Below are 288358 nucleotides of genomic sequence, written 5' to 3'. Positions count from 1 at the left end.
CCCACCACAGGCCATTCCATACGTGATAGTCTAAAAGGGGCTATCCCCACTGAGTCCAAGAGAAAAGGAAGATCACACCCAACTCATGAACAAAGTTATCCACTGAGTTGATAATAGACTCGAGGGCCAAGTGCTCTCACATCAACAGATTAACCTTGTACGGAAAGTTGGCTGGGTGAGCCTGTCCCCAAAACCGGTTATAAGAACTCTATTGTTATCAACTTCAAGTATAGATTGGTTGCTTGTGGATATGTTGTTGAAGATCAAGTTTTCAAGATGACTTCCCACACCTATTGAAGCTCTACCTCTTGCTTTCATTTATAGGCCACAGATTGCAGCATCCTGTGCCTTTGCCCCTTCACTTTTACAGGTGCCAACACACAATATTTTCTCTGCCCTTTCACATTTGGGTTCTCAAGATTGATTCCCTGAACATATCCACCCCCCTTGCCAATCTTTGTCAAACTCTAATAGTCCTATTACAGACATTCAACTCCCAATTATAGCTAAGGAGCCTAGGTACCTAGGGAGACAATAATTACTACTTGGAATATCGCTGGCATAGCTAGCAAAATGGAGATACAGGACTGGGCAACCTACGTGGAATTTGCACATACTGGGGCATATTAACAACCCCCTACCGCCACCTTGCGCCACCCTAGCGAAATTTTTTTTACGCTAAGGCAGCGTTAAGGAGGCTATTCCACAAGTATTATTTACAAAGTGGTGCAATGCACGCATTGCACCACTTTGTAACCCCTTGCGCTATATTATGCCAGCACCAGGCATAATGTATGCAAGGGGGTGTTACCCCACAAGGAGGCCCGAAAAAATGGTGCAGTGAAATTGACAAGATTTCACCGCACCATTTTTCTCATCCTTTTTAAGGCTTGGCATGGCATTAAAGTGACTCTCCTGTACTGGCCTATGGGCCTCCCTGTGCTTTGCTGCATTAGCGCCAAACATTTTGCCGCTAGAGCAGGCAAACATTTTGATGCTGTTGTTGTAATGACCGTCATGCTGCGCCATATTGTAAATACTGAGCAGCCATGGTGTCATAAGGGGGGGCGTAGGAGGCTGCAAGAAAACTGGTGCATCGGAATCTATGCACCACTTCCTTGTAAATGTGCCCCATTGTGTGCCTACAGGAAACATGGTCATTAAATATTTGACATCAGGATGGCTTTGTAGCTTTCAATTTTCCTGCTTCCCCTTTGAATAGTGGTAGTACCAAGGGCGGCTTGTTGACTCTTGTGTCAACTAGTTTAGCCCCCCACATTAAGTAGAGCTTTTTAAAGTCTCCCTTTTACCAATTTGTCACATTGATACTGGGCAGTAACATGGCTATCATAGTTATACATTTCTATAATAACGTTTTTTTATTACTCTAAGTTGAAGGTGGTTAGTTTCCTCAAAACGCATGAAGAGATTTTTATTAACCAGTACTGCTTTATAATTTGGGCAGGGGATTTCAACATTTTGGAGTGTCCTACTACATCTACACATAACTCTGGGTACAATCACCTTGGGGGGAATACTCTAGCACATTTTTCACATAGTTCTTAGGGTTTAGCACTTCACAATCTGATGTTAAATTGGAATTTGAAGTTAACGAAATACTGTGGCACAAGTACCTTTCCCTTTTACCTATATTTACAGAGGTTGCTCTAGCCATATTGACCATATTCTTAATGCAGATACTAGCAGGGGCACTGTTTTAGATTTATGGGTAGGGCCCGATTGTATTAGTGATCACAACCCAATGATTCTAAATTTAAATCTTAATGTCACAAACAACCCTGACTCAGGGAAAATAGCCTACATTACCCCTGTAGGTCAGAATGGTGTTAAAATCAAATGGGCAGGTGTTAACCCAACAAACTGTTTAAGGAAGCTGGTGGCAATAAACCTGGACCATATCCTGATAGGGTTAGCAACAGTATCCAATTACAGGGAGACACAGGATGCCCATATATTGATATCTAATTCTATTGATCAACTGTTAACTACAAGGCTTAAATCGTATGGAAAGTAGAGGAAGGATTGGTTTGATGGAGCATGAACTATAGCCATGAATAACATGATCAAAATTTTAAATCAACGGGACACAGTGGCAGTTCAAGAAGCTAGTGCAAACTATAATAAGGCCATACATTTTAGGAAGAAAACCCTAGAAGGGAAGACCTGGGCGAACCTGATTCAGGCCGCCAAAACCAAAGATAGTGTTCTATTTTGGAGAACCATAAATGTTCCTTTGTTTACAAAGGGAATAGACCCTGACTTGAATTTGGTGATTACTTCAGCTCAGTGGGTTAAATTGGTTAAAATAAATTCCAGCCTAACCCAGAGAAGGGAGATTTTTGTTTTTGGGCAGTTGAACAACCCATCAGAAAAGCTTTCACATTAGATGAGGTAAAAACAGCCCTAAGGGGAAGGCAGCAGGGCTGGATGGGGTCCAGATGGATACTTATAGAGCTGAACCAGAGTTATGGGTCCCCTTCTTAACTAAGGTCCTCAATGCGTCAGGGTCTGGCTTTTTATCCCCCTACCTGGTCATCCTCCATTATCATACCCATTTTTAAGAAGGGCTCTAGAGATAACCTGAAATGTTATTGGCCTATCGCTCTACTCCACTCTTCCGCTAAATTAATGGGGAGAGTCTTGTTAGAGAGATTGGAACTCTGGGCTGAAGAGAACGAAATTCTCTCTAGTGTCCATTATGGATTTAGAAAAGGGTTGGGGACTGTCAAGCAATCGCTCAACCTAAATCTAATAATGGGAAAGTATACCCAAGCTATAGATGAGTCCTTGTACATTTGTTTCCATCGATCTAAGCAGTGTTTTGACTTAGTCGCTCATGGGGAGCTCTGAGCATGTCTAAACAAAAAGGGGGCCCCAAAAAGATCATTTCATTGTTAGCCCACCTGTATAAAAAGTTAAAGGCAAAAGTCCGATATGGCTCACAGGGTGAACTGACAGAACCTTTTTGTATTAGGTGAGGAGTTCGACATGTGTGCGTACTGGGGCCCTTCCTCTTCTCTTTAGATATCAATGGGGTGGAAGACATTCTCCAGGCAGTGGGGGCAGGTACACCCAGGATAGGGCAGATCCTAATACGTTTGTATGGTGATAACGCAGTTGTTTTAGCACGTACGCAAAGACGTCTACAGCCCTTGATAGATGTGTTTCCTGATTTCATGGGAAAGAGGAGTATGAAAATCAATATTGCTAAAACTTACTCAATATGTTGTGGTCATGCAGAAGGGAAACAACACACCTTCTTTACTAAAGGAAGTAAGCTACAAAACACCAACACCTCTAGCTATATAGGGATCCAGTTCTCATTGAAACAGGGCTGGAAGCACTATAGGGAGATCAACGCTTCTAACATGATTAGGAATAACAAAGGCTTGCTGAGGTTTGCCTCCAGTTAGGCAACAAACCTGTTGCCCAGATGCCAACCCTCTATAATGCCAAAGCAATTTCTACAGCAGTGTTTGGCGCTAGGATATGGGCTTTTGGGGACAAAAGTGAATTACAAACAACAGAAAATGCCTTTCTACAGAGACTCGTGTCAAAACCTACTTCTATCCCTGCATGCATAGCTCACAGGGAATTGGGTGCTGATTTCTTATCAGAGACCCTTGAAACTAAGCCACATTTATTATGGCGATCAGTCTGGGATAAAGATGAAACCATGCTCACTAAGTTAATTATTAAGGACTGCAAGGGCCTGGATATGATGAACAGAACCCAGTGGTTACAGAATAGAAAGCAGGCCCTGTTGAGTTTTGGCATTTCAGAGGGGGATTTATGGTCTCAGCCAGAGGACATTTTAAGGTATTCCAAAAAAGAAAATACCAGACTATGGGCCTGATTATGAGTTTGGCGGTCTGGTGATAAGAAAACCATTGGCGGTTCAAACCGCAGTGGTCTGAACTCACATCAGTCAGAACACTACACCACATTGGATAGTTCGAATACCCCACACCTGACACATATCCACACACCCCGACACACCTACACACTGCACTATAAAACACACCCTACACAACCCAAGATCCTTTACAACCAGAACGCCATTCACAGCCAAACACTAGCAAATAAATGTATATCTAGCTGAAACAACCAAAATACAACCCACACAATACACAACTGTGACCCACTCACATCATAGCACCCATACCTCATCACAAACATTTTTCATCCTTTTTTTCACTACCACATCGTCTTTACCAACACTAACATGTCCCCGCGAAAACATACATGCTTCACTGATGATGAGTTGAGGATCATGGTGGATGAAATTGTTAGGGTAGAGCCATATCTTTTCGGAGCACAGGTCCAGCAAACATCAATAGCCAGGAAAATTGAGTTATGGTAAAGAATAGTCAATGGTGACTGCAGTAGGTAGTTACCCGCGCACAAGGGGGGACATCAGGAAGAGGTGGAATGGCTTCAGGGGGAAGGTACGTTCCATGGCATCCATGCACCAGCTGGCGGTCCTCAAGACTGGCGGTGGGTCCCCACAACCACCCCCACAGTTCACATCATGGGAGGAGAAGGTCTTGGACATTCAGCATCCCAAGGGCCTGACAGGAATACTTGGGGGAGAGGAGTTGCGTAAGTCACAACAACATTCATGTCACCAAACAGTCTGGTCTTGGATGCTCACTCATCACCTTTACCCACCCAAATGACCAAACTACCCACCACCCGTCTGGCCAAAGCTCCAAATACCCCTCACAGCCATGCCACATGTGAAACTAACAATCAAGGTAATCCATCCTGAATGGGCCACCATTTAACAGTTCATGGCAATGACAGCTATGCAATGGCCCACTACCAGTACCCTTACAAGCAAATCACAGCTACAGATGTGTCCCATACCAAACTGGACTCTGAGTAAACCTCCCTCATAATGTCATATACTCACCTGGGGGGGTCAACTAAATGGTAAACTGGACGCACTTGTAGTTCATCCAGCCAGAGACCCAGGCCACATTGTAACACCTATATTGTGTGCCAGTCTGGCACCATTCTGCATTGTTCAGCTTCTAGGTGATTCAATGAAGCCATACACCTTACTAGGAGAGGAATGTGCATTGTTGTGTCTTCACTTAGACAAGATATGAGGGTATTAGCAGCCATCTAAACACCAACATACTCAAAGAACTTGGAGCATGCTGTACGCAATTGAAAATCTCTGTGTCACACATTGCGCTAACCCAAATTAATTAACAACTGTCATTGTCATTTGTAAAGGCAGTGTGTGCATCTCACATATCATGTTTAGTAGTCTAATTTATAAATACTTGTTGCATTGCTTACAACAACTGTTTGTACCACTTCTCCTACAGGTAACCTTGCCATCTCCAACATGGAGAGGACACCAGAGACTGTTGCTACCCCTCTGGATGAAGACCCCAATTAGGAAAACACCCCTTAGTGTCCAGACACTGAGGCCGGAGTTGGCCCATCAAGGACACCTGGTCAGTCAACATCTGTCAGCCTTATCCTGTCCACAACAACTCCTCCCAGCCCTGTTGCAGCTACATCACAGGCAACCATTTGCCCCCAAACCTGTGTCCCAAGGACATGCTCATCCAGCATGTGCTCCTCAGTACAGGCACCTGAGTCTCCTAATGTCACCTTTGACAATGATGATCCTGCCACCAATGGGAGTGGGCACACTGTGCCAGGGGCAAAGGTACGTGGGGATATGGTATGTGGAAGGGATGGTATGAGCCAGAGGATGGGGGATTCAAGGGACAGAACTGACCAGGAGACCATCTCCCAAGTCTTGGGAGCCTACCAAAATTCCGAAGCCATGATGGGCCAGGTACTGACAATGACGGGGGAGATCAGACAGCTGTGAAATAACAAACACCAGGAAGCCATGCAGCAGTGGCAAGCCCAAAATGCCATCCTTGCTTCCATTGCTGCGGTGCTGAGGGACATTAACACTACCCTGAGTAGGTTTGGCAATCAAGATCAGGCCTCTTTCACTAGCAATGAGGCATTAGGCCCCTCAACATCTATGGCTGCTGGCGGAATTGAGGCCCTGCCAGGGGAAGGGAATGCCTCAGACTACCCACCTTCTGTAGCAGAAGAACCCCCCTCACAAAAACCTGGACATCCACCCAGACATCCAGGAGGAGTAGATGCCAAGACTAAATTCACTGCCAGGAAGTGAACCACTCCTGATTGGTCCCCCTTGTGTGTCACTGACACCCCTATTGACTGTTCTGATACCTAACTCCATTTTCCTATGGTGCAAGGACACTGGACTTGTGTCCCCAAATGGTTTAGCAGCTACCCTGATGATTTCATCCACCATGACAGAGCCATTCACTGTTAACTCTTCTTCATTCCTGTTTCAAATCACTCATTTTGTTGTGCACTCCCAAATAAATACCACTTAACCACAGATTGTGTGTAAGTGTGCTGTAGCAACCATATACAACTGTCATGTAGGACAAATATTGTACCAAAATGTTCCTCTTTGTTATGGTCATCACACATGTACTGGACAACCAAGATACATATTGTATTGGGATTGTAACATAGACATGACACAAGTTACCTCTATTGTACATCTCCACATATTTATTTGGAGAATCTGCACACTGTGAAGTCATGTTGTGGACTTCAGTGTTTCAGCTTAGGTGTCATTCACTACCAACCCACAGAATATAGAAGTTAGGCATATGTCAGTCTATCCCCATCCCAGGAGGCAGACATATTGGTTCAATGTATCATCAGCTAAAGCCTTATCACATACCCATACATTATCCTTCCAAAAACTAGATCCCATGAAACAGACAGAGGTCATACTAATCTCCCCAGCAATGGAACCTTCCACTTACCATGGTCAGGTATCTGTAGGCTTGCCACTCATCTATGTCAGTCCTCAGACACCTGCACATTGGTCTGCAATGAGGAAACACACTGACAGCTATGCATAAGTTAGGTCACATACAACACAATCCATAATGATGGTAGAGGGTCTGTATACCACATTATGATATGTGAGACACAAATGGACACACAAATGGCTCCTTTTGAGCCACCTTCAATACCAAACAGTTTTTATTTTGTGGAAAATGACACTTCCAGACCACTGACCTGACAGTCTGGGTATAGAACTCACAGTCCATAAATCTAATGCAGAACAGTACCTTGTTTAATCCAGGCCACTTCTCATGTCAGTCTGCAAATCCCATCTGCCTGTGATACTGTCTGAGATAGCCAGATGAGGATGAGCCAAACAGCCAATCTGCAAATCTGTGATTGACAAAGATAAGGTATAGGCCAGAGTGGAACACATGCATCACATTGTCAATTCATAATTACAAATGTGACTTTGACTGTGCATTTGCTAAACAATGGACTATGTATATAACAGTTCTGTACACAACTCCAAGTAACATTCTGCATGCATATCTGAGTTATGGGCTTTGGAGCCACTTAAGACTGCAATGATGGTGGGAAAAAGAACATTTTATAGCATGCATAACCTCAACAATACCCCATAGAATCACTGCTGTAGCATCTCATCACATACCCTGAGTCAGTTGAAGTACTGATTGATGACATCTGCCCTGATGTTTCCAGCTTCATCCTCATCCTGCTCATCCTAATCTGGCAAATCTGCATTTCCACTCACAGGATCTGCTGGCTCCCCCTCATCTGGTATGAATGGTATCTGACGTCTCAGGGCAAGGTTGTGGAGCATGCAGCAGGAAACAATTATGTGACATACCTTGTAAGGTGAGTAGAGGAGGGCTCCTCCAGATTTGTCTATGCTGCAAAATCTTCCCTTCAGGAGCCCAAAAGTCTGTTCCACACCTTGTCCTTCCATGGGCCTCATTGAGGCCTCATTGAAGTGAACTTCCCCTGACGTGGTTGGGTCCCTCACAGGTGTCAATAACCAAAGAAGGTTTGGGTAGCCAAAGCCCCCTGTAAGATATAGTAACACAAATCCAAACTTTAATCTTGGACATCCACACATATGGTAGCTGGAAAATAGGTACAGACAAACATGACATATATGACTTACCAACCAGCCAGGCCCGCTCTGTGTATAGTCTTGTCATAAGCAGTGGGATCTTGTTGTTCTGCATGATGAAGGAATTATGGACTGATCCTGGATACCTTGCATAAACTTGTGAAATGTATAGCTCAGTCAAACAGACCACTTAGACATTTATGGAGTGGTAGTTTTTCCTGTGCCTGTATACCAGTTCATTAGCACTTGGGGGAACCAAGGCTACATGAGTTCCATCTATGGCTCCAACCACATGTGGAATGTGTCCAAAGCATAGAAATCTGCCTTCACATGGGCTACATCCTCGCAGTGAGGAAACTGATGTAGCTGCCCAGGTGTTTTAACAAAGCAGACAGAACAGGCTTCAAAATCAGACTGAACATGGGCTGTAACATCCCTGCAGTCGGTTCCCCTGTATTCTGAAAGGACCCAGTGGCCAGGAAGTGCAGCAATGACATGACTTGAACAAGGGGAGGTATGCTATTGGGATTGCAAAAGGCAGCCATCAGATCTGGCTCCAACTGACGACATAGATCCGTAATTGTATGTCTATCCAGCCAATATACTTGGATTACATGTCACGCCGCCATGGTCTGCAGGTCTGCTAGTGGACGGTACACTGGAGGTTGTCTTGCTCTCCTCAGGCCATGGCAACTATGTGGGACAACATCAGAATGTATGTGAAGGACTCAATCTATATATCATAAATATGATCACAACAACACCACACATATATTTAAATCATGTTACATGAAATAGTGACTATGTGGTATTCAGCACATAGCAAAGCAAAATATGAAAGTGTACCCGATTCAACTCCCCTAAACCCTCGCATGTTCTCTAAATAGAGATACGTCACTGACAGTGAAAGTTACAACAACCTAGTTGAAATGTAACACATATTTATTGCACCTATACCTTCTTCATATTGTCATTTGTATGGTGACAACACTGTTTCATGCACATAACCCAAAATACTTCATTTCACTTTCTCTTCTACTGACTTGCACATTGATACTTATAAACAATAAGCCAGCACTTAACACATTGTCATAGATATAAGTTTTCAGTAAATGACGCAATTTTCATACCTTCATCATACACATATGAGCCCTAAAATGGCAGCTGTCTGACCTGCTCTACAAGACAGCAGAAAGTCATCTTACTCCGCCGGCGTATGTCGTCATGGCGATAGGCGGCTTAAACCGCAGTGGACATTGACATTTGGAACACATTGCTGCCTTTGGCACACTTGGGCCAGTGACGATGTCCAACGGCGGTGATGGTCCTGTACGTGGTGGATGTGACCACCATCTTCTGCACAATCCCTCACTTGACTCCTGACACTGCTCCCAGAAAGACCTCCACGACCTCAGCTGCTGTGTACTGCCTGGGAGCAAGGATGCCACGTCCTGCAGGTGATAGGGCAAATACCTTCACCCTGGAAGAGCTGGACAAGCTTGTGGAGGAGGTCCTACTCCTGTATGAACAGCTCTATGGTGCACCAGAGAAGCAGGTGAGCCCAATCCAATACCAGTGGGTGAAAGGTAGAGTTTATCATGATGTAGATGAAATGTGCAGGAATGAAGGATTGAGCTATCATGTGTGGGTGGATGGTTATGTGCACATGTGCATGGAAAGACTGTTAACCCTGATACATAGTAGGTAGTGTGTGATCTATGTACCCTGATCCACATATGTACATTACAGCATTAACATCTGTGTTGGTGTGACAACTAGTTGTAGAGATATACCATTTTAAGGACATACTTTTGGTCTGGTCATGTGTTTCTAGCCAAAGCCTGGTACTGGGTATGCATGTTGTATGCCTGACTTCACTTCACACATGGCCTGACTGCAGTGGGTGACTTGAAAAAGATTTTGAAGTGTGAGGAAGGGTATGTTTGGCTACTTGCACTAACCTGATTGTGCACCATAGTATAGTTGTTTTGGGATGGAGAATGTGTACATGACTTTCTCCTCTTGTTTGCGTCATTCATGCATGTCAACGCCCATCAGAACAAGCATTTGGAATGCAATGGGTCTCGCGTTTGCTCACGTTAGAGCTATTAGTGTTGTAAATTCCTAACTGGACTTTTCTTGCCACATAAATTGAAAATGAAAAGTCAAACAGTTCACATAAGCGAGTTAATTTAGAGTGCCACGGCCGCCATGAACATGAGCGCAAACGAGAGACACAAAAGGAAAAAGAAGTTAGCTCGCAGTCAAATGTATCAGCAAACATGCAATTAGCCAGGTAACAGGGTCGATTGCCAAGGCGGTAACAAAACTGGCCCAAGGAGAGACAAATGTAAAGCATTTACCAATGATAACAAAGGACTTTTGAAAGGCAAGCCCATGAACGTGATAGTGATGGATGTGAGGTATGCGTGGTTGAAAGCCCACGTAGATACCAATGTGTCTGAAAAGCAGCACTTGCGCGCCTCTATGCTCAACTTAAAAAGGGGATATGGTGTGCCATCATCTAGGAAGTGCGGACCCTGGGGCTCCACAGCCAGCAGAGCACCTACTGTAGAAAGGGGTGGGAGGACCTGAGATGCTGGGCCCATAAGACCACTAATGCCCAGCTGAGGATGTCCTCCCAAGAAGGAAGGGGTGCCCATCAGACCTTGACCCCTCTAATGGCCTGATTACTGGCAGTGGCCTACCCTGAGTTGCATGGGTGTTTGAGGGCAGCACAGTAGCCACAAGGGGGTGAGTACTGTCTTCACTCATTTACATTCCTCAGCAAGGTCAGTGTATAATGTGAAAGACTCTAAGCTGTGACAATATAGTAAGTCCAAAAGGTTAAATGTCTCCTAGGAACACCTACATGTAGAGTCCCCTACAAAGGTACATAGGTGTGCACATTGTGTTGTGTATAGGGACATAATACTCGCCTATGGCATCCCTTCTGTACAGTAGCATATGATGATGCAAATGTGGCTGTGTCATATGTCCACCACTATACTGCTCTTAATACCCTGCTGGTTGTTCCTTGACATCTACAGATCCATATTCCCAATATCCTGATGGTACGTTGTCCTGGTCTTTGCCCTCTGTCCATTTAAATGCCCCTTGATGCCTCCCTATGTGCAACATAGAGTCTGACAAGTTGAGAACATGCCTACTAATCTTGAGGTTTCCAGTGACTGTCAACGTATTGTGAGGCTGTGATCTCAATCTGACATTTCACATGCCACACTTACTACACTCAGACTTGTTAGGAGGTGTCCCCATTGGTAAGCGAGGACTAAATATTGGCACTTGTGATGTTTCATCAGACTGGACATCCTGTATGTACTAAACCATGGTAGTATAAGAGACTCATAGTGCAAACCATATCATTGATGTGAGAGCTCAGAATAATATTAGCATGTACATGTTCCCTGGAGGTAAGTGGCCACACAGCAATTTCCTATTCAAATGTGCTGTGGGTATGCTAAAAAGGCCACGACATCTTGGTAATAGGTACAATCTACACTGTTTTTTGCCAGCATCATGTGTACATTGTTAGGTTCAGCCATATATCAACATTGTGATGCAACTTAAACAAACTTACTTTTGCTATTGTGAATAGCCACCCAGACATCCAGGAGGAGCAGTTGCCAAGACTAAACCCACTGCCAGGAAGTGATATGCCAGTGGTATTTGTAGTCAGTCATCTGGCTTGCCTCAAGGTGTATGTCTCTATTATGTTAAGCTCAGAAGCGTGTTGTGACATTGTGATGTTCATATACAGATGTGAGATTGCTCATGTCTGAAGTATGGATAGTGATGTTGCCACTTGTATGATGGGCTATTGTTGCCACTCATCATAGTTAGTTGTACTGAATGTGGCCATCATTCACATGACAGGAGTACATTGAAGGGCCTTCAAGCACATGACAGGTGTACATTGTATTTAAGGTACTGGTATTGGTTGCGGTTGTCTGTGGGTAAATCCTGTGTGCTAAGTTGGCCCCTATAAGTGTACATGACTTTGTTTACAGGCCAAGAATGACTGAGAAGAGTAGCTCCACTGTGTATGTATCATCCTTTCCTATGTGACTATTAGGAAATGAGTTGATGACGTGTTTAGACACTATCATACTCCAATTTGTGGAAAGGCAAATATAGTTGTTGCATATTTGCAAATGTCAATTGTGAAGGTTGTGGACTCTGTGACATAAAATGGTTTTGTCTTGTATGCAACAGGCTGTCTTGTGTTTGGCATATGATGAGGTTCCTTTCCTGGTGCATTACATCAGCTAGAAATGTAGGTATGTGTGGATTTTGTGTATGTGATATGTTGAAATTAATTTTACCACTATTTTCCATTGCTTGGTTGTTGGTGCACTATGTTGCTGTGGATAGGGACTCAGATTCATGTTGGCAAGTCAGGTTGTCATGAAATGGTTATTGTGATAGTTCTGCAGATACAATGGTATAGTAGGTGTGCAATAGGTGGCTTAGCTGGTGTGTGACATTGTTGTAATGTAGAGGTGTAGATGGTTTCTAGTTGTGACATGATGTTGGCACTAACCTAGTTCTACCTGGGGGTGTAGTACAAGTGGTTGTAATGTGATTGATGTGTACAGTGTGATGTTGGTGTCTGAAAAGAATATGATGAACCTACCTCTCTTTCTGTTTTCCAGCATCAGCAGGCAATGGAGATGGGGCACAGCCGAGTGGGGAAGCTGCTGGCTACAGGACCTCAAGTCATGATACCACCAACACCGAGGGACCCAGTGGCCCAGAGGGCAAGGGGAGAACCATGGATGGTGTGTTCCTGGAGGGCATTCACGGTGCACTGGCTGGCCTACAGAGATTTTTTTCAGTTTCAGGCCTCCACACTGATGGCAGCCAGGCACCCTTTGTCTACGGTCTCCCCTCCACCTTCCTCTTCCCACACAAAGAACACAGACAAACAGGCATTCATCCATCTTAACATCCAAGGGTAGCTCAGACAGACATAAGCACCACAAGACACACACACAGCAACAGTCACAACCTGCCCTGACACCCCCACCACCCCTTGCATTACAGACAGAACAGCTGACACACCTGCAGACACTATACCAACATTCACAGATCTACCCACCACACCTACCCTATCCACAGGTGGTGCCACATCAGACCCCCAGACATCCACCCCAGTCACCACACCCCCAGACACCACAACCACTGACACTCCTACATGCAGCACATCCACCATACCTGCAGTCACCACCCCAACAGTCACCCACCCACCACAGCATCCCCAGCACCTCTACCCCCTCATCCCAAGACACATAAACATCCTCACTCACCCACCCAAAAGATACCCAGCACACACAAGCATACCTCGCACAAACATTCACCCAAGACATCTACATCAACACCTCTTACAACCACTCCCTCTCCCTCCACACCCAAACCCTTTTGCTATCACCATCCCTGTGTGTCAAAAAAGCCTTAGTTTTGGAGTTTGCCCTTTTTCATACTCCTCTCCCCCTTGAGAACTATAAATGTTCTGTTTCCCTCCCCAGGTATGTCCCTTCCACCTCCAAGGTTCTCCCTACCCCCACTACAAGTACCAATGCCCCTTCCCCTGCCAAGAAGTCTACCCGACCCTCCCTTAGCCTAAACCCCCTCTCCCAAGCCACATTCCAAAAGTCTCCCTCCAAAACCTAAGCTCAACCCTGCGCCACTCCTCCAGATAACCCCTGTGGTATCTGCCTACCCCCTTGATGCCCCTACCTGTGGAGGTTACATGGCAGCCAAGAGTCAAGGTCGGGCATACCTATGTGCACTGTGTGCATACAGACTTTTGTATCTGGACTGGCCAATGGCCTTTGAGTTTCACAAATCTGATCTTTTTAAATATATTTAAACCCAACCTGTTGTTGGTTTAGTGTTTCTACCTTTGTCATGCATTTATTTTCCTAGTATGAAGTTGTTCCTGGCTGACATCAGCTGTGTGTCTATATTTGTGTGTGTGTGGTGCTTATCCTACCTGTATTGTTTGGGCAGTATGTGAGGTTGTGTACAGTGCTTTTGTCCACAGTGATAAGGTGTGTGTTGTGTCATGGTTATGGGTCTGTTCGAAACATTTTGCTGTCATGCTATTGAGTCGTGTTTTTGTTGACGTGTTTGTTGCTGTCATGCTATTGAGTCATGTTTTTGCTGACGTGTTTGTTGCTGTGTTGTGTGGCTTGGTGTGTTCTGACAGTTTACGTGTGCATGTTTAGTGCATGGTATGATAGATATGATGTGCTGTGTGTGATGTGTATGTCAATTGGTAAGTTGTAAGGTTGTGTGCGTTTGTTGCCTGTTGGTTGTAGGTTGTGTTGTATGTCTGATGTGTCCCTGGTTAGTGTCTATTGTGAGTGCTTGCCAACATATTGACGATGGTGTGGTTATGGTGTTGAGGCGTGTTGTGGTGCTGTATGTTATTGTGTGTGACTGGGCCTGTGCTGTATTTCTGTGTGGAAGTGTGTGTTTTTGACGGGTGTGTGTGTTGCCCGTAGTGTGTGTACTGTGTATGTGCGGTTGTGTATGTGACTGTATGTGGGTGTGCATGTCAGTGTGTAGTAGCGTGTGGTTGTCACCTGTGCACTTCTTCCTGATGGTATATTGTGTGTGTGTACATACATTGACAACATACAACAGTAACAGATAAGTGTGTGCTTATGGTTGCTGTCGTCGTCGTCAGCGAAGATTCCGTAGTCTTTGTTCGGGCAGGAGCAGAGGTGTGACATCTAGTTCTGGTTCCATGGTGGCTCCAGACGAGTATGGCTTCCTGAAGGTGAGTGTCTCCTTTTATGAAGTTCGTTTTTGCCTGGGTTTCCATGTTGGTGTAACCACTGTGGAATCCTTAGTGGTGTACTGTCTCGTAATCTGACTGGCATAAACAGGGTATCCGCCGACCTGCAGGTGCCTTCCGTTGCGGTCTGACCACGGTGGCGGTGCTAATGGTGCTTTGGCTGTATTCTGTTGGGAATAATTCCATGGTCATAATTTGGCAGTCTTCTCCGCCAGCCTATTGGCAGTATGACCGCCACCACCAACAGGCAGTCCTGAGACAGCCAAACTCGTAATGAGGCTCTATGTGTTAGAGGCCTACCATGTGAGGAGGGAAAAAGTAGATCTCCCTAAGGTAACAGCAGGGTGGTACCTAGAATGGATCCACCAGGCTGGATGTAAACTTTTTAACATTAATTAACAATATACAGCATGGGTACCTCCTAACTCGTTTTCAGTTTTTCATTTTTTAATTAAATGATTGCTTTTCTAAAAATGAAAGATGGGGTACAGTCACCCAAGATTTGCCCCGGTGACAATCGATCAGAGCAGACCACTCAGCACTTAGTACTGTTTTGTTAATGTTAGCGGATTCCAAGGAAATATTCTCTTAAACCTCTTTTCCTGCAAGAAAGAATAATTCATCATCAGGTGGCTTTTAAATTATTATATGGGCTAGGCGATTTGACAGTATGTCATAGAGTTGCCCTGTTTCTCTCTAGAGTAATCTGCATCACATCTCTATTAGATGACTGGGAATCCCAGTGCCTAATAAAGGGTTATGATAGTGTGCTCTATTTTATGCTGCCTATGCCCTTTGTGTTTCAATTGGCCACACTAAAATAATGTGAATTTAATTGTAATTGCAATGGCTCCTGTTTAGTTTTGGCGGAATTAATTATGACGTCTGCATTTTAATGTACTACACTTTTATTTTAAGTTTATTTTATTGTATTTATTCTGTGCGTATCTTTGTTTTATGAGATATACGATTTAACCATATTTTTCTCATTTTATTGTTTTTAATTGTTGCTTTTATGGTTCACACAATATATGCCGAATAAAGCTTTTGACTGACTGACGGAGTTGACTGCACTCCAATCACAGTTTTACCATGAGTAGCGAAGGTCCAAATTTCCTTCCCGGTAAGAGGCTGAAGGTTTGGTGGTGGAAACTCAAGTAGGGGTATGGACCAGAAATCCCCTAGAGAAACAAAAGTCTGAGAACCCACTTGATTAATTTTGAAAAGATAGATTTGCATAACGCAATTTGCAAGCAGTCAAGAATTAATCAAGTCCACGTATTATGATTCAAGTATATGCATTGGTTTATTCGTTGATATCCAGTATTGGAAAAAACTTGAAGGTTGCACGAAGAAAACAGCCAACACGTGCTTTGCCCCTTATGATGTGTTCACCTGGGGCTTTCTCAAGGCTGCAAGTGATGGAAAATGAGTGAGTCAGGTGTTAAAAAGGAACCTTCCAAGTATTAGTGAATTAGAAACAAGTGAAAGTCATGCAGGGCTCTCACCCATCAGTGCTGGTGTTCAGTAGACTGCACAAAGATAGTGGAATTGTGTACAAAGAAGAAAGCCTGAAAGTGAGCCCTGTGAACCTAGTCTGAAGTACCTTTAGAGGAAAAGAGGCAGGAGAGTGTTTACTTACTATAAACCCTTTCCTGTTAGTCAAGATTGAACAAATATCAAGAAAACCTGTGCAAATAGTGAGATTAGAAGACCAAAAGATCAATAGACAAGTATAAAGTTGACAATGGTGCTGGCACAACAAACTAAAATGTAATGTGAAGGTAAATAATCCAAGATGTCCAGATAGTCCTTCAAGGTTAATTAGTCATGCACTCCTTTTTAAAGATGTTCAAAGAAAACAAAGGAAAGTCATACCATTGATATATTCATTTCAAATTGTTCATGGTAACGATATGTGTGGTCTAAATACAAGAAATATGCCAAAAATAAAAAAATGCCTAGTATACATTGAGTATTGTAAAAATTAGCAAAATCTGACTGGTGCTAATCAGTTTAATCGGCAGAAAGTATTCTAAGATAGTTGTGATAATATGCCAAGGTGAATTAAGTATAATGTGCGTAACACTGAAGTACAGTACTAAAGGAATAATATTGTAAGAGAGGATGATCTGATAATATCATGTAAATGATGCACTCCAATCACAACACTTCACTCACTAAACAAAGGGACAAATTAGCCTGATTTTCAAAAAAAACAAGTTACTCAGACATACATATGCCATCAAGCATCTACCTATTCCTCTGCGTTTCCATTCAGCTGGCTATACAGGGGCAGGATCTCCAGGGTGAGCAGTTATCAGCGGAGAAGTTAGGGGCCACATCACCTGCTTTGCCTGGCATCATTGCTCCGAGAGGTCGATAACAGCAGCAAAAGTGGAGATGTTGTTGGCTGCAGTGTTAGGAGGCAAGTGAACTTTTTTCCTAACGCTGTGTATATAAACATGACATATGCAATCATCGATGGATCATCGACTGAGACAGACACAGCTGTTGGCTTTCGTGCATTGCCATCACACATGTTAGCTTATGGCTATGTTCATTGTGGAGTGTTACACCTAGTACGTGGTCAACTCCCCCCAACGGATGTCGGATTGCCAATGTCCTGATGGCAAGGTCAGGTGGACACCATTTTAGGATGTGAATCACTGTATTTTGAAATATTAACCTCTTAAATGCGGGCGTCAGCCGCGGGTCACGACCAGTGGCCGACACCAGGGAGGGGGTTAATAAATCCGCGGGTGCATCGCATCCGAGGATTTTTTTTTTTTTTTTTTATCCCTGGGAGACACGGAAGCTCTTCCGTGTCTCCCCCCACCCCCCACCCGCCCCTTTGTGACGTCAGCGCGCCATGACGTTTCCTGCTCTGATGGGGAAAACGGCCACAAACGGCCTTCCCCACGTTCGGGAAGGCCTCGTAAGAAAGGGGAGAGTCTCCCCTTTCTTACGAGGCCTTCCTGAAAGTGTTTTCTGGCCCCCGATCGCAGCTGTGTTTTAAAAAATGCACTGGTTTGCTAGGTTTCCCCAGGTGCCGGCTGAGCTAGAGACCAAAATCCACAGGTAGGCACTTTGTCCATGTTGTGTTTTGGGGCATTTCCTGTCGCGGGCGCTAGGCCTACCCACACAAGTGAGGTATCATTTTTATTGGGAGACTTGGGGGAACATAGAATAACAAAACAAGTGTTATTGCCCCTTATCTTTCTCTACATTTTTTCCTTCCAAATATAAGAGAGTGTGTAAAAAAGACATCTATTTGAGAAATGCCCTGCAATTCACATGCTAGTATGGGCACCCTGGAATTCAGAGATGTGCAAATAACCACTGCTCCTCAAAACCTTTTCTTGAGCCCATTTTGGAAATGCAAAGGTTTTCTTGATACCTATTTTTCACTGTTCATATTTCAGCAAATGAATTGCTGTATACCCAGTATAGAATGAAAACCAACTGCAGGGTGCAGCTCATTTATTGGCTCTGGGTACCTAGGGTTCTTGATGAACCTACAACCCCTATATATCCCCGCAACCAGAAGAGTCCAGCAGACATAACGGTATATTGCTTTCAAAAATCTGACATTGCAGGAAAAAGTTACAGAGTAAAACATAGAGAAAAATGGCTTTTGTTTTCAGCTCAATTTCAATATTTTTTTATTTCAGCTGTTATTTTCTGTAGGAAAACCTTGTAGGATCTACACAAATGACCCCTTGCTGAATTCAGAATTTTGTCTACTTTTCAGAAATGTTTAGCATTCTGGGATCTAGCATTGGTTTCACACCCATTCCTGTCACTAACTGGAAGGAGGCTAAAAGCACCAAAAATAGTAAAAATGGGGATGTCCCAGTCAAATGCCAAATTTATGTTGAAAAATTAGTTTTTTTTAATCAAGTCTGCCCGTTCCTGAAAGGTGGGAGGATGGTGATTTTAGCACCAGAAATCCTTTGTTGATGCCATTTTCAGGGAAAAAACCACAAGCCTTTTTCGGCAGCCCTTTTTTCCCATTTTTTTTTGAAAAAACGAATTTTTTACTGTATTTTGGCTAATTTCTTGGTCTCCTCCAGGGGAAACCACAAACTCTGGGTACCATTAGAATCCCTAGGATGTTGGAAAAAAAGGACGCAAATTTGGCGTGGATAGCTTCTGTGGACAAAAAGCTTTGAAGGCCTAAGCGCGAACTACCCCAAATACCCAAAAAAGGGCTCAGCACTGGGGGGGCGGAGGAAACGGCCCAGCAGCTAAGGAGTTAAGCAAGTCACCACCACCCAAAATGGTGGGCAGTTTGTTTACCAATTCTAAATATGTACATTACTGTTTTTTGATAAATTTGACACATTATAATTTAATGCGTTACTGTGTTTAAATTTGATAGTGACGCAGTGTATTTTATACTTCACTTGAAGGAATTCAGAAACAAAATATAAAAAATGTATAAATAATACATTTCAAATGTATTATTTAAACATTCTTTTTTTTAAATATCAGACATGTAAAAAAGTGTCATTCTGAGATTCAAAAGCACAAAAAAATGACGTGTACATATATGTCTCAAAAACATATGGAATTTTACAAAAACATAAGATGTGTGTTGCTTATCAAAGTATTGTTTGCTCATTTTATTTTTCTTAAATGTAGACAAATCAACACAGGGAGAGGTAGAAGAAGACAGCTTAAAGTGTTCAGACCATTTCCAGACCTTGCCACATGGACAAAAAGAATATTATCAAAAAATTCAGAAATTCAGACTGAATAGTTAAACTATTCTGGATTTATGTCATCAGCTAGAGCCAGATCTTCTGCCTCTCAATAGGAATCCCACAGCAATAACACCAGTAGCAAAAAGCATGGCAGTACTCCATTTTTTGACGACAGGGTCCTTCCAATACACTGTGGCAGTATCTGGAGGTACGTCACAACCAACTTTCAGTGGTGTGCCTTTCTTCAACAATGAGATACACCAACAGCTTCATCCAGTTTCCATGAAATGAAAATTTTGCAAATGTGAAGGAGGATTTTTATGCTTTGTTTGGCATACCACATGTGGTTCGAGCAATTGATGGCACATATATTGTCTTAGTGCCACCACACGCCATGTAACCAGTCTACCGCAATCTGAAGAACTTCAATTTAATCAGTGTGCAAATTGTCTGCATACCTGATTTGTTCATCTCAATCATGTGTGCCCGTTTCCCAGGGCCAACACATGATTCCTTTGTACTATGAAACAGCAGCATACCCTTGCAAATGTCACAATTTGGACCTGAGAGAGCCTAGCTTGTTGGTAAATACAATATGACAATAGGATAATTTGCTTTATTTATAGTTTAAGAATGTACAATGGGATGAGATTGTTTTGCTCAATATATTTTTACTTTCATATAGGAGACTCAGGTTATCCTAACTGACCATAGTTGTTAGCATTGCTGAGGAATCCAACAATGCCAGGGGAAGTCCGCTTCAATTAGGTCCAAGAAAGAACACGGAGGCCAGTGGGGTGGACTTTTAGGCTCCTGTATGCCCGATTTTACTGTCTGGCTAAGACTAGTGGAGCCCTCCTCTACTCACCCGATAAGGTGTGCCAAATCATCATGACCTCCTGCATGTTGCATAAAATAGCTCTGTGACGGAACATTCCATGCATTGCAGAGGATGGAAACCATGAAGAGTCAATGGGGGAGGCTGTTGAAATGCCAATTGGAGATGATAGTGGTGAAGAGGAAGGAGTTTATGTATGTCAAGATGTTTTTGACAACTTCTTCACATGTACGTTTACCTTTGTATATTGTTAAATTAAATGCCAAAACAAATTGTAATATAATGATCATATTAGTCTGTGCTGGAGACTTTTTAGGAATGGTTAGTTCAGGAAATTCCAGGGCAAAGAGTTTCTTGTTAAACCTTTTGACACATTGACTACTGTGTTCATTGACATTGATTATCTCTGACTGTTCTAAGTTAATGTGTCCTCATAACTCATCATTTAAGTCTATTTTGTCATGTAAAATAAATATATTATTCTAGTTTTTCTTTTTGAAGATCCTTCACCGTGTCATCTTCAGTTGAACATTTCAAAGTTGTGACATTTGCAGTTATATGCTGCTTTTGCAAAGTATAAAGGTAACATGGGTTGATCCAAAGGAAGACACACACTTTGGATGCACCTGTCTTGTCCAAAGACAACGTGTACAGTGATTGAATAGATAGATATTATTGAGATTGCATTAGATGAGTTTTCTGTTGAATGATGCCACCAAAGCAATATGTGCTGCTTAACTAGCACTAACCGCATGTATAGATTGAGCCTTAGCATATGCCTATTCCTTTAGATTGGCTAAATCCTCATTTTCGGTTGAGTGTATGAAGCTGTTGATGTGTCTCATCATAGTAGAAAGAACTTTGTGTAGCACACACAGAGTTGGTTGTGACATTCCACCAGATACTGCCATAGTATACTGAAATGTTCCTGTGGCCCAAAATATAGTATTACCATGATTTTCACTATTGGTGTTATTGATGTGGGTTTCCTATTGTGAAGCAGGATGTCTTGGTCAAGCAAATGGCATGAATCAATATTAGCTTGCCTACTGATTCTACTTATTAGGATTATATCTCACGCTTCCATGATGTCAGAGCTTCGAACAGTAAAAATACAACTGACAAAGACTATTTGGGTTATGCAATGGTTGTGAAGTTTTTCAGAATTTTGTGTTGTAACATACATTTTTCCCTATATCAATGCATCTGCTTATAAGAGGAATGTACAACGACACATGTATGACAACAACCTCATCTCCATATCGTGAAAAGCATACTTCGGCATGTCTGAGTATGCATATGCATTTGCTGTCCATGTATACACACATATTTACACACACAGCCACATAAATGTATATATATTTACACACACATACACATAGATACAGAAAGAGCAAGAAATACATATGTATTTTTTAATATCTAAATACATTTGAATACTTGCTTATTGTCAAATTTAGATAGTATGACATATATGTGTTTGGTTATGTAAATAAGATGCATTTATTATGTACTATGGCACATCCATAGATATGAAGTGCAAAATATATACATGTATATCTCTAGATATATATATTCGTAGACATATGTATGTATATATATGTATTTTATTGTAGTCATAATACAAAAAGGGAAAGAGAATCTCACTATAATGTTCTAATGTATGTATTTGTGTGTGTGCGTGTGTGTGTGTGTGTGTGTGTGTATATCCACACCAATCCAAGTCCAGCTGTAGCAGGGGCCACTCAGCACGGCGGTCCGTGCCGGGTGCCAGTCGCCCAATATAAACAACAAATCAATCCTTACTTCGAAAGAAAGAGCACGGACTCTTCAGATTCAGAAACTCTAAACAAATTTAATACAAATGCTTTACCAACGTGTTTCGGCCGTAGCCTTGATCATGGCTGGTGGTCTCTAGTGCAACTAGTGAGGACAAGGGAGTCTCTATTTGCTCTCACTTGGCCGGAGCAATTTGTAGCTCCAGCTAAGCAAGCGCAAACAGTAAGTCCGCTCCCAGCGGGCGGGAGCAAGAAAAATGCTCCTGCCCACTGGCAGCAGACTTTTCATCTGTTTACCTGCCCACTAAGAAGCGGGCAGGGAAAAAGATGAAAAAACTGCTCCCTCTAGCGGGGAGCAACATTTTTAGCTGCTCCCTGTGGGTTAGAGCAATGCTGGCTCCAGCTCGAGGCAGGGAGCCAGCTGTGGCAGCAACAGCATTGAGACTTCCCCGTGGCCTCCAACAGTGTTGAAATGGGTGGCTTCAGGGCACCCACCCGTTAGGGATGGGGTCTCCGGGGCTGAAATCAGCCTTGGGAAGGATCCTTCAGGCCCCTCTCTCCCTTCAATATTTACCTGGGTGCCAGGGGATGGGGATCCTCAGGGCCAAAAACAGCCCAGTGAGGGGGGCTGGGCAGCACACCCCTATTTATGATTGGCCGAGCCCTGGGAGATGGAGTCCCTGGGGCAAATTTTGGTCCACGGAGGGGGGCTGCCTGCTCCCTTTCCATTCATCATGTGGCCGGTCCCTGAGAGATGAAGTCTCCAGGGCCAAAAATGGGCCCAATTATTAAGTCAATAGGCCCTCAGGAATGGGGTCCCTGGGCACAATATTGCCCCAGGAAATGGGGCAGCATGCCCTCTCCCCTTTTAGAATAAGTCTGTCCCTGGGCAATAGGGTCCCTGGGGCCAAAATTGACCAGAGGGGGGCATTGCATCCCCCTACACCACTATCAATTAAATAGGCCATGGAGGATGGGGTCCCTGAACTATTTTTAGCTCGGGGGAGAGGGGCTGGGGTTCTCCTCTGCCCTTTTAATATGCGGTGGGTGCCCTGGGTGGGCTCCAGGGGACTCATTATTTACTGGCCAGGCCCTAGGGGATTTGCCCCATGGTGGAGTGCTCTGTGCCCCTTCCTCCTTCTAAAAATGGCCAGGCCCTGGGAGATGGGGCCCATGGGTCCAGAAATCAGCCCAAGGCCGAAGGTTGTGCACGGTGTGGGGTTGGTTGCATGCAGGGTGTGGCTGGCCTAAATATTATTTTTTTTGTGTGGAGGGCAGCCCTGCAGCCCCCTCCCCAGGCTGATCTCAGGCCTGGGGACCCCATATCTTGGGGCGCAGCCTAATTATTTATTTTTTGGGGACGGGGGAATGTGACCTGGGTGTCCCCTAGGGCACCAAGTCTCAATGTTGGGGACTGTGGGGGAAGCCTGAAGACCTTCAAGGTCCCAGCTGGCTCCCGCTTCCTGCGGGAGCCAGCATTGCTGTCACAGAGAGGTAGCTGCTAAAGCAGATTCCTCTCTTTGAGAGCAATGTTTCTTCTGTTTCCCTGCCTGCTTCTCTGCTGCCAGGGAGATAGAGGAACCCTCTGCTGGCAGCGAGGGAAAGCTATTACACAGGTCTCCCTTGTTGCGAGCAGAGTGTTTGCTGTGGTTTGGCGGTAGCTGTAAAGCCGCAGCCAAGCCACAGCAAACAGGTATGTCCGGGGGATGGGCACCATGCGACATAGCAGGAGCCGGCCCTGGGGGGGGTGGTGGTAATGGCTCCTTGAGGGGGGGTCTCATGGCCCCCCCCTAACAATCTATTTAGCCCTGGGGAAGTGATGGTCCATAAGGGTGCGGGGGTTGGAAACAGACCCCCCTTTTTTTCATTAATGTTACCCCTGGGGAGTTGGTGGTCCCCTGGGCTGAGGGGGGCACACAGCCCCACGTACATAATTACTGAAATACCCCAGGGAGGTGGTGATCCCAGGGGCTGTTGGGGGCGGCCATGAGGCCCTTTCGCATTGAATTTCCTATTAGCCCCAGCATGCGGGTGGTGGGCAGAAGACCCCCAGCATTGAATTCCTTATTAGGCCTGGTGAGGTGATGGTCTCCAGGGCTGCAGGGGTGGGCCGAGTGCCCCCCACACTCTTTTTGGTGAAATCTCTGTGGAGTTTGTGTGCCTGGGGCTGCCGGGAGTCCACCCCGCACTGAATTTCTTATTAACACCCGGAGTCGGTGGTCCCTGGGACAGCAGGGGGCCATGCGGCCCCCTGCACATAATTACTGAAATGCCCCAGAGAGGTGGTGGTCCCTGGGACTGCGGGGGGCCAGGCGGTGCTCTCACATTGAATTTGTTATTAGCCCCAGACTCTCTTTGATTAATTCCCTGGGAAGGTGGCAGTCCCCAAGACTGAGAGGGGCCAAGTTGCCCCCCCACATTGAATTTCTTGTTAGCCCCAGGAATGTGGTGGTCCCTGAGGCCTTGGGGGGCCTGGTGGCCAACCCACATTGAATTTGTCATAAGTCCTGGAGAGGTGGCAGTGCGGGGGCTGAGTGCCCCCCCCCCCTCTATTTAATGAATGCCCTGGGGAAGTGGCAGTCCCTGGGGCTCAGGGGGGGCGGTGGCCCCCGGCAATAGAATAGCAATGCCCCACGCACTTGGCTCACCAAGGGGTTAATTTAAAAAAAAAAAATCATCAGATCAACTGATCCACAGTGAATCACTGCAAAAATTGAAAAAAAATATTTTTAGCTCTGGGGGTGTCCCTACCCTGGCCCCCTTTTTTTACAGTTTTTTTTAGGGACTCGTCTGAGCCCGAGTTCCAAGATGGCTGCCAGCACTTCCTTATTGAAGTTTTGGCAGCCAGTCAGAGCGGTGCATTTGCCCTGCATGAGCTCTTTTTCTCCGCAAAATAGTCATGAAGGAACCACGTCCCTAGGTATATAAATTTGTTTGGCCTTTAATATCCAGAACTACTGAACAGATTTACACCAAATATTTGAAAGCGTAATTTGCATACCAAAAGATAGTTTTCTGCCAAATTTGGTGTAATTCTGTCCAGTGGTTCGGGCTGTAGTTGTGTCTAAAGGTTTAACATGGGAAACAACTTTATTAACCCCCCCCCCCCTTTTTTTCGGATCACCCTGAAACTTTCGTTGGGCAACAATAATTAACAACACACCTTTTGGAAACATTTGTGGAGAAACTTGGTCCTATCTATTACTACCTAGTGGCATATATATATATATATATATATATATATAACCCACACACACACACAAAACATCCTCCATAAACTCACTGTATATAGAAAATATAGATGTAGATGAGTTGCTTCATTTTAGTTTATACTGGTTTCTAGGCTAATACATACACGTCAGAGTAGAGTATGTAAATATTATTGGAGAAAAGTGACTACAGTAGAAGTATAGAACAATATATTTTCACAGAAGAAAAGAAAAAATAACAAAAACAGTCTATGTAGTCTATGTATACGTACAACACACATGGGTATGTCTGAACATGTAACTATTATTCCAAGCATGTACACATGAACTGGATACAGATACATAGAGATTTATTCCAAGTACATCATTATTAATAAGTATAATACTTATATGTGTCTATGTACACACATACACACACACACGCACACACAAACACACACCACACACATAAATATTTTCACAAAAAAAACAAAGGTTACAGGGATGTTATAGTTAGGTTCACAATTTACACATGTCGTTCCTATTTTGGTAATAAGACTGCATGTTTAGGGAGGCAGCACAACAGAGTGTGGGAGACTGAGTCAACAACACACATCACTTGGTAGCTGTCGCGAACTGGCTAGTATAAAAAGCATGTCCGGAGATAATAAGGCAGAAATATAATAGGGTAATCATGATTACAACCTGAGTAAAGGTGATGCACATCCCCACCATGTTGTGTGATTCTAGAAAGCCTAGGGATTCTAGAGATTCCTATCAAAGCCTATGTCTAGATCTAAGAACATAGTGGTTGTAACCCTTCTGCCTGGCCTGACCTAAGGGAGTAGCCCCAACCCCATACCTCAGTAGAATAGCAGGGGTCTGCCTGTTTTCTGAATGGCAATCCTCTGGGGAAGCTGAAGAGTCTGCGCCAGGATCAGCAATGTTGTTTGTAGTGTGGTATGTGTCCCAGGACGGTCATAATCAGAATGCCCTCTTCCCTCCTTGGGGCTATGTGTTGTCTATATAATAACCCAAACAGAGTTCTGATAAAAGGCCTGAAATGATAATGTCTCAAGGATAGAACTGGTTCCTGAGCTGGCAGTACAAGTTGACCTATCATGTACCGTACATGGCAGTCTTGAAGGAAAGTATAGATTACATGTTGTTCAATGTACATGCAGCGTGAATTCTGCCTTCATTGAAGAGGTAGCTGATGAAAAATGTAAAATAATTGCTAAAAGCAGGCTTTGTTAAAATGAGAAATAAAACGTGAATAAAACATGAACGTTATAAAGGGCACAAACTGGGGAGCTAAGATAGGGGAACCCAACCCAGGTAGAAAGGGTCCCTACAACACATGCAAGTCTGAGTTATCTCAAGTAACTCTAACTTGTTCCCTAAGGTAACCACAACACGCTCCCCCCTGCCATGCAGTTTTCTCATCAATAATTTTACTGCAAATGTTGCTGTTGAAGATGTCATGACTCATGTAATATGTGGGGTAATTAGCTGTGCATGGTGAGGGCATGAGTTAGAGTTATCTTAGGGCACAAGTTATAGTTACTTTAGATAACTCTAACTCTAACTGCTGAATTTGAATGGTTTTGTGTGTGTAAATTGTGAACCTAACTATAACGTCCCTGTAACCTTTGTTTTTTAAGTAAATTTCTAAGGTTTTTTAAAACCTATTTACTAATCATATTGTCCGTGTAACCTTTGTTTTTTTCAGTGAATTTCTAGGTTTTTTATAACACAGCGAGGGATTGGCCACAGGGCCTGGCAAGCGGCCGACTTCCACATGCCACCAACCCCAGCTGCAAACAACTTTCTGCTGTGCGCATCAGGTAAACGATAAGTTTGGCCTGGGGAGGGAGCCGCGCAGCCACCCTCCCCCCTAAAAAAATAATTAGGTATTGCCCCGAGGGATGGGGTCCCTGGGGCCAAGATCAACCTGGGGAGGGAGACCACATGCCCCCTTCCACACAAAAAATTAATATTATGCCGGTCCCCAGGGGATGGGTTCCCCGGGCCAAGATTGGCCTGGGGAGAAGGGCCGCACCCCACCCCAAAACAATAATTAGGCCATGTCAAAGGGGTTGGGGTCCATAGGGCCGTGATCGGCCTAGGGAAAGGGGTCATGTAGGGTTTGGTTAGTATAGGTGTTGGCCAGAGTGACTGGCCACAGGCCTGGCACTGTGGCCAACACTCGCAGCGGACAGCAAAAGCCCTTGCACAGTGCAGGCTTGGGTGGTTAGAGGGGTTGGCTGCAGGGCCTGCCCACAGGCCAGGCCCTGCAGCCAACACCAGCTGTGCATGGGGTTGGATTGTTATATGGGATTGCCACAGGGCTTCTTTCTGAAACGTTTTGGGGTGTTCAGTCAAATAGGGGCCAAGAAAAAAAGGAGGGGTCCCAAAATTTGTCCGGACTGACGTGGCGGTGAGGGTTGAGCAGTATCCACCCCCGCCACCGACCGCCAGCATGGCGCATGGCGGCCCTCACCGCCATCAATGGGGATGATGCTCTAGGCGTCAGAATATGGCGGGATGTCGGTCTTCCGTCGACTGTCAGCATGGTTGCAGCGGGCCATCCCGCCATGTTCATAATGAGGGCCTTTGTCTTATAGGGAGAGAGGATCGTTGAAAGAGTGCTGTCATTGGTCATGTGTAAGAAGAAGAGGTTAGTTGTGTGGTATGATAGATAGCTGAAGAAAGGGTTCAGAGGAGTGGCAAGGGTAATGTAGGAGTAGGCAGTTGGCAGTGGAAAGGTTTTCTTTGAAAAGGGTGGGAGTTTGTGAGGCTGAGTATGTGTTAGGTGGATTTAACCCAGATCTGTGACTGTGGTGAGTGTTTGAAAAGTTTCAGCACTCCATCCATCATCTCTTTGTGTGTTGCTATTTTCGCTCTAAGTGGCCAGGATATGCCTAGACGTGGGTCCCTTGCAAACTCTGCCAATGGATTCAAGCTAGACTGTCGACCCCAAACAATAATCCACTTTCTTACATTGGTGTTCAGTGGTGGGATCCAGAACTTGTATTATGTAGAACCACACAGTGATTTAAGTTGAAATTAAAAATCACTTTCTAAATTGCATATATTAACTTTTTGGGTTTTTAATTGACTTTTGGTTTTTATTGGGGCATTTTTGACTCGTACTAAATTCATTCTTGCACTCAGCATTTGCATCTTTAGCAAACAAGGAAGAGGATGCGGCTAACGTGGAAAGCCTTAGCATGGCACAGTTGAGAAACATATGCAAACAGCAAGAGGATCAAATAAGTGGGATCACCACATTGCCCTTTGAGCCTGGAAGAGGTTACCCCCTGTGTCAACATTGGAGGAGATGTCTATAGCCCCTTCTACTGTGGATGATATCAGCCCAAAATGTTCCCTTGGCAGCTTAGTGCGTGCAATGGATTGAGGAGGGTTGGACCCCATGCCAATAACTAGCACACAAGAGGAGACATCCCCTAGATGCACAGTCCTGATCTGGAATGTGCAGGGATTGTGACTCCCCTGGAATGCCAGAAAATCTACACTTACCTGAAGTGTAGGGGGTTTATATTGCATATTTAAAAGAAACGCACTTAATATCTACTGAGCTGCAGAAAATGTTAAGGAGGCGGCAGGGGCAACTTGTGGTCACCACCTATTGTGCATATGCTCTAGTAATGGTGGTGATAAATCAAAGGTTAATTGACAAGCAGAGTCATTATGTGTTGGTAGAGGGAGCACTCAATAGAGAGCCACTGTCAAGAGTGGCGATTTATGCCCTCAATAGCAATCACTCACAGTTTTTCCATTACATTCCCCAGGGGAAGATTTGGGAACCCAAAGCAGCCCTGGCAAATTGTGTCAGACCATCCCCTGTAGGTTACACAGCGAGCAAGCCTGGCCACTTCAATGGGGCTTGGAGGGTTGCCCCCCAAGAAAATTTGGAAAAGAATGACAAAAACCGTGCATTCTACAACACATTTTTCATTATATAAAAAATTGCATCCGTTTTTAAAGCATAGGGGGTCATTCTGACCTCGGCGGTAAAAGGCGCTTACCGCCAGTCAGAAGACCGCCATAACACCGCCGCGGCCGCGGTAAACCGCCACGTCATTCTGACCCGCAACTGGCAAACCGCCAAAAACCCGACATCCACAAAAGTCCGCCACACCAAAGGTCAGCGAAAAACTGTCGATGACCAAACCTCCACCGTCACGCCAACAGAAATACGCCCCTGCCATTCCGACCGACTAATCCACGCAGCGGTCTTTCAACCGTGGTATTCCATTGGCGGTACACACCGCCAAGGTCAAAATACACACACCCTTACAAAACACAACCACATTGGACAATTTGAAATACACACACCTGATACACATACAAACAACACACCCACACACCCAATACAATATAAAACACACACCCACATCACCCACAAACCCCTACGACCACAATAGCGACTGAAGGACAGAGAGAGACAGCACTACTTAGAGTAGACCATCACACAGAGGCAAATCACTACATCACCCACACAATTACCACGCACAAAACACCATACACCACCACACACATCACACTCTACAACACATACAACATCCCTCACCTCATCCACACCACCCCATGGCACCCCAAAGACACCCCAGGTTCTCTGACGCAGAACTCAGGGTCATGGTGGAGGAAATAGTTCGTGTAGAGCCCCAGCTCTTCGGGGCACAGGTGCAGCACACCACAATTGCTAGGAAGATGGAGCTATGGCAAAGGATAGTCAACAGGGTCAACGCTGTGGGACAGCATCCACGCAATCGGGATGACATAAGGAAGAGCTGGAACGACCTACGGGGGAAGGTGCGTTCCATGGTATCAAGGCACAACATCGCAGTGCAGAATACTGGCGGCGGACCCCCACCTACTCCCCCAGAATTTACAGCATGGGAGGAGGAAGTTTTGCACATCCTGCATCCTGAGGGCCTCGCAGGAGTAGGCGGAGGAATGGACTCTGGTAAGTCAAATCTTAACTACTTCTTCCCACCCCCACCCCACCTGCATGCCAGCACATACCCCCACCCTCACCCCCACCCCATCACACCAACTCCTTGCAAATGGCTCACCATCACAACCCACCCATCCCAACACCAAGCCCTGCATGCGACCACAAAGCATGGACACCCATCACCAAAGCATGCCCACTGCACACACACATCACCCCCACAAGCCACCCTCACAGAAGCCCCCACAAGGGAATGCCTGCACTTGGGTACACGGCCACCCACCCATTACATGAAATGCCACACACAGAAGCAATAACCATACCCTTATACCCCTGCAGGACCCGAACGCCACCACACCGCCACGGAGGGTCCAGAGATGTCCATCCCACCCCCAGAAGAGGCCCCCAGTGATGACAGCAGCTCTGTCTCCCTGGACCCAGATGACCAGCCCGGCCCATCGGGGACCTCGGGACAGTCGGTTCCCCACAGACAGCTACAGGCTACAGCAGACCTAACCCCCTCTGGGAACACCAGCACAGCTCCCACCCAGCGGGCCCATGCCTCTGTCTCCAGGACACGTCAATCAGCGGTGTGTCCGCCACTACAGGGCACCCAGGTTGACCCACCACCCCAACAACAACAGGGACCTGGGGGCAGTGGTAGTGGGCACACCGTCCAGGGGACAGAGGCCCAGGAACACAGGGGAACTGGGAGGGCTGCTGTGCGACAGGGGGGGGACAGGCCCAGGGAACCCACTCTCCAAGAGGCCCTCTCCTCCATCATGGGAGCCTACCACCACTCCCAGGAGACGATGGCTACGGTACTGGCCAGGTTCCAGGAGATCCAGGCACTGCAGGAGGAACGGTACATGGGGTTCAGAGAGGAACTGAGGAACATTGGTTCCGCAATGGGGACCATCGTCGTGGTCCTTAACCAGATAGTCACCACATTGCGGGACCATGTGGCACCCCAAAGGGCCCCTGTCAGTAACCCAGACCAGGAACAGCCTACCACCTCCGCCGGCGCTAGTGGACAGGAGGCCCCCACACAACGACAGGCCACCAGAACCCCACCTCCTGCAGAAGAAGAACCACCCCGCAAGCGGAACCTGAGATCTCACAAGAAGACAGAGTAGGATGCCAAGACCCCGCCAGCATAAGATACCCCCTGATGTCATCCCACTGTCCCACATTGTCACCCTGTCCAACCTTTAACTGCCCCTGCTCCAACCTTCCACAGGTATATGGACAATGCACCTGTGAGACTGAGAACTGGACTCTGCCATGGACATTACTCCACCCCCACCCATCAACGTTTTACAATCATGTACCTAAATGTAGCACTGTAATAAAATCACTTATTGCACTTAAAAAATCAGGAGTCTGCTTGTATTCTTAACAAATGTATTAGACATAACGGTGCAAAAATGTTCAGTTACATTGTGATGACAACATACCACTGTCAGACAGCTTTAGTCCATGGGCAAACAAAGCAGAAGTCACGCAGTGGGTCATACAGCTCTGAAAAGGGAAGGGAAAGTCACAAATCAGTTAACAGGAACTGGGGGGAAACACAGACAGTAGAGAGGCAGGAGGCCTTAAGTAAATGTAAAATGGCGTGATTGATTCTTACCTGTGTGCTACTGAAAATACTGTTGTATCACTGTATCCCTGTTGTCCGTGTCGTCCCCGTTGTCTTCCTCCTCTTCACTCTCCACAGGCTCCACAGCTGCTACAACACCACCATCTTGAACCATCCTCCTGCAGAAAAGGCACCTGGCGTCGCAAAGCAAGATTGTGAAGCATACAGCAGGCCACGATGATATGGCACACCTTCTTTTGTGAGTACATTAGGGATCCACCTGTCATATGCAGGCACCTAAACCTGGCCTTCAGGAGCCCGAAGGTCCTTTCTATGATCCTCCTAGTTCACCCATAGGCCTCATTGTACCGTTCCTCTGCCCTGGTCCGGGGATTCCTCACTGGGGTCAGTAGCCAGGACAGGTTGGGGTAACCAGAATCACCTATTAGCCACACACGGTGTCTCTGTAGCTGTTCCATCACATAAGGGATGCTGCTATTTCGCATGATGTACGCGTCATGCACAGACCCAGGGAACTTGGCATTTACATGGGAGATGTACTGGTCAGCCAAACAGACCACCTGGACATTCATTGAATGATAACTTTTTCTGTTTCTGTACACCTGCTCACTTTCTTTGGGGGGAACCAAAGCCACATGGGTCCCATCAATGGCACCAATGATGTTGGGAATATGTCCAAGGGCATAGAAATCACCCTTCACTGTAGCCAAATCGCCCACGTCAGGGAACACAATGTAGCTCCGCATGTATTTCATCAGGGCAGACAACACTCTGGACAAAACCTTAGAAAACATAGGCTGAGACATCCCTGATGACATGGCCACTGTTGTCTGAAAAGACCAACCTGCCAAAAAATGGAGTACTGACAGAACCTGCACCAGAGGGGGAATCCCTGTGGGTTGGCGGATGGGGGACATCAGGTCTGGCTCCAGCTGGGCACACAGTTCATGTATAGTGGCTCTGTCAAGCCTGTATGTAAGTATGATATGTCGTTCTTCCATTGTCGACAGGTCCACCAGCGGTCTGTACACGGGAGGATTCATCCTTCTCCTCGCAAGTCCCAGCGGACGGTGCCTAGGAAGGACAACATGGAGCACAGAGTCAAGCAACCCACAGGTACGTTCACACAGCTTGCACAGTACATGATTCGCTATGCATTGAAAGGCTTGTATGAGTGGCAATGCAAGGCCTAGGCCTGTGTGACGCAGTAGAAATTAAGCCATGTGGGCCCTTGAAAAGGCGGCTGTCTGACCTGTGAAGTGTGACAATGGGATGTGAGGTCAATGCGCTGGCGTGGCACACCGTGGCGGTAGGCGGTCGAAGACCGCGGTGCAAAGCCGCATTGGTTAACATTGAACCCTATGGGTTTCAGGAGCCAATGACGATGTGCGCCGGCGGTCGCGGTACGCACCGCCGCGGGCGTGACCGCCATTTTCTATCTGATTAATCACTCAAGACCTGATCATCCACAGGAGAGGACCTATACTGCAAGTGCTGCTGTGACCTCGGTCTGGGAGATACAATGGCTGCTGCGACTGGGGAAAGAGCCCCTGCGTTCACATCTGAGGAATTGGAGAAACTTGTTGATGGGGTCCTCCCCAGTATGCGCTACTCAACGGTCCTCCAGACCAACAGGTTAGTACACAGGGTGCACGTTGTATGGGCTATGCCTGTGTTGAGTGGGGTGGATGTAAGATGGTGGGGAGGTGAGTGAATGAGGAGTGCAACGCACGACAGATGAGAGCATGTGCCACATGGCAAGGTTGGTGAGGGGGGGCCACTCACATTGACCATGCAGAAAAGTGATGATATTTCCTTTCCCACCCTGTACATGTCACATAGGTCAGCGCCCATCAGAAGATCGAAATTTGGCGTGCCATCGCCAAGGACGTCCGGGCCCTGGGGGTCCACAACAGACGGGGCACCCACTGCCGAAAGAGGTGGGAGGACATCCGCCGCGGGACCAGAAAGACCGCTGAGGCTCTGCTGGGGATGGCCTCCCAACGTAGGAGGGGTGCCAGACGCCAATTGACCCCCATGATGTTCCGGATCCTGGCGGTGGCCTACCCCGATTTGGATGGGCGCGTGAGGACATCACAGCAGACACAAGGGGGTGAGTATCAGCACATTCTGCTATCTTTGCGCGCAGTGGAGGTGTCTGGGTGGGGGAGGAGGGCTGTGGCTATCTCTATGCCAGGGAGCATTCTGTAGGCTAGGCCCCTCCGTTAGGTATGGCCCTGTGCCCCCGCCACCCACCTCTGTAGGGTGCTATGTACAGCTATCCATGGTCCGGCCTCACCTATGTGTGCATTTGTAGTCCATAGACCTGTAGGTCACAATAACTGAGTAGTGTACCCCGATTGCGCGGTGTAGTGCTGGGGGCTTCTGTGTCTGTCCTCTCCGACAACGGTGTTGCCAATGCATGCACTCAACCTGTCTTTATTTCTCCCCCCCCCCCATTTTCTTTGTCTTCCTGTTCATGTGTGCATTAGCATCATCAGGCGGAGGAGAAGTGGCATCGGCGCACGAGGGAGCTGCATCGCACATGGCCCCGGAGGGCCATGCAACCGACTCCGAGTACACCAGTGAGACGGAGGGTGAGGGGGGCTCCACAACGGGGACCCGTGGAGACGTCAGCGACACAGACACGTCCTCGGAAGGGAGCTCCCTTGCGGTGGCGGCAACATCCGTGCCCACTGCCACAACAGGTACAGCCGCCACCCAGCGCACCAGCTCCGCCCTCCCAGCAGCCCCTCAGTGTTCGGCCCGTGCCCGCTCGGCCAGGAAGCCGGCCATCTCCTTCCCCCCAGGCACCTCAGGCCCTGCCCCAGTTACCCCTGCTGCCCTCAGTGAGGAGGTCATTGACCTCCTCCAGACGCTCATTGTTGGGCAGTCTACCCTTTTGAATGCCATCCAGGGGGTAGAAAGGGAGGTGCATCGGAGCAATGCATACCTGGAGGGCATTCATTCGGGTCTGCCTGCCCATCAGCGATCGTTCAACGCTCTGGCCTCAGCACTGACGGCAGCCATTGTCCCTGTCTCCAGCCTCCCTCTTCAAACTCCCTCCACCCAGTCCCAGTCTCCTGTTCCTCTGCCTATCCCATCCACACCATCAGACCAGCCTGCACACACCTCAACACCCAAGGGCAGCTCATCCAGACATAAGCACCACAGATCACACAAGCATTCACCCAAGCAACATCCAGATGCAGACATGCCAACAGTCACTACCTCCTCTGTGTCCCCCACCTCCTCGTCTCCCTCCTCCCTCCCTGTGACGTCTCCACTCACACCTGCATGCACACCCCCATCAGCCAGTACTTCCATCACCAGCACAACCTCCAGACCAGTCCGCACACGTGCAGTCACCACCCCCACTGCCATTTACACGTCCCCTGTGTCCTCTCCCAGTGTGTCTGTCACCCCCTCTTCCAAACCACACAAACGCAGGCAGCCACCCACCCAACAGCCATCCACCTCACGACAGCCTCCGTCACAAGCACCTGCACCCAAAGACAGCACACTTGACTCTCCTACAACCACATCCTCTTCCTCCACTCCCATACCCACTGCACCTACCCTTCCCATTGCTCCTAAAAAACTTTTCCTCTCCAAAATTAACCTCTTTGCATCACCTGACCCACCCCCTCCATCTGGTAAGAGTCCAAACAGCACCTCAGCCACCACAAGCCCTGCACCTACTAGGACCATAGTTCAGGGCTATTGGAGTCCACCAGCTCCTAGGGCAGGAACATCGGCCAGCAGCAAGGGGACAGCCAGCCCACCCCCTGGGAAGAGGACCAAAAAAACGAAGGGCCGGCGCGACAAGCCTGAGACGGCTGCCACCAAGGACAGTAGCCTTGCCCCGTCACCTGGCACATCAACAAAGGGAGGCAAGGGCCCCAGAGATTCAGCAAAGGAGGGCAAGGGCAGCAGGGCGGACAAGTCCGGCAGCAGGCGAGCTGCCCAGGAGGGCCCCACCAGCCCCATTCCGGGTGTGACGGAAGACACCCACGGGCCCAGGACTCCATCACAGGAGGGCCCCGCAACCGAAAGGTCGGATGGCGACTGAGCGGGAAGTATTGGCCAGGTCTGGTTCCCTAGAAACACAAGACAAGCACCGCTGAACAGGGGCCGCCGTGACAAGCACCGCTGAACAGGGTCCGCCGTGAGAAGCACCGCTGAACAGGGGCCGCCGTGACAAGCACCGCTGAACAGGGTCCGCCAAGACAAGCACCGCTGAACAGGGGCCGCCGTGACAAGCACCGCTGAACAGGGGGCGCCGTGACAAGCACCGCTGAACAGGGGCCGCCGTGAGAAGCACCGCTGAACAGGGGCCGCCGTGACAAGCACCGCTGAACAGGGGCCGCCAAGACAAGCACCGCTGAACAGGAGCCGCCGTGACAAGCACCGCTGAACAGGGGCCGCCAAGACAAGCACCGCTGAACAGGGGCCGCCGTGACAAGCACTGCTGAACAGGGGCTGCCGTGACAAGCACCGCTGAACAGGGTCCGCTGTGAGAAGCACCGCTGAACAGGGGCCTTCCTGTCAGGCACCGCTCCGCTGGGCCCTTCATGTCAAGCACCGCTCCGCTGGGCCCTTCATCTCAAGCACCGCTCCGCTGGGCCCTTCCTCTCAAGCACCGCTCCGCTGGGCCCTTCATCTCAAGCACCGCTCCGCTGGGCACCGCCGTCTCTGAACTGCTCTGCTGGGCCCTTCCTGTCAAGCACCGCTCCGCTGGGCCCTTCATCTCAAGCACCGCTCCGCTGGGCACCGCCGTCTCTGAACTGCTCTGCTGGGTCCTTCCTCTCAAACACCGCTCCGCTGGGTCCTTCCTCTCAAGCACCGCTCCGCTGGGCCCTTCATCTCAAGCATCGTTCCGCTGGGCCCTTCATCTCAAGCACCGCTCCGCTGGGCCCTTCCTCTCAAGCACCGCTCCGCTGGGCACCGCCGTCTATGTACTGCTCTGATGGGCCCTTCATCTCATGCACCGCTGGCCCATTGGCAGTGCTGGTTCTGTGTCGAGCAGGGCTTCACGAAGCACTCTGGCCACCATGCCTCCTCCATGACCAGTGGAGTCGGTAATCCATCTGATGGACTGTGGCTTTGCACTCCCCAGGACGTAACAGTGGGCAACCCAGCCACTGTAGAGACTTGAGAGACTGTGGCTTTGCACTCCCCAGGATGTAACAGTGGGCAACCACCCACTGTAGAGACTTGAGAGACTGTGGCTTTGCACTCCCCAGGATGTAACAGTGGGCAACCCACCCACTGTAGAGACTTGAGAGACTGTGGCTTTGCACTCCCCAGGATGGTACAGTGGCCATGGAGGCCCCTCGTGGATCTGGCGTCGTGGACTCATGTGGCTGAGGTGCCCCCCCTTAACTTCCCCCTGAGGTGTCTGTAGTTTTATCATCTGATGCCCCAGCAGTGTTCTCTCCAATGGTATCTGGTCTCGTGTGTGGGCTTTGCCCATGTGTTTGTGCACATTGGCCCACGGACAATGGAACTTTGCCAAAATGTGCAGGACTTAAAGCCTATGTATATATTTTTAACTATGTTCATTATTTAATATGTATATTTCATATTTCATATTTTCCATTACTTCATTTGAGCTATAATATACTTGTATTTTAATGATCATTTTATTTTGTCTTTGCATTATTCCGGGGGGTTTGGGGGGTGTCACTCTGACTTGTTGCTCTGCATTGGTGTGTAGGTATTTGGGGTGGGGGGGTGGGTGTATCGCGTATGTGTGTGCCCGTAACCTTTCCTCCTCCCCCCTCCCCTGTGTCGTAGGTGCAGTACTCACCGTTGTCATCTGCGCCGGCGTTCGTACTCCTGGTAGAAGAGCAGGTAGACAATAGCTGGTAGGATGTTTAATTCGGGTTCCATGCTGTCCAGATTCCTCGTGGAGTGTATAGAGGTGAGCGTTTTCCCGTTTGTAGTCTGTTTCCATCGTGTTTTTATCGGCGGGGCTCCCGCCCTGGAAAAGGTGGCGGGTTGGTGAGTTGTGATAGGGTGGGCGGTACATTGTCTGCCGCCTGTCTGTTGGCGGTGACCGCCGCGCTGTTTGTTTGTCCCGCCTTGGCGGTCGGAGTGTTAAAGTGGCGGGCTGTGTTGGCGGTTCCCGCCAGGGTCAGAATTCCATTTTTTGGACCGCCTGCCTGTTGGAGGGTTGGCCGCCGCTTTATCACCGACCGCCAGGGTTAGAATGACCCCCATAGTAAGTGATGACCTTAGAGCGCACCAGGATACAGCACTGTTTTTTGGGGCTCTTCAATGATTCCCTCACCATCACCTTCTAACAGTGCCTTTCATCTCTCCATAGCCCCTCTGGCACATGTATTTACTTAATTTCATAGCACCTCTCTTGCTAATGTAGGGTGTGGAAGCACTTTACATGACACACATACAGAGACAATGAATCAAATGTGTGTAAATCAGTACACAGAAAATGTTACATAAGACAAAGGGGACTACAAGGTGTAGAATTCACATTGCATCCATATTGGTAGGCATTTTTTAAGAGTGCTTGGTCTGGGGAAGCATAAACTCTGGATTAGTGTAACATAGTGGTTTGGATTGACTTTACTAATGACAGTTTATTTATACCCAAACAAACGTTTTTGGCAAAATTAGGGGGAAAAACATACCTTTCTACCCTGTGCCATGCAGTTTCAATGCAGCTCATTGATGGCAGTCATAGAACACTGTGCTAGCTTATGACTATAACATATAAACTGCACAGTAACAAAAAGATCTCTATGACAGACGCTGTATCCCACTGAGATATACACATAAAATACTGTCCTGTAATCTGCATAGTATACATTCTTTGCAGCAGACATATTAATACTCTGTGCTACCTTAGATGAATCACAACTACCACTAGATAAAATCATGTCAATGATTCACCAGGGTTATATTGGCACTTTTATTGCTGCCTGAAATCTGTTGGATGTACAAAGAACTCTGCAGTGCTTTTAAAACTGCTGCAGTGGTACGAAACTGCACCCCCAATGACAAAATCAGCCCCCCACCTATCCAGCCTCCTGTGGAAATGCCCAATACTTGGTACAGCCAGTTCGGCTTTGGCCTCCCCCCCAACAACTGGTGCAGAACCTTTTGGCCTCAGGTATGTGGTGTGGAGATTTCAATCGTGTATACAACATTGGGCTAGATAGAGCGATACCCCCATTGCAGGAAACTGGGAGCTGGGTGGCTTAATGCTACTTTGCTTCCTGGGTCAGGGCCAGACAACTCCATGACATGTGGTGGAGGATGTAGGATGCACCCCGAAAATGTAGACCCGGGGAAATCGGTCATCGAAGAGACTGCAAAGCACTGGAGGAGCACCTGAGCCAGGTAGATTATAAAGAACATGCTGTGGGGAGCAGGGCAGGCAGATTGTCGGCACAGCTTTTCAACACAGAGCCCGCATAGGGGCTATTCGATTGCAAACAAGTAAGGTGATCACCCCCCCAAGTCACAATAAATAAACCATTTGTGGAGTCTACGCCCCTGCAGATACAGCGGATGATGTGGCCCTGTACGCTTATGTGGATAAGCCTCTCCTCCTGAGGCTTAGCTCGTGGCAGAGGTCCACTCTGGATGAACTGCTCACGAAAGCAGAATTACATGCAGCATTAGATCAACTGGCAAGCAGCAAGACCCTAGGGGCCAATAAGCTCCCTATGGAGTTTTAGGTGAGATATCGAGCAGCACTGGCCCCAAGGCTTCTTTGCGTATATGGGGAAGCTAAGGAGAATGGAATCCTGCCTCAGACACTCAGAGAGGCATTGCCAGCTGTCCTCCCCTAAGCCATGTTGGGATTCTATTGGTGTATTCCTATTGACCGCTTTCAATGTTAAACACAGACTGCAAGATACTCGGGAAGATGCTGACTAATAGACTTACCCCCATAATCAGCACCCTGATTCACCTGACTAAAACAGGTTTATTCCAGGAAGAAAGAGACTTTGAAACCTCAGGCGGCTAGTCTCCATAATGGAGCTAATGCCAAAAGTTGGCACATCCCCAGTGGCTATGTTCCTGGATATTGAGAAAGCATTTGACACCGTGGAGTGGCCGTACCTGATGGGGGTGTTGGAAAGTATGTGGTTTGGACTGGAGATCAGACAATGAAATTCACTTTTATACTCATGGCCCACCGCCTTGGTTCGCATGGGCAGGGATATATCTCTGACCCATTCTCCATAGGCCATGGCATAAGGCAGGGGTGTCCACTCTACCCCCTTGATTTTGCGCTGGGTATCAAGCCCCTCACAGTTCTGTTCAGGAGCAAAGGCCCAGAATGGGGGATATTGAATAATAGCACATGGGATACCATTTCCTTATGTGCAGATGACACGTTCCTTTACCTGTGTGACCCGCAGGGGTCAGTCCAGCTGGTGACAAGTGTGTTGGAGTGTTTTAGGGACATTACTGGGTTGCAAGCTAATCCTTCCAAAGCATTTCTGTTCTCACTGAGGAAACTGACTGATGCTGAGCAAGCGGGGATAGTGGACATTGGCCTGGAGTGGAACTAAGCTATGTTTAAATATTTAGGAGTTCACATATTCCACACTGACAATGATCTAATTCTGAGGAATCTCACCAAGGTGGTGGCCAATAATAGGAGGTCAGTGCAATTTTGGAAAGCTATTCCCCTTTCTCCACTGGGAACAGTGGCTATTGCAAAAATGCTGGTACTACCAAGGCTGCTGTACCACTTCTCTGCCCTGCCACTGCAGTTCCCCAGGTCTTTCTTTAGGGACCTGGATAGCATGCTGACAAATCTGATATGGGGAACAAACAGGAAGCCAGTAGCACTCAATAAGCTGTACCACTCCCCCCAGATGTGGGTGGTTGGGGGCAGCAAGTTATATTATGCGGCAGCCCACCTACAGTGGCCCATGCAATGGCTCTTTCTATAGCTCCAACCATGAGAGTGTGGTCATTCTACATGGGCTACATGGTTTCCCGTTGCTGACTTGCACTGGAGACATCTCCATGAATAAACTGGCAAGGGTGACAAAACAATGGCGAAACATGTGCTCTCTGGGATGCCCTCCATGCCCTACTCCCCGACCTTACCATCGTGGGCACTGCCGGCCTTTCACGAATTAACCCTCCACCATAATAAAAAAGCACTGGACGGAATATGAGCTAACCACATTGGGAGACACGTACACACATAAGATAATGCTCTCATTTTAGGAGGTGACTAATGAGTATGGAATAGGTCTGATACACGTCTTGACATATAATGCACTGACATATATGATGAAGCAGACATGAAAGCAAGACCAGGCTGAACAGCACCTCTCAGACACCCTGGCCACAGGGGAAGGGAAGAAAAGCGGGTACGCTAATGTGTAACACACTGTTGGGATGGAAGGTCAGCTCAATGGATACGCGGCTGCAAGAGATAGGTGGAAAACAAGTGCAGGACAGAAACTGATGGACAGAAAATAAGTGGCCACGCTAGACCATGTCAAACAGTCTAAAGTACACGCACTTTAATTACATACACCAGGTATACCTCTCCCCAGCCCGAATTGGTCATATATTTCTGGGCATGGTGCCAAAATGCCCCAGATGCGATTACAAAGAAGCAGCTAACAACATATGATTCAGTCCTGTCCCAAGATCACACAGTATTGGGAGGCTGTGGGGACACTAATGGCCGAACTCATGAGTAAACCACTTGTGAAAGACCCAGCACAATGCTTACTATGATTAATACCACGCAGCCAAACTAAGGGGCAGATTTAAAAGCCCCTAGCGCCTCCTTGCACCATATGAGCATAATTTTGTTTTTACGCTAATGTGGCCAAACAAGGCCAAAAGAGCTGGGACAAATTTACAAAGTGGCACAATGCATGTATTGCGCCACTTTGTAACCCTTTACGCTACATTATGCCTGCGCCAGGCATAATGTATACAAAAGGGGCGTTCTCCTGTTAGGGGCTGAAAAATGATGCAAAGAAATCTAACAGATTTCTTTGCATCATTTTTGTTGCCACTTTTTACGCCTGCTCAGAGCAGGCATTAAAAGGAGGCACACCATTATTTACAATGGGCCTCAATGGGATTTGCAGGATTAATGTCAAAATATTTTACGCTAATCCTTCAAAGCTCCAAACTAGCATAAAAAATATCGACACTAGTTCCCCTAACTACCGCCATGGTGCAGCGTATCTTAGATACAGCACACACATGGTGGCGTTAGGAGGGCACAAAGGGGCGCAATGAAAAGTGGCACTGCACTGGGTGCAGTGCCACTTTTCTTAAATCTGGACTTAAATATGTAACAAGATTTGTATCTCAAAGAGCCAAGAGGCAAATTGCAATGGTGTGGAAGTCACTGGTAGCATCACAGCTATGCAGGTGGATGAGAGATCTCCATAAATGTGCAACTGAGGAGACTGACACCAGGGCCACACTTTATGCTCAGGGTATTAGAGGCCCATTGAGGGACACGTGGAACACCTACTGCATAGCATTGTCATCCATAACAGATGACAGGCCTTCCTGAAACATGGACACAGGGCAGCTTCAGTTTACTAGGGTGTTAGGTACACAGGTACACAGACTGCCCTGAGCATGTGGACAAGAGGGACACAAGCCACACAGGAAGGGTCACATGCACATTGGCCAAAATGCTATTCTAGGGAACATACAGGGCTTGAACACAATACCTATACTGTGTTACAGAGATAAAGTGTAATGGGTAGTAAATTCAGTGCTTGAAATGGAAAAATAGAAGTGCAGGTACTCTGTATCAGAGTACCTGCTTGTTTCTGAGAAGTGCCTGTACTCTCCTATTAAAAGCATTATGTTTATCTTGAGAAGTGCAAGTACTCTCCATCTAAAAATGAAAAAGTGTTAGAACCGAACAGTACCGGCCCATTTAAAGCACTGGCAATGATGCAGCTGAAGCTGTCCATCCAATTTACTTTACGTTTACAACTGTTAAGTTATTCTATTGGGGACAAGCGGTGGCGTTTTCCACTACCGCCCTCTTTCTTAGCTCATTGCTTAACATCTCCCAATTGATGCCATCTAGAATATGCAAATTGCGGGTGGGCTGCTACACCTCACACAAGCTGTTGACAACTATGTTGCTTGATTGTTTGACTGTTGGCACATCCCATGAGACTGCTAAATATTGAATATCTATAATTCATGCAATCTTGTGTTAATCCCCACTTTTCTGTACCATTGGCTCTCACGTTGTACATAAAAGGTAATAAAGAGATACTGGAAAAAAATGCCACAGAGGGCATCTGAGTCCAGTGATGATGGTGACAGTGATTCACAAGTTCCTAGGAGAGGTAAACAAAGGTTCTACATCTCAAAGAAGGGAGATGGCATTGATCAATTGTTTGCAGCTCATGAGGTGGGCCCTTGCACATGCAGATATTCCCAGAGGACAATGGGGGAGGGGTGAATAGCCTGTAGAAGCACATGCCCATTATTGGAAGAAATACACTATTGAGCCTAGATGCTTTAGAACATGTTATGTATACCCCTTTAAGGATGCTCTCACATGAAGTGATGGTCTATACCTCAAGAAGTATTGCCTGAAGTTCAGGGACAGCCACAGCAGTCATACCAGACTTAGGAGTATGTTGTGGACCTGTCAAGTAAGGAACTAGATAGCTCCGTCAAGGGCAGAAAGGTAAAGAACTATAATGAACTGTATAATTTGATTATGTGGGAGCCAGAGCCAGGAAGATACCTGGGGTGATCATAAGAAAGGTGGTAAAGGTCCCTACCCATCAAAGGTGGAAGAGAAAAGAATTATGAAAAAAAGTTCTCTAAAGTGGCCATTAAAAGAGTTATAAGTAGAAAGGAGTCCCAGACCACTTCTGAGCAGAGGACCAGATTAGCATTATTACAGCAAGGATGCTTTGGACCTGACAGCTTTAGAGTGGTCTTCCACCCAATTGATTGCCTTCCTCCTCCGCTTTCCTGACCATGTTTTTGCTGGTATTAGGACTCTGTGCACTTTACCACTGCTACCCAGTGCTAAAGTGTTTGTGCTCTCTCCTTTAAAGCTTGGTAATATTGGCGTATCCACAGTTGGGATATTTAATTTACTTATATGTCCCTAGTAAAGTGCACTGCATATGACTGGGGCCTGTAAATTAAATACTACTAGAGGCCTGCAGCACTGATTGTGCCACTCGGTTAAGTAGCCCTTTAAACATGCCCTTGGCCTGTCATTGCAGAGCCTGCATGTGCAGTTTCAACCTGCCATTTCGACCTGGCAAAAGAACCCTTTTGTCAGGCCCAAACTTTTCTTTTTAATACATGTGTCACCCCTACGGTAGGCCTTGAACAACCCAGAGGACAGTGTGCAATGTATTTAAAAAGCAGGACATGTACTTTTAAGTTTTACATGTCCTGGTAGTGAAAAACTCTTAAATTGCTCCAAGGCCTATCTCTGCCATAGGATAACATTGGATTTGCCTTATTACATTTTATAAGTATAATTTCCAATTGGGAAGAAATAAATCCTTCAAGTTTGGTGCCTCTGGAATCACAATTTAAAATCTTAACTTATGCTGAAGTCAGATTTTATTCTGAAAATGCCTCTGTAGAAAGTTGGCATTTTCTTGCCTATCCACTTGGTGCCTGTAGCCTGTCTCTGGGCACATGACTTGGTATAGTTGGCAGTTGGACTTTGTGAATTCCCCACAGACAGCCACACACAAATGGACCTTAGGTGTACCTTGATGGGCCATCCTAGCACGATAGGAGGGAGGAGCTGCACCGAGCTTTACACCTGAATATTTTGTGTCGTGTCCCCACACAAAGGGCTGCATACACCCTGTAGTTAGTCCAGAGCTAGGGCAAGGAGAGAAGGACATCTGTGCACCCCAAAGGCATTTCTCTGAAGTCTCCTCCACTTCAAAGGTGCCACTCAGTATATGAACTGGACCTTTGACACCACCGACTCAGTACACTTCTGGACCTATAGATACTCTGCCAGGAAGAAGAACTACTGTGCTGCTGAAGGACTGTCACTCTGCCATGCTGTGCGGACCTGCTGCCCTCTTGCCTGGGTGAGAAGGACTGGACCACGTCTCTTGAACCCAGAACCCAGAGTGACTCCAAACGCTAGTTGGATGGTCTCCTGATCTGAAGTTTCAGGGACATAAAAGACATAAAAGACTTCCAACCACCCTGTGTCTGCACCTTGACTCTGTAATCTGTGAGATTACCCTGCCAAGTGGTTCCACCCCAGTCCTGGACCCTTGGAAGTGGGTCTAAAGTGCTTACCAGTGGAACCGAGGCATTCTCACCTCTTAGCAGAACAAGGACCTAATTGGAGAACTCTCAGATCTCTTTACCACCTTGTTCACCCGACATGCCTACACCACCCTTTCGGTAGACTGCAATCACAACCTCCCAGACAACATTAGAAAAAAAGCAAGACACAACCATACTCAACATGATATAGCATGTTGCACACACAACACACTCCAAAGACCACATTCTTGAAATTGCCTTTTCAATATCAACAACAATCAAATGCAGTCCATCCATATTCCTAGACTTCACCAACCACTGTGCCATCTTTATCTCCATGCTCAACATTATTTTAACAAGCCAAAGTCAACAGAAAAGAAAAGACAAAACATTCATATCCTTCAAACACTTCGTCATAGACAACCTAATGCTTAAACTCCTTAAACTCATCTCTCACCCTATCAATTCCACATCTGATGCCAACACCCTTCTAAGCAACTTCAACAATTTATTGGAAAATTATGTGATCATCCATGCCCCAATTAAAACCTGCAAGTGGAAGCCAAGCTTTCAGCACCCTCGTACTCTAGAGACCTTGGTGATAATAACATATCCATTAGCATACAAAAAAGAAAATAGAAGAAAAACACAGAACTCCGGAGAAGCTCTTAATTCTAAAGACCTTCCACTCAACACAGACAGCTCATCAAATCAGTCAGAATGAAGCATTACCAACACCATCAATTATCCTAGTAGCTGAAGCATATGTTTGTTCAGTACAATCAAGCATTGCATCAACCTCCTGCCTCACTTACCTATTACACACTCAACAGAAAAATACAATGCCATCAATCTCTTCTTCAGTAAAAGAAAATACAGAAGATCTGACAGCTCACTGACGACACCAAGCCTGCTTCAATTCTTGTACTCACCACTTCCAGTAGAATTCTGCAATGGTCACTCTTCAAAGGCCTGTCTCTTCCAGATCTCGCTTACATACTCAACTCCCTCAAAGCCACTTTTTATTAATATGAAGCATTACCATTGTCCTTCATCAAAACTCTCTATGGGGATAATCTCCTGCCCCCTACCTAACATGGTCAATAACTCTTTCACTCAAGGCATATTCTCAGAAACTTTCAATAAAGGCCAGATCATCACAATCCTAAAGAAACATACAGTAGTCCCTGCTGACAGTGCCAACTAACAGCCCATCACTCAGCCACCATTCTTTAGTAAGATCACTGTAAAAACAGTCTATGTTAACCTCCAAGACCTCATCAATGAAAACCATCTCCTGTACGACTACCAGTCTAGTTTCAGATCACACTGTAGCCCAGAAAACGCACCCTTACAATCACAGACTATGTCCTCTTAACCACAGAAGGGGACCCCTGCCTCCGGATATTGCTGAACCTCTCTGCTTTCTTCGACCAAATTGACCATCCCACCCTCATACATACCCTGGATTCTCAAATGGGATTCACTGGTTCTCCTCCTACCTTTCCAACTGAGTTTGCTTACATGGACTCCTCCAGGACACAAAAGATTACTCAACAACACAAGAAATGTGTGTGATCTGTGGTCATATAAAGGTGTAAAAGATTAGGATGGTAATGTTTTATGTGTGCCTATCACAAAACTACTGTGTTTAAAGGACCAAAGACATCATCAAGCCTGAGGTGGCATGCTTCATCATGCTCATGTTCATCATGGACAAATAAAGGTGCGGGCTATAATCCTCAGTCAAGTGACAGGAAGCACATAGAGAGGTAGTTTCTTTGGAAGGAGATACTCTGGGGTCATAGCTGTAGGTTTGGATTGCAGAGGATAAAGAGAAATAGCAGTTAAAACTACCTCTTGGTGGACCTAAGTGTTTATTCTTATTCATATTCTTATTCTTCCCTGTGGTGACTTTATGACACTAAAAAAGATCACCATCACCTGTGGAGTCCCCCATGTCTCCATACTGTTTCCTGTTATCTTCAACTTTTACATTGAGGCACTTGGTGCTCTACTCACAGATAACTGACTCGAGATTCACCAAGATGCCAATATACTTGAAAGCCTCCTCTGCTTCAGACATCCACTGCTCCAAACACTGCTTTCACATCATACATCCCTGGATGTCCAGTGACTATGTGATGCTCAAACTAACCAAGACAGAATTTCAGTTATTTGCCAAGAACAACAAACAAGATACAGTACAAACTTGACACAATTACATGACTCTTGCTGGTTTCCAACACAAACTTTCACCGACTGCAATGTCACTTGGTTTCACTTTGGACATCAACCTCATCCTCAAGGAACACACTGCCAAAAAGACACCCTGGTGACAGATCTCTCTTCTAAAGATAATCAAATAATTTCCTCCAGAAAGCGACTTCAGATCTTCTGTTCAAACCCTCATACTTTTGCTTATGGATGGTGGTAATGCCCTACTTCATGGATGCCCAGATTCCACATTGGCACCCCATAGGCGCAACTTATACATTGCAGCATTTTTCTTCCAGAGTGTGAAGAAATATGATCACATTACCATCATCCTGATAGAACTTAATTGCCCCCCCTTGCCAGCCCACACCATTTTCAAAACCACCTGCATCATTTACAAAGCTATCATGACTAGCGCTGCTGCTTATTTTGCAAACAAGCTTAGCATCTCTGGTGGATCTTGGAACACCCACATCCAGGAAATCATCATACTACAGACTAATAAGTGTAAAAAATTGAAAACAAGACAACAGGCCTTTTCAATGTATGCACCCAGGATCTGGACAACATTTCCCTATCCATCACGACTGACCAAACACTGCTCCCATTTAGGAAAGAGTTAAAGACTACACTCTACATCACCATGTATTTACCATCCTCAACCCAGCTTCCCCTAATTGTACTCATTCACTTTATACTTGGCTTTGGCTAGATGGGTGCTATGAAAATTCCATATTCATACACACATACATCCAAAGAGCTCCTTTTTTACACTTTGGAGGGAAGGGAGTAGGAGTGCTGTGGGCACGGGTTACAGTATTGCTTCAAAATCTTCAAAATGTAAGAGGACCATAAGCAGGAGGGTTGAACAGATAGCAGTACATGTTTAGAGTCCTTGGAGGATCTTTAGTGTAGACTACAGTACCACCCTCCTTTTCCAGGAAAGCATAAATACTGTCAATACAGTCTCCATAAGCAACTCCTTCCCGACGAATGGAGACCACATACCTATTACTATCAGAAATTTGCGGTTCTTAGCTGAACAAATCAGGCATGTAACCATCAGCAGTGTGCCGGTTCTGAGCAGGAAGTGAATGATGCATGATGCGCAATCCTTCACTCTGTACCAACATAACTTGGCAATCATCTTTGGAATGGCACTGCAACATACTGAGACACAGTTATGGAGCACACATAGTTTATGAAGCATATTCAAACAAAAAAAAAAAAACATTTTATTTCAGAATACAGGTAGGAAAGAGTTTTTAGGAAATATTTATGGCATAAATATGCATGTACAGAAATATATATGGCATGTTTAGGCATCATGATGTAGCATGTTATACAACTCCTACATCTTAAGTACTAAAAGGGGGCTCTCAGTAAGGCTTCCTGATTTTCTATCTGAATGCCAGTAGCACTCGAAGCAAATTGTATATTTTCCAAAGTAGAAGGCATCTGCCACTACAGTAGAAACACAATAGTAACTATGGAAGCACACTTCTGTTGTCTTGTCTTGTTGAACCCAGTCATTTGCTCCAATAAATGCATGTTTAAACAAGCATTTTCAATGCAATGGGTCTCGTATTTGCTCGAGTTAGAGCTATTAGTGTTGTATACTCCTACCCGGACTTTTCTTGTCACACAAATTAAAAGAAAAAAAAACGCAGCGCGATTGCACGAACTAAAATGCAGCGCGATTGCGCTGCGTGGAAAATAAACAGATAAAGTAGTCCTGAAATCATGCTGAAAACATCAAACGTCCTATGTTTTTAGTAGTTTACTGGTGCTGTGTAGGTGGCCTATACACCGGAAAAGGCATGACGCATGCATGGCTTTGACAAATGAAAGCAGGTGGATTTCAATAGGCAAGCCCATGATCCAATGAAAGTGACTGGCGTGACATGGGCATGGTTGGAAGCCCAAAGAGAGATTACTACAGGGGACGAAGCGCTTTGCACTCGCCCCTAAAATAACAAACTGAAGAAGGGTAAGCCATTGAATAAGAAGCAAGCAATTGAGAGTGGCAATAAAGCCACTGGTAAGCAACAGGTGAGCTTCAAACCCACTCTGAGTTTTTGTTAAGACTATGGGGTTCATTACAACATTGGCGGTAAAAGGCGCTTACCGCCGTGCAGAAAACTGCCAATACACCGCGGCGGCGGCGGTATTCCGCCACAGCTATTATGACACACATCTTGGAATCCGCCGAAATTCAGACACCCACACAACACCGCCACACCAAAGGTCAGTGATAAACTGGCGGAAACAAATCCTCCACCTCCACGCCAACAGAAACACGCCCATGCTATTACGACCCACGAATCCATGTGGCGGTCTTTCAACTGCGGTATTCCATTGGCGGTACACACCGCCGCGCTCAAAACACACACACATCTCCAAAACACCACCACATTGGACAATTCGAAATACACACACCTGATACACATACAAACACCACTCCCACACACCCAATACAATATAAAACAAACACCCACATCACCCACAAACCCCTACGACCAAAAAATCACGAACAAAGGCCAGAGAGAGAGCACAGAATAGACAACCCCATCACACAGACGCACACAACACCATCACCCACACAACATCCACGCACAAAACACCACACACCACTACACTCACTACACTCATCACCACATACACCACCCCACACATCACCCACACCACCCCATGTCACGCCAAAGACACCCCTGCTTCTCCGAGGAGGAGCTCAGGGTTGTGGTGGAGGAAATCGTCCGGGTAGAGCCACAGCTATTTGGCTCACAGGTACAGCACACATCAATAGCCAGGAAGATGGAGTTATGGCGCAGAATAGAAGACAGGGTGAACGCCGTGGGACAGCACCCAAGAAATAAGGAGGACATCAGGAAGAGGTGGAACGACCTACGGGGAAAGGTGCGTTCAACGGTCTCCAGACACAACATCGCGGTACAGCGGACTGGCGGCGGACCCCCACCTCCTCCCCCACAACTAACAACATGGGAGGAGCAAGTCTTGACCATCTTGCATCCTGAGGGCCTTGGAGGAGTCGGTGGAGGATGGGACACTGGTAAGTCAAATCTTAACTATCATATCCCCCACCCTACCTGCATGCTATCACACACCCCCACCCTCACACCCTCCCCTATCACTCCAACTCCTCACTAATGTACTAATAACACAATCCACACATCCCAACACCAAGCCCTCAATGGCACAACTAAGCATGGACACCCCTCACTAAAGCATGCCCACTGCACATACCCAGAACACCCCCCCCCAACCATCATCACACAAACCCACACACAGGAATGCTTGCACTGGGGTACACAAACACCCACCCATTGCACACCATTACACACACACATGCAATAATCATGCTCTTATGCCCCTGCAGGAACCCGAAGGACCGTCACCACACCAGAGGGTCCAGACAACACCACTCCACCCCCAGAAGAGGCCCACAGTGACGAGAGCAGCTCTGCCCTACTGGATTCTGATGACCAGCCCAGACTATCGTGGGCCTCAGGACAGTCGGTTCCCCTTGCACAGGCACAGCCCAACACCGACCTTCCACCCTCTGGTAACACCAGCACAGCACCCACCCAGCGGGCCCAAACCTCCCTACCCAGGACAGGTCAATCAGCGGTGTGTCCACCACTACAGGGAACCCAGGCTCACCCACCACCCCAACAACAACAGGGACCTGGGGGCAGTGGTAGTGGGCACACGGTCCAGGGAACGGAGGCCCAGGAACACAGGGGAACTGGGAGGACTGCTGTGCGACAGGGGGCGGACAGGCCAAGGGAACCCACTCTCCACGAGGCCCTATCCTCCATCATGGGAGCATACCACCACTCCCAGGAGACGATGGCGACGGTCCTGGACAAGTTGCAGGAGACCCTGCACCTGCAGGACGAACTGTATTTGGGGTTCAGGGAGGAGCTCAGGACCATCAGCTCTGCCATGGGCACCATCGTAGGGGTGCTGAAGGACATACAGCAGACCTTGAGGGACACCGTGGCACTCCAAGGGGCCCCTGACACTAGCCAGGACGATGAACTGCCCACCACCTCTGCCGGCACTAGTGGACAGGACGCCCCGCCACAGGACCACCACACCAGCACCCCACCCCCTGCAGACAGACAACCACCACGCAAGCGGTCCCTGAGATCCAGGAACAGGACAGAGCAAGATGGCAAGACCCCCGCCAGGAAGTGAGACCACCCTGATTGTCCTCCCACTGTCCCACTTTGTTACCCTGTCCATACTTAAACTGCACCAGCTCCACTTCCTATGCCCAGATGGGCAGTGCACCTGTGAGACTAATAGACTGGACTCTGCCATGGACATTCCTCCGCCATCACCCATCCTCATTTTACAAACCCCTCACATTTCTGAGCACTTCAATAAACACCCTTGAAACACAAAACAATCTGGAGTCAGTCTGTGATTTAGTAAATATGTATTATCAATGACTGTGTCATAATGGGTTTACCATTGTAAGGCTAACATACCTATGTCACACATCACAAGCCCTTGAAGGATGCAAGCAGTTGACACGTAGGTAACCACACCTGTGAAACCGTAATGGAAGGGTACAACTCAGTTACCAAATAGTGATTTAAATTGAGAAGCAGGATAGAGGTTGACATGTGAAAGTTAATGTAATGTTAAACCTGAAAATGTTCTCACCTGTGTCTCACTGGAAATATTGCAGTATGACTGACTCCCTGTTGTCGTTGTCTTCTTCCTCAGCTTCATCCTCATCACTGTCCACAGGCTCCACAGACTCCACAGCTGCTACAACACCATCATCTGGATCATCCTCCTGCAGAAAAGGCACCTGGCGTCGCAAAGCCAAATTATGGAGCATAGAGCAGGCGATGATGATGTCGCACACCTTGTTCGGTGAGTCGAATAGGGATCCACCTGTCATATGGAGGCAACTGAACCTGGCCTTCAGGAGGCCGAAGGTGCGTTCGATCACCCTCCTAGTCCGCCCATGGGCCTCATTGTACTGTTCCTCTGCCCTGGTCCTGGGATTCCTCACTGGGGTCAATAGCCAGGAAAGATTGGGGTAACCAGAGTCCCAAAATAGCCATACACAGTGCCTGTGGAGTTGACCCATCATATCAGGGATGCTGCTATTCCGCAGGATGTAGGCGTCATGCACTGAGCCAGGGAACATAGCATTTACCTGGGAGATGTACTGGTCTGCCAAACAGACCATCTGGACATTCATTGAATGATAACTCTTCCTGTTCCTGTACACCTGTTCACTCCTGTGGGGGGGGGGGCAGAGCTACATGGGTCCCATCAATGGCACCTATGACGTTGGGGATATGTCCAAGGGCATAGAAGTCACCTTTCACTGTAGGCAAATCCTCCACCTGAGGGAAAATGATGTATCTCCTTACGTGTTTCAGCAGGGCAGACAACACTCTGGACAACACGCTGGAAAACATAGGCTGGGACATCCCTGATGCCCTGGCCACAGTTGTCTGAAAAGACCCACTTGCAAGGAAATGGAGCACTGACAGCACCTGCATGTCAGGGGGGATTCCAGTCGGATGGCGGATTGGTGACATCAGGTCTGGCTCCAACTGGGTACATAGTTCCTGGGTTGTGGCACGGTCAAACCGGTAGGTGACGATGACATGTCTCTCTTCCATTGGCAACAGGTCCACCAGCGGTCGGTACACCGGAGGATTCCGCCATCTTCTCATATGTCCCAGCTGACGGTGCCTACGAAGGACAACAGCGAAGAACCAGTCATTATTCCTCCAGGTATGTACCCACAGTTACACACAAGACTACACCACTCACAAAACCCTTCCTGTATGTGTGTTGAGTGTAGGCCTAGCTATGTGTGACGCAGTAGTAAATGAAGCCATGTGATTGTGGGGTAACTGCGCTGGCGTTGCACACCGTCGCGGTAGGCGGTCGTAGACCGCGGCGCAATGCTGCAATGGTTAACATTGGACCCTATGGGTCCCAGGAGCCAATGAACAGGTGCGCCGGCGGTGATGATGCGCAGCGCCGCGGACGTCACCGCCGCGGACGTGACCGCCATTTTCTATCTGTTCAATCACTAGATACCTGACCTTCGACAGGAGAGGACCTACACTGCAAGTGCTGCTGTGACCTCGGTCTGGAAGCGACGATGGCTGCTGCGTCTGGGGAAAGGGCCCCTGCCTTCACTGCACAGGAGTTGGAAAAACTGGTAGACGGGGTCCTCCCCCAGTACACGCTACTCTACGGTCATCCAGACCAACAGGTTAGTACACAGGGAGCACGTTGTATGGGCTAGGCGGCCTGGGTGGAGAGGGCTGGTTGGAAGAGGGAAGGGGGCAGAGTTCATAGAACAACAATGCATGGGAATGAATGGGCCACATGGCCAGAGTAGGGAGGGGGCCACTCACAACGACGGTGCAGTTGGTAATGACTGTTCCTCTTCCCTTGTGCATGTCATGTAGGTCAGCGCCCACCAGAAGAGGGACATTTGGCGTGCCATCGCCAAGGAGGTCCGGATCCTGGGGGCCCACCAGAGACGGGGCACCCACTGCCGTAAGAGATGGGAGGACATTCGCCGCTGCAGCAAGAAGACGGCGGAGGCTCAGCTGGGGATTGCCTCCCAACGTGGGAGGGGTGCCTGTCGCACCATGACCCCCCTGATGTTCCGGATCCTGGCGGTGGCCTACCCGGAGTTGGATGGGCGCTTGAGGGCATCACAGCAGACACTAGGGGGTGAGTACAACCTCAGTCTGCGGACGTTGCGTGCAGTGGAGGTGTCTGGGTGGGGGAGGTGGGCTGTGGGTGTCCCTAGGCCAGGGCGAGTTAGGTAGGCAAGGCCCCTCCGTAATGTAGGCCATGTGGCACTCTACCCCACCTCAGCAGAGTGCCAAGTCGAGGTACAGTTGTCCCTGTGGCATACATGTGCGCAGATGTCCACCATTGCCATGTAGGCCATATCCCAGAAATTGCATGTGCAGAGGGCAGGAGCACGGCGTAATGCAGGGGGCTGCTGCATCTGTCTTGTCTGCCAACGGTAGCGGTAATCCATGCACTAAAACTCTCTTTATTCTGTCTCCCCACCTTTTTCTGCTCTCCCTGTCCTTTTGTACATCAGCATCAACAGGCGGAGGTACAGTGGCACCGGAGCACGAGGGAGCTGCATCCCACATGGCCATGGAGGGCCACACCACGGACTCTGAATGCACCAGTGGGACGGAGGGCGAGGGGAGCTTCACGTCGGCCAGCGGATCACCAAGCAGCGACACGGACTCGTTCGCCGATGGGGGCTCCCTTGTGGTGGCGGCCCCATCTGTGCCCCCCACCTCTACAGGTACAGCCGCCACCTCCCCTACCAGCCCCGCCCTCCCAGCAGCCCCTCAGCGTTCGCCCCGTGCCCGCTCACCCAGGAGGGTGGGCATCACCTTCGCCCCAGGCACCTCAGGCCCTGCCCCAGTCACCCCTGCTGCCCTCAGGGAGGAGGCCACTGACCCCCTCAGGTCACTCACTGTTGGGCAGTCTACCATTGTGAATGCCATCTAGGGTGTAGAACGAGAGTTGCAAAATGGTAATGCATTCCTGGAGGGCATTCATTCTGGTCAGGCTGTCCTTCAGCGAACCCTGCAATCTCTGGCCTCAGCACTGATGGCAGCCATTGTCCCTGTGTCTAGCCTCCCCCCTCCAACTTCCTCCACCCAGACCCAATCTCCTGTACCCCAGCCCATCCCAAGCACAGCTACAGACCAGCATGCACACAAGTCAACACACACAAGTAGCTCAATCAAACGTAGGCACCACACACACCACAGGCACTCACGCAAGCCTCACCGACGTACAGACACAGCAACATCCACTGCCTCCACTGTGTCTCCGTCCTCCTCTTCTCCCTCCTCCCTTCCAGTCTTCTCTACACACACACCTACATGCACCACATCTACAGGCACCATGAATCGCACAAGGAGACCCAGCACCACAAGCCGCTCACCTGCACTCACCACCTCCACTGCCATTTACACGTCCCCTGTGTCCTCTCCCAGGGTGTCTGTGACGCCCCCTCCCAAAGTACACAAACACCGGCAATCACTCCCCCAACATCCATTCACCTCACGACAGCCTCCAGTACCTGCACCCAAAACAGCTAAAGTGACACCTCCGACAACCACCTCCTCTTCCTCCACTCCCAGACTGCCCCCACCCCCCCCTCCAATTCATCAGTCCCGTCGTAGGGCCTCAGCCAAAAAGCCTCCAATACCAGTGGTGCCTGTTCAAGGTTTGTGGAGTGCACTGGCCACCAGGGCAGGCAGTATGACCCGGAGCCAAGGCACTGTCAGCCCACCCCCTGTAAAGGCTCTAAAATTGGAGAGTGGACGACGGGACCGTGTTAAGACTCCTGGTGGGAAAACAACTGACATGGGTTCCAAGGGGATTGGAGAGTCAGCTGTGACTCCACCAAAGGTGGGGAAGGGCCAGAGGAAGTCTGCCCAGCCTGTTGTGAGTGTCACGGCGGAGAAGTGCGCCATCATTTCCGGTGGTCGACACACAACCGCCAGCACCGTCACTGGTCCAGAGACCACCACCGGAGTCACAGACCAGGAGGGCACAAGTATCGTCACTGGTCCAGAGACCACCGCCAGAGTCACAGCCCAGGAGGGCACAAGTATCGTCACTGGTCAGAGACCACTGCCAGAGTCACAGCCCAGGAGGGCACAAGTATCGTCACTGATCAGGAGACCACCGCTGGAGTCAGTGCCCAGGAGGGTACCAGTATCGTCACTGGTCCAGAGACCACCGCCAGAGTCACAGCCCAGGAGGGCACAAGTATCGTCACTGGTCCAGAGACCACTGCCAGAGTCACAGCCCAGGAGGGCACAAGTATCATCAATGGTCAGGAGACCACCGTCAGAGTCACAGCCCGGGAGGGCCCAAGTATCATCACTGGTCAGGAGACCACTGCCGGAGTCACAGCCCAGGAGGGCCCAAGTATCGTCACTGGTCCAGAGACCACCACCAGAGTCACAGCCCAGGAGGGCCCAAGTATTGTCACTGGTCAAGAGACCACCGCCGGAGTCACAGCCCAGGAGGGCCCAAGTATCGTCACTGGTCAGGAGACCACTGCCGGAGTCACAGCCCAGGAGGGCACAAGTATTGTCACTGGTCAGGAGACCACCGCCGGAGTCAGTGCCCTGGAGGGCCCAAGTATCGTCACTGGTCCAGAGACCACCGCCAGAGTCACAGCCCAGGAGGGCCCAAGTATCGTCACTGGTCAGGAGACCACCGCCGGAGTCACAGCCCAGGAGGGCACAAGTATCGTCACTGGTCAGGAGACCACCGCCGGAGTCATAGCCCAGGAGGGCCCAAGTATCGTCACTGGTCAGGAGACCACCGCCGGAGTCACAGCCCAGGAGGGCCCAAGTATGGTCACTGGTCAGGAGACCACCGCCGGAGTCACAGCCCAGGAGGGCACAAGTATCGTCACTGGTCAGGAGACCACCGCCGGAGTCAGTGCCCTGGAGGGCCCCGGCTGCCACAGCCCCGCTGGGCAATGATGGAACGTCATGTCACACACCAATGCCCAGTGTAGAGAACGTCATGCCACACACCAATGCCCAGTGTAGAGAACGTCATGCCACACACCAATGCCCAGTGTAGAGAACGTCATGCCACACACCAATGTCCGTATCAGAACCGCGATGTCAAAGCACCGCTGAACAGGACAAAGACCGCCATGTCAAAGCACCGCTAAACAGGGCAAAGACCGCCATGGCAAAGCACTGCTGAACAGGGCAAAGACCGCCATGGCAAAGCACCGCTAAACAGGGCAAAGACCGCCATGGAAAAGCACCGCTGTACAGGGCAAAGACCGCCATGGCAAAGCACCGCTGAACAGGGCAAAGACCGCCATGGCAAAGCACCGCTGAACAGTCCGGAAACACCATGTCAAAGCACCGCTGAACAGGGCAAAGACCGCCATGTCAAAGCACCGCTGAACAGGGCAAAGACCGCCATGACAAAGCACCGCTGAACAGGGCAAAGACCGCCATGGCAAAGCACTGCTGAACAGGGGCAAAGACCGCCATGGCAAAGTACCGCTGAACAGGGCAAAGACCGCCATGGCAAAGCACCGCTGAACAGGGCAAAGACTGCCATGGCAAAGCACCGCTGAACAGTCCGGAACCGCCATGTCAAAGCACCGCTGAACAGGGCAAAGACCGCCATGGCAAAGCACCTCTGAACAGGGCAAAGACCGCCATGGCAAAGCACCGCTGAACAGGGCAAAGACCGCCATGGCAAAGCACCGCTGAACAGGGTAAAGACCGCCATGGCGAAGCACTGCTGAACAGGGCAAAGACCGCCATGGCAAAGCACCGCTGAACAGGGCAAAGACCGCCATGTCGAAGCACCGCTGAACAGGGCAAAGACCGCCACGTCGAAGCACCGCTGAACAGGGCAAAGACCGCCATGGCAAAGCACCGCTGAACAGGGCAAAGACCGCCATGGCAAAGCACCGCTGAACAGGGCAAAGACCGCCATGGCAAAGCACCGCTGAACAGTCCGGAACCGCCATGTCAAAGCACCGCTGAACAGGGCAAAGACCGCCATGGCAAAGCACCGCTGAACAGGGCAAAGACCGCCATGGCAAAGCACAGCTGAACAGTCCGGAACCGCCATGTCAAAGCACCGCTGAACAGGGCAAAGACCGCCATGGCAAAGCACCGCTGAACAGGGCAAAGACCGCCATGGCAAAGCACCGCTGAACAGGGCAAAGGCCGCCATGGCAAAGCACCGCTGAACAGGGCAAGCACCAGGTAGGAATGAATGGACCGCCACATCAGGCATCCTTATCCCATGTGCAGCTGGGACAGTGACAGGACAGGAACTTTCACAGGGAGACTCGTCCAGTCTGGGCACCAGTCCCCCCCAGTACCAGTAGAGACCTGCATCTTCTTGAGAGACTGGCTTTGCACTCCCCAGGATGGCATAGTGGGCAAGCCACCCACTGTAGAGACTTGAGGGACTGTGGCTTTGCACTCCCCAGGATGGCACAGTGGGCAAGCCACCCACTGTAGAGACCTGAGAGACTGTGGCTTTGCATTTCCCAGGATGGCACAGTGGGCAAGCCACCCACTGTAGAGACTTGAGAGACTGTGGCTTTGCACTCCCCAGGATACATCAATGGGCATGGAGCCCCGTCGTGGATCTGGCTTTGCAGTCATCCGGCTGAGGTGCCCCCCCTTCCCTTCCCCCTGAGGTGCCTGTAGTATTTCTATCTGATGCCCCCGCAGTGTTCTCTCCGATTGTGGTCAGGTATCCTTTGTGGGCCTCGCCCATGCATTTTTGGACTGTTGGTGCACGGACATTGTTATGTACATATCTGCACTACTTCTCGTATTGTATATAATTATGACTGATTTTCAAATATATATCTGTATATTTTTGTATGACATGTATATTGCCACATTACAATGTTTGACCGAATTTCGCATTGTCTTTTCATTCTTCCGGGGGGATTGTGGGTTGTTACTGTGATTTTTGTGAATGCATCGGTGTGTATGTTTTAATATGCGAGGGTGGGGGTGTTTGGTGGGCGTCCCCCTAACTTTTGCCTCCTCCCTCCCCTGTGTTATAGGTGCAGTACTCACTGTTGTCTTCGGCGCCTACGTAGCTGTTGGTCGTAGAGGAGCCGAAACACAAGAGCAGGGAGTATTTGGAGTTCCGGCTCCATGGAGTCCTCGTTCCTCGTGGGATGTGTTGAGGTGAGCATTTTCCCATAGCAAAAGCTGTTTCCGACGTGTTTTTATCCACGGTGAATCCGCCCCGGAAAAGGTGGCGGATTGGCGGGTTGTAATACTGTGGGCGGTACATTGTCTTACGCCTGTCTGTTGGCGGTGACCGCTGCGCTGCTTGTTTGCACCGCCGTGGCGGGCGGTGTGTTAAAGTGGCTGTCTTTGTTGGCGGTTTCCGCCAGGGTCATAATTCCCTTTTTTTGTCCGCCGGCCTGTTTTCGGTATTTCCGCAGCTTTAACACTGTCCGCCAGGGTTGTAATGACTACCTATGTCTTTGCCATTATATACTCTTTTTTATGTCTATGTTAATTTGACGACTTTAATGTATGTAACACTGAACATTGGTAAAATGTCCTGACAGCTTCACAGCTTTAGCAATGAATATTGTGCACGACCCACAGATCGGTTTTCTCTCCCCGTGTATGACATAAATACAGTAACAGGGACCTGTAAGTGTAATTGTGACATTCATGGGGGGAGGAGGGGGTACTTACTGTGTAAGTCTACAGTCATAAATGAATCCCGGAAAGTAGTTTTAAAAGACTACTCGTTAGGGAAGGCGTTTTCATTTACGGAAACAATAATAAAAAATCATTTAGATACCGAAGACTCTTTAAGTAAACACAGAAAAAAAGACTGCGTCTCACTGTGTTGCCCAGGCTGGTTTACAGTGGCTATTCACAGGCGCGATCCCACCACTGATCAGCACAGGGGATTTGACCTGCTCCGTTTCCGACCTGAGCCGATTCACCCCTCCTTAGACAACCTGGTTATTCAGTGCTCCCACAGAATCACCATATCGGTACCGAACTTGGTGCGGACACCCGATCGACATAGCACACAGCAGCCCAGAACTCCTGGACGCAAGCGATCCCGCAGCCTCAGCCTCCCCTGTAGCTGGGATTACAGGCACACGCCACCGCGCCCGGCGGAGGTAAGGTGCTGAATTACAACACCAGACCCTGTACGCACTATGACTTTCCGAGTTCTCAGTTGATATTGTTCCAAAGAACCCCCCTCGCCTCCTTAATAACTACGTACACCGAGAGTCACACAGCTCTTGTGATGACGTGCCTTTAGGCCATGTTTAAGTAGGGTTGTGATGGGCAGAGTTTAAATACACCTAAGGAATACAGCAAGGCTGGCAAACCCGGCTAATAGATACAATGTTCGGAGTAAAGGGTACAGCATACTGACAGTCTCTTCGGGCACTATAGAGAACTTCCCCTGTCTAAAAAAACGCTACCACAGAAGAAACAACTCTAACTGTATTAATATTCAAATGCGACCATTTTGGAATTGCAAGCTTTCAAGCTCTGGACAACAGGTAATACATAGGTCAACGGCCAAAAGCATACAGATACCTACCTACAGGCTACTACAAGAAAGGAATTATAGACAAGCATTTTCAATGCAACGGGTCTCGCATTTGCTCGAGTTCGAGCTATTAGTGCTGTAAAGCAAAAAAAACGCAGCGCAAGAGCGCTATGTAAAATGCAGCGCGATCGGGCTGTGTGGAAAATAAACAGATAAAGTAGTCGGGACTCGAGGCTGAAAATGTCGAGCCTCGCATGTTTTTGGTACTTTGCCAGTGCTGTGTAGGTAGGCTAAACAACAAAGGCATGAGGTATGCATGCCTTTCACAAATGAAAGCAAGCGGATTTTAAAAGGCAAGCCCACGAACCAATGAAAGTGACTGACATGCCATGGGTGGTTTCAAACCCAGAGAGAGATTACAGAAGGGACTGAGCACTTTGTGCTCGCACCCAAAAAAGGATGAGGCAGGGAATGGCAGTGAAGGTATGGCAGAGTACATAGGGCGGATTAAACGCTGACATGCCATTTCGACCGATTTTAAATGGTCAGAGCCTTGTCCTCGCCTGATCGGCGTGCATCATCACCTGGTGCTCCGACCCTGCAGGAAGAGATGCTGTGTCCCCACCACTCTTCTGCTGGGCCCTGGTGACTGAGTAGTAGATACTCAAAGTCCAAATCGTTGCATGTAAGTAATTGAAGAACAGGATTAGCAGAGTGAGCTTGCATTAAAACAGTCAGGACAACGCCGTATAATGGTGAATCACGCCAGCTTCTACCATCACGTGGGAGCGGAAATATCTTTAGTGGTTTAGTCTGTCAGGTTACAGGTGGGGGACCCTACCGAGACCTATCCAGAATAACCAACTCATTCACAGACAAAAATGAAAAGTGAAACAGTATAACATAAGCGAGCCCACGCGCTGCCATGAGCATGAGTGTAAAAGAGTCACACAAAAGGAAAAAAGTTCGCTGGCAGTGGAAGTTATCGGAAAAAGTGCAATTAGCTATGTAACAGGGGCAAGCCCAAGGCATAACCAAACCGCCCCAAGGAGGGACAAACGTAAACCATTTGCCAATGATAACAAAGGATTTTTGAAGGGCGAGCCCACGAACGAGTGAACGTGATGGGCGTGAGGTGGGTGTGGTGAAAAGCCCTAATAGATAACTACACCTAGGGAAAAGCAGACGTACTGGGCTTCCAGAGAAAGGGTTGTGCTCCAGAGTCATATTAATAATTTCCCTAAAGTCAAATGAGAAGACGGATGTTCAGAGTTACAGATTCTCTTCATTCATTTTCGTGAAAGAAGTAACATTATAAATGGCGGAGCATTAACTGTGCGCTACCAGTGGCGCTTGATTTCCAGTCAGATCATTTCAAAACCAACCCATACAGAGTTGTTTGTATGAACTATTAGAATAGTATTAATACCGAAAACCGGCCAGTACAGGGCCTATGATGAAAATATATTTAAGATTAATGTATAAAGAAGCTTAGATCATTCAGCGTCTATGGCATTTTCATCAGCTTCCTGTATAAAAGATACAATAAATTATAAATGCTTTAATCCCACTTCAGGAAGGGATAGTGGTTTATTAGTTGAAAAGCAGTGTAATGTATTCATGTTGAAATCATTTGTTTGCCTGTCATGCAGGCGAGAGAGATACATCTAGATTTTCTTTCAACTAGGCAAAAAGGAAGCACTGTTATAAAGTAGATTTAACACCTCAAAAGTCATGTTTCGGGATTTTAGGTCAAACGCCGTTTGGCAGCAGGGGCAAGCAGGGCCTATCTGGCCTATCGGGTCTCAGCTGTGGGGCTTGGGATCATTCACCTTTGATGTTCCGTGGTCCATCCTGCTATGGCTCTGCAATCTAGCCCAAGGACTACCCCTTCAGTAGGAGACTCCAACCAAATACTACACATACAACATGATGCCACTTAGAGTCCTGCGAGCTTGAGGAGCTCTGCACTGTTTCCCGCTGTTCCCCCCAGCCCTCCCCGTGTGGTCCAGGTCGATCCCTCAGAGGTGTGATTAAGATCAGGTGCAGATTGCCCCCATACTCTCTCAATGAGCAGAGTCTCTCTCATAGTTCACTTTATTTCACAAAGCATGGTTTCTCAGTATGTATTCAGGTCGGCACACTCGGGCAGCGACTGGCTCCTCCTTTGCTCACCCGTTCAACAGCTTGTAAGAACACAGGCTAGACGTTTTTGTCAGGGCCTCTTCAGGTTGTCAAAAGCAGTCTTGTGTTGGTTGTGTTCCGGTTCTGACAGGGCATGGTTTGGAAGTTCAGGTTGGGCTGTCCCCCTTGGAGCAAGACCATGGCTGATTTGCATATGACTGGGTCGAAACTCAGGTTGAATGAATGGGCAATACAATTGGAATGGAATTGGGTGGAATGCTAGCCCAAGCAACTGCCAGTGGTTAGACTATTTGCATGCATTCCTCCCATCACACTTTGTGTGTTTGACATCTCTGACGGGGCAGCTGCTGTACATACTCCAGTGACTGGGGTGGCTCCTCATACACAGGGACGCTGTCCTGGGAGATTGTGGGCCACACAGAAGCTGGGTAAGCAGGTGATCCAAGAAAGGTTCAGCACCTCTTGGGCTGCCACGCATGGGCCTGTACCGGTCAGATGGCTGGTCTATAGGTGCTCAGGTCAGCCCACAACATCTTTGCTTGCAAATCGCTTCAGCTCACATGGTGTAGGGACAGGAATGTCCCCTGGATGGTGTACAGTTGTACCCCCGGCCTTGAGTGCTCAACTGCGAGTATTGGATTTAATGATTTTTGAACCCCTAAGTATTGGGGAGTTGGATTGGTGAAGTACTGCATGACTACAGCGTATCGGTGAGAGGGACTGAGGCCGAAGACTTTCATACCCTTAATCATCTCATTTTTAGAGCGAGACTCATGAAGGAATCATCAACCCCACTTAGGCAAAACAGGTCAGATATGGCAGCAATCCAGAGACACTTGGACTGTTTGCTGACAACTGCTTAGTCAACACCTTAAAAAAGGGTTGGAGAAGCATGGCTCCAAGCCAAAGAGGGAGGGAAGTTGTCGACAGACTGGTTTCAAATCTCAAGCAAAGGGTTCCAAAAGAGGACATGATCAGAAAGGGAATTGGGTTCTAAGTAAGGAACAATGTAATAAAAAGAAAAGTCAGGAAGATTTTCTGTCAGCTTAAAGTAATTATTTTCTTTAACTATCACAAGGAGGGACATTACAAGAGAGACTGCCTGGTGAAACATGCTGTACTAGCTGAACCTATAATACCTAGTGTGCCTACGGGTGAAAGGACCCCAGAGGGCCATGTTGCACTTAACCTAATTGCTATAGACATTGGTGAGAGGTGCCCAATTTCCATAAAGCACATTCAACCATGAGGCAACATGATGGGGTTTGTGCAGAAGCTAGTATCAGTGGGAGAAGGGTTCCTGCGCTGAGCTCACAGAACTAATGTTAAGAGAAAGTATCTCAAGTCCAAGAGGATTTCATGTCAAGACCCAAGTCTATCATTATGCAAAATACATAAGCCACTCTAAGCAATCTAGAATCACAACATATCAGTCTATATAAACCCCAACACAACCATCTTCCTCTTTTCACTGCTGCTCTGTGACTGATAAGTACCCTTTTTTTATTCAAGTTTAAAAATATTTAGGAAACTGCTGAGGTTAAACCCTTAATTACTATGGGGGTCATTCTGACCCTGGCAGTGTTTGACCACCAGGGCCGCGAATGACGGAAGCACCGCCAACAGGCTGGCGGTGCTTCCATTGCCATTCCGACCACGGCGGTAAAGCCGCGGTCGGAAAACCGGGGCCGGCGGTTTCCCGCCGGTTTAGCCCCGGCTGGGAGAATCCGCCATGGCAGCGCTGCAAGCGGTGCTGCCATGGGGATTCTGACCCCCTTACCGCCAGCCTGTTTCTGGCGGTTATCACTGACAGGAAGAGGCTGGCGGTAATGGGTGTCTTGGGGCCCCTGGGGGCCCCTGCACTGCCCATGCCACTGGCATGGGCAGTGCAGGGGCCCCCTAACAGTGCCCCATGAAGCTTTTCACTGTCTGCCTAGCAGACAGTGAAAAGCGCGACGGGTGCAACTGCACCCGTTGCACGCCCGCAACACCGCCGGCTCCATTCGGAGCCGGATTCTGTGTTGCAGGCCTCCTTCCCGCTGGGCCGGCGGGCGCTAACATAGTTAGCGCCCGACGGCCCAGCGGGAAGGTTGAAATGCCGGCAGCTGTCTTTTGACCGCGGAGCGGCCAAATGGTCAGAATGACCGCCTATGTATTTTGTGAGTAGTTTTTATGATTAGTAGAATTTGTATTTCTTTTTCCCAAATTTACAGGAACTAGGGGTATTTATTTTAGTTAATTTGTTGGTTTTATGTCATTTGTGTGGGGTTTTGTGGGCAATATTTCTAAATGTAGTGTTCTAGTTTGTCGTATTGGACAGAGTTCTCCTATCTTTAAATGAGAGGTACTTCAAGACTGGTTCGGGGCCACAGGTCTGTGGCATTATGACTGCATCTTTCGAATAGGTGTGCGTAGATTAGTGCACAGATGGCATCTGACTCACCAAGTTGGAGAATTTCAGGTGTGCAAGCAGGACTGTGCACAGAATTTTCAGGGTGCTCCAGTCAGATGGATGTCCTACCGCAGCGACATCATCCCACTTGATCAGGCACCATTTCGGTTAAGCACATGATATTAAATAGTAGTGAAGCTTCTTGGGCCATTTTGGTGAGGTACTTTTCACCAGTAGTGAGAAGTATAATGGAAGCTTCTTGGGCCATTTTGGTGAGGTACTTTTCACCATTAGTGAGAAGTATAATGGTTTTTACGTTTATACTAGTTTGGGAGTCAGATTATCTACAACCGAAGTCAGAAATCATTTCATGCCAAATAATTTTTGATTTTGAGGCATTTAAAAAAAGAAAGATGTGTGAGGAAGAAGAGATTGCTGGGGCAAAAACGTAGGAAAAGTGGATGAGGAATGAATTTTGGTCATTTGATAAGAAGAAGTCTAGAGAGGTACCAAAAAAGACTGGAAAATATAAAATAGGAAGGCAACAATTTTCGAATGTGAATGAGGAGAGTTTATCAACTAAGGAGTGAGGTGGTCTAAGTTCCCCAGAAGCAAAATGTGTCCTTTGCGGCACATCTGAGGGTGTAATAAGCAGCACACAGGAGATTCAGGCTAGATCTGATGATAAAGTTAATTCTATCAAGATGCAGGAATTATGGATAAAAATTATTTGGATGAATTTGTGTTTGACGCCTGTGGCGATGAATTGTAGGATTTAGATAATGATCAAAAGTTTATGGTGCAAAACGGAAAAGGTGTGGTTAAAGATTCTTAAGGTGAGGATATGTTTAGCCCTGATATGATAAGGCATCCGTGGAGTGCTGATTGGTGGGCCATGGATCATGTTTCGAAGTTCATTAGACTGTGGATTTGTAAAATCTTAAAAAAGAAATCCAGAACTGTAATGCGGAACAAGTGTTTGTGTCCAGTTATTGAGTATAAAGTGTGTGCCACTCCAGATCTGGATCTTGATTTAATATGTTTTCTATTTAAATTGGGCAGGGAACTTAGAAAAGGATTACGAAGAGTCCTTAATCAGTTCCAGGATAGGCTTTTGGATGCTATTCGTCATTTGGCAAGAATTTTGGACATGGCTGAGGAGGCAAATCAAAAGTAGGATCTGTTGACACTGAGTTGTTAAGAGACTGGAGACAGAGAGCAGTCTTTTTCTGGGGAAATGCAAATGTTGCTTTAGTAACAGAAACCAAGAAGGTGGTCCTAATGCGAATAAGTCCAAAATTAGGGGACTTTGCTAGAAAAGAGCAAGTAAGGACCTCAAGTGCCTCCTTTTTGGAGAAGAGTTAGTTAGAAATTGTTTCAATTTTTTCTAGTTTCAACAAGGCTCAGTCTTCTCTTAGGATAGTGTTTGGAGGACACGTTTTCGAATGTAGTGAACGTTTCTCCAGCCAAGGTTACTCAAGATCCCAATATCAAGCACATGGAAACTTTAGAGCTTTCCAGTCTATTTCGTTCCACAAAGAGGGAGATTTGGCAGAGGATGTCTTTTGTTAACAAACTCCAATTTCCCAGAAAAGATTTCAGTCAACCTCCTTCCTTTTCCTGGATGGAACCAAAAGTACTCTTCATGCTTACCTAGTTTATCCTGTAGTTGCTGATCTCGCAAAGATTTGCTTGAAACTTGTGGAGCATGTATTGTTTGCAGCAATTCATAGCTTTGAAAATACATGATCATAGCCTCTGGTCTTAAAAATAAATGTAGATTCTCCAAATGGTTGTGAAGAGATAATCTGTATTTCATTAAAGATACAAGGCTAGCATTATCCCACCCTTCCCACCCTAGGGTAAGAAGGGGGGGGTGCTGTTTTGATTGTATTGGTTGTGTTATATATTTTGGCATGCCTTAAATAAACTGTGTATTTTTCATTGGCAGAAAATGTATGAAGAAGATTTGCAAGTTGGATCTTTTGCAATGTTAAATTTAAGTTTCAGTTGGTTTGGATTGCAGCTACAAAGCAGATGTACAGATAAAGACAGCTGTTTTGCTGGGATGTATATAGACTAACATGTTCTGATTCTGGAATGTGTAGAGTGGCTTATGTGTTTTGCTTGAAATTGCTGCTATGGAGTAGTAATAAAGAGATTATGCTTAATGCTAGCCTCCATGTTTTTAATGAAATCCAGATTCTTCTTTCACATTTGGAGAATCTATATTCTCCCTGGTGCCAAGGGCATAGGCTTAGTCGCCAGTGGAGAAGATATGGTGTAACCGATTGCCCGAGTTGTGATACAAATCAATGGCAAGTCTGTGGGGGGATGTCTTGTAAGCCAAGATTTGATTACCCCTGGTTTAGTTACAGGACCAGAGCCTATATGGCTTGGCCACATCAGCTGTGTTGACTAAAGCACAGGCTGCATTTTAGTGTGAGACCTGGACCATTCCCAATTCACAGAGATGTGGACATGGTAGTCAGACGATCAGGGCAGATTTTGAAAAGGCACTGGCAGTGGCATCTAGTGCCCTTCTCCACACATAGCAGACCAAGAGCCATATTGGGCTCACCTTCACAGTTTCTGTTGGCCAGTGCCTCCATTACAGGCAATGCCCTGGCCCTAGGGCAGCCACGAACTAGCACTTCCCTGGTGGCAGTACAATAGTGAAAGCCAGACCAGCTGTTTGTTTCACTGTGCAGGGTGCACCCAGATCTACCTTATTACTAATTCATTTTCCCTCATGGCTGCCCTTATAATCCTCGCTGTCTCCTCAATACTCATGGCCACCATCTTATCTGAACATACGCTAATTTGTATTCTTCTGATTCAGAACCTTTACAAACAATATTTCAAAACGTCTTAGTCCCCTCCCCAAGGGCTTCCAAACTTCCTCATTCCTAAACTCTCTTTTTTGCTACCATATGGTACCCTTCTTCATATAGCTCACTACCTATGACTTCACTGCCTCAAGATACTGCTAACCAACCATTACTACTGGCTTACTCACTCTGGTGTCATCCTTTAATATTGCTCTGGACTGAATCTACACACGCTGTCCATCATATGTTGTGCCACTGGCTATCACCAATGCTTGTCTATAGAGCATGTTGAGTACAAACACTTTTGCCAGACATACCATTCCTCCTTGTGCATCCATTAAACTCTTTTATTGGACTGTAGTGTGCCACATACTGCCTGCCCTAAGTACCCTAGAGGGGAGAGCTTGCTAGCACAGCCTTGACCTAAACGGGTGCTATACCAGCATAGGTTTAGCATATTTTACAGTTATCACCTGCTCGTAGGAATGTAAAGCAAATCCCCTCTCATCTCGGGGAAACTGTACTGAGATGGACCTACACATTTAGTCATGTCTGCACGCATACATTCTGTTGTAGCCTGTCAAGAGGTCGAGTCTCTAAGTCTCTCAGTTTCAAATAAGGCTAAATGTCAGAGAGCCTTATAGGCCTCAGTGCCTGCTAAACGTCTTCCTTGGAAAGAACAGCTGTTCCCACATCCTTAGCCCACAGTGGAGCAGTTGACTGCCTTGAACCAGGTGTCTGCCAGCCTTTTTTCTCCCTCAAACTAGTGGGGCCTGCATAATCACCTGAAGCACTCTGCGCGCTCCCGGAATCACTTGATGGGGCGGTGCTGAGGCCCATCCTGAATCCGGGTTTGGCATCTGTCATGGCAGATCCATGGTGGGCCGTCGCTGAGACCATATGGTCAAAGGCCACCAAGCTAGTGTGAGGCCCACTAATGTGGACACCTGGTATATCCAATTAGCCATCCCCAGAGGTGAAGTGGCACACTTCCACAGCCGCTAATATGGAAGGGACAGTGCTGTTACACCAATGTCTGCAGAGCCAACAGCTGCTACAGGAAGCGGGGCAGAGGAACTAATCCGTCTGGCGTACAATTACGCTCGGTACAGGTTCTCAGAGAACCTACTCAAGGGGAAGGCAGGGGTGACATAACCAATATAAAAGGAAACAATAGCCTGTACGCCGCTCAGATAGTAGCAGCAATGTGGGATGCTCCAGGCGTCACAATGGGCCAAGCGGCCGCACTAACTGAAGCGACACAGCACTGTAGACATTGGTGTGACCACCCTGTCCCTTCCATGGTCTTTGACCACATAGTCTCAGTTATTTATTTTTAATCATTATGTATATATTTCTCGAGCATGAATTTCTAATGTCCTGATGATCCTAGAATTTTGTAAGGATCAAAACGTCGTTGACTCACACATTTTGACCCTGCTGTAATGTTTATAGTAATGTATATAAGGGCGGAAGTGAATTGTGGCTAACCTCTTTTTTTATTTCTGTCACATACTTGTGCCTCAGTCTCCTTGGTAATGTAACTTTTTGTCGTTTTTGTTGTCACCCGCCTATTTAATGATATTTTTTAATAAAAAAATATTTTAATCTGTCCATTGGACAACATATATGGGTTAACTGGGTTCCCACTGTATGATTATTATATGTTCTGTTGAGGGACCAATGTTTCTTTATAATACTGCTATCACTAGGCAGCGCTCCATGCCGGCACTCTGGCCTCCTCTGTTGGGAGCTCCCCTGATGTATGACTCCCATTCGTAGCCCATGGCTGTCAAGATTCCAGTGGACAGTTTACTTTGGGAATGTTGAAGAGGGATATTATTCACTGGCAAGTTGGGGGTGACTGGTGTGGGTGGGGGATGGATTACAATGAGACTGGCTTAATACACCATAATACTTGTGTTACTGAGCTATGGGGTGAAGGATGGTGGGGACTACCTTATACTGAATTACCATAACACATACAGGCGACCATTTGACCCAAACGTTATAAGATTTCCTCAGTGAATTTGTCTCCTGGAATATTCGGGAGTAGGGAGTCGCGTAAAGTGCAACAAATCCTAGATTACCTTGACCGCCACAAAGTCAATATAGTGCTCTTTCAATGCACTGGAGCTGCCACAGGTCCTTCTGTCATTCCTCCTATACACCAGAGACTGTACTGGTACGGCCTGGGTGGCAATTCATCATAAAATCTAAGGAAACTGACAGGCAAGGGAGATATAATATTTTACACCATACACAGCCAAACAATTCATTACTATAGTAATCACCTATGGGCTGAAATACTGGCTATCCCGGATTTATTAGACAAATATGGGAAAGATGTAACCCACTGTCTCCTGGGACAGTGCTTTGCAGGGAGGAACTTAGGGCCAGATGTAGGAAAAAATCAAATTGCGACTTGCAATTTGCGAGTCTGTGCGACTCGCAAATTGCAAGTCGCAATTTGACATGCAGAAAGGTGTCTCAGACACCTTCTGCAACTCGCAATGGGGTCGCAAAGACCCACCTCATAAATATTTATGAGGTGGGTCGCAGTTTGCGACCCCATTGCGAGTATAGGCACTCGCTAACATGGAGGCCTGCTGACGTCAGCAGGCCTCCATGTTAGCGACCTGCCTTTTAAATAAAGGTTTTTTTTTTTTTTGAAGTGCAGCCCGTTTTCCTCACAGGAAAACGAGCTGCATTTCAAAAACATCCGAAACCTTTTGTTTCGGTTTTTTCAGGGCAGGGAATGGTCCCTTGGACCACTCCCTGCCCTGAAAAAATAATTTGGGGTCCATTCACAAAGGGGAAGGGGTCCCATGGGGACCCCTTCCCGTTTGCGAGTGGGTTACCATCCACTTCAAGTGGATGGTAACTGCGACTCCATTTGCGACCGCGTACGTGGTCGCAAATGGAGTTGCATACCACTCCGACTCGCAAATAGGAAGGGAACACCCCTTCCTATTTGCGAGTCGCAAATGCATATTGCGAGTCGGTAACGACTCGCAATATGCATTTGTGCATTGCAAACCCACGTTTGCGAGTCGCAAACGGCGATTTTCGCCGTTTGCGACTCGCAAAAGGGTTGCTACATCTGGCCCTTTGTTCTAACCCGCATCCATAGATAGTTCCAACCCCTCACTTGCACACATCACACTGCTGCTAGGCCCTTAGGAATATAATGGCCACTCATGGTCTGCTAGACCTATGGAGGAAAAGACCCACGAGCACGTGAGATGGCATACATATCTTGACATCACACAGCACATGGGCTTGGCTCGATTACTGGTTGAGCACCCACAACATTAGGGGCTGAGTGGCACAGGTTAATCACCTTCCACATACACATTCTGACCATTCGCCTATCCTGCTTACCGTCCCAATATGTGACTCCAACTACCGCACATTTAACTGATGCCTCCTCCCCCTGGCGCTTGCTGACACAGCATTTACTGCTGAGATCGGAGAGGAGATTTTAGCCTTCTCCCTCAGTGAGGGATCGGTTACTTCTCCAGGACTGATTGGGAGGTATTTAAGGCCAATATTATAGAGATACGTGTTGCCAAGCAACACGGAATGTGTATGGCTATTGGCACTTGTTTACATGCCCTTGAGAAGGAGATGCGTACCCTTGAACACCAATCTAGTCAAAGTCATGCACCTACTATTCTAAGATATCCAGGCCAAACTTGTCGAATTTCAGGAGGCGGCCAATAGGGAGATTAAGCATCTACATCATTTTGCCACTGCCCAAGCATACGGAGAGGCTGACCGATCAGGCTGAACACTTGCTAGAACAGAGCAGCAGCACAAAGACTCCACCCCATGGTTCAATTACAGTGTGATGATGGAGTGATGAGGCCTGACTTAGAGTCTATCTTACAAGAATTTGTGGCCTATTAGTCTAATCGCTATGCAACTCACCACTCTTTCAACACAGCAGACTACACTGTCTATTGTGATAGGGTAGTGCTGCCATAGATAAAGGGACCCTGCTGTCTCTTCCTCGAAGAACCCATTACATTAGATGAAATTTCTGAGGCCACCGCTGGCCTCCACACGGGTAAAGGCCTGGGCAGTGACAGCTTTTCAGATGAGTTTTATAAAGCTTATGCTACTATTCCAGCACCCAAACTTCAACTCATATGCTAAGGCACAGGAGAGTGGCTCACTCCTCCTTCCTTTCAAGACGCCATCATGATTACATAACTTAAACCGGGCAAAGACCTGCAATATCCAGAATCCTATCGACCACTGTCCCTTGTAAACGCTGACTCAAAGATCCTAAATACTCACTGATAGACTTTTGTTGCTGCTCCCCACACATGGTCATCCCAGACCAGGCGGGATGTATGCCCAGCAGGCCGACTTCACATAAACTGCACACTTTATTTACATTGCTTCATCAAATTCACCCTTTAAAACGATACAGGAGCGATACTATTAGATGCAAGTAAAGCGTTCGATTCTGAGGAGTGTGGTTACTTCTTTGTGTTACTGAACCGTCTGAGGATTCCCGTATGTTTTATACACCTAATCCAGCTGCTTGACAGGGCCCCAAGAGCTAGGGTACGGGTGATTGGTTTGACCTAGGACCCGTCTACAATACAGTAAGGCTCAAGGCAGGGTTGCCACCTGTCTCCCCTGCTCTTTGCTCTAGTGACTGAAGCCCCGGCAAGCCAGAATCTCACACCATCATTACAGGAATTCACTGTGTTCTGCACCCTGCCTGATACTTCGATAAATTGGAATAAACCTGCAATCTTCCCTTTCATGTATGCAGCAACAGAGCTACAGCTCATTACCCTATTCCTTGGTGCACGACGTCCTTCAAATACCTCGGCATCTGGCTGAGCCGAGAACGAGAGACCATCATTACCAAGAATTATGGCATCACAGTCTCCAAAATAGAAGACCGGGTGGCCCGCTGGATCAGACTCCCTCTGTCTCTACATGGAAGTACTGCTTTTATTAAAATTATCCTACATACCGATTCTTCTGACCAGCCAATTCTTTAACATATTGAAATCCTTCATGATGAACCTCACCTACGCTGACAGACAGCCCTGCGTAAAGTGGGTATTTCTCATGCTACCACAGGATCTGGCTGCACCTGATTTCAAGCCATACTATTTATGTGCACAAGCACAATATGCATACTATTGGTTGCATCCTACACCCTACATGCTAACAAACATGATGTGGCCTTTCCGCGCCTGATTCCTACATTGATGGGTCAGCTACCAAGATGCCGACATGCAGAAGTCCACACAGTGGCGCAGATGCAATTAGAATGGGATGGTCTATGCAAACATTACAAGAAAGGCAGGTTGTACTCGCCTCATCAGGCCCTCACTCATTTTCCCCTATTGTTAATTACATTTGGTTCAAATTCACAGTCCAAGCTCACCTGTTGGAGTGTGAGGACCAGGGGTGACTTGTTTCTAAACAGCAAATTCATCCCGGCCTCGGCCATGCTAGAGCAGCCAAAGGTTTAGACTTGTTTCTTTACCTACAGATTTGGGCAAAATGTAAAGAGCACTACTCTGAGTTTCCAAGCACCCTCTGGATGTCAAGCCCTATCAGTCCTACTCATGGCAGGCTCCTGTCGACAGATGGTCATACACACAAACCACAGTCCCGATTGTAATACCGGACATGAGGGAAGCTTGGGAGAGAGATCCGGACGACAATATTACCTCCAAATAATGGCTCTATTGCTGCGTGCAAACTGGCACCCTAGTCCCTAACAGTTGTTTGTGTTTGATTCATTTTAAATTTCTTCATCATATTTTTCGCACATCAAACCAGCATTATTGGTGGAGCCTGCAATGGACCTCCGATTGTGTCCTCTGTGGGATCTCTGAGGCCGACTTCGTCCATGGCGCCAGGCTTTGCTCCCCTATAGCTGCATATTGGCCGCAAATATTTCAAGGGTCATCTCAAATGAAAGATAGCCATCTCCTAAACTGGCCCTACTGGGTTGTACTCAAAGCATAATGAAGAAGAGTGTAAATATGTGTCTCTCGCCTTACTGCTAACAAAGTGGCATGTGGCTTGCCATTCAGGCAGGGCCACCCCGCAAATGGTGGCTGAATGATTCCGGGATTTAGCCTATTGTCAGGAACAATTAGGCACATAATATTCCTTGATTCCTCCTATGAGCAGACCCAAAACTATCTGCGATCCATTCACTACAACGTTATCTTTTCCAGACTGAAACGTACTCCCCCGAATGTGATTCTGACTAAGACCAGAGGTGGCTGTCCCCTCCGCAGTTGACCACGCTGGGACTACTTTTGTTGAGCTGTTCCCCCGAAGGGGAGCCCTGGTTCGGAGTGGACACTAATCTGATAATTACACCTGCTGTCTCCAAAGCTATGGATCTCCTATGTACTCATGGTAGTTCGTACATGGACACCTAGCCTTTCAGAACTGTTGATGTCACTCCCTGCTCGGCTCAGCAAGAAAGTAACGACATAACTGTCTTTACTATTGTGCTATGGTGTGAAGCATTTTTTGAAATATTGTTCCTCCTATAACTGTGTTATTTTTAGACACTGTACCTACTATTTGTGCCTTAAAAAACGCAAATGAAACATTTTTGAAAAAGAAATTGTGCTAATGAACAAGAATGTAAGGACTGCAGGTGTAGGGGCGAGGTAATGGAAAAAGAGTTTCACTATGTGCCTTCTGGATCATAGTAAACACTTGAAAGAGGATTTGGAGATTTTTGCTCATGTTGCTGATCAGTTGAGTATTGCAGATGACATTCTGGTGAGGGAGTGAAAATTTGCACCACCATTTGGTCTTAGAGAGGCATATTTCATTAGATCAAGAGGGACATTTAAGAATGCTTGCCACACAAACATTGTTGAAGACTGTGGTGGCCTGGAATTGCATGCAAGAAGAGTATTTTCTCGAACATTGGAAAGTGAAGAAACTTTTCTTATACTGCCCTATACCTGATTCATCTAGATAAAAGATTACTATTGACTTTAATGGACCTACTAAACATATGTTTGAGCACTTGCGTTACTTAGGGGGTCATTTCGACCTCGGCGGTCTTTTGACAAGACTGCTGAGGGACTGCCGTGCTGAAGACCGCCAGTGGTGGCGGTTTTCCGCTCGGCGTATTATGACTGCTGGCAGCCCTCCGTCCTTTTCCGGATGGAGAGCCACCAGCAGCCATACTGGCGGGCGGCGGGGAAGTGGAGGTTGCTCCACCTCCACCGCCACGTCAACAAAACACCGCCCACCGAATCACGTTCTGTGATTCGGCATGGCGGTGTTCTGTTGACGGTGTGGTGGCGACAGAGCAGCCCCCATGGATCCCGTCCCCTCCCAGAGGATCAACGGGCCAGTTAAGTTGATTGTCCGTTAGGGGAGGGGGGGTGGAGGGGTGTTGTGTGCGTGCATGGGGGTGTGCGTGTTTGTATGTAGAGGGGGTGTGTGAGTGCGTGTATGCATGCGGGGGTGTTGTGTGTATGGAAATGAGTGCATGTCTGTCTGTATGTATGTCTGTATGGATGTATGCGTGTATGTCTGAATGTGGGTGTGTGCGTATGACTGTGTGTGTGGCTGTTGGCATGTATGTTGGTGTGTGTGCGGGTATGTGTGTTGGTGGTGCCTGCGTGCGTGTCGGGTGTGAATGTGTAATGTAATGTTGGGGGTCGGGAGGGGGGTCCTGCCACCTTTGGGGGTGGCAGGGGTGGTGGGGGGTGTAGGGGAAGGACTCGGGGTGGGGGTGGTGGGTGGGGGAGACCCCTATCAGTGCCAGGGAAGTAATTCCCTGGCACTGATAGTGCTCACCGCCATGGATTTCATGGCGGTTCCAAACCCCATGAAATCCATGACGGTCAGCCGGGTCATGATACCGCCGGCGGTATTGTGACGACCGCCGGGCTGGAGACCCAGGTCTCCAGCCCAGCGGTCGTCTCCGCCCTGGCGGTCGGATCGGATAAGTGGCAGATGACCATGGCGGTAACTGCCATGGTCATAATTCCAAAATGTTTACCGCCAGCCTGTTGGCGGTAAGACTGCCGCTTCTCCGCCGACCGCCAGGGTTGTAATGAGGGCATTAGTGGTGTTTGTTGGTTTTACTCTAAGCGGCTATATAATGACTAGATCTACACCCAATACAGTGGAGGATTTGGAGCTTTTACAGAATGTAAAGAAATGTAACATGGATTTGTAGAGTTCAAACTTGTCGTGAGGGTAGCCACGAGCTGAGGATGTGCGGGCTACATAAGTAGGTTCAGTTGTTGAGCCAGGTTTTCAAGTTTTTGAGGAACTCCATAAGAGACATGGCTGTCCTAATGTGCTGGGGGTGGTTGGTCCAGGATTTGGCTGCCAATAAGAGAATGCCCGGACTCCTGTCTTTCTTCAATGGATACGGGGGGGGGCGAGCTGGCTTGTAGTGAGTACCAAGGGGTACTTACACCTTGCACCAGGCCCAGTTATCCATTATTAGTATATAGGGTGTCTAGCAGCTTAGGCTGATAGATAATGGTAGCTTAGCAGAGCAGCTTAGGCTGAACTAGGAGACGAGTGAAGCTCCTACAGTACTACTAGTGTCATATGCACAATATCATAAGAAAACACAATACACAGATATACTAAAAATAAAGGTACTTTATTTTTATGACAATATGCCAAAAGTATCTCAGTGAGTACCCTCAGTATGAGGATAGCAAATATACACAAGATATATGTACACAATACCAAAATATGCAGTAATAGTATTAGAAAACAGTGCAAACAATGTATAGTTACAATAGGATGCAATGGGGACACATAGGGATAGGGGCAACACAAACCATATACTCCAAAAGTGGAAAGCGAACCACAAATGGACCCCAAACCTATGTGACCTTGTAGAGGGTCGCTGGGACTGTAAGAAAACAGTTAGGGTTAGAAAAATAGCCCACCCCAAGACCCTGAAAAGTGAGTGCAAAGTGCACTAAAGTTCCCCAAAGGACATAGAAGTCGTGATAGGAGAATTCTGCAGGAAAGACACAAATCAGCAATGCAACAACGATGGATTTCCAAACGAGGGTACCTGTGGAACAAGGGGACCAAGTCCAAAAGTCACAAGCAAGTCGGAGATGGGCAGATGCCCAGGAAATGCCAGCTGTGGGTGCAAAGAAGCTGCTACTGGACAGTAGAAGCTGAAGATTCTGCAGGAACAACAAGGGCTAGGAACTTCCCCTTTGGAGGACGGATCCCTCACGCCGTGGAGAGTTGTGCAGAAGTATTTTCCTGAAGAAACACCGCCAACAAGCCTTGCTAGCTGCAAATCATGTGGTTAGGGTTTTTGGATGCTGCTGTGGCCCAGGAGGGACCAGGATGTCGCCAATTGCGTCTGGGGACAGAGGGGGCGTCGAGCAAGACAAGGAGCCCTCTCAGAAGCAGGCAGCACCCGCAGAAGTGCCAGAACAGGCACTACAAAGTGGAGTGAAACGGTGCTCACCCGAAGTTGCACAAAGGAGTCCCACGCCGCCGAAGGACAACTTAGGAGGTCGTGCAATGCAGGTTAGAGTGACGTGGACCCAGGCTAGACTGTGCGCAAAGGATTTCTGCCAGAAGTGCACGGAGGACGGAGTAGCTGCAAAAGTCACGGTTCCCAGCAATGCAGTCTGGCGTGGGGAGGCAAGGACTTACCTCCACCAAACTTGGACTGAAGAGTCACTGGACTGTGGGAGTCACTTGGACAGAGATGCTGGATTCAAGGGACCTCGCTCGTCATGCTGAGAGGAGACCCAGGGTACCAGTGATGCAGTTCTTTGGTGCCTGCGGTTGCAGGGGGATGATTCCGTCGACCCACAGGAGATTTCTTCGGAGCTTCTAGTGCAGAGAGGAGGCAGACTACCCCCACAGCATGCACCACCAGGAAAGCAGTCGAGAAGGCGGCAGGATCAGCGTTACAGAGTTGCAGTAGTCGTCTTTGCTACTTTGTTGCAGTTCTGCAGGCTTCCAGCACGGTCAGCAGTCGATTCCTTGGCAGAAGGTGAAGAGAGAGATGCAGAGGAACTCAGATGAGCTCTTGCATTCGTTATCTAAGGAATCCCCAAAGACAGAGACCCTAAATAGCCAGAAAAGAGGGTTTGGCTACTTAGGAGAGAGGATAGGCTAGCAACACCTGAAGAAGCCTATCAGAAGGAGTCTCTGTCGTCACCTGCTGGCACTGGCCACTCAGAGCAGTCCAGTGTGCCAGCAGCACCTCTGTTTCCAAGATGGCAGAGGTCTGGAGCACACTGGAGGAGCTCTGGGCACCTCCCAGGGGAGGTGCAGGTCAGGGGAGTGGTCACTCCCCTTTCCTTTGTCCAGTTTCGCGCCAGAGCAGGGCTGAGGGGTCCCTGAACCGGTGCAGACTGGCTTATGCAGAAATGGGCACCATCTGTGCCCATGAAAGCATTTCCAGAGGCTGGGGGAGGCTACTCCTCCCCAGCCCTAACACCATTTTCCAAAGGGAGAGGGTGTAACACCCTCTCTCTGAGGAAGTCCTTTGTTCTGCCTTCCTGGGCCAAGCCTGGCTGGACCCTAGGAGGGCAGAAACCTGTCTGAGGGGTTGGCAGCAGCAGCAGCTGCAGTGAAACCCCGGGAAAGGCAGTTTGGCAGTACCAGGGTCTGTGCTAGAGACCCGTGGGATCATGGGATTGTGCCAACTATGCCAGGATGGTATAGAGGGGGCAATTCCATGATCATAGACATGTTACATGGCCATATTCGGAGTTACCATTGTGAAGCTACATATAGGTAGTGACCTATATGTAGTGCATACGTGTAATGGTGTCCCCGCACTCACAAAGTCCGGGGAATTGGCCCTGAACAATGTGGGGGCACCTTGGCTAGTGCTAGGGTGCCCACACACTAAGGGGGTCATTCTGACCCTGGCGGTAGACTACCGCCAGGGCCAACGACCGCGGGAGCACCGCCAACAGGCTGGCGGTGCTCCCATGGGCATTCTGACCGCAGCGGTACAGCCGCGGTCAGAAACGGAAAACCGGCGGTGTACCGCCGGTTTCCCGCTGCCCTGGGGAATCCTCCATGGCGGCGCTGCAGGCAGCGCCGCCATGGGGATTCCGACCCCCTTACCGCCAGCCTGGTTCTGGCGGTTTTGACCGCCAGAACCTGGCTGGCGGTAACGGGTGTCGTGGGGCCCCTGGGGGCCCCTGCATTGCCCATGCCAATGGAATTTGGCGCCGCCAGCCAAACTCGGAATCACCCCCTAAGTAACTTAGCACCCAACCTTTATCAGGTAAAGGTTAGACATATAGGTGACTTATAAGTTACTTAAGTGCAGTGTAAAATGGCTGTGAAATAACGTGTGCATTATTTCACTCAGGCTGCAGTGGCAGGCCTGTGTAAGAATTGTCAGAGCTCCCTATGGGTGGCAAAAGAAATGCTGCAGCCCATAGGGATCTCCTGGAACCCCAATACCCTGGGTACCTCAGTACCATATACTAGGGGATTATAAGGGTGTTCCAGTATGCCAATGTAAATTGGTGAAATTGGTCACTAGCCTGTTAGTGACAATTTGTACAGAGAGAGCATAACCACTGAAGTTCTGGTTAGCAGAGCCTCAGTGAGACAGTTAGGCACCACACAGGGAACACATACATATAGGCCACAAACTTATGAGCACTGGGGTCCTGACTAGCAGGGTCCCAGTGACACATAACAAACATACTGAAAACATAGGGTTTTCACTATGAGCACTGGGACCTGGCTAGCAGGATCCCAGTGAGACATTGAAAACACCCTGACATACACTCACAAACAGGCCAAAAGTGGGGGTAACAAGGCTAGAAAGAGACTACTTTCTCACAGCTGGAGGGAGACCAAGTGGAGGTTCCTTGTTGGCTGGTGGACGTGTAGTCAGTGGATGATATAGATGGGGCCCAGGTTGAGTAGCCCCTTGTGGGCATGAGTATCTTGAACTAGCAGCGTTTCTGAATGGGAACCAGTGAAGTTTATGTTGGCTTTAGGACTCAGTGTACTTTACACCTGCTGACCAGTGACAAAGTGCTTGTGCCGTCCCTTTTAAACATAGTAAAATCGCCATACACCTAATTGGCGCATTTAATTTACCTACAAGTCCTTAGTATATGGTATTGTGCGTACCTAGGGACTGTAAAGTAAATGCTACAAGTGGGTTGCAGCATTAATTATGCCACCCACTAATATAGCACTGAAAAAAATGCCTCAGGCCTGCCATTTCAGCTTGTAGTGCAGATTAAACCTGACATTTCAACCTTGAAAAATTAACGTTTTGACCAGCCTAAATATTCCTATTTTATATTAATAAGTCACCTCTAATGTGGTGCCTAAAAGCTCACAGGGCAGGGTGCATGGTTTTTATGTTTTACATGTTGTACCTCAAGTCGTTTTTCACTGTGTCAAGGCTGGCCTCCCAAAGACTATCAAGTTCACCTTACTACATTTAATAAGTCCTAAATTTAGCTTGGGAACAGCTAAAGAAATACTTATTTCAGAAATTTCAATGATAATTTTAAATCCTCTCTGATGGTAAAATTGGATTTTAAATTAATATTTTGTAAAGGCCAGTTTGAGAAAGTTGGCATTTCCCTGCCTAAGGTTTCTAGGGCCTTTCTGTGAGTGTTCAGTTGCACTGGGACTGGTGATGGCTCCCCCACTGGGAAATGTGTATTGCGGCCAGACAGTGGACAAAGGGACCTGGGTGTAGAGAGGAATGTTTCTTCCTGACAGGATGGCTGGAGAGGAGCTGTAGCCCTGCCTTGATTGCTCTTCAAAGGGCAGCATGGGGGCTGTACCCAGCCCCTCCTGACTTCAGTAGATGCATACCCTATCAGTAGTCGATGCATCTCACACATTGGCTTGCCTGCTGTTTGTTTCAGTAGACAAGCTGGGGCCAAACCCAGGTGGAAAAGAACTGACCAGAACCAGTTTCAGGGTTAGATAAAAGGGTGCCCTCCACCCCCAGGCTGGAGCTAGGTATTACAGTGGCATCCCCAAAATCTAAAATCAAAACACTCCTGGGTATGTGAATATTCAAAGGAAGGATTGTCCTGCTTTCTGAAGAACCTCAAGAAAGACTGGACCTCCTTGCCTTGAACTCAGAACCCAGATATGACTCCAAGTTTCAGTTAGATGTCCTCCTGTGGGCTACAGGGACACAGCAAGCTTCCAGAGGCCTTTTCTGCTTCCCAGCTGACCAGGCCCAACTGGACCTGACCTGGACGCCTCTCTTGACCTCTGTGGGAGTGAGTCCTGAACCACAAGTGCTGACCTCAAGGCAGTGCTTAATTTGTAAATAAAAACGTGCCGGTGCTTAAAGCCCTCCTATTAAACACACGGCTGCTCCAATTAAATGTGCAAACACTGAATACTGAGGCAGTGTAATCCTGAAGCCATCTCAGGCCTCTTCAATCCATTTAAAGCCACCCCCTGCCTCTTTAGCCCACTCTTGCAGCTTTCTGCTTTATCCCATTGTGACGCTTCTTCGTTTTTCTCTTCCTCCATCTTTCCCATATGTGTCTTTTTGTTTGTTCTGTAATTCTTTATTAGAGATTTATAAAGCCAAATAAAGCAAGATCAGGAAAACAACGCAGTGCTTCATCCACACCAAAAATACAAAAAATGATATAGCTCTGTCCCATACTCAGACCCCGTTCCTTCCCCAACCCAAGTCGAGGGAGTGAAAGGCTAAGATCACTCAAATGTTTGTCAGATTCATATGCAAAGAACAACAGATACGACATCAACAACCCAAGCCACCAACCCATGACGTAGTGTTGCTAGTTATTGAGGACACTGCTAAACCACATTGTTAAATCCCTCCCCATACAGTCAAAAAGCCTCTCCCACCTCCCCACACCACTATGACCAGCCCTCTGGGCGACAAGAATGGGATTCATGTGAAGTAGGGTCATTGCTGGGGAACCCTGAAAAAGAGGGTGTACGGCTCATGCATATCCCGAGTACCCCAAGACAGACTTATGTGACAGGGGAGAGGGAAGGAGGTCAAAGGAGGGACTAGTCGGGTCAGTAGGTCCGGGGAGGCAGGCCATGGAACACGCAATGAGGGTCTTAGAGAGGGGAGTACGCAATGAGATTGCCTAACTTATTACGCTGTTGCGCACTCCCTGATGAGTAATGAGGTGCCAAAGACACACCCACTTAAATCCTGGGGTGTGAAACAATAAAGTACATATCGAGGGTGAGCATGAGAGCAGTTATCATGAGATGTAGTACCATTAGGATAGCGAATGTCGGTCATGTTGCCCTTCAGCTCGACGGTGAAACTTGGATGATGAAGCAAAGGAACCAGAGCTAAGAGGTAGGACACTGCTAGGGACACTGTATTCATGGAAAGAAAGCAAGAGACAGAGAGATAAAGCATAATTATGGAACTGTGAAAAGAACATAGAGTGGCAAACCAGGCTGAGACCAAAACAAGAACTAGGATAAGAATAAGCGCAAGTGAAGAGGCAAGAGCAAAAGTAAGGAAGCAACTAAATGAGTAAATAAGTATGTATGTATGCGTGTATGTGTGAATCGGCCGGGGGGAGAGCTGGGGGGGGATATGTAGATGCATCAGGGGGGAGGGGGGAATGGTAAAATTATCGATAGCGAGTCCTGAGGGAACGTATGTGGAGCAATGACAATCGCAGCGGGGGTGTTAGGAGCTGGGTGGCTGGGAACCCTGAGATACATGGCAAAAAATCACATCTCATCTCCTCCACATCAGACCACGGGAATCTCACGCGCAATCAGAGGAGATGGGGCTGACATCTCCTAATGGGAGGACACAGTGATGGCTCGGTGTGTGGGCATTTAGTTTACTGTGCACTCTGCTCCTGCAAAAAGGGTGCCCATGTCTGGAGGAAAACCTCCAGTTGGTCTTGGAGACTATAGATTAGTTTCTCATGCAAGGCTGCCTGGTACATAGCAAAAATCCATTCCCCGTGGAGAGGGACCTGAGTCATATGCCAGTGCCTCAGTATACACACCTTAGCAGAGGCAAGCGCAGTATGTAGTAGGCTTTGTTGTGGTTGTGTTAGACAACTGAAGTCACTAGTTTCATGTAACAGTAAGAGGGAGGGGGTTTTAGCGTGTTCCAGTCGTCGCCGGAGGGGTGTGGAGGGGGAACGGGTAAAGTCCTGCGTAGTTTGCAGAATACAGTCCTCCAGGACCTTCTGCTGGTCATGTTTCTGGGCATTGGCAATGGCGGCGTCTCTCATGTGTTGCCCTCTGATTGTCGCCTTAGCCGCCGCCCAAAGCAGTTGAGGCGAAGCCACAGAGCCTTTATTATTGTGAAGATATTCTGAGATGTGGGAACTAAGCTTCTCTTTCCCCTCAGGGGTACGGTAGCGTGAGATATTAGGGTGCCACGGCTTACGACCGGGTGAGACTTGCCTGAGTCGTAAGGACAGAAAAACCGGAGAGTGGTCCGACAGGGCTGCTGGAAGGATTTCAGACTCATGGACAGCTTGTAAAAGCCGGTACGAAACTAAGAAGTAGTCTAGTCTGGATTGAGTCCCGTGTACTGAGGACAGGAAAGTGTATTCAAGATTGGGATGGTGCGAAAGGAGCCAGCAATCCTGCAGGCCATGGTCGGAAATGATGTCCCCCATGAGGGATCTGTCTGCATTATTACCCACGTCATTGCCGGTAGATCTATCTAGAATGGCATCAGGTGCAAGGTTCCAATCTCCTCCTAGGAGGTTTTGAGAGGCACCAATTTCGGTCAGAATTCTATTATGGGATAGGAAGAAGGAGCATTTAGAGCCTGTTGGGGCATAGATAAATCTTACACATATCGTAGTGGAGACCAGTTCTAACTTGGCAAGGACATAGCGTCCGTCTGAGTCACTCCACGTCCTGAGGAGTCTAAACAGCAATGAGCGACGAATGAGAATCGCCACACCGCACTTACGCCCTGTGCCCTGTGTGCCCTCTCGTGCCAATGGCGCTCCACTGTGAAGCACCCGACCAACTCAGTCCCTACGCAGTTTGTCTGATTCCAGGGAGGATAAATGAGTTTCCTGCAAAAGAGCGATATCAGCATGTTTGGATCTGAGATACGACAGTATCTTCTGTTGTTTAATATAATGGGTCACACCGTGAACATTCCAGGAACGAATCTTTAATGGTGTAGTAGAGCTCATTGGTAGGTATTAAGGGCGCAGCTGTGAAAATATTCAGTATCGCTGGGTGGGAAATATACTCACTGAGGAGACTAGAGGGAGGACAATCTAAGACACAGAGATGAGTATAACAACAAGGATCTATCGGGGGGAGGAAAGATATACGGGAGGGGAGATCCCCCCGGCAGGGGAAGAGGAGGAATACTACCCGATAGATAAAAAAGGACGAAGGAGAGCAAGAAGAGCAATAAAAGAAGCTAACAGGTGCCAAAAGGAAAGAAAGAGGAAAGGAAAAAAACAAATAAAAGAATTATATAGAATAAGAGAGAAAAATGAGGAGGCACAGATCGCAGGACTATGCTTGTGAAAAAAAGGTTCCTTGCCTCCGGAAGTACTGTTAAACCGCGGGTCGGCTCCGACATGGTTCGCACGCCGAGCTAACTCAGAGGGGCGGGGGGGGCAAGTAAAAGTTTATGATTCAATGATACAATGATGATATGGGCCGTCTGAGAAGCCCCTTGAAGGAGGGACACCGGGCACATGGTTCATTGATAGTACAGGGAACCTAATGGGATAAGTGGGAGGGAGAGGGCGGTACGGAGCGGCCCCCTTTACATGATACAAGTCAAGGGGTGAGAAGATGATGCGGTCATGCATCAAGTAGTAAATTAAAGGGGGGAGAACCCAGCTGAGCCGCGACCACGGGAGAGAAGAGCGCAAAGGATCCAACGGATCTGGGCAATGGAAGATGTGTACCTATCTCTGAACTAGGAAACATGTTAAGGCAAAGGAAACACCCTCATTATGTGTTCCCCTGGGCCTACGTGTAGATGACCTGAAGATAAACCCCGCAATCCCCAGAGGTAACACTAAAACATTAAAACATCATATGTGTCTTTTGCTCGCAGTAATTGCTTGCAGCAGAAAAATAAGTGCCAGCCTTCAAAAATAAGTACCGGTGCTCCACACTGGAAACAATCACAAATTAAGCACTGCCTCGAGGGGCTGGGGCCTTGACTGGAGTCAGAGAGTACTTTTTGTTGCCTACCTCAAGGTGTCACTGGATGAAATGTAATGCAACACAGAGCCCACATAGCTGTGCCATGCAGCTCCTCCCTGAAGTCTTCACTGGATGGGCTCTGAGTGGCAGAGCTGCACAGAGGCATGTAGCTCCCAACTGGAAGACTCACTGCATCCAGCGAGACACAGAGTCGTGCTGCACAGTCCTTGCATCAAAATCAGAAGGTAAAACTTCCAGAAAGACAACATTTGTCCTGTATCCGGCCAGCGCCCTTTCACTGTCGTCCTCAACTTGTGACTTTGTCCAGGTCTGGGGTGACCAGATACCCACAGCTGGTGCCTCGCATCTTTTTCCACTTTGTGCCTTTTGCCGCTATTTTGAGCTTAACATTTTATAAAGTCAAAACTTCAGTTCTACTGATTGGATATTTGTCATTTTGGTGTAATTAAATTTATTAAAATTTACTCTGTTCTTTAAATTGCCTTGGGATTTTTTTCTTGTATTGCATTTTCTCTTTATTAGTGTCCGAGTACTGCATAAAAGACAAAAGACAATGATAAAGAAGGTGGGAAGATGGCTAGGGGTCCAAAAAGCAGTATTTTTAGTGGCTTTAGATTTGGGGCCTGATTTATATCTTAGCGGTATTGGTCCTATCATCGATTTTCCGTTGGGTATCCCGCCTGTCCCCTTGGTGGTCCGGCCGCTCTGTTTAGATCTCGGTGGTCCTATAGACGAAAGTCCATCGACGAACCACTGTAACCGTCAGGATTGCATACCAGCGTTCATGCCAATGGACACCTACAAAAAATGTCCATACGGTTGTGTGTAATAATTTTCCCTAAACTACCTTTTCATATACATGAACAGTACACATCATTAAAACTCCGTAAATGCAATATAATGTAGTCATTTCACTACACAATGCAACAAGTGAGTGGACACGAAATGGACATGCAATGTCACCTATAAACTTAAAACATGTCACATATGTATAAATGTTATATTTCTCATTGTCTTGTGCAATATCTGTTAACCATTACATTTCATCTAACTCAAAAGTGTTATTTACCATGTGTAATGCATATGAGCTCATTACAAACACTTGTCCTTTTAAAATAAACACACCTGCATTCATAAGTTACAAAAATATACACATGTGTAATCTTGGTGTAAGTGTTCAGTATCATGATGAATGCTTGCACCAAAATGGACATGTTCATCACAAATGTTCAACACTAATGTATGCACTATATACAAATTTAAAATATAAAACCTGTGTTTGTCACTGTCAGAAATGAAAATAAGTTAATGTTACCCACATCTGCATCAATAACACTGTCAGCAATCAATTACTAATAATTAAAAAATAATGCCAGGACAGAGTTAGTGAAAATAAATGAAATTTAATCAAATACTGAGATATATCTCTCATAATAAAACAAATATATAATGAAAGTGAATCGTCCATAGTGTTCATTATCGAGGATGGGGGCTTCAGGCCCAGAACCTGCTTTCTAATGACACTGCCAAGTACAACCTCCACAGTAAAGGGCATCTAGTGGGCAAAGCAGGCACCTCAATGATCTTTTTTGCGAGGGGCACGTTTGGGTTTGACAGGGTTCAGGGACAGGGCAAGAGTAAAAGCGTGTGGAGGAGAAGGGGGTAGAAGGAGTGGGAGAGGATGGGGTTAGGGATGTAGAGGTGGATGTGTGTGTGTCTGTCTGTTGTGCAGGTGCATATGGGTCTGGTGTAAGTGGTGCATGTTTAGGTGTGTGTGTTTTGAACGGTGTATGGTGTTCTGTGAGTATGTGCATTGGCATTTGGTGGGTGTTTTGGTGTGTGTGTGTGCCTTTCTTTGAGTGTGTATGTTTAGATATGTTTGGTTTTGTAGGTGTACTGTGTTCAGGTGATTGTGAGCATGTGCATCTGGTGGGTGCTGTCTTTTGTGTAGTTGTATGTGACTGTGTGTATTTTGATGGGTGAGATGTAGAGGTGGATGTTGTGGTGCTTGTGGGTGTGGTAGTGATTGGGGTTGTTGTGGTGGTGGTGGGGGTACATCTGTCTGTGGTGGTGGGTGTTCTGGTGGTTGGTGTTGTGGTGGTGGGTGTTGTGGGTGTGGCGGCTGTGTTGGTGGTGGTGGATGTTGTGGGTGTGGTGGTTGTGTTTGTGGTGGTAGGTGTTGGGGTGCCTGTGGGTGGAGTGTCAGTAGTATGTGTCTGTGGGTTGTGTGTATGCTTGTGTTTCTTGGTGTGTTTATGCTTATGTGTGTGTGTGTGCTGCTTTTGTCAGTTGGAGTGGGCGCATGCAAGGAAGGGAGTGTGCTTGGGGTTGGAAATGGGGTTTGGGATGAGGAACGGACAAGAATAGGGTACAAGGTAGGCTTGTTGGAGCGATGCAGTCAGTGTAGAGGGTATATTTGCAAGTGATCTCTGCGTGCCAGACATGGAACTATGAATGGCATCCAGGAATGCAACCATTTGTTGCATTTGGGAACTAAGCCCCTGGATGGAACTCAAAATTGCTGTCTGGCTTACAGAGATGCTGTGTTAGAAGTCAATAGCCTCTTCGCTGATGCGCGGGGGGACAAGGGAAGTAGGGGAGGTGCCTATGGCAAAGGAGACGGCACCCCTTTTAGGGGGAGCGGGTTTGTCCAACTGGGGGGAGCAAGAGGGAGGGTGGAAATGGGAATGTGGGTGGCAGACAAGGATGCAGATGGTAAATGTCCTGTCGGGGATGCCACCATTAGGGACTGGTCTTTGGTGGAGGCCTCCAGAGAAGATGTAGAACTTTTGGGCTCTGTGCCAGTCCCCTCACCCTCCGTGCTACTGTATCCGACATAGACAACATTTGTAGTATATTTATGCAAATAAAACTTGTCATTAGGTTCACTTGAAAACATTTCACACTTTTATTGTTTCACCGGCTGCGAGCTGTTAAAATATGGGTAAACAACACCATTAGTCCACGCATATTGGGAACAAATCACTGAACCATATGCTCACAGTTTTACAAATTACCATAATTATTCCCATTTCATTATAGATCAATTGTCTTAAACACTTAAAATGTCTCATGGAATTGTAAAGTGCCTCTAAATGGGTCAGATAGGTTGTTTTGAATAGTGAACTCACATCACAACATTAAATATCAAGCAAGAAAGCTTTGTAACATGTACGTTGTCCATCTGAAGAAGTCCCTTTCATTACCTCCTTTCCTTCAATGTTGATTCACCATCTGGACATAACAAAGTACACAAAAGTGCTGTTTGGGGTACAGGTAACTCTGTCAGCAATGTGTGCACATTCCTGTGTGTTTCAATTAAGAACGTTTGCCCACTAAATTCATGTTTGTTGAATCGGACTGCCCTACATGCCCATTTGTGAAGGAGTATAGACTTCCTGCCAATCTGCTACTGTCAACATGAACTGACTTGACTCTTGCAGTGAAAACATTTTTATCAAATGTCTTTACTAACAAATGTTACCATTGCACTCATTCCTAGTCATTTTTGATCAGATGCTCAATATTGTCTGGTCAGAATAACTCACCAATGTGAAGTTTGGAACATCCTCTGTATCATAAGTGCATTGTATGCCATATCACTTGTAATAGGGCCAACATTACCTACTCACAATTGTGATGGGGCATCACACCTTACAGAATCCTCAAATGAGGCATGTGTCATACAGCTGTCCCTCATAACATAGCTAAAAAACAGGCACCTTTTTGTTCTTAGGCAGGCATGTGTCTGCTAAAAACAGTGCTTTGGTTGTGATAAGGAATCTAGTGGCAACCTTTAACACAAATCAATACACAAAACACAGCAACATACACCTTATCCAAAACTTACGGCTTCAGAAATTGATCCCATAAATCATTGCTGTAACAAAAAATAGTTAAGTAACAATAAAAACTCAAAAACGAACTTGCCCCCTTGATGCTGTTAGGCTCTCAATTGCCCATCAAGGTCTGGAGAGGCCACCACAAGTATTTGGGCCATTAGGTGTGTCAGGGTGCGTTGCACATGCTTCCCATGTTGGGAGGACGAGCCGAGCTGGACTTCAGTTGACTTGAGGGTCCAGCGTCATAGGTCCTCCCACCTCTTGCGATAGTGACTGCTATGCCGCTTGAAGACCCTCTGGATACACACCTTCTTGGCGATGGCCTTCCATATCTCCTTCTTCTGATGGGTGTTGACCTGTGCGGATATAAAAAATGAAAGGAAAATATGTTTTGTTAAGTTTAGTTTGTCTGTGTTGCTGTGACCCAATTTTGTTAAATCTTTCACAAGCATTTCTAAAAAGTTAGTACAGATTATTTACCAACAATTTAATTTTTCTCCTAATGTTGCAAATCCAGGCCACAAACATCATCTAAGCCTGGGGTCTGAAACATTTCCTGTAGTGGGAGCTACGTCTGAGCAATACAAATCGTTGTGAGCTACTGAAGGCTAAACAACTTGTACGTACAATGACTAAGGGCAGTATGGAAGGGCTGCCATGTGTGTCAGTGATAGCATGTTTTTTGGTGATGTATGAACAAGTGTGTGTAGAAAAGGGGTATATTTGTCTGGGTGATTGAGAGCCTGTATCATATGTTCTTGCAGCACAGGATATTACTTTCCCCACATGAGGCACCGTTAAATGGGTAAAACATACACATACTAATTTTTCTGAAATGGGATGAATTTAAAGTGAAAACAAATATTCTGAAAAGTCCATAACTTGAAAGTTTTTTCTTACCCTTTACAATTCTCTCATTTCAATCAATAAATTGAATTTTCACTTGTACCTATGGTACAGTGTCTACTGGCCACTGGGAGTAAGGGGCATGGAGTTTCTAAATTGAAATCTTGATTTGTGAGTAAATAGAAAGGCCACTTTATTCATTCAGATGTCTTATCATTTCAATTTACAGACATTTCAACTTTGTTAAACTTAATTATGTCCCCTGCCAAATTATTGAGTTGACTACACTCTATACAACACACTACACTCAGGAACTAAAAAGAACAAATAAGCCTATATATTTAGAAGAAACAAGTTACCTAGAAATAGATTTTCCATTCAAACTTGTATCTGTTCCTCTGGGTTGCCATACAGCTGATTACACAGAGAGAGCACCTCTGTGGTGAGGAGTTCCAGTTCTTCTGTGGAGAAGTTAGGGGTCCTGCCACCTGCTTTGTCCGACATACTGGCTCCCAGAGGTCGATAACAGCAGCATAAGTGGAGTAGGTGTTATTGGCCGCAGTGTTAGGAGGCAAGTGGTGCTTTCTTTCTAACGCCATGTACATGTAGATTACATACGCAAACCACGATGGAGACAGACACAGCCATTGGCTTTCGTGCAAAGCGGTCACACGTTAGTCTATTGCTGTGTCCGTCTTAGAATGTTACACATACTACGGAATCACCTTCCACCAGCGGCCATCAGATTGCCAATGTCCTAATGGCAAGGTCAGACGGCCGCCATTTTAGGATGTGAACCAGTGTATTTTTAAATATTAAGTATGTCACCACAACTCAAAATGATGGCTAGTTTGTTTATCAATGTAAAACATGTACAACACTGTTTTTTTAAAAATGTTACATATTATAATGTAATGTTTTACTGTTTTTAAACTCAATGGTGATGCAGTGCATTTTATACTTCCATTGACAGAATTTTAGAAAAAAAAAAAAATTATGTGTAACTAATACATTTTGAATTTATTATGTATACATTATTTTAAACAAACTGAAATTCTAAGTTGCAACATCAATCAAAACTAATGTGTACATATACAGTATGTAACAAAAAACATATGCAAGTTTACAAAGACATGAGATGTATGTTGTTTATCCAAGCATCGTATGACCATTTTAAATGATAATTTATTTTTCTTTAATGCATACATATGAAAACAGGGAGAGGTAGAAGACTACAGCCTCAAGTGTTCAGACCCTTCCAGACCTTGCCACCATGGAGGAAACTGACTTAATACAAATATTCAGATTGAATAGGCAAACTATTCTGGATTTATTTCATCATCTGGAGCCAGATCTTATGCCTCACAAAACGAATCCCACAGCAATAACACCAATATTGAAAACTCACAGCCATACTCCATTTTGTGGCCACAGGATCATTCCAATACACTATGGCAGTATCTGGAGGCATGTCACAACCAACTTTCAGTGGTGTGCTACAAGATCTCCTTTCTTCAATGATGAGACACATCAACAGCTTCATCTAATTTCCACAACATGAGGATTTTACAAATGTGAATGGAGATTTTAATCCTTTGGGTGGCATACCATATGTAGTTGGAGCAATTGATGGCAGACACACTGCCTGGGTCCCACCACACACCAGGGAACAGATCTACCACAATCAGGAGAACTTCCATTCAATCAATGTGCAAGTTGTCTGCTTACCAGATTTGCACATCTAAACCGTGTGTGCCCATTTCCCATGGTCAACACGATTTATTTGTCCTACGTACCAGCAGCATACCCCTGCTAATTTCAGAACTTGGATCTGAGAGGGCCTGGCTTGTTCGTAAGTACAATATGACAATTGGATCTGCTTTATTTATAATTTAAGAATGTACAATAGGGTAACATTTTATTGCACAATATAGTTTCTTACTTTCAGAAAGGAGACTCGACTTACCCTAACAAACCATGGTTGTTAGCACCACTGAGGAATCTAACAATGCCTGAGGAAGTCCTCTACAATGAGGCCCATGGAAGAACACGGAGGCCAGTAAAGCAGGATTTTGGGCTCCTGAAGGCCAGATTTTGCTGTCTGAATAAGACCGGTGGATCCCTCCTATACTCACCCGATATGGTGTGCCAAAAGACTGTGCCTGCTGCATGTTGCACAACATAGCCCTGCGATGAAACATCCCATACATCGCAGAGAATAGAGACGATGAAGAGCCATGGGGTAAAGATGTTGAAATTGCAATTGAAGATGACAGTGGAGAAAAGGAACAAATTGACAGATGCCAAGCTGTCATTGACAACTTCATTACATGAGTGTAAGTATATCTTTACATAATGTTACATTCACTGTTAAAACAACTTGTAATGTGATGAGCATATCAGTCAGTGCGGGACATTTTTTTTAGGAATGGGTAGATCTAGAAAAAATGATGTTTGCTGATCAACGGTTTGACACATTGACTACTATGTCAGGGAACATTGATTATTTTTGATCTAAGTGATTGTGTCCTCATATATTACTATTTGTAAGGTGTCTATTTAGTCAGGGAAAGAAATGCATTTCTTCTTGCTCTTCTATTTTAGGATTCTTAACTATGTCATCTTCATTTGGACATTTCTAAGTTGTGACATTTGCTGTTATAGGCTGCTGTTGTACAAAGGGAACATTTGTTGATCCTGTGAAAGACACACACTTTGAATGTACAATTCTTGTAAAAAGGCAACTTGCACATTAATTGCATATGAGGGTTTGTCATTGCATTAGACTTGTTTTCTGTTGTCTGTTGACACCCACCAAGGCAATATGGGTTGCTTCTCTTGCTCAGACCACATATGTGTTTTGAACCATGTCATACCCATCTCCATTCATATTTGCTAAATCCTCATTTTGTGTTAAGTGTATGAGGCTGTTGATGTGCCTCATCATTGTAGGATGAACTTCTTGTAGCACACCACTTTAAGCTGTGTCCACAAAAGATAGTTCTGCCATGATTTTGACTTTTGGTGTTGCTGATGTGGGATTCCTCTTATGAGTCAGGATTTCTGGCTCCAGCTGATGACATGAATCAAGATTAGTTTGCCCACTGAATCTTTTTTGTAGCATCAAGTTCCTTTCTTCCATTGTGTCAAGATCTGGAACTTTACTTGTAATGATGGCACAGATGATTTGTTCATGCCGAAACTGTACTTTATTTTACTTTAGTTTGACCAACAAATCTTTATTGTAAATGGATGTCATTGATACATCAAGATTTGCACGGATCCTAATTATGTTACATGTTTGGAAATGGGAGAATCATTACTTAAATGTAGCAATTTGTTTAAAACTATCTTTTTGTTTTTAAATTTTTTCCAAAGATGATGGAAGTATCAATAATTAAAAATAATATACCACATGAAAAACAACACCGTCTTTGAATTTTTGTGTTAAGTTTTAATTTTTTAATTTTACAAACACACATCAGCTCAAACACAATGAAAACAATATGCAAATGAAAACCAAACATAAAACAGTCAGTCAAGGTGAATGGAGGCAGGCGTAGTGCAGCCAGATGTTGTGGAGCCACAGTAAGGGGTAGATGTTCCTGGAAAACCCTCCACAAATGGTGGTAAATGTCAAACACCACCCCTGTCAGGAAGCTCATGTTAGAGTTGTGATTGTGCCTTTCTAAAATGTGCTCCCTCTGCAACTGCTTCATGTCCTGGAGCTCTTTAAGGACCTGGCTCATCCTGTCTTGGGACTGATGTAGGGCTCCCAGGACTTGGTCAGTGGTGGTCCGGGTGACAGTGTAACCAGGGCTTCACTTTACTGGCCCAGAGACTCCCTCCCACGACCCCTACACCTCCGACTCTGTGCCCCTCAGCCAGTGTGCTCCATCCCACTGGGTTCTGGCTGAACTGGAGGTGGTGGTGGTGTTGTCTCAACAGCAGCCAGGATTGGGGGCAGGATGCACAAGATTGGTTTGATATTACTTTGAACAGAGGATGCTGAGGTATCCATTGGCGGAGGTGTTGTAACAGCTGAAGTGGGAGGTGTAGATGTAGGCCGAGTGAGACTAGCTTGAGCTGTCTACACAGAAAGACCATATGGACCAGACAGCTCACCATCATCCGGACTTGTAGGAGTCAAGTCCGCACTGTAGGCATGATCCTGGTCTGGAGTGGAGGTATGCTCTATGGCTGATGGTTGGCCATGTATTCTGGGTATAGGTCCTAAGATGAACTGCAAGAAAATCAAAATGTAAGAGTCTGGATTGTGAATGAAATGGGGTTTGAGCTAAATATGAGGCAACCTGAAGGGAAATAATTTTTAAAATAATGGTAAGATTAGACATTTCAGAGTTTGTGGCAATTTACAAACACATTTGAAATTACACTATGCAAACTTCAAAAATAACTACATCTAAAAAGTTATCCCAGAACGTAATGCTTACTACAGGGGGAATATGCGATATACCACACAGTCAACCCAACTAAGTAGAGAGGAGAAATGTGAAGGAAACATTCCAAGGACTAGCATGCTAATAATCAGATTATCATACGACTTTGTAGGATTTCTATCATTAGCCACCATATCAACTTTGGTAGGTACATTTACGATCATTACAACGTAGGTTCTGCATGCAACATGACTTGTGAGAAAACATTTAAATCAACATACTTTGATATGTGAGACCAACTGCAACAAATTCAATGTAATGACAAGCAAAGGAAAACAAGCAGTATTGGAAACCATGCCATTTCCATTCATTGCATCAAATGGGGTTTGTCTAATGCACAAGACTTTAAAACATATGCATATATGTTAGAAAATAGAGGATGGGAAACATCACAGTGCTAACATGCTTTCCAGATACAAAAACAAGGCATCATGGTAGTTGTAGTAATTTCAGCTTAACATTACCAACACTTTGAAAAATGTTATTTGAAAATTCTTAGTGAAATATATGCTGTTTAGATGTACACACACATATACAAAAAAATACCAATTGTGAATAATGTTGATAGTTGAAGAAACACTTACAATCACCATACCTCCAAGTTCTAATAGCTGGAGTTTGGAACCTGTTATTTTAAGTAGAACAAAATACATTCAAAGAAACAAACAACCAAAAACTCAAATGCAAAAATGATCAAGGAAGAACAACACACATATTGACCACACATATTGCCCAGTAGTGAAATGAGAGATAGTATCATACTGCTACTATTTTGATGATTACATTAAATTTGTGAATTGTAAATTTGGGTTTATATGTTTTGTAAAGGTGGAAAACACATTCTCAGCAGCTAACTTAAGAGCAAATACTACATTTCTGTTTTTTGAGCCATTGAGAAGTGTATCTTGCCAGTCTCCAATCCGCAAGGGATTCCTGTCAAGTCTTGAAGGATGTAGTATCTGCAAGACTTTCTCCTCCCGTGGAAAAGTTGTGAGGGGGGGGCTGGGAAAACCACCATCAGTCCTGTGGGCCTCCAGGTGACACTTGGAGGCCAGAGAAAACCCTCTCCCCTGAGGTCGTTCAACCTCTTACTAATTTCCTTCTGTGAGGGCAGGATGTTTGCTATAGCATTCACTCTGTCAACAATTCTGGCCCACATTTGCCATTTTCTGAGATATGCTCGTATTTGTATCTTGGCTCCAAACAATTGTGGCTCTAGTCTGATGATTTCATCCAATATGACTGATAATTATCTCTCTGTAAATGAAATGGTGGTTTGAAAGTTGATAAAAACCTTTATAAAAAGAAAGACATGAAAAATAAACAGAGGGAGAATTTTTTTCTACTTGACTCCTAAGTGGCAAATTCAGCAGCAAAAATGGTACTCTGCAGTGGATTGGCAAAGGATCATGGTCTGAAATGGAATGTGGCTTCTGGTGTGGTTTGCAGGTGTTCACAATTGTCCAATATACATCAAGTGTGTACTGCTAGTATCCCTCCAAAAGTCACAGCCATTGTATAATTGCAAGCGGGTCCTGCGACGGACTCCCACTGTCAGGAATTCACCACTAGAACAACACCAGCAAAACTGTGAAACCTAAACATGCGTTGCACAATTGTGCCGCCCTGACGCCGATGGAGTATACTGTTTGAGTCCACCACATCGACAGCTGTAGATCACTTAAACGGCAGACTCTACTCTTTCAATGCGGATGGAGGTTCTGCTGCCATGGAACTAAATACGGCGGTCAGAAGCACATGAGCTTGATGTTGAACTTGGAACCGCCATCATGGCATGATGACGAGATTCCCATTAAGATCAAAATCAGGTCCTGGGTCCTTACCTGCAGGGTTGAACAGGAACCCTGTAATAAAACTGGAGGAATTGTGCTGTTCAATTCAGACAGCTACAAAGCCGAAATGAGAACTATGCTCTCTAATCTGAAGCATTATATCAAAGTAAATGGGGATCCCCACTAAAAGGAATGGATTAAAAAATGAAAAATGTAAAACTATGCACATCGGCACTCTAAGAAAATAAAATCATGACAGTGAGGCCATCTACAGGAACATACCACAATTGGAAGCTCTAGAAGCAGTGAGGTCTTGTCTATCTCGTAAACTACCAGGTGGCCCCAATGAGCTTATCATCCAGTGTCTAGACATTGACCTAAATGAAAACTATTTTGACAACAAATCAAAGGGGACAATATGGGGGATGCTTGTGTCCCCAGTGTAGTCAACATTTATGTGGGACCATTTGAACTGAGGTGTATTTACAATGAAGTAGCCCTATTTTTGAATACGTCAAAACAGGGGCAAGATTTATTGACAATATTTTCTTTATTTGGGACAGCGAGGAGGAGCATCTCCAAGGATTTCTAAATTGGATACATTAGGTGATGAGAACCTCGAGCACACACCCAAAATGAGCAGAACTCGAGATGAATTTCTAAATATCCGGATTTATCATAAAGTGGGCCAGTTACAAAAATCTTTGTATCCTAAGCCGACAGCACTCAACACACTACTGAACATTCAAAGGTTTCATTCACATAGCCAAATACAAGCAATCCCATTTAGAAAATGTCTTCACATTCGGAGGAATTGTAGCACCATACATGAATATGACCGGAATGCTGAAACTTTGAAGGAGAAACTTCTTAGAAGGAGTTGCCCGAAAAGGCTGACTAGAGAAGCATACAAGAAAGCCAAATATTACAATCGGGAAAGGATGTTTGAGAACAGACAGAAGGAGAAAAAGCAGAACTTAGGGGGTGATTCTAACCCTGGCGGTCGGTGATAAAGCGGCGGCCAAACCGCCAACAGGCCGGCGGTCGAAAAAATTGAATTCTGACCCTGGCGGGAACCGCCAACACAGCCCGCCACATTAACACTCCGACCGCAACGGCGGTACAGACAAACAGCGCGGCGGTCACCGCCAACAGGCAAGCGGCAGACAATGTACCGCCCACACTATCATAACTCACCAATCCGCCACCTTTGCCAGGGCGGGAGCCCCGCCGATAAAAACACGGCGGAAACAGACTACGAACGGGAAAACGCTCACCAAAACACACTCCACGAGTACGGAGGACAGCATGGAACCCGAATTAAACATCCTACCTGCTCTCGTCTACCTGCTCATCTACCACGAGTACGAACGCCGGCGCAGACGAAAACGGTGAGTACTGCACCTACGACACACGGGAGGGGGGAGGAGGGAAGCTTACGGTACACACATATGCGACCCCCACCCCCCCAAACAAAGTACACACCAATGCAGAGCAACAATGCACAGTGACACCACCCAAACCCCCCTGAAAAATGCAAAGACATAATTAAATTGTGAAGAAACATTTATATAAAAAATAGACTCTGATAAATATAGGTCAACTATGCAAAATATCCATACCAAAATAATACTATATACACTGCCATGGAGAACCGAGGCAATTAGTCCTCTACATCAAAATTAAATAGAACAGTCCGTGGGCCACAGTGTAGCGACACAAGGGCAAAGCCCACACAGGAGACCTGAGTCCTTTGGAGAGAACACTGCAGGGGCATCTGATGAAAAAACTACAGGCACCTCAGGGGGAAGGGAAGGTGGGGGCACCACAGCCACATGAGTCCACGACGCCAGATCCACGAATTGGCCACCATGCCCATTGATGTATCCTGGGGAGTGCAAAGCCACAGTCTCTCAAGTCTCTACAGTGGGTGGGTTGCCCACTGTGCCATCCTGGGGAGTGCAAAGCCACAGTCTCTCAAGTCTCTACAGTGGGTGGGTTGCCCACTGTGCCATCCTGGGGAGTGCAAAGCCACAGTCTCTCAAGTCTCTACAGTGGGTGGGTTGCCCACAGTGCCATCCTGGGGAGTGCAAAGCCACAGTCTCTCAAGTCTCTACAGTGGGTGGGCTGCCCACTGTGCCATCCTGGGGAGTGCAAAGCCACAGTCTCTCAAGTCTCTACAGTGGGTGGGTTGCCCACAGTGCCATCCTGGGGAGTGCAAAGCCACAGTCTCTCAAGTCTCTACAGTGGGTGGGCTGCCCACTGTGCCATCCTGGGGAGTGCAAAGCCACAGTCCATCAGGTGGATGACAGTCTCCACTGGTCAAGGAGGAGGCATGGTGGGCACAGTGAACCATAAACAGTGCTTGACAGGAAGGGCCCAGCGGAGCGGTGCTTGAGACGGCGGGGCCCTGTTCAGCGGTGCTCTTCTGCACGGCGGGGCCCTGTTCAGCGGTGCTCTTCTGCACGGCGGGCCCTGTTCAGCGGTGCCTATCTTCACGGTGGGGCCCTGTTCAGCGGTGCTCTTCTGCACGGCGGGCCCTGTTCAGCGGTGCCTATCTTCACGGCGGGGCCCTGTTCAGCGGTGCTCTTCTGCACGGCGGGCCCTGTTCAGCGGTGCCTATCTTCACGGCGGGGCCCTGTTCAGCGGTGCTCTTCTGCACGGCGGGGCCCTGTTCAGCGGTGCTCTTCTGCACGGCGGGCCCTGTTCAGCGGTGCTCTTCTGCACGGCGGGCCCTGTTCAGCGGTGCCTATCTTCACGGCGGGGCCCTGTTCAGCGGTGCTCTTCTGCACGGCGGGGCCCTGTTCAGCGGTGCTCTTCTGCACGGCGGGCCCTCTTCAGCGGTGCTCTTCTGCACGGCGGGCCCTCTTCAGCGGTGCCTATCTTCACGGCGAGGCCCTGTTCAGCGGTGCTCTTCTGCACGGCGGGCCCTGTTCAGTGGTGCCTCTCTTCACGGCGGGGCCCTGTTCAGCGGTGCTCTTCTGCACGGCGGGCCCTCTTCAGCGGTGCTCTTCTGCACGGCGGGCCCTCTTCAGCGGTGCCTATCTTCACGGCGGGGCCCTGTTCAGCGGTGCTCTTCTGCACGGCGTGCCCTGTTCAGCGGTGCCTATCTTCACGGCGGGGCCCTGTTCAGCGGTGCTCTTCTGCACGGCGGGGCCCTCTTCAGCGGTGCACATCCAGTAGGTCAAGGGAGCCAGACCTGGGCTGGACTCCCTGCTCAGTCGCCCTCCGACCGTGATGTTTCTGGACCCTTCGGTGACGGAGTCCTGGGCCCTTTGGTGTCCTCCTTTACAGCTGGGATGTGGCATGTGGGGCCCACCTGCTCCGCGCTCCTGCTGGCTGACTTCTCCGCCCTGCTGCCCTTTCGCTCCTTAGATGGGGCTCTCGGGCCCTTGCCTCCCCTAGATGTTGTGGCTGGTGAAGTGGGCGAACTTTGCTCCTTGGGGGCAGCCGTGTCAGTCCTCGCACGGCGGCCCTTTTGTTTCCTGGTCCTCTTGCCGGGGGGGGGGCTGGATGTGTCCTTACTGCTGATTGAGGTGTCACTGCTGGCAAAGGGTGGACTCCAGAACCCATGCACAACAGTGACACTCGAAGCTGGGCTGGTGGTGGCTGAGGTGCTCTTGGGACTCTTTGCAGATGGAGGGGGTAGGTCATCGGAGGGAAAGAGGTTAAGATTAGCCAGGAAAAGTTTTTTACGGCCAAGGTAAAGGGTAGGAGAAGTGGTGATGGGAGTGGAGGAAGAGGATGTGGTTGTAGGAGAGTCAGGTGTGCTGTCATTGGGTGAAGGTGCTGGTGCTGTAGGCTGTCGTGAGGTGGATGTCTGTTGGGTGGGTGGCTGCCTGCGTTTGTGTGTCTTGGAAGAGGGGGTGACAGACACAGTGGGAGAGGACACAGGGGACGTGTAAATGGCAGTGGGGGTGGTGACTGCACGTGTGCGGACTGTACAGGAGGGTGTGGTGGTGATGGAAGCACTGGCTGATGTTGGTGTGCATGCAGGTGTGAGTGGAGATGTCACAGGGAGGGAGGAGGGAGACGAGGAGGAGGGGGACACAGGGGTGGTAGTGACTGTTGGAATGTCTGCATCTGGGTGTTGCTTGGGTGAGTGTTTGTGGGATCTGTGGTGCTTGTGTCTGGATGAGCTGCCCTTGGATGTTGAGGTGTGTGCAGGCTGGTCAGATGGTGTGGATGGGATAGGCTGAGGAACAGGAGACAGAGACAGGGTGGAGGCAGTCAGAAGAGGGAGGCTGGAAACAGGGACAATGGCTGCCGTCAGTGCTGAGGCCAGAGCAGTGAACGATCGTTGATGGGCAGCCTGACCCGAATGAATGCCCTCCAGGTAGGCATTGCTCCGATGCACCTCCCTTTCTACCCCCTGGATGGCATTCAAAAGGGTAGTCTGCCCAACAATGAGCGTCCTCACAAGGTCAATGAGCTCCGCACTGAGGGCAGCAGGGGTGACAGGGGCAGGGGCTGAGGTGCCTGGGGCGAAGGAGACGCCCGCCTTCCTGGGCGAGCGGGCACGGAGCGTAGGCTGAGGGGCTGCAGGGAGGGCGGGGCTGGTGCGCTGGGTGGCGGCTGTACCTGTAGAGGCCGGGGGCACGGATGTTGCCGCCACCGCTAGGGAGCACCCATCCGAGGACGTGTCTGTGTCGCTGGTCTCACCAGCGGTCCCCGTTGTGGTCCTCCCCTCGCCCTCCGGATCACTGGTGCCCTCGGTGTCTGTTCCTGGGCCCACCGGGGCCTTGTGACTTGCAGCTCCCTCGTGCTCCGATGCCAAATCTCCTCTGCCTGATGATGCTAATGCACACATGCAGAAGAAGATGAAGAAGAAGGGTGGGGGGAGAAAAAAGAAGACCAGGTTGAGTGCATGCAATGTCAACACCGTTGGCGGAGAGGACAGACACAGGAGCCTCATGCACTAAGCCGCGCATTCGGGGTACACTACTCAGTACTTCTGACTAGGACAACAGGTCAAGAGACGACAAACGCGCACATGTGTGAGGCTGGACCATCAATAGCTGTACTTGTCACCCTACAGAGGTGGGGGCCGGGAGCACAGGGCCATGCCTAAGGGAGAGGACTACACTACAGAAAGCGCCTTGGCCTAATGTCACCCACAACCCTCCTCCCCCACCCAAACGCCTTCACTGCGCAGAAAGATAGCAGAATGTGCTGATACTCACCCCCTTGTGTCTGCTGTGATGCTCTCAAGCGCCCATCCAAATCAGGGTAGGCCACCGCCAGGATCCGGGACATCAGGGGGGTCAGGGTACCACTGGCACCCCTCCTAGGTTGGGAGGCCATCCCCAGCAGTGACTCGGCGGTCTTCCTGGTCCCGCGGCGGATGTCCTCCCACCTCTTGCGGCAGTGGGTGCCCCGTCTGACGTGGACCCCCAGGGCCCGGACTTCCTTGGCGATGGCACGCCAAATCTCGACTTTCTGATGGGCGCTGACCTATGTGACATGTACAGGGTGGAAAGGAAACATTCATCAACTTACTGCATGTTAGATGTGATTGGCCCCCCCTCCCCAACCTTGCCATATGGCACATGCTCTCATCTGTCGTGCGTTGCACTCCTCATTCACCCCCCACCCCACCAACTTACATCCACCCCACTCCACACAGGCATCGCCCATTCCATGTGCACCCGGTGTACTTACCTGTTGGTCTGGAGGACCGTAGAGTAACACATACTGGGGGAGGACCCCATCCACGAGCTTCTCCAACTCTTCAGACGTGAAGGCAGGGGCCCTTTCCCCAGTCGCAGCAGCCATTGTCACTTCCAGACCGAGGTCACAGCAGCACTTGCAGTATAGGTCCTCTCCTGTGGATGATCAGGTCTCGAGTGATTAAGCAGATAGAAAATGGCGGTCACGCCCGCGGCGGTGCGTACCGCGGCGGTGCGTACCGCGACCGCCGGCGCACATCGTCATTGGCTCCTGAAACCCATAGGCTTCAATGTTAACCAATGCGGCTTCGTACAGCGGTCTTCGACCGCCTACCGCCACGGTGTGCTCCGCCAGCGCATTGACCTCACATCCCATTGTCCCACTTCACAGGTCAGGCAGCCGCCATTTCAAGGGCCCACATGGCATAATTTCTACTGCGACACACAGGCCTAGGCCTTGCATTGCCACACATACACGCCTTTCAATACATAGATAACCGTGTGCTATGCAAGCTGTGGTGAACGTACCAGTGATTAGCTTGACTCTGTGCTCCATGTTGTCATTCCTAGGCACCGTCCGCTGGGACTTGCGAGGAGAAGGATGAATCCTCGCGTGTACCGACCGCTGGTGGACCTGTCGACAATGGAAGAACGCCACATCATACTACGATACCGACTTGACCGTGCTACTATCCATGAACTGTGTGCCCAGCTGGAGCCAGCCCTGATGTCCCCCATCCGCCAACCCACAGGAATTCCCCCTCTGGTGCAGGTGCTGTCAGTCCTCCATTTTCTTGCAAGTGGCTCATTCCAGACAACAGTGGCCATGTCATCTGGAATGTCTCAGCCCATGTTTTCAAAAGTTTTGTCTAGAGTGTTGTCTGCCCTGACGAAACACATGCGGAGTTACATTATATTCCCTGAGGAGGTTGATTTGGCCACTGTGAAGGGTGATTTTTATGCCCTTGGACATATTCCCAACATAATTGGTGCCATTGATGGGACCCATGTGGCCTTAGTCCCCCCAAAAGACGATGAGCAGGTGTACAGAAACAGGAAAAATTACCATTCTATGAACGTCCAGGTGGTCTGTTTGGCTGACCAGTACATCTCCCATGTGAATGCCAAGTTCCCTGGTTCAGTGCATGACGCGTATGTGATGCGTAATAGCAGCATCCCTTATGTGATGGAACAGCTACAGAGACAACGTGTGTGGCTAATAGGTGACTCTGGTTACCCCAACCTGCCTTGGCTATTGACCCCAGTGAGGAATCCCCGGACCAGGGCAGAGGAACGGTACAATGAGGCCCATGGGCGAACTAGGAGGATCATAGCAAGGACCTTTGGCCTCCTGAAGGCCAGGTTTAGGTGCCTGCATATGACAGGGGGATCCCTGAAGAAGGTGTGCCAGATCATCGTGGCCTGCTGTATGCTTCACAATCTGCCATTGCGACGTCAGGTGCCTTTCCTGCAGGAGGATGGTCCAGATGGTGGTGTTGAAGCAGCTGTGGAGCCTGCGGAGAGTGAAGAGGAGGAAGACTCAGAGGACGACACAGACAACAGGGACAGAGTTATCCAACAGTATTTTCAGTAGCACACAGGTAAGAATCACCCACGCCATTTTACTTTTCCTGAAAGCCTCCTGCTTCTCAACTTTGTCTATGACCCCCCAGTTCTTTTAAACTGATGTTTGATTTTCCCTTCCCTTTTCAGTGCTGTATGACCCACTGCGTGACTTCTGCTTGGTTAGCCCATGGACTAATGCTTATTGATCTCGGTATGTGTTCAGCACAAAGTTAACAGAACATAATTGATCTGTAATGTGTTATACATTTGTAAATAATACAGCCTGACTCCTGATTGATTTCAGTGCATTGAGTGATTTATTTTTTGTGCTAGATAATGGTACATGATATTAACACGGTGATGGGTGGGGGTGGAGTAATGTCCATGGCAGAGTCCAGTTCTCAGTCTCACAGGTGCATTGTCCATATGCCTGTGGAAGGATGGAGCAGGGGCAGTTCAAGGTTGGACAGGGTGGCAATGTGGGACAGTGGGATGACTTCAGGGGGTATCTCATGCTGGCGGGGGTCTTGACATCCTACTCTGTCTATTTTTTTGATCTCAGGCTCCTCTTGCGGGGTGGTTTTTCTTCAGCAGGAGGTGGGGTTCTGGTGGCCTGTCGTTGTGGTGGGGCCTCCTGTCCACTAGCGCCGGCGGAGGTGGTAGGCTGTTCCTGGTCCGGGCTAGTGACAGGGGCCCTATGTGGTGCCACATGGTCCCGCAATGTGTCTTCTATCCGGTTGGGGGCCTGGACTATGCTCCCCATAGCGGTAGAGATGTTGGTGAGTTGATTGGTGAACCCCATGTAGCGTTCCTCCTGCTGTGCCTGGATCTCCTGGAACCTGGCCAGTACCGTCGCCATCGTCTCTTGGGAGTGGTGGTAGGCTGCCATGATGGTGGTGAGGGCCTCTTGGAGAGTGGGTTCCCTGGGCCTCTCCTCCCCCCCTGTCGCACAGCAGCCCTCCGAGTTGCCCTGTTTCCCCCGGCCTCTGTCCCCTGGACGGTGTGCCCACTACCACTGCCCCCAGGTCCCTGTTGTTGTTGGGGTGGTGGGTTAGCCTGGGTGCCCTGTAGTGGCAGACACACCGCTGATTGACCTGTCCTAGAGACAGAGGCATGGGCCCGCTGGGTGGGAGCTGTGCTGTTGTTCCCAGAGGGGGTTGGGTCTGCTGTGGCCTGTGTGTGGGGAACCGGCTGTCCAGAGGTCCCCGATGGTCCGGGCTGGTCATCAGGTTCCAGGTCGACAGAGCTGCTGTCATCACTGGGGGCCTCTTCCGGGGGGGGGGATGGACATTTCTGGACCCTCCTGGCCGTTGTGTTGGCGTTCGGGTCCTGCATGGGGTAAGAGAGTATGGTTATTGTTTCTGTGTGTGCTATTGCGTGCGATTTATGGGTGCCCTTGTCCCCCAGTGCTGTCATTCCCTTGGGGGAGGTGTTGTGGGGGTGTTTGGGGGTGGGGGTATGTGCAGTGGTCATGCTTAGGTGATGGGTGTCCATAGTTTGTGGTGGCATGCAGGGGTTGGTGTTGGGTGGGTTGTGCTGGAGAGACATTCTCAGGGAGGATGTGTGATGGGGGGTTGGGGGTGAGGGTGGTGGTGGGGGTTAGCATGCTGGGGGGGGGTGAAGTAGTTGAGATTGTACTTACCAGAGTCCATTCCTCTGTGTACTCCAGCGAGGCCATCAGGATGCAGGATGTTTAGTACCTCTTGCTACCATGCTGTGAATTCGGGTGGAGTGGGTGGGGGTCCCCGCCAGTCTTCTGCACTGCGATGTTGTGTCGCGAGACCATCGAGCGCACCTTTCCCCGTAAGTCGTTCCAGCGTTTGCGGATGTTGTCTCGATTTCTGGGATGCTGTCCCACCGCGTTGACCCTGTCCACGATCCGCTGCCATAGCTCCGCCTTCCTGGCTATAGTGGTGTGCTGCACCTGTGAGCCGAAGAGCTGGGGTTCAACTCCTATTATTTCCTCCACCATGACCCGGAGTTCTTGGTCCAAAAACCGTGGGTACCTTTGGGGTGCCATGGGGTGGTGTGGATGAGGTGTGGGGTGGTGTATATGGTGATGAGTGTGTTGGTGTGTGGTGCTTTGTGCTTCTATGTGGTGTGTGTGATGGTGTAGTGTGCCTCTGTGTGATGTAGCTCTCTATTCTGTGATGTGTCTCTCTCTCCTTCGTCTCTGATCTTCGGTCGTAGGGGTTTGTGGGTGATGTGGGTGTGTGTTTTATAGTTGCTTGGATGTGTGGGAGTGTTGTTTGTATGTGTGTCAGGTGTGTGTATTTCAAATTGTCCAATGCGGCTGTGTTTTGGAGCTGTGTGTGTATTTTGAGCGCGGCGGTGTGTACCGCCAATGGAATACCACGGTTGAAAGACCGCCGCGTGGATTCGTGGGTCAGAATGGCATGGGCGTGTTTGTGTTGGCGTGGCGGTGGAGGTTTGGTCATCTCCAGTTTTCCGCGGCCCGCTGATGAGGCGGCCTTCCTTGGATGTCGGGTTTTTGGCGGTTTCACAGTTGGTGGTCAGAATGACCGTGGCGGTTTACCGCGGCCGCGGCGGTAGTATGGCGGAGTTCTGACCGGCGGTATAGGCCTTTTACCGCCGAGGTCAGAATGACCCCCTTAGTTTCTGTAAATAGACACTCCAATTTTAGCAATAAGATCAGATAGGTGATGTTAGAAAAGGGGTCTTTGGTTGGCAGTCAGGTTACCCCTGTCCAAGCAAGGACCCTCACTCTAGTCAGGGTAAGTCACACACAATCCTGTGCCCACCCTCTGGTAAATAGTTAGGCTTAACTTAGAAGGCAATGTGTAAAGTATTTGTGCAATACATCATACAATAACACAATATAGCACCACAAAAATACACCACACAGTGTTTAGAAAAATATATAATATTTATCTTGGAAGATACAGGTCAAAACGATTAAAATGCAATAAGTGTATGTTGAGATATCATTGAAAAGTGATACAAAGGTGGTCATTCTGACCTCGGCTGTAAAAGGTGCTTACCGCCGGTCAGAAATCGTCCATAATTCCGCCGCGGTCGCGGTAATCCGCCACGGTCATTCTGACCCGCAGCAGCCAAACCGCCAAAAATCCGACAGCCACAACAGACCGCCAGACCCGCGGTCGGCGGAAAAGTGGAGGTGACCAAACCTCCACCGTCACGCCAACAGAAATACGCCCATGCCATTCTGACCCACGAATCCACGCGGCGGTCTTTCAAACGCGGTTTTCCATTGGCGGTACACACCGCCGCGGTCAGAATACACACAAACTAACAAAACTCAGCAACATTGGACGATTTGAATTCCACACACCTGATACACATACACACACCACTCCCACACACACAATACAATATAAAACACACACCCACATCACCCACAAACCCCTTCGACCAAAATCCAAAAAGAAGCACCGAGAGACACAGCAGCGATCATAGAACACCATCACACAGAGGCACACTACACCATCACCCACACAATATCCACACACAAAACAACACACACCACCACACTCAACACACTTAACTACACATACTCCACCCCACACATCATACACACCACTCCATGGCACCCCAAAGACACCCCCGCTTCTCAGACGAAGAACTCAGGGTCATGGTGGAGGAAATCGTTCGGGTAGAGCCCCAGCTCTTCGGCACACAGGTCCAATACACCAGCATTGCCCGGAGGACGGAGCTATGGCAGAGGATTGTCGACAGGGTCAACGCTGTGGGACAGCACCCCAGAAATCTGGAAGACATCAGGAAGCGATGGAACGACCTACGGGGGAAGGTGCGTTCCATGGTATCCAGGCACAACATCGCCGTGCAGAAGACTGGCGGAGGACCCCCACCTCAACCCCCACAATTTACAACATGGGAGGAGGAAGTCTTGAACATCCTGCATCCTGACGGCCTCGCAGGAGTCGGCGGAGGAATGGATTCTGGTAAGTTGAAGCTTCAATACTGCTTCCCCCCCACCTGCATGCCAAATCATACCCCAACCCTCACCCCCATCCTCGAACCCCACCCTCACCCCCACCCCCATCCTCACCCCCACCTTCACCCCAACCACCATCCTCACCCCCACCCTCACCCCCACCACCATCCTCACCCCCACCCCCAGCACACCTATTCCCTGCCAATGTCTCACCATCACAACCCACACATCCCAAAACCTAGGCCTGCATGCGTCCACTAAGCATGGACACCCATCACCAAAGCATGCCCAATGCATATACACATCCCCCCCACAAGCCACCCTCACCAAAGCCCCCACACACGAATGCCAGCACTTGGGGACACGGGAACCCACAGATACACCCATATGGCACACATTGAAACTATAACCATACCTCTATACCCCTGCAGGACCCGACCGCCAACACACCGCCACGGAGGGCCCAGAATTCTCCACACCCCCCACCCAAGAGGCCGTCAGCGATGACAGCAGCTCTGTCGACCTGGACACTGATGACCAGCCCGGACCATCGGGGACCTCTGGACTGTCGGTTCCCCTCAGACAGCCACAGGCCACTACAGACCCAAACCCCTCTGGGAACACCAGCACAGCTCCCACCCAGCGGGCCCATGCCTCTGTCTCCAGGGCGCGTCAATCAGCGGTGTGTCTACCACTACAGGGCACCCAGGATAACCCACCACCCCAACAACAACAGGGACCTGGGGGCAGTGGTAGTGGGCACACCGGCCAGGGGGCAGAGGCCCAGGGAAACAGGGGAACTGGGAGGGCAGCTGTGCGACAGGGGGGGGACGGGCCCAGGGAACCCACTCTCCACGAGGCCCTCACCACCATCATGGGAGCATACAACCGCTCCCAGGAGACGATGGCGACGGTACTGGCCAGGTTCCAGGAGATCCAGGTACTGCAGGAGGAACACTATCGGGGGTACAGGGAGGACATCAGAGCCCTCACTCCCACCCTGGTTACCATGGTAGGGCTGCTGCAGGAACTCATCAACACCAGGACGGACACTCAACAACAACAAAGGGACCCTGCCACTAGCCTGGACCAAGAACAGCCAACCACCTCCGCCGGCGCTAGTGGACAGGAGGCCCCCGCACAACAGCAGCCCACCAGACCCCCACCTCCTGCAGGAGAAGAACCACCCCGCAAGAGGGCCCTGAGATCTCGCAAGAAGACAGAGTAGGATGTCAAGACCCCCGCCAGCAAAGGATACCACCTGATGTCATCCCACTGTCCCACATTGTCACCCTGTCCATCCTTGAACTGCCCATGCTCCATCTCTCCACAGGCCTATGGACAATGCACCTGTGTGACTGTTACTCTGGACTCTGCCATGGACATTCCTTCACCATAGCCCCCACCCACTTGAAACCACCCATCCCATTTTGAGCACTGAAATAAACACCTATTTTGCACAAAACTATCTGGAGTCTGGCTGTGATTTCAAAATATTGTAATTGACATGACAGTGCAAATATGTCCTTGTACATAGTGAAGTCAACAAACCGCTGCCACAAAGCTGTAGTCCATGGGGAAACGAAGCACAGGACTCGTAGTGGGGACCCCAGATCTGAAATAGGGAGGGAAAAGCCACAACTCAGTCATCATACACTGGGGCAAATAGACAGGCAGCAGAGATGCAGGAGAGTAGTTTACATTTACTAAATTATGTTTGAATTGTTACCTGTGTCCTATTGGAAGTACTGTGCAATGATTCTGTCCCTGTTGTCTGTTTCAGCCCTGTCGTCTTCCTCCTCGTCACTCTCCACAGGTTCCACAGCTGCCACAACACCACCGTCTCGACCATCCTCCTGCAGGAAAGGCACCTGGCGGCGCAAAGCCAGGTTGTGAAGCATGCAGCAGGCCACGATGATGTGACACACCTTCTTAGGTGAGTACTTTAGGGATCCACCTGTCATATGCAGGCACCGAAACCTGGCCTTTAGGAGGCCGAAGGTGCGTTCGATCACCCTCCTAGTACCCCCATGGGCCTCATTGTACCGTTCCTCTGCCCTGGTCCGGGGATTCCTTACTGGGGTCAGTAGCCACGACAGGTTGGGGTACCCAGAGTCCCCCTATAGCCATACACGGTGTCTCTCTAGCTGTTCCATCACGTAAGGGATGCTGCTATTCCTTAGGATGTAGGCGTCATGCACTGACCCAGGGAATTTGGCATTGACATGGGAGATGTACTGGTCAGCCAAACACACCACCTGGATGTTCATAGAATGGTAACTTTTCCTGTTCCTGTACACCTGCTCACTTTCTTGGGGGGGAACCAAAGCCACATGGGTCCCATCAATGGCACCAATGACGTTGGGAATATGTCCAAGGGCATAGAAATCACCCTTCACTGTAGCCAATTCGCCCACCTCAGGGAAAAGGATGTAGCTCCTCATGTATTTCATCAGGGCAGACAACACTCTGGATAACACCTTCGAAAACATGGGCTGAGACATCCCAGAAGCAATTCCCACTGTTGTCTGAAATGACCCACTTGCCATGAAATGGAGTACTGACAGGACCTGCACCAGAGGGGGAATCCCTGTGGGTTGGCGGATGGGGGACATCAGGTCGGGCTCCAGCTGGGCACACAGTTCATGTATAGTGGCACGGTCAAGCCGGTAGGTCAGGATAATGTGGCGTGCTTCCATTGTCGACAGGTCCACCAGCGGTCTGTACACGGGAGGATTCCTCCTTCTCCTCGCCAAACCCAGCGGACGGTGCCTAGGAAGGACAACATGGAGCACACAGTCAAGCAACCCACAGGTACGTACTCACAGCTTGCACAGTAAACGATTCTCTATGCAGTGAATGGCGTGTATGAGTGGCTATGCAAGGCCTAGGCCTGTGTGACGCAGTTGAAATTGAGCCATGTGGACCCTCGAAATGGCGGCTGCCTGACCTGTGAAGTGTGACAATGGGATGTGAGGTCAATGCGCTGGCGTGGCCCACCGTGGCGGTAGGTGGTCGAAGACCGCGGCGCGAAGCCGCATTGGATAACATTGAAGCCTATGGGTATCAGGAGCCAATGGCGAAGTGCGCCGGCGGTGGCGGTACGCCCCGCCGCGGTACGCACTGCCGCGGGCGTGACCGCCATTTTCTATCTACTTATTCACATCGCGACTTGAACTTTCACAGGAGAGGACCTATACTGCAAGTGTTGCTGTGACCTCGGTCTGGAAGGGACAATGGCTGCTGCGACTGGGGAAAGGGCCCCTGCCTTCACTGGAGAAGAGTTGGAGAAACTTGTGGATGGGGTCCTCCCCCAGTATGCGCTACTCTACGGTCCTCCAGACCAACAAGTGAGTTTAATTCAATATGGATTTGGGGCCGCTGGCTGGCTTGGGGGCCTGGCGGGGGGCATGGCGGGGATGGGGGGCATGTTGGGCCTGGCGGGGGGGCATGGCGGGGGGCCTGGCGGGGATGGGGGGGCATGTTGGGCCTGGCGGGGGGGCATGGCGGGGGGCCTGGCGGGGATGGGGGGCATGTTGGGCCAGGCGGGGGGCATGGCGGGGATGGGGGGCATGTTGGGCCTGGCGGGGGGGCATGGCAGGGGGCCTGGCGGGGATGGGGGGCATGTTGGGCCTGGCGGGGGGCATGGCGGGGGGCCTGGTGGGGATGGGGGGCATGTTGGGCCTGGCGGGGGGCCTGGCGGGGATGGGGGGCATGTTGGGCCTGGCGGGGGGCCTGGCGGGGGGCATGGCGGGGATGGGGGGCGTTGGGCCACTGGCAACGAAAATGCAGACAAACTTGAACGTGGTATTTCTCCCTCCCTGTACGTGTCACATAGGTCCGCGCCCATGAGAAGATCGGGATTTGGCGTGCCATCGCCAAGGAAGTCCGGACCCTGGGGGTCCACCATCGACGGGGCACCCACTGCCGCAAGAGGTGGGAGGACATCCGCCGCGGGATCAAGAAGACCGCCGAGTCTCTGCTGGGGATGGCCTCCCAACGTAGGCGGGGTGCCTGCCGTCAGCTGACCCCCCTGATGTTCCGGATCCTGGCGGTGGCCTACCCTGATTTGGATGGGCGCGTGAGGGCAGCACAGCAGACACAAGGGGGTGAGTACAAGCATAATCTACTCAGTTGTCGCGCAGTGGAGGTGTCTGGGTGGGGGAGGAGGGCTGTGGGTCCCCCTAGGCCAGGGCGATATCTGTAGGCTGGGCACCCCCGTAAGCCCCTGTGTCCCCAGCCACCACCCTCAGTAGTGTGTCAGTACAGCCATCCCTGGGCCGTGTCATCTATGGGTGCAGTTGTCAACTCTAGGCGTGTAGGGCATGTTCCACGGAATGCGTAGCGGACCCCAAGTGCGCAACTTAGTGCAGGGGGCATCTGTGTCTGTCATGTCCGCTAACTGTACCGGTGATCCATGTACTCAAAATCTCTTTATTTCTCTCTCCCCCCCCCTTTTTGTTTGTCTTTCTGTGCTTGTGTGCATCAGCATCATCAGGCGGAGGAGAAGTGGCATCGGGGCAGGAGGGAGCTGCATCTCACATGGCCCAGGAGGGCCATGCCACAGAGTCTGACTGGACCAGTGAGACGGAGGGCGAGGGGAGCTCCACAACGGGGACGACTGGAGCCTGCAGCGACACGGACACGTCCTCGGAAGGGAGCTCCCTTGCGGGGGTGGCAACATCCGTGCCCCCCGCCATTACAGGTACAGCCGCCACCCAGCACACCATCTCCGCCCTCCCAGCAGCCCCTCAGCGTTCGCCCCGTGCCCGCTCTGCCAGGAAGCCGGGCATCTCCTTCGCCCCAGGCACCTCAGGCCCTGCCCCTGTTACCCCCGCTGCCCTCAGTGAGGTCATTGACCTCCTCTGAACGCTCATTGTTGGGCAGTCTACCCTTTTGAATGCCATCCAGGGGGTGGAGAGGGAGGTTCATCGCAGCAATGCGTACCTGGAGGGCATTCATTCGGGTCAGGCTGCCCATCAGCGATCGTTCCAGGCTCTGGCCTCAGCACTGACGGCAGCCATTGTCCCTGTCTCCTGCCTCCCTCTACTAACTCCCTCCTCCCTGTCTCCTGTTCCTCTGCCTGTCCCACCCACACCATCAGACCAGCCTGCACACACCTCAACACCCAAGAGCAGCTCATCCAAACATAAGCACCACAGATCACGCAGACATTCACACAAGCAACATTCCGATGCAGACATGCCAACAGTCACTACCACCTCTGTGACCCCCACCTCCTCGTCTCCCTCCTCCCTCCCTGTGACGTCTACACTCACACCTTCATTCACCTCACCATCAGCCAGTGTTTCCATCACCAGCACACCCTCCAGTACAGTCCGCATACGTGCAGTCACCACCCCCACTGCCATATACACGTCCCCTGTGTCCTCTCCCACTGTGTCTGTCACCCCCTCTTCCACACCACACAAACGCACCCACCCACCCACCCAACAGCCACCCACCTCACGACAGCCTCCCGCTCCTGCACCTGCACCCAAAGACAGCAAACGTGACTCACCACAACCACATCCTCTCCCTCCACTCCCATTCCCACTGTACCTACCACTCTCCATTGTCCCAAGAAAATCTTTCTCGCTACTGCTAACTTCTTTCCTGACCCTGAGCCCCCCCTCCATCTCGTCGGGGTAAAAAGAGCACCTCAGCCACCACCACCCCTGCAGCACCCTTGACAAAGGTGCAGGGGTATTGGAGTCCACCAGCCCGCATGTCTGGATCTTCGGCCAGCAGCAAGGGGACAGGCAGCCCACCCCCTGGGAAGAGGAGCAGAAGGCGGAAGGGCCGCCGCAGGAGCCCGGGTTCTATATCCCCCCAGGACACTAGCCAGCCACCGTCAACAGCCACAGCTCCAAAGGGAGGAAAGGGCCACAGACTCCCGACTAAGGAGGGCAAGGGCAGCAAGGCGGAGAAGTCAGGCAGCAGGCCTGCTGCCCATGGAGAACCCGTCACAGCTGCCCAGGAGGAGCCCACAACCCCCATAGCCGCTGCCCAGGGAGGAACCGTCACAGCTGCCCAGGGAGAGCCCACCACCCCCATAGCCGCTGCCCAGGGAGGAACCGTCACAGCTGCCCAGGGAGAGCCCACCACCCCCATAGCCGCTGCCCAGGGAGGAACCGTCACAGCTGCCCAGGGAGAGCCCACCACCCCCATAACCGCTGCCCAGGGAGGACCCAGCCCAGCTGGCCAGGAGGGCCCCACCACCCACAGCCCAGGTGGGCATTGAAGGAGCACCATCCCCGCTGCCCAGGAGGGCACCACCAGGCAATGAGCAGTTGGCCATAGAATGGCCGCCGTCTCCAGCACCGCTCCGCTGGGGACCGCCGTCTCAAGAACCGCTGAACTGGGCCCTTCAAGGCAAGAACCGCTGAACTGGGCCCTTCAAGGCAAGAACCGCTGAACTGGGCCCCGCCGTCTCCAGCACCACTCCGCTGGGGACCGCCGTCTCAAGAACCGCTGAACTGGGCCCTTCAAGGCAAGAACCGCTGAACTGGGCCCTTCAAGGCAAGAACCGCTGAACTGGGCCCCGCCGTCTCCAGCACCGCTCCGCTGGGGACCGCCGTCTCAAGAACCGCGGAACTGGGCCCTTCAAGGCAAGAACCGCGGAACTGGGCCCTTTCAGGCAAGAACCGCTGGCCCTTTGGCAGACGTGGCAGGGCAGGATCTGTCTCGGGCAGGACTGCAGGATGTCCTCTGGCCAACATGCCTCCTCCAGTGGCAGTGGAGTCTGTTATGGACTGTTTGGACTGTGGCTTTGCACTCCCCAGGATGGCCCAGTGGGCTGGCCACCCACTGTATGGACTGTATGGACTGTGGCTTTGCACTCCCCAGGATGGCCCAGTGGGCAGGCCACCCACTGTATGGACTGTATGGACTGTGGCTTTGCTCTCCCCAGGATGGCCCAGTGGGCAGGCCACCCACTGTATGGACTGTGGCTTTGCTCTCCCCAGGATGGCCCAGTGGGCAGGCCACCCACTGTATGGACTGTATGGACTGTGGCTTTGCACTCCCCAGGATGGCCCAGTGGGCAGGCCACCCACTGTATGGACTGTATGGACTGTGGCTTTGCACTCCCCAGGATGGCCCAGTGGGCAGGCCACCCACTGTATGGACTGTATGGACTGTGGCTTTGCTCTCCCCAGGATGGGCCAGTGGTCATGGAGTCCCCTCGTGGATCTGGCGTCGTGTTCTCAAGTGGCTGAGGTGCCCCCCCTTCCCTTCCCCCTGAGGTGCCTGTCCTTTTTTCTTTCTGATGCCCCTGCAGTGTTCTCTCCGTGGAGTTCTTGTCGTGGGACTGGGCCTTGCCCCTTTGCTCAGGACCCCTGTGGTCCACGGACAGTGGTTGGACTACATATAGTAGATGTATATATTTTGTACATAGTTTATTTATTTATTTGGATTACTGCTGTCCATTTTTCAATATATCTGCCCGTTTAAGATCTCTTCTTTTGGTCTTTGCATTATTTCGGGGGGGGGGTTTGTGGGTTGTGACAGTGATCTGTGGGAATGCATTGATGTGTGTGTTGTAGTGGGTGTGGGTGGGTGGGTGTGTGCCGGTAATCTTTTCCCTCCCCTGTGTCGTAGGTGCAGTACTCACCGATGTCTTCCGCGCCGCCGGGCGTGCTCCTGGTACAGGAGCAGGTATAGGAGTGCGGGGATGACCTGTAACTCGGGTTCCATACTGCCGGAATCTCGCGTGGAGTATGTGGAGGTGAGCGTTTTCCCGTTCGTAGTCTGTTTCCGCCGTGTTTTTATCGGCGGGGCTCCCGCCCCGGAAAAGGTGGCGGATTGGTGGGTCGTTATCGGGTAGGCGGTACATTGTCTCCCGCCGGGCTGTTGGCGGTGACCGCCGCGCTGTTTGTTTGTTCCGCCGTGGCGGTCGGAGTGTTAATGCGGCGGGCTGTGTTGGCGGTTCCCGCCAGGGTCAGAATTGCATTTTTTTGACCGCCGGCCTGTTGGCGGGTTGGCCGCCGCTTTATCACCGACCGCCAGGGTCAGAATGACCCCCAAAGTGTCTTAAGTCTTTTAAAAGCAAACAAAGTCTCTTTTAAGCACAAAGTACCTGGTTTGTGTGAAAAATCTCTGCAAAGAACAGCAGAGGAGGAGAAGCATGGAAACAAAGGGATGTGCGTCAATTTCTTCGGCCGCACACAGTGGTGTGTCATTTAGTTTTCACACAGGTATGGCTGTGCGTTGATTTCCGGCGCTCAGTTGTGGAACCTCATCGGGTTGCGGGGTTTTTAGACACCCCGGGGACGATGTGTGGATTTCCAGCGCTGGCAGGACGAAGTCATAGGAGCTGGGTCGATCCTTTGGGCGTTGCATCGAATTTTCCACCGCACGGCAGGCGCTGCGTCGATTCCTCTCTGGAAGTCAGATTGCGTCGTTCTGGCTCGGCTGTGCATCGATCTGGTAAGGCCGTGCGTCGAATTTCCGGTCGCTATGCTGGCGCTGCGTCGATCTTCTCACTGCGAAGTCGAGCTGCGTCGTTCTGGTTCGGCGTGCGGTGAAATTTTCACCACGGTGCAGGCTGTGCGTCGTTTCTGGCAGGCTGCGTCGAATTTCACCACACAAGGAGTCCTTCTTGTAGAGATGAAGTATTTTTGGTCCTGAGACTTCAGGGAACAGGAGGCAAGCTCTATCCAAGCCCATGGATAGCACTTCTTCACCACAGCCAGAGAGCAGCAAGGCAGCAGGGCAACAGACAGGCAGCAGTGCTTCACAGAAAGCAGACAAGTGAGTCCTTTGACCAGCCAGGCAGGTCTTCTTGGCAGGATGCAGGATCTGGTTCAGGTTCTCTTCTCCAGGAAGTGTCTGTGAGGTAGAGTGTCTACCCCAAGAAAAGTCTAACTTGGTAGGGTCAGCAACCCTGCTTAAATACCCAAATGTGCCTTTGAAGTGGGGGAGACTTCAAAGAGTGGCTTAGAAGTGCAGAAGGTCCCCTTTCAGTTCCATCCTGTCTGCCAGGGTCCCAGAAGGGGGGGTGGCAGTCCTTTGTGTGAGGACAGGCTACTGTCCTTTGACATGTAAGTGTCAAGCCCTCCACCCTCCCAGCCCAGGAAGACCCATTCAAAATGCAGATGTATGCAAGTGAGGCTGAGTATCCTGTGTTTGGGGTATGTCTGAGTGAATGCACAAGGGAGCTGTCAACTAAACCTGGCCAGACGTGGATTTTAAGGCACAGAAGGATTTAAGTGTAGAGAAATGCTCACTTTCTAAAAGTAGCATTTCTAAAATAGTAATATAAAATCCAACTTCACCAGTCAGTAGGATTTTGTATCACCATTCTGGCCATACTAAATATGACCTTCCTACTCCTTTCAGATTAGCCTATGAAGGGGGCCTTACAGCAGTGTAAAAGGAATGTAGGTGTTTTACACTACTAGGACATGTAAACTACACAGGTACATGTCTTGCCTTTTGCCTACACAGCACCCTGCCCTTTGGGTTACCGAGAGCATACCATAGGGGTGTCTTATGTGTAGAAAAAGGGGAGTTTTAGGCTTGGCAAGTACTTTATAATGCCAAGTCGAATTGGCAGTAAAACTGCACACACAGGCCTTGCAATGGCAGGCCTGAGACAAGGTTAAGGAGCTACTTAAGTGGGTGGCACAACCAGTGTTGCAGGCCCACTAGTAGCATTTAATCTACAGGCCCTGGGCACATATATTGCACTCTACTAGGGACTTATAAGTAAATTAAATAGTCCAATTGGGTATGATCCAATGTTACCATGTTTTAAGTTCAGAGCATATGCACTTTAGCACTGATTAGCAGTGGGAAAGTGTGCAGAGTCCTAAAGACAGCAAAAATGAGGTCAGAAAAAGAGAAGGAGGAAGGCAAAAAGTCTGGGGATGACCCTGCAGAAAGGCCATTTCCAACAGGTGATCAATGCACAATGGCACATTTTAAATACAAATGATGGCAATAGCATACTGCCTAAAGCATTATTTGCATTCATATGCAATTGAAATTTGAGGGACTGGATGGTCCACGCCAGACTAGTTTCACATTCTCAATGTATTCAAAAATCGATTACAGGAGAATCCCTCATAAGGGGTAACCACTGATGAGGCCAATGCTGCACTTTCGATGGAGCAAATCTTTTAGATACCATTAATTATAAGACTCTGGTGAGACTTGGCAAATTGACGAACTGTAGAACTAACAATGTTGTGTACATGATTTTGAGAGCATGCAATCTGGGTTGTGTTCGCGAGACAGAAAGGGAATTCAGATTTAGATTCAGTGAGCATAAAGTTGCTATTTAGACCACAATGTTTGGTGGATCATTGTTTTGAGTGTTTATTGAGTGTGGCCATGAAGAAAAAGATCTTAAGTGGATTATATTGGAGAAAATATGCAGCTTCAAGGTTAGTGACAATAATGCATACAGGAAGAAGAGAGAGGTCTTCTTAATATTTTATCTGGAATGGGGAAAAGAGGTCTGAACAACAGAATGCCTTGGGAAAATGCTCTATGATGACTACTTTATGGGGTAACCCCATGCTGTGAAGACCCCTCGTGAGCAATGTACCTTTGGAACTGCTTACTACCAGGTGTTTCTTTAGGTTGCTTTTTTACTATTTGCTATTTTAGTCTCAAATTTTGGTCAACCAATTTTTCAAGTGATGTTGGCTGAAGGGGCAATTAGGTTGTAGAATCATTGTATTATAGATCTGCCTATTTGGCGTTTTTTTTGCTTTGACAGCCTTCTTCTACCCTCCTGGCTGTACTTGTGTGATGTTCATGCACTTGGCTCATTTAATTTTGTTTTTTTTTATGTAAACCTTCTTGGTTAGCTCTTCACGTCAGGTAATATCTTCTTATCTAAGATGGCCACCAAGTATGTTGTGTGCTTCTGCGGGTAGCGTTTTAGCATGTTCTTTTTGTCTGTTGGGATTACGTAGTAGAAGGAGGGGCAATAAGGTTGTAAACTCAGTGTGATATAGTTCCACCTATTTGGCGTTCCTTTGTTTTGCCAGCTTTCTTTTACCCTAAAATGGCAGTACCCATGTGATGTTCACGCGCTTTGTTAAATTTTTTGTACTCTGATTTTGAAATCGTTCACGATTATTTTGTCACATTGAGGAATGTTTCTTTATACAAGACGGCTGCTGAGTATGTTGCACGTGTTTGAGGGTAACGTTTCAATGTGTTATCTTTGCCAGGTGAAAACACGTGGGATGCCACGCTCTTCATTAAGAGGGGAGCGTTACCTAATCAGTTGGTTTATTGCATATAGTCTCTACAAGAGTGAGACCGGAACTATGTGTCAGAGTATCAACACAATACTTGGCTTGCAGGGACGATATGGACCCAACTCCTCATACCAGAACTTACTGTAATTTTGAGTCATCAACGAGGGAGGTTTGGTAGGCGCCAGGGAAGAGGGCCTCCTTTTTGGACGTCATTGATGTCCTTCGCAATTCTTGACTTTTAAAGAAAGTAGATGGGATCTGAGTTCCCTGTAACCTCTATGACCTGTCCCTCCCTGTCTGAGTAACCCTACATCAATACCCACCCTCTCCTGCCTGCAATCTATTGCTGTAGTCTTGACGTCTTCCTTTTGTTGTTGTGATGTTTTGTGTAGTTGTCTGTAGTCTGGTTTTTCAAGTCGTCGCAGTAATGTGGTGAAATCTAGGAACTGAAGTGTCCAAGGTTGGATCTCTAACGTGAAACAAACAAGTCACAAAACGATCCACTGTCCATCCTCTCCCAGATAGGATACAAGCAATTTGCTCACAAACATTTATCAGTTGAGTTTGTGCTCTCTTTTAAATGTCTTTCCTTTAGCAACACAAGGTGAGTAGTACTTCAGTTAGTACTGTTAATAAGTTATGCCTTGTTGAAGCACAAGGTGTTCGGTAGCCTTGTTAAAAGCACATGGTAGAGTTTGTTAGCCCTGTCAGGTCAAAAAACTGGCTGCAGCGCTTACTTGTGTTGGGTACCTTAGATCCGCAATGCGGTATTATCTCACTGTCACACAGTCTTTTTAAGGATTTAGAAAAAAGTTACTCACAGTTCTTTCTTTATTTTCAGGTGGCCGAGCGGTATCAAGAATACCTCCGGATGAAGGATGAAGACCGAGGAAGTTCTCTATCTCCGTGATGTCCCAATAAGCTGCAGGATCAAGGCGATGCCCTCTGGAGTCAAGCATTGTTCTCTGGGAGAGTGCATTCCAAGCGAAGTCTCTCAGAAGAATCCTCAAGGAAAGTGCCTTCTGGAAGCCGGGAGTGGATTTAAATACATGAGCTGCACCCAACCATGCCCAGTCACACCCAACATGACAACTCGATTGCACCGCAATTACGTGAGGTCTCGGTGGGCCTTGTATGTGGCAGTGGCAACTGAAATAAAAGGGTGTGAGTGCTGGGCCTGGGAGAGAGGAGAGGGGGGGAGAGAATAATGGACTTACAACGCATTATGTGAACAATGACAAATAAACAAAAGGTAATAGTAAATCATAATAACACAGCGTAAGGAAGAATCATGCACAGTGACAACACTATATATGCACATCATAATGTTCCTGGTGCACAAAACCATGTTATGAACATAACATACTCAGTAGTGCTGGTTGCACGGGAAAGGGGCAGGATTTTAATGACCTAAAAGGTCCTATGTGGCTCTGAGAATCATGACAGTGCCACCCGCCCCCTCTGTAAAGATCCCCGCAAGACTATAGGAATGGGTTGTGGCTTGTCTGGGTATCGTGCATGGAAGCAGCGCAATAAGCATGGTGAGTGCTGAAGGTGAGCTAACTGATCTTAAGATCAGTCTTGTGGGCTATATCCTTTCCAATCCACTAAATGTAATGTAATGTGATGTAAAAAAGGATTTGTAAAGCACAGAGCTTCTCAAGAGAGTTTCCTGGCACCACACGATAGGTCAAGAAAAAAAGATTAACGATATTACTGTGAAAAGAGCGAAGTCTTGTTTTTTTTTTCTTCAAAGAAGCTTCATCCTGTAACTGTCACAGGTTTAGAGTAAGAGTATTCCAGCATTGAGGGCCCCAAAAAATAAAAGAGTGATCTCCTGCCTTAGTCAGGCGGTCTCTAGGAATTTTTGCCAGAAAAGCTCTACTCGTACCCATAGTAAGAAATCCTGGCCACTAAGTATTCATGTCCTGAGTGATGGTGTGCTCCGAACATCAACAGAGACAGCTTGAAGAGAATCCGTTTTTCCATTGGGAGCGTATTCAGACTGCCTAAATGTATAGAAATATGTTCTTGTCTAGCAAGACTAAGAGCTATCCTAGCTGAAGCATCATGCACCATCTGTAATTTGTATAACAGGTATCTGGGCAGACCTGCATAAAGAGCATTGGCATAGTCCAACCTGGGCACAACCAGCTCCAATAACACTGTAATTCTAGTAGAAACAGACAAGAAATGCAAAAATGTTTTTGCTATCTGTAAAATGTCATGACAGACACCAACCAAGGAGATAATCTGAGTGTGAAAGGACAATTTGTAGTCAACTTTGATCCCTAGATTCTTTACAGTCTGCCTGTGGATTAGGTGATGGCACCCAGGCTGGCCAGTGGGCATCTAAGTTAAAAATAAAATTATGCCTAAAGCTGAGAACCTCTGTCTTTTTGGTATTACATTTCAGTTTATTGATGATCATCCACCAGAAGACAGCTGACAAACAAGGTTGAATGAAGTCCTGTTCAATGGGCAGGACTTTACCAAACATAAACGCAATCTGGGTATCATTGGCGTATGAAACAATCTTAGCCCTAAAAGATTCCACCACCCTAGCCAAGGGGGTCAAATACATATTGAATTGGGTGGGGCTAAGCACAGAGCCCTGAGGAACTTCTACTGAAACCTCCCAGCTTTTGGAGGAGTAAGGAGGTAACCAAATGGGTTGGCTCTGTTCCGGAAACAATTTCAACCATTTCAAAGCTTGGCCCTAAATGGCAATCTCCTGAAAGCGGACGAGCAGTTCGGCATGTGAAACTGTGCCAAATGCAGCAGACGGGTCCAACAATATCAGAGCAGGTCAACCGCCAGCATCAATAGTAGCTTTAATAGTTTTGGAGACCTCCAACAAAGCAGTTTCCATACTATATCCAGATCTAAAGCCAGATTGACTAGGATGTAGTAACCTATTGATCTCTAGATAGGTGGAGATCTGGAGATTAACCAGTTTTTCCATAATTTTGGCCTGCGTTCGAAGAATGGAGATAGGTCTGTAATGCCATGGAGTATCTGGATCTAAGCTAGGCACTTTAATAAAGGGACACTTTTAGCCTTCTTCCAACCTGAAGAGACCATTGTGGTGAGTACAGACTTATTCAACAGAGCATTCAAGGTGGTATTAATAACATCAATAACCAAAGCTAAAATAGAAGGAGGGCAAGGATCATCAGGAGAGCCAGATTTTAAGTTCAATATAGCATTCCTGGAGTCTTCCAAAGAGATTGTATTCAGGACAGACAGAATACAGGATACTGAAATATCAGACTGATTATTCAGACCCCTCTCCTTCCCTGCATCAGCCTCTAGGCTCAGAGCAGCAGAAAGGATATCCTGAAAGTCCAGAGTCTTGGTATAGAGGAAAATGGTGAGTTGCTCACACCATTCAGCTGATGGAGACTTGCTACTGTGGCATGGAACAGGATCAGCAAAATCGTTTACGATCTTAAAGATTCCTCTTGGTTTATTTGCTGCTTTTTCAATCCTCCCTTCAGAATACTCCCTATTATCAGAATTTATCAAATTAACATATCTCTTTAAAGCCTTTTTGTATAACTCTTTTGCTTCTGACCTGTAATGTTTTCTCAAGCTCGCTCAGACCTTTTGCAAAGCTTTTTGCTCAAGTTTAAGGGTCTCAGTAAACCAGGGATTAGTGGCCTTCTTACTGTTCATCACCTGATTTGGGAGAAAGGCAAGTTTCTCCACTGCAGAACATAGCCAACAATAATATTCCTGCGTTCCTGAATCAATGTAACCATGCATGGTTGGTATGTTGGTAGCTAAAGTGCACTGTAAGCTTAGAGATTCAGGAGAAGGGATGGACCAGTAGAGGAGTAACATAGTTGCTCAGGCTCTCCGAACAAGATAAATTCCATTTGAACTGGACCAGATGATGATCAGTCCAGGCTAAGGGAGTAGGGTCTGGCAGAGTCAGATAAAAATTGGGAAACACTAAGGGGGTCATTACAACATTGGCGGTAAAAGCCGCTTACCGCCGTGCAGAAGACCGCCAATACACCGCTGCGGCCGCGGAATTCCGCCACAGCTATTATGACCCACAGCTCGGAATCCGCTGAAATTCAGACACCCACACAAGTCCGCCACACCAAAGGTCAGTGATAAACTGGCGAAAACAAAACCTCCACCGTCACGCCAACAGAAACACGCCCATGCTATCACGACCCACGAATCCACGCGGCGGTCTTTCAACTGCGGTATTCCATTGGCGGTACACACCGCCGCGCTCAAAATACACACACATCTCCAAAACACCGCCACATTGGACAATTCGAATTACACACACCTGAGACACATACAAACACCACTCCCACACACTCAATACAATATAAAACACACACCCACATCACCCACAAACCACTATGACCAAAGATTAGAGACGAAGGCGACAGAGAGATAGCACAGCAATAGACAACCCCACCACACAGAGGCACACAACACCATCACCCATACAACATCCACGCACAAAACACCCCACATCACCACACTCATCAACACATACACCACCCCACACATCACCTACACCACCCCATGTCACGCCAAAGACACCCCAGGTTTTCCGAGGAGGAGCTCAGGGTCATGGTTGAGGAAATCCTACGGGTAGAGCCACAGCTATTTGGAGCACAGGTGCAGCACACCTCCATAGCCAGGAAGATGGAGCTATGGCGCAGAATCGTCGACAGGGTCAACGCTGTGGGACAGCACCCAAGAAATCGGGAGGACATCAGGAAGAGGTGGAACGACCTACGGGGGAAGGTGCGTTCAGTGGTCTTCAGGCACAACATCGCGATTCAGCGGACTGGCGGCGGACCCCCACCTCCTCCCCCACAACTAACAACATGGAAGGAGCAGGTCTTGACCATCATGCATCCAGAGGGCCTCGGAGGAGTCGGTGGAGGAATGGACACTGGTAAGTAAAATCTTAACTATCATATCCCCCACCCTACCTGCATGCTATCACCCAACCATCATCATACAAGCCCCCACACAGGAATGCTTGCACTGGGGTACACGCACACCCACCCATTGCACACCATGACACACACACATGCAATAATCATGCTCGTATACCCCTGCAGGACCACTACATAACGTCACCACACAGGAAGGTCCAGACATCTCCACCCCACCCACAGAAGAGGCCCACAGTGACGACAGCAGCTCTGGCCAACTGGATCCAGATGACCAGCCCGGACCATCGTGGGCCTCGGGACAGTCGGTTCCCCTTGCACAGGCACAGCCCAACACTGAACTTCCACTCTCTGGTAACACCAGCACAGCACCCACCCAGCGGGCCCATACCTCCGTACCCAGGACACGTCAATCAGCGGTGTGTCCACCACTACAGGGAATCCTGGGTAACCCACCACCCCAACAACAACAGGGACCTGGGGGCAGTGGTAGTGGGCACACGGTCCAGGGGACGGAGGCACAGGAACACAGGGGAACTGGGAGGGCTGCTGTGCGACAGGGGGCGGACAGGCCAAGGGAACCCACTCTCCACAAGGCCCTCTCCTCCATCATGGGAGCATACCACCACTCCCAGGAGATGATGGCTACGGTCCTGGCCAAGTTTAAGGAGACCCAGCGCCTGCAGGACGAACAGTATTTGGGGTTCAGGGAGGAGCTCAGAACCATCAGCTCCGCCCTGGGCACCATCGTAGGGGTGCTGAAGGACATACAAAAGACCATGAGGGACACCGTGGCGCTCCAAGGGGCCCCTGACACTAGCATGGACGATGAACTGCCCACCACCTCTGCTGGCGCTAGTGGACAGGATGCCCCGCCACAGGACCACCACACCAGCACCCCACCCCCTGCAGACGGACAACCACCCCGCAAGCGGTCCCTGAGATCCAGGAACAGGACAGAGCAAGATGGCAAGACCCCCGCCAGGAAATGAGACCACCCTGATTGTCCTCCCACTGTCTCACTTTGTTACCCTCTCCATATTGGAACTGCCCCAGCTCCACTTCCTATGCCCATATGGGCAGTGCACCTGTGTGACTAATAGACTGGACTCTGCCATGGACATTCCTCCACCATCACCCATCACCATTTTGCCACCCCCTCCAATAATTAGCACCTCAATAAACACCCTTGAACCACAAAACAATCTGGAGTCAGTCTATGATTTTGAAAATGTGTATTAGCAATGACAGTGACAAAATGCGTTTTCAAATGTAATGCCAACATACCTATGTCACACATCACAAGTCCATGAAGGATGCAAGCAGATGACACACATTGGTAACCACACCTGTGAAACCGTAATGGAAATGTACAACTCAGTTACCATATACTGGTTGAAATCGACAGACAGGATAGAGGTAGAAGTGTGAAAGTGAATGTAATAGTAAAAAAATTGTCCTCACCTGTGTGTCACTGGAAATATTGCTGTATGACTGACTCCCTGTTGTCTATGTCTTCTTCCTCAGCTTCCTCCTCATCACTGTCCACAGGCTCCACAGCTGCCACAACACCGTCATCTGGACCATCCTCCTGCAGAAAAGGCACCTGGCGTCGCAAAGCAAGATTGTGAAGCATCGAGCAGGCGATGATGATCTGGCACACCTTCCTTGGTGAGTAGAATAGGGAACCGCCTGTCATATGGAGGCACCTGAACCTGGCCTTCAGGAGGCCGAAGGTGCGTTCGATCACCCTCCTAGTCCACCCATGGGCCTCATTGTAGCGTTCCTGGTCCTGGGATTCCTCACTGGGGTCAATAGCCATGACAGGTTGGGGTAACCAGAGTCCCCTAATAGCCACACACGGTACCTCTGGAGTTGACCCATCACATACGGGATGCTGCTATTCCGCAGGATGTAGGCATCATGCACTGAGCCAGGGAACATAGCATTTACCTGCGAGATGTACTGGTCTGCCAAACATACCATCTGTACATTCATGGAATGATAACTCTTCCGGTTCCTGTACACCTGTTCACTCCTGCGTGGGGGGACCAGAGCTACATGGGTGCCATCAATAGCACCTATGATGTTGGGGATATGTCCCAGGGCATTGAAGTCACCTTTCACTGTAGCCAAATCCTCCACCTGAGGGAAAACGATGTAGCTCCTTATGTGTTTCAGCAGGGCAGACAACACTCTGGACAACACGTTGGAAAACATAGGCTGGGACATCCCTGATGCCATGGCCACAGTTGTTTGAAATGAACCACTTGCAAGGAAATGGAGCACTGATAGCCCCTGCACTTCAGGGGGTATTCCTGTGGGATGGCGGATTGGTGAGATCAGGTCTGGCTCCAACTGGGTACACAGTTCCTGGATTGTGGCACGGTCATACCTGTAGGTGATGATCAAATGTCACTCCTCTATTGTTAACAGGTCCACCAGCAGTCGGTACACCGGAGGATTCCGCCATCTCCTCAAATGTCCCAGCTGACGGTGCCTAAGAAGGACAACAGCGACCACAGAGTCAACAAATTCTCAGGTATGTACCCACAGCTACACAGAACACGACACCAAATACTAAACTCCTCCTGTATGTGTGTTGAGTGTAGGCCTAGGTATGTGTGACGCAGTAGTAAATGAAGCCATGTGGGCCCCTGAAATGGCGGCTGCCTGACCTCTAAACTGGGACAATGGGATGTGAGGTAACTCCGCTGGCGTTGTACACCGTCGCGGTAGGCGGTCATAGACCGCGGCGCAATGCTGCATTGGTTAACATTGGACCCTATGGGTCCCAGGAGCCAATGATGAATTGCGCCGGCAGTGATGATGCGCACCGCCGCGGACGTCACTGCCGCGGACGTGACTGCCATTTTCTATCTGTTCAATCACTCGATTCCTGATCTTCAACAGGAGAGGACCTACACTGCAAGTGCTGCTGTGACCTCGGTCTGGAAGAGACAATGGCTGCTGTGTCTGGGGAAAGGGCCCCTGCCTTCACTGCTCAGGAGTTGGAGAAGCTCGTGGACAGGGTCCTCCCCCAGTACACGCTACTCTACGGTCCTCCAGACCAACAGGTAAGCACACAGGGAGCACGTTGTATGGGCTATGCTGGGTGGAGAGGGCTGGATGTCAGTAGGAAGGGGGCAGAGTTCTGCGACCATTAAGGACTGTGAATGCATGTGCCACCTGGCAAGGGTAGGGATAGGGGCCAGTCACTTCGACGGTGCAGTTGGTAATGACTTCTCTTCTTCCCCTGTACATGTCATGTAGGTCAGCGCCCACCAGAAGAAGGACATTTGGCGTGCCATCGCCAAGGACGTCCGGACCCTGGGGGTCCACCAGAGACGGGGCACCCACTGCCGTAAAAGATGGGAGGACATTCGCTGCTGGAGCAAGAAGACGGCGGAGGCTCAGCTGGGGATGGCCTCCCAACATGGGAGGGGTGCCCGTCGCATCATGACCCCCCTGATGTTCCGGATCCTGGCGGTGGCCTACCCTGAGTTGGATGGGCGCTTGAGGGCATCACAGCAGACACAAGGGGGTGAGTACACTCTCATTCTGCAGACTTAGCACGCAGTGGAGGGGTCTGGGTGGGGGAGGAGGGCTGTGGGTTTCCCTAGGCCACGGCGAGTTCCGTAGGCTAGGCCCCTTCGTAAGGCATGGCCCTGTGGCCCCCCACCCCACCTCTGTAGAGTGCCAAGTACAGGTATACATGCCCCTGTGTCATCTATGTGGACAGATGACACTTATAGCCATGTAGGCCATATCCCAGAAATTGCATCTGTAGAGGCCAAGAGCACAGCGTAGTGCAAGGGGCTGCTGTGTCTGTATTGTCCGCCAACGGTAGCGGTAAGCCATGCACTCAACCTGTCTTTCAACTGTTTCCCCACCCCTTTTTGTGCTCTCCCTGTTCTTCTGTGCATCAGCATCATCAGGCGGAGGTACAGTGGCACCAGAGCACGAGGGAGCTGCATCCTACATGGCCATGGAGGGCCAAACCATGGACTCCGAATACACCAGTGGGACGGAGGGCGAGGGGAGCTTCACGTCGGTCACCGGATCAGCAACCAGCGACACAGACTCGTCCTCCGATGGGAGCTCCCCTGTGGTGGCGGCACCATCTGTGCCCCGCACTTCTACAGGTACAGCCGCCACCCCCCCTACCAGCACCGCCCTCCCAGCAGCCCCTCAGCCTTCGCTCCGTGCCCGCTCACCCAGGAGGGTGGCCATCACCTTCGCCTCAGGCACCTCAGGCCCTGCCCCAGTCACCCCTGCTGCCCTCAGTGAGGAGGCCATTGACCTCCTCAGGTCACTCACTGTTGGGCAGTCTACCATTGTGAATGCCATCCAGGGTGTAGAAAGGGAGTTGCAACACAGTAATGCATTCCTGGAGGGCATTCATTCTGGTCAGCCTGCCCTTCATCGAACTCTGCAATCTCTGGCCTCAGCACTGATGGCAGCCATTGTCCCTGTGTCTAGCCTCTCCCCTCCAACTTCCTCCACCCAGACCCAATCCCCTGTACCCCAGCCTATCCCAAGCACACCATCAGACCAGCATGCACACACCTCAACACCCAAAAGTGGCTCTGGCAAACATAGGCACCACACATCCCACAGGCACTCACACAAGCATCACCCACATACAGACACAGCAACATCCACTGCCTCCACTGTGTCCCCCTCGTCGTCGTCTCCCTCCTCCCTCCCAGTGTCGTCTACACTCTCACCTGCATGCACTACATCTACAGGCACTAGGACTCGCACCAGAACACCCAGCACCACACCCCGCTCACCTGCACTCACAACCCCCACTACCATTTACATGTCCCCTGTGTCCACTCCCAGTGCGTCTGTGACGCCCCCTCCCAAAGTGCACAAATGCGGGCACCCACACACCCAACATCCATCCACCTCACGACAGCCTCCAGTACATGCACCTGCACCCAAATCACCTAAAGTTACACCTCCCACAACCACCTCCTCTTCCTCCACTCCCAGACCCCCTCCAGCTACCCATCCCAGTGTTCATCAGAGACTCTTCCTGAGCAACGTTGACCTCTTTCCAACCACCCCCCCCTCCAATTCATAGGTCCCGTAGTAGCACCTCAGCCAAAAAAAGTCCGGGTCCAGTGGTGCGTGTTAAAGGTCTGTGGAGTGCACCGGCCACCAGGGCAGCCAGTGTGACACGGAGCCAAAGCACTGCCAGTCCACCCCCCGTAAAGCACCTTAAGTTGGAAAGTGCCCGACTGGAGAGGGTGAAGACTCCTGCCGGAAAAACAGCTCACAAGGGTCCCGGGGGGAGTGCCGAGTCAGCTGTGACTCCGCCCAAGGTGGTGAAGGGGCAGAAGAGGTCTCCAAGGTCTGGTAAGAGCAGCACGGCGGAGAAGGCCACCATCCTCCCCGCCGGCCGGGACGCCATCGCCAGCAGTATCGTCACTGGTCCGGAGACCACCGCCAGAGTCAGTGCCCTGGAGGGCAGCAGTATCGTCACTGGTCCGGAGACCACCGCCAGAGTCAGTGCCCTGGAGGGAAGCAGTATCGTCACTGGTCCGGAGACCACCGCCAGCGTCAGTGCCCTGGAGGGCCCTGGCAGCCACAGCCCCGCTGGGCACTGAGGGACCGTCATGCCACACACCGCTGCACAGGTCAGAGACAGCTAAGTCAAGCACTGAACAGGGCAAAGACCGCCATGGTAATGCACCGCTGAACAGGGCAAAGACCGCCATGATGAAGACCGCTGAACAGGGCAAAGACCGCCATGGTGAAGACCGCTGAACAGGGCAAAGACCGCCATGGCACTGCACCGCTGAACAGGTCAGAGACAGCAAAGGCAAGCACCGCTGAACAGGGCAAAGACCGCCAAATCAAGCATTGTTAGCCCATGTGCAGCTGGGACAGTGACGGAACTGGGGCCGTCATGGGGAGCGTGATGCACTCTGGGCACCAGTCCCCCTCCAGAACCAGTGGAGACCTGCATCCATTCCGTCTGTCCTGCACAGGATGAAGCACTCTGGGCACCAGTCCCCCTCCAGAACCAGTGGAGACCTGCATCCACTCCATCTGTCCTGCACAGGATGAAGCACTCTGGGCACCAGACTCCCTCCAGAACCAGTGGAGACCTGCATCCACTCCGTATGTCCTGCACAGGATGAAGCACTCTGGGCACCAGTCCCCCTCCAGAACCAGTGGAGACCTGCATCCACTCCATCTGTCCTGCACAGGATGAAGCACTCTGGGCACCAGTCCCCCTCCAGAACCAGTGGAGACCTGCATCCACTCCGTCTGTCCTGCACAGGATGAAGCACTCTGGGCACCAGTCACCCTCCTGAACCAGTGGAGACTGTGATCCACTTGAGAGACTGTGGCTTTGCACTCCCCAGGATGCAGCAGTGGGCAAACCACCCACTGTAGCGACTTGAGAGACTGTGGCTTTGTACTCCCCAGGATGCTACAGTGGGCAACCCACCCACTGTAGAGACTTGAGAGACTGTGGCTTTGCACTCCCCAGGATGGTACAGTGGGCAAACCACCCACTGTAGAGACTTGAGAGACTGTGGCTTTGCACTCCCCAGGATGGTACAGTGGGCAACCCACCCACTGTAGAGACTTGAGAGACTGTGGCTTTGCACTCCCCAGGATACATCAATGGGCATGGAGCCCCGTCGTGGATCTGGCGTGGTGCAGTCATCCGGCTGAGGTGCCCCCCCCTTCCCTTCCCCCTGAGGTGCCTGTTGTATTTCTATCTGATGCCCCTGCAGTGTTCTCTCTGTTTGTGGACAGGTATCTAGTGTGGGCCTCGCCCATGCATTGTGGGCCCAGTGGTCCACGCACATTGATATGTGCATACCTGCAGTACTAATCGTGATGTATGATTTTTATAATGTTGATATATATCTGTATATCATTGGTTACTGTATTTTGATACATTACAAAGTTTGAACTGATCTCCTTTTGTCTTTGCATTCATCCGGGGGGGTTGTGGGTTGTTACTGTGCTGTTTGGAAATGCATTGGTGTGTGTGTTGTAGTGGGTGAGGGTCGGGTTGGGGGTGGGAGTGTTGCGTGTGTGTCCGTGACTTTTGCCTCCCCCCTCCTCTATGTTGTAGGTGCAGTACTCACCATTGTCTTCGGCACCTACGTTGCTGGTGTTCGTAGAGGAGCAGGAAGACAAGAGCAGGGAGTATTTGTAGTTCCGGCTCCATGGTGGCCTCCTTCCTCGTGGAGTGTGTAGAGGTGAGCGTTTTCCCTTTGAAATGTCTGTTTCTGCCGTGTTTTTATCCACGGTGAATCCGCCCCAGAAAAAGGTGGCGGATTGGCGGGTTGTGATACTGTGGGCGGTACATTGTGTGCCGCCTGTCTGTTGGCGGTGACCGCCGCGCTGCTTGTCTGTACCGCCGTGGCAGTCAGAGTGTTAAAGTGGCTGTCTATGTTGGCGGTTTCCACCACGGTCATAATTCCCTTTTTTTTTTTGCCGGCCTGTTTGCGGTATTACCGCAGCTTTAACACCGTCCGCCAGGGTTGTAATGACCACCTAAATATATTGTGTGCCCTGAATCATGAGTAGCCTTTATCACCCATTGAGACAGACCAAGCGGGCATAAAGTGTCCCTTAAAGTACAAGTCTCTTTAGTTGACACAAGGTCCCAATGAATATTAACATCTCAAAGAATAATACATTGGCCAGTAGTGAATACTGTGTGTAATAATACATTGGCTAGTAGTGTTACCTACAGCAGATCCTCTTGGAATCAAGGAGTGCATGGATCTCACACTCCTGTTCTCCTTCTATGTCAATGTGTTGTGGAGGTGCATTTCTCTTGGTTCCAGGGTGGTAAGGCTTTATTAAGGATACTTGGAACACCGGATGAATTTTGTATGTGCCGGGAAGTGTTAAGCGCACTGCAACTGGATTTATTACAGAATGGAGTGGAAATGGGCATACAGCAAACAGTTTATTTTTCTCTTTTAAGTTTTAGGTGTTTGGTGGAAAGCAAGACCTGATTGCCTATTGTGTATTGTGGTTCTGGTGTATAATGGCGATCTGCAAAGATCTTTTGGTTCCCTTTGGCTTTAAGTAAATGATAGTGGGCTTGTCGCAGAACATGTTGTAAGTGAGAATGGAATTCCTGAACAGTTGGGACTTTAATTTGTGATGGCTTCGTCTCATGCAATAATTTATGGATGATATCTTTGAGTCCAGTAAAATGGTGACATTCCTAAGGATGTATGTTCCATTTTTTTATGCGAATTCTATGACCCACAGAATATTAGATCAGCCCTTGTCACAATCTATTGAAAGGTCAGCGTCTGCTGCCCTCCTTAGCTCCTCTGGCTGCTGCTGCTACTGCCTCTGCCTTTGCTTGGGACGAACTGAGAGCCTCCCGACTCTCAGTTCAATGTCCCCATCCACCCGCAGGCTGGTCCTTGCACCTCATCCCTGGTGGTCTAGTGGCCATCCACAAGTAAGTATCTTCTCTCTATCTCTCTTTCACTCTTGCTTTTTTCTGTCTTTTTCACTCGTTTTCCTTTTACTTATGTTTTTTCCATCTCTTTTCCTTTTTTCTCCCCTGCTGTCCCTGCCTCCCTCCCGTGCCGCTCCAGCCCCACCCACTCCCTCCACAAAGCACCTTTCCTGCCCTCCTGACTCCCAGCTGACCGCACCTCCCTATGCCACCTCCCCTTCTTAATGGCAGCAGTGGACGAGTCGCTGGCATGCCAAAGGCAAGCCTGTCTGTGCCTGTCTGTGCCAGGACCACGCCCAGTGTCAGGAACCATGGATCTCCGTTAAGCAACCCCCTGCCAGCCTCCGTTATGATGCCGGAATCCTCCCGGGTTTGACCGGAATGCTGAAACTTTGAAGGAGAAACTCCTTAGAAGGAGTTGCCCGAAAAAGCTGATCAGAGAAGCATACAAGAGAGCCAAATATTACAATCGGGAAAGCATGTTTGAGAACAGACAGAGGGAGAAAAAGCAGAACTTAGGCCCTCATTATGACATTGGCGGTAAATCCCACTTACCTCCATGCTGACTGCCGCCAACATACCGCCGCGGATATTCATTCACCAAATTATGACACACACGCAGCAATCCGTCGCTATTCAGCCACAGACACAAGTCTGCCACACCAAAGGTCAGTGATAAACTGGCAGTAGCAAAACCCACACCGTTACGCCAACAGAACAACGCCCATCACATTATGACCCACGAATCACCACGGTGGACACTCAGCGGCGGTAAACCATTGGCGGTACATACCGCCACGCTCAAAATACACACACACATACAAAACAATTTAAGTAACACACACCTGACACCCATACACCCACACCACTATAAAACACACACCCACAGTACCCATAACCCTTTACGAATACCAAGACCACAGACAAAACCAGAGCCACACACCACCTACACCTATACACCACCCATGCACCCCACATCACACACCCCAACACATCACTCTACATACCCTCACCTACACAACTCACACAACACCCATGGCACCACAAAGACACCCCAGATTCTCAGAGGAGGAGCTAAGGGTCATGGGGGAGGAAATCATCAGGGTAGAGCCACAGCTATTTGGAGAACAGGTGCAACAGATATCCATTGCTAGGAAGATGGAGCTATAGCAGAGGATCGTGGACATGGTCAACGCCGTGGGATAGCACCCCAGACATCAGGAAGAAGTTAAACGACCTACGGGGGAAGGTACGTTCCATTGCAGCAAGACACCAACTCGCTGTACAGAGGACTGGCGGTGGACCCCCAGCTGCTCCCCCACAACTAACAACATGGGTGGAGCAAGTCTTGGCAATCATGCATCCTGAGGGCCTGGCCGGTGTAGCAGGAGGCCTTGACTCTGGTAAGTCAACTCTGTACTACTACTACCCCCCTACCTGCATGCCATTACATACCTCCACCCTCACCCTCACTCCCATCACTCCACCACCTCCCACACCCCCCACCAACACATCACACTCATCCCAATGCCAAGCCCTGCATGCCATACCAATGCATGGACACCACTCACAGCCCTGCATGGACACCTATCACTAAAGCATGCACATTAGAGAGAACTAATCATCCCACCATACACCAACGTACACAAGTGAAAGCTGCCAGGGCAAATACAAACAAAAAGGGCAACCCATTGATGCAGAATATGTCACACACAGAAACAATAACACAGCATTTACATCTCCACAGGTATCCCAGCCAGTGTCAGCGGAGAAGAGGTGCCAGCAACATCCAGTCCCCCAACTGAAGAGGCCCACAGTGCTGACAGCAACTCTGCTCGTCTGCGTCTGGGTGACCAACATAGCCCATCAGGGACCTCTGGACAGTCGGTTACCCAGACACAGTCACACACCACCACAGAGCCTCCCCTCTCTGGAAACACCACCACAGCACCCACCCAGCGTACCCATACCTCTGTCCCCAGGACATGTCAATCAGCAGTGTGTCCACCACTACAGGGACCCCAGGTCAAACCTCATACCCAAGACAATCAGGTACCTGGGGTCAGTGGGCACGTAGTTCAGGGAACAGAGGCACAGGACAACAGGGATACTGGGAGGAGTGCTGTGCACCAGGGGGAAGACAGGCCCAGGGAACCGACTCTCCAGGAGGCACTTGCAGAGATCCTGGGAGCATACCAACATTCCCAGGATACGCTAGGCCAGATCCTGGACAATGTGCAGGAGAACAAGCAGCTGCAGGAGGGACAGTACCAGGGAAACAGGGAGGACTTGCAGGCCATCAACACCACCCTGGTCTCCATGGCAGGGGTGCTGGCAGACATGGACAACGTAATGAGGGAGGCAGTCTCACAACAGCAGGCCCCTGCCACTAGCCAGACAACTGAAATGCCTTCCACCTCCGCTGCTGCTAGTGGACATGAGGCCCCGCCACAGGACCAACAGGCCACCAGCACCCCTCCCCCTGCAGAAGGTGAGCTACCCCGCAAACATTCCCTGCGATCCAGGCAGAAGCCATAGAACATTGCTATGACCCCGCCAGGAAATTAGACTCTCCTGATTGTCACCCTTGTGTCCCACACAGTCACCCTGTCCACCTTGAACTGCCATTGATTCCCTTCCTATGTCCCCTTGGACAATGCACCTGTGCTACAAATAGACTGGAACAATACCCTGGACTTTCCTCCATCATCACCCCATCCCAATGCACTTGCCCCTCTTCTTCTTAGCACTTCAAAAAACACCCTTGGAAAAAAAGTACAAGTATGGAGTATGTCAAATTTTTTAAATATGTATTCTTGTAACCAGGTTCAAACATTGCAATTCAACTGTACAGTAATGTTTATAAAGGAAAGACCTGTAGTTGGCTGCAGTGATCACACCAGGAGCGATAGTGGGGCACCAACATCTGCAAAATGAGTTGACAAAGGGTACAGTGAGTGGGCATAGCAGTGGGAAATACAAGCATGTCAGTGCCAAAGATAATCTAAATTATGATAATGAAATGTGAAGTAACACTGTCTTGCCTGTGTGTCTTTGCAAATATTGTCATATCACTGCTGTTCTGTTGTCCTCATCCACTGCCTCCTCATCCTCACTGTCCACAGGGTCCACTGCTGCCACACGGCCATCTCCAGCCTCCTCCTCCTGCAGAAAAAGCACATGGCGTCTCAAGGCAAGGTTGTGCAACATGCAGCATGCCACGATTATCTGGCAGATCTTCTTGGGTGAGTAGCACAGGGATCGTCCAGTTAGATGAAGGCACCTGAACCTGCCTTAAGGAGGCCAAAGGTCCATTCGATTACCCTTTTTGTTCACCCATGTGCCTCATTGTAACGTTCTTCTGCCCTAGTTCTGGCATTCCTCACAGGGGTCCGTAGCCATGATAGGTTGGGGTAACCTGAGTCACCTGAAAATATCAAAGGACAACATTTACCCACACACTATCCTATTTGGCCCACACCATACCCATACACCAACATATACTGGGTGGGAACCAGGGCTCACCTATTAGCCACACCCAGTGCCTCTGTAGTTGGGCCATCACATTTGGGATGCTGCTATTCCTCAGGATAAAGGCATCCTGCACCGACCTAGGATACTTAGCATTGACATGGGAGATGTACTGGTCCGCCAAGCACACCATCTGTACATTCATGGAGTGGAAACTCTTACGAACCTGTTCATTTTGACGGGGGGACAAATGCAATGTGTGTTCCATCAATCGCCCCAATTATGTTGGAGATATGTCCCATTGCATAGAAGTCAGCCTTCACTGTGGCCTAATCCTCCACCTGGGGGAAAACGATGTAGCAATGTAGCTGCACATGTGTTTAATCAGGGCAGACAACACTCTGATCAGCACTATTGAGAACACTGGCTGTGACATTCCTGCTGCCAAGCCCACTGTCACTTGGAAAGAACTAGTTGCCAAGAAATGGAGCACTGATAGAACTTACACAAGAGGGGGGATCCCAGTGGGGTGACAGATAGCAGATATCAGGTCAGGCTCCAATAGGGCACACAGCTCTGTGATTGTGGCCCTGCGAAGTCTATAAGTGAGGATAATGTGCCTGTCCTCCATTATTACCAAGTCCACCAGGGATCTGCACACGGGGGTATGTCTCCATCTCCTATTCATCCGGTAGCAATCTATGGGGCAAAAGAGTGAGGAGCCGGTCACAGACTGAACAATGGGGCTACCACAGAACTTTGCATGATGTTAACTTGTAATGGGTAAGTGTGATTTGTACAGTATGCCCAAATCACCAGTGATGCAGCAAATATTCAGGGCCTGCCCCCCCCCCCCGAAATGGCGTCCGCCTGTCCTGTGTGGAGGGACAGGTGGAAGTGAGGTAATTCTGCAGATGTTGTGCGCCGTTGCGGTAGGTGGTCGGGAACCGCTGTGCAACTCCTCATTGGTTAACATTCAGCCCTATGGAATACAGTGGCCAATGGTGATGTACGCCGGTGGTGACGGTATACACCGCCGCAACGTGACCACCATTTTCTATCTGATCACTCACTTGCTACCTGACCTTCCATAGGAGAGGACCTACACTGCATGGTGCTGCTGTGACCTGTGTCTGGAACCTACCATGGCTCGTGTGACTGGGGAAAGGGCCCCTGCCTTCAACTCGGCGGAGTTGGAGTGACTGGTGGATGGGGTCCTATCCCAGTACAGACTGCTGTACGGGCCTCCAGACCAACAGGTGAGTACACTTTGAGCACGATGCATGTGGCATGAATGCATGGAGTGGTGTGTGTGAAGGCCTCATGTGGGGGGGGGTGGATGTCCCCTGGGTGGCGTACAGGTTGTATGCTGGGCCTTGTGTGTGTAAATGGTGATGTGAAGGGGTATGGTGGGCCATAAGTGTAACAGGCAGGACGGTCTGACTGATACCATTTCCTGTGTGTATTTCTCTGCAGGTCAGCGCCCATCAAAAGGAGGATATATGGCGTGCCATCGCCAAGGACATGCGGACCCTGGGGGTCTACGGCAGGCGGAGCACCCACTGTTGGAAACCTGAGACGCCAGGCACGGAAGATGGTGGAGGCCCAGCTGGGGATGGCCTCCCAACGAGGAAGGGGTGCCTGTCGAACCCTGACCCCCCCCTGATGGCCCGCATACTGGCAGTGGCCTATCAGGAGCTGGATGGGCGCTTGAGGGCATCACACCAGTCACAAGGGTGCGTGCACAGTGCTCATCATTACAATGTACGCATCGTAGGGGGGTACCCGAGTGGGGGATGTGTGTAAGTGGGTGCCCCTAGGCCAGGCCAGACATTGCAGAGTAGGCCACCTGCTGGCCAGGGTTCTGAAGTGATAATCCTGCTACCTAGCTCGTAGGCATCCACAACTGGTCAGGGCTGTGTGGGTCCCAGGTGTGCTGCATTTGACGGTATGTGCCCTTCCCCATTCCTTGGTGGCTAGCATTATAACTGGTAGTGCAATACATAGTGCGCAGGGCTGCTCCCTGTGTGTGACGGTGCTGTGTACGCCAACGGTGGTGTTGGTGCAACCATGGACCCAGTGTATCCTTTGTCTCTTCCCCCCTTTTCGTTTTGTCACCCTGTCCTTATGTGCATTAGCATCATCTGGTGGAGGAGCAGAGGCACCGGCGACGGAGGTAGCTGCATCCCACAGGACCCAGGAGGCAGAGTCCACCGACTGTGAGGGCACCAGTGGGAAGGAGGGCGAGGGAGCACCACGGCGGAGACTGGAGGGGACAGTTCAGACACAGATACCTCCTCCGATGGAAGCTCCCTGGTGGTGGCGGACACCTCTGTGACTACCCCAGCTACAGGTACAACCGCCACCCCCGTACCAGCACCGCCCTCCCAGCAGCCCCTCATTGAGTTGCCCGTGCCCGCTCACCCAGAAGGGTGGGCATCTCCTTCGCCCCAGGCACCTCAGGCCCTGCCCCAGTTAGCCCTGCTGCCCTGAGTGAGGAGGTTATTGACCTTCTGAGATCCATCTCTGTAGGGCAGTCAACCATTGTGAATGCCATCCAGGGGTTGGCAGCCCAAATGCAACAAACAAATGCATTCCTGGACGGCATTCACACTGGTTTGGCAGCCCAACAGAGATCCATCCAGGCTCAGGCCTCCTCTCAGATGGCAGCCATTGTCCCTGTTTCCAACCTCCCCCCTCCAACTTGCTCTTCCCAATCCAATTCCCCTCAACCCCAACCTATCCCAAGCACACAGGCAGATGAGCATGCACACAAGACAACACACAAAAGTGGCACAGGCAAACATAAGCACCACACATCATCCCACAGGCACAAACACCATCCAGATGCAGATATACTAACATCCACAATTTCCACTGTTTCCCTCTCCTCCACCTCCCTCCCAGTTCCGTCTACACTCACACCTGCATGCACTACATCCTAATCCACTACCAGCATCACCAGCACACCTAGCAGAACACACACCTCACTAGCAGACACCTCCAAAACAGCCATGCACACGTCCCCTGTGTCCTCTCCCACTGTGTCTGCCCCCCCATCTCCCAAGGTAAACAAACGCAAACACTCAAACACTCAACAGCCATCCACCTCACAACAGCATACAGCCCATGCACCTGCACCCAAACACAGCAGACAGACACCTCCTACAGCCACTCCCTCTTCCTCCACTCCCAAACCTTCTGCCTCTTCCTGCCCCAATGTCCCTAGAAACTGTTCCTATCCACCACTGACAACTTGCCTACCCCCCTCCACCCTGCACGTCTGGCCAGGGTGGAAAAAACCCAGGCAAGGACCTCAGCCACCCAGTCCACGGGCCCAGTAGTCTCCACACCCACTCGTGGTGGGAAAGGATCCAGGGCACATGTCCCGAGGTTAAAGGAGCCTGCACAAGGCTGCTGCCAGGAAGGGCAAGGAGCTAGCCCGATCTGCTACCAGGAAGGGCAAGGAGCCAGCAACAGAAGGCAGGAAGGACACGGAGCCTGGTTCAGGGACTCAGACGGAGCCCCCACCACCAACCATAGTTGTTCAGCCATCCGAGGCTGCAGGGAATGGACTAGAATGTCCCCTCCACCACCAGCAGCAGAAGCACCAGCAGCACTGCCACCACCAGTGAGCAGCCATCCGAGGCTGCAGGGGTTGGGCTGGAGCCCCACCACCACCAGCAACACTGCCACTACCAGTGGGCAGCCGTCTGAGGCTGCAGAGGATAGGGTGGAGCCTCCCCCCACCACCACCAGCAGCACCACCACCAGCAGTGGAAAGCCGTCCGAAGCTGCAGGGGATAGGCTGGAGCTTCCCCCACCACCACCACCAGCAGCAGCACCAGCAGCACCGCCACCACCAGTGGGCAGCTGTCAGAGGCTGCAGGGGATGGGCTGGAGCCTTCCCCCACCACTGCCACAACCAGTGGGCAGCCGTCCGAGGCTGCAGGGGATGGGCTGGAGCTACCCCCACCACCAGCAGCAGGACTACCAGTGAGCAGCCATCCGAGGCTGCAGGTGATGGGTTGGAGCCTCCCCACACCACCACTGTGCAGCACCACCACCACCAGTGGGCAGCCATCTGATGCTGCAGAGGATTGACTGGAGCCTCCCCCCCACCACTAGCAGCACCGCCACCAGCAGTGGGAAGCCGCCCGAGGCTGCAAGGGATGGCAGGAGCCTCCCCCCACCACCACCAACAGCACCGCCACCACCAGTGGGCAGCCGTCCGAGGCTGCAGAGGATGTGCTGGAGCTTCACCCACCACAAGCAGCCGCACCACCAGTGAGTAGCCATCCGAGGCTGCAGGGGATGGGCCGGAGCCTTCCTCCACCAGCGGCTGCTGCAGCACCACTACCACAGGACACAATGCCCCCTCCTGACCCAGTGGGTAAGACACCCACCAACCCCAGCCTCCCCAGGATCAAGAGCACAGGGCACAATGCCCCCTCCAGAACCAGTGGGGAAGATACCCATCAGCCCCAGCCTCCCCAGGATCAAGAGCACAGGGCACAATGCTCCCTCCAGAACTAGTGGGGAAGACACCCACTTGAGAGTCTGTGGCCTTGCACTCCCCAGGATCAAGCACAAGGCATGTTGCCCCCTCCAGAACCAGTGAGGAAGACACCCACTTGAGAAACTATGGCCTTGCACTCCCCAGGACCAAGCACAGGGCATGATGGCCCCACAGAACCAGTGGGGAGGACACCCACTTGAGAGACTGTGGCTTTGCACTTCCCAGGATCAAGCACAAGGTATGTTGACCCTGCAGAACCAGTAGTCTTGTTCTATCTGCCGGCTGAGGTGCCCCCCCGTTCCACGTCCCCCTGAGGTTCCTGCCTATTTTCCCACTGATGCCCCTGCAGTGTTCTCTCCGTCTTGCAGCAGGTGACAAGTGGGGCCTTGGACTTTGGCCTGTGGCCCTGTGGCCCAAGCACAATGAGGACTGGGCAGTGTCCCTTGAACTGTACATATGTATATACCATTACATTGCATTGTCGTATTTCTACTGTGTTATTATTACACTCACTTGATCACATTCCTGTTGCCCTTGCATTATTCCTCAGGGGTATGGGGTAAATATGTTTTATTACTTCATCTGATTGTGTGTATGGTGTTGGGAGAAGGGGTGGGGGGGTGTTGCGTGTGTGTGTCACTCTCTTTTTCCTCCCTCCCTTCCCTGTGTGCTAGGCGGCTGTACTCACCGTGGTCGTCTTCGCCATTGTTGGTGTTCGTGGTGGAGCAGGACGTAGAAAATCATTGGAAATATTTGCAGTTCGGGCTCCATGGTGGTGTGGTTCTTCCCTGTGTCTCCAAAGGTGAGTCCTTTCCCTTCTGTGCGCTGCTTCCACCAGTTTGATGTCATTGGTACCGCCCCGGAAAAGGTGGCGGTTTCCTGTGTCTTAATACGGTGGGCAGAACAATGTTCCGCCTGGCTGTGGATGGCTACCGCCGTGGTGGTTGTTGTTTCCGCCCTGGCGGTCAGTGTGGTAAAGTGGCTGTCTATCTGAGTTCTCACCGCCATGGTCATAATTTGGCGGTAGTTACCACCTGCCTGTTGGCGGTATTACCGCCACTTTATTACCGACCGCCAGGGTTGTAATGAGGGCTTTAGTCTCTGTAAATAGACACTCCAATTTTAGCAATAAGATCAGACAGGTGATCAATGCACAATGTTACATTTTAAATACAAATGATGGCGATAGCATACTGCCTAAACCGTTATTTGCATTTAGATGCAATTGAAATTTTAGGGACTGGATGGTCCACGCCAGACTGGTGTCACATTCTCAATTTATTCAAAAATCGATTACAGGAGAATCCCTCATAATGGGTAACCACTGATGAGGCCAATGCTGCACTTGCGACAGCACAAATCTTTCAGATACCATTAATTATAGTCAGACTCTGGTGAGACTTGGCAAATTGATGAACTGTAGAACTAACAAGGTTGTGTACATGATTTTGAGGGCATGCAATCTGGGTTGTGTTGGCGAGACAGAAAGTGAATTTAGATTTAGATTCAGTGAGCATAAATCTACTATTTGGACCACAATGTTTGGTGGATCATTGTATTGAGTGGGGCCATGAAGAAAAAGATCTATATTGGAGAAAATATGCAGCTTCAAGGCTAGAGACAATAATGCATAGAGGAAGAAGAGAGAGGTCTTCTGAATATTTTATCTGGAATGGGGAAAAGAGGTCTGAACAACAGAATGCCTTGGAAAAATGCTCTAAAATGACTAGTTTACGGGTTAACTCAATGCTGTGAAGACCCCTCATGAGCATGTACCTTTGGTATTGCTAACTACCAGATGTTTCTTTGGGTTGCTTTTTTACTATTTGCTATTTTAGTCTCAAATTTCAGTGATGTTGGCTGAAAGGGCAATTAGGTTGTAGAAACAGTGTATTATATGTCTGCCTATTTGGCATTTTTTTGCTTTGACAGCCTTTTTCTACCGTCCTGGCAGTACTTGTGTGATGTTCATGCAGTTGGCTCATTTTTTAATTTTCTTTATTTTTATGTAAACCTTCTTGATTAGCTCTTCAGCTCTTCACGTTGGGTAGTATCTTCTTATCTAAAATGGCCGCAAAGTATGTTGTGTGCTTGTGTGGGTAGCGTTTTAGCATGTTCTTTTTGTCTGTTGGGATTATGCAGTAGAAGGAGGGGCAATTAGGTTGTAAACTCAGTGTATTATAGTTCCGCCTATTTGGCGTTCCTTTGTTATGTCAGCTTTCTTTTACCCTAATATGGCAGTACCCATGTGATGTTCACGCACTTTGCTCAATTTTTTGTACTCTAATTTTGAAATCATTCACGATTATTTTGTCACGTTGAGGATTGTTTCTTTACACAAGATGGCTGCTGTGTATGTTGCACGCGTTTGAGGGTAACGTTTCAGCGTGTTATCTTTGCCTGGTGGAAACACGTGGGACGCCACGCTATTCATTAAGAGGGGAGCGTTACCTAATCAGTTTTTTTAATGCATGTAGTCTTTACAAGAGTGAGACCGGAACTATGTAACAAAGGATCAGCACAATACTTGGTTTGCAGGAACGATATGGACCCAACTCCCCATAGCCGACCTTACTGCCTGTAATTTTGAGTCATCCACGAGGGAGGTTTGGTAGGCGCCATGGAAGAGGGCCTGCTTTTTGGACGTCATTGATGTCCTTCACAATTCTTGACTTTTAAAGAAAGTAGATGGGATATGAGTTTCCTGTAACCTCTACGTCCTGACCCTCCTTGTCTGAGCAACCCTCCGTCAATACCCACTTTCTCCTACCTGCAATCAATTGTTGTAGTCTTGACGTCTTCCTTTTGTTGTGGTGATGTTTTTTGTAGTTGTCTGTAGTCTGTTTTTTTAAGTCGTTGCAGGAATGTGGTGAAATCTAGGAACTGAAGTGTCCAAGGTTGGATCTATAATGTGAAACAAACAAGTCACAAAACGATCCACTCTCCTTCCTCTTCCAGATAGGATACAATCAATTTGCTCACAAACATTTACCAGTTGAGCTTGTGCTCTCTTTTAAATGTCTTTCCTTTAGCAACGCAGGGTGAGTAGTAGTTCAGTTAGTACTGTCAAAAAGTTATGCCTTCTTGAAGCACAAAGTTTTCGGTAACCTTGTTAAAAGCACATGGTAAAGTTTGTTAGCCCTGTTACATGTCAGAAAACTGGCTGCGGCGCTTACTTGTGTTGGGTACCTTAGATCCCCAATGCGGTAGTATCTCACTGTCACACAGTCTTTTTAAGGATTTAGAAAAAGTTACTCATAGTTCTTTCTTTATTTTCAGGTGGCCGAGCGGTATCAAGAATACCTCCGGATGAATGATGATGAAGACCGAGGAAGTTCTCTGTCTCCGTAATGTCCCAATAAGTTGCAGGATCAAGCCGATGCCCTCTGGAGTCAAGCATTTTTCTCTCGAACAGTGCATTCCAAGCGAAGTCTCTCAGAAGACTCCTCAAGGCAAAGTGCCTTCTGGAAGCCGGGAGTGGCTTTAAATACAGGAGCCGCACCCAACCATGCCCAGCCACACCAAACATGACAATTCAATTGCGCCGCAATTACGTGAGGTCTGGGTGGGTCTTGTATGTGGCAGCAGCAACTGAAATAAAAGGGTGTGAGTGCTGGGCCCGGGAGGGGGTAAGGGGGTGCGAGAGAATAATGGACTTACAACACGCCTGTGAACAATGACAAATAAACAAGAGGTAATAGTAAATCATAATAACCCAGCGTAAGGAAGAATCATGCACAGAGACAACACTACATAAGCACAACATAATGTTCCTGGTGTACAAAACCATATTATGAACATAACATACTAAGTAGTGCTGGTTGCACGGGAGAGGGGCGGAATTTTAATGACCTAAAAGGGTCCTCTGTGGCTCTGGGAACCATGACAGTGCCACCCGCCCCCTCTGTAAAGATCCCCACCAGACTATAAGAATAGGTTGTGGCTTGTCCGAGTATCGTGCATGGAAGCAGCGCAAAAGCATGGTGAGTGCTGAAGGTGAGCTAACTGATCTTAAGATCAGTTTTCTGGGCTATAACCTTTCCAATCCACTAAATCTAATGTAATGTGATGTAAAAAGGGATTTGTAAAGCACAGAGCTTTTCAAGAGAGTTTCCTGGCACTACACAGTAGGTCAAGAAAAAGAGATTGACGATATTACTGTGAAAAGAGAAAAGTCTTGGGTTTTTTTCTTAAAAGAAGCTTCATCCTGTAACTGCCACAGGTTACGAGTAAGAGTATTGAGGGCCCAAATAAGTAAAAGAGTGATCTCCTGCCTTAGTCAGACGGACTCTAGGAATTTTTGCCAGAAAAGCTCTACTCACGTAATAGTAAGAAATCCTGGCCACTAAATATTCATGTCCTGAGTGATCGCGTGCTCTAAACATCAACAGAGATGACTTGAAGAGAATCCATTTTTCCATGGGGAGCCAATGCAGACTGCGTAAATGTATAGAAATTTGTTCTTGTCTAGGAAGACTATGGGGGTCATTACAAGGCAGACCGCCGAGGTTGAGGGAGCCAGAATACCGCCAGTGCTGTCGGTATGGCTGGCTCCGTATTTTGACTTTTCCGCTGGCCCAGCGGAAAAGGCACATCAACATTGCCACCGGCTTGTAATTGAGCCGGCGGCGGCAATGCTGATGTGCAGCGGGTGCACCCGTCGCACATTTCACTGCCCGAAATTCGGGCAGTGAAATGCGCGACGGGGCTCTGCCTGGGGGCCCCTGCACTGCCCATGCCAAGTGCATGGGCAGTGCAGGGGCCCCCAGGGGCCCCCTGAGTCCCCTTACCGCCAGCCTCTTCCTGGCGGTGCAAACCGCCAGAAACAGGCTGGCGGTAGGGGAGTCATAATCCCCAGGGCAGCGCTGCCCTGGCGGATTATCACCGCTGGGGGTAAAATGTCGGAATACCGCCAGCCCCGGCGGTGCGACCGTCAAAATATGGGTTTTCGTACCGCCAGCCTGTTGGCGGTACGAGCGCCACTTTAACCCTGGCGGTCACCGACCGCCAGGGTTGTAATGACCACCTAAGAGCCATCCTAGCTGCAGCATTATGCACCATCTGTAATTTGTGTAACAGGTATCTGGGCAGACCTGCATAAAAAGCATTGGCATAGTCCAACCTGGACACAACCAGCGCCAATAACACTGTAATTCTAGTAGAAACAGACAAGAAATGCAAAAATGTTTTTGCTATTTGTAAAATGCCATGGCAGACACCAACCAAGGAGATAATCTGATTGTGAAAAGACAATTTGTTGGCAACTTTGATCCCTAGATTTTTTACAGTCTGCCTGTGCATTGGGTGATGGCACCCTGGCTGGCCAGTTGGCATGTAGGTTAAAAATAAAATTATGCCCAAAGCTGAGAACCTCTGTCTATTCAGTGTTACATTTCAGTTTATTGATGGCCATCCACCGAAAGACAGCTGACAAACAAGTTTGAATCCACCTCCACCCACAGGCTCGTCCCTGCACCTCATCCCTGGTGGTCTAGTGGCCATCAACAAGTAAGTATCTTCTCTCTATCTCTCTTTCACTCTTGCTTTTTTCTGCCTTTTTCACTCGTTTTGTTTTTTCCATCTCTTTTTCTTTTTTCTCCCCTGCTGCCCCTGCCTCCCTCCCGCACCACTCCGGCCCCGCCCCCTCGCTCCGGAAAGCACCTTTCCTGCCCTCCCGACTCCCAGCTGACGGCACCCGTCTGCCCCCCTCCCCTTCTTAATGGCAGCAGTGGGCAGTGGGCAAGTTGCTGGCGTGCCAAAGGCAAGCCCGTCTGTGCCCGTTCGCTCCCGGACCACGCCCAGCGACAGGAACCCTGGAATTCCTTTAAGCCAACCCCTGGCCAGCCTCCGCTATGGCGCTGAAACCCTCTACCGCCTTAACACCGGACGTCTCAGCAACTGCTGCACCATATCCCCAAAGGACACCCACGGACCTTTCACCTGCAAGAACTGCAACATCAGTACCGGCCACAAGCTGAAGGTTCTCTCCACACACAGAGATACCAACACCCTCCACAACCCCATCAACTGCCTCCTCCTGAACATCTGCTCCCTCCACAAACACGCCACCGAACTCTGGGATTTGATCTACACTGATCGACCGGACATCGCCCTTCTTACCAGATCTGGACCAACCCCACCTCAGGACCAGACATCTCTATCACCATTCCCGACAGATACAGCATCCTAAGGAAGGACAGGACAACCTGCCCAGACAGAGGACTCACCATTGTACACAAGTCCTCACTATGTGACAAGGCTGTCCCAGAAGAACAATGTGCCACCATGGAACACCTTCACTTCCTGGTCCACTCCAACCATAACTCCTCCATCCATGGCACCCTGGTGTACAGGCCGCCAGGACTCCACCACGCCTTCTTAGACGGCATTGTAGACATTGCTACCCCCAGGCCCTGGCATCAGATGACTACCTCCTCCGCGGCAACCTGAATTTCCACCTAGAGGGCCGCACCGATCCAAACACCATGGCTCTACTCGACAAACTCGCCACCCTCAGCCTCAGGCAGCTGGTCTCCACATCCACACACATTGCAGGACACACACTGGACCCCATCTTCACTTTAAGTAACCGATAACCATCAAGACCATCTCCATCCCAGACTGGAATGACAACCTCTGCATACATTTCACAATCAACGCACCCAGCAGCCGCACCCGCACCCCCAGAAGCCCCCCACAGAAAATGGAATGAAGTCACCAACGAGCAACCCACCTCAACTCTTGCCAAATCCCTCCCTCCTCCCTCCTATGAAACCAACACAGCAGTGCATGATCTCAATGCAAGGATCACCAAATGCACTGACACTCTAGCCCCCCTCCGGCTGACATCGGCCAAACGCGTACATAAGAAAACCAGCTGGTTCACCACCAAACTCCAAGAATCAAAGCACTCCTGCAGACGCTCAGAGAAAAAATGGAGGAACAGCCAAACCAGCAAAGACCTTACCTCCTTCAGACCCGCAACCGCCACCCATCGCCGAAACATCCAGAACGCAAGGAAGGAAGCACTCCGGGATCGCATCAACTCCTCCACACACAACTCTAAGGGACTCTTCTCAGTCATCAACAAGTGCACAAATCCCCCCTGTGAAGCCACCAGCATCCCCCTGTCACAGGACCTCTGCGACAAACTTGCCAGGTATTTCCACCGCAAGATCCCGGACATCTATGACAGCTTCCTTCCGGAAAAACCTGACACCGGAACCTGTGACAAACCCACCCCCCCAGAACCCACCCAGACCATCCACAGCTGGTCCACGCTCACCACAGAGGAAACAGTCAGCATCATGAACAGCACCCACTCCGGAGCTCCCATGGAACCCTGCCCGCACAACATATACATTGGAGCCGGCACATCCATCGCTCTCGAGCTCCGAAACACAATGAACTACTCCATTAACACTAGCCCCTTCCCAGAGGACTGGAAACACGCCAAAATACACCCTCTCCTGAAGAAACCCTCAGCCAACCCATCAGAACGAAATAATTTCTGGCCCATCTCGCTGCTACCCTACCCCGCCAAAGTACTGAAGAAATCAATCAACGCACAACTATGGGACAACTACTCCCTGGACAGCTCCCAGTCTGATTTCCGCAGCAACCACAGCACAGAGACAGCCTTCCTGGAAGTCACCAACGACATCCGATCACTCATAGACCGCAGCCCCACCCCAGTGCTCATACTCCTTGACCTCTCAGCAGCCTTCAACACGGTCTCCAACAGCACTTTACGCACCAGCCTCCACGACTTAGGAATCCACGGAAGAGCCCTAGAATGGATCCAATACTTCCTCTCTGGGAAGACTCAGAGAGTCCGTCTCCCACCTTACACATCCACACCCACAGGAGTCAACTGCGAAGTCCCCCAAGGATCCTCACTGAGTCCCACACTGTTCAACGTATACATGGCCCCTCGCACAGCCATCGTCAGAATGCCGTGGAATGAACATCATGTCATATGCTGATGACACACAACTTATCATTTGCCTCACCGAAGACCCGGACACGGCCAAAAGGAACCTCCACTCAGGAATGGAAGCCATGTCTACCTGAATGAGAGAAAGCTGCCTCAAGCTCAACTCCGACAAGACTGAGCTCATCATCTTTGGAAACACCACGTCAGCTTGGGATGACTCCTGGTGGCCCACATCCCTCAGCGCCCCTTCTGTACCGACTGAGCATGCCCGCAACCTTGGCATTGAAGTACTGGGTTTTTCAGAACCCAGCGGTGCCAGGGAACACACCCTAAGACTTCGAGTCCTTCCTGTTTCAGACTACAGAAACACAGAGTCTTCTTGGTGAAGTCAAAGATCTTGTTTATTGGCTGCAGCCAGTAACAGGTATCCTAGAAGTACAACACGGTGTATATTCTCAGGAGACTGCTCCTCTTGCAAAGCTAACCTTCTCTTTTATACAAAATATTATGCTTTAGGCAAACATTCCTTATTTTACAGTTGACCATTCACATATTTTCACTACAAAGAAATAGCAGGGTTATGATGACAAGCCCATATTTCAGTTTGTCCAGCCCTCAATCAATTACCCGGCAAGGCTCAGTACTTTCATCAGATGTCCAAGGTTGGATCTATAATGTGAAACAAACAAGTCACAAAACGATCCACTCTCCTTCCTCTTCCAGATAGGATACAATCAATTTGCTCACAAACATTTACCAGTTGAGCTTGTGCTCTCTTTTAAATGTCTTTCCTTTAGCAACGCAGGGTGAGTAGTAGTTCAGTTAGTACTGTCAAAAAGTTATGCCTTCTTGAAGCACAAAGTTTTCGGTAACCTTGTTAAAAGCACATGGTAAAGTTTGTTAGCCCTGTTACATGTCAGAAAACTGGCTGCGGCGCTTACTTGTGTTGGGTACCTTAGATCCCCAATGCGGTATTATCTCACTGTCACACAGTCTTTTTAAGGATTTAGAAAAAGTTACTCATAGTTCTTTCTTTATTTTCAGGTGGCCGAGCGGTATCAAGAATACCTCCGGATGAATGATGATGAAGACCGAGGAAGTTCTCTGTCTCCGTAATGTCCCAATAAGTTGCAGGATCAAGGCGATGCCCTCTGGAGTCAAGCATTTTTCTCTCGAACAGTGCATTCCAAGCGAAGTCTCTCAGAAGACTCCTCAAGGCAAAGTGCCTTCTGGAAGCCGGGAGTGGCTTTAAATACAGGAGCCGCACCCAACCATGCCCAGCCACACCAAACATGACAATTCAATTGCGCCGCAATTACGTGAGGTCTGGGTGGGTCTTGTATGTGGCAGCAGCAACTGAAATAAAAGGGTGTGAGTGCTGGGCCCGGGAGGGGGTAAGGAGGTGCGAGAGAATAATGGACTTACAACACGCCTGTGAACAATGACAAATAAACAAGAGGTAATAGTAAATCATAATAACCCAGCGTAAGGAAGAATCATGCACAGAGACAACACTACATAAGCACAACATAATGTTCCTGGTGTACAAAACCATATTATGAACATAACATACTAAGTAGTGCTGGTTGCACGGGAGAGGGGCGGAATTTTAATGACCTAAAAGGGTCCTCTGTGGCTCTGGGAACCATGACAGTGCCACCCGCCCCCTCTGTAAAGATCCCCACCAGACTATAAGAATAGGTTGTGGCTTGTCCGAGTATCGTGCATGGAAGCAGCGCAAAAGCATGGTGAGTGCTGAAGGTGAGCTAACTGATCTTAAGATCAGTTTTCTGGGCTATAACCTTTCCAATCCACTAAATCTAATGTAATGTGATGTAAAAAGGGATTTGTAAAGCACAGAGCTTTTCAAGAGAGTTTCCTGGCACTACACAGTAGGTCAAGAAAAAGAGATTGACGATATTACTGTGAAAAGAGAAAAGTCTTGGGTTTTTTTCTTAAAAGAAGCTTCATCCTGTAACTGCCACAGGTTACGAGTAAGAGTATTGAGGGCCCAAAAAAGTAAAAGAGTGATCTCCTGCCTTAGTCAGACGGACTCTAGGAATTATTGCCAGAAAAGCTCTACTCACGTAATAGTAAGAAATCCTGGCCACTAAATATTCATGTCCTGAGTGATCGCGTGCTCTAAACATCAACAGAGATGACTTGAAGAGAATCCATTTTTCCATGGGGAGCCAATGCAGACTGCGTAAATGTATAGAAATTTGTTCTTGTCTAGGAAGACTATGGGGGTCATTACAAGGCAGACCGCCGAGGTTGAGGGAGCCAGAATACGGCCAGTGCTGTCGGTATGGCTGGCTCCGTATTTTGACTTTTCCGCTGGCCCAGCGGAAAAGGCACATCAACATTGCCACCGGCTTGTAATTGAGCCGGCGGCGGCAATGCTGATGTGCAGCGGGTGCACCCGTCGCACATTTCACTGCCCGAAATTCGGGCAGTGAAATGTGCGACGGGGCTCTGCCTGGGGGCCCCTGCACTGCCCATGCCAAGTGCATTGGCAGTGCAGGGGCCCCCAGGGGCCCCCTGAGTCCCCTTACCGCCAGCCTCTTCCTGGCGGTGCAAACCGCCAGAAACAGGCTGGCGGTAGGGGAGTCATAATCCCCAGGGCAGCGCTGCCCTGGCGGATTATCACCGCTGGGGGTAAAATGTCGGAATACCGCCAGCCCCGGCGGTGCGACCGTCAAAATATGGGTTTTCGTACCGCCAGCCTGTTGGCGGTACGAGCGCCACTTTAACCCTGGCGGTCACCGACCGCCAGGGTTGTAATGACCACCTAAGAGCCATCCTAGCTGCAGCATTATGCACCATCTGTAATTTGTGTAACAGGTATCTGGGCAGACCTGCATAAAAAGCATTGGCATAGTCCAACCTGGACACAACCAGCGCCAATAACACTGTAATTCTAGTAGAAACAGACAAGAAATGCAAAAATGTTTTTGCTATTTGTAAAATGCCATGGCAGACACCAACCAAGGAGATAATCTGATTGTGAAAAGACAATTTGTTGGCAACTTTGATCCCTAGATTTTTTACAGTCTGCCTGTGCATTGGGTGATGGCACCCTGGCTGGCCAGTTGGCATGTAGGTTAAAAATAAAATTATGCCCAAAGCTGAGAACCTCTGTCTATTCAGTGTTACATTTCAGTTTATTGATGGCCATCCACCGAAAGACAGCTGACAAACAAGTTTGAATCCACCTCCACCCACAGGCTCGTCCCTGCACCTCATCCCTGGTGGTCTAGTGGCCATCAACAAGTAAGTATCTTCTCTCTATCTCTCTTTCACTCTTGCTTTTTTCTGCCTTTTTCACTCGTTTTGTTTTTTCCATCTCTTTTTCTTTTTTCTCCCCTGCTGCCCCTGCCTCCCTCCCGCACCACTCCGGCCCCGCCCCCTCGCTCCGCAAAGCACCTTTCCTGCCCTCCCGACTCCCAGCTGACGGCACCCGTCTGCCCCCCTCCCCTTCTTAATGGCAGCAGTGGGCAGTGGGCAAGTTGCTGGCGTGCCAAAGGCAAGCCCGTCTGTGCCCGTTCGCTCCCGGACCACGCCCAGCGACAGGAACCCTGGAATTCCTTTAAGCCAACCCCTGGCCAGCCTCCGCTATGGCGCTGAAACCCTCTACCGCCTTAACACCGGACGTCTCAGCAACTGCTGCACCATATCCCCAAAGGACACCCACGGACCTTTCACCTGCAAGAACTGCAACATCAGTACCGGCCACAAGCTGAAGGTTCTCTCCACACACAGAGATACCAACACCCTCCACAACCCCATCAACTGCCTCCTCCTGAACATCTGCTCCCTCCACAAACACGCCACCGAACTCTGGGATTTGATCTACACTGATCGACCGGACATCGCCTTTCTTACCAGATCTGGACCAACCCCACCTCAGGACCAGACATCTCTATCACCATTCCCGACAGATACAGCATCCTAAGGAAGGACAGGACAACCTGCCCAGACAGAGGACTCACCATTGTACACAAGTCCTCACTATGTGACAAGGCTGTCCCAGAAGAACAATGTGCCACCATGGAACACCTTCACTTCCTGGTCCACTCCAACCATAACTCCTCCATCCATGGCACCCTGGTGTACAGGCCGCCAGGACTCCACCACGCCTTCTTAGACGGCATTGTAGACATTGCTACCCCCAGGCCCTGGCATCAGATGACTACCTCCTCCGCAGCAACCTGAATTTCCACCTAGAGGGCCGCACCGATCCAAACACCATGGCTCTACTCGACAAACTCGCCACCCTCAGCCTCAGGCAGCTGGTCTCCACACCCACACACATTGCAGGACACACACTGGACCCCATCTTCACTTTAAGTAACCGATAACCATCAAGACCATCTCCATCCCAGACTGGAATGACAACCTCTGCATACATTTCACAATCAACGCACCCAGCAGCCGCACCCGCACCCCCAGAAGCCCCCCACAGAAAATGGAATGAAGTCACCAATGAGCAACCCACCTCAACTCTTGCCAAATCCCTCCCTCCTCCCTCCTATGAAACCAACACAGCAGTGCATGATCTCAATGCAAGGATCACCAAATGCACTGACACTCTAGCCCCCTCCGGCTGACATCGGCCAAACGCGTACATAAGAAAACCAGCTGGTTCACCACCAAACTCCAAGAATCAAAGCGCTCCTGCAGACGCTCAGAGAAAAAATGGAGGAACAGCCAAACCAGCAAATACCTTACCACCTTCAGACCCGCAACCGCCACCCATCGCCGAAACATCCAGAACGCAAGGAAGGAAGCACTCCGGGATCGCATCAACTCCTCCACACACAACTCTAAGGGACTCTTCTCAGTCATCAACAAGTGCACAAATCCCCCCTGTGAAGCCACCAGCATCCCCCTGTCACAGGACCTCTGCGACAAACTTGCCAGGTATTTCCACCGCAAGATCCCGGACATCTATGACAGCTTCCTTCCGGAAAAACCTGACACCGGAACCTGCGACAAACCCACCCCCCCAGAACCCACCCAGACCATCCACAGCTGGTCCACGCTCACCACAGAGGAAACAGTCAGCATCATGAACAGCACCCACTCCGGAGCTCCCATGGAACCCTGCCCGCACAACATATACATCGGAGCCGGCACATCCATCGCTCTCGAGCTCCGAAACACAATGAACTACTCCATTAACACTAGCCCCTTCCCAGAGGACTGGAAACACGCCAAAATACACCCTCTCCTGAAGAAACCCTCAGCCAACCCATCAGAACGAAATAATTTCTGGCCCATCTCGCTGCTACCCTACCCCGCCAAAGTACTGAAGAAATCAATCAACGCACAACTATGGGACAACTACTCCCTGGACAGCTCCCAGTCTGGTTTCCGCAGCAACCACAGCACAGAGACAGCCTTCCTGGAAGTCACCAACGACATCCGATCACTCATAGACCGCAGCCCCACCCCAGTGCTCATACTCCTTGACCTCTCAGCAGCCTTCAACACGGTCTCCAACAGCACTTTACGCACCAGCCTCCACGACTTAGGAATCCACGGAAGAGCCCTAGAATGGATCCAATACTTCCTCTCTGGGAAGACTCAGAGAGTCCGTCTCCCACCTTACACATCCACACCCACAGGAGTCAACTGCGAAGTCCCCCAAGGATCCTCACTGAGTCCCACACTGTTCAACGTATACATGGCCCCTCGCACAGCCATCGTCAGAATGCCGTGGAATGAACATCATGTCATATGCTGATGACACACAACTTATCATTTGCCTCACCGAAGACCCGGACACGGCCAAAAGGAACCTCCACTCAGGAATGGAAGCCATGTCTACCTGAATGAGAAAAAGATGCCTCAAGCTCAACTCCGACAAGACTGAGCTCATTATCTTTGGAAACACCACGTCAGCTTGGGATGACTCCTGGTGGCCCACATCCCTCAGCGCCCCTTCTGTACCGACTGAGCATGCCCGCAACCTTGGCATTGAAGTACTGGGTTTTTCAGAACCCAGCGGTGCCAGGGAACACACCCTAAGACTTCGAGTCCTTCCTGTTTCAGACTACAGAAACACAGAGTCTTCTTGGTGAAGTCAAAGATCTTGTTTATTGGCTGCAGCCAGTAACAGGTATCCTAGAAGTACAACACGGTGTATATTCTCAGGAGACTGCTCCTCTTGCAAAGCTAACCTTCTCTTTTATACAAAATATTATGCTTTAGGCAAACATTCCTTATTTTACAGTTGACCATTCACATATTTTCACTACAAAGAAATAGCAGGGTTATGATGACAAGCCCATATTTCAGTTTGTCCAGCCCTCAATCAATTACCCGGCAAGGCTCAGTACTTTCATCAGATGTCCAAGGTTGGATCTATAATGTGAAACAAACAAGTCACAAAACGATCCACTCTCCTTCCTCTTCCAGATAGGATACAATCAATTTGCTCACAAACATTTACCAGTTGAGCTTGTGCTCTCTTTTAAATGTCTTTCCTTTAGCAACGCAGGGTGAGTAGTAGTTCAGTTAGTACTGTCAAAAAGTTATGCCTTCTTGAAGCACAAAGTTTTCGGTAACCTTGTTAAAAGCACATGGTAAAGTTTGTTAGCCCTGTTACATGTCAGAAAACTGGCTGCGGCGCTTACTTGTGTTGGGTACCTTAGATCCCCAATGCGGTATTATCTCACTGTCACACAGTCTTTTTAAGGATTTAGAAAAAGTTACTCATAGTTCTTTCTTTATTTTCAGGTGGCCGAGCGGTATCAAGAATACCTCCGGATGAATGATGATGAAGACCGAGGAAGTTCTCTGTCTCCGTAATGTCCCAATAAGTTGCAGGATCAAGCCGATGCCCTCTGGAGTCAAGCATTTTTCTCTCGAACAGTGCATTCCAAGCGAAGTCTCTCAGAAGACTCCTCAAGGCAAAGTGCCTTCTGGAAGCCGGGAGTGGCTTTAAATACAGGAGCCGCACCCAACCATGCCCAGCCACACCAAACATGACAATTCAATTGCGCCGCAATTACGTGAGGTCTGGGTGGGTCTTGTATGTGGCAGCAGCAACTGAAATAAAAGGGTGTGAGTGCTGGGCCCGGGAGGGGGTAAGGGGGTGCGAGAGAATAATGGACTTACAACACGCCTGTGAACAATGACAAATAAACAAGAGGTAATAGTAAATCATAATAACCCAGCGTAAGGAAGAATCATGCACAGAGACAACACTACATAAGCACAACATAATGTTCCTGGTGTACAAAACCATATTATGAACATAACATACTAAGTAGTGCTGGTTGCACGGGAGAGGGGCGGAATTTTAATGACCTAAAAGGGTCCTCTGTGGCTCTGGGAACCATGACAGTGCCACCCGCCCCCTCTGTAAAGATCCCCACCAGACTATAAGAATAGGTTGTGGCTTGTCCGAGTATTGTGCATGGAAGCAGCGCAAAAGCATGGTGAGTGCTGAAGGTGAGCTAACTGATCTTAAGATCAGTTTTCTGGGCTATAACCTTTCCAATCCACTAAATCTAATGTAATGTGATGTAAAAAGGGATTTGTAAAGCACAGAGCTTTTCAAGAGAGTTTCCTGGCACTACACAGTAGGTCAAGAAAAAGAGATTGACGATATTACTGTGAAAAGAGAAAAGTCTTGGGTTTTTTTCTTAAAAGAAGCTTCATCCTGTAACTGCCACAGGTTACGAGTAAGAGTATTGAGGGCCCAAAAAAGTAAAAGAGTGATCTCCTGCCTTAGTCAGACGGACTCTAGGAATTTTTGCCAGAAAAGCTCTACTCACGTAATAGTAAGAAATCCTGGCCACTAAATATTCATGTCCTGAGTGATCGCGTGCTCTAAACATCAACAGAGATGACTTGAAGAGAATCCATTTTTCCATGGGGAGCCAATGCAGACTGCGTAAATGTATAGAAATTTGTTCTTGTCTAGGAAGACTATGGGGGTCATTACAAGGCAGACCGCCGAGGTTGAGGGAGCCAGAATACCGCCAGTGCTGTCGGTATGGCTGGCTCCGTATTTTGACTTTTCCGCTGGTCCAGCAGAAAAGGCACATCAACATTGCCACCGGCTTGTAATTGAGCCGGCGGCGGCAATGCTGATGTGCAGCGGGTGCACCCGTCGCACATTTCACTGCCCGAAATTCGGGCAGTGAAATGCGCGACGGGGCTCTGCCTGGGGGCCCCTGCACTGCCCATGCCAAGTGCATGGGCAGTGCAGGGGCCCCCAGGGGCCCCCTGAGTCCCCTTACCGCCAGCCTCTTCCTGGTGGTGCAAACCGCCAGAAACAGGCTGGCGGTAGGGGAGTCATAATCCCCAGGGCAGCGCTGCCCTGGCGGATTATCACCGCTGGGGGTAAAATGTCGGAATACCGCCAGCCCCGGCGGTGCGACCGTCAAAATATGGGTTTTCGTACCGCCAGCCTGTTGGCGGTACGAGCGCCACTTTAACCCTGGCGGTCACCGACCGCCAGGGTTGTAATGACCACCTAAGAGCCATCCTATCTGCAGCATTATGCACCATCTGTAATTTGTGTAACAGGTATCTGGGCAGACCTGCATAAAAAGCATTGGCATAGTCCAACCTGGACACAACCAGCGCCAATAACACTGTAATTCTAGTAGAAACAGACAAGAAATGCAAAAATGTTTTTGCTATTTGTAAAATGCCATGGCAGACACAAACCAAGGAGATAATCTGATTGTGAAAAGACAATTTGTTGGCAACTTTGATCCCTAGATTTTTTACAGTCTGCCTGTGCATTGGGTGATGGCACCCTGGCTGGCCAGTTGGCATGTAGGTTAAAAATAAAATTATGCCCAAAGCTGAGAACCTCTGTCTATTCAGTGTTACATTTCAGTTTATTGATGGCCATCCACCGAAAGACAGCTGACAAACAAGTTTGAATCCACCTCCACCCACAGGCTCGTCCCTGCACCTCATCCCTGGTGGTCTAGTGGCCATCAACAAGTAAGTATCGTCTCTCTATCTCTCTTTCACTCTTGCTTTTGTCTGCCTTTTTCACTCGTTTTGTTTTTTCCATCTCTTTTTCTTTTTTCTCCCCTGCTGCCCCTGCCTCCCTCCCGCACCACTCCGGCCCCGCCCCCTCGCTCCGCAAAGCACCTTTCCTGCCCTCCCGACTCCCAGCTGACGGCACCCGTCTGCCCCCCTCCCCTTCTTAATGGCAGCAGTGGGCAGTGGGCAAGTTGCTGGCGTGCCAAAGGCAAGCCCGTCTGTGCCCGTTCGCTCCCGGACCACGCCCAGCGACAGGAACCCTGGAATTCCTTTAAGCCAACCCCTGGCCAGCCTCCGCTATGGCGCTGAAACCCTCTACCGCCTTAACACCGGACGTCTCAGCAACTGCTGCACCATATCCCCAAAGGACACCCACGGACCTTTCACCTGCAAGAACTGCAACATCAGTACCGGCCACAAGCTGAAGGTTCTCTCCACACACAGAGATACCAACACCCTCCACAACCCCATCAACTGCCTCCTCCTGAACATCTGCTCCCTCCACAAACACGCCACCGAACTCTGGGATTTGATCTACACTGATCGACCGGACATCGCCTTTCTTACCAGATCTGGACCAACCCCACCTCAGGACCAGACATCTCTATCACCATTCCCGACAGATACAGCATCCTAAGGAAGGACAGGACAACCTGCCCAGACAGAGGACTCACCATTGTACACAAGTCCTCACTATGTGACAAGGCTGTCCCAGAAGAACAATGTGCCACCATGGAACACCTTCACTTCCTGGTCCACTCCAACCATAACTCCTCCATCCATGGCACCCTGGTGTACAGGCCGCCAGGACTCCACCACGCCTTCTTAGACGGCATTGTAGACATTGCTACCCCCAGGCCCTGGCATCAGATGACTACCTCCTCCGCAGCAACCTGAATTTCCACCTAGAGGGCCGCACCGATCCAAACACCATGGCTCTACTCGACAAACTCGCCACCCTCAGCCTCAGGCAGCTGGTCTCCACACCCACACACATTGCAGGACACACACTGGACCCCATCTTCACTTTAAGTAACCGATAACCATCAAGACCATCTCCATCCCAGACTGGAATGACAACCTCTGCATACATTTCACAATCAACGCACCCAGCAGCCGCACCCGCACCCCCAGAAGCCCCCCACAGAAAATGGAATGAAGTCACCAATGAGCAACCCACCTCAACTCTTGCCAAATCCCTCCCTCCTCCCTCCTATGAAACCAACACAGCAGTGCATGATCTCAATGCAAGGATCACCAAATGCACTGACACTCTAGCCCCCCTCCGGCTGACATCGGCCAAACGCGTACATAAGAAAACCAGCTGGTTCACCACCAAACTCCAAGAATCAAAGCGCTTCTGCAGACGCTCAGAGAAAAAATGGAGGAACAGCCAAACCAGCAAAGACCTTACCACCTTCAGACCCGCAACCGCCACCCATCGCCGAAACATCCAGAACGCAAGGAAGGAAGCACTCCGGGATCGCATCAACTCCTCCACACACAACTCTAAGGGACTCTTCTCAGTCATCAACAAGTGCACAAATCCCCCCTGTGAAGCCACCAGCATCCCCCTGTCACAGGACCTCTGCGACAAACTTGCCAGGTATTTCCACCGCAAGATCCCGGACATCTATGACAGCTTCCTTCCGGAAAAACCTGACACCGGAACCTGCGACAAACCCACCCCCCCAGAACCCACCCAGACCATCCACAGCTGGTCCACGCTCACCACAGAGGAAACAGTCAGCATCATGAACAGCACCCACTCCGGAGCTCCCATGGAACCCTGCCCGCACAACATATACATCGGAGCCGGCACATCCATCGCTCTCGAGCTCCGAAACACAATGAACTACTCCATTAACACTAGCCCCTTCCCAGAGGACTGGAAACACGCCAAAATACACCCTCTCCTGAAGAAACCCTCAGCCAACCCATCAGAACGAAATAATTTCTGGCCCATCTCGCTGCTACCCTACCCCGCCAAAGTACTGAAGAAATCAATCAACGCACAACTATGGGACAACTACTCCCTGGACAGCTCCCAGTCTGGTTTCCGCAGCAACCACAGCACAGAGACAGCCTTCCTGGAAGTCACCAACGACATCCGATCACTCATAGACCGCAGCCCCACCCCAGTGCTCATACTCCTTGACCTCTCAGCAGCCTTCAACACGGTCTCCAACAGCACTTTACGCACCAGCCTCCACGACTTAGGAATCCACGGAAAGCCCTAGAATGGATCCAATACTTCCTCTCTGGGAAGACTCAGAGAGTCCGTCTCCCACCTTACACATCCACACCCACAGGAGTCAACTGCGAAGTCCCCCAAGGATCCTCACTGAGTCCCACACTGTTCAACGTATACATGGCCCCTCGCACAGCCATCGTCAGAATGCCGTGGAATGAACATCATGTCATATGCTGATGACACACAACTTATCATTTGCCTCACCGAAGACCCGGACACGGCCAAAAGGAACCTCCACTCAGGAATGGAAGCCATGTCTACCTGAATGAGAGAAAGCTGCCTCAAGCTCAACTCCGACAAGACTGAGCTCATCATCTTTGGAAACACCACGTCAGCTTGGGATGACTCCTGGTGGCCCACATCCCTCAGCGCCCCTTCTGTACCGACTGAGCATGCCCGCAACCTTGGCATTGAAGTACTGGGTTTTTCAGAACCCAGCGGTGCCAGGGAACACACCCTAAGACTTCGAGTCCTTCCTGTTTCAGACTACAGAAACACAGAGTCTTCTTGGTGAAGTCAAAGATCTTGTTTATTGGCTGCAGCCAGTAACAGGTATCCTAGAAGTACAACACGGTGTATATTCTCAGGAGACTGCTCCTCTTGCAAAGCTAACCTTCTCTTTTATACAAAATATTATGCTTTAGGCAAACATTCCATATTTTACAGTTGACCATTCACATATTTTCACTACAAAGAAATAGCAGGGTTATGATGACAAGCCCATATTTCAGTTTGTCCAGCCCTCAATCAATTACCCGGCAAGGCTCAGTACTTTCATCAGATGTCCAAGGTTGGATCTATAATGTGAAACAAACAAGTCACAAAACGATCCACTCTCCTTCCTCTTCCAGATAGGATACAATCAATTTGCTCACAAACATTTACCAGTTGAGCTTGTGCTCTCTTTTAAATGTCTTTCCTTTAGCAACGCAGGGTGAGTAGTAGTTCAGTTAGTACTGTCAAAAAGTTATGCCTTCTTGAAGCACAAAGTTTTCGGTAACCTTGTTAAAAGCACATGGTAAAGTTTGTTAGCCCTGTTACATGTCAGAAAACTGGCTGCGGCGCTTACTTGTGTTGGGTACCTTAGATCCCCAATGCGGTATTATCTCACTGTCACACAGTCTTTTTAAGGATTTAGAAAAAGTTACTCATAGTTCTTTCTTTATTTTCAGGTGGCCGAGCGGTATCAAGAATACCTCCGGATGAATGATGATGAAGACCGAGGAAGTTCTCTGTCTCCGTAATGTCCCAATAAGTTGCAGGATCAAGGCGATGCCCTCTGGAGTCAAGCATTTTTCTCTCGAACAGTGCATTCCAAGCGAAGTCTCTCAGAAGACTCCTCAAGGCAAAGTGCCTTCTGGAAGCCGGGAGTGGCTTTAAATACAGGAGCCGCACCCAACCATGCCCAGCCACACCAAACATGACAATTCAATTGCGCCGCAATTACGTGAGGTCTGGGTGGGTCTTGTATGTGGCAGCAGCAACTGAAATAAAAGGGTGTGAGTTCTGGGCCCGGGAGGGGGTAAGGGGGTGCGAGAGAATAATGGACTTACAACACGCCTGTGAACAATGACAAATTAACAAGAGGTAATAGTAAATCATAATAACCCAGCGTAAGGAAGAATCATGCACAGAGACAACACTACATAAGCACAACATAATGTTCCTGGTGTACAAAACCATATTATGAACATAACATACTAAGTAGTGCTGGTTGCACGGGAGAGGGGCGGAATTTTAATGACCTAAAAGGGTCCTCTGTGGCTCTGGGAACCATGACAGTGCCACCCGCCCCCTCTGTAAAGATCCCCACCAGACTATAAGAATAGGTTGTGGCTTGTCCGAGTATCGTGCATGGAAGCAGCGCAAAAGCATGGTGAGTGCTGAAGGTGAGCTAACTGATCTTAAGATCAGTTTTCTGGGCTATAACCTTTCCAATCCACTAAATCTAATGTAATGTGATGTAAAAAGGGATTTGTAAAGCACAGAGCTTTTCAAGAGAGTTTCCTGGCACTACACAGTAGGTCAAGAAAAAGAGATTGACGATATTACTGTGAAAAGAGAAAAGTCTTGGGTTTTTTTCTTAAAAGAAGCTTCATCCTGTAACTGCCACAGGTTACGAGTAAGAGTATTGAGGGCCCAAAAAAGTAAAAGAGTGATCTCCTGCCTTAGTCAGACGGACTCTAGGAATTTTTGCCAGAAAAGCTCTACTCACGTAATAGTAAGAAATCCTGGCCACTAAATATTCATGTCCTGAGTGATCGCGTGCTCTAAACATCAACAGAGATGACTTGAAGAGAATCCATTTTTCCATGGGGAGCCAATGCAGACTGCGTAAATGTATAGAAATGTGTTCTTGTCTAGGAAGACTATGGGGGTCATTACAAGGCAGACCGCCGAGGTTGAGGGAGCCAGAATACCGCCAGTGCTGTCGGTATGGCTGGCTCCGTATTTTGACTTTTCCGCTGGCCCAGCGGAAAAGGCACATCAACATTGCCACCGGCTTGTAATTGAGCCGGCGGCGGCAATGCTGATGTGCAGCGGGTGCACCCGTCGCACATTTCACTGCCCGAAATTCGGGCAGTGAAATGTGCGACGGGGCTCTGCCTGGGGGCCCCTGCACTGCCCATGCCAAGTGCATGGGCAGTGCAGGGGCCCCCAGGGGCCCCCTGAGTCCCCTTACCGCCAGCCTCTTCCTGGCGGTGCAAACCGCCAGAAACAGGCTGGCGGTAGGGGAGTCATAATCCCCAGGGCAGCGCTGCCCTGGCGGATTATCACCGCTGGGGGTAAAATGTCGGAATACCGCCAGCCCCGGCGGTGCGACCGTCAAAATATGGGTTTTCGTACCGCCAGCCTGTTGGCGGTACGAGCGCCACTTTAACCCTGGCGGTCACCGACCGCCAGGGTTGTAATGACCACCTATGAGCCATCCTAGCTGCAGCATTATGCACCATCTGTAATTTGTGTAACAGGTATCTGGGCAGACCTGCATAAAAAGCATTGGCATAGTCCAACCTGGACACAACCAGCGCCAATAACACTGTAATTCTAGTAGAAACAGACAAGAAATGCAAAAATGTTTTTGCTATTTGTAAAATGCCATGGCAGACACCAACCAAGGAGATAATCTGATTGTGAAAAGACAATTTGTTGGCAACTTTGATCCCTAGATTTTTTACAGTCTGCCTGTGCATTGGGTGATGGCACCCTGGCTGGCCAGTTGGCATGTAGGTTAAAAATAAAATTATGCCCAAAGCTGAGAACCTCTGTCTATTCAGTGTTACATTTCAGTTTATTGATGGCCATCCACCGAAAGACAGCTGACAAACAAGTTTGAATCCACCTCCACCCACAGGCTCGTCCCTGCACCTCATCCCTGGTGGTCTAGTGGCCATCAACAAGTAAGTATCTTCTCTCTATCTCTCTTTCACTCTTGCTTTTTTCTGCCTTTTTCACTCGTTTTGTTTTTTCCATCTCTTTTTCTTTTTTCTCCCCTGCTGCCCCTGCCTCCCTCCCGCACCACTCCGGCCCCGCCCCCTCGCTCCGCAAAGCACCTTTCCTGCCCTCCCGACTCCCAGCTGACGGCACCCGTCTGCCCCCCTCCCCTTCTTAATGGCAGCAGTGGGCAGTGGGCAAGTTGCTGGCGTGCCAAAGGCAAGCCCGTCTGTGCCCGTTCGCTCCCGGACCACGCCCAGCGACAGGAACCCTGGAATTCCTTTAAGCCAACCCCTGGCCAGCCTCCGCTATGGCGCTGAAACCCTCTACCGCCTTAACACCGGACGTCTCAGCAACTGCTGCACCATATCCCCAAAGGACACCCACGGACCTTTCACCTGCAAGAACTGCAACATCAGTACCGGCCACAAGCTGAAGGTTCTCTCCACACACAGAGATACCAACACCCTCCACAACCCCATCAACTGCCTCCTCCTGAACATCTGCTCCCTCCACAAACACGCCACCGAACTCTGGGATTTGATCTACACTGATCGACCGGACATCGCCTTTCTTACCAGATCTGGACCAACCCCACCTCAGGACCAGACATCTCTATCACCATTCCCGACAGATACAGCATCCTAAGGAAGGACAGGACAACCTGCCCAGACAGAGGACTCACCATTGTACACAAGTCCTCACTATGTGACAAGGCTGTCCCAGAAGAACAATGTGCCACCATGGAACACCTTCACTTCCTGGTCCACTCCAACCATAACTCCTCCATCCATGGCACCCTGGTGTACAGGCCGCCAGGACTCCACCACGCCTTCTTAGACGGCATTGTAGACATTGCTACCCCCAGGCCCTGGCATCAGATGACTACCTCCTCCGCAGCAACCTGAATTTCCACCTAGAGGGCCGCACCGATCCAAACACCATGGCTCTACTCGACAAACTCGCCACCCTCAGCCTCAGGCAGCTGGTCTCCACACCCACACACATTGCAGGACACACACTGGACCCCATCTTCACTTTAAGTAACCGATAACCATCAAGACCATCTCCATCCCAGACTGGAATGACAACCTCTGCATACATTTCACAATCAACGCACCCAGCAGCCGCACCCGCACCCCCAGAAGCCCCCCACAGAAAATGGAATGAAGTCACCAATGAGCAACCCACCTCAACTCTTGCCAAATCCCTCCCTCCTCCCTCCTATGAAACCAACACAGCAGTGCATGATCTCAATGCAAGGATCACCAAATGCACTGACACTCTAGCCCCCCTCCGGCTGACATCGGCCAAACGCGTACATAAGAAAACCAGCTGGTTCACCACCAAACTCCAAGAATCAAAGCGCTCCTGCAGACGCTCAGAGAAAAAATGGAGGAACAGCCAAACCAGCAAAGACCTTACCTCCTTCAGACCCGCAACCGCCACCCATCGCCGAAACATCCAGAACGCAAGGAAGGAAGCACTCCGGGATCGCATCAACTCCTCCACACACAACTGTAAGGGACTCTTCTCAGTCATCAACAAGTGCACAAATCCCCCCTGTGAAGCCACCAGCATCCCCCTGTCACAGGACCTCTGCGACAAACTTGCCAGGTATTTCCACCGCAAGATCCCGGACATCTATGACAGCTTCCTTCCGGAAAAACCTGACACCGGAACCTGCGACAAACCCACCCCCCCAGAACCCACCCAGACCATCCACAGCTGGTCCACGCTCACCACAGAGGAAACAGTCAGCATCATGAACAGCACCCACTCCGGAGCTCCCATGGAACCCTGCCCGCACAACATATACATCGGAGCCGGCACATCCATCGCTCTCGAGCTCCGAAACACAATGAACTACTCCATTAACACTAGCCCCTTCCCAGAGGACTGGAAACACGCCAAAATACACCCTCTCCTGAAGAAACCCTCAGCCAACCCATCAGAACGAAATAATTTCTGGCCCATCTCGCTGCTACCCTACCCCGCCAAAGTACTGAAGAAATCAATCAACGCACAACTATGGGACAACTACTCCCTGGACAGCTCCCAGTCTGGTTTCCGCAGCAACCACAGCACAGAGACAGCCTTCCTGGAAGTCACCAACGACATCCGATCACTCATAGACCGCAGCCCCACCCCAGTGCTCATACTCCTTGACCTCTCAGCAGCCTTCAACACGGTCTCCAACAGCACTTTACGCACCAGCCTCCACGACTTAGGAATCCACGGAAGAGCCCTAGAATGGATCCAATACTTCCTCTCTGGGAAGACTCAGAGAGTCCGTCTCCCACCTTACACATCCACACCCACAGGAGTCAACTGCGAAGTCCCCCAAGGATCCTCACTGAGTCCCACACTGTTCAACGTATACATGGCCCCTCGCACAGCCATCGTCAGAATGCCGTGGAATGAACATCATGTCATATGCTGATGACACACAACTTATCATTTGCCTCACCGAAGACCCGGACACGGCCAAAAGGAACCTCCACTCAGGAATGGAAGCCATGTCTACCTGAATGAGAGAAAGCTGCCTCAAGCTCAACTCCGACAAGACTGAGCTCATCATCTTTGGAAACACCACGTCAGCTTGGGATGACTCCTGGTGGCCCACATCCCTCAGCGCCCCTTCTGTACCGACTGAGCATGCCCGCAACCTTGGCATTGAAGTACTGGGTTTTTCAGAACCCAGCGGTGCCAGGGAACACACCCTAAGACTTCGAGTCCTTCCTGTTTCAGACTACAGAAACACAGAGTCTTCTTGGTGAAGTCAAAGATCTTGTTTATTGGCTGCAGCCAGTAACAGGTATCCTAGAAGTACAACACGGTGTATATTCTCAGGAGACTGCTCCTCTTGCAAAGCTAACCTTCTCTTTTATACAAAATATTATGCTTTAGGCAAACATTCCTTATTTTACAGTTGACCATTCACATATTTTCACTACAAAGAAATAGCAGGGTTATGATGACAAGCCCATATTTCAGTTTGTCCAGCCCTCAATCAATTACCCGGCAAGGCTCAGTACTTTCATCAGATGTCCAAGGTTGGATCTATAATGTGAAACAAACAAGTCACAAAACGATCCACTCTCCTTCCTCTTCCAGATAGGATACAATCAATTTGCTCACAAACATTTACCAGTTGAGCTTGTGCTCTCTTTTAAATGTCTTTCCTTTAGCAACGCAGGGTGAGTAGTAGTTCAGTTAGTACTGTCAAAAAGTTATGCCTTCTTGAAGCACAAAGTTTTCGGTAACCTTGTTAAAAGCACATGGTAAAGTTTGTTAGCCCTGTTACATGTCAGAAAACTGGCTGCGGCGCTTACTTGTGTTGGGTACCTTAGATCCCCAATGCGGTATTATCTCACTGTCACACAGTCTTTTTAAGGATTTAGAAAAAGTTACTCATAGTCCTTTCTTTATTTTCAGGTGGCCGAGCGGTATCAAGAATACCTCCGGATGAATGATGATGAAGACCGAGGAAGTTCTCTGTCTCCGTAATGTCCCAATAAGTTGCAGGATCAAGCCGATGCCCTCTGGAGTCAAGCATTTTTCTCTCGAACAGTGCATTCCAAGCGAAGTCTCTCAGAAGACTCCTCAAGGCAAAGTGCCTTCTGGAAGCCGGGAGTGGCTTTAAATACAGGAGCCGCACCCAACCATGCCCAGCCACACCAAACATGACAATTCAATTGCGCCGCAATTACGTGAGGTCTGGGTGGGTCTTGTATGTGGCAGCAGCAACTGAAATAAAAGGGTGTGAGTGCTGGGCCCGGGAGGGGGTAAGGGGGTGCGAGAGAATAATGGACTTACAACACGCCTGTGAACAATGACAAATAAACAAGAGGTAATAGTAAATCATAATAACCCAGCGTAAGGAAGAATCATGCACAGAGACAACACTACATAAGCACAACATAATGTTCCTGGTGTACAAAACCATATTATGAACATAACATACTAAGTAGTGCTGGTTGCACGGGAGAGGGGCGGAATTTTAATGACCTAAAAGGGTCCTCTGTGGCTCTGGGAACCATGACAGTGCCACCCGCCCCCTCTGTAAAGATCACCACCAGACTATAAGAATAGGTTGTGGCTTGTCCGAGTATCGTGCATGGAAGCAGCGCAAAAGCATGGTGAGTGCTGAAGGTGAGCTAACTGATCTTAAGATCAGTTTTCTGGGCTATAACCTTTCCAATCCACTAAATCTAATGTAATGTGATGTAAAAAGGGATTTGTAAAGCACAGAGCTTTTCAAGAGAGTTTCCTGGCACTACACAGTAGGTCAAGAAAAAGAGATTGACGATATTACTGTGAAAAGAGAAAAGTCTTGATTTTTTTTCTTAAAAGAAGCTTCATCCTGTAACTGCCACAGGTTACGAGTAAGAGTATTGAGGGCCCAAAAAAGTAAAAGAGTGATCTCCTGCCTTAGTCAGACGGACTCTAGGAATTTTTGCCAGAAAAGCTCTACTCACGTAATAGTAAGAAATCCTGGCCACTAAATATTCATGTCCTGAGTGATCGCGTGCTCTAAACATCAACAGAGATGACTTGAAGAGAATCCATTTTTCCATGGGGAGCCAATGCAGACTGCGTAAATGTATAGAAATTTGTTCTTGTCTAGGAAGACTATGGGGGTCATTACAAGGCAGACCGCCGAGGTTGAGGGAGCCAGAATACCGCCAGTGCTGTCGGTATGGCTGGCTCCGTATTTTGACTTTTCCGCTGGCCCAGCAGAAAAGGCACATCAACATTGCCACCGGCTTGTAATTGAGCCGGCGGCGGCAATGCTGATGTGCAGCGGGTGCACCCGTCGCACATTTCACTGCCCGAAATTCGGGCAGTGAAATGCGCGACGGGGCTCTGCCTGGGGGCCCCTGCACTGCCCATGCCAAGTGCATGGGCAGTGCAGGGGCCCCCAGGGGCCCCCTGAGTCCCCTTACCGCCAGCCTCTTCCTGGTGGTGCAAACCGCCAGAAACAGGCTGGCGGTAGGGGAGTCATAATCCCCAGGGCAGCGCTGCCCTGGCGGATTATCACCGCTGGGGGTAAAATGTCGGAATACCGCCAGCCCCGGCGGTGCGACCGTCAAAATATGGGTTTTCGTACCGCCAGCCTGTTGGCGGTACGAGCGCCACTTTAACCCTGGCGGTCACCGACCGCCAGGGTTGTAATGACCACCTAAGAGCCATCCTAGCTGCAGCATTATGCACCATCTGTAATTTGTGTAACAGGTATCTGGGCAGACCTGCATAAGAAGCATTGGCATAGTCCAACCTGGACACAACCAGCGCCAATAACACTGTAATTCTAGTAGAAACAGACAAGAAATGCAAAAATGTTTTTGCTATTTGTAAAATGCCATGGCAGACACAAACCAAGGAGATAATCTGATTGTGAAAAGACAATTTGTTGGCAACTTTGATCCCTAGATTTTTTACAGTCTGCCTGTGCATTGGGTGATGGCACCCTGGCTGGCCAGTTGGCATGTAGGTTAAAAATAAAATTATGCCCAAAGCTGAGAACCTCTGTCTATTCAGTGTTACATTTCAGTTTATTGATGGCCATCCACCGAAAGACAGCTGACAAACAAGTTTGAATCCACCTCCACCCACAGGCTCGTCCCTGCACCTCATCCCTGGTGGTCTAGTGGCCATCAACAAGTAAGTATCTTCTCTCTATCTCTCTTTCACTCTTGCTTTTGTCTGCCTTTTTCACTCGTTTTGTTTTTTCCATCTCTTTTTCTTTTTTCTCCCCTGCTGCCCCTGCCTCCCTCCCGCACCACTCCGGCCCCGCCCCCTCGCTCCGCAAAGCACCTTTCCTGCCCTCCCGACTCCCAGCTGACGGCACCCGTCTGCCCCCCTCCCCTTCTTAATGGCAGCAGTGGGCAGTGGGCAAGTTGCTGGCGTGCCAAAGGCAAGCCCGTCTGTGCCCGTTCGCTCCCGGACCACGCCCAGCGACAGGAACCCTGGAATTCCTTTAAGCCAACCCCTGGCCAGCCTCCGCTATGGCGCTGAAACCCTCTACCGCCTTAACACCGGACGTCTCAGCAACTGCTGCACCATATCCCCAAAGGACACCCACGGACCTTTCACCTGCAAGAACTGCAACATCAGTACCGGCCACAAGCTGAAGGTTCTCTCCACACACAGAGATACCAACACCCTCCACAACCCCATCAACTGCCTCCTCCTGAACATCTGCTCCCTCCACAAACACGCCACCGAACTCTGGGATTTGATCTACACTGATCGACCGGACATCGCCTTTCTTACCAGATCTGGACCAACCCCACCTCAGGACCAGACATCTCTATCACCATTCCCGACAGATACAGCATCCTAAGGAAGGACAGGACAACCTGCCCAGACAGAGGACTCACCATTGTACACAAGTCCTCACTATGTGACAAGGCTGTCCCAGAAGAACAATGTGCCACCATGGAACACCTTCACTTCCTGGTCCACTCCAACCATAACTCCTCCATCCATGGCACCCTGGTGTACAGGCCGCCAGGACTCCACCACGCCTTCTTAGACGGCATTGTAGACATTGCTACCCCCAGGCCCTGGCATCAGATGACTACCTCCTCCGCAGCAACCTGAATTTCCACCTAGAGGGCCGCACCGATCCAAACACCATGGCTCTACTCGACAAACTCGCCACCCTCAGCCTCAGGCAGCTGGTCTCCACACCCACACACATTGCAGGACACACACTGGACCCCATCTTCACTTTAAGTAACCGATAACCATCAAGACCATCTCCATCCCAGACTGGAATGACAACCTCTGCATACATTTCACAATCAACGCACCCAGCAGCCGCACCCGCACCCCCAGAAGCCCCCCACAGAAAATGGAATGAAGTCACCAATGAGCAACCCACCTCAACTCTTGCCAAATCCCTCCCTCCTCCCTCCTATGAAACCAACACAGCAGTGCATGATCTCAATGCAAGGATCACCAAATGCACTGACACTCTAGCCCCCCTCCGGCTGACATCGGCCAAACGCGTACATAAGAAAACCAGCTGGTTCACCACCAAACTCCAAGAATCAAAGCGCTCCTGCAGACGCTCAGAGAAAAAATGGAGGAACAGCCAAACCAGCAAAGACCTTACCACCTTCAGACCCGCAACCGCCACCCATCGCCGAAACATCCAGAACGCAAGGAAGGAAGCACTCCGGGATCGCATCAACTCCTCCACACACAACTCTAAGGGACTCTTCTCAGTCATCAACAAGTGCACAAATCCCCCCTGTGAAGCCACCAGCATCCCCCTGTCACAGGACCTCTGCGACAAACTTGCCAGGTATTTCCACCGCAAGATCCCGGACATCTACAGTATGACAGCTTCCTTCCGGAAAAACCTGACACCGGAACCTGCGACAAACCCACCCCCCCAGAACCCACCCAGACCATCCACAGCTGGTCCACGCTCACCACAGAGGAAACAGTCAGCATCATGAACAGCACCCACTCCGGAGCTCCCATGGAACCCTGCCCGCACAACATATACATCGGAGCCGGCACATCCATCGCTCTCGAGCTCCGAAACACAATGAACTACTCCATTAACACTAGCCCCTTCCCAGAGGACTGGAAACACGCCAAAATACACCCTCTCCTGAAGAAACCCTCAGCCAACCCATCAGAACGAAATAATTTCTGGCCCATCTCGCTGCTACCCTACCCCGCCAAAGTACTGAAGAAATCAATCAACGCACAACTATGGGACAACTACTCCCTGGACAGCTCCCAGTCTGGTTTCCGCAGCAACCACAGCACAGAGACAGCCTTCCTGGAAGTCACCAACGACATCCGATCACTCATAGACCGCAGCCCCACCCCAGTGCTCATACTCCTTGACCTCTCAGCAGCCTTCAACACGGTCTCCAACAGCACTTTACGCACCAGCCTCCACGACTTAGGAATCCACGGAAGAGCCCTAGAATGGATCCAATACTTCCTCTCTGGGAAGACTCAGAGAGTCCGTCTCCCACCTTACACATCCACACCCACAGGAGTCAACTGCGAAGTCCCCCAAGGATCCTCACTGAGTCCCACACTGTTCAACGTATACATGGCCCCTCGCACAGCCATCGTCAGAATGCCGTGGAATGAACATCATGTCATATGCTGATGACACACAACTTATCATTTGCCTCACCGAAGACCCGGACACGGCCAAAAGGAACCTCCACTCAGGAATGGAAGCCATGTCTACCTGAATGAGAAAAAGCTGCCTCAAGCTCAACTCCGACAAGACTGAGCTCATCATCTTTGGAAACACCACGTCAGCTTGGGATGACTCCTGGTGGCCCACATCCCTCAGCGCCCCTTCTGTACCGACTGAGCATGCCCGCAACCTTGGCATTGAAGTACTGGGTTTTTCAGAACCCAGCGGTGCCAGGGAACACACACTAAGACTTCGAGTCCTTCCTGTTTCAGACTACAGAAACACAGAGTCTTCTTGGTGAAGTCAAAGATCTTGTTTATTGGCTGCAGCCAGTAACAGGTATCCTAGAAGTACAACACGGTGTATATTCTCAGGAGACTGCTCCTCTTGCAAAGCTAACCTTCTCTTTTATACAAAATATTATGCTTTAGGCAAACATTCCTTATTTTACAGTTGACCATTCACATATTTTCACTACAAAGAAATAGCAGGGTTATGATGACAAGCCCATATTTCAGTTTGTCCAGCCCTCAATCAATTACCCGGCAAGGCTCAGTACTTTCATCAGATGTCCAAGGTTGGATCTATAATGTGAAACAAACAAGTCACAAAACGATCCACTCTCCTTCCTCTTCCAGATAGGATACAATCAATTTGCTCACAAACATTTACCAGTTGAGCTTGTGCTCTCTTTTAAATGTCTTTCCTTTAGCAACGCAGGGTGAGTAGTAGTTCAGTTAGTACTGTCAAAAAGTTATGCCTTCTTGAAGCACAAAGTTTTCGGTAACCTTGTTAAAAGCACATGGTAAAGTTTGTTAGCCCTGTTACATGTCAGAAAACTGGCTGCGGCGCTTACTTGTGTTGGGTACCTTAGATCCCCAATGCGGTATTATCTCACTGTCACACAGTCTTTTTAAGGATTTAGAAAAAGTTACTCATAGTTCTTTCTTTATTTTCAGGTGGCCGAGCGGTATCAAGAATACCTCCGGATGAATGATGATGAAGACCGAGGAAGTTCTCTGTCTCCGTAATGTCCCAATAAGTTGCAGGATCAAGCCGATGCCCTCTGGAGTCAAGCATTTTTCTCTCGAACAGTGCATTCCAAGCGAAGTCTCTCAGAAGACTCCTCAAGGCAAAGTGCCTTCTGGAAGCCGGGAGTGGCTTTAAATACAGGAGCCGCACCCAACCATGCCCAGCCACACCAAACATGACAATTCAATTGCGCCGCAATTACGTGAGGTCTGGGTGGGTCTTGTATGTGGCAGCAGCAACTGAAATAAAAGGGTGTGAGTGCTGGGCCCGGGAGGGGGTAAGGGGGTGCGAGAGAATAATGGACTTACAACACGCCTGTGAACAATGACAAATAAACAAGAGGTAATAGTAAATCATAATAACCCAGCGTAAGGAAGAATCATGCACAGAGACAACACTACATAAGCACAACATAATGTTCCTGGTGTACAAAACCATATTATGAACATAACATACTAAGTAGTGCTGGTTGCACGGGAGAGGGGCGGAATTTTAATGACCTAAAAGGGTCCTCTGTGGCTCTGGGAACCATGACAGTGCCACCCGCCCCCTCTGTAAAGATCCCCACCAGACTATAAGAATAGGTTGTGGCTTGTCCGAGTATCGTGCATGGAAGCAGCGCAAAAGCATGGTGAGTGCTGAAGGTGAGCTAACTGATCTTAAGATCAGTTTTCTGGGCTATAACCTTTCCAATCCACTAAATCTAATGTAATGTGATGTAAAAAGGGATTTGTAAAGCACAGAGCTTTTCAAGAGAGTTTCCTGGCACTACACAGTAGGTCAAGAAAAAGAGATTGACGATATTACTGTGAAAAGAGAAAAGTCTTGGGTTTTTTTCTTAAAAGAAGCTTCATCCTGTAACTGCCACAGGTTACGAGTAAGAGTATTGAGGGCCCAAAAAAGTAAAAGAGTGATCTCCTGCCTTAGTCAGACGGACTCTAGGAATTTTTGCCAGAAAAGCTCTACTCACGTAATAGTAAGAAATCCTGGCCACTAAATATTCATGTCCTGAGTGATCGCGTGCTCTAAACATCAACAGAGATGACTTGAAGAGAATCCATTTTTCCATGGGGAGCCAATGCAGACTGCGTAAATGTATAGAAATTTGTTCTTGTCTAGGAAGACTATGGGGGTCATTACAAAGCAGACCGCCGAGGTTGAGGGAGCCAGAATACCGCCAGTGCTGTCGGTATGGCTGGCTCCGTATTTTGACTTTTCCGCTGGCCCAGCAGAAAAGGCACATCAACATTGCCACCGGCTTGTAATTGAGCCGGCGGCGGCAATGCTGATGTGCAGCGGGTGCACCCGTCGCACATTTCACTGCCCGAAATTCGGGCAGTGAAATGCGCGACGGGGCTCTGCCTGGGGGCCCCTGCACTGCCCATGCCAAGTGCATGGGCAGTGCAGGGGCCCCCAGGGGCCCCCTGAGTCCCCTTACCGCCAGCCTCTTCCTGGTGGTGCAAACCGCCAGAAACAGGCTGGCGGTAGGGGAGTCATAATCCCCAGGGCAGCGCTGCCCTGGCGGATTATCACCGCTGGGGGTAAAATGTCGGAATACCGACAGCCCCGGCGGTGCGACCGTCAAAATATGGGTTTTCGTACCGCCAGCCTGTTGGCGGTACGAGCGCCACTTTAACCCTGGCGGTCACCGACCGCCAGGGTTGTAATGACCACCTAAGAGCCATCCTAGCTGCAGCATTATGCACCATCTGTAATTTGTGTAACAGGTATCTGGGCAGACCTGCATAAAAAGCATTGGCATAGTCCAACCTGGACACAACCAGCGCCAATAACACTGTAATTCTAGTAGAAACAGACAAGAAATGCAAAAATGTTTTTGCTATTTGTAAAATGCCATGGCAGACACAAACCAAGGAGATAATCTGATTGTGAAAAGACAATTTGTTGGCAACTTTGATCCCTAGATTTTTTACAGTCTGCCTGTGCATTGGGTGATGGCACCCTGGCTGGCCAGTTGGCATGTAGGTTAAAAATAAAATTATGCCCAAAGCTGAGAACCTCTGTCTATTCAGTGTTACATTTCAGTTTATTGATGGCCATCCACCGAAAGACAGCTGACAAACAAGTTTGAATCCACCTCCACCCACAGGCTCGTCCCTGCACCTCATCCCTGGTGGTCTAGTGGCCATCAACAAGTAAGTATCTTCTCTCTATCTCTCTTTCACTCTTGCTTTTGTCTGCCTTTTTCACTCGTTTTGTTTTTTCCATCTCTTTTTCTTTTTTCTCCCCTGCTGCCCCTGCCTCCCTCCCGCACCACTCCGGCCCCGCCCCCTCGCTCCACAAAGCACCTTTCCTGCCCTCCCGACTCCCAGCTGACGGCACCCGTCTGCCCCCCTCCCCTTCTTAATGGCAGCAGTGGGCAGTGGGCAAGTTGCTGGCGTGCCAAAGGCAAGCCCGTCTGTGCCCGTTCGCTCCCGGACCACGCCCAGCGACAGGAACCCTGGAATTCCTTTAAGCCAACCCCTGGCCAGCCTCCGCTATGGCGCTGAAACCCTCTACCGCCTTAACACCGGACGTCTCAGCAACTGCTGCACCATATCCCCAAAGGACACCCACGGACCTTTCACCTGCAAGAACTGCAACATCAGTACCGGCCACAAGCTGAAGGTTCTCTCCACACACAGAGATACCAACACCCTCCACAACCCCATCAACTGCCTCCTCCTGAACATCTGCTCCCTCCACAAACACGCCACCGAACTCTGGGATTTGATCTACACTGATCGACCGGACATCGCCTTTCTTACCAGATCTGGACCAACCCCACCTCAGGACCAGACATCTCTATCACCATTCCCGACAGATACAGCATCCTAAGGAAGGACAGGACAACCTGCCCAGACAGAGGACTCACCATTGTACACAAGTCCTCACTATGTGACAAGGCTGTCCCAGAAGAACAATGTGCCACCATGGAACACCTTCACTTCCTGGTCCACTCCAACCATAACTCCTCCATCCATGGCACCCTGGTGTACAGGCCGCCAGGACTCCACCACGCCTTCTTAGACGGCATTGTAGACATTGCTACCCCCAGGCCCTGGCATCAGATGACTACCTCCTCCGCAGCAACCTGAATTTCCACCTAGAGGGCCGCACCGATCCAAACACCATGGCTTTACTCGACAAACTCGCCACCCTCAGCCTCAGGCAGCTGGTCTCCACACCCACACACATTGCAGGACACACACTGGACCCCATCTTCACTTTAAGTAACCGATAACCATCAAGACCATCTCCATCCCAGACTGGAATGACAACCTCTGCATACATTTCACAATCAACGCACCCAGCAGCCGCACCCGCACCCCCAGAAGCCCCCCACAGAAAATGGAATGAAGTCACCAATGAGCAACCCACCTCAACTCTTGCCAAATCCCTCCCTCCTCCCTCCTATGAAACCAACACAGCAGTGCATGATCTCAATGCAAGGATCACCAAATGCACTGACACTCTAGCCCCCCTCCGGCTGACATCGGCCAAACGCGTACATAAGAAAACCAGCTGGTTCACCACCAAACTCCAAGAATCAAAGCGCTCCTGCAGACGCTCAGAGAAAAAATGGAGGAACAGCCAAACCAGCAAAGACCTTACCACCTTCAGACCCGCAACCGCCACCCATCGCCGAAACATCCAGAACGCAAGGAAGGAAGCACTCCGGGATCGCATCAACTCCTCCACACACAACTCTAAGGGACTCTTCTCAGTCATCAACAAGTGCACAAATCCCCCCTGTGAAGCCACCAGCATCCCCCTGTCACAGGACCTCTGCGACAAACTTGCCAGGTATTTCCACCGCAAGATCCCGGACATCTATGACAGCTTCCTTCCGGAAAAACCTGACACCGGAACCTGCGACAAACCCACCCCCCCAGAACCCACCCAGACCATCCACAGCTGGTCCACGCTCACCACAGAGGAAACAGTCAGCATCATGAACAGCACCCACTCCGGAGCTCCCATGGAACCCTGCCCGCACAACATATACATCGGAGCCGGCACATCCATCGCTCTCGAGCTCCGAAACACAATGAACTACTCCATTAACACTAGCCCCTTCCCAGAGGACTGGAAACATGCCAAAATACACCCTCTCCTGAAGAAACCCTCAGCCAACCCATCAGAACGAAATAATTTCTGGCCCATCTCGCTGCTACCCTACCCCGCCAAAGTACTGAAGAAATCAATCAACGCACAACTATGGGACAACTACTCCCTGGACAGCTCCCAGTCTGGTTTCCGCAGCAACCACAGCACAGAGACAGCCTTCCTGGAAGTCACCAACGACATCCGATCACTCATAGACCGCAGCCCCACCCCAGTGCTCATACTCCTTGACCTCTCAGCAGCCTTCAACACGGTCTCCAACAGCACTTTACGCACCAGCCTCCACGACTTAGGAATCCACGGAAAGCCCTAGAATGGATCCAATACTTCCTCTCTGGGAAGACTCAGAGAGTCCGTCTCCCACCTTACACATCCACACCCACAGGAGTCAACTGCGAAGTCCCCCAAGGATCCTCACTGAGTCCCACACTGTTCAACGTATACATGGCCCCTCGCACAGCCATCGTCAGAATGCCGTGGAATGAACATCATGTCATATGCTGATGACACACAACTTATCATTTGCCTCACCGAAGACCCGGACACGGCCAAAAGGAACCTCCACTCAGGAATGGAAGCCATGTCTACCTGAATGAGAGAAAGCTGCCTCAAGCTCAACTCCGACAAGACTGAGCTCATCATCTTTGGAAACACCACGTCAGCTTGGGATGACTCCTGGTGGCCCACATCCCTCAGCGCCCCTTCTGTACCGACTGAGCATGCCCGCAACCTTGGCATTGAAGTACTGGGTTTTTCAGAACCCAGCGGTGCCAGGGAACACACCCTAAGACTTCGAGTCCTTCCTGTTTCAGACTACAGAAACACAGAGTCTTCTTGGTGAAGTCAAAGATCTTGTTTATTGGCTGCAGCCAGTAACAGGTATCCTAGAAGTACAACACGGTGTATATTCTCAGGAGACTGCTCCTCTTGCAAAGCTAACCTTCTCTTTTATACAAAATATTATGCTTTAGGCAAACATTCCATATTTTACAGTTGACCATTCACATATTTTCACTACAAAGAAATAGCAGGGTTATGATGACAAGCCCATATTTCAGTTTGTCCAGCCCTCAATCAATTACCCGGCAAGGCTCAGTACTTTCATCAGATGTCCAAGGTTGGATCTATAATGTGAAACAAACAAGTCACAAAACGATCCACTCTCCTTCCTCTTCCAGATAGGATACAATCAATTTGCTCACAAACATTTACCAGTTGAGCTTGTGCTCTCTTTTAAATGTCTTTCCTTTAGCAACGCAGGGTGAGTAGTAGTTCAGTTAGTACTGTCAAAAAGTTATGCCTTCTTGAAGCACAAAGTTTTCGGTAACCTTGTTAAAAGCACATGGTAAAGTTTGTTAGCCCTGTTACATGTCAGAAAACTGGCTGCGGCGCTTACTTGTGTTGGGTACCTTAGATCCCCAATGCGGTATTATCTCACTGTCACACAGTCTTTTTAAGGATTTAGAAAAAGTTACTCATAGTTCTTTCTTTATTTTCAGGTGGCCGAGCGGTATCAAGAATACCTCCGGATGAATGATGATGAAGACCGAGGAAGTTCTCTGTCTCCGTAATGTCCCAATAAGTTGCAGGATCAAGGCGATGCCCTCTGGAGTCAAGCATTTTTCTCTCGAACAGTGCATTCCAAGCGAAGTCTCTCAGAAGACTCCTCAAGGCAAAGTGCCTTCTGGAAGCCGGGAGTGGCTTTAAATACAGGAGCCGCACCCAACCATGCCCAGCCACACCAAACATGACAATTCAATTGCGCCGCAATTACGTGAGGTCTGGGTGGGTCTTGTATGTGGCAGCAGCAACTGAAATAAAAGGGTGTGAGTTCTGGGCCCGGGAGGGGGTAAGGGGGTGCGAGAGAATAATGGACTTACAACACGCCTGTGAACAATGACAAATTAACAAGAGGTAATAGTAAATCATAATAACCCAGCGTAAGGAAGAATCATGCACAGAGACAACACTACATAAGCACAACATAATGTTCCTGGTGTACAAAACCATATTATGAACATAACATACTAAGTAGTGCTGGTTGCACGGGAGAGGGGCGGAATTTTAATGACCTAAAAGGGTCCTCTGAGGCTCTGGGAACCATGACAGTGCCACCCGCCCCGTCTGTAAAGATCCCCACCAGACTATAAGAATAGGTTGTGGCTTGTCCGAGTATCGTGCATGGAAGCAGCGCAAAAGCATGGTGAGTGCTGAAGGTGAGCTAACTGATCTTAAGATCAGTTTTCTGGGCTATAACCTTTCCAATCCACTAAATCTAATGTAATGTGATGTAAAAAGGGATTTGTAAAGCACAGAGCTTTTCAAGAGAGTTTCCTGGCACTACACAGTAGGTCAAGAAAAAGAGATTGACGATATTACTGTGAAAAGAGAAAAGTCTTGGGTTTTTTTCTTAAAAGAAGCTTCATCCTGTAACTGCCACAGGTTACGAGTAAGAGTATTGAGGGCCCAAAAAAGTAAAAGAGTGATCTCCTGCCTTAGTCAGACGGACTCTAGGAATTTTTGCCAGAAAAGCTCTACTCACGTAATAGTAAGAAATCCTGGCCACTAAATATTCATGTCCTGAGTGATCGCGTGCTCTAAACATCAACAGAGATGACTTGAAGAGAATCCATTTTTCCATGGGGAGCCAATGCAGACTGCGTAAATGTATAGAAATTTGTTCTTGTCTAGGAAGACTATGGGGGTCATTACAAGGCAGACCGCCGAGGTTGAGGGAGCCAGAATACCGCCAGTGCTGTCGGTATGGCTGGCTCCGTATTTTGACTTTTCCGCTGGCCCAGCGGAAAAGGCACATCAACATTGCCACCGGCTTGTAATTGAGCCGGCGGCGGCAATGCTGATGTGCAGCGGGTGCACCCGTCGCACATTTCACTGCCCGAAATTCGGGCAGTGAAATGTGCGACGGGGCTCTGCCTGGGGGCCCCTGCACTGCCCATGCCAAGTGCATGGGCAGTGCAGGGGCCCCCAGGGGCCCCCTGAGTCCCCTTACCGCCAGCCTCTTCCTGGCGGTGCAAACCGCCAGAAACAGGCTGGCGGTAGGGGAGTCATAATCCCCAGGGCAGCGCTGCCCTGGCGGATTATCACCGCTGGGGGTAAAATGTCGGAATACCGCCAGCCCCGGCGGTGCGACCGTCAAAATATGGGTTTTCGTACCGCCAGCCTGTTGGCGGTACGAGCGCCACTTTAACCCTGGCGGTCACCGACCGCCAGGGTTGTAATGACCACCTAAGAGCCATCCTAGCTGCAGCATTATGCACCATCTGTAATTTGTGTAACAGGTATCTGGGCAGACCTGCATAAAAAGCATTGGCATAGTCCAACCTGGACACAACCAGCGCCAATAACACTGTAATTCTAGTAGAAACAGACAAGAAATGCAAAAATGTTTTTGCTATTTGTAAAATGCCATGGCAGACACCAACCAAGGAGATAATCTGATTGTGAAAAGACAATTTGTTGGCAACTTTGATCCCTAGATTTTTTACAGTCTGCCTGTGCATTGGGTGATGGCACCCTGGCTGGCCAGTTGGCATGTAGGTTAAAAATAAAATTATGCCCAAAGCTGAGAACCTCTGTCTATTCAGTGTTACATTTCAGTTTATTGATGGCCATCCACCGAAAGACAGCTGACAAACAAGTTTGAATCCACCTCCACCCACAGGCTCGTCCCTGCACCTCATCCCTGGTGGTCTAGTGGCCATCAACAAGTAAGTATCTTCTCTCTATCTCTCTTTCACTCTTGCTTTTTTCTGCCTTTTTCACTCGTTTTGTTTTTTCCATCTCTTTTTCTTTTTTCTCCCCTGCTGCCCCTGCCTCCCTCCCGCACCACTCCGGCCCCGCCCCCTCGCTCCGCAAAGCACCTTTCCTGCCCTCCCGACTCCCAGCTGACGGCACCCGTCTGCCCCCCTCCCCTTCTTAATGGCAGCAGTGGGCAGTGGGCAAGTTGCTGGCGTGCCAAAGGCAAGCCCGTCTGTGCCCGTTCGCTCCCGGACCACGCCCAGCGACAGGAACCCTGGAATTCCTTTAAGCCAACCCCTGGCCAGCCTCCGCTATGGCGCTGAAACCCTCTACCGCCTTAACACCGGACGTCTCAGCAACTGCTGCACCATATCCCCAAAGGACACCCACGGACCTTTCACCTGCAAGAACTGCAACATCAGTACCGGCCACAAGCTGAAGGTTCTCTCCACACACAGAGATACCAACACCCTCCACAACCCCATCAACTGCCTCCTCCTGAACATCTGCTCCCTCCACAAACACGCCACCGAACTCTGGGATTTGATCTACACTGATCGACCGGACATCGCCTTTCTTACCAGATCTGGACCAACCCCACCTCAGGACCAGACATCTCTATCACCATTCCCGACAGATACAGCATCCTAAGGAAGGACAGGACAACCTGCCCAGACAGAGGACTCACCATTGTACACAAGTCCTCACTATGTGACAAGGCTGTCCCAGAAGAACAATGTGCCACCATGGAACACCTTCACTTCCTGGTCCACTCCAACCATAACTCCTCCATCCATGGCACCCTGGTGTACAGGCCGCCAGGACTCCACCACGCCTTCTTAGACGGCATTGTAGACATTGCTACCCCCAGGCCCTGGCATCAGATGACTACCTCCTCCGCAGCAACCTGAATTTCCACCTAGAGGGCCGCACCGATCCAAACACCATGGCTCTACTCGACAAACTCGCCACCCTCAGCCTCAGGCAGCTGGTCTCCACACCCACACACATTGCAGGACACACACTGGACCCCATCTTCACTTTAAGTAACCGATAACCATCAAGACCATCTCCATCCCAGACTGGAATGACAACCTCTGCATACATTTCACAATCAACGCACCCAGCAGCCGCACCCGCACCCCCAGAAGCCCCCCACAGAAAATGGAATGAAGTCACCAATGAGCAACCCACCTCAACTCTTGCCAAATCCCTCCCTCCTCCCTCCTATGAAACCAACACAGCAGTGCATGATCTCAATGCAAGGATCACCAAATGCACTGACACTCTAGCCCCCCTCCGGCTGACATCGGCCAAACGCGTACATAAGAAAACCAGCTGGTTCACCACCAAACTCCAAGAATCAAAGCGCTCCTGCAGACGCTCAGAGAAAAAATGGAGGAACAGCCAAACCAGCAAAGACCTTACCTCCTTCAGACCCGCAACCGCCACCCATCGCCGAAACATCCAGAACGCAAGGAAGGAAGCACTCCGGGATCGCATCAACTCCTCCACACACAACTGTAAGGGACTCTTCTCAGTCATCAACAAGTGCACAAATCCCCCCTGTGAAGCCACCAGCATCCCCCTGTCACAGGACCTCTGCGACAAACTTGCCAGGTATTTCCACCGCAAGATCCCGGACATCTATGACAGCTTCCTTCCGGAAAAACCTGACACCGGAACCTGCGACAAACCCACCCCCCCAGAACCCACCCAGACCATCCACAGCTGGTCCACGCTCACCACAGAGGAAACAGTCAGCATCATGAACAGCACCCACTCCGGAGCTCCCATGGAACCCTGCCCGCACAACATATACATCGGAGCCGGCACATCCATCGCTCTCGAGCTCCGAAACACAATGAACTACTCCATTAACACTAGCCCCTTCCCAGAGGACTGGAAACACGCCAAAATACACCCTCTCCTGAAGAAACCCTCAGCCAACCCATCAGAACGAAATAATTTCTGGCCCATCTCGCTGCTACCCTACCCCGCCAAAGTACTGAAGAAATCAATCAACGCACAACTATGGGACAACTACTCCCTGGACAGCTCCCAGTCTGGTTTCCGCAGCAACCACAGCACAGAGACAGCCTTCCTGGAAGTCACCAACGACATCCGATCACTCATAGACCGCAGCCCCACCCCAGTGCTCATACTCCTTGACCTCTCAGCAGCCTTCAACACGGTCTCCAACAGCACTTTACGCACCAGCCTCCACGACTTAGGAATCCACGGAAGAGCCCTAGAATGGATCCAATACTTCCTCTCTGGGAAGACTCAGAGAGTCCGTCTCCCACCTTACACATCCACACCCACAGGAGTCAACTGCGAAGTCCCCCAAGGATCCTCACTGAGTCCCACACTGTTCAACGTATACATGGCCCCTCGCACAGCCATCGTCAGAATGCCGTGGAATGAACATCATGTCATATGCTGATGACACACAACTTATCATTTGCCTCACCGAAGACCCGGACACGGCCAAAAGGAACCTCCACTCAGGAATGGAAGCCATGTCTACCTGAATGAGAGAAAGCTGCCTCAAGCTCAACTCCGACAAGACTGAGCTCATCATCTTTGGAAACACCACGTCAGCTTGGGATGACTCCTGGTGGCCCACATCCCTCAGCGCCCCTTCTGTACCGACTGAGCATGCCCGCAACCTTGGCATTGAAGTACTGGGTTTTTCAGAACCCAGCGGTGCCAGGGAACACACCCTAAGACTTCGAGTCCTTCCTGTTTCAGACTACAGAAACACAGAGTCTTCTTGGTGAAGTCAAAGATCTTGTTTATTGGCTGCAGCCAGTAACAGGTATCCTAGAAGTACAACACGGTGTATATTCTCAGGAGACTGCTCCTCTTGCAAAGCTAACCTTCTCTTTTATACAAAATATTATGCTTTAGGCAAACATTCCTTATTTTACAGTTGACCATTCACATATTTTCACTACAAAGAAATAGCAGGGTTATGATGACAAGCCCATATTTCAGTTTGTCCAGCCCTCAATCAATTACCCGGCAAGGCTCAGTACTTTCATCAGATGTCCAAGGTTGGATCTATAATGTGAAACAAACAAGTCACAAAACGATCCACTCTCCTTCCTCTTCCAGATAGGATACAATCAATTTGCTCACAAACATTTACCAGTTGAGCTTGTGCTCTCTTTTAAATGTCTTTCCTTTAGCAACGCAGGGTGAGTAGTAGTTCAGTTAGTACTGTCAAAAAGTTATGCCTTCTTGAAGCACAAAGTTTTCGGTAACCTTGTTAAAAGCACATGGTAAAGTTTGTTAGCCCTGTTACATGTCAGAAAACTGGCTGCGGCGCTTACTTGTGTTGGGTACCTTAGATCCCCAATGCGGTATTATCTCACTGTCACACAGTCTTTTTAAGGATTTAGAAAAAGTTACTCATAGTTCTTTCTTTATTTTCAGGTGGCCGAGCGGTATCAAGAATACCTCCGGATGAATGATGATGAAGACCGAGGAAGTTCTCTGTCTCCGTAATGTCCCAATAAGTTGCAGGATCAAGCCGATGCCCTCTGGAGTCAAGCATTTTTCTCTCGAACAGTGCATTCCAAGCGAAGTCTCTCAGAAGACTCCTCAAGGCAAAGTGCCTTCTGGAAGCCGGGAGTGGCTTTAAATACAGGAGCCGCACCCAACCATGCCCAGCCACACCAAACATGACAATTCAATTGCGCCGCAATTACGTGAGGTCTGGGTGGGTCTTGTATGTGGCAGCAGCAACTGAAATAAAAGGGTGTGAGTGCTGGGCTCGGGAGGGGGTAAGGGGGTGCGAGAGAATAATGGACTTACAACGACAATGAACAATGACAAATAAACAAGAGGTAATAGTAAATCATAATAACCCAGCGTAAGGAAGAATCATGCACAGAGACAACACTACATAAGCACAACATAATGTTCCTGGTGTACAAAACCATATTATGAACATAACATACTAAGTAGTGCTGGTTGCACGGGAGAGGGGCGGAATTTTAATGACCTAAAAGGGTCCTCTGTGGCTCTGGGAACCATGACAGTGCCACCCGCCCCCTCTGTAAAGATCACCACCAGACTATAAGAATAGGTTGTGGCTTGTCCGAGTATCGTGCATGGAAGCAGCGCAAAAGCATGGTGAGTGCTGAAGGTGAGCTAACTGATCTTAAGATCAGTTTTCTGGGCTATAACCTTTCCAATCCACTAAATCTAATGTAATGTGATGTAAAAAGGGATTTGTAAAGCACAGAGCTTTTCAAGAGAGTTTCCTGGCACTACACAGTAGGTCAAGAAAAAGAGATTGACGATATTACTGTGAAAAGAGAAAAGTCTTGATTTTTTTTCTTAAAAGAAGCTTCATCCTGTAACTGCCACAGGTTACGAGTAAGAGTATTGAGGGCCCAAAAAAGTAAAAGAGTGATCTCCTGCCTTAGTCAGACGGACTCCAGGAATTTTTGCCAGAAAAGCTCTACTCACGTAATAGTAAGAAATCCTGGCCACTAAATATTCATGTCCTGAGTGATCGCGTGCTCTAAACATCAACAGAGATGACTTGAAGAGAATCCATTTTTCCATGGGGAGCCAATGCAGACTGCGTAAATGTATAGAAATTTGTTCTTGTCTAGGAAGACTATGGGGGTCATTACAAGGCAGACCGCCGAGGTTGAGGGAGCCAGAATACCGCCAGTGCTGTCGGTATGGCTGGCTCCGTATTTTGACTTTTCCGCTGGCCCAGCGGAAAAGGCACATCAACATTGCCACCGGCTTGTAATTGAGCCGGCGGCGGCAATGCTGATGTGCAGCGGGTGCACCCGTCGCACATTTCACTGCCCGAAATTCGGGCAGTGAAATGCGCGACGGGGCTCTGCCTGGGGGCCCCTGCACTGCCCATGCCAAGTGCATGGGCAGTGCAGGGGCCCCCAGGGGCCCCCTGAGTCCCCTTACCGCCAGCCTCTTCCTGGCGGTGCAAACCGCCAGAAACAGGCTGGCGGTAGGGGAGTCATAATCCCCAGGGCAGCGCTGCCCTGGCGGATTATCACCGCTGGGGGTAAAATGTCGGAATACCGCCAGCCCCGGCGGTGCGACCATCAAAATATGGGTTTTCGTACCGCCAGCCTGTTGGCGGTACGAGCGCCACTTTAACCCTGGCGGTCACCGACCGCCAGGGTTGTAATGACCACCTAAGAGCCATCCTAGCTGCAGCATTATGCACCATCTGTAATTTGTGTAACAGGTATCTGGGCAGACCTGCATAAAAAGCATTGGCATAGTCCAACCTGGACACAACCAGCGCCAATAACACTGTAATTCTAGTAGAAACAGACAAGAAATGCAAAAATGTTTTTGCTATTTGTAAAATGCCATGGCAGACACCAACCAAGGAGATAATCTGATTGTGAAAAGACAATTTGTTGGCAACTTTGATCCCTAGATTTTTTACAGTCTGCCTGTGCATTGGGTGATGGCACCCTGGCTGGCCAGTTGGCATGTAGGTTAAAAATAAAATTATGCCCAAAGCTGAGAACCTCTGTCTATTCAGTGTTACATTTCAGTTTATTGATGGCCATCCACCGAAAGACAGCTGACAAACAAGTTTGAATCCACCTCCACCCACAGGCTCGTCCCTGCACCTCATCCCTGGTGGTCTAGTGGCCATCAACAAGTAAGTATCTTCTCTCTATCTCTCTTTCACTCTTGCTTTTTTCTGCCTTTTTCACTCGTTTTGTTTTTTCCATCTCTTTTTCTTTTTTCTCCCCTGCTGCCCCTGCCTCCCTCCCGCACCACTCCGGCCCCGCCCCCTCGCTCCGCAAAGCACCTTTCCTGCCCTCCCGACTCCCAGCTGACGGCACCCGTCTGCCCCCCTCCCCTTCTTAATGGCAGCAGTGGGCAGTGGGCAAGTTGCTGGCGTGCCAAAGGCAAGCCCGTCGGTGCCCGTTCGCTCCCGGACCACGCCCAGCGACAGGAACCCTGGAATTCCTTTAAGCCAACCCCTGGCCAGCCTCCGCTATGGCGCTGAAACCCTCTACCGCCTTAACACCGGACGTCTCAGCAACTGCTGCACCATATCCCCAAAGGACACCCACGGACCTTTCACCTGCAAGAACTGCAACATCAGTACCGGCCACAAGCTGAAGGTTCTCTCCACACACAGAGATACCAACACCCTCCACAACCCCATCAACTGCCTCCTCCTGAACATCTGCTCCCTCCACAAACACGCCACCGAACTCTGGGATTTGATCTACACTGATCGACCGGACATCGCCTTTCTTACCAGATCTGGACCAACCCCACCTCAGGACCAGACATCTCTATCACCATTCCCGACAGATACAGCATCCTAAGGAAGGACAGGACAACCTGCCCAGACAGAGGACTCACCATTGTACACAAGTCCTCACTATGTGACAAGGCTGTCCCAGAAGAACAATGTGCCACCATGGAACACCTTCACTTCCTGGTCCACTCCAACCATAACTCCTCCATCCATGGCACCCTGGTGTACAGGCCGCCAGGACTCCACCACGCCTTCTTAGACGGCATTGTAGACATTGCTACCCCCAGGCCCTGGCATCAGATGACTACCTCCTCCGCGGCAACCTGAATTTCCACCTAGAGGGCCGCACCAATCCAAACACCATGGCTCTACTCGAGAAACTCGCCACCCTCAGCCTCAGGCAGCTGGTCTCCACACCCACACACATTGCAGGACACACACTGGACCCCATCTTCACTTTAAGTAACCGATAACCATCAAGACCATCTCCATCCCAGACTGGAATGACAACCTCTGCATACATTTCACAATCAACGCACCCAGCAGCCGCACCCGCACCCCCAGAAGCCCCCCACAGAAAATGGAATGAAGTCACCAACGAGCAACCCACCTCAACTCTTGCCAATTCCCTCCCTCCTCCCTCCTATGAAACCAACACAGCAGTGCATGATCTCAATGCAAGGATCACCAAATGCACTGACACTCTAGCCCCCCTCCGGCTGACATCGGCCAAACGCGTACATAAGAAAACCAGCTGGTTCACCACCAAACTCCAAGAATCAAAGCGCTCCTGCAGACGCTCAGAGAAAAAATGGAGGAACAGCCAAACCAGCAAAGACCTTACCTCCTTCAGACCCGCAACCGCCACCCATCGCCGAAATATCCAGAACGCAAGGAAGGAAGCACTCCGGGATCGCATCAACTCCTCCACACACAACTCTAAGGGACTCTTCTCAGTCATCAACAAGTGCACAAATCCCCCCTGTGAAGCCACCAGCATCCCCCTGTCACAGGACCTCTGCGACAAACTTGCCAGGTATTTCCACCGCAAGATCCCGGACATCTATGACAGCTTCCTTCCGGAAAAACCTGACACCGGAACCTGCGACAAACCCACCCCCCCAGAACCCACCCAGACCATCCACAGCTGGTCCACGCTCACCACAGAGGAAACAGTCAGCATCATGAACAGCACCCACTCCGGAGCTCCCATGGAACCCTGCCCGCACAACATATACATCGGAGCCGGCACATCCATCGCTCTCGAGCTCCGAAACACAATGAACTACTCCATTAACACTAGCCCCTTCCCAGAGGACTGGAAACACGCCAAAATCCACCCTCTCCTGAAGAAACCCTCAGCCAACCCATCAGAACGAAATAATTTCTGGCCCATCTCGCTGCTACCCTACCCCGCCAAAGTACTGAAGAAATCAATCAACGCACAACTATGGGACAACTACTCCCTGGACAGCTCCCAGTCTGGTTTCCGCAGCAACCACAGCACAGAGACAGCCTTCCTGGAAGTCACCAACGACATCCGATCACTCATAGACCGCAGCCCCACCCCAGTGGTCATACTCCTTGACCTCTCAGCAGCCTTCAACACGGTCTCCAACAGCACTTTACGCACCAGCCTCCACGACTTAGGAATCCACGGAAGAGCCCTAGAATGGATCCAATACTTCCTCTCTGGGAAGACTCAGAGAGTCCGTCTCCCACCTTACACATCCACACCCACAGGAGTCAACTGCGAAGTCCCCCAAGGATCCTCACTGAGTCCCACACTGTTCAACGTATACATGGCCCCTCGCACAGCCATCGTCAGAATGCCGTGGAATGAACATCATGTCATATGCTGATGACACACAACTTATCATTTGCCTCACCGAAGACCCGGACACGGCCAAAAGGAACCTCCACTCAGGAATGGAAGCCATGTCTACCTGAATGAGAGAAAGCTGCCTCAAGCTCAACTCCGACAAGACTGAGCTCATCATCTTTGGAAACACCACGTCAGCTTGGGATGACTCCTGGTGGCCCACATCCCTCAGCGCCCCTTCTGTACCGACTGAGCATGCCCGCAACCTTGGCATTGAAGTACTGGGTTTTTCAGAACCCAGCGGTGCCAGGGAACACACCCTAAGACTTCGAGTCCTTCCTGTTTCAGACTACAGAAACACAGAGTCTTCTTGGTGAAGTCAAAGATCTTGTTTATTGGCTGCAGCCAGTAACAGGTATCCTAGAAGTACAACACAGTGTATATTCTCAGGAGACTGCTCCTCTTGCAAAGCTAACCTTCTCTTTTATACAAAATATTATGCTTTAGGCAAACATTCCTTATTTTACAGTTGACCATTCACATATTTTCACTACAGAGAAATAGCAGGGTTATGATGACAAGCCCATATTTCAGTTTGTCCAGCCCTCAATCAATTACCCGGCAAGGCTCAGTACTTTCATCAGATATCGACGGACCCCCAATATAAACGGGCACCTCCTCCTTGTAAAGCAAGTCATAAAGAGAGAAACAGGGACAGGTGTGTGTAAGATTAGGCATGGTTTGTGTGTGATGAAAGGTTTATGATGTGTTGTGCCTTGATACTAATCTCATTCGGCCACTGGGAAAGAAACTGGCCGAACAGGTTTGGCTTCAGGCAGTGGAGTCAGCTTACCCAGGTCACAGAGGAGTCAGCAAAGATGTACGTGTCCTTCAGACTCGTTTTCAGCATTAGACATTGGCCTATGTGAGGCAATCATAAAATGGCTGTCGTTTAAATGGAACACGAGGGTTCAGGACGGAAACTCTGATATTTGGGTGATTTCGTTACCCGAATATGAATACAATGCTTGTGCATACTATTCTAATCATTCTCGGTCTGCTGATACCAACATCGTTGTGATATGACGCTGTTTATAACACGGGTCCAGAATTTTTCAGTACCACAGACCCTCCTTTTGCCCTTACATAGGCAATAACCTATACTCAAGCTAATCTGAGTTCAGGTCTATATTCATAAAGTCGTTGAGATGTTGCTGTAGCATCATCCTATTATTTAGCTTGTCCCTTGATACAGGTTTCCTTTCACACGATGTAGCACAGAGGCCACATATTGCAGGAGCACACTGTACACACAGACAGGACAGGAAAAGAATGGCTAAGATCATCCCAATGACTACCAGAGTCTTCCATCCCCAGGCGGATATCAGCTCCCAGAACCACCCCATCAATGACCAATCTCCTTTATCCACGTGAATAGATTCGGAGATCTTATGCAGTTTGGAAATGGCCTGGTAGACTGTCGGAGCGTTATCTGGGATGAAAACACAGCAACTTGATTGGATCACTTTACATACCCCACCTCGGTCTGCAAGTATGACGTCTAATGCAACCCTGTTCTGAAGAGTCATAAGGCGATCCGACTGGAGCTCAGCAGTCAAATTACCAAGGGCACCGGCGGTTTCAACTACCGTGGATTTAACCACCTTTGTCAATTGCCTTATGTTTCTGCTGTTAACCATAGGACCCCAAAACGGCAGAATACCCTTTGCGAAATCTCCAAATTCTTGTCCTGTGGTGTCTTCTTTACTTATGACACCTCTAACTATCCTTGTCTTATGGTAATCTGCCGCGGCCGTGTAGGTGGGAGGTAACAGGAACGAAACAAAACATGTGCCTGAGAAGTCAGGGGGCAACCATGTATAGGCTCTATTATGGCAGATGGAATAGGTACCCTTAGCTGCTAAGAACGAAGGAGAAGTGTGAGACGCAAAAACATATGTTTCAGTGCAGATACTTTTCCCTAACTGAGCTCTGGGATTCTTGCCATTATCTTGCAGACATAGGTGACCCTGATGGGGTACAATCCAAATCGGGGAGGATCTCTTTGCTCGCTGGTTCCCACTCAGAGTAACTCCATATCCTGTTATGTTCCATCCAATATATGCTAGTGTCTCATCTCTCGGGATAGTCTCATAGGAAATATCTTCCCTAATAATATCTACTATACCCTTAGCTAGAGCACTATTCTTAGGATTATCTTTCACAGAACGTAGGGGGTTGGCTTCATACGCGTATATGAACACCGTTCTATATGCCCACACAGAACCATTATGGCTGAAAGGTAGGACCAGATAAGGGATACCTTTATCAGTAGTATGAGGCATAAGACCACACACCCAACAGTTAGTTGTGTTCACTACTAATTGGTGTTGGTGTAGAAGCTGAATGAATGAATTGTTGACAAATTCTAATCTTCTGGCAGACTCGTGTTCAGGCAGGGGGTGAAAAGAATGTGAGGAAACAGTAGAAGGAGGTATGTGCTGTGTAATGGGTGCAAATGTCACTTGAAAAGAGAATAAAACATATCCTATTAAAAACGTCATTACACTAAGCAACATGAAAATACATAATATCAAAAATCGTTTCTTCGTCATTATTATACCCATTCTGGCTTTAAAGTCCATCTGTCTGGCAGGTCTCTCATTCTTGAAAAACTCCATCCTCTCTAATTGCTGCTCGTGGTGGTAGGGTGTTCTATGCTAGGGAATGCTTCTGTCAGTCCAGGGCAACTCCCTTAGACCGACCAGAACTGTCGACCTAACGTCTTCAGCTTCACTCCAAAGACTTGGGCAACCACGACCCTACAGCTGAACCCGGATGGCGGTTCGAAAAGAAAAAAAAAAAAAAAAATAAGAAAGTTTCTCAGATGAGAGAGCCGCACTTTAAAAAAAAATAGCAAAGGAACGGGAAAAAAATTATTTGGCCTTAGTTCTTGGTCTCAAATTATAACAGCTTTTTCCAGGTACTGTCTGGTTCTGGAACAAGAGTTCAGGCTCTGTAGTGTTCAATCGAATTGACGGTGGCACAGCTTCTTGCAAATTATTGTCACTTTCTTGTTCAGAAATTGTTCCTTTTACACGTGCATCGCTAAATGGCAAAAAACGAGGCACAGTCTCAGAGTCAGCGATCCCCTCCTGGACCCATTGGTCGTACGGTAGAGGAAAAGGGACCCTCTTGCAGTGTACGCCGTGGATCCAGTTCTTTTTCCCTTCCACTCGAACAGCTGATCTTGTTGAGAGAAGGACGAGGTAGGGGCCGGTCCAACGGGGCTGGTCATTCTTTGTCCGCTGGAAGTTTTTGACCAGCACCCATGATCCAGGATCGATAAGATGTCCTGGAGCTTCAGAGACCTGAGGCAGAGTATCGTGAACCTGTTGGTGTAGAACACGCAATTTAGCCGTCAATTCATACAAATAATCAAGCAGTACAGGGTGTTCGATCTCACTGAATTTTGTTGGTCTTGGCACTCCCCATATGTTGGCCGGGCGGCCGAACACAATTTCATAGGAACTAAGTCCCACTCGCGAATGCACAGTCATTCTTGTTGATAGGAGTGCTAGAGGCAGAACGTCAGGCCATTTAAGACCAGAGCTCGCTTGTATCTTTGCCAACTTCAGTTTTAGCGTGCCATTATAGCACTCTACTAGTCCAGCTGATTGGGGGTGATTTGCAGCGTGGAATTTTTGCTGGATACCTAGCCCTTCACATACTTTTTTCATCACTCGACCCACAAATTCACTCCCATTATCACTCCAGACCATTCTCGGCATTCCAAACCTAGGGAAGAATTCTTTGGCAAGGGCTTTAGCTGTGGATAAGGCAGTGTTGTCTTTTAAGGGATATGCTTCTACCCATCTTGAAAAAGCACAAACAACAACGAGTACGGATTTCAGATTGTTGCACCTTTCCATGTGGATGAAATCTAGCTGCAAAACCTCGAACGGATACGTTGGAGGCGCAAAATGACCAGCTGGAGTTGGGGTTCCCCTACCAGGATTGTATTTCAGACACACCACGCAATTCTTGACCACATTCTCTGCACATTTAGGAATTCCAGCATTTTGCCATACTGGAGCCAACAACTTACAAATCCCTTTCACACTGATATGGGCCATTCCATGAGCCATTGTCACCACTGCAAGCACATACGCATCGGGTAACAACCATCGCTGATGTTCTGACACGTCAATCCAACAACCATTTTCATCCAATTTACCCGTACTTTCTTTCCACACATTCAATTCTTTCTCTGAAGCTTCAGCTTGAATAGACTTCACACCCTCTATTGTATCTTCACATATTCCAATGTCACCAACCCATCTTGCGGGGCCTGCAACATACATTCGATTCATCACATCTCTTGCTGTTTCTTTTGCGATTTCGTCAGCAAATGCATTTCCACGACCGACATCATCAGTAACCTTCTTGTGTGCACTGCATTTCACAATCGCAACTTGTAATGGCAAGGTCAGTGACTCAAGAAGCTCATTCACCAACTGACCATGCTGAATTTTAGCTCCATGCGAAGTCAGGAACCCACGTTCTTTCCACAATCGTCCAAAACTATGGGCCACACCAAACGCATACTGGCTGTCGGTATATATGGTCACTTTCATTCCTTTCGATAACGCACACGCTCTCGTAAGTGCAATCAGCTCTGCTGCTTGAGCTGAATTATGTGGTATACGTGCAGCTTCAACAATCGTATGCAAAGTTGTGACAGCATATGCTGCAGTCGTATCACCATTCGGAAGCTTGAAGCATGAACCATCCACCCATAAGGTACCATCACACTTTACAAGAGGAGTATCTTTAAGATCTACTCTACCTTTCGTTTCTTCTTCTGTCCTAAGAAAACAATCATGTTGTTCAACATCATCTGTTTCTACTGAAATTGGCAATAACGTGGCTGGATTCAACGTATTGCACCTCTTTATGTGCACATGACTCGCTAACAGTGTCAACTCGTAACCTGACAATCGAGCACTAGTTAAATGCTGTGTCTTGGTCCTGTTTAACAACGTGTCCACTGCATGTGGAACCATCACAATCAACATATTATTCATCACTAACCCAGCAGACTGTCGAATAGAAACAGCTGCTGCCGCTGTGGCTCTCAAGCAACTCGGCAATGCTTTAGCTACCGGATGCAAAGTTGACGAAAAATATGCGCATGGGCGCTGCTTGTCTCCAAAAGACTGTGTCAGCACTGACAATGCACAACCCTCTTTCTCATGGACATACAGTGTAAAGGGCTTACTGTAGTCGGGGGTACCCAACACAGGAGCCGAACACAATGCATTACGCAATTCGGAAAAACTTTTCTGACACTCTTCAGACCACGGAACGGGGTTCAGTGTATCTTTATAGGTCAATGCTACCAAAGGTTTAGCCAGCAAAGAAAAATTCGGTATCCATTGTCTGCAGTATGATGTAATGCCCAAGAAAGCACGTACTTCTCTCTGTGTCTTTGGCACACTCAATTTTGCAATTGCCTGAATTCTTTCTGAGGTCAGTTTCCTTCCCTCCTTCAATAAGAGATGACCTAAATAGGTCACTTCTTGTCGACAATATTGCAGTTTTGAAAGGGACACTTTGTGATGTAAATCAGACAAATGACGCAACAACAACAAGGTGGCTTCTTTACAAATCTCTTCAGTATCTGTAGCGACTAGCAAATCATCAATGTACTGAATAAGGGTAGCGCCGTCAGGTAAAACAATTGCATCAAGCTGTGTTTTTAAAGCCTGACTATATATTGATGGACTTTCACAGTAGCCTTGTGGAGCGCGTTTGAAGCGGAAACTTCGGCCTCCTAAACTGAATCCAAAAATATCCCTGCTCTCCTCTGCAATCGGGATGCTGAAGAAAGCATTCTTTAAGTCAATCACCGAAAACCAGGTGGCGGAAGCTGGAATCATAGTCAATATGGCAGTGATATCAGGAACAACTGGAAACTGTGGCACAACTATTTTATTTACCTCTCTAAGATCAATCACAAGCCTGTAAACAGGTGGCTTAGAGGGGTCAGTACGTTTCAAAACAGGCAAAACAGGACTATTACAAACGTTGTCTCTTGTCTCTTCAATTACATCTTTTTCAATTAAATCATAAATGATCGCTAGCAATGCCTTTTCACCTTCACTAGAGATCTTGTATTGTTGAATGCGTGGTAATTTAACATTGGCTTTCAATGTCACAACATAAGGCGGTATTTCCAACAGACCCACGCCATTAGGACCAGCAGCCCAAATGGTATCAGGAAGAAACGACAATTCGGTCGGAAGTTTATCCTTCGTCAAATACATTGGAGAGACCATTTTCCTACCCAGTGTAGGTTGTACTCCCGAAGGAGAACAATATAATGTTGCATACAATCTTTTCAACAAATCCAATCCTAACAAGTTTTCACCACAACCTGTCGTCAGAATAAGGGGTGCTTCCAATTCACAAGGTCCAACAGAAAGGGACATAGGACTAGAAATCGGGTTTCTAACGGGGCGCCAGAAAAACCTACTGAAACATTCATCTAGCTAGACAAAGGTGCGCCAGGGAGTTTTGAGTGCATAATAGAACTCTTTGTAGCACCAGTATCCAACAGAAAAGGCTCCGACACACCTGATGTAATCACCTTAACATAGGGTCCATTCTGATCCACTGGAACTAAAAAAACTCCCTCTCTTCGTCTATGGCTGTCCTAGCAATTATTACCTTCCAAGTTCTCATCTTCTCCATAGTAGTCGTCAGCATAGTACTGAGCCGTTCTACCAGACGCGTTATGTTGCTGGTCAAAACTATTCATTGAATTTTGAGACGGAAAGGAACGCGTGTTCTGGGGAAAACTTCCACGTCCTCTACCTCTAGGAGCTTGTTGAACACCTCGACCTCTTGCGCCAGAAGCACCATTCGTACGCTGTAACAAAATAGGACAACTATACTTGAAATGACCCTCTTCTTTACAATATGAACACTGATTGGGACCTACAGGAACACGTGGTTGAGAAAACTCGAACCTTTGCGAGTTTCTCTGGAACTGTTGAGGTTGCTGATAGTTACTCTGACCACCACGTGGTGGATACGCCTGTTGTAAAAGAACCTTCGTCTTTAATTCTTTAGTTTTCTTGTCTGCTCTATCCTTCTCATCTTTATCCCTATTTTCGTAGTACTGTGCAGTAGCCAATATTTGTGCTGAAGAGGAAACGGCCCAAGAACTCTCTGAATCCTTCAATTTCTTACACAGCTCGGCAAGCAAATTGTGCACAAACTTGTCGACGAACAACCGTTGACCACCTTCTGTACTCATATCTTGACCACTGTGGTCGATAAATGTTTCCTCAAACCTGGTGAAGAAATCAGACACTGTTTCATCTTTCTTCTGCTTACATGCAGACAATTTATCCCAATTCACACGCATCGCAGGCATTAAAGTCTTCATGTAAGTAATGATCCTAGCAGGCAGTTCTGCTACCAAAGGCTCAGGCTTAGCACCACCAACTTGTCTATCATTTGCAGCACTAATATTAGCCCATGAGTCACCTAACTCTTGTGCATGATCTGTATGGCGAATCAATCCCCACAAAGGCTGTGGAACAACATTCCCAAATAACATGTCTATGTCGGCTAAATTCATAATGCATGAGTCTGCAGTCTGTGATAATTCCTTATAATACCCTGCAGGGTTTTTACGGGGATCAGGCAAAGTCTGCTTAAGGGCTAAAACTTCAGCTCGCTTCCACGGAACATGTACCCAAACACGCTGAAAATGAGCTGGGACAGCATCAATTTGATTAGCAACATCAGCCGCAACGGCGTCCTTCCATACCGGAGGGACTTCTCTCATTGGGTACTGTTGCACCTTTTTTTTAACAGAGGAGTCATGTTGGAACAATGACTGAGAAGGATCCTTATTCCTAAAGGACAACAACGTCGCAACTGCTGTCTCAACATCCGAACCCACAATCGTGCCCTTTGCAAACTCAAACCGTACACGGCACAAATCAGGCGGATTTGTTTCCAAATCATTATCTTCTAATTCTTCACAAAGGAAAGCACACATCTTCTCAAAAACGTATCTTTGTTTCGGTGCTTCCCATTGGCGGAAGACATCCATAACAGACTCTACATCGTATCTTAAAGGGTAAAGAATCCATTTACGCGCCATACGGTCAAACATTTCTCTCTCTTGAGAATTAGGCAGTTGACTACGCGACTGCTTACGCTCCGAATCTGGGGTCACACCAGACGACCCAAAGAGAGGAAATATAAGGCTGGCAACAGTATCTGTCATTCTCTGTCGGACAGAAGGAGAAGTTGATGAAAGAACAGGAGGAAAAACAGAGGGAGGCAAGGCAGACGCAGAAGCAGACGCAGAGGCAGTATCAGGAAGAACACCAGAAGAGGCAGTCGATGTAGTACATAAAGTCGCAGGAGGTACAGATGGAGCAGGTAGCGAAGCCGGCGGCCCTTGAAGGGGCTGCGCCATAGTAGTAGGAGCCAACTGAAAAGGAGCTGGCGGCTGTGGAAGAATCTGAGGCACAATAACCGGAGGTTGCACAGCTAAAGGTTGCGGGGGAGCTGTAGCATTCTGCGCATAAGGGGGTGGCGAACTCAACAAGTGTGACATTAAAGGATCTTTCTCAAGTTCTTTTGCTGCATCTTGCTGAAGAAGCGGAAGAACTGGATAACATTTATCGGTCACCAATTTACATTGCCTGTGCAACTGCTCATTCATCTGTTCTTCTTCATCATCTTTAAACTGCATGGCAGCTTGCATTATCGAGATACCCTCTTCCCTCTTATTTCTCTTTGCTAATTTAATTTCCTTCTGTTTGGCTTCCTTACGCCATAGGCAGAAAGAGTCAAACAGCGCCGGCCGGGCTTTCTTCTTAAAAAGTTTAACCTCCAGATTATTCAGAATCTCTGTGTCAAAACTACCATATTGGGGCCATTTCAAAACTCCATCTTTCCTGGTGTATCGGATCCATACTTCATTATATATGATGGGGCCTCTGCCATGTTTCACATATAAGACCAGGCATCTTCGCTCTCTAGTCTAGCTTCAAACTTCAAAGGATTATCGAATACGATAGTCTCGTGAATACACGAATCCCTCGGCTTTGGTACTTGCAAGTTCCAAATCAAAGATCCCAAGGGGATACCAAACTAAGAACCAAACTAAGAACTGGGAGATGCTCCACTTATACTTAACTGAGGTATCGATGACGTCACAAGAAGACTCGTTTATCGTTTCGCTCTACCAAATCATCAAGGGTCCAAAACAGGGCGATAGTCAGGGCAGCAGTCCTTCGTAGCCGTCGGGAAGCGGGGAACCTCGCAGGAAAGACTTTCGGACCACGTCGACATACAGGGGTCGATGAAGTGGCGGCCTTCCTCCAGAATTTTCACACGAAGCTCCTCACAAACCTCTGGCTTGGACTGGTAACGCAAAAATCGTCCCACGTTGGGCGCCAACTGAAGTACTGGGTTTTTCAGAACCCAGCGGTGCCAGGGAACACACCCTAAGACTTCGAGTCCTTCCTGTTTCAGACTACAGAAACACAGAGTCTTCTTGGTGAAGTCAAAGATCTTGTTTATTGGCTGCAGCCAGTAACAGGTATCCTAGAAGTACAACACGGTGTATATTCTCAGGAGACTGCTCCTCTTGCAAAGCTAACCTTCTCTTTTATACAAAATATTATGCTTTAGGCAAACATTCCTTATTTTACAGTTGACCATTCACATATTTTCACTACAAAGAAATAGCAGGGTTATGATGACAAGCCCATATTTCAGTTTGTCCAGCCCTCAATCAATTACCCGGCAAGGCTCAGTACTTTCATCAGATATCGACGGACCCCCAATATAAACGGGCACCTCCTCCTTGTAAAGCAAGTCATAAAGAGAGAAACAGGGACAGGTGTGTGTAAGATTAGGCATGGTTTGTGTGTGATGAAAGGTTTATGATGTGTTGTGCCTTGATACTAATCTCCTTCGGCCACCGGGAAAGAAACTGGCCGAACAGGTTTGGCTTCAGGCAGTGGAGTCAGCTTACCCAGGTCACAGAGGAGTCAGCAAAGATGTACGTGTCCTTCAGACTCGTTTTCAGCATTAGACATTGGCCTATGTGAGGGCAATCATAAAATGGCTGTCGTTTAAATGGAACACGAGGGTTCAGGACGGAAACTCTGATATTCGGGTGATTTCGTTACCCGAATATGAATACAATGCTTGTGCATACTATTCTAATCATTCTCGGTCTGCTGATACCAAAATCGTTGTGATACGACAATGTTTATAACACGGGTCCAGAATTTTTCAGTACCACAACATCATCCTTGACTCTTCCCTATCCATGACCCGCCCGGTAAACTCAGTCGCCTCCGCCTGCTGGCACACACTCTGCAAACGTCGGGAAATCTTCAGATGGATCCCAGCAGACTGCCACAGGACAGTCACCCACGACTTAGTCACAAGCAAGCTCGACTACAGCAACGCCCTCTACGCCGGCACCTAGACTAGAAACCTAAAAAAACGACAACTCATCCAGAACGCCGCCGCCACACTCGTCCTGGATCTCCCAACACCTGAGGACCCTCCACTGGCTCCCGGCCGAGAAACGAATCACCTTGAAGCTACTCACCCACACTCATAAGCCCATACACAATGGAGGACCAGCCTACCTGAACCACTGTGTCTCCTTCCACACCCCTGCCAGATCCCTCCGCTCTACCCAGCTGGCCCTGGCCACCATCCCTTGCATTCATAAAACCACCGCCGGAGGACGATCCTTCACCTACATCGCAGCAAAGAGCTGGAACAACCTCCCCCTGCACCTCATACAAAGCCCATCGCTCAACATTTTCAGGAAGAACCTCAAGACGTGGCTCTTTGGATAAGGCACCCTCTCCCCCAGCGCCTTGAGACCCTCACGGTTGAGTAGCCGCGCTTTACAAAAACTGATTGATTGACTAATTGAGGTATTGCTCAAGTGTTTTGTTTGTTCATTCAGTTAAAACATCCATTTCGGAATGGTAACTAGAAGACAAGTGCAACTTCATGGTAAAGGCCTTCATAAGGCTCTTCAAAAGTGAGAAACAAATTGGGTTCCACTATCAGAAATTAGAGCAGAGGTTATTTCATGAAGACGTACTACATTGGCCAGAAAAATAGAGGCTAGCTCAAAAGCTGTGGGGAGATTTTTTAAGAGGTATAAAATGGGCCATTCTGGACCAGTGATCTACAACTGTTAAGATGGTAGTATAACCAGATTTTTTCAGTGGCAGTTCTACTATGAAGTCTAGGGATACAGAATGGCTGGGTTTTGGTGGAACAGGTATGGGTTGTAGAATTCCACTAGGTGCCTTGTGTGGGACGTTGGTTTGGGTAACAATAGCACAAGTCTCAACATACCTTTGTATGTCTTCAATCATGGAGGGCCACCAAAAGTGGTGTTTGGCTAACTGTTTTTTTTTTTTGTAAAGCTTGGATGAGCAGTGAGGGGCGTGCCATGACTAAGCTGTATTGCTGTAAACTGTAATTCTGGACTAGGTATGAAAATTTGGTTCTATGCTGAAAAAGGAGTCCTTCGTGAAAAGTCAGTGTTGGATACAATTGCAACCATTGTGCTTGGGTTTTTGACTGTATTTCACTATTTACACCTTCCAAAAAATTTGAAGTACATATGCTTGTGTGAAAGCATGCAGATGAGAGGATGGTTTGAGGAGTTTCAGTTCTAACAAGAGTCCTCCTCTCCGAAACGAGACAGGGCATCCGTCTTGGAATTGTCTTTACCAGGACAATAGCCTATGACAAAATTACAGTCGTTGAAAAACATTGTCCATCATAGTTGTCATGCGGACAGGGCTCTCACAGAAGGTAAACATTATAAATTACGGTGATCAGTGTAAATTGTAATGGAGTGCTAGCCCCTAACAGGTAATGTTGCCATTCACTAAACATTGTTTTAATGGCCAACAACTTCCAATCTGCTATGGGGTAGTTATTTTCTGCTTGTAGTAACTTTCTTGAATAGTATGCAATAGGATGCATCTGGCCAGTTTCAGTGTGTCTCTGAGACAGGATTCCACCTATATCAAATTGAGAAGCATCGGCCTCCACAATGAAAGGGTGAGCTTGGTCTGGATCTAAGAGTATGAGTGCAGCTGTGAACCTGGATTTTAGATCTTGAAAGGCCGTTTTGACTGATGATTCCCACTCGAATTGTGTTCCTTTTCGGAGGAGTCAAGTTATAGGAGTGATATTGTCAGAAATGTTATTGATAAACCTCCTATAAAAGTTGGCAAAGCCAAGAAAACTCAATTTGTTATACAGAGGTGGGACTGAGCCAATTTAGTGCTGCTAATACCTTTTTTTTAGTCTATTTCAACCATCTGGGGACTGAAAATATTTCCATGGAATTCCACTTGTATTGTATGGAAAGTGCCATTCTCTAATTTTACGCTGAGCGAGTGTTTTCTAAGCCGTTGAAGAATGGTTCTAAATTGTTTTAAATGTTCATACATAATTTATGAATATATCAAGATATCATCTATACATAAGCCACGCAGTAGATATTCAGGAAACATCTCGTCAATAAATGTGGGGGCATTGCAGAGTCCAAAAGGTATGATTTGGTGTTCGTAAAGACAAATTTTGTTCAGAAAGTGGTCTTCCATTTGTCACCCTTTCGGACTCGTACAAGGTGGTATGCCCCAGGCAGATCCAACTTGGTATATATGGTGACATCTTTAACATGATCTAGTAAGGTGGGAATCAAGGGCAAGGGATAGTGATTTTTGATTGTAAGATTGTTCACTGTGTGGTAATGGATGCATGTTGAGTCCCCAGCCCCGTTTAAAAAAAAAACAACAAAAAAACAAGGGGCTTAAACCAAGGACTTAGAGTGACGGATGAAGCCATTATCCTTCCAGGTAGGAATGAAGATGTTCATTCTCCTTTTCAGTAAGTGCTTATATGCGACTGGAGGGAAGTGTAGCTCCTGGTAGTAAGTCTATCCTGCAGTCGAGCTCCCTATGTGGTGGTAGGATGTTTGCTTTTTGTTTGTCAAAAATGCCACTTAGGTCGGAATATTCCATTGGCACCCCTTCCACAGCACCTACATGTTAGCCTGTCTTGGGAAGTCAGGACCCTGAATTGTATAATCTATTGTAGTACTCGGAAAGCATGAGTTAGAGCAGCAAGTAGGGTGAAAAGTTAAGGTTTTTTTCTGCCAGTCAATTTGAGGATTGTGCAGGGTCAAACACGGAATTCCGCAAATCATCTATGCAATCTATGATGGCGTCTATGATATCAAAGTGTATGTGTTCCATGTGCGTGTTTTTGCAGATCATAAGAAGATTGTCAGTCTGATATTGAATGAGACCTGAAGTAATTTCTTTCCCATCAACTGCCCTAACCGATTCAGGTTTATTTTTTGGGACCGTCTGGATTCCTAGAGTGTGAAGAAAATGAGTATCAGTGTAATTTTCGGTGGCTCCGAAGTCTTGGGATGCCGAGGTTAAGGTCACGGAAATGCTGAGATAGAGAGGGTGGAATCTAGGAGTGTTTTAGAGGTCGAACTTAAAGATACACCCGGTAGGTTACCTCATTATCTACCAGGCACACTAGTTTTCCATCTGTTCAGTTGTTGCCGAAGAACCAGAGGAGGTACTTGGTCTGCTTCTCCTGAGTTTGGCTGGGTGGGTTGGACATTCTTTACCGAAGTGTTCTCTACTTTCCACAGTAAACACACTGATTAAGTTTTCATTTTCTTTCTTTTTCCTCTTTTGAGAGGGGCCCTCTTTTTGTCCTGATTTGCATTGGTTTCGGCCATGTCTGTTTTACCGGGGGGCTCATTTTTACTACTTCCCATGTGTCTAACAATAAATACTGACCAGTTGATTTTACCTTCTTACCCTTTCCTTTAGAAAGATGACACCCTCTTCTCCTCTGGCCATTCTGCTTCAATAACCAGTCTGTTCAAAGTAGATATATAATAATGTAGCAAGTCTGAAGATGCTTATTTCAGATTTAGTAACTCATTATCTGTTGCTCAAACTAAGGCAGGCTTTGCTAATAAGCACTTCATTGCTTCCTTGAACTGCAGGAAATCGTACAATAGTTGGTCATCCCGTTACACAAGGGAAATTGACCATAATGCTGCGTCACCCCAAAATAGGAAAGTATAAAAGCTACCTTAGTAACATAATCTGGGACGCTCCTGGGCGAGCCATGAAGCGCAGATGGCACAGATTAAGGAAAATGCCCCCATAGAAATGCTGCCAGAGGGGTAGGGGTAACCAACTGAATCTGCATTGGGGAATGGGCCCACCATCTATAGCAGCTGTTCCGGTCAGTATCTGGAAGTTAGAAGTCTTTAACACAGGCTTAGTTTGATGTGCTGGCGGCAGCAATGCCCAAGGGTTTCTCTGGGTCTTTAATTGGGCTTGCATTGTTGTTAGAGCATGTTGCAAAGCATCATTTTCTGATTATATTGCAGTTAACATGGTTGCTATCTCCTGGAGGGAAATATCCTGTGAGTTCATATCATCTGGGCAAAGCAATCACCGTGGGCTTTGCCTTCTTTCAGAGTATCAACAATACGTGCTTACCTGATAGCACACACTGTTTGGTTCGAAGGGACGATATGGACTCAGCTCCTCATACTATGGCCCTCATTACAACCCTGGTCATAAATCCCGCTTTCCGCCGTGCAGAAGACTACCAACATAACGCTGCGGCCGCGGAATTCCGTACAGGTATTACGACCCACAGCCCGGAATCCGCCACAATACAGACACCCACACAAGTCCGCCACATCAAAGGTCAGTGATAAACTGGCGATACCAAAACCGACACGTCACGCCAACAGGAATACACCCACACTATCACGACCCACGAATCAACGTGGCGGTCTTTCAACCGCGGTATTCCATTGGCGGTACACACCGCTGCGCTCAAAATACACACACATTTACAAAACACAACCACATTGGACAATTCGAAATACACACACCTGATACACATACACACACCACACCCACACACCCAATCCAATATAAAGAACACACCCACATCACCCACAAACCCTTACTACCAAAATTTTGAAAGAAGGCCAGAGAGAGAGACTACCTAAAACAACACCAGCATCCACAGACACACAACACCATCACTTGCACAACATCCACGCACCTCAAACAACACACACCAACACATCCCCTCACACATCACAACAGACACCACCTCACACATCACCCACACCACATCATGGCACCTCAAAGACACCCCAGGTTCTCTGAGGAGGAGCTCAGGGTCAGGGTGGAGGAAATCGTCCGGGTAGAGCCACAGCTATTCGGATCACAGGTGCAGCAGATATCCATTGCAAGGAAGATGGAGCTATGGTGCAGAATTGTCGACAGGGTTAAGGCAGTGGGACAGCATCCAAGAACACAGGATGACATGAGAAAGAGGTGGAACGACCTACGGGGGAAGGTATGTTCCGTGGTATCCAGACACCATATTGCTGTACAGAGGACTGGCGATGGATCCCCACCGCCTCCCCCACAACTAACTACATGGGAGGAGCAAGTCTTGGCAATTATGCATCCTGAGGGCTTCGTAGGAGTTGCAGGAGGACTGGACTCTGGTAAGACATATCTTTACTACTTTATCCCCCACACCCCACCTGCATGCCATCACATACCCCCACCCTTACCCTCACACCCATCACCTCAACAACCCACAGATACCCCAATAACACAACCCACACATCCCAAAACCAAGCCCTGCATGTAACACCAATGCATGGACACCCATCACCAAAGCATGTCCAGTACAGAGACTCACTCATGCCCCAAAATCACCAATCACACAAGGACCAAGCCAATAATGCAAGCACAGGAGTAGAGGGTCACTCACCCATTGCACAAGATGGCACACACACATACAACAACTATGCATTTACACCCCAGCAGGACCCATACCCAACATCACCGGGCAGGAGGTGCCAGACATATCCAGTCCCCCCACAGAAGAGACCCACAGTGATGACAGCACCTCTGCACGCCAGGATCAAGATGACCAGCCCGGCCCATCAGGGACCTCGGGACAGTCGGTTCCCCTGACACAGTCACAAACCACCACAGAGCCTCCCCCCTCAGGAAACACCAGCACAGCACCCACCCAGCAGGCCCATGCCTCTGTCCCCAGGACACGTCAGTGAGCAGTGTGTCCACCACTACAGGGAACCCAGGCAACCCCACTAACACAGGACGATCAGGGACCTGGGGGCAGTGGCAGTGGGCACACGGTTCAGGCGACAGAGGCACAGGATAACAAGGAAGCTGGGAGGACTGCTGTGCGACAGGGGAGGACAGGCCCAGGGAACCCACTCTCCACAAGGCACTCTCCAACATCATGGGAGCTTACCACCATTCCCAGGAGACCATGGGCATGGTACTGGCCAAGTTTCAGGAGACCCAGCGGCTGCAGGAGGAACACTACCTGGGGATCAGGGAGGACTTGAAGTCCATCAACACCACCCTGGTCACCATTGCAGGGGTGCTGGCACACCTTCTCAACACCAGGAGGGACAGAGTGGCACACCAACGGGCCCCTGACACTAGCCTAGACGATGAACAGCCCTCCACCTCCGCCAGCGCTAGTGGACAGGAGGCACCGACACAGGAACAACAGGACAACAGCACCCCACCCCCTTCAGATGGAGAACCAACCAGCAAATGGTCCCTGAGATCCAGGAATAAGACAGAGAACATTGCCAAGACCCCCGCCAGGAAATAAGACCCCCCTGAATGTCACCCTTCTGTCCCACTATGTCACCCTGTCCATCCTTAAACTGCCATTGCTCCACTTCCTATGCCCCTTTGGACAATGCACCTGTGAAACAAATAGACTGGAATCTGCCATGGACATACCTCCACCATCACCCCAGCCCATTTTACAACCCCCTCCACTTATTTGCACAGGAATAAACACACTTCAATCACAAAACAATCTGGAGTCAGTCTGTGCTTTCACAAATGTGTAATTGCAATATCTATGGAATATAGCAATGTCAATTTATTTGTTCACATACCAATGTAATTCAAAAGGCCAGGGAACTCGTATGAAATAAGATAAGAGTCTGTGCAGTTAGGTTCTTGTTCTTCAGAGAATCTATATATAATCCAAACAGAGTTAAAGTTCAGTGTCTCTAATCTTGTGCGAGGTTTTCATACATGTTCATCACATCAGAAAGATTCCATATTTGGTCATCACAACAACATCCAACAGCCAACACGTGTTTCATCTCCGAGAAATTAATCTCATTGACTTCCTCAGGGCTGTAAGAAACATAATAATGAGCTTGGTCATAATCTGTAGTTATACATGATTATGGTAAATTAATACCTGGCACTAAAATCGTGGCCAAGTCCTTCACCAGTACCGCGTGAGTGTCTAAAATCATCAAGTGACATTACCAAACGGAGCCACAGAGAGAAAACTGTGATTACAGTCTACCACAAGTGATAAAATTGTTATAATTATAAATATCACCAAAAGTTTGACGTGCACGTGAAACAAAGTAGAAATTGAGAATTAGAAATAGGGATAAAGACTCCCACTAGACATGTGGCGATGAGAAACGGAAACTAAGGTTGAGAAATAAACTCTTAATGACAGGGTGTCATTAGAAAAAAGGGAACAGAAAGGCGTCATAACACCTAGGAAATTGGTGAGTGAGTGTGCTAAATTAAGCATTCACAAGTGTGTCTGAATATAGAAAAACGTACCAAGTTATAAGTAAGGTGTTAACATGAATAAATGGCTTTTCCTAATCAAGTAAAAACTCTTCAAGATAATGTATGATCTGAAATAAAATGATTGTAAGTCATTAGGAGGAAGATAATGAGTAAGCTGAATTTAAAAGGAACTAACAAAAGGACTATCACGTACCAATAGAGAAAGAGTAGTGAGAATCACGCGACGGGGGCAAAACCCTCTCATCCCCGAGTCCTCGTGAGGGAGTACTCATAAATCAGCACGTATGGATCCTAAATCTTTTACGGTGCGATCTAGAATAGAAGATCGCTATGCTTAGGAAGTAGTGACAAGCATAAGCAATATGGCATAATTCTAAAAGTAAAAGGTCACGTACCTATAAACAAAACAGTTCTTTGGGTAATTTCTTGTGTTGGTGGCGCTGTGTCTTGCTCACCGATAATTAAGCTGGCGTGTATGTGGAGAAAAGGGACGTGTAAGCCCTCCGTCTCATCTAAAACCGATGTAACAAAGATTAAAATCTTATGTTGCTTCTAAGTTGAGCAACCCGACTCGCCCCCTCAGAATAAAGTGCAAATACATAAGTTAACATTAATGTCACCTACCTAGAGGTATAAGGTATAGAAGAGACACAGAGTAAGGTCTCAGGAGTGTGTGTGAAACTCCTCGGCATGACGGGCAGTATGTTTGTTTGGTCCTTCTTTTATTCGATGATGAGAAACATCGACTGGTCCGAAATAGAAAAAGGAAAGAGTGTTGAAAGAAAAAGTGTGCGCCATCTTGGAGTGTGAAAGACACAACTAAAAGACAGTGTCCAACTGGGTGAATGAAATTGCTAAGCATTATCTAATGAGCATAATCTTAGGCGCTTACACAAATTGATAGAAAGACACCGAATAAGGTCTTACACGACACAGAGTAAGGTCTCAGGAGTGTGTATAAAATTCTTCGGCATGGCGGGCAGTATGTTTGTTTGGTCCTTCTTTTAATCGTTGATGAGAATCATCGACAGGACCGAAACAGAAAAAGGACAGAGTATTAAAAGAAAAAGTGGGCGCCATCTTGAAAATGCTATGCATTATTTAATGCGAACAGCCTTTGGCGCTTACACAAATTGATAGAAAGACACCAAATAAGGTGTCACACGACACAGAGTAAGGTCTCAGGAGTGTGTATAGAATTCTTCGGCATGACGGGCAGTATGTTTATTTGGTCCTTCTTTTAATCGATGAGGAGAATAATGTAACTTAGAAGTGATTTGTGCGAAGGTTCCAGAGAATAAGAGATGATACAAACTAGTTAAACAAAGTGACATCAGCCAAATAATCCTAAGTAGTCATCGTCCTAATTATTCGTTTCACGTGAACATCAAAGATTGGTGATACTTACCAATTGAAAAAATAAAAAATAAATAAAAAAGGATGAATTCATATATAATGTAAATACTATAATAATAGTAACACTTCACATTTGAACAGAGTTCACCATCTTAACACCAGAATTAAACTGGGCTCATTCTTCCATATTAGGTAGTGTTGTATACTATGTTGATAGAGTTTGACAGTAATGATTAAATTCATACTTGGACATACAGGGGGTCATTCCGACCTCGGCGGTCTTTCAGTAAGACCGCCGAGGGATCGCCGTACGGAAGACCGCCAGTGCTGGTGGTCTTCCGCACGGGCCATTCTGACTCTTGGCTGCGCTCCGCCCGTTTCCGGACGAAGCGCCGCCAACAGCCATACTGGCGGCAGGCGGGGAATTGGAGGTAGCTCCACCTCCACCGCCACGCCAACAGAACACCGCCCAGCGAATCACGACCTGTGATTCGCTGTGGCGGTGTTCTGTTGGCGTGGTGGCGTCGGCGGAGCTGCCCCCATGGGTCCCGTTCCCTCCCGGAGGACCACCAGGAACAGGTAAGGTGATCGTCCGTTAGGGAAGGGGGGTGGGGGGTGTTGTGTGTTGTGTGCGTGCATGGGGGTGTGCGTGTGTGTATGTGGAGAGGGTGCGTGAATGCGTGTATGAATGCGGGGGGGTGTGTGTATGTGCATGTATGCGTGTATGAATGCGGGGGGTGTGTATGTGCATGTATGCGTGTATGAATGCGGGGGGTGTGTGTATGTGCATGTATGCATGTATGAATGCGGGAGGATGTTTATGTGCATGTATGCGTGTATGAATGCGGGGTGTGTGTGTATGTGCATGTATGAGTGTATGAATGCGTGCGTGTAAGTGTGTATGTGTGTGTATATGTTGGGGATCGGGGTGGGGGACGGGGGTCCTTCACCCTTTTGGGGGTGGCAGGGGTGGTGGGGGGGTAGGGGAGGGAGTCGTGGTGGGGGTTGGGGGTTGGGGAAACCCCTATCAGTGCCAGGGAAGGAATTCCCTGCAACTGATAGTGCCTACCGCCATGGATTTCATGGCGGTCCCAAACCGCATGAAATCCATGGCGGTAGGCCGGGGTCAGGCGGGTTGGAATACCGCCAGCGGTATGTGACGACCGCCGGGCTGGAGACCCAGGTCTCCAGCCCGGCGGTTGTGACCGCCGTGGCGGTCGGAACGGTAAAGCGGCGGATGGCCATGGCGGTCACCGCCATGGTCAGAATTCACAAAAAAAGACCGCCAGCCTGTTGCCGGTCTTCCCGCAGCTTCACCGCCGACCGCCACGGTCGGAATGACCCCCACAGTGTATAAATTATACGTTATTATGATAGTAAAATGAATCACCTAGGAAGTACTCCATTTCATAATTTGTGTTAAGACCTTCCTCCACTGCTCTTAATTTGAGGATCCAAGTACATTCACGTCTTCTAAGGTGTAATTCTCTATTCCCTCCTCGTGGGTCTTTGGATATATTCTCAAACCCATAAAATTCAAAGCTTTTGGTTAGGCCATGGGCCGGGCATTGATTGATGTGTATTGCCACCGGATACCGACTGTCATTTTGTCTCACTGCTCGATAGTCTTCGCTCATTCTTATTTTGAGGGATCTGATAGTGCTGCCTACATAGTATTTGCTGCACTTGCAAATGATCATGTCAATTACGTAATTGCTGTTACATGTAATGTGAGAGGTGATGGGACATCGATCACCAATCTGATTATGAAAGGTAGAGATCCCCGTTCTTGCCCATCTACACATTCCACATTGCCCACATTTATAGAATCCCTTATTGCGGCTAGTGAGCCAATCTTCGTGGTGTTGTTTACTAGGGTAGCTAGGACATAATGTATTCTTAAGAGTTCTGCCACGACGGAATGCAAGAAGTGGAGTATCTGAAATAAAACTTCTTAGAGTTGTATACGCTCATAATATTAGCCAATGCCTTGTCATACATTTGCGTAGTATTGAGGTGGCTTGTGAATAGTCAGCTACACAACGAATGTTACTAATAAATGTTCTAGATTTTTGTTTGAGAGTGTCACTTCTTGAAATGTTTAAAATCCTATTACGGGCTTGCTTAAGAATACATGGTTTGTATCCCCGTTGAATAAATCTGTGCTCCATATCATTGATGCATTCAAAGAAATCAGTGTCCAAGCTACAGTTGCGTCTAGCTCGGACCATTTCACCAAACGGAATCGCATCAATCTGATACCTGGGATGTGAGCTCATTGCATGTAGTATTGCATTGCATGCCGTGCTTTTTCTATAAAGACAGCTTTCGATCTTGTTATTGGGGATGAATAATTCAACATCAAGAAAGGGAATACTCTTATTACTGTGCTCCCAAGTAAAAGCAATGTTGAGGTCATTAGAGTTAAGGTATTCTATAAAAATGTTCAGTTTGGGTATGTCCCCTGTCCAGATCATAATACAATCATCAATGTAGCGACCCCAAAATAATATGTCCATGTTCCATGTGTTCCCTTTCGAACTCCAGATCACGTTATGTTCAAAATACCCCATGAAGAGGTTGGCGTAAACTGGTGAAAATCTGGATCCCATAGCAACTCCACGTTTCTGACGAAACCATTCTTTTTTAAATAGGAAGAAGTTATTGTTCAAAATAATGTCAATCATCTTTAGCAGCATCATGGTGTGGTTATATAGGCTAGCTGATCTCATATTGAGAAAATCACGTACAGCCTGTAGTCCTAAGGTATGTCTGATGCTAGTGTAGAGGGAAGTCACATCCAGGGTAACAAGAGTCATCCCTGGTTCCCAATTGATATCATTGAGGATACTTAAAATGTGTATTCGGTGTCTTTCTATCAATTTGTGTAAGCGCCTAAGGCTGTTTGCATTAAATAATGCATAGCATTTTCAAGATGGCGCCCGCTTTTTCTTTTAACACTCTGTCCTTTTTCTGTTTCGGGCCAGCCGATGATTCTCATCAATGATTGAAAGAAGGACCAAACAAACATACTGCCCGCCATGCCGAAGAATTTTATACACACTCCTGAGACCTTACTCTGTGTCGTGTAAGACCTTATTCGGTGTCTTTCTATCAATTTGTGTAAGCGCCTAAGATTATTCGCATTAGATAATGCTTAGCAATTTCATCCACCCAGGTGGACACTGTCTTTTAGTTGTGTCTTTCACACTCCAAGATGGCGCCCACTTTTTCTTTCAACACTCTGTCCTTTTTCTATTTCGGACCAGTCGATGATTCTCATCATCAAATAAAAGAAGGACCAAACAAACATACTGCCCGTCATGCTGAGGAGTTTCACACACACTCCTGAGACTTTACTCTGTATCTCTTCTATACCTTATACCTCTAGGTAGGAGACATTAATGTTAACTTATGTATTTGCACTTTATTCTGAGGGGGCCGAGTCGGGTTGCTCAACTTAGAAGCAACATGAGATTTTAATCTTTGTTACATCGGTTTTAGATGAGACGGAGGGCTTACACGTCCCTTTTCTCCACATACACGCCAGCTTAATTATCGGGGAGCAAGACACAGCGCCCCCAACACAAGAAATTACCCAAAGAACTGTTTTGTTTATAGGTACGTGACCTTTTACTTTTAGAATTATGCCATATTGCTTATGCTTGTCACTACTTCTTAAGCATAGCGATCTTCTATTCTAGATCGCACCGTAAAAGATTTAGGATCCATACGTGCTGATTTATGAGTACTCCCTCACGAAGACTTGGGGATGAGAGGGTTTTGCCCCCGTCGCGTGATTCTCACTACTCTTTCTCTATTGGTACGTGATAGTCCTTTTGTTAGTTCCTTTTAAATTCAGCTAACTCATTATCTTCCTCCTAATGACTTACAATCATTTTATTTCAGATCGTACATTATCTTGAAGAGTTTTTACTTGATTAGGATAAGCCATTTATTCATGTTAACACCTTACTTATAATTTGGTAAGTTTTTCTATATTCAGACACACTTGTGAATTCTTAATTTAGCACACTCACTCACCAATTTCCTAGGTGTTATGACGCCTTTATGTTCCCTTTTTCCTAATGACACCCTGTCATTAAGAGTTTATTTCTCAACCTTAGTTTCCGTTTCTCATCGCCACATGTCTAGGGGGACTCTTTATCCCTATTTCTAATTCTCAATTTCTACTTCGTTTCACGTGCACATCAAACTTTTGGTGATATTTATAATTATAACAATTTTATCACTTGTGGTAGACTGTAATCACAGTTTTCTCTCTGTGGCTCCGTTTGGTAATGTCACTTGATGATTTTAGACACTCACGCAGTACTGGTGAAGGACTTGGCCACGATTTTAGTGCCAGGTATTAATTTACCATAATGATGTATAACTACAGATTATGACCAAGCTCATTATTATGTTTCTTACAGCCCTGAGGAAGTCAATGAGATTAATTTCTCGGAGATGAAACACGTGTTGGCTGTTGGATGTTGTTGTGATGACCACATATGGAATCTTTCTGATGTGATGAACATGTATGAAAACCTCGCACAAGATTAAAGACACTGAACTTTAACTCTGTTTGGATTATATATTGATTCTCTGAAGACCAAGAACCGAACTGCACAGACTCTTATCTTATTTCATACGAGTGCCCTGGGCTGTTGAATCAGTTTGTTTTTTCCTATTGGAGAAACACTGGAGGTGCTGGGAGGACCCTCCGTTCGGGAGCACCGTATTTACTATCTATTGTTAAGAAATGTTTTGGTGATATTCTGTTAGCGCCTATTCCTATAATTTTTCCCCCCTTTTCTTCACACATACCAATGTAACACAGCTGTAGGCCAGGAGTAAACATAGCAGAGGGCACAAAGTGGGACCCAGATCTGTGAAATGGAAAGTCAAAGTGAAAAGTCAGTGTCCATACACTGAGTGAAAATGACAGACTTATGCTAGCTCCAACAATAGTATGAGATGTGGGAAGCAGTGACATCTTCTTACCTGGGTCTCACTGGAAGTATTGCATGATGATGTTTCGGTTGTCTACATCTTCTTCTTCTGCCTCCTTTTCTTCACTGTCCACAGGCTCCACAGCTGCCACAAGACCACCATCTGGCCCATCCTCCTGCAGAAAAGGCACCTGGCGTCGCAAATCCAGGTTGTGCAGCATACAGCAGGCCACGATTATCTGGCACACCTTCTTCGGTGAGTAGTAGAGGGAACCACCTGTCATATGGAGGCACCGGAATCTGGCCTTCAGGAGGCCGAAGGTGCGTTTGATTATCCTCCTAGTTCGCCCATGTGCCTCATTGTAGCGTTCCTCCGCCCTTGTCCTGGGATTCCTCACTGGGGTCAGTAGCCATGACAGGTTGGGGTAACCAGAGTCACCTGCAAATGTCGATGGACAACTGTTGGACAACCCCATACCCAGACACCTATGTCAACTGTATTAGGACCTTGGGCTCACCTATTAGCCACACACGGTGCCTCAGGAGTTGCCCCATCACATAAGGGATGCTGCTATTTCTCAAAATGTAAGCGTTATGCACAGAGCCAGGATACTTGGCATTCACATGGGAGATGTATTGGTCTGCCAAACGCACCATCTGCACATTCATTGAATGGTAGCTCTTCCGGTTTCTGTACACCTGTTCATTCCTGCGGGGGGGACAAATGCCACATGTGTACCATCAATGGCACCAATGATGTTGGGGATATGTCCCAGGGCATAGAAGTCACCTTTCACTGTGGGCAAATCCTCCACTTGAGGGAAAACGATGTAGCTGCACATGTGTTTCAGCAGGGCAGACAACACTCTGGACAACACATTAGAGAACATTGGCTGGGACATTCCTGATGCCATGGTCACTGTTGTTTGAAAAGACCCACTGGCCAGGAAATGGAGTACAGACAGGACCTGCACTAGAGTGGGTATCCCTGTGGGATGGCGGATAGCTGACATCAGGTCTGGCTCCAACTGGGCACACAATTCCAGGATTGTTGCACGATTAAGTCTGTATGTGATTATGATGTGTCTCTCTTCCATTGTCGACAGGTCCACCCGGGGTCTGTACACCGGAGGATGCCGCCATCTCATCACCTGCCCCAGCAGACGTGCCCCCTGGAGGAGAACAGTGAGCAGAGAGTAATCCAACACTGAGGTATCACAATGCGTTATGTGCAGAAACGTTACTAATCCACAATGTGCCGGAATCTGTCTGGATTCCTAGCCTGGATAGGTATGACGCAGTTTTTATCCATCCCATGTGGCCCCCTGAAATGGCGGCTGGCTGACCTGTAAGGTGGGACAAGGGGATATGAGGTAACTGCGCTGGCGTTGTAGACCGTCGCAGTGGGCGGTCGAAGACCCTGGCGAAATTCCGCATTGGTTAACATTGGGCCTTTTGGGTCCCAGGAGCAAATGACGATGTACGCCGGCGGTGACGGTACGCACCGCCGCGGACGTGACCGCCATTTTCTGTCTGTTCACTCACATGATACCTGACCTTCAACAGGAGAGGGCCTACACTGCAAGTGCTGCTGTGACCTGTGTCTGGAAGCGATGATGGCTACAGTGTCTGGGGAAAGGGCCCCTGTCTTCAATTCGGAGGAGTCGGAGAAACTAGTGGATGGGGTCTTCCCCCAGTACACGCAACTGTACGGTCCTCCAGACAAACAGGTGAGTACACTGTGAGCATGCTGCATGGGCAATGCCTGCTTTGAGTGGTGTGGATGGAAGATACATGGGAGGGCAGAGGCCTGCATGTGCGGCTGGTGAGTGTATGTGCATCAGGGCATGGGTGGGAACTGGTGGGCAATGAGTATGACGGTCCGGACGGGTGAGTAACTTCCTTTCCCCCGTACCATTCCTCTAGGTCAGCGCCCACCAGAAGAAGGGTATTTGGCGTGCCATTGCCAAGGACGTCCGGACCCTCGGGTCTAACACAGACGGAGCACCCACTGCCGTAAAAGATGGGAGGACCTGCGCCGCTGGAGCAAGAAGACGGCAGAGGCCCAGCTGGGGATGGCCTCCCAACGTGGAAGGGGTGCCCGTCGCACCATGACCCCCCTGATGTCCCGGATCCTGGCGGTGGCATATCCCAAGTTGGATGGGCGCTTGAGGGCATCACAGCAGCCACAAGGGGGTGAGTACACTCTCATTCAGCTGACTCTGCATGCATTACGAGGTGTCTGGGTGGGGGAGGTGGGCAGTGGGTTTCCCTAGGCCAGGGCGAACTTGGTAGGCAAGGTCCCTTGTGAGGCATGTTATGTGGCACCCTAACCCCACTAGTGGTAAGAGCCATCTACACCTAGTCAGGCTCCAGTGACTTCCAGGTGTCCAGAAAGTGGGCTTAGGCCTCGTACCCTATGGTCAGGTGAAATTTCTAGGAACTGTTAGTGCATGGCGTAGTGCAGAGGGCTGCTCTCTGTGTGTTGTGTCCGCCAATGGTAGTGGTGTTGCATGCACTGAACATGTTTTTCTTCTGTCTTTCCACTCCCTTTTTGTGGTCTCCCTGTTCTTGTGTGCAATAGCATCATCAGGCGGAGGAGCATTGGCACCGGAGCAGGAGGGAGCTGCAACCCACTTGGCCCTGGAGGGGAAAGCAACGGAATCTGAAGCCACCAGAGGGACGGAGGGCGAGGGGAGCTCCACGGTGGGGACAGGAGCAGACACCAGTGACAGCGACTCCTCCTCTGATGGGAGCTCCCTTGCAGTGGCGGGCACCTCTGTGCCCACCGCATCAACAGGTACAACCGCCACCCCCCCTACCAGCACTGCCCCCCCAGCAGCCCCTCAGCGTGTGTCCCGTGCCCGCTCACCCAGGAGGGTGGGCATCTCCTTCGCCCCAGGCACCTCAGGCCCTGCCCAGTCAGCCTTGCTGCCATCAGTGAGGAGGCTATCGACCTCCTGAGATCCCTCACTGTTGGGCAATCTACCATTTTGAATGTCATCCAGGGTGTTGAGAGGCATTTGCAACAAACAAATGCATACCTGGAGGGTATTCATTCTGGGGAGGCGGCCCAACAGAGAGCATTTCAGGCTCTGGCCTCAGCACTGATGACAGCCATTGTCCCTGTGTCCAGCCTCCCCCCTCCAACTTCCTCCACCCAGACCCAATCCCCTGTACCTCAGCCTATCCCAAGCACACCATCAGACCAGCATGCATACACATCAACACACAAGAGTGGCTCAGGCAAACATAAGCACCACTCATCCCACAGGCACTCACACAAGCACCATACCCATGCAGACACACCAACATCCACAGCCTCCACTGTGTCCCCCTCCTCCACGTCCTCCTCCTCCCTCCCTGTCTCGTCTCCACTCACACCTGCATGCACTACATCCTCAGCCATTACCTCCATCACCAGCACGCCCATCACCACACACCACTCACGTGCAATCACCACCCCCACTACCATTCACACATCCCCTGTGTCCTCTCCCAGCGTGTCTCCTCCCAAAGTACACAAACGCAGGCACACACCCACCCAACAGCCATCCACCTCACAACAGCCTCCGGCCCATGCACCTTCACCCAAATTCAGCAGACGTACACCTCCTACAACCACTACCTCTTCCTCCACTCCCAAACCCCCTCCATCTTCCCGTCCCAGTGTGTCTAAAAAACCTTTCCTGGCAACCCTTGACCTCTTCCCTTCACCTCCCCCCCGTCCTTCCCCTAAGGCCAGGCTTTCCAGGTCCCAGCCGGGCACCTCAGCCACCAAATCCCCAGGCACAGTGGTGCCAGCAACTGCGGGCTCATCGTGTGCGCCGCCCATCAGGGCTGCCAGTGTGCCACGTTGCGAGGGCAAGGACATTCCGCCACCTGCCAAGGTGAAAAAGGTGCCCACATCCCAGAGGGAGAAGCCGAAACTACCAGCAACCATGGGCTCAGCAAAAAAAAAAGGGGATAGTGGCAAGACAACTGCGACACCATCAAAGGTGGGGAAGGGACAAAAGCAGAAGAGCAGGTCAGGAGAGGGCATAGTGGCACCGACAGAGGGACCAGTGTCACACCTTCTGTCCACAACCACACCAACCTGTACGGCGGTGAACACCGCTAGCCTCCCCACTACCACAACCGCCACCTGCACCGCCACCTGCACCGGCACGTCTACAGCCGCAGAGACAGTCCCCAGCCTCTTCCCCAGTGGGCAGCCATCCGAGGCTGCACGAGACATCCTGCTGTGTCCCTCAGCAGGTGCTGACCCATGCACCGCCGCCAGCACTGCCGCCACAGAAACCGCTGCAAGCACTGCTACCACAGACTCCGCCGCAAGCACCGCCACCGGCCACGCGACGTACTCGGACAGTGGCACCACCGCTGACATGGCTACCATCCCCAGTGGTCAGTCGTCCGAGGCTGGAGGAGAGTTCCTGGACCCTGGGCAGCTTCCATGAGGCATGACTTCCATCACTGTTTGCACCTGCAGGTGGAAGGCAAAGCCGCAGCAGTGTGGGGTATGTCGCTGCCTCCATGGCGTATCATGCTACCTATACCTCGGCAATCTTGTGGTACACACACCCAGGTGAGGGAATTGTACCGGCCACACTGCACGTGGAGCACTCTGGGCACCATGCCCCCTCCAGAACCAGTGAAGAATGACATCCACTACCTCAGTCCTTGGCAGGATGAAGCACTCTGGGCACCATGCCCCCTCCAGAACCAGTGGAGAATGACATCTACTACCTCAGTCCTTGGCAGGATGAAGCACTCTGGGCACCAGGCCCCCTCCAGAACCAGTGGAGAATGACATCCACTTGAGAGACTGTGGCTTTGCACTCCCCAGGATAAAGCAGTGGGCAAACCACCCACTGGAGAGACTTGAGAGACTGTGGCTTTGCACTCCCCAGGATAAAGCAGTGGGCAAACCACCCACTGGAGAGACCTGAGAGGCTGTGGCTTTGCACTCCCCAGGATAAAGCAGTGGGAAAACCACTCACTGGAGAGACTTGAGAGACTGTGGCTTTGCACTCCCCAGGATAAAGCAGTGGGCAACCCACCCACTGGAGAGACTTGAGAGACTGTGGCTTTGCACTCCCCAGGATAAAGCAGTGGGCAAACCACCCACTGGAGAGACTTGTGAGACTGTGGCTTTGCACTCCCCAGGATTCAGCAATGGGCATGGATCCCCCTCGTGCAGCAGTGGAGTCGTGAGTTCACCAGGCTGAGGTGCCCCCCCCCCCGAGGTGCCTGTATATTTTCGGTCTGATGCCCCAGCAGTGTTCTCTCCGTTTCCAGTCAGGTATCTAGTGTGGGCTTCGCCCATGCATTTTGGGCCCAGTGGTCCACGGACTATGATTGGTACACTATCCGGACTTGTGTAGTTGGTGTACATATTTGCATATACTGAATTTTGACGATCTGATTTTTCATGATTACAATTGTTACAATCATTTCCTTTTGTCCTTGTGTTCTACCAGGGGGTGGGGAGTGTATATGTAATGTTGCTGCATGCATTTGTTTGTATGTTGTGGGTGAGGGTGCGGGTGGGGGTATTGCGTGTTGCGTGTGTGTGTCACTCTCTTTTCCCCCCGTGTTGTAGGTGCAGTACTCACTGTGGTCGTCGCCGCCGCCATTCGTACTCCTTGTAGATGAGAAGATACACCAACATGGATAACACCTGTAGTTCGGGCTCCATGGCGTCCTGGTTCCTCGTTGGGTGTCAAGAGGTGAGTGTTTTCCCTTCTGTGCACTGTTTCCGCCGTGCTTTTGATCGTGTTGGTTCCGCCCCGGAAAAGATGGCGGATAGGCATCTTGAAATACAGTGGGCGGTACTTTGTCTTCTGCCTGTCTGTTGGTGGTTACCGCAGTGGTGTTTGTTTCTACCGCCGTGGCGATCAGAGTGTTAAAGTGGCTGTCTATGTTGGCGGTTGCCGCCATGGTCGTGATTCCATTTTTTTTTCCGCCAGCCTGTTGGCGGTATTACCGCCGCTTTAACACCGACCGCCAGGGTTGTAAAGAGGGCCTATGCCTTGTTTGCTTGATAGTGCCATTGCAGACATTTATTTTTGTACCCATTTTGGGACCTCACTTATCCTATTTACTCACTCAGGATTCAGAACCATTAGATCCTGTGTTAGTGGGGCCGAGGTATTTCTGTTCAATGTTAATGCACTTCTTTGGTGAAGGTTCACATTAACTTGAGGGATCATGCAGTCACTTATGTATGATGCACAAGGTGGTTGATCTGTGGTGAGTGTATATGATGAGGTTGTGGTTTAATGAGTAAATACACTTTTCATGTCTCACTTTTTTGACTGGATCAAACTAGGTATGCACATTGATAAACAGTTATAAGGGGTATGTGTTCAGGTCTATGTTGTTTAAGAGGTAGTTACAGAGATTCGCTAGAGCTCTTTATCTCATCTTGTTTTTCATCCGTAGATTGTTACCTTGGGCTGCTCTCTCTTCCCTCTGACTGGGTGTTTTAGGCTTTGCTATACGCATGAGTTTGTGCCTTGAAGAAGGTGTGTAGTAAGCTGACCACTGGACACCAAAACACATCGGCACCAACACCTCAGCTGTACAGTTACCATACCATCACAGTTGTGACGGAGTAACCCCTCCGACAAGCTCTAAATAGGGCCCTAAGTCTTGGTTGTATCTAGGTGATTTTTTTGTACTGTGTGTTGACTCATGCAACCAATCTGTCTAAGTAACTTATGAATATGAATATATAAGCAACGTATACTTAATTATGTGATATGGTTTGAAACATACGTGTTGTTGGGATTCACATCATAACTATGTTAATTTGAGGACCAGCCATATACAAAATAATTTGGTACTGTATTGGACTGAATTCATGACTGTTTTCATACAATTGAGTATGATATGCTATGTGTGAATGGTACGCACTGAGGTTGTGAGTGTGTTTTTTAATCTGTTGGAGTATTTGGTCAGCTGTATTATGCTATTTCCTTTATCATCATTGAAGTTGTAAAAGTAAATTTTGAATAAACAAAAGTAGTAAGGAGTATTTTGCTCATGAGATCATCTAATTGGAGGCGGGTTGTTCCCTATTCATTTTGTTGTGCCTTCCCTCTCCCACTCCTATATCAGTTCCTGTTGGGGAACCCCTGTGTTTGGTTTTGAACAGGAAATACAAGGTGTAGATTCAGCCTTTCTGTATCCAAGGAAATTCTGAATTCAGGAGCACCACCCCTGCTCCCAAGCCCCAAGCCCTTTGCTTTACCGACTGGCCCTATAGCTCCCAAGCAACCCTGAGCCCTCTACTCACACCTGCACAGGCCCTTAAGCTTGTGGAGATAACCTCAAGACAGCCGCCACCATTTTGTAGTCCCAGCTTCTCTGTGCCCTGTGAGAAGGTGGTAAGAACACAGAGTATTCTTGGAAATTTAAAACTGATTTTTTCCTCTACCCGTGACTGTTTACATTTACTTCTTGGTTCCTGTGTAATTTGTACTTTTAAAACTGTTGTATTTTGTATTTAAGGTCACATGCTCTTTATGTAAGTTTCTTACTAGTTGTTACTTTTGTGCTCTGATTGGTTCCTAGGTCTAGGGTTTCCACTAGACCTAGTGCTTATGGTTAGAGTTCTGATTGGTCAGTAGGTCTGAGTTTCTGATTGGTTTCTAGGGCTAGGGTTTGTAGTGGACATAGGGCTTAGGGCTAATAGGTCCGAGGTTCTGATTGGTTCCTAGGGAAAGGGTTTCTGTTGGACTTAGTGCTTATGGTTTAAGACTGGTTGCAGGGTCAGGTCCAGGGCTTAGGGCTTGGAAGGACAGGTCCATTGGTCCTAGGGCTTAGGGGCTAATTGGTTAGGGTTCCCATTGGCCAATGGTCATCTGCCTTAAGGCTATTTAACCTTAGGACTCAGGATGTCTCAGCCTGGGTGACAAGGCTATGGGTGAAGAAGACAAGGACAATTGTCTGTTTGGGCCTGTTTGGGCTGGGTTTGGCCTAGGGCCAGAAATACTGTCCTTTTTACAATTACCAGCCACCACCTTAACCCACTTATAAACCTAATTACACACTCTCAGCTAATGCATGCTACTTATTTACAACGAACAAACCCTAACCACACTTCAGTGTCTCAACAACCACTGCAAAAACCCACAAAGCACTTCTATACACCCTTCAACCCTAACTGCCATACAATGGCACCTTCACTCTCACACATAACAACACTCTGTCCTATAACACTATCAAATCCACGCATCACCAACATAACACAAATCCACATTATACCTAACCTTAATCCCTGCAAACACACACTTCCTGCTCATACAAAAAAGCTCTACCCTCTACGTATTCCTAACACTCCCCTTTATATCACCACCAAACCCATACTCAACCCTCTCTCACATCAGTCACCAACACCATCCACCTCTACTTCTACCAAAAGCTATCCTTACACTCCACTTCACAACACACATTACCTCTTCCTGCTACCAAATCTAACATAAACACTCAGCCCCTGTCCATCCCCTCTCACACACTTCATACACTCTCCTCCAACACAACTTCCACTCACCAACAATAAGTTACATCCAGATCCTTCCCAGAAATTCACTACATCAACTTCTCTTCTCACTGCCCCTCAGAAGTAAAACATAACACACAAAGAAGCACATCAAAATATCACACACACATAAACTTCATTATATATTTTGTCATAAAATAAAAACATACATCACTCCCACCCTCATGACTACACAAATAATTCAGATCCTAAGCCATCTTTACTACTAAATCGTCTATCTTCATCAACACCTATTACTAACACCAAAACAAAACAAAGGTAATTCACCCACCTCTCATCCATTGCACAATTTGGAGCCTGAAAACATGACCAATGTGCTCTACTACCACCACTTACCCATACATCTTTCATCCTATAAAGACACAAAAACATCTCCAAGCCTATTACACAACAAGGCTACCCTACAAAAACAGCACAGCTCACCAACTCACTCTCAACCACCATCTCCACCACCTACACACACAGACCCCACAAAATGCCTTCTAAACCTGCTGGATGAGGATTATAAGACTGTCAAACAACATTATGGCTATCGTCTTACAGTTAATGCCAACACTAATAATTATCTTGCTACAACTTCACAGAGCACTACTCACTACTCTAGCAAAGTCACACCACCACCAAAACACAATCTGTAGACTACCTGCTAATAAGTGCTCAATCACTCTCTAAACACAAGCACCACATCTACGACCTACTCACTGACACACAAACTGACTTACTCTTCACAACTGAATTCTGGTTGGGAGATGACATGGTTCCAGTGTTGCATGAAGCTGTTCCTTCAGACTATTAAACTACCACGCAAAATTGCAGTGTCAAAAAAGGAGGTGGACTAGCTGCAAGGAAACAATAAATCTCATCAAAGTGGACAATATTTCCATGCAAGTTTGTGAGGCCCTCATGACCAGATGCAACCCTACATAAACCTCCTCCTGTAACTTTCTCCTACTTTACCACCACCAGAGGCGGGCCAGCATTCCCAGATACGTTTCTAAAGGCTGTTTCAAACCTTATGACACTACACACCAATTTCTGCATCCTTGGTGACCTAAACATATGGTTTGACAAACCCAATATGCTTCATCAAAAGCTATCATCACTGACACACTAAACCTACATCAGATTGTCCACAAACCCACACAGAATGCTGGACACATCTTAGAGTTAATTTTTGCAAAAACAGAACTAGTTACCTTTCAAAGGATTGCTCCACTCACATGGTCAGACCACCAACTGGTAGCTTTGCTACTCAAAACATTGCAAATCAACATATCATACATATATACACCTATGGACCGGTTATCATACTCACTTTTGAACACTTAAAAATACAACTAACTTCCAACACAGATCTAGACACAATAAATTCAGTTAAAAAACTTTATGAGTGGCTCCATGAAGCATTTAATATCCTAATACTACAAAGACCAACAAAGCAGGACAAAAGAAAACAAGCACCTTGGAGGAATGCAGAACTGAAAAAGATAAAACAACAAACTGCAAAGCTGCAACACACTTGGCTCAAAGCAAATAGCAATGTAAGATAAATTATCATTAATTCTTTAACTACAGGAATCTTTCCAGAAGACTTTAAAAAAAAGGCATGCGTACGCCCATTGTTAAAGAAAACAAACTTGGACCCACATGACGCAAACAACTACAGGCACATTACAAATGGACCTTTTCTGGGAAAACTGCCAGAAAGAGCTCCATTTGACCTGATATCACAATTCATTGAATATAACTCCATACTTTCCAACTTCCAAACAGGATTCCATCCAGAAAGAGGCACAGAGTATGCTCTCATTGCCATCTGGGATTAACTTAAAAAACAGTAAACTGGAACTGCGTCGATGCACTAATTCTCTTGGCCCTTTCGGCTGTCTCCAACACATCTGACCATGACACTGTATTCCAAACTATAACTCGCGCCTCCACCTTGCAGTTTTCTCTTAAAAAATGCGACTGCTAATGTTTCATTGATATTTTTAATGATGTTATAAACATTGTCATGAGTGCTGTAATATCTGGGGTAATTAGCTTTGCATGGTGAGCACTTGACTTATAGTTACCTAAGGGTGTGAGTTATAGTTACTTGAAATCACTCTATAACTGCTGAATTCCTATGGTTTTCTAAGAGTAAATTTGGTACCTAACTATAACGTCCCACTACCCTTTGGTTTTATTCAGTGAATTTCTATGTTTTTTTAAATGTAAAGTTAGTTTTACCGCTTGGCTGCTGGGTCTCCCCCCCACCAAGTGCTGAGCCCTTTTCTGCCTATTCCCTATAACTTTTTGTCAACATAAGCAATCCATGAAAAATGTGTGTCCTTTTTTGGATTTTCCTGGAGAAGACCGAGAAATCAGCTAAAATTTGAGTTTTTTGGGAAAAATGGGGAAAAAGTGCTGGGGAAGAAAGTATCTGGTTATTTCCCTACAAATGGGATCAACAAAAGGTTTGTGGTGCTAAAATCACCATCTTCCCAGCTTTCAGGAGAAGGCAGACTTGAATCAGAAAAACAATTTTTTCAACACAGTTTTGGCATTTTACTAGGACGTACCCCATTTTTACTATTTATTGTGCTTCCAGCCTCCTAGTTAGTGACAGAAATGGGTGTGGAACCAATGGTGGATCCTAGAAAGCTAAACATTTCTTAAAAGTAGACAAAATTCCAAATTTAGCAAGGGTAATTTGTGTAGATCCTTTAAGGTTTTTCTAAAGAAAGTAACAGTTGAAAAAACAATATATTGAAACTGAGTTGAAGAAAACAGCCATTTCTGTCTATGTTTTCCTCTGTAACCTTTTCCATCTATGACAGATTCTTTAAAACAATATACCGTTATGTCTGTTGGACCCTTTTGGTTGCGGGGATTTATAGGGCTTGTAGGTTAATCAAGAACCGAAGGTACCCAGAGCCAATAAATGAGCTGCACCTTCCAAAGGGTTTTCATTGTATACCAGGTATACAGCAATTATTTTGGTAAAATATAAAGAGTGGAAAATAGGCATCAAGGAAACCTATGTTTTTCCGCAATGGGTACAAGATATGGAGTTTAGAAGCAGTGCTTATTTGCACATCTCTGAATTCAGGGGTACCCAACCCCAGCATGAGAATTACAGGGCATGTCTCAAAATGACTTTTTTCTTACAAACTGTCTTACATTTGGAAGGCACACATGTAGAGAAAGACAATTGGCAATAACACTTGTTCTTCTATTCTGTATTCCTCCAAGTCTTCTGATAAAAATGGTACCTCACTTCTGTGGGTCGGCCTAATGGCCCAACAGGAAACGCCACAAAACACAATGTGGACACATTATATTTTTCCACTGAAAACTGACTTGATTTTTATAAAGTGCCAAGCTGTACATTTTGGCCACTAGCTCAGCCGGCACCTAGGGAAGCCTAGTAAACCTATACATTTTAAAAAACTAGACACTTAGGGGAACCCACAATAGGATGAATTGTGAGGCTCTCCCCAGGTTCTGTCACCCAGAATCCTTTGCAAACCTCAAACTTTGTCTAAGAAAACACATTTTCCTCACATTTCAGCGATGGAAAGTTCTGGAATCTGAGGGGAACCAAGAACTTCCTTTCACCCAGCTTTCTCCCAATACTTCCGATAAAAATGGTACCTTACTTTTGTAGGTAGGCCAAGTGCCCAGGACAGGAAAAGTCCCAAAACACAACGTGGACACATCTAATTTTTCCAATGAAAACAGATGCATTTTTTGCTAAGTGCCTAGCTGTGGATTTTAGCCTTTAGCTCAACCGGCACCTAGAGAAACCTAGCAAATTTATATATTTTTGAAAACTAGACACCTAAGGAACTCCAGAATGGCGTGACTTGTGGGGCTCTCACCAGGTTCTGTCACCCAGACACCTTTGCAAACTTCAACATTTGTCTAAAATAACACGCTTTCCTCACATTTCAGCGATGCAAAGTTCGGGAATCTGAGGGGAGTCACAAGCTTCCTTCCGCCCAGCATCCTCCCAAGTCTCCCGATAGAAATGGTACCTCACTTGTGTGGGGAGGCCAAGTGCCTGCAACAGGGAAGGGCCCAAAAAGTATTGTTTTGATAATGATAACTGAGGTGAGTGTACTAATTAGTCCTAGGATCTGGAACCATTTAGGGAAACCTACCAAACCCAGACATTTCTGAAAAATAGGGGGAGTCCACAGAGGTATAGATTGTGTGGATTCCTCAAAGTTTTTTTTTTTTACATAGAATACCCTGCAAAAGGGAAACATTGAATAAAAACGCTATTTTCCTTGCATTTCTGTGAATTAAACTACAGTAATATGCGTTGATCCACAAACATCTTACCACTTCGCGTTATTCATCTTGTCCTGATAAAAACACTATCCCGCTGGTGTGCCTGGGTCTAATTCCCGTGACAGGAATGAATCACACAAGAGTCAATGGTAGTCCTTGCATGAGGGCTACTGTTGACCAGGGAGGGCTCCTTTCCTGACGCGGGCACTAGCACAAGCACACAAGTGGGGTTGCGTTTTAATCAGGACAAGTGGGAAAACACTGGTTGGTAGGAATTTTGTGGATCCCTGCACATTCATGTAGTTTTCTTGACAGAAAAGCAAGGACAAATAGTCCCTCATTATGACATTGGCGGTAAGGGCTGCTTATCTCCATGCTGACTGCCGCCAACAAACTGCAACCGCAGCGGTATACAGCTACGCGTATTATGACACTCACATAGCAATCTGCCACTATACAGACACACACAAGTCCACCACACCAAAGGTCAGTGATAAAATGGCGGTAGCAAAACCCACACCATTAAGCCAACAGACATATGCCCACAGCATTATGACCCATGAATCACTGTGGCTAACATTCAACCGCAGTAAACCATTGGTGGTACAGACCGCCGCGCTCAAAATACACATACACTTACAAAACAACACCACATTGGACAATTCGAACTACACACATCTGACACACATGCATACACAACACCCACACCACACCATTATAAAACACACACACTACCCACAACCCTTTACGAAAAAAAAAATAGACAACTGAGAGAGAGACACGCCAGGAGCACCCACTGAACACCATCACCCATACACCATCCACGCACCTCACAGCACACACCCCAACACATCACCCCACACACCCTCACATACACCACATACACTACACCTATGGCACCACAAAGACACCCCAGATTCTCTGAAGAGGAGCTAAGGGTCATGGTGGAGGAAATCATCCGGGGTAGCGCCACAGCTATTCGGATCACAGGTGCAGCAGACGTCTATTGCAAGGAAGATGGAGCTATGGCGGAGAGTCGTGGACAGGGTCAACGCCGTGGGACAGCAACCTAAAACAAGGGATGACATCAGGAAGAGGTGGAACGACCTACGGGGGAAGGCACATTCCGTGGTTGCAAGACACCAGAGAACTGTACAGAGGACTGGCGGTGGACCCCCACCTGCTCCCCCACAACTAACAACATGGGAGGAGCAAGTCTTGGCGTTCATGCATCCTGAGGGCATTGCAGGAGTAGCAGGAGGACTGGACTCTGGTAAGTCAAATCTTTACTACTTTGATACCCCCTACCTGCATGCCATCACAAACTCCTACCCCTACCCTCACCCCCATCACTCCACCACCTCACATATACCCCACCATCACAACCCACCCATCCCAATACCAAGCCCTGCATGCAAAACCAATGCTGGACCCTGATCACAGACATGCATGGACACCCATCACCACAGCATGCACACTAGTGACAATCACTTAGCCAACCAAATCACAACTCACACAAGCCAAAGCTGCCTTGGTAATAACAACCATAGAGGGAAACATACCCATGCACAAGATGTCACACGCAGAAACAATAACATTGCATTTACATCCCCATAGGACGCCCACACGTCACCGGAGAGGAGGTCCCCCACCAGAAGAGGCACACAGTGATGACAGTAGCTCTGCACGCCTGGATCAGGATGACCAACCTGGCCCATCAGGGACCTTTGGACAGTCGGTGACCCAGCCACAGTCCCAAACCACCCCAGAGCCTCCCCCCTCAGGAAACACCACCACAGCACCCACCCAGCGTGCCCATCTCTCTGTCCCCAGGACACGTCAATCAGCAGTGTGTCCACCACTATAGGGACACCAGGCAACCACACAAACACAGGGCGATCAGGGACCTGGGATCAGTGGCAGTGGGCACACGGTTCAGGGGACAAAGGCACAGGACAACAGGGAAGCTGGGAGGACTGCCGTGCGACAGAGGGAGGACAGGCCAAGGGAACCGACTCTCCATGAGGCACTCACCAACATCCTGGGAGCATAGCAACATTCCCAGGAGACCATGGGCCAGATACTGGCCAAGCTGCAGGAGACCCAGCGGCTGCAGGAGGGAGAGTACCTGGGGATCAGGGAGGACTTGAGAGACATCCACACCACCCTAGTCACCATTGCAGGGGTGATGTCAGATATGGGCAACACCATGAGGGAGGCAGTGGCACATCAACGGGCCCCTGACACTAGCCACACCGAAGAACAGCACTAGCCACACCGAAGAACAGCCCTCCACCTCCGCCGACAGTTGTGGACAGAAGGCCCCGCCACAGGAACAACAGGCCACCAGCACACCTCCCCTGCAAAAGGAGAACCACTACGCAAAAGGTCCCCGCAATCCAGGCAGAAGCCAGAAAACATTGCCAAGACCCCCGCCAGGAAATAAGACTCCCCTGAATGTTACCCTTGTGTCCCACTCTGTCACCCTGTCCACCTTGAACTGTCATTTCCCCACTCACTATGCCACCTTGGACAATGCAACTGTGATATCAATAGACTGGAATCTATCCTGGACATTCCTCCGCCATCAACCCAGCCCATTGCAATACCCCGCACACTTATTATCACAGAAATAAACACCCTTGGAACGAATACAAGTATGGACTCTGTCGATTGATTTAAATATGTATTAGTTTAATAAGCTGTAAACATTGCAATTTAAATGTGCAGTTATATTTACATAGGTATGACCTGTAGTGGGCAGCAGTAAACACACCAGGAGCCAGAGTTGGGCACAGATATCTGAAAATAGAGATGCCAAAGGGTGCAGTAAGTGGCCATAGAAAATGGAAAATCAGGCTGCCATGTACAATGTCCAACACAAAACTGCAATGGAAGGTGAAGTAACAGTGTCTTACCTGTGTGTCACTGGAAGTACTGTTGAATTATAGTAGTTCTGTTGTCCACATGCTCTTCCTCTGCCTCCTCGTCGTCACTGTCCACAGGTTCCACCGCTGCCACATGACCATCTCCAGCCTCATCCTCCTGCAGAAAAGGCACCTGGAGTCTCAAGGCCAGATTGTGCAACATGCAACGATGATCTGGCACACCTTCTTGGATGAGTAGTACAGGGCTCCGCCTGTCAGATGGAGGCACCGGAATCTGGCCTTCAGAGGGCCAAAGGTGCGCTCAATGATCCTCCTTGTTCAATCTATCAATCAATCAATCAATAATTTATAAAGCGCACTATGTATCCGTTAGGGTTTCGAGGCGCTAGGGGGGGAGGGGTGGTGCTGCTATCGTTCGAAGAGCCATGTCTTGAGGAGTCTCCTGAAGGTGAGGAGGTCCTGGGTCTGGCGTAGAGAGGTCAGGAGTGCGTTCCAGGTCTTGGCGGCGAGGTAGGAGAAGGATCTGCTGCCAGATCTCTTGCGCTGGATTCGGGGGACGATGGCGAGGGCAAGGTTGGCAGAGCGTAGTTGACGTGAGGGAACGTAGAAGTTGAGTCTGGTGTTCAGGTAGGTGGGTCCGGTGTCGTGTAGAGCCTTGTGTGCGTGGGTGAGGAGTTTAAAGGTGATCCTCTTGTCCACGGGGAGCCAGTGGAGGTCCCTCAGGTGAGGGGAGATGTGACATCGGCGGGGTATGTTGAGGATCAGGCAGGCGGATGCGTTCTGGACGCGTTGGAGACGTTTGATGTCTTTTGTTGGGATGCCTGTGTAGAGTGCGTTGCCGTAGTCGAGTCTGCTACTGACGAGGGCTTGGGTTACCGTCTTTCTGGTTCCTGTTGGAATCCACTTGAAAATCCTGCGGAGCATACGGAGGGTGTTAAAACAGGAGGATGAGACTGCGTTGACCTGTTTGGACATGGTGAGGGCGGAGTCGAGGATGAAGCTGAGATTTCGTGCGTGGTTGGCTGGGGTGGGTGGAGGGCCCAGGGCGGTGGGCCACCACGAGTCGTTCCAGGCCGAGGGGGTGCACCCGAGGATGAGGACTTCCGTCTTGTCGGAGTTAAGTTTTAGGCGGCTGTTGCTCATCCACTCGGCGGTGGATTTCAGTCCCTCGTGAAGGTTGGCTTTGGCGGTGTGAGGATCTTTGGTCAGGGAGAGGACGAGCTGGGCGTTGTCGGCGTAGGAGAGGATGCTGAGGTTGTGCTGGCGGGCCAGTTGTGCGAGGGGGGCCATGTAGATGTTGAATAGCGTTGGGCTTAGTGAGGAGCCTTGGGGGACGCCGCAGATGAGGTTGGTGGCTTTGGAGTGGAAAGGTGAGAGTCGGACCCTCTGGGTTCTGCCGGAGAGAAAGGAGGAGATCCAGTTGAGGGCTTTGTCTTGGATGCCGGCTTCGTGTAGACGGGTTAGTAGGGTGCGGTGGCAGACTGTATCGAATGCGGCTGATAGGTCTAAGAGGATCAGGGCTGAGGTTTCGCTGTTGTCCATTTGTAGTCTGATGTCATTTGTGGCGGCGAGGAGTGCAGTCTCTGTGCTGTGGTTTCGTCTGAACCCGGATTGGGAGGGGTCTAGGATGGAGTTGTCTTGAAGGTAGTGGGCGAGCTGTGTGTTGACGATCTTCTCGATGACTTTCGCTGGGAAAGGGAGGAGGGAGATTGGTCGGAAGTTTTTGAGATCGTTGAGGTCAGCCTTAGGTTTCTTGAGGAGAGTTTGGATTTCTGCGTGCTTCCAGCTGTCCGGGAAGGTAGCGGTGTTGAAGGAAAGGTTGATGATCTTGCTGAGTATGGGGGCGATGGCGACGTCGGCTTTGTTGAAAACGTGATGTGGGCAGGGGTCAGAGGGAGATCCTGAGTGGATGGAGTTCATGGTTTTTAGGGTTTTGGCGTCTTCTACTTGGGTCCAGGTGGTGATGTGGTCGGCGTGGGAGGAGTTGTTGCGGGAGGGGTCTGCGGAGGTGAGGTGTTGAAGCTGTCGTGGATGGCTGCGATTTTCTGATAGAAGAAGGTGGAGAGATCGTCGCAGAGTTTCTGGGATGGAGGGATGTCGTTGACGTTGGCGTTGGGGTTGGAGAGTTCCTTCACGATGCTGAAGAGTTCCTTGCAGTCGTGAGCGTTGTTGTTAAGGCGTTCTGTGAAGTGGGAGCGCTTGGCGAGTCGGATCAGTTGGTGGTGTTTACGGTTGGCTTCCTTGAGGGTAGCAAGGTTCTCGGGTGTGCGCTCGAGGATCCATTTTTTCTTGAGTTTTTGGCAGGTGCGTTTGGAGGTGGTTAGTTCATCTGTGAACCAGGCTGGTTTTTTCTTTTCTTGGTTGGCGGTGGGTCTCTTGAGTGGGGCTAGGATGTTGGCGCAGTTGAGGATCCATTGTTGAAGGTTGATGGCGGTGGAGTCCGGGTCGGTGTGGTCGGGTGGTGGGTTTTTGGCGAGGGTGTTGGTGAGTTGGTCTTCGGTGACTTTTCCCCAGCGGCGGTGAGGCGGCAGAGGGGTGCAGTGGTGTTCGGTGTTTTTCTTGAAGGAGAAATGGACGCAGTGATGGTCGGTCCAGTGGAGTTCGGAGGTGTGGCTGAAAGAGATGTGGTTGCTTGAAGTGAAGAGTGGGTCAAGGGTGTGGCCGGCGATGTGGGTGGGAGTGTTGACCAGTTGACGGAGTCCGAGGTTGGAGAGGTTGGTGGTCAGTGATGCGGTGTTGACGTCATTGTTGTTCTCCAGGTGGAAGTTTAGGTCTCCCAGGAGGATGTAGTCTGAAGAGGCGAGGGCGTGGGTGCTTGCGAGGTCGGAGACGGTGTCGCTGAAGAGGGCTCTTGGTCCTGGAGGACGGTATATGAGGGTTCCGCTGAGGGTAGTGTTGGGGTCCGTGTGAATCTGGAAGTGGAGGTGTTCGGCTGTTTTGAGGGTGTCGTCCGTGTGGGTATGGATCTTGAGGGTAGCTTTGTGGGCGATGGCTATTCCTCCGCCGATTCCGTTGGTGCGATCTCTTCTGGTGATCTTGTAGCCATCAGGGATGGCGATGGCGATGTCAGGGGCCGAGGAGTCGTTCAACCAGGTTTCGGTCAGGAAGGCTACGTCTGGGGCAGTGCTGTCGAGCAGGTCCCAGAGTTCGATGGCGTGCTTTCGTGCGGAGCGTGTGTTGAGGAGGATGCAGTGCAGGTGGTTTGTGTTGGTTGTTGCTGGCTTCGTTGTTCTGTTGCAGGTGAAGTTGCAGGTGCTGCAGGAAAAAGGTCCTTTGGTGTGCTTCGGGCTGGCCTGGAAGCACTCTGTGGAGGGGCCAGGGTTGAAGGTGAGGAGTTCGCTGGCCGAGTAACAAAGGCATGGGGCGCGGGGGGCACGAGGACCAGGGGGGGTGGCGCTGGGCGCGGTCCAGGCGCGGATGGGTGCAGACGGGCTTGCCTCTGGCGCGCCAGCGGCGCGGACGCGCAGCGCCAGCCATTAAGAAGGGAGGGGGGAGGGAGGAGCAGCTGGGAGGCGGGATGGAGCGGCGAATGGGGGCACAAGGGGGGCGGGGCCGCAGGGAGGCAGGGGCAGGGAGCGCCCAAGGGGCGAAAACAAGAAAAACAAGGCACAAAAAAGTCGGGCACAATTTGAAAAGCAGTCATAAAAATACACTAATGGCACAAAATACAATCGGGGTACAGCAATCAGAGGGGCACAACGGGGGCAGATGCGCAGGAGGCAAGGCGCTTGAAAAACAATAGAAAGCACTTACAGGACGGCGAAAAGTGGCACAATCAGAAGGGGCACGACGGGGGCAGAAGCGCAAGGAGGCAAGGTGCTGAAAATATAGAAAAACACTTACAGGACGGCGGAAAGCGGCACACGGGTCAAGTGAAGCTTACTAGAGCCCACTAGACACCAGGGATGAGGCGCAGGAGGATGCCTGCGGGTGGAGGAGGGCCTCGAACACGCTAGCAGCAGCGGGGGTCAGAGGCAGGAGACAGCAGGTTGGTGCTGCGGACGTGGGGGGCGAGCTCTAGACCTAAGGCAGGCCAGAGGTCGCTCACTCACGACGCGCAGCGCCATCCATTAAGAAGGGAGGGGGAGGGAGGAGCAGCTGGGAGGCGGGAGGCGGGAGGGAGCGGCGAATGGGGGCGCGACGGGGGCGGGGCCGCAGGGAGGCAGCGGCAGGGAGAGAACTGCAAGGGGGAGCGCCCAAGGGGCGAAAACAAGAAAAACAAGGCACAAAAAAGTCGGGCACAATTTGAAAAGCAGTCACAAAAATACACTAATGGCACAAAATACAATCGGGGTACAGCAATCAGAGTGGCACTACGGGGGCAGATGCGCAGGAGGCAAGGCGCTTGAAAAACAATAGAAAGCACTTACAGGACGGCGAAAAGTGGCAAAATCAGAAGGGGCACGATGGGGGCAGAAGCGCAAGGAGGCAAGGCGCTGAAAATATAGAAAAACACTTACAGGACGGCGGAAAGCGGCACACGGGTCAAGTGAAGCTTACTAGAGCCCACTAGACACCAGGGATGAGGCGCAGGAGGATGCCTGCGGGTGGAGGAGGGCCTCGAACACGCTAGCAGCAGCGTGGGCGGGGGTCAGAGGCAGGAGACAGCAGGTTGGTGCTGCGGACGTGGGGGGCGAGCTCTAGACCTATGTGCCCTTATTGTAACGTTCCTCTGCCCTTGTCCTGGCATTCCTCACTGGGGTCAGTACCCATGAGAGGTTGGGGTAACCAGAGTCACCTGTAAATATTGAAGGATACCTGTTAGCCTGACACTCACCCTTAGGGCTAACCCTACACCCCCATTTACCTACATCAACTGGGTGGGGACCATGGGGTCACCTATTAGCCACACCCTGTGCCTCTGGAGTTGAGACATCACATATGGGATGCTGTTATTCCTCAAGATAAAGGCATCATGCAGAGCCAAGATACTATGCATTGACATGGGAGATGTACTGGTCCGCCAAACACACCATCTGCACATTTAGAGAGTGAAAGTTCTTTTGATATCTGAACACCTGTTCATTTCACCGGGGTGGGACAAAGGCAATATGTGTACCATCAATAGCACCAATGATGTTGGGGGTATGTCCCATTGCATAGAAGTCAGCCTTCACTGTGGCTAAATCATCCACCTGGGAGAATACGGTATAGCTGCGCATGTGTTTAATCAGGGCAGACAACACTCTGGTCAGCACGTTTGAGAACAAAGACTGTAACATCCCTGATGCCGTGGCCACTGTCGCTTGGAAGGAACTGCTTGCCAAGAAATGGAGCACTGACAGGACCTGCACTGGAGGTGGGATACCTGTGGGATGGCGGATAGCTGAAATCAGGTCTGGCTCCAATTGGGCACCCAGCTCTTGGATTGTGGCCCTATCAAGTCAGTAGGTTAGGATAATGTGCCTGTCCTCCATTGTCACCAGGTCCAACAGGGGTCTGTACACGGGGGTATGTCGCCATCTCCTATTCATCCTCAGCGATTGAACTCTAGGGTGAAAAACGGTGAGCAGATGGTCATCATCAAGTATATACTCAGATGAAGATGCCTTTAATTTTTTACAGAAACGATATGTTAACGTGTAGGTATATTGATGTGCCTATGTCTGCTGTGATGCAGTTAGGTGCTATGGCCTGTGTCTCCCTGAAATGGCGACCGCTACCTGACCTTCAACAGGAGAGGACCTACACTGCAAGTGCTGCTGTGACTTGTGTCTGGAAGCGACCATGGCTCGAGTGTCTGGGGAAAGGGCCCCTGCCTTCACTTCGGAGGAGTTGGAGAGACTAGTGGATGGGGTCCTACCTCAGTACCCTTTACTTTATGGTCCTCCAGACACACAGGTGAGTACACTGTGAGCACGGTGCGTGGGGCATGAATGTATGGAGTGCTGTGTGTGTAAGCCTTATGTAGGGGGGGGCTGAGGGGTCCTGAGCAGAGTGCTGCATGTTCGGTGGGCAATGTCTGTTCGTAGGTCAGCACCCATCAGAAAAAGGGTATTTGGTGTGCCATTGCCATGTAGGTATGGACCCTGGGGGTCTTTGACAGGCGGATCACCCACTGTCGCAAACGGTGGGAGGACCTGCGCCGATGGGCAAGGAAGACAGCGGAGGCCCAGCTGGGGCTGGCCTCCCAATGAGGAAGGGGTGCCCGTCGTACCCTGACCCCCACTGAATTTCGCATCCTGGAGGTGGCCTATCCGGAGTTGGATGGGCACTTGAAGGCATCACAGCAGCCACAAGGGGGTGAGTACAGTTTCAGAATCATGACTTTGCACACGTTTAGGTGTTACCTGGGTGGGGGATGTGGGTCTGAGTGGGCCACTAGGCCAGGGCGAACATGGCAGGGAAGGTTCCATTATGGGCAAGCTCAGATGCACTCCAACCCCAATAATTCGAGTGTGCATTGTAAGGGAATGTCTCCTTGGCATGGTTACCCCCTGGCTTTTTGCCTTTGCTGATGCTAAGTTATGATTTGAAAGTGTGCTGGGACCCTGCTAACCAGGCCCCAGCACCAGTGTTCTTTCCCTAAACTGTACCTTTGTCTCCACAATTGGCACAACCCTGGCACTAAGGTAAGTCCCTTGTAACTGGTACCCCTGGTACCAAGGGCCCTGATGCCAGGTAAGGTTTCTAAGGGCTGCAGCATGTCTTATGCCACCCAAGGGACCCCTCACTCAGCACATGCACACTGCTTCACACCTTGTGTGTGCTGGTGGGGAGAAAATGACTAAGTCGACATGGCACTCCCCTCAGAGTGCCATGGTAACCTCACACTGCCTGTGGCATAGGTAAGTCACCGCTCCAGCAGGCCTTACAGCCTTAAGGCAGGATGCACTATACCACAGGTGAGGGCATAGCTGCATGAGCAATATGCCCCTACAGTGTCTAAGTATATTCTTAGACATGATAAGTACAGTGTGGCCATATTAAGTGTATGGTCTGGGAGTTTGTCAAAAACTAACTCCACAGCTCCATAATGGCTACACTGAATACTGGGAAGTTTGGTATCAAGAAACTCCTGCGAACAGCGGCCCTGTTCAAAACCTGCAACTTCTTTGCAACAAAGAAGCAACTTCCAAAGACTTCACGTTTCCCGCCGGAAGCGTGAGACTTCACACTCTGCACCTGGCGCCCCCGGCTCGACCTGCAGAAAACCCACACCTCAGGGAGGATACCCCGGTGATTGCGAGCCCGTGAGTAACCAGAGATGACCCCCCTGAGCCTCCACAGCGACGCCTGCAGAGAGAATCCAGAGGCTCCCCCTGACCGCGACTGCCTGTAACAAGGGACCCGACGCCTGGAACCAACACTGCACCCGCAGCCCCCAGGACCTGAAGGAACCAAACTTCTGTGCAAAAGCGACCCCCAGGCGACCCTCTGCTTAGCCCAGGTGGTGGCTGTACCGAGAAGCCCCCGTGCCTGCCTGCAACGCTAGAGTGACCCCCGGCCCCCTCCATTGTTTTCAATCTAAAACCCGACGCCTGCTTTGCTCACTGCACCCGGCCGCCCCTGTGCCGCTGAGGGTGTACTTTGTGTGCCTTCTCAGGTGTCCCCCTGGTGCTCTACAAAACCCCCCTGGTCTGCCCCCCGAGGACGCAAGTACTTACCTGCTGGCAGTCTGGAACCGGAGCACCCCTGATCCCCATAGGTGCCTTTGTGTTTTGGGCACCTCTTTGACCTCTGCACCTGACCGGCCCTGAGCTGCTGGTGTGGTAATTTTGGGGTTGCCTTGAACCCCCAACGATGGGCTGTCTATGCCCCAAACTTGAGACTTGTAAGTGTTTTACTTACCTACAAAACTAACCTTTACTTACCTCCCCCAGGAACTGTTGATTTTTGCACTGTGTCTACTTTGAAAATAGCTTATTGCCATTTTTACAAAGACTGTACATGATATTGTTTTCATTCAAAGTGCCTAAAGTATCTAAGTGAAGTACCTTACATTTAAAGTATTACTTGTAAATCTTGAACCTGTAGTTCTTAAAATAAACTAAGAAAATATATTTTTCTATATAAAAACCTATTGGCCTGGAGTAAGTCTTTGAGTGTGTGTTCCTCATTTATTGCCTGTGTGTGTACAACAAATGCATAACACTACCCTCTGATAAGCCTACTGCTGGACCACACTACCACAAAATAGAGCATTAGAAATATCTAATTTTGCCACTATCTTACTTCTAAGGGGAACCCTTGGACTCTGTGCACACTATTTCTCACTTTGAAATAGTATATACAGAGCCAACTTCCTACAACATTCTTACAGCTGCAAAGTGCCAGTCTAAAATTGACCCAAAACTTCTTCTTATGGACCCAGCTTCAGCTATCTACACGGCAAATTCAAGAATTCCAGGTTTACCATCCCCTTTGGAACCAATTATCATCAGCCAAGTAGCAGCTCTTGGTTTAGCTCCAAACTCAGTGTGCACCCCGAAAATTCCCATAACTGTTGAGTACCCATCTATTCCACCAGTCTCCCTGACTCCGGGGTCATCCTCCTTGCAAATGAAGGCTAAACCCGTTACAAAGGTTCAGGTCCATTCATATGGTACTGGGATGGAGTCTCCATCCGCAGACGAAAATATCAGCTGTAATGGCTGCACAGGTAAACTTAACTCAGTGGACTTCAATGATTTTTCCCCACTTCTCTGATGGCATCACCACCAAGGCAGATATTCCGGCATGCCAGCTTAGTTCAGCCATGCCCCCTGGATTCATCAGGCTTAAGCCCGAAACATCTACCAAAAGCCTGTTCCTGCGACAGTCTCTCTAGCGCAGTGCAAGCAGACCCAAAATCGGGCCAGGCCTTGTTAAACCACCCTAAGCACACAATGGATGGACCCTGCCTCGACAAGCAGCACAGCTCCCCGGAACCGCCTACCAAACTCACTGAGCAGCCTCCCCGGGAGCCAGAACTCGGGCCTCTTCCCAGCCTTGGGGCCTCTTTTCCTCCTGCCACAATTGGCGCCCCAGTTAAAAATCTTTCGCCACCCCCATTCCGGAAGAAATGCCAATGGTAAGGGAGGAAACACAGGCTAAGATCATCCATTAAAAAGAAAATGACTTCCTTCTTCAGTAGCCAGGTAGGTGGTCCCAAAATATCGTCCTGTCCTCCTTCAGGGCTTCAGACTCAAGTACACACACCTTCATCGAAAACTAAGGGTGGGTCATCTAGCGCTCTCATACTGATGACCTGCGCCAGTTCCATCTCCCCACCAAGTCAGTCGAGAGAAGGCACCTCCATTGGTGATTCTAGTAGTAACATCATTGCCAAAGGAGGCATGTCCCGGCCCCCTTCTCCGGGAACTGTCAAATGCCCCGACAAACATACTTCATCAAATGTGCCCCTTATTGTTATAGCAAATTTTTATAAAAGATCTCGCCAGGTCCAATTGTCCCAGCACTTAGTAAATTAAGAAGGGCTCAGGGAGAGGGCGCAGGAGAGAGACTTTACATCAACAGCCCCAACAACCTTTGAGGCTACCAGACCTCAAAGTAGTACCAGCCATATGATGCTCCAGTCACAAGTAGCCTACACGATCCCTCCATTGACCCCGCGCAACAATGACCCAAGTTCCACAGTAACCTTGCTGCACCCGGAATATAGGTCAAGAGGCACATTTGAATTGCTGAACCATGGGAACATTTTATGGTTGTTAGGACAGCTTCCCAAAACCGCAAATCTTACCTCGGCGGATATGGTCTCAGTGGCATTTATCTCTCCCTTGGCACCCCAGACAAATGAAGTAACCAAAGTGACCTGGACCTCAGCAGAGGTAGCAGAGCAAGTGCTTGGAGTAGGTACTACACTCAGGAGCTGGGGGATACATATAACACCGGCAATACACCCTCCCTATCCACATCCTCTATGAAATCAACAGGGTGGTCAAGGGTCTCAACCATCACCCAGTGCTCCCAACAAGACGTCGAGGAATTCAAGGAACTCTCACGGCATGGCATGGCCCAGTATAGCATCTCTGCCCTGTTCTGGGGCACCATCTTTCTCTGACGACTGGAGCCAGTTACCCAGCGCACTGAGAATAGGATCACGCAACCGCGATGTGACGGGTCAAACATCAGCAACAAAGAAGTCCAATTTTGCAATATGTTCCTGGAATATTAATAGGCTACTGGACAAACTGGAGGACAACTGCCTACTCAACTACCTAATGTCATTCCAGATAATAATACTGCAAGATACTTGGAGAGAATCCCCTCCTACAATTACAGGATTTGTGAGTTATCATGTCCCAGCAACAAGGAGGGCTCGCTTTGGGCACTTGAGTGGTGGACTCATCACATATGTCAGTTCAACAATGAAGGGGCACCATCATACGTCTCCAGTAAAGTGCAGTAACCTGTTGACAGTTCTTCCCACTGTGACACAAGGACCCTCCACCCTCCATCTAGCCCTAATGAATATCTATATCCCACCGGGAAAAACATACAAATTAGAACCTGCACGTCAGCTGAAAGAGAATATTGAAGAACTAGTCAATAACGTTCCATGCCACAACTGATCCTAAGCGGTGATTTTAACATGAACCTGCTGGGACCTGAACCCTCTGAAGAAGCCACTTTGGCTCAGAACTTTCTCTGGCAAATACTGGACCAAGTTCTACCTGGAACTTGCAAGGGGGACAAACTATGGGAACAGCTCATAAAAGAACTTGAAGCAATGGGACTCCAATCTGCCAACGGCCGCTACTGTATGGACCAACCCCCCTCATTTACATTTTTTAATCAAAAAGCACAATCAATAATAGACTACACAATTCTATCCCTACCCCTGTTCTGCCGAATTTTGAAATTTCAGGTAACAAGCAGAGGGGAGAGTGATAACTTACCGCAAGAGCTGCATTTTACTCACCCAATTGAACATCACGAACCTTCGGACCTGTTGCAGCGATCCACATGTATATCTAATGGGAGACAAATTAAGTGGTCCTCCAAGACCACTCCTGCCCTGGCAGTGACAGCCTAACGATTATGGTCCCTTAATTCAAACTTTGCAGACCCTGAGCAAGCACCACAAATAACCTGGGATTAGTTTGTAGTAGAGCTTCTGGCATCCTACCATCAGCAGCTTCAAGGAACAAGACCCCACAGCTTACAAAACCCTTCATCAAGAAGGTATATAAAGACACTTAAACTGAACTTAAATTCCGCCCTTTGCTGTCTAAAGAAAAAAACTAGGAATAAGGCCCTGAGAGTGCGGGTATCTACCTCTTGACAGGCCTAAAGAGGCCACTTTTGGACACACCAAAGTGACAAGGCAGCTGCGCTAGCAGCAAAACTTTTACACCCATCAAAGACAAATCGGCATGCGCAGTTCTGGAGGCTTATAAACATCCTAAGCTCTGCAACACACTCCCCCCTTATGATTAATATCTCTGAGCCCACCTGGCATCAGTATCTCTCACACCACTTTGGCCTTGCAACCAAGCACCCTTTAGCCGAGGCAAAAGCATCAGCCTGTACCTTCTCCGGCTCTCCAAAACAACAACACAGACGCTTTTCGGTTTCCTCAGAAACAGCGAGGATGAGAATTATTAAGTGCCGGAGTGAGGGAGCACTGGGAACCAATGGTATGATTGCATGCTTGCTACTAACATCATACCACAAGCATGGAGAGGCTTAACTATCACCCTCATCTGTAAAGGGGATGTGACTAACGAACCAGCAAAGTACCGATTAATAGCACTCCTAGATGTCGAATCAAAAAGAATTCTCTTGGAAGACTTTGAAACCTGGGCTACTGTGAACAACCTGATCCCGTTTAATCAAACTGGATTCTCTAAAGGGATGGCACGACTGCCAATCTTATGGCCGTCACACTATTATTTGATCAATGCCAACGTGCCAAGAAGTCCCTCTTTTATTCTTTTATAGACTATAAAGCTGCATTTGATCGAGTAGAAAGAGGGAAACTCTGGTTTAAACTCGCAAGTTGAGGCATTCCCTCCCAGTTGTTGAAAGCATTAGTCTTTCTCCCCACAGATACCTGGGTGAGGGTCAAATTGGGTGGTGGGATGCACCTTTCCAGAAAAATTCCCACTCTTCAGGGTCTGCGTCAGGGATGTGTACTTGCACCCCTTCTCTTTAATTTATTTTTGGCCGACCTACCGGCTGAGTTGGACAAGGTGAACTCACTTTCACCAAGGCTGAGGCAAACTACGATGACAAGCTTGATGTATGCCGATGATCTCATCCTTTTTAGTCACGCTAGAACAGGCCTGCAAAGGTTACTTAACGCAACAACTGAATTCTCTGGAAAAAATGCTCTTCTCATTAATTTGAATAAATAAAAAAATCATGCCCTATAAGATGACTGGGCGGCTGCGATATCAGTGGTACTTGGGTAACAATAAGGTTGAAACAGTGTGCGAATACAAATACCTAGGGGTTCTTCTTTACAGCAATGGCTCCTTCACACCCCACCTGGAGTCCCTCAGTCGGAAATCCATCTCGTTTGCACTGCGTTCAACAGCGTTAAAAAACAACTGGCTCTTCAACCTACCTGCCGCTATTAAAGGTCATCCAAGCAAAATTAATACCAACAATTACATATGGCAGCGAAGTTCTAAGAGGCCGCAGCGACGACCACTTGGACAAAATTAACGCCAAGCTTTTCAAGAGGTGGTTCAGCTTACCAAATTATGGCCCTCATTATAACCCTGGCGGTCAGTGATAAAGCAGCTGTAACACCACCAACAGGCCGGCAGTAAACAAAAATAGAATAATGACCACGGTGGAAACCGCTCACACAGACAGCCACTTTAACACACCGACTGCCACGGCGGTAGCAACAAGCGCCGCGGCGGTAACCGCAAACAGCCAGGCGGAAGACAATGTACCACCCACCGTATTACAACAGGCCTATCTGCCACCTTTTCCGGGGCGGTACCAACGACATCAAAAACACGGCGGAAACATAACACAGAAGGGAAACGACTTACCTCTGGACACTCAGGGAAGAACCACGCCGCCATGGAGCCCAAGTTGCAGGTGTTCCCCATGCTGGTCTACCTCCTTCTTCACCATGAATACCAATGCCGGCGAAGACGACCATGGTGAGTACAGCCGCCTAGCACACAAGGGGGGGGAGGAAAAAGAGAGTGACACACACACGAAACACACAACACCCCCACCCCCAACACCATACACACAAACAGATGCAACAACATTACATATCCACCCCGTACCCCTCAGGAATAATGCAAGGACAAAAGGAATTGATTAAAGTATGTGTAATAAGACAAAATACTAGAAATACGTCCTTCAAAATAAAAACAGTGTGTACATATATACAAATGGAGGAACACTGCCAAGTCCACAATGTCCGTGGGCCACAGGGCCACATCACATAGGCCAAGGCCCCACTTGACTTCTGCATCAACACAGAGAAAACACTACAGTGGCATCAGGTAGAAAATACACAGGCATCTCAGGGGGACGGGGGACGTGGAACGGGGGGCAGTTTAGCCGGAAGATGGTACAACACCACTGGTCCTGGAAGGGCCAACATGCCCATTACTCTGTCCTGAGGAGTGCATAGCCACAGTCTCTCAAGTGGGTGGTTTGCCCACTGCTTGTTCCTGGGGAGTGCAAAAGCCACAGTCTCTCAAGTGGGTAGTTTGCCCACTTCTTGGTCCTGGGGAGTGCAAAGCCACAGTCTCTCTAGTGGGTGGTTTGCCCACTGCTTGCTCCTGGTGAGTGCATAGCCACAGTCTCTCAAGTGGGTGGTTTGTCCACTTCTTGGTCCTGGGGAATGCAAGGCCACAGTCTCTCAAGTGGGTGGTTTGCCCACTTCCTGGTCCTGGGGTGTGCAAGACTGCAGTCTCTCAAGTGGAGGGCTTCTCCACTGGTTCAGGAGGGGCTTTTGTGCCCAGTGTGCTTCATCCTGGCAAGGAGGGGGTGATTGGATGCCTTCTTCCACTGGTTCTGGAGGGGGCTTTGTGCCCAGTGTGCTTCATGCTGACAAGGAGGGGGTGAGTGGATGCCTTCTGGTTCTGGAGGGGGCTTTGTGCCCTGTGATGCAGATCTTGGGGAGTGCAAGGTCACAGTCTCTCACCTGGGTGTCAGACCCACAGGATTTGCAGCGGTCAGGATGTATTACAGTCCATGGAGGCAGCACTACACACTTCCCGCCAGCGGTGACAGCTGCTCAGTGGTGGCAGTGGCGGTGCTGGTGTCGGGGCTGGCAGTAGTAGGGGGAGGCTCCAGCCCATCCCCTGCAGCCTCGGATGGCTGCCCACCGGGGCTGCTGCTGCTGGCCGTGGTGCTGGTGGCGGTGCAGGTGGCAGTGCTGGCAGTGGTGGGGAGAGGCTCCAGCCCATCCCCTGCAGCCTTGGACGGCTCCCCACTGGGGCTGCTGCTGCTGGAAGTGGTGCTAGTGGCAGTGCTGGTGGCGGTGCTGATGTCGGAGATGCTAGTGGTGAGGGGAGGCTCCAGCGCTTCCCCTGCAGCCTCGGACGGCTGAACTGCCATGGTTGGTGGTGGGGGCTCAGAATCAGTCCCAGCACCAGGCCTCCTGTCCTTCCTGCCTGCAGGTGCAGGTCTTTTGCCCTTCCCCTTGTAAGCTGGTGGTGCCTCCTTGCCCTTCCCCTTGGCAGCTGGTGGTGCCTCCTTGCCCTTCCCCTTGGCAGCTGGTGCAGGTACACTGCCAGTGCTGATGGGTGGTTCCTTGGAGCCTCTCACACCTGCAGTAGCTGCTGACACTACTGTGGCCATGGACTGGGTGGCTGAGGTGCTAGCCTGGGTTCTGACCACCCTGGCCTGACATGAAGAACGGGGGGGGGAGGAGTAGGGAAGTGGTCAATGGCGGAGAGGAAAAGCTTCTTAGGGACACTGGGGAGGGAAGAGGGTGAAGGTTTGGGAGTGGAGGAAGAGGGAGTGGTTCTTAGAGGTGTCTGTCTGCTGTGTTTGGGTGCAGGTGCATGGGCTGGATGCTGTTGTGAGGTGGATGACTGTTGGGTGTCTGAGTGCTTACGTTTGTGTATTTTGGGAGGCGGGGGCACAGACACAGTGGGAGAGGACACAGGGGACGTGTGCATGGATGAGGGGGTGGTGACTGCCAGTGAGAGGTGTATAGTGATAGGCGTGATGAGGATGGAGGTAGTGGATGAGGATGTAGTGCATGCAGGTGTGAGTGAAGACACTACTGGGAGGGAGGTGGACGAGGAGGGGAACACAGTGGAGGCAGTGGATGTTGGTGTGTCTGCATCTGGATGGTGTTTGTGTGAGTGCCTGTGATGATGTGGGGTGCTTGTGTTTGCCTGAGCCATTCCTGTGTGTTGTCTTGGGTGCATGCTGGTCTGAATGTGTGCGTGGGATAGGTTGGGGTTCAGGGGAATGGGACTGGGCAGAGGAAGTTGGAGGGGGGAGGCTAGAGACAGGGACATTGGCTGCCATCAGGGAGGAGTCCAGAGCCTGGATTGATCTCTGATGGGTGGCCATGCCAGAGTGAATGCCCTCCAGGAATGCATTTGTTTGTTGCAAATGGCCTGCCAGCCCCTGGATGGCATTCACTATGGTTGACTGCCCAACAGAGATGGATCGCAGGAGGTCATTAGCCTCCTCACTCAGGGCAGCAGGGCTAACTGGGGCAGGGCCTGAGGTGCCTGGGGCGAAGGAGATGCCCACCCTCCTGGGTGAGCGGGCACGGGAAACTCGCTGTGGGGCTGCTGGGAAGGTTGTGCTGGTACGGGGGTGATGGCTGTACCTGTAGTTGGGGTGGCCACAGAGGTGTCCTCCACCACCAGGGAGCTTCCATCGGAGGAGGTATCACTGTCCGAACTGTCCCCTCCTGTCTCCGCCATGGTGCTCCCCTCGCCCTCCGTCCCACTGGTGCCCTCACCGTCGGTGGATTCGCCTCATGGTCCTATTGGAATGCATCTCCCTCAGTCACCGGTGCCTCTACTCCTCCGCCAGATGATGCTAATACATATAAGGAAAGGGTGACAAAACAAAAAGGGGAGGGAAGAGACAGAGGATACACTTGGTCAATGGCAGCAACAACACCACTGTTGGCGTACACAACACACACACACACACACACACACACAGGGAACATCCCTACGCAATAGGCAATGCACTACCAGTCACAATGCTAGTCACCAGGCCATGTACAGGAATACATAACACCAATTGCAGCATACCTGAGACCCACAGAGCCCTGCCCAGTAGTGGATGCCTACTAGCTTGGTTGGAGGTGGTGTTTATCAGCCCTTGCCCGACATGGAACCTACCCTGCAATGTCCTGTGTGGCCTAGGGGCACCCACAGGCCCACATCCCCCACCCGAAGACCACTCCATCACGTACAACTAGTATAATGTGAAACTGTACTCACCCCCTTGTGGCTGCTGGGATGCCCTCAAGTGCCCATCCAGCTCCGGATAGGCCACCGCCAGTATGCGGAACATCAGGGGGTCACTGTTCGACGGGCACCCCTTCCTCGTTGGAAGGGCATCCCCAGCTGGGCCTCCGCCTTCTTCCATACCCAGCGTCTCAGGTCCTCCCACCGTTTGCGACAGTGGGTGCTCTGCCTGCCATAGACCCCCCAGGGTCCACACATCCTTGGCGATGGCACACCATACACCTTTTTTCTGATGGGCGCTGACCTGCAGAGAAATAAACATAGAAAAAAGTCATACCGTCTGGCCTGTTACACTCATGGCCCACCATATCCCCCCATCCCCTTACGCACAGACATTGCCCACCATACATGCAGCACACTGCCCAGGACCTTTCAACCACCACCCCCTACCCAAGGCCCTCACACACAGCACTCCATGCTTTCATGCCCCATGCATCGTGCTCACAGTGTACTCACCTGTTGGTCTGGATGCCCATACAGCATTCGGTACTGGGGTAGGACCCCATCCACCAGTCTCTCCAACTCCGCAGCAGTGAAGGCAGGGGCCCTTTTCCCAGTGACACTGGCCATGGTCTGTTCCAGACACAGGTCACAGCAGCACTTGCAATGTAGGTCCTCTCCTGTTGAAGGTTCAGGTAGCAGGTGAGTGAACAGATAGAAAATGGCGGTCATGTCCGTGGCGGTGCGTACCATCACCGCCAGCGTACATCACCATTGGCCACAGTAACCCATAGGGCCCAATGACAACCAATGAGGAGTTGCACGGCGGTACTCGACCGCCTCCCGCAACGGCGCACGTCAGCAGCATTACCTCATTTCCACCTGTCCATCCACGCAGGACAGGCAGATGCCATTCCGGGGGGGGCAGGGGGCAGGCCATGGCACCTAAGTGCGTTACAGCACACATAGGCACCATTTGGGCCTATCCAACAACATACTGTTTCAGTCACAAATTGCAATGCAGTGTACATTTTGGAAATGTTGAATACTGACAAGATGCTCATAGTTTTGCCCCCTAGATTGCAACCGCTGCAGATGAATAGGAGATGTAGACATCCCCCCGTGTACAGGCTCCTGGTGGACTTGGCAACAATGGAGGACAGGCACATTATCCTCACCTACAGACTTGACAGGGCCACAATCCAAGAGCTGTGTGCCCAATTGGAGCGAGACCTGATTTCTGCTATCAGTCACCCCACTGGGATCCCCCTTCTTCTGCAAGTGCTATCTGTGCTCCATTTCTTGGCAACTGGTTCTTTCCAAGTGACAGTAGGCTTGGCAGCAGGAATATCACAGCCAATGTTCTCAATAGTGCTAAGAAGAGTGTTGTTGGCCCTGATGAAACACATGCGCACTTACATTGTTTTCCCTAAGGTGGAGGATTTGGCCACAGTGAAAGCTGACCTCTATGCAATGGGACATATCCCCAACATTATTGGGGCAATTGATGGTATAAATATTGCCTTTTTCCCCCTCAAGAGAAATGAACAGGTGTTCAGAAATCGAAAGAGCTTTCACTCGATGAATGTTCAGATAGTGTGCCTGGCAGACCAGTGCATCTCCCATGTCAATGCAAAGTATCCTGGCTCTGTGCACGATCCCTTTATCCAGAGGAATAGCAGCATCCCATATGTGATGGTTCAACTCCAGAGGCACTGGGTGTGGCTAATAGGTGAGCCCATGGTTCACACCCAGTATATGTTGGTGTATGGGTATAGGGTTGGCCCTAAGGGTTAGTGTTTGGCTAACAGATATCCCTCGATATTTGCAGGTGACTCTGGTTACCCCAACCTCTCATGGCTACTGACTCCAGTGAGGAATCCCAGGACCAGGGCAGAGGAAAGTTACAATGAGGCACATGGGCGAACAAGAAGAATTATAGAGAGACCATTCGGCCTCCTGAAGGCCAGATTTCCGTGCCTCCATCTAACAGGTGGTTGGTTCCCTGTGCTACTCACCCAAGAAGGTCTGCCAGATCATCGTGGCATGTTGTATGTTGCACAACCTTGCCTTACGTCGTCAGGTGCCTTTTCTGCAGGAGGATAAGGCTGGAGATGGGCGTGTGGCAGCGGTGGAGCCTGTGGACAGTGACGAAGAGGAGGCAGAGGATGAGGATGTGGACAATAGAACAGCAATCATACGACAGTACTTCCAGTGACACGCAGGTAACACACTGTAACTTCAACTTCCATTGACAGTTTTGTATTGGATATTGTCTCTGGCAGGCTGATAGTCCCACTACTATGGCCACTTACTGTACCCTTTGGCATGTTGACTGCAGAAAACTACAGGTCACACCTATGTACACATTACTGTACAGTTAAATTGCAATGCTTTCAGCTTGTTAAACGGGTACATAGGGGGCCATTACAACACTGGCGGTAAAAGCCACTTATCGCCGTTCAGAAGACCGCCAACACACCGCCTTGGCAGCGGAATTCCGCCACAGTCATTATGACCCAAAGCCCGGAATCCGCCAAAATCTAGACACCCACACAAGTCCGCCACACCAAAGGTCAGTGATAAAATGGCGATAACAAAACCTCCACCGTCACGCCAACAGGAATACGCCCACACTATCACGACTCACAAATCCACGCGGCGGTCTTTTAACCGCGGTATTCCATTGGCGGTACACACCGTTGTGCTCAAAATACACACACATTTACAAAACACATCCACATTGGACAAATCGAAATACACACACCTGATACACATACACACACCACTCCCACACATCCAATACAATATAAAACACACACCCACATCACCCACAAACCCCTATGACCACAATTGCGACTGAAGGCCAGAGAGAGACATCACCATCTACAAACGAGTATCCACAGGCACTCAACACCATCACTCACATAACATCCACGCACCTCACACAACACACCTCTAAATATCACCCGACACATCACAACACACACCACCCCACACATCACCCACACCACCCCATGGCACTGCAAAGACACCCCAGGTTCTCTGAGGAGGAGCTCAGGGTCATGGTCGAGGAAATCATCCGGGTAGAGCCACAGCTATTCGGATCACAGGTGCAGCACACCTCCATAGCTAGGAAGATGGAGCTATGGCGAAGAATCGTGGACAGGGTCAACGCAGTGGGTCAGCACCCAAGAACTAGGTATGACATCAGGGAGAGGTGGAACGACTTACAGGGGAAGGTGCATTCCGTGGTCTCAAGACACCACATCGCGGTTTAGAGGACTGGCGGCGGACCCCCACCTCCTCCCCCACAACTAACAACATGGAAGGAGCAGGTCTTGGCTATCCTGCATCCTGAGGGCCTCGCAGGAGTAGCTGGAGGAATGGACTCTGGTAAGTCAAATCTTTACTACTTCATCCCCCACCCAACCTGCATGCCATCACATACCCCCACCCTCGCCCTCACCCCCATCACTCCAACTCCTCACACATGTCCCAATATCACAAACCACACATCCCAAACCCAAGCCCTGCATGCACCACCAAAGCATGGACACCCATCACCAAAGCATGGCCACTGCACATACCCACACCCCCCCCCAACCCATCATCACACAAGGTCCTACACAGGAATGAAAGCACTGGGGTACACGGTCACCCACCCATTGCACACCATGGCACACACAGATGCAATAATCATGCTTTTACACCCCTGCAGGACCCCTACCCAACGTCACCGGACAGGAGGGTCCAGATATGTCCACTCCACCCACAGAAGAGGCCCACAGTGATGACAGCAGCTCTGTCCAACTGGATCTAGATGACCAGCCCCGCCCATCTGGGACCTCGGGACAGTCGGTTCCCCTCACACTGGCAAAAGCCACATCAGAGCTTCCCCCCTCTGGAAACACCAGCACAGCACCCACCCAGCGGGCCCATACCTCTGTCCCCAGGACATGTCAAGCAGCAGTGTGTCCACCACTACAGGGAACCCAGGCTAACCCACCACCCCAACAACACCAGGGACCTGGGGGCAGTGGCAGTGGGCACACGGTTCAGGGGACAGAGGCCCAGGAACACAGGGGAACTGGGAGGGCTGCTGTGCGACAGGGGGAGGACAGGGCCAGGGAACCCACGCTCCACGAGGCCCTCTCCAACATCATGGGAGCCTACCACCAATCCCAGGAGACGATGGCAACGGTACTGGCCAAGTTTCAGGAGACCCAGCGGCTGCAGGAGGAACAGTATTTGTGCCTCAGGGAGGAACTCAAATCCATCAATTCCACCCTGGGCACCATTGTAGGGGTGCTGAAGGAAATCGTCAACACCAGGAGGGACACTGTGGCACAACAAGGGGCCCCTGACACTAGCCGGGACAATGAACTGCCCACCACCTCCGCCGGCGCTAGTGGACAGGAGGCACCACCACCCCAGCACCCCACCCCCTGCAGAGGGAGAACCACCCTGCAAACGGTCCCTGAGATCCAGGACAAAGACAGAGAATGATGGCAAGATCCCCGCCAAGAAATGAGACCACCCTGATTGTCATCCTTTTGTCCCACCTTGTCACCCTGTCCGTACTTAAACTGCCCCAGCTCCACTTCCTATGCCCCTTTGCACAATGCACCTATGAGACTAATAGACTGGACTCTGCCATGGACATTCCTCCACCATCACCCCTCACCATTTTACAACCCCCTCCAATATTGAGCACTTAAATAAACACCCTTAAAGCACAAAACAATCAGGAGTCTGTCTGTGATTTCGAAATAGTGTATTAGCAATTACAGTGGCAAAATACTCTTTCAAATGTAATGTCAACATACCTATGGCACACAGCTCTAGTCCATGAGGAAACAAAGCAGATGTCACACAGTGGGACCCACATTTGTGAAATCGTAAGGGAAAGTGACAACTCAGTGACCATACACTGGGTGAAAATGACAGACAGTAGAGAGGTAGTAGATGTAAATCAGATGTAGCAGGCAGTGTTGTCTTCTTACCTGTGTCTCACTGGAAGTATTGCAGGATCACCGTGTTCCTGTTGTCGATGTCCTCTTCTTCTGTCTTCACTGTCCACAGGGTCCACAGCTGCCACAATACCTCCATCTGGACCATCCTCCTGCAGAAAAGGCACCTGTCATCGCAAAGCCAAGTTGTGAAGCATACAGCAGGCCACGATGATCTGGCATACCTTCTTTGGTGAGTAGAATAGGGAACCACCTCTCATATGGAGGCACAGGAACCTAGCCTTCAGGAGGCCAAAGGTCCGCTCTATAATCCTCCTAGTTCGCCCATGGGCCTCATTGTAGCGTTCCTCTGCCCTTGTCCTAGGATTCCTCACTGGGGTCAGTAGCCATGACAGGTTGGGGTAAGCAGAGTCACCTGCAAATGGCGAGGGACAACTGTTAGTCACCAACTAACTCATAGGGACATCCTCAGACCCAGACAACTATTCCCACTGTGTTGGGTCCATGTCCTCACCTAATAGCAACACCCGGTGCCTCTGGAGTTACCACATCACATAAGGGATGCTGCTATTCCACAGGATGTAAGCGTCATGCACTGAGCCAGGGAATTTTGCATTAATATGGGAGATTGTCAACACCAGAGCAGTACGCGCTCTATTGGCGACAAAAATGCAAAAACCCAGCACTCTCAAAACAAAGTAATTTATGCATTGTGCTGATATGTTGTGGTTTAACCTTTTGCATTGCAGAGTTCAATCCTGAAAACTTATTTTTAATATGCTTACAAATACTGTTCCTTTGCAATGTATTGCTGCAGGTTTTCAGAGTGTGTTAGGGTGTGGCCCCTTTCCAGGGCCTTCCTGAGACTTTCCCTGCAACATGCCTGGGCGTGGTTCTGGGCTGGGCCAAGACTCTATAAAAGAGAGCCAGTCCAACTCCCAGTGCTCACTATTCAGAGGTCCCGGTGCAGAGCAGCAGCTTCTTCCTGAGCTTCTGTTCCGGCGGCCTATTTGGATTTTCCAGTCTTCTGCCCTTCATCCTTCATTGGTGATCATTGTTTCAGGCGGTAAGACGGTGGTTGGACTGTCCCGACACCGTTATTGAGAATTTTCATATTCTTGGTTTAATTATTAAATGAGTAACAGATTACTTGCGCGCTACCATTTCTTCACATTTATATGGTAGTTTACAAATAGGCAAGACACGCGATTGGTTTCATAAAGGTTTGACTTTGTTATTCATTGTGTGCTACCATTTCTTGACATTGGCATGGTGGCTTAAGAATCGGCAAGAGCATGATTCGTTTTATGGTGTTTAAACATTGTTGTCCATTGCGCGCTACTATTTCTTGACATTTACATGATGTTTTACGAATTGACAAGACGCGCAATTTGTTTCATGAGGATTTAACTTTGTTGTTCATTGCGCGCTACCATTTCTTGACATTTACATGATGGCTTCAGAATTGGCAAAAGAAGCGCGATTCGTTTCACTGTACTTTGATCTTGTTATTTATTGTGAGCTGTTATTTCTTGACATTTACATTGTGTTTTACGAATCGGCAAGACGCGCGATTCGATTAATGATGATTTGACCTTGATATTCATTGCGTGTTACCATTTCTTGGTATTTTACATGGTGACATTCGAATCGGCAAGACGCACGATTCTCTCCTCAAGTTTATTTCATGTTGTTTATTGTATGCCACTATTCTAAGATATTTATTAGGTAATATTCGAGTTGACAAGTTATGTGATTTGTTTCCTGAATCCATATTGTGTTATTCATGGTGCACAATCCTTTTATGGTGTTTTACTATATATATATATATATCTGCAATATGCGAAATTTGTGTTGAAACCTTTTAAGAGTACACAGAAGGCCAGAGTTTCTAGATGCAATATTGTATGGTCCTAGTACACATTCTCAAAACAGGATTTATATGACTGGTTTAAAATTTAGTCAGAATGTTTTTCTGATTCTCATGTAAAGGAAAGTACTTGAATAAGAAAGTTTTCATTTAATTCATCTTGATTCCCCTACAGGTATCCGGCCATCTTGAAACTTAATCATTTTAAACTTACCTCTTAGATTGTTCATGTTTTCAGAGTGACTAAGCTTAGAATCATAGTCTAGTATTGATTTCAGGAGATATAATTTTCATATCATGTGTTCTAACCTTTTTCTTACTACAGGTCTCCTTCCCAGCTGTTCCCTTCCTAATCCCCTCTTCCCCTCTTGGACTCTCTCAGTCTCTGTGATTTATCTATCAGAGTTTTGGAGCTGTTCAGTGGTGGACGTGTTGGGAACGTGCACAGACCCCGAGGATCTGGTGACTCTGACAGAATAGTAAGCCCACAAATTATTATCCTCCTGGCTTGTGTATGTTCTCAGCATGGCCACGCTAGACGAATTAGTCAAGGCTATCACCCAGCTTCAAGCAGAGGTGGTATCATCCAAAGAATTGACAACTAGCTTAGCAGAGAGAGTGAGTCAGTTGCAAGATAAGGTAGAGAAGAAGGAACAAAGTCCCACAGGAGTGTCTTGGCCAGGTACTTCTTCTCAGGCTTCTGGAAGTAATCCGATTTCCCTAAATGTTCCTTCTGCAATTCCTTTAGCTCCCCCAGAACGTTTCTCAGGTGACCCTTTGAAAGCGCAATCTTTCCTGGTTCAAGTGGAACTACACTTCACCTGCAGACCAAATACTTTCCCCGATGCCCAGTCCAAAGTAGCTTTCTTTGTTATCATATCTGTCTGGGGATGCAGCTACTTGGGCAATTCCTCTTGTGCGTAAAAATAGTCCCTTGTTGTACAACTTGAGAAATTTTTTTCGTGAATTTGAGAGAGTTTTTGATCGTAGAACTGTAACACAGTCAGCAGATCGTGAATTATTAGATTTACGCCAAGGGAATCAAGACCTAGTGTCGTATTTAGCCAACTTTAACCGGCTGGTTGCCGAGACATCCTGGCCTGAAGAAAAACAAGCGGTCTTGTTTTACAAGGGACTCAAAGAGGAACTAAAAGATATCTTAGCACAAATCGATCCACAACCTACAGACTGTCAAGAATTAATAAATCTTGTCTTGAGACTTGATCATCGTTTAGCAGAACGTAAAGGAACGCACAAAAAGATTGAAAAATATATTCATTGCGCGTTCATGATAACAGAGACTCAAGAACTCTGAAAGAAAGAACGCCGGAACCAATGGAAATTGGAATCATCAGAAGACCTTTGACCAAAGATGAAAAGGACCTACGCAGAAAAAATAGACAATGTCTTTATTGTGGGCGAAAAGGTCATTTTGCCAAAGATTGTCCAATCAAACCAAAGAGCAAGCAAGGTCCAGTTCAGAAGGTCGCAGCCAATGCACCAGTCGAGTTGGAAAACTAAAACACCCAAGATGCAGAGAAGGGTTGCTCTTGGGTGTCACCGTGGACCCTTCACAATCTAGACATCTTAAACTGGAAATAAGAGTTCAGGTCAAGAAAAAGATCTATTTAAAAAAAGCTCTAATCGATTCTGGGGCTACTGGGAACATTGTTGATGTCCAATTGGTTCGTGCATGGGGGATCCCATGTATTGAAAAGAAGACCCCAGAAACCATCCAGGCAGTCGATGGGAAACTCTTGACTGGAGGTCCGGTAACTCTTCAGACTATCCCCTTGTCGATGATTTGTGAAGATAAGAATCAAAGAAAGAAACATAAAGAGAAAATCATCCTTGACGTGATCCATGCTCCCCAATATGGGATTATCCTCGGCTTGCCATGGTTAACTCATCACAATCCGGAGATCAATTGGGCAGAACAAAAAATCGTGTTCTCATCTGCGCTATGTAACGAACAATGTCTCCAAAAGATTCAAATACCAAAAGTTTGTAACTCTTAAATAGCTACTGCCGCGGAGAAAGAAATTCAGCTGCCCAAACAGTATTCAACTTACAAAGATGTATTTGATGAGAAAGGAGCAGAGACTCTACCTCCTCATAGATCTTATGACTGTCAAATTAATCTAGCCCCAGGTGCGATACTTCCCAACTGTCGTGTATATGCCCTGTCAGAACATGAAAATCAACATTTACGAAAATACCTAGATGAATTTTTGGAGAATGGCTTCATTCGCCCCTCTAAGTCTCCTGCAGCTTCGCCCTTTGTTTTTTGTTTCAAAGCTAATGGAGAATTTCGAACTTGCATCGACTATAGGGGTTTGAACAAAGTCACCATCAAGAATAAATATCCTTTGCCCCTAATTCCGGTCTTATTGGAACAAGTACAGAAAGCAAAAATCTACACGAAGCTTGACCTTCCAGGTGCTTATCATTTGGTCAGAATGAGAGCGGGTGACGAATGGAAAACAGCGTTCAAGACAAGATATGGCCTTTTTGAATACACCGTCATGCCTTTTGGTCTGTTTAATGCTCCAGCAGCATTTCAATTTTTCTTGAATGACGTTCTTAGAGAGTACCTCGACATATTTGCCATAGTCTACATCGATGACATTTTGATCTACTCAGACAATGAAAACGAACATGTCCAACATGTCAAGAAAATTCTTGCAGCCCTTCGAAAACACCATTTATATTGCAAACTAACCAAGTGTGAGTTTCATGTTACCACAGTTGAATTTTTAGGGGTTATTATTACCCCTCAAGGTATGGTGATGGCAGAAAAGAAAGTAAAAGCCGTATCTGATTGGCCCACTCCAAAGACTGTTCGTGATGTACAATGTTTCCTGGGGTTTGCAAATTTTTACCAGAGGTTCATAAATCATTTCTCCCAGACAGTGGCTCCAATCACTAAGCTACTAAGAAAGAAAGAAAAGTTTGTATGGTCCCCAGAAGCTGATCAAGCCTTCTCGACTTTGAAGGAAGCTTTCTTCACTGCCCCAGTCTTGATTCATCCTGATGCGAATCAACCTTTCATAGTGGAAGCTGATGCTTCAGATGTAGCAATAGGAGCCGTCTTATCACAACGAAATAAAGACACTGGTCAACTTCATCCTGTAGCTTATATGTCTCGGAAGTTGAACAAAGCCGAACAGAACTATGTAATTGCTGAAAAAGAGCTTCTGGCGATTCATGACGCCTTTAAAGAATTGAGACATCATTTGTTGGGTGCTAAATACACTGTCACAGTATATACTGATCATCGTAATCTTCAATTCATGAGTTCCGCCAGACTTTTTACCCCTCGGCAATTACGCTGGATGCTTTTTTTTGCCAAATTTGATTTTGTAGTAACCTTCCGTCCTGGTAAAGATAATCGCAAGGCTGACGCCTTGTCCCGTCAAGAGTCTACCACGTTGCCTGCATTTCAAGCCTCCAGAGCTATCATTGCTCCTGACAAGGTTCTATGTATCATAAAAACTGAAGATTTCTTTAAAGAAATTTGCAACTCTTTCACTGTTGAAAAATGGCAAACATGGGCCCAAGCAGATCCCAAAAGGTCAATCAAGTAAGGTTTACCCTTTTATGACGCTCGTTTGTTCGTACCCACTACCAAACTTCGCAAGATAGTATTTCATTGGTTGCATGTTATACCTACTGCAGGTCACCCAGGTACTCCTAAAACTCTTGAACTGATCCAACGCTATTTTTGGTGGCTTACCTTAACAAAAGATGTAAAAGCAATGGTAAACAACTGTGAAGTTTGTGCTCGCATTAAAACAAGTCATTCAAAACCAAAATGGTTGTTACATCCACTTCCAACCCCAAGTCGTCCATGGGAGCACATTTCTTTAGACTTTATTACCGGTCTGCCAGTGGTTCAACAGCATTCAGTAATTCTGGTGGTAGTAGATAGTCTCACGAAATATGGACATTTCATCGCCTGTAAAAAAATTGCCCACTTCTAGTGAATTGGCAACTATTTTACTGAACAGACTGGTTCGTTATCATGGACTGCCAAAGGTTATCCTCTCCGATCGGGGTTCACAATTTTCCTCCAATTTCTGGAAGACATGGTGTAAAACACTCCAAGTGACATCTACGCTATCTACTAGTCACCATCCTCAAACAGATGGTTAAACGGAGAGACTAAATCAGACTTTGAAACAATACCTACGTGCCTACGCTGAAAAGGCACTTCATTCTTGGACATCTATGCTCTGGTTAGCTGAGTTAGCTTACAATAACTCATTCCACACTTCTATTGGAGTTACACGCTTTTTTGGTTTATTTGGCTATCATCCTGACACCTTGCCCATCACAATTCCTCAAGAAAGTTCTCTTACTCCAGCTGTGTCAGAAATCATTCAGCATTTACATCAAACCCAGAAACTGATTCAACAGCATTTAGAAAAAGCCAAACAAAAATATAAAAGGCATTATGACAAGAAACATTGTGAGGGACCGCAATATCAACCAGGTGACAAAGTGTGGCTTTCCACAAAACATATAGACTTCAAGAAGAAGCACATGTTTAACCCTAAATTGATAGGTCTTTCTACTGTACTTCAGCAAATCAATCCGGTGACCTATAAACTACAATTGCCGAGATCCTTACGGATTCATCCAGTGTTCCACACTTACCTCTTGAAAAAGGCAGTCCAGAAGGTCCACCCTCATCCAGCTCCTGTTCTAGTACAAAGGGAAGAAGAATACAAAGTCAAGAAAGTGTTGGATTCTAAACTGAGAGGGCGTAATCTATTGTACTTAATCTCATGGAAAGGTTATGGTCCTGAAAGTAACTCATGGGTTTCCGCATCTGATGTTCATGCTCCAGTACTTGTGAGATGCTTTCATCGTCTTAATCAAAGCAAACCAGGCCCTAGAGCGCGTCTGGGAGAGGGGAGTACTGTCAACACCAGAGCAGTACGCGCTCTATTGGCGACAAAAAATGCAAAAACCCAGCACTCTCAAAACAAAGTAATTTATGCATTGTGCTGATATGTTGTGGGTTAACCTTTTGCATTGCAGAGTTCAATCTTGAAAACTTATTTTTAATTTGCTTAAAAATACTGTTCCTTTGCAATGTATTGCTGCAGGTTTTCAGAGTGTGTTAGGGTGTGGCCCCTTTCCAGGGCCTTCCAGAGACTTTCCCTGCAACATGCCTGGGCATGGTTCTGGGCTGGGCCAAGACTCTATAAAAGAGAGCCAGCCCAACTCCCAGTGCTCACTATTCAGAGGTCCCGGTGCAGAGCAGCAGCTTCTTCCTGAGCTCCTGTTCCGGCGGCCTATTTGGATTTTCCAGTCTTCTGCCCTTCATCCTTCATTGGTGATCATTGTTCTAGGCGGTAAGCTTTTTCCTACTACAGGTCTCCTTCCCAGCTGTTCCCTTCCTAATCCCCTCTTCCCCTCTTGAACTCTCTGAGTCTCTGTGATTTATCTATCAGAGTCTTGGAGCTGTTCAGTGGTGGATGTGTTGGGAACGTGCACAGACCCCGAGGATCTGGTGACTCTGACAGAGATGTACTGGTCTGCCAAACACACCATCCGCACATTCATGGAATGGTAACTCTTCCGGTTTCTGTACACCTGTTCAGTCCTGCGGGGGGTACCAAGGCCACATGTGTCCCATCAATGGCACCTATGATGTTGGGGATACATCCCAGGGCATAGAAATCACCTTTCACTGTAGGCAAATCCTCCACCTGAGGGAAAACGATGTAGCTACGCATGTGTTTCAGCAGGGCAGACAACACTCTGGACAACACGTTGGAAAACATAGGCTGAGACATCCCTGATGCTATGGCCACTGTTGTTTGAAAAGACCCACTTGCTAGGAAATGGAGTACTGACAGCACCTGCACTTGAGGGGGGATTCCTGTGGGATGGCAGACAGCTGACATCAGGTCTGGCTCAAACTGGGCGCACAGTTCCTGGATTGTGGCACGATCAAGCCTGTGGGTGATGATCACATGTCACTCCTCCATTGTCGACAGGTCCACCAGCGGTCTGTACACCGGAGGATGCCGCCATGGCTCCAACTGGGTACACAGTTCCTGGATTGTGGCACGGTCAAGCCTGTAGGCGATTATCAAATGTCACTCCTCCATTGTCGACAGATCCACCAACGGTCGGTACACCGGAGGATGCAGCCATCTCCTCACATGTCCCAGCGGACGGTGCCCATGGAGGAGAACAGCGAGCAGAGAGTCAACCAACTCTGAGTTACGTAAACACAGCTTACTCTGAAAATATTAGCAAATCGAAATATGCCTGTATGAGTGTTTAGGCAAGGCCTAGATATGTGTGATGCAGTCTAAAATAATGCCATGTGGGCCCCTGAAATGGAGGCTGCCTGACCTGTAAAGTGCATGTGCGTCATGGCAAGGGTAGGGATGTCCACCAGGACATTTGGCGTGCCATCGCCAAGTAAGTCCGGACCCTGGGGGTCTCCCACAGACAGAGCACCCACTGCCGGAAAAGATGGGAGGACATTCGCCACTGGAGCAAGAAGACGGCGGAGGCCCAGCTGGGGATGACCTCCCAACGTGGGAGGGGTGCCCGTCGCACCATGACCCCCCTGATGTTCATGACCCCCCAGATGGCGGTGGCGTAACCAGAGTTGGATGGGCGCTTGAGGGCATCACAGCAGACACAAGGGGGTGAGTACACTCTCATTCTGCTGATTCAGCACGCATTGTAGGTGTCTGGGTGGGGGAGGTGGGCTGTGGGTTTCCCATGGCCAGGGCGAGTTTAGTAGGCAAGGACCCTGCTTGAGGCAGGACCTGTGGCACCCCACCCCACCTGTGTACAGTGCCAACTACACCTAGTCAGGCTCCTGTGACATCCATGTGTGCAGAAATCGGGCATAGCCTTGTAACCCATGTCCCTGGGATTGAATAGTGGACTCCAAGTGCGCGGCGTAGTGCAGGGGGCTTCTGTGTCTGTTGTGTCCACCAACGGTAGCGGTATTGCATGCATTCAACATGTCTTTCTTCGGTCTTCACCCCCCTTTTTGTGGTCTCCCTGTTCTTGTGTGCATTAGCATCATCAGGTGGAGGAGCAGTGGCACCGGAGCAGGAGGGAGCTGCATCCCACGTGGCCCTGGAGGGCGACACTACGGAGTCTGAATTCACCAATGGGAAATAGGGCGAGTGGAGCTCCACGGCGGGGACAGGAGCTGACACCAGCGATACGGACTCCTCCTCTGATGGGAGCTCCCTTGAGGTGGCGGGCCCATCTGTGCCCCCAGCATCTACAGGTATAGCTGCCACCCCCCCTACCAGCACCGCCCTCCCAGCAGCCCCTCAGCGTTTGCCCCGTGCCCGCTCACCCAGGAGGGTGGGCATCACCTTTGCCCCAGGCACCTCAGCCCCTGCCCCAGTCACCCCTGCTGCCCTCAGTGAGGAGGCCATTGACCTCCTCAGGTCCCTCACTGTTGGGCAATCTACCATTTTGAATGCCATCCAGGGTGTAGAGAGGCAGTTGCAACAAACCAATTCATACCTGGAGGGCATTCACTCTGGTCAGGCAGCCCTTCAGCGAGCTTTTCAGACTCTGGCCTCAGCATTGATGGCAGCCATTGTCCCTGTCTCTCGCCTCCCCCCTCCAACTTCCTCCACCCAGACCCACACCCCTGTACCTCAGCCTATCCCAAGCACACCATCAGACCAGCATGCACACACCTCAACACACAAGGGAAGCTCTGGCAAACATAAGCACCACACATCCCACAGGCACTCACGCAAGCATCACACACATGCAGACACACCAACATCCACTGCCTCCACTGTGTCCCCCTCCTCCTCGTCTCCCTCCTCCCTCCCTGTCTCATCTCCACTCACACCTGCATGCACTACATCCTCAGCCACTACGTCCATCACCAGCACACCCACCACCATACCCCGCTCACGTGCAGTCACCACCCCCACTACCAGTCCCCTGTGTCCTCTCCTAGTGTGTCTGTGAGGCCACCTCCCAAGGTACACAAACGCAGCCACACACCCACCCAACAGCCATCCACCTCACGACAGCCTCCAGCCCATGCACCTTCACCCAAAGTCAGCAAACGTACACCTCCTACAACCACTACCTCTTCCTCCACTCCCAAACCTCCTCCAGCTAGCCGCCACCAGCAGCCCAGGTGCCCAGGACAACACCGCCAGCAGACCCGCTGCCCAGGACAAGACCGCCACCAGCAGCCCCGCTGCCAAGGACTAGACCGCCACCAGCAGCCCCGCTGCCCAGGACAAGACTGCCACCAGGACAAGACCGCCAGCAGCCCCGCTGCCCAGGACAAGACCGCCACCAGCAGCCCCGCTGCCCAGTACAAGACCGCCAGCAGCCCCGCTGCCCAGGACAAGACCGCCACCAGCAGCCCCGCTGCCCAGGACAAGACCGCCAGCAGCCCCGCTGCCCAGGACAAGACCGCCACCAGCAGCCCCGCTACACAGGACAAGACCGCCAGCAGCCCCGCTACCCAGGACAAGACCGCCACAAGCAGCCCCGCTGCCCAGGACAAGACCGCCAGCAGCCCCGCTGCCCAGGACAAGACCGCCAGCACCACCGCAGGATAGTGATTACAACGCTACTGAGGCCGCCACGGGCAGGATGAAACACTCTGGGGTCCAAGCCCCCTCGAGAACCAGTGGAGAAAGGCATCCACTACCTCTGTCCTTGGCAGGATGAAGCACCCTGGGCACCAAGCCCCCTCCAGAACCAGTGGAGAAAGGCATCCATTACCTCTGTCCTTGGCAGGATGAAGCACTCTGGGCACCAAGCCCCCTCCAGAACCAGTGGAGACTGTTATCCACTTGAGAGACTGTGGCTTTGCACTCCCCAGGATTGAACAGTGGGCAACCCACCCACTGTAGAGACTTGAGAGACTGTGGCTTTGCACTCCCCAGGATTGAACAGTGGGCAACCCACCCACTGTAGAGACTTGATGTGCCTGTTTTATTTCTATCTGATGCCCCAGCAGTGTTCTCTCCGTCTTGTTCGGGTATTGAGTGTGGGCCTCGCCCATGCCTTTTGGGCCCAGTGGTCCACGCACTATGATGGTGGAATCCCTTGGACTTGTGTTCTTGGTGTATATAATTGTTTATAGTGTAAATGTAAATATATGTAAATATTTTTTATTTATGTAATTGTATATATAACAATTATTCGACTCATTTCCTTTTGTCCTTGCATTCTTCCATGGGTGTAAGGGGAGTGTAACTGTAATGTATCATGCTGTATTTGTGTGTGTGTTGTAGTGGGTGAGGGTGGGGGTGGGGGTGTTGCATATTGCGTGTGTGTGTGTCACTGTTTTTTCCCTCCCCTCTCCCCTGTGTCGTAGGTGCAGTACTCACTGTGGTCTTCGCCGCCGGCGTTTGTGCTCCTGGTAGAGGAGCAGGAACATAAAGGCTGGGAGTATCTGAAGTTCCGGTTCCATGGCGTCCTGGTTCCTCGTGGGGTGTGTAGAGGTGAGCGTTTTCCCTTCCAAGTCCTGTTTCCGCCGTGTTTTTGTTCGTGGGGAATCCGTCCCGGAAAAGGTGGCGGATTGGACTGTTGTAATTCTGTGGGCAGTACATTGTCCTCCGCCTTTCTGTTGGCGGTTACCGCCGCGGTGTTTGTTTGTTTGTACCGCCATGGCGGTTGGAGTGTTAAAGTGGCTGTCTATGTTGGCGGTTTACGCCACGGTCGTAATTCAATTTTTTTTACTGCCGGCCTGTTGGTGGTTTTACCGCCGCTTTAACACCGACCGCCAGGGTTGTAATGACCACCATAGTTCATCCAATTGACAGACTCAATACTATTACTATAATATTTTTACAAGGGTGTTTATTTATGTGCTAATAAGTGGATGGGGTATTGCTACAGGCTGGGGTGGTGGTGGTGGAGGAGAGTCCTGTCAACATCAGGGCAGTGCGCGCTCTAAGGACAACTAAAATGCAAAAACCCAACCTTTAGGCAAGAGCATAATTCATGCATTGTGTTTATATGCAGTATGTTAACCTTTTGCATTGCAGACTTTAACCTGGAAAAACACTATTAATGATGTTTGCAATAACTGTTCTTTTGCAAGGTATTGCTGCAGACTTATTGAGTGTGTTAGGGTGTGGTCCCTTTCTAGGACCTTCCTGAAGCTCTCTCTGCAGCATGACTGGGTGTGGTTGTGGGCTGGGCCAGACTCTATATAAGGGAGCTAGCCCAGCTCCATGTGCTCACTATTCAGAGGTCCCGGTGCAGAGCAGCAGCATTTTCCTGAGCTCCTGTTCCGGAGGCCTACCTTGGCTTCCAGGCCTGCCCCGCATTCTTTTGGTGATCCTTGAGCAGGGTGGTAAGACTGAGGTCGGGCTAGGTCCCCGACCCCGTTCTAAGAGACTCTTGAGTTTTGGGGCCTACTCGTAAATCTTTCAGAGTATGCGAATCATTGCTCTGATTCAGATCTTGGTGTTCGGATCGGCAAACGCTTGCGCAATCATTTCATGGCATTTGCATATTTTTGTTGAGATCGGCAGTGTGCGTGATTCATTCCCGCATTTAAACCTTGATGTTCAGATCACTTACAGAGTGCACGATCATTTCATGGCATTTGCATATTCTTGTTGAGATCAGCAGTGTGCACGATTCATTCCCGCATTTAAACCTTGATGTTCAGATCGCTTACAGAGTACACGATCATTTCATGGCATTTGCATATACTTGTTGGAATCGGCAGTGTGCGCGATTCATTTCCCGCATTTAAATCTAAGTATTCAGATCGCTTACAGTGTGCGCGATCATTTCATTGCATTTGCATGTACTTGTTGGATTCGGCAGTGTGCGCGATTCATTTCCCGCATTTAAACCTTGATGTTCAGATAGCTTACAGTGTGCGCGATCATTTCATGGCACTTAAAACTTTGATGTGTAGTGTTTCCTGAAATGCACACGATTATCCAGGGCCTTTTTATATTTTCTGCAAAGGTGTTAAATTCAAGATGTTACATTCTCTTTGCACATTAAGTCCTTAGTACAATTCCTATTGTTTTCCAGGGAATGTTCAGATTTCCTTTTGTCCTCATGTAAAGAGGCAATGTTTGTTCTGATATATAATTCTAGAAGGTTTTTATATACCTAGACAGTATATGACATTTCATGAAAAGTTCATATGAAACATTGTATTGACCATTCTTGATTCCTTCCCAGGTACCCAGATGTCTTGAGGTCTAGTTATAGTCCTTTCTTAAGTCATCCATGGTTACAGTATGACAGTGCTTAGAATCTAAGTCTAGTGAATGTCAATGTGATAATATCTTGATATTGTGTTGTTTAACCTTTTGCTTCCTACAGGTCTCCTTCCCAGCTGTTCCCATCCTAATCCCCTTTTCCCCCGTTTGGACTCTCTCAGGCTCTGTGATATTTCTATCATAATTTTGGAGCTGTCTAGCGGTGGAAATGTTGGGAGCGTACGCAGGCCCCGAGGATCTGGTCTCCCTGACTAGTCCAGGGTAAAGTTCCAGTCTATTTGCATCACAGGTGCACTGTCCAAGGGGGCATAGGAAGTGGAGCAATGGCAGTTCAAGGTGGACAGGGTGACATAGTGAGACACAAGGGTGACATTCAAGAGAGTCTTATTTCCTGACGGGGGTCTTGGCAATAGTCTCTGGCTTCTGCCTGGATTGCAGGGAAAGTTTGCATAGTGGTTCTCCTTCTGCAGAGGGAGGGGTGCTGATGGCCTGTTGTTCCTGTGGCGGGTCCTCCTGTCCACAAGTATTAGCGGAGGTAGAAGGCTGTTCATCGGTGTGGCTAGTGTCAGAGGCCCGTTGGTGTGCCACTGCCTCCCTCATGGTGTTAGCCATGTCTGCCAGCACCCCTGCAATGGTGACCAGGGTGGTGTGGATGTCCCTCAGGTCCTCCCTGATCCCCAGGTACTGTCCCTCCTGCAGCCGCTGGGTCTCATGCAACTTGGCAAGTATCTGGCCCATCGTCTCCTGGGAATGGTGGTATGCTCCCAGGATGTTGGTGAGTGCCTCGTGGAGAGTCAGTTCCCTGGGCCTGTCCTCCCCCGTCGCACAGCAGTCCTCCCAGTTTCCCTGTGCCTCCGTCCCCTGAACCGTGTACCCACTGCCACTGACCCCAGGTCCCTGATCGTCCTGTGTTTGTGGGGTTGCCTGAGGTCCCTGTAGTGGTGGACACACTGCTGATTGACGTGTCCTGGGAACAGAGGTATGGGCCCGCTGGGTGGGTGCTGTGCTGGTGTTTACTGAGGGGGAGGCTCTGTGGTGGTATGGGACTGTGCCTGGGTAACCGACTGTCCGGAGGTCCCTGATGGGCCAGGTTGGTCATCCTGATCCAGGCGTGCAGAGCTGCTGTCATCACTGTGGGCCTCTTCTGGGGGGAGACTGGATGTTGCTGGCACCTCCTCTCTAGTGTCATTGTGTGGGGGACCTTTGGGGATGTAAATGCAGTGTTATTGTTTCTGCGTGACATCTTGTGCATGGGTGTGTTGCCCTCTATGGTTGTGATTGCCCTGGCAGCTTAGGCTTGTATGAGTGGTGATTTGTTTGGCTAGGTCATTGTCTCAAGTGTGCATGCTTTGGTGATGGGTGTCCATGCAGGTCTGTCATAGGTGTCCATGCATTGGTGTTGCATGCAGTGCTTGGTTGTGGGAGGGATGGGTTGTGATGGTGGGGTGTGTCGGAGGTGGTGGAGTGATGGGAGTGAGGATGAGGTTGAGGGTGGGGTATGTGATGACATGCAGGTATGGGGGTGATAGTAATAGAGAGTTGACTTACCTGAGTCCAGTCCTCCTGCTACTCCTGCCAGGCCCTCAGGATGCAGTATTGCCAAGACTTGCTCCTCCCATCTTGTTAGTTGTGGGGGAGAAGGTGGGGGTCCATTGCCAGTCCTATGTACTGCTATCTGGTGTCTTGCTACCACAGATCGTACCTTCCCCCGTAGTCGTTCCATCTCTTCCTGATATCATCCCTTGTTCTTGGGTGCTGTCCCACGGCGTTGACCTTGTACAAGATCCTCCGCCATAGCTCCAGCTTCCTGGCATTGGATGTCTGCTGCACCTGTGATACAAATAGCTGTGGCTCTACCCGGATGATTTCTTCCACATTGACCATTAGCTCCTCCTCAGAGAATGTGGGGTGTCTTTATGGTGCCATGGGTGTAGTGTGAGTAGTGTGTGTGAAGGTGTGTCTGGTGATGTGTTGGGGTGTGTGCTGTGAGGTGCGTGGATGGTGTATGGGTGATGGTGTTCTGTGGCTCTGGTTCTGTGGGTGCTCTTGGTGTGTCCCTCCCTCAGTTGTCAATTTCATTGAGTTGTAAAGGTTTGTGGGTAATGTGAATGTGTGTTTTATAGTGGTGTGGGTGTGTGTGTGTGTGTGTGGTGTGTGTGTGTGGTGTGTGTATGGGTGTCAGGTGTGTGTTATTCAAAATGTCCAATGTGGTGTTGTTTTGTTAGTGTGTGTGTATTTTGAGCACAGCGGTATGTACCGTCAATAGTTTACAGCAGTTGAATGTGTGCCGCGGTGATTCGTGGGTCATAATGCTGTGGGCGTGGTTCTGTTGGCATAACGGTGTGGGTTTTGCTACCGCCAGTTTTTCACTGACCTTTGGGCTGGCGGACTTGTGTGTGTGTCTGTACAGTGACGGATTGCTATGTGTTTGTCATAATATGGGTAGCGGTAAACCGCCGCGGCAGCGGTATGTTGGCGGCAGTCGGCTTGGCGGTAAGCGGGACTTACCGCCAATATCATAATGAGGGCCTATGTTTCACCGCCCCAAGTTCGCCTGGAATTCAGGCTTGTTAGGCACTTTCTAGCAAGGAAAAGGGCATTTATCAACCTAAGCTATAAGCTTAAGGTAGCAAAACAAGGCTCGCTAAACTCTCTTATTTGGCCGGAAATTACTTCGGATTCAACCTCCGCCTTCCGTCTCTACCTCGGGTCCTCCTTGACAACACTGGGCCTGGTAGATCAACTACTCCAACTCAGCTCACATCAGCTTGTCAAACGTGCAACAAAAGTAAGTGTCAAGTCTTTCTCACATCTTCAGGACAAAGAGGCTTTATCGAAACGAAGCCATGCCTGGCTGGTTTTGTCATCATACGGGTCTCTAATCCCACAGCTATATCTGGGAGCAGCAGTTAATCTGCGGATTAAAGCAGTGTTTATGAAATACCAAATAGGCTGCCTTCCAACACATGCCCACTGTCCTAGGTGGATGAGAGTCAATATGCCGGACACCTGTCGACTATGTGGGCGGGCTACGGAAACGCTGATCCATCAGATATGCCCATGTAAAAGCATTACAGTAGATCGTAACAGGCTCCTACGACCAGTTTGGCTCAAACGGGGGCTGCGTAGGTGCAGACCAGCAATACTGGCAGGCATTAAAAGGGACGATGTACAACTCAGCTGCAGACTGGCTAAATTCTTGGATAAGTTAGGGCACCTTCTTCATGAGACTGAACAAGCGAGACAAACGCGCACAATCAGCCTGCAAGCAACGTCGTAGTACTCTGCAATTCAGCTGAAACATTTTAACTCAAATTGATTTTATTACTGTATTCTAAAATTCCCTCACCTTTTTCTTTTCTCTTGCTCTCCTTTGTTTTAGTCTTTGTGGCTTTTTACTGCGTTATTCGTATAGGTGCTTTTGTCTTAGACAATGCCTCTTTCCCCCCCACACCACCAGTGATAGCTGACTTTGATGTCCCAGTGCTGTGTCTTATTTGTCCCTTCCAGTTTCCACCCTCCACCAACAACCCCTTGTCCCTCCGTATCTACTCCACCCGTCCTCCCTTCCCTCAAGGCTGTATCCCCACACACCTGGCTATGCCACGCTTCTCCAGAAGCGTGGCAGGATTCTGCGCTCCGTCTTCCCGGGTCGCCGCGGTATTCCAACCTCCGTCCACCGCTTCGTCGTTCTCTTCTCCCCAGTTGGGGAGAAACCACTCTCCTGTTGCCAAAATCCTCTGGTCTGGATCGGCCTCCTCGTCTTCCTTTTCCTCGTCGTCTCGTTCCTCCTCGTCTCCGTTTCGTCCCGCGTCGTCCTCCTTCTTCTCCATCTCTGCTGACGCTGACCTCCTTATCCCTCCTCCTTCCCGCATCGATTCGGAAACCCGCTGCTCATTGAAGGCTGCCCTGTGGTGTTCCGGTATACCACAGTCAGCAGCAGCACAAGTCAGTCTTGTGTGCGGGTGGCTTCCGGCCAGCCCGTCACATACACTCCCCCTAGAGAGCGGCTGATAGTGACGCTCTGCTGTCGGATATCGAGATAGAAAGTCAGCGTTCGTCATTTGGATACCCGGGGAGTGTTGGATCTGAAAGGAGAAAGGCTGTAGTAAGAGGAACCACCGCAGGATACGGGAATTAGTCTCCTTGTTGTGAGCGAGCCAGTTGAGGGGAGCATGATCAGTAACCAGGGTAAACAACCTGCCTGTGAGATAGTATCTTAGTGACTCCACAGCCCATTTAATTGCCAGGCATTCTTTTTCGATTGTGGGATAGTGTTTTTCCCTCGGGAGGAGCTTCCGGCTGATGTATAGAATGGGATGTCGTATCCCATCCTCCTGTGTCTGGGAAAGCCCCGCCCCAAGACCCACATCGGAGGCGTCAGTTTGTAAAATAAAGGGCCTCTGAAAATCCGGGTAACACAGTACTGGACCCGAAGTTAGTGTTGCCTTTAGTCGGTCAAAGCTTTGACGTTCTGCCTCAGTGAGAAGGATAAGGGTGTTGGGACATGACTTCCGTGGAAGGTTAGTAAGTGGTTCTGCTAACGTGGAAAATTGTGGAATGAAACGTCTGTAATAACCTACCAGACCTAGGAAGGCTCTAATGTCTTTTTTTTCCGGGGAAATTGTATGTTCATGATGGCCTCTATTTTCTCTACCTGTGGTCTGACCTGACCTTCTCCCATGACATAGCCTAAATATTTGATGCTGGTTTGTCCCACTCTACATTTCCCCGGATTTGCAGTGAGATGAGCTGTTCTCAACGCCTGTAAAATGTCGCCTAAATGTTTTAGGTGTTCTTCCCAGTTCATACAGTATATAACAATATCATCAAGATATGCTGCTGCATATTGACGATATGGCCGGAGGATCCTATCCATAAGCCTCTGGAAGGTGGCTGGTGCCCCATGAAGCCCAAAAGGAAGGACCGTGAATTGATAGAGTCCGGATGGTGTTGCGAAGGCGGTTTTTTCTTTGTCTTCTGGCCTCATGGGTATTTGCCAATATCCTTTTGTCAGGTCCAATGTGGACAAATATTGGGCTTGGCCTAGTCTCTCAAGGAGTTCATCAATACGTGGCATGGGGTACGCATCAAAGTGTGTCAGGTCATTGACCCGTCTGTAATCCACACAGAAACGGGTGCTGCTGTCCGGTTTGGGTACTAGTATGACAGGGGAACACCAGGGACTAGCTGACGGTTCAATAATGCCAGCCTCTAGCATGGACTGGACTTCCTGTTCTATTATTTCCTTTTTAGCTTCCGGGATACGGTATGGTTGCTGTCGGGATACCCTATCCATTTTAAGCCGAATGGGGTGTTGCACTAAGTCCGTTCGCCCTGGACTCTTAGAAAAGACATCTAGGTTCTTATCTATCAATAGGGTGAGCTGTCGACGACAGGGTTCTGTGAGTACGGGATTTATCCAAGGAGTCTGAGTCCTATAGGGGATTCTTGAGGGAAAGGACAGGTAGGGGATCTCCTCTATGGTATCACGTGCAATATACCTGACGGGCTGTTCACACGAGGGTTCCTGCCATTTCTTAAGGAGATTTATGTGGTATATTTGCTCCCTTCCTGTTCCTTGTGGAATGGCTAGTTTATAGGTGGTGGGATTGATTTGTTCAATAACATCATAAGGTCCCTGCCACCGGGCAAATAGTTTGTTTTCACAACTAGGCAGCAAGACTAACGCCTTCTCTCCTACCTTCAAACTACGATAAACACTTCTAGCGTCATACACTTGTATCTGCTTTCTCTGGGCATCTTGTAGGGTGGTGTGGGCCTCTTCCCACACCGTATGGAGATTTTCTCTTAATTCACGTGTATACGTCAAGAGATCTTTTACTTCTTCCTCTGTTTCTTCCCACTGTTCAGCCAACATTTCTAGCAGGGTACGGGCTTGTCTACCGAACAACAACTCGAAGGGGCTATGCCCCATGGAGCTCTGAACATGGGTGCGTGTGGCGTACAATACAAGAGGTAATTTATTTTCCCAATCTTTTCCAGCCTCCGAAATGCTTTTTCTGAGGAGGGACTTAATTGTCCTATTATACCTTTCTACTAATCCATCTGTTTGTGGTGAAACAGATGTCCTAATTTGTTTTACCCCGAGTGATCGACTCACCTCTGTCATGAGTCTGGACATGAATGGAGTCCCCTGGTCAGTAAGTATTTCTTTGGGAAATCCTACCCTGGAGAAGAATTCTATCATTGCTTGTGCAATGGCTTTTGTGTGCATGCTGGGAATGGGGATTGCTTCAGGATAACGGGTGGCATAGTCCACCAATACCAAAACATATTGTCATCCCCTGGTCGAAGGTGTGAGGGGCCCGATAAAATCCATTCCTACTTTGGAAAATGGGGTGTCTATGATTGGAAGGGTTTGGAGGGGAACTGGTCGGTGGGGAGAGGGGTTAAAGATTTGGCATTTTGGACATTCTGAGCAATGCTTACGTATCTCCCCAAACACTCCAGGCCAATAGAAACGTCGCAGGACGGCCTCCTTCGTCTTCACCCTTCCAAGATGCCCTTCCCCATTATCCCCATGAGCTAGGTGTAATACCTGCTGTCTATGACTCTTGGGGACAACTAGTTGTAAGTCTTTCCCTCCCGTTGTACTGGGTCTCCTATATAGTAGGTTGTTTTGTATTAGGAACCTGGGACCTACCACATGATCATCCGGATTCAAAGCTTGATGCCATGCATGTTTCAGGGAGGGGTCATCGTGTTGACTCTGCCGGAATTCCCCTGTAATGGAACAAACACTATTGGCAGCTTCTGGGAAGTCGGATTTCCTGAGTCTGGACATAGTTTTGCCGCTGTTCCCTTTTTTTCTTCCTACTGAGGATAACTTTGTGTCTTCAGCTCTCCTCTGTACCAGTTCAAATAGGTACCTCCTCCCACCAAGTCCTAAGGATGTGTTCCTGTCCTGCTTTGGTTAAGAGGGAGGGGAAATCCTCGCAGTCAGTCCCGAGGATGATATCCTCACCAAGATGGGGAAGTACTCCCACCTGTATTGTCTTGTTTTTGTCTCTCCAATTCAGGCGTACAGTGGCTACCGGATAATAACGTTGATCTCCATGTACGCATGCGATCAATACCTGTGCCTGTGGATCCGCTTGACCTGGCAATATTAACGTCTGCCTGATTACGCTCTGACTACACCCTGAGTCTATCAAAGCTGTTCTCTCAACGTCATTGATGAAGATAGTCAGGGTATATTTTGGTTTCTCCCCTCCAGACCAGAATACCCGTCCTCTTGTCAACCCGATCTCCATAGGTTCCTCAGTGTCTTTTTTTAGTGGGCAATGTCTAGCGATATGGCCCCACTTGGAGCAGTGGTAGCACTGGGGCCCTGTGGTCCGATAGCTGGGGAACGCCGTCACTGCAGGCAGGGAACATTCAGGACCATGTAGCGTCACTGGTCGTTGGGTGGTGCTTTTTGCTATGGTTGGGCGGACAGGGGAGGGGAGAGGATGTCTGCTGGCTGTAGCCCAAACATCTGGAGCCCGTTGATACGCACACGCTAGTTCTACTGCGGTCTGGTTAGTCAGTCCCGGATGTTGTCTGACCCAGTTGCGCGTGTTAGAGGGTAAGGCATCCAGATACTGTTCAAGAACTATAGTATCAAACATTTCTTCCCTGTTCTTCTCTGTCGGATGTAACCATCTCCCTGCTGCATGCTGAACTCTATAGTATAAGGTGCGAGGGTTCTCTTGATGCTGCCACTTGATATGGCGGAACCTGGTGCGATAGCTTTCACTATCCAGCCCGACAGGTTCCAAGATTGTTTTCTTTATTTCTCTGTAAGGGAGAGTGCCACCCGGGTTAATAGCTTGGTAGGTAGCCTGCAAATGGCCTGTGAGTAGTGGCGCTATATACTGGCCCCATTTGTCCTCCGGCCAATTTGCCATGCTGGCAACTCTGTCAAAATTTGTGAAGAAGGAGTCTGGATCTTCCTGTTCTTGATACCGCTGCAGCACACTACTTGGGACATTTGGATGAACTTTTGTATGGTCAATAGTATCCATAAGTTTCCCCAGGGCTGTTTCGTGCACCAGCTGGTTATTTGCTATAATTGTTGCCTGGCCTTTGAGAGCCGTCTGTAAGGCCTCACGTTCTTCCTTGGCCTCTTTCATCTGTTGTTCCCATACGATCTGTAAGTGACGCTGCCCCTCAGTCAGCTGGGCGATCATGTCTGCCATGGTTGGTTTCTCTTCCATTGAAGCGTGTTTCTCTTAAATCCCACTTCTGACACCACATTGTAGTGAACCACGGGGCAATAACCACACAGAATACGGTCGTCAAACAGGTAGGTGATGTTTATTGTGAAATAATTGGAATTGTGCCGGTGGGGTTGGTGTTTTTCCTCTTTGCTTCTTCTTGTCTTTGTCTGATGTCGCTATGCATGTCCCTGGTTTTTATTCTTCTCCTTGGTTCCCTCCGTCTCTTAGGCCTCCCGGGAAGTGCATGTGAAGAGAAGCAGAAAGATACTGGTAAGTGGTTTGTTCCGCTCGTTGTGTTTTCCCCTTCTCTATCTTTTTCTGGCTTTCACACTTCTGATAATTGTTCTTTCTTTCCTGGTCTCTATCTTTTCTTATCCTGTTTTCTCCTGGTCTGTTCGTCTTCTCTTTTCTGTCCCTTCCTGCCAGCGGTTTGTTCCTTAATCTTCTCCCGTCTTCCTCTTTCTTCCTATTCTCATGCCTCTGTGGCCCTGCTGTCTAATGGCGTATGCTCTCCTTTGTTTTAATCTTTGTGGCTTTTTACTGCCTTATTCGTATAGGTGCTTTTGTCTTAGACAATGCCTCTTTCCCCCCCCCACCACCAGTGATAGCTGACTTTGATGTCCCAGTGCTGTGTCCTATTTGTCCCTTCCGGTTTCCACCCTTCACTCACAACCCCTTGTCCCTCTGTATCTACTCCACCCGTCCTCCCTTCCCTCAAGGCTGTATCCCCACACACCTAGCTATGCCACGCTTCTCCAGAAGCGTGGCAGGATTCTGCGCTCTGTCTTCCCGGGTCGCCACGGTGTTCCGACCTCGGTCCACCGCTTTGTCGTTCTCTTCTCCCTAGTTGGGGAGAAACCACTCTCCCATCGCCAAAATCCTCTGGTCTGGATCGGCTTCCTCGTCGTCTCGTTCCCCCTCGTCTCCGTTTTGTCCTGCGTCGTCCTCCTTCTTCTCCGTCTCTGCCGACGCCAACCTCCTTATCCCTCCTCCTTCCCGCATCGATTCGGAAACCCGCTGCTCATTGGAGGCTGCCCTGTGGTGGTCCGGTACACCACAGGCAGTGGCAGCACAAGTCAGTCTTGTGTGCGGGTGGGTTCCGGCCAGCCCGTCACATAGCTATTTGAGTGAAAATTTGGGCATTATTACTAAAATCACCTTGGTGACCTAGGCATCTCATCTATGGCTGACATGTATTACCCATGTAGAGACTTTACAAATCAAAACATTTTTAACATGTGTGGTTTCCCTGTGGGCCTATTGCTGCCCCCAGGAAAACCACACATTTATAACACACATATATATATATATACTGTATATATATATATATATATATATATATATATATATATCTCGATAGAGAGCTCTCTATATATATATATAGAGAGAGAGAAAGGTAGTCTCTCTCTCTCTCTCTCTCTCTCTATCACTTTTTAAAAAAATATGTGTGCTTTCCCTAGGGGTGGATCGTGACCCCAAGTTAAACCACGCATGTATTAAAAAAAAGTTATGCCCCCATAGGGGTTGGCCCGTGTCAAGAGGGCGGGCCGCCATTTTTTTTATTACTTTTTTAAATGAAAAAATATATATGTTTTTATCCATTGGGGGGTGCAATTTTCCTTCTTTTTATAAACAATTATGCCCCGAGGGAGGGACCAGCTCAATTACACGAGGGCTAACCCCTCTAAACAATCCCTGGTTGCCTTGTGCTGTTTCCTGGCCTTGTATTGCGTAACGCGTCGATGGAAAGGGGAGACTTTTCCCTTTCCATCGATGCTTCCGTGGCATCTGGGGAGGGTGTTTTGTCCCTTTTTTTTGCTACCGGAGTTGGGAGAGGGCGCTCATCTGCTCCTTGATCCTCACGTGGGGAAAAACTGTGCCGTCAGTGCGCCTCATGCCACGCTGACATCACAGATGGGCAGGAAGGGTGCAGGGGGACACTCAGAAATCTATTTCATGTTTCCCGAAGGTATTTACAAAAAATCCTCCTCTGCAAAGAACCAGAGTATTTTTTAAAGCCCTCCCTGGTATCGACCAATGGTTGTAGCCCGCAACAGGGAGGGTGTGCATGTGGGGGCCAAGGGCCGACACACACGCCCAAGGGGTTAATAACTATGCATTAATCCACCCACTGCTTCATGTGGCCTCTGGCAGTGCACTGTGGGGGTTGGCCGCAGGGCCTGGCCTATGGCCAGGCTCTGCACCCAACATCCTATTATCACCAAATCCTGCGTCATCATCCCTCTGCTTCTGCCTTTCCATGCGTTTCTTTCCTTCTGTTTGTTCATCTCTGACCATTTCTTGCCTTATTTTTCTGCTTGTCTACCCATTTTCTTCTTGTTTGTTGCCCTCTGTTTGTGCCTTTCTGCTCATCTCTTGTCCTCTGTTTGTACTTTTCTGCCCATTTCTTGTCCTCTGTTTCTGTCTTTCTGCCCGTTTTCTCCTTGTTTATTGCCCTCAGTTTGTACCTTTCTACCCGTTTGTTCTCTCTGTTTGTGCCTTTCTGATCATTTTATGCTCGTTTCTTGCCATCTGTTTCTGCCTTTCTGCTAGTTTCTTAACCTCCACTTCGGCCTCTCTACTCGTTTCTTGCCCTCTGTTAGTGCCTTTCTGTTCGTTTCTGCCCTCTGTTTCTGCCTTTCTTTCTGTTTCCAGCCCTCTGTTTCTGCCTTTCTGGTCATTTTATACTCTTTTCCTGCTGTCTGTTTCTACCATTCTGCTCGTATCTTACCCTCTGTTTCTGCCTTTCTGCTCATTAACTGCCCTCTGTTTCTGCCTTTCTTCCGGTTTTCTGCTCCTTTCTTGCCCCCAGTTTGTTCTTCTGCCTTTGTGTTTGCTTCCTGCCCTCTGTTTTTGCCTTTTTGTTCATTTCTTGCCCTCTGTTTCTGCCTTTCTGGCAGTTTTTTACTCGTGTTTGCCCCCTGTTTGTGCCTTTCTGTTTTTTATCTTGTCCTCTGTGCCTTCCAGTCTGTTTTCTTACCCTCTGTTTGTGCCTTTTTGTAATTTTTCCTGCCCTCTGTTTGTGCCTATCAGGGCTGGCTTTAGGGCAATGCGAGTGGTGCGGCCGCACTGGCCACTGCCCTGGGGAGGGGCACTGACTACAGGGGGATGTAGGAGGCTGGCCTGGCTTGTAGTGGGTACCAAAGGTACTTACACCTTGTGCCAGATCCAGTTATCCCTTATTAGTAGAACAGAAGTGTTTCTAGCAGCTTAGGCTGATAGAAGGTACCTATGGCAAAGCAGCTTAGGCTGAACTAGGAGACATGCAAAGCTCCTACTATACCACTTATATCATATGCACAATATCACAAGAAAACACAATACCCTGAGTTACTAAAAATAAAGGTACTTTATTTTTAGGACAGTATGCCACAAGTATCTCAGTGAGTACCCTCAGCAAGAAGGTAAGTAATATACACAAGTTATATGTACACAAACCACAAATAGGTAAGTAAGAGTCAGAAAAGTAATGCAAACAGTGCAGAATTACAATAGGTTGCAGTAGGCAAGCATAGGTCTAGGGGCAACACAAACCATAAACTCCAAAAGTGGAATGCAAATCACGAATGGACCCCAGACCTATGGGAGCTTGTAGAGGGTCGCTGGGACTGTAAGAAAACAGTCAGGGTGTCCAAGATACCCCACCCCAAGACCCTGAAAAGTAGGAGTAAAGTACACCTACTACCCCAAGAGAGCACAATAGTCGTGATAGGGGGATTCTGCAAGAACAACAAACACTAGCAGTGCACTAACAATGGATTTCTGGACCTGAGGACCTGCAAGGCAAGGGGACCAAGTCCAATAGTCGCGACAGTGTCCAGGGGGGGCAGGAGCCCAGGAAACCCCGGATGAAGGTGCAAGGAAGCTGCCTGCGGATGGAAGAAGCTTGGATTTCTGCAAGAACGAAAAGGACTAGGAACTTCTCCTTTGGCAGGAAGATGTCCCATGTCGCGATGAAGGTTGCAGAAGTGTTCCCATTGCAGAAATACCGCAAGCAAGCCTTGCTAGCTGCAAGGGTCATGGTAGAGGTTTTTGGGTGCTGCTGAGGACCAGGAAGGACCAGGATGTGGCCCCTTGGAGGAGGAGACAGAAGGGGTGCTCAGCAACTCAGAGAGCCCTAACAGAAGCAGGCAGCACCCGCAGAAGTACCTGAACAGGCACTAGGACGATTGGTGAACCGGAGTCCACGCAGAGTTACAAAAGTGAGTCCCACGACGTCGGAGGCCAACTCAGCGGGTTGAGCACTGCAGGACGGAGTGCTGGGGACCCAGGCTAGGCTATGCACGAAGGAAATCCTGGAAGAGTGCACACAAGCCGGAGCAGTCACGCTAGCAGTCTAGCGTGGGGAGGCAAGGACTTACCTCCACCAAACTTGGACTGAAGGGCCACTGGACTGTGGGAGTCACTTGGGTAGAGTTCCTGTGTTCCAGGGACCACGCTCGTCAGGATGAGAGGGGACCCAGAGGACCAGTGATGCAGTCTTTTGGTGCCTGCATTAGCAGGGGGAAGATTCCGTCGACCCACAGGAGATTTCTTCTGTGCTTCTGGTGCAGGGTGAAGGCAGGCGACCCCCAGAGCATGCACCACCAGGAAACAGTCGAGGAAGCCAGCAGGATTAGGCGCTACAATGTTGCTGGTAGTCGTCTTGCTACTTTGTTGCGGTTTTGTAGGCGTCCTGGAGCAGTCAGCGGTCGATCCTTGGTAGAAGTCAAAGAGGGAGATGCAGAGGAGCTCTGGTGAGCTCTTCCATTCGTTATCTGAAGAATTCCCCAAAGCAGAGACCCTAAATAGCCAGAAAAGGAGGTTTGGCTACCAAGAAAGGAGGATTGGCTACCAAGAAAGGTAAGAGCCTATCAGAAGGAGTCTCTGACGTCACCTGCTGGCACTGGCCACTCAGAGCAGTCCAGTGTGCCCCCAACACCTCTGTTTCCAAGATGGCAGAGGTCTGGGACACACTGGAGGAGCCATCAAAGCATTTCCAAAGGCTGGGGGAGGCTACTCCTCCCCAGGCCTTCACACCTATTTGCAAAGGGAGAGGAAATCCTTTATTCTGCCTTCCTGGGCCAGGGCTGCCTGGACCCCAGGAGGGCAGAAACCTGTCTGAGGGGTTGGTAGCAGCAGCAGCTGCAGTGGAAACGCCCGAAAGGCAGTTTGGCAGTATCCGGGTTCTGTGCTAGAGACCCGGGGGATCATGGAATTGTCCCCCCCAATACCAGAATGGTATTGGGGTGACAATTCCATGATCTTAGACATGTTACATGGCCATGTTCGGAGTTACCATTGTGATGCTATACATAGGTAGTGACCTATGTATAGTGCACGCGTGTAATGGTGTCCCCGCACTCACAAAGTCCAGGGAGTTTGCACTGAATGATGTGGGGGCACCTTGGCTAGTGCGAGGGTGCCCACACACTAAGTAACTTTGCACCCAACCATCACCAGGTGAAGGTTAGACATATAGGTTACTTATAAGTTACTTATGTGCAGTGGTAAATGGCTGTGAAATAACGTGGACGTTATTTCACGCAGGCTGCAGTGGCAGGCCTGTGTAAGAATTGTCTGAGCTCCCTATGGGTGGCAAAAGAAATGCTGCAGCCCATAGGGATCTCCTGGAACCCCAATACCCTGGGTACCTCAGTACCATATACAAGGGAATTATATGGGTGTACCAGTGTGCCAATGAGAATTGGTAAATTTAGTCACTAGCCTGCAGTGACAAATTAAGAAAGGAGAGAGAGCATAAACACTGAGGTTCTGGTTAGCAGAGCCTCAGTGATACAGTTAGGCACCACACAGGGAACACATACAGGGCATATACTATGAGCACTGAGGCCCTGTCTGGCAGGGTCCCAGTGACACAAGGACGAAAACAACATACATACAGTGAAATATGGGGGTAACATGCCAGGCAAGATGGTACTTTCCTACAGGGGGGCTCTGTTACAGCAATAACTTTCCATTTTAAAAACACCTGCTGCAGTGTTCCTTGTGGTTCAGCTTTCAGGTAGCAAAAAAATCTCAGGATAACTCTTGAGATTAACATTTCTCCTGGAGGGACAGAAGGAGTTCTGTCAACTAGCAGTTTTGACTCGCCATAAAACTTCGCAGAGGATTAATATGCCTGATGCAAATAACGCCTACCGTGCATAGCACAGATAAGTATTTTATGTGGATATAATAGTGAATTATTGCTTTTATCAGAGATCCTTTTGTTACTGCAACTCATAAGATACAACCCTAATACAGAACAGTAACTGTTGAACTGTCATCAAAGAACTGCATGTAAACTGCATAAAATAGGTTAGGACGTTATGTTTTTTACCTCCTAGTCTTTCATCATCTATTCCTAATGATGCTAAAAACGGTTCTTGTTTGTAGTTAAACACTCCTATTAATAAGGCCAGCCTTTACCAGTGTTTTAAAATAAAATTAAATGTATGTGAAAGAGGGGCTGTGGAAAGATGAGAGGGCACTGTTGCCTGGTGGTAGTGAGGAAATCTGAGGTGGTCATGGGGGGCGCCAAAAATGAGTGTTGCTCTGGGCACCACCACTGCTATAGCTGGCTGTGGGGCCTATCTTCTTGTTTTCTGCCCTTTTGAGCTGAGACTGAGGGGGGAGCCTCAAGGCCCCCCACGGTCCCAGCTGGCTCCCGCTTCCTGCAGGAGTCTGCATTGCTTCAGCAAGCAGGTAACTGCTCCAGTGAGCACGGAGGTGCTATGAAAAGTAATGTTTTTATCTCTGGTACCTGCACGCTTATCTGCGTGCAGGGAACAGAGAGGAAAACTCAGCTTTCTGACAGCGGGGTCCCGCTGTCAGAAAGTGGACTTTGATTGCTTTTGCTTGGTGGGAGTAGTCAGCTCCCACCAAGCAAAAGCAAACAGCTATGACCCAGTGGTGGGCACCCCGGGATATAACAGAAGCCGGCCTTGGTGGGGGGTGTCCCCAGGGCCATCAGTGACTCTTAAAGGGGGGCCCCATGGCCCCCCTTCAACAATAAGAGCCCCAGGGAGGTGGTGGTCCCCAGGGCTAAGGGTATCCGAAATGGACCCCCTATGATTCTTTTCAATATAGCCCTGGGAATGTGGTAGCCCCCGCACACAATATTATGAATGGCTTGGGGAGGTGGTGGCCCCAGGGGCTGTGGGGAGGTAACCAGACGGCCCCCGTGTATTAAGTGTGATTGAAGCCCTGTGGAGGTGGTAGTCCCCAGGGCTGTTGGGGGAGGTGCTCACCACCCCCACATCCCAATAATCTGAAGCTCCAGGGAGGTCCTGGTCCTCGAGGCTGTGGGACAATAAAAACTTTTTGCCCCGGGGAGATGGTGGTCCCAGGGGCACAGGGGCCACGCGTCTCCTGCACATATTTTCAGCATCGCCCAGGGTAGGTGGCGTCCCCGAGTCTACAGGGGAGGGGTGGCCACCCCAGTTACAGGAAAACGATGCCCCCAGTACAAGTCCCACCTGTGGACTTTAAAAAAACGAAGCACGGTAGCCCGTGCTTCTTTTTTTTATTTTTTTTATGGCGGATCCATGGATCCACCACGACTCCTGCCCAAAAATGCTTTTTTAGCATTCGGGGGGTCCCTCTGAGACCCCACCACCAGAGCTAAGGGGTCAGGGTGTCTGTACCCTGGCCCCATTTTCTTTTTTAACATTTTTGTCTGGGACTCAGCTCAAGCTGAGTCCCAATATGGCTGCTAACACTGCCTTGCTGAAGTGTTGACAGTCAATCAGATCTCAGCACAAGATCGGGAGGGGGTCGCAAATCTTTTGTGTCCCTATATATACAAATATGGATTTCCTTTAATTTCTCAAAAACTACTGAACAGATTTGCACCAAATAACGAAAAGGGCTCTTTCTGGACAAATAACTAAATTTCTGACAAATTTGGTGTAATTCCGTCCAGTGGTTTTGGCACTATCGTTTAATTTTTCCTATGGGAATTAACAATGGAAATGCTCTAAATTTTACCTCCCCTTCATCTCAGCCCCACTTCACCGATCACCCCGAAACGTTCCAGACAGCAGCTCATGTGACTGTTGAATTTTTGGGGAAATTTTTATGAAGATTCGTCAAGCAGCACCAAAGATACAGGCAAGTCAAAAAAACGCTTTTTCTATGAAAACATGGCCGTAACTATAACTACCTACTGGTGATCAGAAATATATATATTTTGTCCAGTTGAAGGCTTTTGTGACAGCGTGTGTGAGTTGTTCTTTTTTGGGCAATTAATTGATTAATTATTTTGTATATTTTTTAATGTGCCGTTCACTTATTATCTGTGTGAATTTTCTCAAATAAATGGAGCCGACGATTTCTACTTGACTGACTTTTGAAATTGTGCTCATTTTCTACTCTTGACGAGCGTTTTGATATTGTGCAGCCTGTTGGTGCCTTATTAGGCTGCACCGTTTTTTTAAAATTATATATATATATATATATTTGTATGTATATACACACACACATTATTTAATGCTTAACATGTATATAGATCACTGCGTAGTTTTCCTATAAGTTATTTGATTAAATGCTTATGGGTCACAGTTTATTTTATTTATCGATCACATGATCAAAACAATTGTATCTATAAGAGCTTCACTATTGAAATACAGAGGAAAACATACAAATAAAATAAATATATAAATAAAAAATACACAAATAAATTAGCTTTACAAGACGGTAAAGAGGATTCTGTAAATAGGTAATGAGGCAACTATCACTAGTGGAATCGAAGGGGTTTTCCTATTGGGACTGAAAGTGTGGAGTTATGATAATACTCCTGATTTGTGCACAGGTGTCAGTCCATTTCACATGTTGAGAAAGAGAGATAGCAATTTAAATAGACACAAGGCATAGTTGTTTGAAGTGTCTAGGGTGCAAAGACATCAGTACCGTTTCGCATGCACCAGGGAAAATGTGAGAAGGAGCCAGGCTAAATCTAGAAGGTGCTAAGGCATGGTGTTAAGTCAAGTGCTGTAAGGTTGGTGATTGGGCTTTGGTCAATAAAACGAATCAAGAGGAGGGAAGCAGTTAATTTTGAAGGACCAGAGATGATTGTAAGAGTTTCAAAATGTTCTGATGAGAATGGTAATTGGTTAAGTAAATGTAACTTGGCCAAAATAAATAAAGGAAAACCTGGTGATCTGCAAGTGGCTATGAGAAAGAAGCTTATAACGGTGTGGTTCAAGTGTTCCAGGAAAGGTTGGGTTTCGTATCCCAGGTGAAGTACAAGATTATATCAATATGAAAGCATCTACAGAGGTTGTGCAGCAAATGAAAGAATCTAAATGTGGTCAATCTGTGGATTCGAACAACAGTATGCATGATGTGTCTAAAATGCTCCCTGATGCCGTGTGCATAATGAGTTGCATTAGCAGAGATATCTTTTTAGGTGTAGAAGGGGGTCTGAACTATCCAATCATTTTAGGGATTTTGTTATGTACTATTTTTTTTATATATGTGAGGGACGTGTTATATTCTAATGCAAAATTTTATTCTATTTGTTATCGCTTTTATTTCATTTGGTGCTAGATCTTTTCACTCTGCATTCATAAATACTGCACGTGGCGCTTGATGGCTTGTGGCAGCCTTACAATGCATAGCGGGGTTCCAGATTCAGAAGTGGCAATTGGTCATTCTGAATCTGTTTGCCAGTAAGCAGCATCCTCAGCCAGCATTCCACTGTTGATCTTTAATTAAACTTCATTTCATAAGTCACACCCTGTTAAGGTGGTGCCAGGGGACAGAGGTTACCGTGCTAGATCTGTAATGGCTGCATTCATTTCCCACTCGTGTCCGTGGTCCATGCTGCAATGGTCTGTAACCAGGCCATTACCCCCGGCCCCACACCTTTTTACCTGGCAGTGATGGACAGTAAAAACTGGCCAAGTGTTTGCCCACTCTAAATTGGGGGGGCAGACACATGGCCAAACATCTGACCGCCCTCGCCTCATCAGAACGCTGATGGTTTATGTCAGTGGTAGTGAGAGAGTAGTCTCTGCCGTTGACATAATGAAGGTCCTCTGTTTCTAGTTCTAGTCGGCTGGACCTTCAGTTTTATAGGAGAGGGTGCTCTGTTGTGACAGAGTAATCTCACCTCCTAGCTGACAGTTGGCCTCTTGTGTTGAAATTATTTACATACTTGATTGTAACCCAGTGAAAATGTTAATCTTTTAAGACAAAAATATATTTGTTGTAGATTTCAAGTATGTTAATAGGATTTACAACATCCAGTCGAATTTGTACCATTGTTTAGAAGGAGCACAAAGGTGATTCGCAGGTATACTTAGTATTGTAGCTTTGTGGTGCAGGCATGGCACCCCATTAATATATTTCCTTTCATAGAATCCATGTAAGGAAACCAATATTCTCCTATGCCTTTCTTTTTTTGTAAGGCTTCCTCCTCAGTGTCTTTCATCTGCAATGTTTATACGTTCTCTCATGCCAGCAGAAGAAACAATCTTTCCTGATCTCAAACCAAGAGCACCATCTAAAGATAACTTGCTTCCTACAAATTCCAAACTGGATATTATTCTTCTGGTAAATTTCTAATTTTTCTAGGCCATCCGTGTAGGTTTTTTTCTCTCAGTGAGTCTAGAATGGTGTCAGGTTTTATGAATTTTTCCCGCTCTACCTTACCTATACCAGGCACCAACACAGAGAGTATAGATTGTTCTGGTAATGGCAAACCATGGTGGTTATTGAATGAACAGGATTAGAACCTTGATTGGTAACACAATTCTTGACCGCTCCCTGGAAGGTAAACATACATTTTTAACATCCCTTCAAGAAGAATGGGCTATTTATAGTACCCACTGGGTTTATGTCAAGAGGTTGTAAATTGCATGCTCGTCCAAAAGACATCCTGTTAAATGTGTTGTGACCAATTAAAGTGTAAGGAGACCCAGTGCTGACAATAACGCCATCTGGGCTATTATCACATGTAGGATAGTTCACTTGGTTGGCACAGTCAATGGAATTTACTTGAAAAACCTTTTTTTTTCATTTCCCCTCCTATTTCTTCACCCGGGCTTATAACATATGTTCGCATTGTCAGGTGCTCTAGAAACTTCATCAAAATCACCCCTTTTGATGCATTCTCTGCAAATTACTCCTGTTGCAGGACAATTCACGTTTTTGGCCAGAAGGTCAGTCTTTCACTATGTGATTTTGATCTTTGCACCTTTATTTCACGTTTCTTTATTATCCTTAGGGTCTCATTGGATAGCTTCATTTCTTTGATAAATTTGGCAATATGCTTGATACTGCTGGCAATGTTGATGGCTTCATTAGGATTAGGATTACAATCTAATCATTTTTCCTGGATTTTTAGGTCACTGGTGCATATAACCAATTGATCCCTAATTCAAGAATTTGTCTTAAGTCCAAAATCACACATAATTGATAACCCTCGGAGTACAACTATGTCATTTCCTACTTTTTCACTTTAATTTATAATCACAAAAAGATTTATGTCTTTCCAGAACTATTTCAATTTGTTTCTTTTAATGATGCCTCAATATGTTGACAGTAGTTTGGTATACATCCTCCTCCTCTAATTCTTCTTAGCCATCTGTTTTGTTGGTATTAGATTCTTGTATATCGTCAAACAGTTTCCTGCCATGTATGCCCAAATTATGTAGCCATATATGTTGTTTGTGATATGAGGAGAATTTGTCTCCTCCAATTGTAACCAGAAACGACTTAAAAAAAATAAATAACTAATGCTCCCATGCAAAATCTGGTTCTTCGCTGTCATTCATGAAATGTGAAGGCTGTTTTAGTAGGCTGGCCTGGCTTATAGTGGGTACCTGATGGTACTTACACCTTGTGCCAGGTCCAGTTATCCCTTATTAGTAGATTAGTAGTGTTCTAGCAGCTTAGGCTGATAGAGGTAGCTATAGCAGAGCAGCTTAGGCTGAACTAGGAGACATGCAAAGCTCCTACTATACCACTTATATCATACAGCACTATATCATAAGAATCACAATACTCAGAGTTACTAAAAATAAAGGTACTTTATTTTAGTGACAATGTGCCAAAAATATCTCAGGGGATATACTCCCTTAGGAGGTAAGTAAAATACACAAAATATACACACAAACCTAAATCAGGTAAGTAAACAGTTAGAAAAGTAGGGCAAACACTGTAGAATACAATAGGATGCAATAGGCCTAGGGGCAACACAAACCATATACTAAGAAAGGGGAATGTGAACCACTTAGGGACCCCAGGCCTAGTGTAGTGTGTAGAAGGTCATGGGAGTGTAAGAAAACACTAAGGGTGTCCAGGATACCCCTCCACAAGACCCTGAAAAGTAGGAGTAAAGTTGCCCTACTTCCCCAGAAACACACTAAAGTTGTGATAGGAGATTCTGCAAAGACAACAACTGACTGCAAAGCACTGAAGACGGATTCCTGGACCTGAGGACCTGCAAAGGAAGGGGACCAAGTCCAAGAGTCACGAAAGTGTCCAGGTAGGGGCAGGAACCCACTAAACCCCGGATGAAGGTGCAAAATGGCTGCCTCCGGGTGGAAGAAGCTGAAGATTCTGCAACAACGGAAGATGCCAGGAACTTCTCCTTTACGCAGAAGATGTCCCACGGCATGCTGGAGGATGCAGAGTTGTTTCCATGCAGAAAGACCACAAACAAGCCTTGCTAGCAGCAAAGGTTGCGGTTGAAGAGAATGGGTGCAGCCCGGACCTAGGAAGGACCAGGAGGTCGCCCCTTGGAGGAGGAGACAGAGGGGGCGCTCAGCAACACAGAGAGCCCACACAGAAACAGGCAGCACCCGTAGAAGCACTTGAACAGGGGTTCAAGAAATCTGACCTTGTCGGTCGTCTTAACACTACAAAGGAGGGTCCCACGAAGCCGGTGGTCAAGTCAGCGAGTTGAGCAATGCAGGATGGAGTGCTGGGGACCTGGGCTATGCTGTGCACGAAGGATTCCTTGCAAAAGTGCACAGAAGCCCTAGCAGCTGCAGTTCACGCAGTACACAGGATTACTGTCTGGCGTGGGGAGGCAAGGAGTTACCTCCACCAAATCTGGACAGAAGGACCCCTGGACTGTCGGGGTCACTTGGATTCAGTTCCTGTGTTCCAGGGACCATGCTCGTCTAGATGAGAGGGGACCCAGAGGACCGGTGAAGCAGACGTTTGGTGCCTGTGTTAGCAAGGGGAAGATTCCGTCGACCCACTGGAGATTTCTTCTTGGCTTCCAGTGCAGGGTGAAGGCAGACAGCCCTCAGAGCATGCACCATCAGGAAACAGTTGAGAAATCCGGCAGGATTAGGCGCTTCAATGTTGCTGGTAGTCGCCTTGCTACTTTGTTGCGGTTTTGCAGGCGTCCTGGAACAGTGAGCGGTCGATCCTTGGCAGAAGTCGAAGAGAGAGATGCAGAGGAACTCTGGTGAGCTCTTGCATTCGTTATCGGACGAGAAACCCACAGGAGAGACCATAAATAGCCCTCAGAGGAGGATTGTCCACCTAACCAGGTAAGCACCTATCAGGAGGGGTCTCTGACGTCACCTGCTAGCACTGGCTACTCAGAGGCCTCCATTGTGCCCTCACACCTCTGCATTCAAGATGGCAAAGGTCTGGGACACACTGGAGGAGCTCTGGGCACCACCCCTGGGGTGGTGATGGACAGGGGAGTGGTCTCTCCCCTTTCCTTTGTCCAATTTGGCCAGAGCAGGGGCTGGGGGATCCCTGAACCGGTGCAGACTAGCCTATGCAAGGAGGGCACCATCTGCGCCCTTCAAAGCATTTCCAGAGGCTGGGGGAGGCTACTCCTCCCCAGCCCTTAACACCTATTTCCAAAGGGAGGGGGTGTGACACTCTCTCTCAGAGGAAATTCTTTGTTCTGCCTTCCTGGGACTGGGCTGCCCAGACCCCAGGAGGGCAGAAACCTGTCTGAGGGTTGGCAGTAGCGGTAGCTGCAGTGAAAACCCCAGAGAGCTAGTTTGGCAGTACACGGGGTCCACGCTGGAGCCCCGGGGATGCATGGGATTGGCATTGGGGTAGAATTCTATGATCTTAGACATGTTACATGGCCGTATTCGGCGATACCATTGTGAAACTACATATAGGTGTTGACCTATATGTAGTGCACGCATGTAATGGTGTCCCTGCACTCACAAAGTCCGGGAAAAATGCCCTGAACAATGTGGGGGCACCTTGGCTAGTGCCAGGGTGCCCTCAGACTTAGTAACTTTGCACCTAACCTTCACTAGGTGAGGGTTAGACATATAGGTGACTTATAAGTTACTTAAGTGCAGTGTAAAATGGCTGTGAAATAATGTGGACGTTATTTCACCCAGGCTGCAGTGGCAGTCCTGTGTAAGAATTGCCCGAGCTCCCTATGGGTGGCAAAAGAAATGCTGCAGCCCATAGGGATCTCCTGGAACCCCAATACCCTGGGTATCTATGTACCATATACTAGGGAATTATAAGGGTGTTCCAGTGTGCCAATCAGAATTAGTGAAAATGGTCACTAGCCTGCAGTGACAATTTAAAAGCAGAGAGAGCATAAGCACTGAGATTCTGGTTAGCAGAGCCTCAGTGACACAGTAAGGCACCACACAGGGAACACATTTAGGCCACAAACTATGAGCACTGGGGTCCTCACTAGCAGGATCCCAGTGAGACAGGCAAAAACAAACTGACACAGAAGTAAAAATGGGGGTAACATGCCAGGCAAGATGGTACTTTCCTACACAACCCCCTCCCCAAACGAGGGACAATAAGGCTAACCTTGCCCAGATGAGTCTTCATTGTCTAAGTGGAAATATCTGGAGAGTCCATCTGCATTGGAGTGGGTACTCCGAGGTCTATGTTCCACTGCATAGTCCATTCCCTGTAGGGAGATGGACCACCTCACAATTTAGGGTTTTCACCTTTCATTTGTTTAAGGCATAATAGAGGTTTGTGGTCTGTCTGAACAATAAAGTGAGTACCAAACAGGTATGGTCTCAACTTTTTCAGTGCCTAGACCACACCAAAGGCCTCCCTCTCTATGGCAGACCAACGTATTTCTCTAGGGGTCAACCTCCTGCTGATGAAAGCAACAGGTTGTTCCTGGCCCTCAGTGTGAAGCTGTGATAGGACTGCCACAACCCCCAATTCAGAAGCATCAGTCGGGACTATGAACTTTTTGGAGAACAGCAAGGGCTTTTTAGGACAGGTGCAGAACACATGGCCTGTTTGAGCTCATCAAAAGCTTTTTGACAGCTAGCTGTCCAAATACCTTTTTAGGCATTGTTTTACTAGTGAGGTCATTAAGAGGAGCTGCAATGGAGCCATAATTCTTGATGAACCTCCTATAATACCCTGTGAGGCCTAAAAAGGCTTTCACTTGGGTTTGAGTTGTAGGGGGAGCCCATTCCATAATGGTCTGGATCTTCCCCTGCAGTGGTGCAATCTGTTCTCCACCTACCAGGTAGCCCAGATAAACCACTTTCCCCCACCATATCTGGCACTTTGAAGCCTTGATAGAGAGGCCTGCCTTTTGCAGGGCCTCTAAAACTTTCCATAGGTGGACCAGGTGCTCCTCCCAGGTGGAGCTAAAGACAGCTATATAATTTAGATATGTTGCACTAAAAGCTTCCAAACCTTGCAGGACTGTGTTCACCAGCCTTTGAAAAGTGGCAGGTGCATTCTTCAAACCAAAGGGCACCACAGTGAAATGATAGTGCCCTCCAATGGTGGAAAATGCAGTTTTAGGTTTAACATCTTCTGATATTTTAATCTGCCAATGCCATGCAGTTAAGTCAAAAGTGCTCAGATACTTGGCAGAAGCCAGAGTATCTATTAGCTCATCTGTCCTGGGTATAGGGCGAGCATCAGTCTTGGTTACCTGATAGAGACCTTTGTAGTCAACACAAAACCTCATTTCTCTTTTACCATCTTTACTGTGAGGTTTTGGGACAAGCACCACTGAGCTAGCCCATGGGCTTTCTGAAGGCTCAATCACTCCTAAGTCCAGCATTTTCTGTACCTCTTGTTTTGTTGTGCAGCCATTTTAATTATAGATCCATGCACGCTAGTTTAATACACTAGGCCACTGTGCACCTTGGCCTAGATATATTTTATTCAGCTTCGCATTTGTTATTTTTACAATAACTAGTTTTACGGTCTTGTTTTAATTTCTTCTATCAAACTGTTTTGCTTAGTTCAGCACTGTGTTCTCAAACAACGCATTCTTGATCACCCTGTTCTTCAGTCAAGGCTACAGTCTGATACATTGCCGGTAAACGTGGTAGAAGTTTAGTCTCCAACATTCGTAGAAAATACACATCCTTATGTAGGGACATTTTCTTGGAACATCTGCTGTGTTAATTATAAAAACACTTTCTAGTCCTATTACACGTCAAGAGGGAGATTCCAGCCAGGGAACCACAACTGTATGCTGAATTCTCCGCTGCAGATGCTGACACAGATTACAGGCCTTTGCTCAGGTATGAGGGTTGATGTCCTCCCGGGGGAACCTGAAAGGCAGGATTAGAGCTTAACCTGCTGTGCTCGAAATATGGTTCAGATAGGGAATAGTCCATCGATTCTAGTGGCACTATGACAGCATTATTCTTATGCTTTACTCTCATTGTCACTATTTTAATATTATTGTGTTGTGTAGTTCTGGTTATTGCAGCACACGCTTTGCTATCCAAAATGCAGTCGTTTTATTAAACCAATCTTTAAAAACTTATACTGCTTTTATTGTCATTTATATATGAGACCGAACTGTGTATGAGAGAACCGGTTGTGACCTGAGTGACCACGACTTCCCTGAGAAGTACCAATATGTCATGCGCTCGGCTGCCCAATCGTCTCTGCCTCTTGGGAGAGATGAGGCACTGCTAGTTAGCCGGAGCAAAGCCCGGATTTGGAGCAACAAGTGTCATCCACTGTGGGTCAGACTCAGTCCCCCACACTGTGGACGATCTTGCTGCTCAAAATCGAGTAGTCTCATTAGAATAATGAGAACCTACGCGACATGGCGCCGCCAACGTTTGGTCAGGCTCTAATTTTTGGGTCCACCGGAGTATCTCAGTCTCATTTTATATAATGACACCTCAGTGCCGTATACAGAGACGTCCGTGGTACTGAGGATTTCCACCACAACTGTATAGGTAATCCTATTACAGCTGGCGGTTGTTCAAGCTTGAACTTTAAAAGGAAAACCCCATCTTGGCGTGCCTTCTCTGAACTCATAGTGCTTCTATCATGGTGAATCCCCAAAATTTACAAATAGCTGTTAACATGAGACAACCTCTCACAGCACACTTATTTGCAAATGGCCTATCGGTCCAGGGAGGTCCAGTCACATTTGTGGTGGACGCCCACGCAGCTTATAGAACAGAGCTTTTTTACTCTTGGGTCACATTTCTAGCAGTTGATGGGAACACAAATACATTTCACACACATACAGTTGCTAACGCGCCTGGACAATACAAAGCGTACGCATATTTAGAGATACCTCCATCTTATCAAGAACATAATAATTGGCTTGATGGCGGCCTACCCCATACAATACTACCAGTTAGGTTAGGTCCACTAAGTAATGACGGTCCTACCTGGCCTTTATTGGCCACTTATACACCACATCCTGCGGTTGGGAATTTAGCAGTAGCTGAGGTTTGTCGCTTATACATTGAGTTAATAGCAATATATAGACGATTACTACAATTTGTGTTGCAAACTTTAAATACAAATCCAGCACGTGCTGCTCCAGAACATCTACACCCAGTAACACCAGGTATAAATCCTGTGACTGTACATTCGATTATGGGTAAAGTACCTGCCAAACGGCAGTATTTCCCCATACGGGACCTCAGGATAAACATAGAATATCAACGATGTGTTTGCCCTTTGGGATGGTCCCTACAGTAGAAAACTGTAATACATGGGGCACGGTATTTGCCGCGCTCTATACAACCAAACACAGTACACCGACACTTGTCAATTTACCGCAAGTGTTGAAACAAATTCAAGATGAATATGGGGCTGCCCCGGCCCTAGATTTGGGGATGCAACTGATGGGAAACTTTGCCACGGTATCCTCAATCATTTTAAGTAACCTTAAAGGGGAAGCAGTTGCACTTGCTGTGCGCATGCGCCTCCGTGACGTTCCGCAACAAGATCAAGAACGAGAGCTGCCTAAAATAATAGCGGAAACATATTCAAGTATCGGTCGAGATAGCCTAGGGGCCAGACCACAAAAACCTCAATTTCAGGGTCAAATAAATAAAGATAACTCCAAACAACAACCTGAGGGTAATAAGAAA

The sequence above is a fragment of the Pleurodeles waltl genome, chromosome 4_1, assembly GCF_031143425.1.
Source record: "Pleurodeles waltl isolate 20211129_DDA chromosome 4_1, aPleWal1.hap1.20221129, whole genome shotgun sequence".
Lineage (NCBI taxonomy): Eukaryota > Metazoa > Chordata > Amphibia > Caudata > Salamandridae > Pleurodeles > Pleurodeles waltl.
Note: the sequence above shows the minus strand (reverse complement) of the source record.